Genomic DNA, 284,673 nt, shown 5'->3' with positions numbered 1-284,673 from the left:
AAGATTACTATTTTCTCTGCAGAAAGATATTTCATATTTAAAAAAAAACTCAGAAGTTTAACTTTTCAAATGTGGAACAATTCTTTGGTTGATTAAAAAAGAAGCCTGCTTTTTTCTAAGGCTATATGCCTTTCACACAATGCTTCTAACTTTTTCATATATTCTTAGGTGCGATATGGAAGAAGTAAAAGACGAAGAGGAGAGCACTATGAATGAGGGCGAGGCAGCAGTATCCATTGCTCATGCCAAGTTGCTTGTTGAGAGTGGTGTTCGTGCATCTGATGTTGGAATAATTACACCTTATGCTGCACAGGTTTTTGGTCCCTTACCCCCTTAGATACCCTATGAAAATAATGCTATACCAGTTTACCAGTCCTGCAATACCATCTTAATCTTCTGTTGAATCACTCTTCAATCTGATCCTCATGACATTTGCTGCTTTATTTTCATGTATTATGTATATGTATAATATAGGATGCCTGTCTACAGTATTTCTTTTGTTCTGCTTTACACCATCCTTGGTGGTTGGCAGACTACACATGGCCAATTGTAGTCCGTTTACGTTGTGAACATTGTTTCTTGCAACCTTCAGCTTGTAATTCATCTATATGATGATTTATGGTTGGCTTCTTGAGGACTTCACCTAGTTCTGAAGAACTGAATCATTGAATGTTTTAATATCATAGGTAACCTGCCTGAAGATGATGAGAAACAAAGATGCTAAACTGAAAGATTTAGAGATATCCACAGTTGATGGGTTCCAAGGCCGGGAGAAAGAAGCCATCATCATTTCAATGGTCCGGTCTAACTCAAAGAAAGAGGTAAAGCTCCCTTCCAAGATCCTGTGAGATGAAAGTGAAAGGTTTCCTATTTTCGCCTTCAGCTCTAATGCTGCTCTACATGTTATGTTACATTGTAAAATTCAGCATTGCAGATGCACCTGAATCTTTAAATTGCCAAATAAAATAAGTAAGCATCACTAGCATGATGTACAAATATTTTGTTCATGCGACTATAGTTTGCAGTTCTTGTCACAGCCGAAACAAGATGTTCCTACCTATTTTATATTATATATAAGGCGGGGATTCCTGTCGCCATCTGATCCAAACACAATACTTGTCTTTGGCACAGCTTTTCTACATCCACTGCTTAGTAAACCTTATGTCTTTGGTTCTTTCAGGTGGGGTTCTTGAGTGATCACAGACGGATGAATGTTGCGGTGACGCGAGCCAGGAGGCAGTGCTGCCTGGTGTGCGACGTGGAGACCGTGAGCAGTGACAAGTTCCTGAAACGTTTGGTTGAATACTTCGAGGAGAATGGGGAGTACTTGAGCGCTTCAGAATACCAGAGCAGCTGACTGGCATGACAAACGCGGTACTGCGCTTTTCCTGCGCAAATTCAAGCGGCTCCTCCAAACCGATGCTCCTACTCTATTTGTTCTTGCACAGGAAGCAGGGGTGATCCGTTTAGTGTAGGCGTGTAGCATTCCCCATATCCGTGTCCACGGAGCGAGTAGATGGGAGCTAGACGTGAAGTCCATTGTACTGCTACGACTCCTAACTATCCTTGCTTTTTTGTTAAGAATATATAATTACCTATAGTATATTCATATGTTGTTCGTTTTGCCATTGCTGGTGTCGCTGGACTGAACTGTTGGAAAGCAAGACACTCCGCTGTGTAGAATGTGCTGTGGAATTGTGCAGGTCTTTAGAAGGTGCTCTGCCTTTTTGCCGGACCTTTTGTCCCGGTGTCGCTATTCCTGCTCTGTGGTCTCTGCCTGGTTGCGGAGAAGATCCGCCAGAATATGCTGTTGCAAGGTGTTAAAAATAGTTTAAGGCGGTCCCCGCGGCAGGGGAAAAAAAATCGAGAAGACAGCATGTATGGTTCCTGTGTGTTTGGTTGGTGAGTTGGGACAAGACAACATGTATGGTTCTGATCCCACAGATAGCCCGTGCTTGATTTTGGAGTCACGTGATGATAGAATCTGATGTTAATGCTAGATGCATCATCCAAGATGAGAGTATAGGATCACAAGAGGTATTGGTAAGAGTTACATGAGGATGGAATCTGAAGCTAAGGGTTGTTTGGATCCAAATACTAATGTAAGTGTTAAATTTTAGCATTAGTCCACCAAACACAGAAGTGCTAATAGGATGGGCTAAATTTCAACAGAGATTTAAAATTTTAGCAAGAGTATAGGTGCTAAAATAGTAGAATTTAGCAATCAAATCTAACTTATCCAAGCAAATCCTAAGACGGTGGTCTAAAGTAAGAGAATAGAATAACCACACTCCAACCCCACGTATCATGTGGCGCGCGTGTGGCACTAATCACCGGCTCAGCTCAGTCTTTAAGATGTTCATGGGTAGAAATTGAGTATGTGCGTTCATAAAAATGAATATACATGCAATATGAGTATTTAAGTTGTACTGTGTAATTATTAAAATGAAAATCATCTTTTAATTCTCTGCTCCCTCGGCACAAGTGTCGGTGTCCTGACCCGGGGGCCCGGATACCAACTAGTAAATGCTGCGTGTTTCCTCGTCCCAAGTGTTGATGCAAGAGGCAACACAGTAACGCACGGGTTTATCCTGGTTCCGGCCACGTGGCCGTACGTTCAGCAAGAGGGTGTGCGAGGGCACTGTATTATCTTGCACCCAGAGTGCTTGTAGTAGGGGTACAAGCGAGGCGAGAGAGGGAGGGAGGCTCCCAAGTCTCTGCTAGAAGAGGAGTTGAGCGTGGAGAATAGCGGTGTTGGGGGTAGAAGTGAGTGTGTGCTCTGTGGGCGGTGTGATGCCTAGAGAGCCGACCGACCCCCTTAAGGGAAGCCCGCCTCCTCCTTTTATAGACGCAAGGAAGGACGGGTACATGTATAGGGGATCGCGGAAGTCGTCGTTTCTCCCCGAGCTGTGGGGATACAATAGTCGAGTACTGTGGGAAGTACACTGTGGGGTATGGCGTCGGGCGTGGTGGTCGTCCTGGGCATCGTCCTTCCTCGCGGAGATCGCGCCGGCGTCCTGCCAACCCCAGCAGGCGGCGTGGGCGTCGCTGTAGCGTGTACTGTCCTCCAGGTATGGCGTGATGGCGTTTCGTGGGCCCTGCAGGTCAGGGTCTTGTGTGTCTCGGTGGTGACAGGGCACGTGGCTATCCCGGACCCCATGGACAAAGTGCCGGCATGCGCACTAAGGTGGTCCGAGGGTCGCGTGGAGGTCCCGGACCCCTCGAGGGGGAGGTCCAGGCCTCCGGCTGCTAGTGCTGGGCGTTCCTCTCCGAGGGGCTCGTGGTGACACCGGACCCCTTCCCGAACAGGGGGTGGGTCCGGGGCCATACGTGTGACGAGGTGGAGTCAGGACGGCCAGAGTTGGCAGAATAGTAACGGAACTGTGCCGAGCGCGCTTCGTCCCGTGTCGCAAGTCCTACAGTATTGCCACAGCGTCCGGGATGGCGGAGCAGGGACCGGAGTTGGCGGATGGGACTCCGGTCACAGCCACTGTGGGGAATGGCGGCCTGACGCCGTCTGTCCTGGGCGCTATGTAGGAGTGGTTGGCACTTAATGCCTTCGTACGATGGGTGGGTGAGCGGCAAGGCCGTTTGTCCCTTATGCTGAGGGGTGGCCTCGAGCGAGGCGGAGATGAGGTGACTGCTCGAGGGTATGTCCGCTATCTTCGAGCGAGGCGGAGATGATTTGCCCGCTCGAGGGTAGATTCACTACCTTTGAGCGAGGCGGAGATGCGGGGCGTAGTCGAGGGTCTCGATGGGAGCCCTCGAGCGAGGCGGAGATCGCTCTGCGGGTTCGAGGGAGGATACAAGTGGGCCACATGCTGGGCTTCTTCGAGTCCTTTCCTTTCTTCCAAATTGGAAGGAGGCCGTGGGCCTTCGTGGGCCCAGTTGCCTAACGCGTGTTTGCATTTTTTTAGGGTGATCTTAGTACCCCGATTAGGGTGTCCCTAATCGTGGTACCCGACAGTAGCCCTCGAGGCTTTGGTCGAGTTAAGGGATTCGGCCAAAGGGTATTTCGGCGATTTTCCCCCTTGAAGTGACCGGTCGGTGCTGTACACCCGCCAGGCGCACCTGGGTGCCAGTCCAGCGGATGTGACGACTCGTCGGTCGGGGTAGTGCGCTTACGGGGAGAGTACTTTGAGGTGCGTGCCTTTTTTGGTTCGTTCCGGGGACGATACGCATTCGCGTGATGAGTGGGCCTGGGCAACGATGGCGTCTGTTGTTCAGCAGCTGGTGCTTTCGTCGCGCTGTCCCGCGCTCAGGGCCTCGGCCCTGTTTTCCCTGGTCGCCTTGCGACGCGCCGTTCGAGGGCAGTCAGCCTGGGCCGATGCTGTGCCGCGTAGCGTCCTGGGACTCGGCTTTATCTTGTTAGGTCGCATCTTGGCGCGATAACCGAGGGCATCTTTGGCTCGTGGAGTGCCGCGCCGTCACGGGCTGCCGAAACCTTCGCCCTTCGACAGGCTTGAAGCTTGGCGCCCGACACAGCTATAAATAGGGGTTGAGGGACTCTCTTTGCTCTCCAACTTCTCTGCTCTTACTTCCAGCATCGCCTAAGTCTCGTAATGTTTTCCCTTGCCTTTTGCGATCGGCCCCCAGATGGGGTGGCTTAGTGTTTTTAAGCTTTGATGCTAGAAGAATGCTTGCAAGCGGCGGGAGAAAGCCGGAGAGGGCGTGCGCACCATCCCTCAGCTTAAATGGGATCAGCAGAAGAGCATTGGGCCCGTGGGGTCCTGCTTCTGCGATGCCCCCTAGCCTGAAGGGGGATCGAGACGCCTGACCATGGCGTTAGTGTCAGGTTAGGCGGCCGCTCTTCGCATCGTCCTCCCCGGCAACAAGGTTGCTCTCGGGGAGACGGTGCAGAGGGTGCTGTCCGCCAGCTCGACCCCCCGCATGGTGTAAGGATCACCGGGGTGTCCGACCCTAGAGGGGGAGGGGGTGAATAGGGTCGCTAATCGCTTTTTAACCTAGAGCTCAAACTACTTGCATAAGATAAACCTAACACGTCATATACATGTTAGTTATGACTAAGGTTTATCTTTGCTATTCTCTACTTACCCCAAAATACTTGCAACCTATAACCAATCCTAATCAAACTAACTAGGAAAGTAGAGGCACGCAAGGTAGAGTAAATGCGGAAACATAATATGGTAAGTAAAGAGGTAAGTGCAAGAGGGATGCAAACTCCTAAGTAGACACGGTCATGTAACGTGGTTCGGCACAAACGCCTACGTCCACGGGACACCGAGGCTCTTCCGATCACCGTCTTGCACTACGCCACCAAGGCGATGCCGGCAAGCAGAGGCAAGTGCCCACAAGACACCGAGTCTCGTGCACCGCCACCGTCTCTCTCGGTCACCCAACCGAAATCCATTATGGAGCTTCTCCACCAAGGAGGGGGTCTCCTCTTCCCCCGCACAAAGTGTCGTTGCCACTCCACACCAAGTCGGAGGGTCACACGACGGATCACAAGGATTGTTTGCCGTAGCAAGACTTCTCTCAAGGGAGCTCTCGCAAGAACTAATCCCTATTACAAGCACTAAGCACTCTCACAAGTGTGCTTAAGCCTATATGATGTACAATGAAGCTCTATGGTGGTTGGAGACGATCTTTGGCTCTTATATACTTTCTTGGTCTCCAGCAACCTCAAATGAGCCATGGGGTGGCATATATATAGCCCAACCCTCCAAACTAGCGGAACCCCCGTAGGGGCGGCCCTTTCGGGCCTATCTACGCCTATCTTCTCTTTGTCATCACTTGAACCTAAAAGCCTGAGAATGGTCATCTTAACAATCATATTAGTCCAAGTGTTGTGTTGTCTATATCAATCACCAAAACATTATATTGAAATATGGTATGAGAGGCCATTTTCGCTACACATGGTCTTCGGTGGAGGAGATGCTAGAAGAAAGCCTGCGAGGAGTGCATCCCGCTGGACCCGTGCTCGGGGAGGTCCTGGTCGAAGCACTGTCCTTCGGGCTCGGGGTCGCGGAACTGGTCCTCGTTCACTGGCTCGCAGTACTGCTCGTCAACGGGTTCTCCTTCGTTCACACCGTGGTCTACGACGTATACAAACAAACAGACAATCAAGAAAAAGAAATAAAAGTTTTATCGTTGAGCTCGAATCGGAAATAATTAAGATATGGAGTTCGGAGTAACATTTTCAAGCGGTTTCCTAATGGTATGGACACAACTATGTCATGAGAGGCATGGTAAAGTTTTGGGTAGATCCGAGGTTGTTTGGCGCATGAAATGATGGGTTATATAGAGGTTTAGGGGTTAAATAAGGGTTCAGGGACTTGTTTGTAATTAACGAAAGGACTTGATTAGAATTTTCGGGAAATGTTCGAGCTATTCTAGAAAAAGTAGGGGTCTAATTAGAATTAATTCTATAAGGTTGGAGGGTTTATTTTGGAATAAGATAAAGGACAGGGATCCTTTTGAATAAAGGCAAAAGAGTGGAAGGCTCTTTATGGATTAGAGAAAAGTGGAGGGGGCTATTGGCAAAGCTGCCATCCTCTTCCTCCCTCCCCCCTTCCACGGGAAACAGAGGAAGGGAGGGGCGGGCGCCGGCGGTGCCCGGCCGTCGGCCCCGGGGCCGCGGTGGCGGATGGGAGGAGGGAAAAAGGGGCCGGGCGGCGCGGGAGATCGATCCCCCTCCCCAATTTCGGAGGAGGGGCCCCGCAGGGAGGGGTGCGGCGGCCATTGTAACGACCCGACCCGGGATAACGGCTAAGGTCTACTCTGCACGTTGAGTAAATCACACCTGCTAAATAACTCTCTTGCGCTTTCGTCCTCGCTTCGCGCAAAAGGTTGCAACCGGAGTTATTCAACTACCCTGGGCCTGGTATTTAAGCTGGTCTGGACTCAACTCCACTTCTAGTATGGGACTAAATTCGCGTTGCTACAGTACTGCTACAATACTCTCGAATTTGACCCGGCCCACTCTAGCCCGTGGGCTGTTACAGCCATGGCCGTGGCGAGCGGGCGGCGGCCGTGGGCGGCGTAGGCAGGGGTAGCTCAGGGTGCGTGGTTGTGGGGGAGGAGGGAGAGGGAGGGCTAGGGCACCTACCTCGGCCCTTGGCTCGAGCAGGAAGGCGGCGGGGCGGGCCGGTCGCGGGAGCAGGCGCGGTGGCGGAGCGGGTTCGCGGCGGCGGCGCTGCTGCGGCTCGGGAGAGGGCGTGCTACGGTGGAGGTGGTCGTGGAGCGAAGGAGCGGCGCTGGGGGCCCTTTTAAAGGCGAGCTAAGGCGGTGGAGCGGGCGGGGCGGGTTGGTGCCATCCGGCGAGCGGCGCGGCGATCCTTAATGGCGCTCGGCCGCGTTCGCGCGTCGGGGAGCGGTGGGCGCGTCGAGGGCGGCGTTGACGCGACGTTTCGGCAGCGGCACGGTGCCGGAGGGAGGCGAGCATGTGGAGGGCCCCAAGGGCGCTGTGTTTGTAGCTGGGCGGCGGCGCTGTGCGGCCGGCGGCGAGGGTGGGCGCTGTGCGCGGCCGCGTGCGCGCGAACGGCATGGGCGGAGCAGCGAACGCGTGTGTGCAGCAACGGCTTGTGCGGGCGCGCATGGAGTTGGCCGGCGTGGCAGGCGGCTGGGCGCGCCGAGCGCCTCGTGCGTGCGCGCGTGCGCGTGCTTACGGGCAGCCGGGTGGCGCGCGCGTACGGGGCAAGGAGCAGGGGCTCGGGCGCGCGCGGTAGGGTGGAGAGGCGCGCGCGGGACAGGCGGCTTGGCGTGGCCGGTGTGCGCCGCGGCGCGGGGAGCGCTTGCGTGCGCGCGTGCGTGCGCACGGGTGGGGGAGCAGGCGCGCGGGGGCGGGCGAGCAGGGTGGGTGTGCGCGACAGGGAAGGAGGGGCGGCACGCCGAGCGGGGGTGGCGGGGCGGCCACGTGCGGTAGGACGCGAGGGGCACGGGCAGGCGAGCGGGGGGCCGGGGCAGACTGGCCGAGCCGTGCTCGGGGAGGAGAGAGGGAAGAAAGGAAGGAAGGAGAGGGAGAGAAAAGAGAAAGAGAGAAAAGAGAAAAAAGAAAAGGGAGAAAATAAAAAGGAAAAAGGGAAAAAGAAATGGAGAAAAGATAAGAAAAAATGGGAAAAAGGAAAAGGGAAAGAAAAGGGGGGGGGGGGGGGGGCGAGTGCGCACCGGCGGCGATCGCGGCCCCGGTCGGCCTCGCTCGGTGTCGGGCATGCGTACGCGGGCAGACAGGGGAGGTGGGGCACGCGCGGCGCTTGCGGTCAAGCGGCACTCGGGTGCACGTGGCAAGGAGGAGAGGGAGGAAGGAGAGAGAGAGAAAAAGAGAAGGAGAGAGATTTGCGGCGACGATCACGACGGGCGGTCGCGCGTGGGCGACAAGCGGCCGCGTGACGCGGGATGGGACGGCGGTGGGGAAAAAAGAGAGGAGCACGGTCGGCGGAGAAAATGGATGGAACGACAAATGAAGTCGGGTGTCGGTACGGCGGAAACCTCTGGGGAAATTAGGGTTTAGAATTAATTGAGCTCAACGATGAAAAGAGTTTTGAAAAAATTTAGCGTGTGATTTATTTGGTGAATTTTTCGGGTCGTTACACCTCGGCATTCTCAGTGCTGGTACAGCGACCCGGCGTTCAGCTTAACCATCAGGCGGGCGCGCGTTGATAGTAGGGGATTTGGTTAGACACGCGAAGCTTCACGATCGACGGTCGTCGACTTATTCGAGGGTGCTGCCTGAGCCGCGATGTGCGAGGAGCCCTCCAGCCCAGGCCTGCGTGATGGCATTCAGGGGAACCCTCGACTTTGATTACGACCCTCGCCGCCCTTTTGTAGGGAGGAGGGGTGAAGCGCACCATGCTACCCATGCCCGGGCCGTGAGCTATGACTGCTTCTGTGAGCTATTAGCGGGTAGTTCAAGCGGACGTCCGTGCCCCGTTCGATAAGGGTCAGCTCGTGGTCCATGGACACGTCACATAAAGCGTTTGCGAAGGTTCGCTAGGCGGGGCTCGGACCCATTTGATAGGGTCTGAGGGCTCGATGCTCTCCCTCGATGGGATCCCCCTACTAGACACCCTCGACTAGCCTTGAACACTGCGTAGGATGTCTCGAACTCCGCGTTCGAGGGTAGCTTGTACGGCACATCCATGCAGTCCCTGACTCTGGCGATCTGGAGCGCCTGTCGAACACTCGACGGGCCAGGCTTCGAACCCCTGATCAGTAAGGCCTCGGAATAAGATTCCCTCGAGGGTAAGGTGCCCCTGAAAGGAATATTCCGTCATGGTTCGCAAGCGGTGCAGAGTCGCCGGTCGTGTGCGCGGGTCTTCCGCTGGTCGTGGGCGACGTGGCCCAATTCGTGCGGTGCGGTGCGGGCGCGCCTTTTCAGGCGGCTACCTCAAGTAAGTGAAGCGGCGTGGGCGGCGGCTGACGGATGGAACAGCGCAATAGTCGCACCGCGCCCGTCGGTTACCGCGCCGTAATTATTGCCGATTGCGCGCGTGGGAGACTCCGCGCTCGTGGGACCCAGCCGTCAGTGACAGCGAAATCTCCCGCATTCAATGCGGTAGATTTCGGCCGTGGCAGCGGATCCGTCCGTTGCGGTGAATAAAAGCGAGGAGAATGGGGTTGTTTTGGGCTCACCTGACCATTTGCCTTCGCCTCGCTTGCCCTCTTCGCCTCCCCTGCATTCTGAGCACGTAGCCGAGAGTAAGAGGAAGTAGAGGAAGGAAAGCGAGAGCGCACCTTAGCCACCGCAGAGCTTGCCTCCCCGCGTCCCCCCTTGGTCTGAAGCAATGGCGGACATCCAGGAGCCGTTGCCGTGGGGGAGATCCACCACCACCGAGGTGGTTTTGGAGCGGCTAGTCGAGGACAGGCTACTCCCACTGAACCCCGACTCAGGGGCGCCGGCGTGGATCTCCCCGCGGCCGGAGGAGACAGAGCCAAATCCCCCTGCGGGCTACGTCGTGAGCCTTGTGAGGCTCCACGAGCGGGGATTCGGGGTTCCCGTGGGGCGATTCATGCGGGCGTTGTGCGACCATTATGGAGTGGAGCTGCACAATTTCAGCCCCAACTCCATCTCGTAGGCGGCGGTCTTCGTCGCCATCTGCGAGGGATATTTAGGGATCGAGGCGCATTAGGATCTTTGGATCCACCTCTTCCGCGGCGAGCTCTTTGTCGAGCACGGGTGGAACCAAGCAAAGAGGTACGCGCGCGCAGAAGGCCTGACGCTCCACTTGCATCCCAGCCGGAAGAATTTGTACATCTCCAACAAGATGACAACAAACAAACGCCGGGTGGTCGCGAGGGTGGTTCTACCTGCGCAACTTCAGTGGTAAGCTCCTGGCGTTCACCAACAGGGTGCTCCGGGAGAGGCCCGAGAAGTGGGATTGGGGGGTATCGCCCCCAGCGCAGCAAGCCAAGCTCAAGGTCCTCACCGACGCGCTGGAGCCCCTGGATCGAAGAGGGTTGACGGCGGCTGCCGTCATCGCCAATTTCCACCGGCAGAGGGTGATCCCTCTTATGGAGAGGGTCCTGCCGATCTTCAAGCTCACCCCCGGGGCCCGGGCCTCTGGTTCGAGGACATCGATCGAGCTGCTCCCCCGGGACATCGCTGCCCGGAGGGCGAGGAGCACGGTAGAAGAGTTCCCCAATGATCCCGAGGATCTTTGGAGGATCAAGATGCGCCCCGAGCCGGGGTACATTTCTCTGGTGAGTCTCGATTCCGGATTCGTTGTTGTCTTGTGCTGTTCCTTTCCCCGCCTCCTGACTTCAACTTGGTTATGTTTGCAGGGGTTGAAGTGCCACCCCTCGAGGCCTCCGGTCTCGGAAGAACGCCAAATCAACCGCCTGCACGCAGAGGCGGAAAGACTCGGCGGAGGCGACGGCCGAGAGAAAGAGGAAGAGGAAGGAGAGGCACGACAAGGCATGCAAGATTGCATGCGCAGAGGGGAAACCGCGGCCCGCCACGCCTGAATCCACGGACGGCGAGGAGGGGGCCTCGGATGCCGAGGCTCACCCCTCGGGCGGCGATGGGTGGAGACGGCCTCGGATGCCGAGGCTCACCCCTCGGGCGGCGATGGGCGGAGACGGTGGCAGAGGCGGGCGCGAGTTCCCCGCCGGTCTATCTGGGGGATGGTGGCGAGGCGCCAGCGACGGCGGAGCGGAGATCGCCCACGCCGGGGGCGGGTCGAGGGTCACCCTCGCCGGCGGTGGGTGGAGAATCGTCTGCACCCACGACAGAGCGGAGGTCGCCCCGGCTAGCGACGGACGAGGGGGTCCCCACGCCCACGATGTCGACGGGCGGCGATGGGTCCGTGGCGGGCGCAGAGGCGTCCGCGCAGATGGCCTCGAGGCCTCTGCCTGTTCCGAGGGTGACACCCTCGGATCAGGCGTCGATGGGCGTCGATGTGCCGCGGGCCCGAAGGAGCAGCACGGGCAAGCGCAGCATGAGTGCCCGGTAAGTGTCTCTAATTTTATTTGTCGGGTTTATTTGATCGCTCCCCCAATCCTGCTAACCTCAACCTTCCTTCCTCGATTTCCAACTCTGGGGCCGCTGCCAAGGATGCAGCCCCGCTCGTGCCGGTCAAAGCCCTCAAGACCGGGGCACGCGCCACGCCGCACACAGTGCCGCAGCCTCTGCCCGTCGTAGATATCGTGGCGGAGGCCGCGAAGTTGCGGGCGGCGATGGCTCGAGGGACTCAAGTGGCGCAATAGGCTCTAGCACTGGGGTACGGGGGCGACGCTGGCCAGAGCGGAGACAAAGCAACCGCTCCGGTCGACGCCACAGAGGATGCCAGCCGGGGCGGCGCAGATGGCGCCACCCGGCCGGTCGTCGAGGAAGGATCTGGTTGGGGTGCGCAGGAGCACCCCGCTGGCCAGGCGGAGGTGGAGACCCTCGTCCCCGAGCCCCCGAGGGCTGGGGTCGAAGGAGTCGTAGAGGAGTCGACGCAGAGGGCGCCGATGTTGGGGGAAACCCGCGTCTTGGCGCCCGGAGGGGCCCAGGACGTGGGTGTTGTTGCGGTAATGGCGGCACCGACGGTGACGACGCAGGCGGCGACGGACATCGCGATCCCGGTGGTGCAGCTGCCGGACAACAGCGGGGAATATGGGGATTCGAGAGACATCGACCCCGCTACTGCGGCGAGCGCCACCGACAAGATCGCTGAGTTCACGCCTGCCTGCGCGGAGGCGCTCAACGAGGGGACATCCGGGGGGCCCCAGCATGGGGCAATCATCCGGTCCGTGGTCCCCCCGGAGTTTCTCCGCAACGAGCGAGAGGAGGAGGCCGTCTGGCAGGCGCAGTACGAGGCAGGTTCTCAGATTCAGAACTCCATCGAACGACGGATTACCAGATCAGCCAGGTAATTAGCTCCTCCCCGAGAATCGTTCATATTTTTGGCCATGATTTTGCTTGCTTTACCCACGCCTTTCCTTTCGCAACAGCTGAAGGATATCTCGCGCGGAAAGAGCGCTGAGATGACCCGGCTGCACTCCCAGCTAGGCTGGCTTGGGCAACACAACGCCGAGTTGGTGCTCAAGAACATCGAGGCCAACACTAGGATGACGGATCTGGGGGCACGTCAGCGGGCGCTGGAGGAGGAGTTAGCGCGGGTTACCGGCGAGCGTGACGTCCCGAGGGTCACAGCGGAGCAGAAGGCTCGGGAAGTCGAAGAGCAGACTGCCGAGCTGCAACGCCTTAGGATGACGCTTGAGCAAAAGGAGACCGAGCTTCTCCAGAAAGAGGTGATCGTCGTCACACTCTCCGGGACCCTCTTGGAAAAGGGCAAAGCCCTCGAGGAGAAGGGGGTGGCAATCCAGAACATGGGGGCCGCCCTCAAGGAGAAGGAGAACTCCTTGTCCTCACTCGAGGAGGCTGCCCTAGTCCAGAGGGAGGAGGCACAAAAGAGCATCGTGGATAAGTACTCGAATTTTTGCTGTAGTTGGGTTTTATTTTTTCGCAGCTGATCTTGATTCCTTTTATCAGAGCTGAGGCAGAGGGTGGCGGACGAGACCACGACGAAAGAGGCGGTAGGCACCGCGCTCATGGCGGCTCAAACGGAGTACGCTGACCTTGAGCGAACCGTCGTGAGCGTGTGCCAGGAGCTCGAGGGGGAGGGCGCTGTATCTGGTAGCTCGGTGATCAGCCGCCTGCGAGCGCTAGGTGGCCGGATCACTGAGCACGCCAAGAGCACCTTCCGCCTCGGTGTCCTTCGCGCCCTCGTCGTGGCCTCGACACACTACCTCATGGACCTGAAGAGAGTGTCGTCGGGGTACGTGGTTCCAGACGACGCCGACGCAGCCGCCGAGGAGTTCGCCGTGGTGCTCGCCGAGAAGCTCGAAGCTGACATCCCCCCGATAGCTGAATTCGACGCTGTCGCAGAGCCACAGAGCGGGGATGACAACCTGTAGATAGGCTGGGCCTCGAAGCCCATCTAATAGATTAGTGTTTATTGTAATCGCACTTTGTAATCTCGTCTATGAATATAGAAATTCGTTTTTCGTTAAATCGACTGTGTGGCCCATCGAGGCCTTGTGCGTTCGAGCCCGCATTTTCTTTTACTCTACTTCCGTGTTCTCGTACGCGACTTAGATAAACTTCTGCGAGGAATTTCGCGTTCATAAGCCACGTAGGCGTAGGGTGGTGAGGGGGGTGCCGTATCCCAGAGGCGTAGGCAGCCCCACGACTCGGCCGGCCCCGTACCTTAGTTGCTTACGCCCCGCGTCCGTTTTTTCCAAGTGTACGAGAAGCTTAGAGACGAGACGGAAGTTTTTCGAAAAAACGCTGGCGATTTTTGGGGACGTTCGGGGGTTCGCCCCGTAGTAGCCCCCGAGGGAGGCTTGGCTTTGCCGAGGGTAAAGCCAGGCATACCTCGGTGTTCGTGCGCATCCGAGCCTTCGAGGGTCCGGAAGGTTCCCAAAAATAAACAAGTAAAGTGTACTTCTTTATTATTTCGGGAAATCGAAAATGCGAGTACAAACGATGTACAAACAGCTCAGAATTCTAAGGATAGAAGCGACGTAGCTACTGTATATTCCAAGCGTTGGTGAGGACTTCGCCTTTGTCGTTCACCAGCTTGTACGTGCCGGGTTTAAGCACCTCGGCGATTACGTACGGGCCTTCCCATGGCGGTGGGAGCTTGTGGCGGCCCCTGTTGTCCTGTCGAAGCCTCAGCACCAAGTCCCCCTTGTTGAGGTCTCGGCGCCGGACTCTCTGCGCTTGATATGTTCGTAAAGACTACTGGTAGCGCGCAGAGTGTAGGAGTGCCACATCTCGAGCCTCGTCCACTTGATCCAGCGAGTCTTCGCGAGCTCATTGGTTCTGCTACTCTTGGTATGTCTTGAGCCTTGGCGATCCGTACTCTGGGTCCGTGGGGAGTATGGCTTCGGCGCCATAGACGAGGAAGAATAGGGTAAAGCCCGTGGCTCTGCTTGGGGTCGTCCTCAGGCTCCAAATGACCGAGGGTAGCTCCGTGAGCCACCTCCGGCCAAATCTGTTCGACTTGTTGAAGATTCTCGGCTTCAGTCCTTGGAGGATCATGCCATTAGCACGCTCCACTTGCCCGTTCGTCTGTGGGTGTGCCACAGTCGACCAGTCCACACGTATGTGGAAGCTGTCGCAGAACGCCAAGAACTTTTTGCCTGTGAACTGGGTGCCGCTATTGGTGATGATCGAATTCGGGACCCCGAACCTGAAGACGATGTCGGTGAAGAATAGAACCACTTGCTCGGATTTGATCTTGCCGATGGGTCGAGCCTCGATCCACTTGGAGAATTTGTCGACTGCCACCAGCAAGTGGGTGAAGCCACCGGGCACCTTCTGCAGCGGACCGACGAGGTCCAGTCCCCACACAGCGAAAGGCCATGTGATGGGGATTGTCTGCAGAACGTGCGCGGGGAGGTGCATTTTTCGAGCGTAAAATTGGCAACCCTCGCAGGTCCGCACGATGTCGGTGGCGTCGGCAACTGCGGTGGGCCAGTAAAAACCTTGCCGAAATGCGTTACCCACGAGGGTACGTGGTGTGGCATGGTGGCCGCAGACGCCAGCGTGGATGTCGCGGATCAGCTACTTGCCCTCGGGGATGGGGATGCATCGCTGCAGGACTCCCGAGGGCTACACTTGTATAGCTCGTTGTCGATTAGGACGAAACACTTGGCCCGCCTAGCGAGGCACCGCGCCTGAACGCGGTTCGAGGGTAGGACACCTCTAATCATCCAGTCAAAGTACTGGGTGCGCCAATCTTGCGAAGTGGGGGCCTCGTCGATCTGCATTGCTTCGGCCTCATCCATAGAGGAGGTCTCGAAGTCAATGTCCATGGGCTCGGCCTCGTCCGCCGGGGGGTTCCCGCCGGAGGGCCCGACGGTCGAGGGCCCTGGCTCCGTCGGATCCTTGAATTCAACGGAGGGCTTGGTGATGTCGCGAGCGAAGATTTTCGGGGGGACGGTGGTCCACCCTAACGCGATCTTGGCTAATTCGTCGGCGTCCTCGTTGTACTTGCGCGGGACGTGATTGAGTTCTAGGCCATCGAATTTGTCTTCGAGGCGGCGCACTGCTTTGCAGTATGCCTCCATCTTCGGGTCGTGGCAGCTAGACTCTTTCATCACTTGGTCGATGACAAGTTGAGACTCACCGCGCACGTCGAGGTGTTTGACGCCGAGCTCGATGGCAATGCGGAGGCCGCTGAGGAGGGCCTCGTGCTCTGCCAGATTATTAGAAGCAGGGAAGGGCAAGCGTATCACGTACCGCATGTGGTCTCCGAGGGGTGAGATGAAAAGGAGGCCGGCACCGGCACCGGTTTTCATCACCGACCCGTCGAAGAACATGGTCCAGCATTCGGCCTGGATTTGTGGTGGGGGTAGCTAAATGTCCGTCCATTCAGCCATGAAGTTGGCCAAGATTTGGGACTTGATCGCTTTGCGGGGGGCGTAGGTGAGAGTTTCTCCCATCAGCTCCACAGACCATTTGGCAATTCTACCCTCGGCTTCCCTGTTGCGGACTATCTCTCCCAAAGGGAAAGACGAGACCACGGTGACAGGATGGGCCTCGAAGTAGTGGCGTAGCTTGCGCCGAGCCAAAACCACTGCGTAGAGCAACTTTTGAATCTACGGGTAGCGTGTCTTAGTTTCAGACAACACCTCGCTGATGTAGTACACCGGCCGTTGGATAGGCAGAGCATGGCCCTCCTCTTGTCTTTCGACAACGATCTCCGCGCTGACCACTTGGGTCGTCGCAGCTACGTACAAATAGAGGGGCTCATCGTCCGTGGGTGGTGTGAGAATGAGGGCGTGAGCGAGCGATGCCTTCAGCCTGTCGAGGGCTTCCTGAGCCTCGGGGGTCCACGTGAAGCGCTCGGTTTTCCTCAGGAGTCGATACAGGGGTAAGCCTTTCTCGCCGAGGCGCGAGATGAACCGGCTGAGGGACGCTAGGCATCCCATGACCCTCTATACCCCTTTTAGGTCTCGGATCGGTCCCATCCGAGTGATGGCCGAGACTTTGTCAGGGTTGGGTTCGATGCCCCGCTGGGAGACAATGAAGCCCAAGAGCATGCCTCGAGGGACTCCGAACACGCACTTCTCGGGGTTGAGTTTTACCCCTTTGGCCCTCAGGCAATCGAATGCGATCTGGAGATCGGCAACCAGGTCGACCGCCTTCCTGAATTTTACAACGATATCGTCGACATATGCCTCTATGTTCCGCCCGAGATGGTCTCCGAAAACATGGATTTGGTGATAGCCGGAATAAGAATCAAGAAAGGATAAAAGTTCGCATCCTGTAGTTGAATCTACGATTTGATCAATACGTGGCAAAGGAAAGGGAACCTTCGGACATACTTTATTTAAGCTAGTGTAATCTACACACATCCTCTAGTTTCCATTCTTTTTCTTCACTAATATAGGATTAGCTAGCCACTCGGGATGGAATACCTCCTTGATGAACCCGGCCGCCAGAAGTTTCTGCAACTCCTTGCCGATCGCCCGGCGCTTGAGCTCGTCGAAGCGTCGCAGGCGCTGCTTCACCGGCTTGGAGTTAGGTCGGATATCAAGGGAGTGCTCGGCGACCTCCCTCGGTATGCCAGACATGTCCGAGGGGCTCCACGCGAAGATGTCTACGTTGGCGCGGAGAAAGTCGACGAGCACCACTTCCTATTTGCTGTCGACGGTGGCGCTGATCTGCAACGCCTTGTCGTCAGGGTGGCTCGGGTTGAGAGGCACCTTCTTGATACCCTCGGCGGGTTCGAAACTCCCTGCTTGTCGGTGCGTGGAGTCCAAGGCCTCGCTTGCCATTTTGTCGAGGGTGGCTGCGAGGGCCTCATCCTACGCTTGAGCCTCCGCGTGCTCAACGCACTCGACGTCGCACTCGTAGGCGTGCTCGAACGAAGAGCCGATGGTGATGACGCCCTTCGGACCCGGCATCTTCAGTTTGAGGTAGGTGTAGTTGGGGATGGCCATGAACTTGGCGTAGCAGGGATGATCAAGGATGGCATGATAGGATCCTCGAAACCCCACGACCTCAAAGGTGAGTACCTCCTTGCGGAAGTTGGCTGCCGTGTCGAAGCAGACAGGCAGATCGATCTGGCCGAGGGGTTGGACGCGCTTTCCCGGCGCAACGCCATGAAATGGAGACTTGCTGGGACGAAGCTTGTTCAGTCCAATCCCCATGAGCTCCAAGGTGTGGTCATACATGATGTTTAGGCTGCTGCCTCCGTCCATGAGCACCTTGGAGAAGCGGGTGTTGCCGATGATGGGGTCGACAACGAGCAGATACCGTCCCGGATGCGGGACGTAGTCGGGGTGGTCCTCGCGGCCAAAGGAAATGGTATCCTTCGACCAGTCGAGGTAGGATGGCATGGCCTTGGTGACGGAGAAGACTTCCCGGCGCTCACGCTTGCGCTGCCGAGAGGTCATGTTCGTCGTTGGTCCTCCAAAGATGAAGAAGGCGTTCTCCACCGGGGGGAACTCGTCATCTCCACCTTTGTCGCCAGCGTCCTTCTTCTTGTCCTCGTCACGATACGCGACGCGGTTGTAGTACTTCTTGAGCATCTCGCACTACTCGAGGGTATGATTGACCGAGCCCTTGTGGTAAGGACACGGCTTCTTAAGCATGTCGTCGAACAGGCCACCACCGCCTCGAGGGGGTCCTCGAGGTCCTTTGCGGTCTGGGGCGGCAGCGAAGGCCTCCTCGGAGTCCTCTGCCTGCCCCGATCTGTGCTGGTTCGGTGGGAGCGACTTCTTTCCCCTACTCCCCCGCCTTTGTTTCTTGTCGAGGGCATTGGGCTTGGCGTTGCTGCCCTCCGCGGTCGCATCTTCCTTGCGCTTGTTCGGCTTATCGTCGAAAATGGCACCAATAGCCTCCTCGCCGGCGGCGTAGTTGGTGGCAGCGTCGAACAGCTCGTTGGTGTTGGTGGGTCGGCTTCTCGCAAGCTCGTGCACCAGGTTCCTGCACGTCGTACCCTCGAGGAAAGCGTTGATGACCTCGACATGGGTGACGCTGGGGAGCTCGGTGCATTGCTTGGAGAAGCGCCGCATGTAATTGCGCAGGGACTCGTGGGGCTTCTGGCGACACCCTTTGAGGTCCCAGGAGTTGCCAGGGCGCACGTATGTGCCCTGGAAGTTGCCCACGAAGATCTTGACTAAGTCGACCCAGTTGTGGATCTGATTCGCGGACAAGTGCTCGAGCCACGTTCGTGTGGCGTCGGCAAGGTGAAGAGGAAGGTTGCGGATGATGACCGCGTTGTCTGTCGTACCGCCCAGCTGGCATGCTAGGCGATAGTCATTGAGCCAGATTGCAGGATCTGTCTCGCCCGATACTTGACGAGGGTGGTGGGCTGTCGAAAGCTCGGGGGAAAAGAAGCGGTACGAATCTCCCGGCTGAACACCCGGGTGCCCGGAGGCTCCGGTGACTCGCCCCTGTCATGCTCGGGGTCGAAACATCCACCCCGTCGAGGGGTGTATTTCATGCCGCTGATGATGTAGCGGGCGTCACCGTCATCGGCGTGCCCGCGCGTGTCGTGGAGTCGATCCTTTACGGGGGTTTTTTCGATGCGGTCGTGCACCTAGGGTGCCTTCGCACCGGGCGCTACGGCTGCCTTGCCCTGCCTTGCTGGAGGAGTGTGCGTAGAATCCTCATGTTCCTGGTGCGCAATCCCACCAGAAGGCTTCGGTACGATCGAGCGTATGCGAGATGCAGAGCTCTCGGCCTGCTGCACAGCGGCTTGCTCGATGAGCACCTGTGCCTCGCGGCGCAGGTTTCGGCCCGAAGGCGTCGATGGCTCGGGCATGGCTTGGAGTAGGTAGGCCGCAGCGACGAGTTTTTCGCCGGCCGTCTTTAGTTCCAGAGGTTTATCAACATTGTCGTCGGCCAGGATGCGTTCCCGGGAAATGCGCGCCGCCGCCTGGGCATGTGCACCACGCGCGGTGCGTTGCTGCTCGAGTGTGGTGTGCAGCTCCTGTGTCTGCCGGCGTTGCTCGTCGAGCTTGGCTTGAAGCTCTTTGAGCTGTGCCAGCTGAGCTTGCCGCGCCGCCAAGCTTGACAAAGAAGAAGGGGCCGCAGGTGGCATCACCGGTTGGTTCGCCTGTGCGTCCGCCCCGCCGTCCCCGTCGTCGCCCAGGGCGTTGTCGTTTTGCTCGTCCGCAAGATCGGCCATGAAGCACTCTCGAGTGGGATTGTACTCCCCCTCACTGGAGTCCTCAGAGCAGGTGAGGCAATAGGCCGTCGCGAGCTGGAACGAGAGGAATGCATCGGGGTCGCGGACCCCGGAGTAGTCCTCGGTCTCCTTGGCCGTGAAATTGTTCATGAAGAAGTTGATGTCGTCGGCGATCGAACTCGCCGTTTCGGGGAAGGATTCGTCGGGAGACGACGCGATGAGGTTGTGGATCGACAGAAGGTGATGACCCGGCAGATCCTCATACTCGGTGAAGTTAGTGCTGATTGAAGAGGCGTAGGTGGCAGCGTTGCGCATCCCGAAGGGAAAGGGCGACGGCGAGGTCGAGCCCCCCTCCCCCCTCGAGATGCATTGGTGCTGCAGCAGATGATGATGCCGGCGCAGACGACGCCGATGCACGTGATGACGAAGCGGTGGCCCCGTTGGCCGCGATGCTGAGTTGCGACATGCCAGCCTCAACCCACGTGGGGGAGCTGTGGCGTGCCGCACGGCGCCGCTCCGCGCGTGCTTGTCGCCAATGCTGGCCCGAGCGCCTGTTGCGCCGGGCTGGTGAAGTCGAAGTGACGGGGTTGCGTCTGGGCGAGAGAAGCTCCATGAGGTAACCGTTGCCGGTTGCTCTGAACTCGAGACTCCCGAACCAGATCACGTATCCTGCTGGGAGCGGATCCGAGACACCCATAGGAAAAGGGTTTGGTCTACCCGCCATCCCTAGGGATCAAATGGGAACAAGAGAGAAAATGTCACGCAGCGCTCCCCTTCCTGGCGCGCCAACTGTCGGTGTCCTAACCCGGGGGCCCGGATCCCAACTAGTAATTGCTGCGTGTTTCCTCGTCCCAAGTGTTGAGCGTGACGAATAGCAGTGTTGGTGCTAGAAGCGAGTGTGTGCTCTGTGGGCGGTGTGATGCCTAGAGAGCCGACCGACCCCCTTAAGGGAAGTCCGCCTCCTCCTTTTATAGACGCAAGGAGGGACGGGTACATGTATAGGGGATTGCGGAAAGTCGTCATTTCTCCCCGAGCTGTGGGGATACAATAGTCGAGTACTGTGGGAAGTACACTGTGGGGGTATGGCGTCGGGCGTGGTGGTCGTCCTGGGCATCGTCCTTCCTCGCAGAGATCGCGCCGGCGTCCTGCCAACCCCAGCAGGCGGCGTGGGTGTCGCTGTAGGGTGTACTGTCCTCCAGGCGTGGCGTGATGGCGTTTCGTGGGCCCTGTAGGTCAGGGTTTTGCGTGTCTCGGCGGTGACAGGGCACGTGGCGATCCCGGACCCCCTGGACAAAGTGCCGGCATGCGCACTAAGGTGGTCCGAGGGTCGCGTGGAGGTCCTGGACCCCTCGAGGGGGGAGGTCCGGGCCTCCGGCTGCTAGCGCTGGGCATCCCTCTCCGAGGGGCTCGTGGTGACACCGGACCCCTTCCCGAACAGGGGGTGAGTCCGGGGCCATACGTGTGACGAGGTGGAGTCAGGACGGCCACAGTTGGCAGAATAGTAACGGAACTGTGCCGAGCGCGCTTCGTCCCGTGTCGCAAGTCCTACAGTGTTGCCACAGCGTCCGGGATGGCGGAGCAGGGACCGGAGTTGGCGGATGGGACTCCGATCACAGCCACTGTGGGGGATGGCGGCCTGACGCCGTCTGTCCTGGGCGCTGTGTAGGAGTGGTTGGCACTTAATGTCTTCGTACGACGGGTGGGTGAGCGGCAGGGCCGTTTGTCCCTTATGCCGAGGGGTGGCCTCGAGCGAGGCGGAGATGAGGTGCCTGCTCGAGGGTAGGTCCGCTACCTTCGAGCGAAACAGAGATGATTTGCGCGCTCGAGGGTAGATTCGTTACCTTCGAGCGAGGCGGAGATGCGGGGCGTAGTCGAGGGTCTCGATGGGAGCCCTCGAGCGAGGCGGAGATCGCTCCGCGGGTTCGAGGGAGGATACAAGTGGGCCACATGCTGGACTTATTTGAGTCCTTTCCTTTCTTCCCGATTGGAAGGAGGCCGTGAGCCTTCGTGGGCCCAGTTGCCTAACGCGTGTTTGCGGTTTTTTATGGTGATCTTAGTACCCCGATTAGGGTGTCCCTAATCATGGTACCCGACACAAGCGAGCTATGGATTGAGTGAGGAGTGGATATAAATACAAGGCTCTTAATCATCCATTCATGCTGACATGGACCTTAACTGCAAAACCATTGTTAATTCGATCCAAAAGAGGAAGAAAAAAAATCGTGAGGAGTGAAATTAAAATAACGAGATAGCTTCACCTGCGAGTAACATGACAAGTGGAATGAGAAGTACCAAAGTAAAATGAAACTAAAATTGATATGTTTTCTTGTCTTTGTTTTTGGTTGCATGCACGATATCAATTTGACACGGGGTGCCGACTCTAGGAATTTTCTGTTAGAATGATGTGCCGTCCCATTTAACAAAATTAACCGAACTAAACATCTTCTATCAGATTCGGTAATTGCATGTGGTTAGTGTTGATAAGTGACTATTAGTGGTTTCAGTTAAGGATAGCTTTGTGTGGGATTTTATATCTAGTAAAGTATATGGATTCTTCTCTCCTGTTTTTTTTAAGTTTTTATATTTTCCAGTAAATTTAAATTTTTATATATAGGAAAATAGTGGAGTCTGGCTGGGACTTATGGTACAGGCTCCGTCCGGCCCAACCATAGCCTCGTATCCGTTCCGTTTTCTTAGGGTATCTCCAACCGTTCCCCCCATCCAACTCCCCCCAAACATACTATTTACTATATTTTAATACCTCCCTCTAAAAGATTTCTCCCTCTATAACTCCTTCTCTCCAACCATTCCCCCATTTCTATTCCCTCTATATACTATCACTCATTAACTAACTATTTATTTATCATTTTTGAATTTTAAAAAAATCATACAGTATTTGTACTGTCATAATACACATTATCATCATGTTACGGGACTCAAACGAGATTAATATCATGAAGAAACGATGTGATTAGAGATATAGGGGGAGTTGAAACTCACTCTATATATAGAGTGAGTTTCAACTCCCCCGTATACAGGGGGAGCTTGGGGGAAACCGTTGGATCGAATTTCCGCCAAAGCTCCCCCTACGTGGCGTGGGGGGCCCTATAGAGGGCACCGTTGGAGCAAGCCTTACGCCTGTTTGCCTGTATATTATAGCCAAGCAGGCTGAAGCGAGCGGCCACAATTTGCTGCTGGCCGTAGGGGTCGAAACAAAATCGGCGGGGGCGAGAGATCGGAGGACAGCATGTCGGAGGAGCAGTTCCTCGACGTGGCGGTGGAAGCCGCCAAGAACGCCGGCGAGGTTCCCCTCCTCACCGCCGTGGATTATTTGCTCTGCGTTTCCTTGTCCTTGGGCCATCTCTTCACCGGTTCTTGATTTCCTGAGCAGATCATCCGCAAGGGATTTTACCAGACCAAGAATGTGGAGCACAAGGGCCAGGTATCATAAACTCCTGTTCCTCCCCTTGCCTTCCCCTCATACTTCTTATGATTTGTTTAGTTCCCCATGTCGTCGATGTCGATGTTGATGCGCCGATTGGATTGGGATTTGGACTCACGGTGCTGCGCATTGCTCGCCGATGCAGGTGGATTTGGTGACGGAGACGGACAAGGCCTGCGAGGACCTCATCTTCAACCACCTCCGGAAGCACTTCCCGGACCACAAGTTCATCGGGGAGGAGACGTCCGCGGCGCTCGGCGCCACCGCCGACCTCACAGACGAACCTACCTGGATCGTCGATCCCCTCGATGGCACCACCAATTTCGTCCATGGGTAAAGTTGCTATACTTTATTTTTGTGTGGTAGGGTTCTTCACTGCACATTCTTTTTCCTCTTCTCATATCAAGTTTGTCTGCATTTTCTGAACTTGCAGTTTCCCCTTTGTGTGCGTCTCGATTGGCCTCACCATTGGGAAAATTCCCACCGTTGGAGTCGTTTATAACCCAATCATGAATGAGGTATCGCATGATTTGACACAATGTTCATATCTGTAGTGTTGCATTGAGTGGAATCCGTCCCTTTATAGAACGTAGTCTTGTAGACTAAAAGTAAAGGGAGGTTGTTTTCTTGTAGTATCAGATTTATATCGTGTAAACCCCTTACATTAACAGTCTGTTATAGGCTTTGTTTAGTTCTTTTGGTCAAAATTTTTTAACTGGAATCTTACTATTTTCGGAGTACTAAATAAAGTCTATTCACAAAACTTTTTGCAGGGATGGATTGTAAATCACGAGACGAATCTAATGAGGCTAATTAATCCATGTTTAGTGGATGGTTACTGTAGCATCACTGTTGCAAATCATGGATTAAGTAGGCTCATTAGATTCGTCTCGCGATTTACAGCCCATCCGTATAAAAAATTTTGCAAATAGACTTTATTTAGTACTCTATGCATGTGTCCAAATATTCGATGTGATGTTTTTGGTGTAAAAACTTGGATCTAAACAGGGCCATATTTTGCCACTGCATTTTGAAAAGAATCTTAGGCCGTGTTTAATTCCCCAAAATCCCCAAAAATTTTTGCATTGAAGACCATGCCCCCTCTCACGGAGCACGCTTCCCAATACAAAAATTTTCACCTTTCCCCCCAACAAAGTCTAAACTCATGCTGCTTGTTCCATTTAGCTTTTCACTGCAATTCGTGGAAAAGGTGCTTTTCTGAATGGCTCTCCAATCAAAGGTACACCCAGATTTGGTTTCAATCAATGGAAGCAACATCTTGGCCCTTGCAGTGCTTGCACACTGTTTTCCTCCAACTGATGACTATTCTTATTTGAATATGTTCATTCCATATGCAGCATCATCTCAAGATGAGTTAGTGAAGGCTCTTCTGGTAACAGAGGTAGGCAACTTATACCATGCAGTTTACACACTCTTCAAGTTTGTTTATATTGCTGCTTGTCCTCTTTAAGTTTTCATGATTTATCAGAACAACGTAATTTGAAAAGAAAAGTTACTTCTACAAAATGAATAGAAACTACCATCTAAAACTCTAATAACTGAACAAATGACCTGCATTCGTTTCCTGAATTTGTTCTGGTCGAGCATCCTTCCATAAAGTTACTTTGTAAGGCCAACTGTCCAAGTTCAAACATGGATAGAGCATGACATCATTGAAGAAAGTTAATTGTTGTATGGTCCTTTTATTCGTCACCTGGCATTCTTGATGCTTTGATAGCTGTAGCATTGATTTTTGTTTAAATTTCAAATGCTCCCATGTAAGTTAACTAATGCATCTTCTGAACTCTGGATGGCAATTTACATCCTAGAGCCTCTTACTCAGAAGAATCTACTGAAAATATTGAACTGATAATATACTGATTGATCAGGCTGGAACCAAAAGAGACAAGAACACTCTGGATGATACAACCAATAGAATCAACAAGCTACTATACAAGGTAAACACTGTAAAGTAGCATCAGGTGCATTGAATACAGCATGCCAACATTCTTAACTGTTTTTTTTTTCTGCTTTTCAGATTCGATCCATACGGATGTGTGGCTCCTTGGCGTTAAACATGTGCGGGGTTGCCTGTGGTAGGCTTGATTTGTGTTACGAGATGGGATTTGGTGGCCCCTGGTATGGTTGTCCAAATTAATAACAGCAGCTTATATCATCTTCCTGTGCATCTCAAATTGCCAATTTTCCTGTAGGGATGTTGCTGCTGGAGCTGTGATCCTTCAGGAAGCTGGGGGCCATGTTTTTGATCCGTAAGTCAGCAAGTCTGGTCAAACAGCTCTTGTGACCGTAATTCAGTGATCGTCTCTTGACTGATTGTGCCTTTCTTTCTTCTGATTTGCAGAAGTGGAGGGGAATTTGACCTGATGTCGCGAAGAATGGCAGGATCTAATGGCTTGCTGAAGGATAAGTTCGTCAAGGAATTGGGGGATACCAATTGAAACAACTGCTACCATTATTCATGAAGTAGAATAAGTACAATAAGATTGGTTGCCGTAACAATAATACCGTATCATTTCGGCAATTTTTTCCATGTAATTCTACACTGGGAGCAGTGGCTTGCACAACTATCTTGGATTCAGTAACATTTTGCTTTTTAAGTGTGGTTACATGGGAATGAGTAGGTTGATGCAATGGTGCCAGTTTCATGACTATATCATATTCTTGAATGGAAGGGTAGCCCAATTTTTTCTATAATCTGTAAACAGAAGCATCATGCTTTTATAGGAAGCAAGAAGGTTTGTTACAAGGTGCGCTGGGAATTTCTTGACAAAATGCAGCAGATGCTCTGCTTTTTCATTAAAGGAGAAGGAGATAGTGCGCTTGGAATTTCAGCTGTAGTTGAAAAAAAAAAGATTGCTTAAGGCGCGGCCTCGCAAAGAATGAAAGAACAGAAAGCAGTGGCAGCTAACAGAAAATTAAGGCATTCCCTCCGTTCCAAATTATAAGTCATTCTAAAAATTTTGGAGAGTCAAACCATCTCAAAGTTTAACCAAAATTATAAAGAGAAACACAAAGATTTATGACATCAAATATGTATACTATGAAAATATAGCTAACAAAGAATCTAATGGTACTTAATTGGTATCATAAACATTATTATTTTATTATATAAATTTGGTCAAATTTGAAAATTTTTTACTTTCAAAGATTATTGAAATGATTTATAATTTGGAACGGATGGAGTACACGGTACAGAAAACCACAGACAACATGGGCCTTGTTTGCTTTCAAAGCGCTAGCTAGCGCTACAAAATAATCTCGCATGCATGGTGTGCTAAATGAAGTTTATTTGCAAAACCTTTTCAGAGATGGGTGTAACTTTTCGCGACGAATCTAATGATGATAATTAATTGATGATTTGCTACAGTAATACTACAATAACCATCCTCTAATCGCGCGGTCAAAGGCCTTATTAGATTTTTCAGGGTCACTAGCGCGGGGTTCTGGAGTTGGTTTTGTAAACTGGCTTTATTTGATACCGTAATTAATGGTCAAAGTGTCACTATTCACTAGCGCGCTACAAAACCAAACGGGGCAATGGTAGCCCAGTTTCCATTTCTCCTATCCTTCTGCATTTTTTTCTAACGGGGACGTCGCAAATTCTGAAGGGAATATGTGTGCCAGTTTTGCTGCTATTGATATCGTTTTGAAGTATAAATTTTTTACGATGCTCTGGTATTGTTTGGGATGATGCTAAGCCGGTGGGGTCAGCGAAGCAAATCTTGTCGGCTGTCGCTGCCTGCTCTCTCCCTTGAGGCGTTCAAGCACTGCGGAGTGACCAAGGGCGCTCAGCCGCTCGCCATCCATGGAAGCGGCGGCGGCAAGCTCGGTTGGGGCCGGAGTCGGACCCCAGCCGCGTCCTCCCCTGGGATTCGGGCACAGCCAGCTCCGGTCCCCAATCTGTTCGTGCCTGCGCACGCCCTGGCCGGCCTCGCGCCTCCTCTGCGGCGGCGAAGGAGGAGCCCGTCCGCGCGGCGCCATCGCCGCCGCGTCTGGCGACCAGCGGCGGCAGCAGCAGCTGGGGGAGCTCGAGGCGGAGGCGGAGGCCGGCTCTGTGTTGGGTCCTTCGAGGAGCAGCCCCCGCGAGGTCACCACTCACCACCTGCCATCCGCGTGCCTCGCTCGCCCGCTCGCTCGTGGTCCGTGGACTGACTGGTGAGCTGCCGGCTGCCCGTGCAGGTGAGGGAGGAGATGGCGCGGTGCTTCGACCTCGTCCGCCGCCTCGGCCGGGGCGCCGTCTACCTCGGCTCCTCCAGGGTCCCGCCCACGCACCCGCACTTCCTCCAGACCACCGAGCTCGCAAGAGAGGCAAGCTTACTACTAGATGCCACTTCCTATAGCTGTTTCTTTACTAGTTACTGAAAACATGTTGCTAGCTTCAGCAGTCAATCAGTAGTTCAGCAATCAGCACTCTATTCATGACCTCACATAATTCACAAAAAAACTTCACTTTCAATGTGAGAGAATGATGCCATAATATCGAATCCGACTGGAAGTAGCTGTGGAAATGCACAATTGGTATTGTACACAGTATGGCTTGGTGCGTTTACTCCAAAATCTGCGGAAACACCGGGTGCTGAGGCTGAGCTGCCTGTCTTAACATCAAAACAGATTGCTCGGCTGCTTGACTGCACCACATGGACCGGAGCCGGACCTGGCCTCATGGACGCCGCCATCCAAGGCGCCCTTGAGGCGGACAAGCCGATCGGCGGCCTCAAGATCGCCAAGGAGGCTGGTGAATGGACAAGCTCAGGCTTCCATCCTTACCTGCCTTCAGAGACCTACCTCACCTGCAGGTACCTACATGCTGACAACGCAACAACAAGATTCTACTGGAGGATTGCCAGATTGATGGAATTTTACTCTGTGCTAACTGCTAAGTTGAATTTCAGGTTCTTCTCGGCGAGGAAGCACGGGCTGGTGGATGCTGCTGTGCGGAGCAGCACTGCTGACAGAACTGCTGTGATTGCGTTACCAGGCGGGATTGGGACACTGGACGAGCTGTTTGAGATCATGGCGCTGGTCCAACTGGAGAGGATTGGGTCGACACTCCCGGTCCCATTCTTGCTCCTCAACTATGATTCTTATTACTCCAAGCTGCTGGACTTCCTGAATGACTGCCAGGACTGGGGCACGGTGGCTCCAGGGGAAGTGGCGGCACTTTGGAAGGTTTGTGATGGGAATTATGAAGCCCTGGAGTACCTGGCAGAGTTCTACGATGTTCCTGCTGCCAAGAGAAATTACCAAATATCACCACCGCTGAAGCAGCACAGAACTTCATACGCCACGAGTTGATGTTGGAAGCATTTCACTATATTTATCTTTTTTTTTTCTTTGCCTCCCTTTTGATCCTCTTCTGCACAGACCAGATCATCTTTGCTTCAGTTTTTACAAGTTCTTTGAGTGGATCATATCAAGCCCTTCGAAGCAACATTTCAAAATAAATGGTGGTGATGAATGCAATCAAAGTTTGCATGAGATTATTGTCTTTGTCTGAGCAGAAAGCATCTAACTATGCTCAGCCATTCTCTTCAGATTCAATTCCTGCTTGCTGTAGCTCAATTGCAGATAAACTACTGTGTCAGATACTACTATATTTTGTACAGTCAAAAAGTACAAATATTTGCAATAAAAGTAATTATATTATAATCACAGCTTCAAACTCAAACAATACAATTCGAATACAATCCTCTTACTACAGTATAAATGGAAATTTTGCCCTTTCAGAGGGCATATGAATCAGCCACATACTCGTGTCCATGTAATTAAGGGCATACATGTAAGAAAAGAAGAAGAAATGACCCTTTCCCAATTGTCAACTAGGCTCAGTTGACGAGTCTCAACTCCCAAGCAATCAATCAGACAAACTTCATTCACTCGTACGCAGATGCGAAGGCAGAACGCCAGGACTGGTCATCATCTTGCGTCGTGGATGGAGCATCGCACGAGTACTCTGGCGTCTCGTTCTCATGGTGGTAGAAGCCGCCCAGCGCAGACTCCGGCAGCCGGCTCTCCGCAAGGTGCACCTTCATCGTCTCCAGCTCCATCTCGTGCTTCTTCCTCAGCTTCTCCAGCTGCTTCTTGAGCTTCTCGTTCTCCTGGAGCAAAGTGGCACTCCTCTCCTGCACAAGCAAAATAGCCAAATTGCATTGGGTTGCTGTTCACACGTAAACAGTTGTACTACAGAACATTATGATTGTGTTGAAGTTCGGACTGACCTTTTCTTGTGTCGATGCTTCCTCTGCTTCTCTCAATCTGACGAGCAGTTCGCCAGCAGCATGAACAGCTTCAGCAGTATCACGGAGCTGAATGCGGAGCCTTCTGTTCTGTTCTTTCAGCTGCGCCCTCTCCTTCTCTCGGTCAATCCTCACGGTGGAAAGCTCCGCGGCAAGGGCAGCAGCAAAGGCCGTCCCACAGCCCTTCCTGCCTGCTTTGGCAGCAGCTCTCTTCACCTCAGAGATTGCCTCCATCACTCGGCGATGCTTCTCAAGAAGATCATTGTACAGCTCCTGGAGCTCAACATAATGTTCAACCATCCTGGCATGGCCATACATCGCTCGTTGGAGAGCATCATCCAGCTCAGCTGTGCACTTCTTCTCATTGCAGAGATCCATCTCGGTCTTCTCTGCATGCATCCGGTTCGACTCTAGATCAACCCTCAGCTCTTCAGTGAGGGAGATCCATTTGCTCTCAGACTCCATCCATTTCTGTCTTTCTTTCTCCAGTTCATACTCCTGGTCTATGCTGCCATTCCTTATCTGATCCAGAAGGCTACCATTTGTTGACATATTAGTCTGGTGTTTTAGTTGCTCCTTCAGACTCTCAATTTCAGTAAGAAGTGCCTCCCTCTCATTCGGATTGAGTGATGACACCTTACCATCACCGCACTGTTCATCAATCTTGCTAGTTAGTTCTTCTGTAGGTGTCACACCTTTTGTTTCTGGACCATCTATTGACGCATTCCTATATTGATCAATCTGCAAGAAAACAAAGGAAACGTCAAGTAAGGTAAATCACGGTCTGAAACATAATTGATTCATCACAGTACATACCAAAATGCTCAGCTCCTTGATCTTTGCTGCCTGCTCTTCACATAAAGCTTCAAGCTCGGTCTCTCTCTTTGAAGCAATTGCTGCTTTAGTGTTGTCGTCCTGACCAAGTTAAATGTTTAAATAGATGATACGATTTGAATGCAATATACAAGTCAAAACAACTTTGCATACCTTAACTGAAGCAATAGCTGATTCATTGGATGTAGCACCCAAGGCCAGGACAATCTGCTTGGCTGAGTTTATGTCTTCTGTTTGGTTCTCATTTGCATTCACTGGTTTCTTGCAGGATGAACAAAGGATGGTTCCTCGGCCCTCAGGAAGCGCCTGAACAGCTGAACTGACATTTGCTATTGACTGACGTGGATTCACTGCGAAATGATCCAATGAAAGGCCAACAAATGATCTTCGTGGGGCTGGATTCTGTTGATGGTACTCTATAATGTGCAAGCCTCGTTGGAGACTTGCAACCAGTGAGTCAGTGGGGCTAAGCTTGCTTGACTGTAGAGAGGAACGAACTGTACTGTTTTTGCATGCTTCAACAGTTCTATCACCTAGGCTCTCGGAAACCCTAAGCTTGCTTGGCGATAGCCCTGGTGAAGTGATGCTCTTTCTTGCTTTGTTCTGGATCTTCGGAGAAGAGCACAATGTAGGATCTTGTATCGGTGACAGACTTGGGGAGGCACTAACTGATAGACTAGATTTCCTATCAGAAATAAGCTCGTCATCAGCATTTGTAGTATCAGCCACTTCTTTGTGCTCTTGCTGTAGTGGACTTCCAAAATCATCTGTTATAGGCTGATCATCTTCTTCACTTGTTTCCAGATTCCCCTTGGCATAAGGAGTGTTGTCATCCCCACTCTCTGCATCCATGAAGTCATCAAAAGTTTCAGATGAAGAGTGAAGCTTGCTAATTTGATCACGCAGTTCTTGCACATCTTCTTCGTTCACATCCACTTCTTCCTCTGAATCAATTTCAATGTGAGGCAAGATTAGAGAGCGATTAAGGCTCATTCGCAAATTATGCAAGCTTTCACGGGCATTTTGTGCACTGGAGTATCCAGCCTTGCAAGTTGCGGTGTCTCCAGACTTTGTTCTTATGAGTTCATCCTGCAAGAAATTAAATTATTAGCAAGAGTTCGTAAAGCCGTAAAAAATTTCTACTTCTATGTGCCTCTGAAGTAATACCTTCAACTGACGAATCTGATCACTCAAGCCATTTACATCATCTTCCGATATCTCATTAATCACAGCTTTGTTTGGCAAAAGCTTTGCTCGTTCACCAAATCTTAGTGTACTTAATGTTCCAGATCTGCACCTGCATTTCCCAAGCACCAGTCAGCACACAACAGAATCTTGAAGGCGTAAAAAGAAATGCAAGAACAGAAAGTACCTGTGCTCTGAAGAAATTGAACACAAAAATGTAACCCTCGAGTTGCCACCTAGTGTATCCTTCAGCACATGTGTCAAACGGGATTGCTCATAGGGCAAATCTTCCTTTTGGGATTCTGGTGTTTCTGAAAGAACGTTGACTAGTTTCCTGAAATGAAACCATGCAATTGTGAGGTTTTGGCATTTCTTAATATATTTCATATCTCGGAGTATTTCAACCATACAATGTTAGTATTTGGAACAAAACAAGATGATTCGGCATATTGCATTCAGAGGCCCCTACGACATATCAAGACAGAGAAACTAAAGTGAAACAAGTAAGTTGTTGGCTAATGAGAAAAGATTATCACAGAATTTCGACTGAACACAGGCCATTATAAATTTACATACCCAAGCCTTGAGAGAGACTTCTTCAGATGCCTTTCCTCCTTTGTACTATTCTTTGCTGCACCTTCAAGGTCATCATTTTCAGGGCCAGCAAGGTCAACAAAAGTAATTCTGCTAGTTCTTGAACTACTAAATCCATTCGATGAACCCTGTAATGTTAATTGAACAAGGTAAATACAAAATATAATCGGCACATGTCTATCTGGTAAATATGTGACATAGTTATTACAAAAGGGTCGAATAAGAAGGCTCCACACTGACATAAAATAATCAACTAAGGATCTAGAAAGAAAAATTAACATCATAACATATGATGATGCTAAGAAGGTGTTTACCTTGCTCCATGCTTCAATAACGCAGGTGAATATCACATGAGAACGTGAACTTTTCAAGTTCATACTGGTGGTGCCAACTTTCCTATTTGAAAGTCCCTGTAAAGAAAATAAACTTAGTTATCACGAGAAGTATGACTGGAAAAAAGACTAACCAAGAGAAGCATCCTTACAAAACAGAACCTCACATTATATGATGTAATCAAAAAAATCTTTTATATTCTAAATGATGTTGCATGTGGGTTCAAGCGTGATGTCTTTGGTTTCAATCAGTGTTCAACAAGGCGGCATTCCGCGCCCGCCTAGGCGCGCATAGTCGCTGGGCGGAGGGGTTCCGCCTTGCCTAGGGGGTAGGCGGTACCCTAGGCGGAACCCCCACGTCGACAGCAAAGGGCGGGCGGGCTGGGGCGTCGGGCAACGGCGGCGGAGGCTCGCACGTCGGCTGCCGCGGCGGCGTGGACGTCGGCCCGTGGCGACGGCAAAGGAGGAGGCAGGGATGGCCGCGGGAGAGAGGTAGGAGGACGGGTGGCGGCGGAGGAGGAGGAGGCTGGGGCATCGGCCCACGCCGGCGAGAGCAAGAGCGAGGGCGACGGCATGGAGGCAGCGAAGGAGGCGGGGGGCGAGCGGGCGGCGGCGGCCTGGGAAGCAGAGGAGGCGCGGGTGGGCGGGCGGGCGGCGGCGATCTGGGCAGAGGAAGCGTCGGGTTGGAGGAGGAAGAGGTGGGGAGTCGAATGGATAAGGTGTAGCGAGGTGGGTGGGAGTTAAGACCTGGGCTGGGCTGGTTTGGTGGGCTTTCCATCCAGCTTTAGGCCCACTGGTCTCCAGCTTTTCTTCTTTTTATTATGATATAATTATGCAACATATGCTACCACCTAGCAACGCCTAGGCTCGCCTAAGCTCTAGGCGATGGGTCACCGCCTAGAAACCGCCTAGCGCCTTGCCGAACATTGGTTTCAATCCACAGCAATACAGAGATAAAAGATCCCAGTTTTAAAAGGAAGAGAAGAGAAACTAAAAGGCAACTTGTTTGTGAATTGAGATGCTCTTGTTTCTCAAATTTGTTCTTAGAGAAACATAATAATAACTTGAAACAGTACTGTTTACAAGAGCACAAAAACTATATTTAGAACACATGATGGGTGCTATAATGTCTGGTCTAGATGAATTTATATCTTAAGATAATTGAACCAACCATTTTAATAACATAGAAAATGTCAAATGTTTTGCATATTCCAGTCCACTATCCAGAACCAGAGAACAACATAAATTGGAAGTTGTTGTGCATATACCTTCATCAAAATCTGATTGATATCCTCTACCGTTGACACATACTCATCGGTCAAGTTTTCGACATGGATACCATTGCCAGCATTCTCTCTTATCTAAAGGAATACAAGTTGGATAAGATACCTTTACATATACCAATAGCAATTGCAAATGCAGAATAATTTCCTTGTCAAAAAAGATACCTGCAGGTCACGCTGAGATGGTTCCAACAGATCATTGATCTGCTCGTTATGTACCTGCAGCAAAGTTGGGAAAGCAAAGCATGTGTTTCGTTTCTGATTCAGTTCCAGAAACCATTCCAAGACATGGTTCAGTTGAAAACAAACGTATTACTACGCACCTCAAGGAACGAGCACCGGCATTGGTAGCTGGTCTGCTTCTCAGGAGAGCTCTCTTGCGCCTGCACCGAGATAGGCAATATCAGTCAACATGATCACAGCGATTTACAAAAAGTAATGAACATGTGAAGAATTTCCTTACTCTTTGGATTCGAGAGAAGAGGTTCTGGAAAACCCGAGGCACGACACCACGGTCAGTGTGGTCAGAGCCGCTGTCCACCATGGCGCCGAGAGGGCCCCACATGGTGTATGTCTTACCAGTGCCGCTCTAGAAGCATTCAGCAACACATAAACGAGCATCAGAAAACAGGAACAGAGAAGCAGAGAACAGGAAACCGACTCCTTAGATTAGCAGTACCTGGCCGTAGCAGACGAGGGATGTGTTGAATCCGGCCAGGGCGTTCTCGATCAAGGGCAACCCAACCAGATCGAACGCATCGGCCTGCAAACAACCACCAATTCACAGAGTTCGTTCAGGATCGCGCACAGTTCGGCCAAGCTCCGCTGTGTAATAGGATCAGGCTGCCTGTATACCTGCGTGGCCCTGTCGTCGAGGACGCCATCAACCGCGAAGGACCGGTCGCCGACAGCGACGGCGTCCGGAGCGGTCTTGCGGACAAACCACAGATCCTTGCCGTCCACCGGCCGGCTCACCGTCGGCCGCACCCTCACCACCACCTGCGCGCACACCCGCACACATCACGAACAAGTAACAAGGCTCGCTCCCAAATTACCCTCGCAGGAAGCGGAATCAGGTGAGGTGGGCGCACGCTAAGGTACCTTGACGGAGGGCTCGTTGTCGGCTGGTGCGGCGCCCGCGGCGCGATCCTCCTCGGCGGTGGCCGTCGGCGGGGGAGCGGCAGCCGCGTGCGCTGGGTGCTTGGGGCGCGGCGAGGCGGCGCCCTTGGCGGCGGGCGACGCCGGCGGCGAGGAGGCGAGGTTGGGGTGGAGGTTCTCCTGGTCCGCGGCGCGCGGGGAGGTGGCCCCGCCGGCGAATGCGGAGAGCGAGCGCGACGCCTGCCGCTTCAGGTTCCGCCGCAGCATCTCCATGGCCTCCTACTTCTGCTTCTGCGTGCTACGGCGAGACGCCGATCCGCTCGCGGAATCCTACGGAATCGAGTGGGGAAGAGGGGAGGGGAGGGGAGGGGACGAGAAGGGAGGGGCGCTTGCTTTGCTTGGGTAAAGATGCGGGTGGGGTGGATGCGCGAGACTGTCCGTTGGAATTAATTCGAAAACTTTTGAAACGGGGGAGGCGGCGGGGATGCGGTGCGCCGCTGGCGCGGGGGGAGCGGGCCGGTGGGGGACGGGGTCAGCTCGATCGGACGGGCTGATCGGCGATGGACGGGCCACGTGGTGCGGTGGGCGGTAGCGTGCGCTGGCCGGCGGTCACGGGACCGCACAACTAGCCGTTGCGGGTAGTGGCGTGGCCCGCGCCCGTGCGGAAGGCGAAACGGAGAAAACGCCGGGCCGGCGTCGTCGGATGCGTCGTGGAAAGCTGGTTGGCGCGCTTTTTTCTTTTTTATATTTAAAAAAAAATCAAAATTTCAAAAATATATGTCTATTTTGAAATATTTCAAAACTACCCGGTCGTCCCCATAGGGCAACAGGCTCTAAGTGTAATTTTTTTTCTTCAAATTTGCAACGAGGTCCCTGGCAAAAAAAATTCAAGGGGGCCTGTCGCCCTCCTCAGGGGCGACATGGGCCTGTCATTTGAGCCTAAAAATTCAGAAAAAAAAGAGAAGGGTGAGGAGAAGAAAAGCGGCGAAGCTCTGCCGAATTCCGCACTTGTGATCTACCGGTAACTTCCGTATGAATCCATTGATATTGTATAACAATTTAATTTAATTAGCGGATTAGCTGAATTAAATTTGATGTTTTTGAACACTCGTTTAGTATTACAATTTGAGTACTATTACAAACTTGTTTTTAAATTAACTATGTATCAGAATAGAATTATGACAGTACTTTATTGATATTGTAGCATAAGACAATAGAATTATGACAGTACCTATATTTTTACACATCGATTTGGTATACGATATGTGCATTATTTAAATCATTGTTCGTTATTTGGCGCACCACACTATAGCGCCAATGTCTTCGTCAGGATCAACCCACATTCCGTGGAGCAAGTGTGAAACCACCGTACCTGAAGAAATTGATGTGACAATGTGCTTCTGCGGTTCGTTATATAAGTTCATGCAATCTGAGGTTTTAGGAGATGACTACGGCATGAGATTCTTTATGTATGAGAACTACGAATATGATCCACCTAAGCGATACGGCAAAGACCGGGCCAAGGTAGTAGGACAACATACGCTATTTTTCTTTGTGACCTAACATTGAGTTATGATTTTAACTTTTGTTGGACAAAGTCTTCTCCGCCTCTTTGTGATTTTATGCAGTGGTTCGACACCGTGCAGTCGCAGCAGGCAAATGACTTTGTGGAACAACAAGCAAGGTGGGCTGCAGAATGTTGGCGCTGAATGAAGCACGAGGAACAGCAAGAGGAGAAGCGCAAAAAAGAGCAAGAAGAGATCCGCAAGAGGATGGAGGAGGTAGATCGTAAGGCGGCGGCCGAACGTGAAGCTGACAGGGAGAGAAAGCGAGAGAGGGCACGCCGTGAGAAGGAAGCCGGCCCCGAAGCAATTAGGAAGGGCAAATATTCTCGGTGCACTCAGTAGAGTAGCACTATGTAATCCCGGCATTTTACATTCCATAAGGCATGGTAGGTTTAGATGCAACAAGAAATTACCTTGTCGCGTGCACATGCCACTGCAATTAGTTGTTTATGTTTTCAGTTGAGAGCTTGACTCTGTGTGCTGTAACTTTTACCATTAATTTGCAGTTATAGCCGGGAATTTATGAAATCTTTGAACTTGTCCTTAATATCTTCGAAGCTTTTCATGTCACTAGAATACTAAAAATCACACATTTAATTAATATAACGATAAGAAATAAGAAATAAGAAATGCATTACATAATGTGAACCATCAAGTTTACATCATAATACAACGATAATGGAACACACATCACACATGCAGTGGCATGGCAGAACCCGTTGCAAACTACGGTAAACAGATTCTGGACTAACCTAACATGCCTTAGGTAATTTAAAAAAAACACAACAAACACAACGATGCAGCATGTCACTAACACTAGGGTAGTCCTAGTAGCCGTACCCCCACGTAGCAAACTGCGTTGAGCCTTCTCCGCAGTATCCACCCATTGCAGGTGGTGCAGGCGGTGGTGCCGGAGGCGCAGGGCCCTTCTTCTTGTGACAAGGGCAGTTGCAGTAAGGAATAGTGCATGGTTCATCCTGTGAACCGGCAGCATTGCTGGTATCATCATCTTCGTCGTCTTTGTTTCCCTCGCTCCCTTCCTCATAATGGTTCACTTTGCATTCTAGATCAAAGATCTTTATCTGGAGGTACTCGATGAACTCCTGAACAGAATCAATTAGTGCAGTATCGACCCACCTAGTAAAACCACAATTTTCTGGAGCATCGGAAGACTACAAAACAAATTTCATATAATGTGTCTCATTGAAGATAAAGAAATGAAACAACCGAGTATTACCCATGCGTGTGGACATTTAAAGAAACGCCGACCGCCATCAATCCCGTCGGTGCACATCTGCACTAAGCAGTCCTCACCATGTCTGCATTTTGGCCATTGTTCTCTACGGTTATCGTATTGTCGAAGATGATTTTCATTGGTAAATTCACTCTTGTGCTGTGGCGTAAACTCAAACACTGGTTTCGGAAAGGAATCAGGTCCAAGAGGCCCCTCCCATATTATGGGGTCTCCCTTTGGCCCATACAAAACATTGTAGTCGCCATAAAATACTTGAAACTGCATCTTGCTCGACATATCTGTATATCACAGAATACTTATCGAGTTATACTCTTTACTTCACTATCTTATTCAACAATCCGTAAAAACTAAGTATGGAATTCAACTACAATGTATAAGTATTCATAACTACGTGATGACATTCAAATTCTATACTGTATATGCCAAATTCTATTCTAAATCGTAATTAATTTATAAACACGTCTCTAATAGTACTGCAATTGTAATAATAAATGTGTAGTACTAATTTTCTAAACTAATTTACTACTACGTAACTAAAAACTAAAGTATCATTAAACACCTACCTAAATGGTTCTACTATAGCACTAATTAAATTAAATTACTCTATAATACCAATGGAAAAATACATAAATTAAATTTACTAACCTACAGATCACAAGTGCGGAATCCGGCAGGTCTTCGCCGCTTCCCTTCTCCTCAACCCTCTCTTTTTTTTCTGGATTTTTGGTGGAATTTTTGGGCTCAAATGAGGAGGGAATGGGGGTAGAAGGCTTATATAGGGGAGCAAGCCCCGGTCGCCCCCGGGGGGGTGGGGGGGGCGACAGGCCCCCTGTCGCGCCTGTGGGCGGGGCCCATCGGTCGCCCGAGGGGAGGGCGACCGGCCCCCTTGAATTTTTTTGCTAGGGACCTCGTTGCAAATTTGAAGAAAAAAAAATACATTTAGGGCCTGTTGCCCTATGGGGGGCGACCGGGAGTAGTTTTGAAATATTTCAAAACGGACATATATTTTTGAAATTTTAATTTTTTTAAATATAAAAAAGAAAAAAGGGCCTGACTTTTGTCTGGCGGCCCAGCCCCAGATCGCTTGTTTTTTCTTTTTTTTTTCTCTTGCGATTTTTGTTTCAAGATATTCTAGTATCCTAATTTTGCCGGTCGTCCTAGAATCATGACTCAAATTTGCTTGGATCTTCCGAGCAATTCTTGAAGAGGCTCGAGTAAGCTATATGGGGGGAAAACTGAATATGTAACTTGGGCATTCAAAAGGATTTGCAAACCTCATGGAAAAAAAACTCAATGCAACAGTTTTGAAAGAAAGCTTTGCTCTAAAATGTGAGAGAATCATGTAGGGGGAATTTGGCTAGTTACGCAAAGCCATGACTTCAAGCTCTTTTGTCTTCCCTTTCCAGGCTCCTTTGGTCATATCACTCACTGCGGTTGGAGCAGATCATCCACAAGCTCTACTACTCGTTCTAGCTAGTTCTACATTTCTAGCACAGTTCACTTTTTCCTTCATCTCCAAGGGGATTGGAACTATACCGAGGCCCCGTTTAGTTCGCAAAAAGTAGGCGAAAAGTTACGGTAGCACGTTTCGTTGTTATTTGACAAATAATGTCTAATTATGGACTAATTAGACTTAAAAGATTTATCTCGTGCTAATCAGTTAGACTGTGTAATTAGTAATTTTTTTCAACTTCATTTAATACTTCATGCATGTGTACAAAAATTCGATGTGACGGGTACCGTAGGAAATTTTTTGAGAAGTGAACGGGGCCTGAAGCAGTGAAGGCAAAAGGCATGACAATGAGTTATTTTGCATCCTGATACCTACCATTCCAATCTCATCTTTATGGTCATGCATACCTATTTTTGGCTGTGTTTAGTTGTGAAAAGGATGCGAAAAGTGTTTGTGAAAAGTACTGTAAAACTTTTCGTTTGTATGTGGTAAATATTGCCCTACCATAGACTAACTAGGCTCAAAAGATTCGTCTCGCAACGTATATCAAAACTATGCAATTAGTTTTTTTATTTACCTATATTTAGTACTTCATACATGGGTCATTTGTTATATTTAATGTTTCAATATGATTTCGATGTGATGGAAAGTTTGGAGGAGTTGGAGGGAACTAAACACACCCTTTATATGTAAGCGGTTTCTTTGTATGCTACAGCTGATGCTACTAGCTGAGAGTACATGCATAGGGCGGGGGTATCATCAAGCAGCAGAAGCAGACAAGCAACGCATACAAATTAGTTGATATATAAATACTTGTCTGCTTCCTGATCATTTGAGAGGGGCCATGTGTGCTACCAACCTCCGCTTTTATTTACTTGACAATTTTGACCACAGCACAAATCACTAGACAGTCCTATTTTACACATGTAGTGGCGAAAATACCCCTAATTAAAAAATTTGGGACACGTTCACATCATGGTGAAAATTCTGGAAGCAAAAAGAATCTGCCTATCCATCCGCCTGGTACGCGAGTCCATATCTTAAGGGCAAAGTTGGAAATAACTTTTTGGAAACAATATATTGCCAAGTATTTGTAAAAATATAAAGTGGTCAAAGTTCCCAAGTATTTGCAAACGGAGGTTCGTATTACTAAATGTAGGTCCTAATAAAGGAAAACGGCTAGATCAACAATGTATGGGCATATTATTTGGGAAATGTTGCATTGCAAAACTTATCCATGCTGAGAAAGTTCTCCCCTTTCGCTACAGTAGCCACAGGGAGATTCGGAGGGCGATCTCCTTTTCCTCCGTCGATCCACCGGCCCTCGGGGCGTCGGACCGGCGAGGGGAGCCCGGCTCCTTGGCGGGAGGACCTTGTATAGCTGTAGTCCTAGGGCTTAGTGCTAGCATTTCCCGGCGTCGGCTTCATGGTCGGCGTCTAGGGTTTGGGTTCCGGCTGCGCATCTTCGGCGGCGGCGGCGTGGCCGGCGCTCCTTCCGACGACGGGCACTGGGCTTTCGTTCCCCTTGCCGTCGATGATGCTCCAGGCGTCGTCGATGGGGAGGGGATTTTGCTCCCCTGATGCGGCTCCGGAGACGTCCTCTCTGGGCACCTTGTGAGGGTTTCGGTACCCCTCACCTTCTCCAGCGCAGGTGGCGGCGGCGGCGGCGTCGGCTCTGGTGGAGGTCGATGGAGGTGGTTAGGGGTTCCCGCCGACGATTCGTTGGGGGAGACGACATTGGCTTTGTGGAATAAGGTACTCCATATCTCTCTCTCCTTCGTCGGCGTGTACTCCGGTGCCGGCGTCAGATCTGTGAGTTGTACATGAGTCTGGTTCTTCTTCCTTGGCGTTGCTGCTGGTGTTCTGTTCGCTGGCTTTGGGGTGGCGGCCTGGTGCTCTGGGATGGTGGAAGCAGGCGGAAGAGGGGCGGAATCTGGGGAGTCGACGACTGCTGTTCGTTCATCGAGAATCTCCTGCAGTTTTCCAATGTTTGGAGTTCACTCACTGATTTCGACTGGTGAAGTTGGTTGGTTGAGGATCAGGCGCGTTGCTCGTGTCCGGATGAGGCATCGGCGGCTGGCTCTGCTGAGGAAGACGATGAACAGCGGCGGGGAGGACTTTGTTGTAATTCTTATGTTACTCAGGGGCCTTTCTGCAAGAAGGGAATGTACTGTGATATCTTTCTTAATATAAGTCACGTTCCTTTTCTCGCAAAAAAAAACTTATCCATGCTAACACACATTGTAATTGACTCATATATACATTGTAAGTGCTGTTTGTTAGCTAGATGGATCGTAGGAATTTCTCTCTCCTAAAGTAAAATCTGAAGTATCTTTGTTGTCTCGCTATGCACTCGGTTTCTCTGTATAGTGTATATATAAGGGCATGTACAATGGTTAGACGGCTGCCATCTGCATGTGTCTAGAATAGCGCACGCAGACGACAGAACAAACAACCTATACAATGGTGTGTCAGTGTGGCTGTCTCTAGACTATTTAATACATTTCTAGGCACATGAAACATGATGATCAAACATGTGTATGGATCTTTGTGTATTGGTTTGTGACATGAAAGAATCATTTGTGAATGCAAATAAATCAAAGCTTGTTGCATCGGCCACCCATGCCTTGTATATATGTCTGAAACTCAAAGCTCAGACAGACAGGCAACAACCAAATGTTTGCATTCAGCTGGACAGGTGCTAAATTCAGCTTTGAACTATCTCAAGGAAATATGCATACCACCAGTTGGATCAAGCTCAGCACACGAAAGCACAGTAGTGCATCTCATTCAATCCGCTGTCCAAGCACGAGCGCAGGCTAGGAGAGAAGGTGACCGGCAACTCGGGCAGGCTAGGAGAGAAGGGTGACCGGCAACTCGGGCAGGATGCAGACAGCAAAAGTGAAGGCCAAGCACTGGGCACCAGGAGAAAGCCAGGTGCACCGCGCGCCGACAAGCACCAGGAGAAGGCCGAGCACCGCGCGGACGCCGCCGCCGGACGCCACGGCACGGGCGTGCCGCGTTCCCCTCACCAGGACGCACGGCCACCACGGCGCGGCCGTCGACCCCGCCTGCCCGTCCGCCGGCACCACGTACCCGGCGTCGGCGCCGGCCAGTACTTACAATGTAGGTACTAACAAAGGAAAGTGCTAGATCAACAATGTAATTGACTCATATATACATTGCAAAGCTTGTCCATGCTAACACACATTGTAATTGACTCATATATACATTGTAAGTGCTGTTTGTTAGCTAGATGGATCGTAGGAATTTCTCTCTCCTAAAGTAAAAATCTGAAGTATCTTTGTTGTCTCGCTATGCACTCTGTTTCTCTGTATAGTGTATATATAACACTTTTCTCCATAGTACTGGTAGCCGGCACACTAACAGGACGCAGAATTAAGGGCCCTGTTAGCCATGGGTCCTTGTCATCTTCTTCACTGTTGTTTATACACCTTTACGCTTGCTTTGCTCATGCCATTTTATAGATGCCGCATGATGTTAACACAATTGATTTGCTCATTAAACTTAACTTGAACTGGTTTCTTATTTGAACTAACATATGCAACTTTCTCTCAAAAGAATTATATGACAATGTTATATATATATATAGTTACCATAGATTGTACAAAAAGAATTTGCGGGTATTGTACAAATTTAATGAACAAAAAATCATTTGATCAAATTGCTTTTTTGAGGTTCTGGTGCCAACGTTGGGAAGAACAATTTTTGGGACACATATATACGTTATGCTAGCCATTCTGTCCAAATAATCATTTTTTAATTTCATAAAGTCAGCCATCATGTAGAACAAAATTCTCTATGTAAAATATTGCTTTCTGTAATTGCCATTATGTCAAATATACCAACTGTGGTCATGCTATCTCTTTTTCTTTGATGGAAGTGGTCCACATGTCATCTGCGCAAAGAAGATTTGTGTGTTACTCATCTGAACAGACTTAAAAAGCAGTAATGCATTAGTCCAGATCCAACAGTTTACGATCTACACTAATTCACTAAAAGACATTGAATTGGGATTTTTCATGCGCTCCGAATCGCATCTTACTCGACACTTCAGGAAAAAAAAACATCTTAGGTTTTGCATCTGTTGCCTGCTACTACATCAATAGACAATGCTGCTAGGTTGATTTCACTTGGGGATCGGATCTCATGGTCATGGGGTTGAAATGGTGAGGGCAACAGGCAACAGAACAAATCTGGTATGCAAATTAAAGCTGCAACGTCGGGAGACTGAACGTCTCCACCCTACCCCTGCAGCTAGAGGCATTTGAGCATGCCAATCTCCACATCTCGCGGTGGTCACATAGTCTAGCACATACCTCACATCTTTATGGATACATGGATTGTACATATAATTTTTTTAGATAATGGAATTTTCCCGCCTCTACGGTTTAACGTACACAGCCTTTAATTATTATATTTTTCCAGCTTCAATAGCTGTAATAGCAGGAAAGCCAAAAAACAAAATTAAGCCTGACAAAGTCTATTATTATGCTTCCATCCATGACTCGCAAACATTTCTAAGGCTATTATCTCCAAAGAAGTGCTGATCTTCATGAACAAATCCTTTGTCATCTCCTTATGCTGTAACATTGACCAAAATCGCAGCCAGTAGGTCCCCCCTGAAAATAACCTGCATAAAGAATGAATGTTTAACGTTATAAAAGATAATATCATTTCGACAACGCCATATTGCCCAACACGGAGCCGTTGTCCCTGTTAGAATAGTAAAGGCCTCTTTTGCATTAAAATTTTGAAGCCAATTCCCAAACATGTGGGTTACCGATCTAGGTGGGGTTAAACCAGTAGCAACTTGGACAGTCCTCTAGATTACCTTTGCATGTTGGTAATCGAAAAAGAGGTGTTTGATTGTTTCATTACAATTGCAATAGCTACATTTTTTACTGCCCTTCCAGTTTTTCCTTCAAAGATTATCCTTGGTTAAAAGAACCCCCTTTTTGCAGATACCAAAGAAAGATCTTAATTTTTAATGGAACTTTAAGTTTTCAAATAAATTTATGTTGGAAAGGAAAGTTATGGTTAGCTAGATGAAGGTACATCGAGCGAACAATAAATTGTCCGCTCTTGGTTAAGTGCCAGCTAAAATACCCCTTCCTTGAGTCAAATTAAAGTTGGAGACTTGTGCTACTAGTCTTAGCCATTCATCCAATTTTTCATCTACCAACGCTCTTCTAAAAGAGATGTTCAACGATGTTGAATTCATGACTTTTGCCACTGTATCATGTGGATGGTGAGCGATGTTGTATATAGTGGGGTAGATATCTTTGAATGGCCGGTTTGGATGGTACATATAAATAGTTGGCATTGCATTGCCACCTTATCGTGAGTTGCTGGAGTTATGTAGCCACCTTGGTTGCTTCATAAATTCAAAATGTACCGGTAAAGGGGAAGAATTAATTATAGAGATACTGGTACTTTACCAATTCAAACGACAACTAGGCTTGCTTTGTTGTTGGTCACTGAATCACTAATGTTGATTGATTCAGCTTGTCGGTGAAGGTCATGCGAGATTAGAGATAGCATGCAGAGCCGATTTTTTAACCTGCCCATTCTGAAGCCTCCAATTGAGCAGAAAAGTTTCCACGTCAGAGACATTGAGTTTACTGCAGAACTTACATCATATTCAGGGGCGGATTTACAGGGGGGGCTAGGGGGATTAAGCCCCCCTACCTCCCTAAGACCCATGGATACCCCCCTAATCCCTCCCTTAATTTTTGAGATGAAACAATGAAGAAGAAGAGAGGAGGAAGAAGAAGAGAAGGGGAGAAAGAAGAAGAAGAAGAAGAAGAAGAAGATGGATATGAGCCCCCTCTACATTTTTGAGCTAGATTCGCCACTGATCATATTTCATCGTATGTACGTTGCTATGGACTCATGAAGGATGCAGATAGATAACTAAGCTGTTCACATGTTCATATAATCCAACAGTTTCCGCCTCAGTCAAATTTGCGTTCCTCATTCCTCACATGCCCAAAGAAAAGAATAGGGGAATATATATTTATCATAAATAGTTGCAATAGATTTTATTTTGCACCACACCTCCATGTGTATTTGATATATATATTAAATTAAACTATTTATTTATGAATTAGTGTTTTTATCTCTTCGTCGTATATGAATACACAGTGACACTTATCATGGTAGTATTTTTATATACATGATAATATAATAATGATTGAAATAATAATTTAGAATTTTATATTGATATACTTTAATATTTTATTATAATTATATAGTTTAGATTCAAATTTAGGGGTTACTTTAACTTTTAATAATGACATAATTGGATACTTTATATGCAAATTTAGAGGCTATTTTGTATTATTGTTTAATAGCATATGTGGGTAATTTACACAAAGATTAGGGGGTTACTTTGGGTTTTTTTATAATGGCAGATGTGGGTAATTTAGATGCATGTTTAGGGGGTTATTTTAGTCTATTTTTATAATGGCATAGGTGGATAATTTATTAGAAAAATAACAGATTCAATGACTATTATGATTAGAGTAGTCAGATGTATGGCCAAATATTTCTGATTTTTGTGAGAATTTCTAGAACTTCTCTATTTTTTAGAATGTCCACCTAGGATGTACCAGCCTTGGTTTGCATTGGCTGACTTGGGACCTAAATTTATCTTGATGGATCGAAGGTGTAGAGGTCATTTTATAGGCACCACGTACAACGCATCGATCTAACAAACATTTACAGACCTACACCTACTGTGTGCCTTCTTCCATTATTATTAGATTATATTTCACCAGCCCATCAGCCGAGACATTATTGTCCAGCAAAAATAAATAAATAAAGTACGTCTGCTCGAACCCCCACCTTTTTTCCTTTAACTCAGTGTCCGTTTGGTTTTCTTTTGCTGTCAAAAAAAGTCGAACACCAACCAAACAAGTAGCAAGTCGTACCTACTTTCACGTAGGTACAGTCCATTCAGCGTTTAAGTGGGCATAAGCTGTTTTCCTAAGCTAGTTCATTACTAAATTGGGCTGTTTTTCACTGCAGGCTGATTACGCTTTCATCCCCACTTCGCGTAAAAGAGTTAACCCAAGATTGCAATACTTTCTAGAGTTAGCTATTTAAGTTAGTTCATCCCACTCTCAACCTTCTATTCGATACTATTCTTGAGCTATAATACCTTATGCATGATACTCTAATTGAGGACCAACCGGCTCATGAGTTGGATGTTACAATCAGTCGTTATCTCGACATATTTAACCCAAAATTCCACATCAAATGGTTGCGCCATACCCTGGGGATTCGATTCCCCCACTTACAATGCACTATCTCTCCCTCCGTTGTACCGATTTGAGGTCCCAAAAGTAGTTAACGGTGCCGGGAAGGGAGGGCTCACAAAATTTTTAATTAATCATAGTATTTTTTTGTCTTAATATTTTTACAAGAGCCCCCAAAACTTAAGAGAATTTTAACTACTTCACACCCACAGCAGCTTTGTCAACCAAATTAAACGGCTTTCAGTTTTCTCACAGCAGATAATTTACTATAGCTTTTTTCAACTCACAGCCCACAATAGCTTTTTTTCTTCTTCCAAAACCACGGCCCAATTAAACACACCCCAATCCTTTAAGAAAATACTCAACTCACAGTGCCAATATCATTTCCGTGGAATAAATGTCTCGACTTAGAGAGTCTTCAAGAACCTAGTCAAATCTCACTCTCCAAAATCTCATTTAGTTATCTATTTAACTAAGATTTTTTCTCCATATTTCGTAAACTCCAACCGACTAGCCAAAGCACTCTTCCTGTTCATCCTAACCCACTCGTCGTCATCCTCGAGTTTGTCGGGCCGGCGGGGAGGCACGACGCCGCCGTCCTCGAGCAGAACCGCGCCGGTAGGGAGGAGCGGCGAGGGCGAGCCGCGCCGGCAGGGGAGGAGCAGCGGAGCCACGCGAGGCAGGGAAGAGTGTCAGGGGCGAGCCACGCGTGCAGGGAGTAGTGGCGGGGGCAGGCTGCGCCAGCAGGGGAGGAGCGGGCGGGATGGGGGCAAGCCACGCGGGCAGGAAGTGAGCACGGGGATGGAGGCATGGAACAGAGGGGCCAGTGTTTTTCCATTTTTACATATCCGAATGAATCTAGGCTCTGTTGCTCTATAACTTCCTGTTATACATCTTCAAAAACAACTGCTGCCAAGTACTTACCAATTCGCAAGTTACAACTGCCAAATACTTCCCATTAAAAGCATCACCACTTAGCTTCCAAATCGCATGTTACATCTCCACTCAAAGAACAGATTTGAGCTACCTAGTCATGTTACATCTTAGCGTTGATTCGAATCTGATTGTGCAAGTGCAAGGATTCAATTCATTTATTTAGTGCAACATCAAAGCTCTTCCCATCCAACACATTGACCTCTGCAGCAAAGCAAGCAAAAAAAGTTAGTGTAATTTACACAATGATTTTCTAGGATAATTTGAAATATTTTGTTCTATGAATCTTGCAGGAATGCCACCCTGCAGAAATGGCTGCAAGCCAAGTTTGTTTTAGCGAATCACTTCAATGGACATCAAGAAAACCCGGGGAGGATTTGCTAATGGTTTCATGAATTTTCTGACTCATGCGAGCCCAAACATCTTCTAGTTTTGTAATTGATGCAACACTGAATGTTTTGATGAAGCAGAATTGACATGTCTTGTATCTACAAATATAGAGTCTTGGGATACACCTAGATAATTGGCCAGGATAAATTATTCTGACAAGCATTTTTTAAGTTAATTGTTCTGACAAGTTGGCAACTAACAAAATTACAAAACATCAAGAAAACCGTGGCAATAGGGGTATGTAAGGTTTGCAAAAGCTAATACAGATTAGGAGTTCTTCACTCAAAACTGTGGCTCACGAATTTTTCTAGTGGAAAATAAAGTCTTCTTAATCTCTAAGGTTATGATATACTACTTAATAATTCATCCATCTTTCTAGGTCTAGTGCACAAAAAGCTCCTTAGATATCTGGCCACAATGAGATGACAATGAGTCCATAAATTAATATCCATAAGTGTTCAACTGAAACTTTCTCCATCAGATCCAAATGAGATTACAACTGTTTCATCTGCAATCAAGATTGATCCCCGGTGAAGTGAGGCAGTGGTGCTCCAACTTTGTCAAGTGTCACACCCTAAAATTTTTAAATTTCAGGATGTGATTAAAAGTAAAAATAAAACAATAATTTTATCATAATTTTAAAATTTTCCCAACATTTATTCTCTTTACTGGAAATTTAGTATAAAAAAATAATAATTGGTTGTTTTTCTAAAACTAAATGAGGTTGTTTTGTTGCATTCATCTGATTGCATCGTTTTATTTGTTGGAGTTTTCAGTTTGAATTTAAATAAATTTGAATTAAATTGCTTGTTGCTAAATTAGAAAGTTTTTCCCTTTCTCTTCCCTCCTCTTTCAGCCCAAACCGGCCCAACATCCTTTCTTTTGGCCCAACCCGGCGCCTCTCCCTCTCTCCCTTCCTTTCTCTCCTTCTCCCCCACACAGCCCACTTCTGCCGGCCTAGTTCCCGGCCTAAACCGCCACCCCCTCTTCTCTCCCTCTCTCTTCTCTCTCTGCCGTGTGGATCCCGCACGTTGGACTCATCTTCCTTCTCGTGCTCGACCGGGACTCCCCCGAGTCCGATTGCGCCACGCGCCGCCGCGGCCTTCCTTGGCCCGCACGTCGAGGCCCAGTCTCTGCCCTATAAATAGCGCCGCGCGGCCCCCTTGGACCCCCTCCCCCTCTAACCCGCGCCGCCATTGCCCTCGCGAAACCCTAGCTCCACCACCGCCATTAGAGATTTGGAGCTCGGTGCCGCCGCGAACCACCGCTCCTCCGCCCCCTTCGACGCCCGAGCGTCCCTGAAGTTCCTCCGCAGTGGTGAGAAACCTCTCCGACCTATTTTCCCCATCCCTCACGGCTTCTCGCGGTGGTAATCGCTCGCCGTTGCCGCTGTTCCGCCTCTCGCCGTCGCAAGCCCCATCCCGGTCTCCCACTCGTCTTCCTGAGCCCGTAGATGAGTTCCCCGTCATGCGTTCTCTCTCCCAGTCCAAACCCAAGCCCAATCCGTGCCCGGACAGCCATTTCCGGCCAAGTCCGACGAGCTCGCCGCTGCGCAGAGCCGCCGGCGGCGACTGCGCCGCCGCCCGTCGCCCCCCTTCGCCCTGAGCCGTCCGATCGATATCCTAGGGACCAGATTAGATCTAACGGGAGTCAACCGAACTGATACTGGTCAACCCTAGTCCATTTTGCAAAAGAGCCCTTCCATTTTGCCAAAATCAACCCGCGACCCACACATGTTCAGAAGTATTTGCATGGTAGCCCTTTATTTTCTGATTTAGCCCTTGCCTTTTTCTAAAATCTATTCCGCCGTCCAGGATCCCTGTTTTTGCAAGCCAACCCCTATAGTTTAGGTTTAATCTCATTTTAGTCCCTGTTTTCTTTAGAGCTAGCCCCTGGAAGTTTAAATCTATCGCAAACAAGTCCTTGGAACCTTGTTTTAGCCATAAGTTTATCGTTTTAGCTCCGTTTAAACCCGTTTTTGTTGCGTTAGTCTTCTAATAGACTAAGCTATCATTTAGTAGCATAGTTTTACCGTAGTTTTCTATTTCAAAATAAATGTATAATAAATTTGATTAATAATATTGTCATTGGCTTTTCTAATTTAAAACAAATTAGAGTTCTACTCTAGTCTTTCATAATTAATATTAATTTGATTAATACCAACTTAAATATGTTTTTAATTATAATTTGTTAGTTCAACATAAATCTTAAAAATATATATGTTTAGATGCTCTCACATATCTGTTCCCTAATTAATTGTTTAATTAGTGTAATTTCTACATAGACAATTATATATAAAATTTGACTAAGTTCTACTTCGGTTTTATAATTGCAATTATAAAGTGAGTTATTTATGATCAATCATATTTCTTTTAAATGTTCTTTACATGTAGTTTCTAATTAAAATGAATAAAGCTTTTCCTTGCTAACACAAAACTTTCGATAGTTGTTTCTTTTCAACCGTAGCTCCGTTTTCTGTGTTTCTTGCGCTAGCGTAACCGTAGCAACGAGCCCTATCCTTTAGTGCGTTCTTTCAAAGCCTTTCTTTTGTTTTGATGTATTATTCTTAGTTGTACTTGTTGTTTGCTTTGTATGTTTGCTCGATGATTGCTTCGAGTAGAAGGATCGTTGTTTGAAGCTTAGAAGGATTAAGAATTCCAAGTGAGCAAGAGCTGAAGAGCAGTGAGAGTAGCTTATCATTGGAAAAAGTCAAGTGACCCTAACCATACTTCTATCTATGCTTTATTTACAAGATTATATGATTTAATTGGAACATGGAGAACCACCCAGGAAAACAGTACAACCACAATACTATATAGCTCTGATCTTGGCTGATTAATTAGATGAACTATATGTGGTGTTGAGGTGGCTCATTTGGTGGTGTTTGGGCTTGTGTGTCGGAGCAGGTGAAGGAAACTATGTTTTCTGAGGGACTGCAAATGAAGGGACCAACACTTACATATAGGAATTCTTTGTAAAGGCCTCATAGCGTCCCTATGCAATCACACCTCGGAAGTGTGGTATTGTCTCTAGCTAGCACATGCGTGGTTGGGTTCAAAGTTCTTCGGAACTTTTACGCGAATTGTGGTGAAAGTGTACAACCTCTGCAGAGTTAAAACTAACCGGTTAGCCGTGCTCACGGTCAAGAGCGGCTTGGATCCTCACATGATTAATAAACTTGAAGATGGATATAAATCACATTCTGGTTATTTCTTGTGGCCTTACTGAGTACCAACCATAAGTGTACTTACCCTTACTTACTGCTTGCTCAGAAGAGAAAGTTGATATGAAGTCTTTCGAAGATGATGATGAGATCTAGGCGTACGCAACCCTCAGTCGATTGCCTGTGAAGTTTGAAGGCTTCGTTTCCAGGATAAGCTGTATAACTCTGATAGTCTTTTAATCATTGTATTTCTCTTTTACGTGATAATGTTACTGATTATTCACTTATAATGTCTCTATATGTATGAAATTTGATTCTGGCATGCATATAGAGATGCATTCGGTTTTGTTCTTAAAATCGGGTGTGACATCAAGGTGCACGAAATAGCTGAAGAAATCCTGCATAAATAAGTAGTATAAGGAATGTTCGGATCCTAATAAGAAGCAACAAGCAATATATACATATGTTTCTTCCACTTACCCGCATGCATGCCACCTGGTGATCAATGGTACCCTGAACTCTGAGTCTGGTGCGTGAACGAAGATCCGCTGAAGCTTGATCAGGAGGTAGGAAACAGCTCAAGAACCTCTAGAATAACATGTAGGAGTACTTAGTTAGAAATAATCACAGATCTGATGCAATCTAATGGAAGAAATATATGCATACACATTTACCCGTGCACCGCTTATCTTCATCTTTGTTGCGAGCACTACTACAAAAATAATTTGTAGCAACACTTTAATTTTTTTAAGGAGCGGACCAAAATCACACCCATCCCTACAAATGACGCGCGGTTACTTTAGCAATAGGTCCGCCCCTACAAATATATTTTTAGGGACAGATAAAGCCATCACCCATTCATATGAATAAGTACATTTTAAAAGCGAATTATGACATCACTACACCTAAAATTATTATTTTTAGGAGCGGGTGATGCCATCTTCCGCCCTAAAAATAAATGCCTATTTTCAAAGACGGGTGATAAAACTCACCCACCCCTGCAAAAATTGAAAACGGGTGGCGCTAAAGTGGTCTCTCTCTCTCTCCTTATCTGCACCAGCAGTCCACCCAACAGACCCCTCCGCACGCACAAGACCCAAGGTCTTATCGTCTCCACCGGCAGTGAGGCCATGGAGGAGCTTCGCGGGGGCGCTCGCAGCGGCTATGGAAGAGCTCGCGCGGCAGCCAAGGAGGAGCCCGGCGCGGCAGCCAAGGAGGAGCCCAGGAGCGGCGCGCAGATCTGGTGGCGCGACACCGACGGCCAGGAGCGGCGCGCGGCGTGCGGCGCGCGCATGGACGCGGCGGACGTCCTGGCAACGGCCCGGCGCGGCGGACGCGGAGCCCTGACCTCGGCCCGGAGACCTGGCGACGGCCTGGCGCGGCGCGCGCGGCGGACGCGGCGCGGGCGGCCTAGAGCGGCGACGGGCGGCCTGGAGCGGCGACGGGTGGCGGACGCGGCGCGGGCGGCCTGGAGCGGCGACGGGCGGCAGCAGCGGTGGCCAGCGGCGTACGCGGCCCGCGCGGGCGGCGGGCGGCGGGCGGCGGGCGGCGGACGCGGCGACGCGGCGCGGGCGGCCTGGAGCGGCGACGGGCGGCGGCGGCGGCGGCGCCAGCGGCGCGCGCGGCCTGGAGCGGCGAGCTGCGGCGGCGGCGGCCAACGAGCGGGCGGCGCAGCTTTTTTTTTTTTTAATTTTTTATTCGATTTGCAGGGGCGGTTAGTCCCTTGGTCCGCCCTGAAGATACATCTTTAGCTACGGGTGGTCTCATGGTCCGCCCCTGCAGATCCGTTTTCAGGCACGGGTGAGGGGACGATCCGTTCTTGGAAATGCATTTACAGCCTCTAAAAAGACGATTTGTAGCTGCAGAAGACGGGCGAGTATTGCGCCCGTCCCTATAAATACTGTTGTACCCGTCCCTAAAAATAATTTTTGTAGTAGTGAAGCCATGCAGCATTACTTTCTCTTATCTCTTGTATCATGCGCACAATTTCCAGATGTAGTCTTTGATTCTCCATCAGAAGTTCTTGGACGCTCCCATCATTCTCAGACAGTGTATAGCAACCGCATATATCAGGGGACCTTGCGTTGCTGAACAATGAGAGACCATCTTCACTCTATACGTAAGAAAAATGAATTCAGGCGTTCAGTCATTTGCATAAACAAATTGTGCTGCGAGGGAGAAGAGGATCCATCACATTCCTTACCTGGGCCATCCAACTGTCACAGTCTGTAATCCACGTCCCAAAGCCTATCTCTGAAGTCCGCATAAATGGCAATGCTGCTGTACCTGTGGAAACGCTCGTGGTCTTCCCCATTGCCTTCAACATCCCCAAACGACTGGCAGAAATCAAACAAGTAAAAGTTGTGTTTTCAGTTTTCACAGACAGTTGCCACATTTTCACATTGCATTGTCTCTATGGCTCCTATGTCCTAAAAGAGACTAAATGACCGGTATAAAGATGAACGACCAGCCACCCAAAACATGTAGAAATTCAAGAACGCTGCTACATACCTCGGCAGCTTGTTCAGCGCTGGTTGCCCAAGACGGGCAAACAGGGATCGAAGGAAGTGGAAGCAAGCCACGGCCATGGCTACCATTCTCCCAGGCAGCACCATCTGGTGCGGAGAAATTGGGAAGGGCAGAGGATGAGAGCCGCTGGGGCAGCGAGAGCGAAATGGACCCCGCGGCCCCCCGCCGCTGGGCGCTGGCCTCCACATCTAAAATCGGCGGCGTAGAAGATGGTCTGAGGACGATTGTGGCGAAGAACGGAGCCCTCCCCTACGGTGGCGACTGTGAGGTAGTGTCAAGGGACATGGGTGGCCTGGAAGGCTGGAACTGGAAGCGAGGAAATTTTGTCTGCTCGGATGGCTTGCAGAGGAAGCCTCCGGATCGGCCAGCTTCTAGCGCACGGTTCAGAACTTCAGGGCGTGTTTGATTTCATTTGCCCTGTCCGAGCCTTGGCTGAGCCCGCACCGTGCAGGTCACCGTGTTTGATTTCATTTGCCCTGTTCCCCGGCCTGGTTCGCAGATGCAAAACACACTCTCTCTTGGCTCTGGCCGCACGCTCGAGGGTTTCATTCCTCCTCAACCTGGCTCTGGCCGCGCGCGCTCGGGCGAATCTCGGGCGTCGGCGGGAGCTCGGGCGGGCTCGCACTGGAAGAGGGAAACTTCCGCGCGCTTTTTGCCCACCATGGCCTTCTTAACCCCCCTCCTCCCTCTCAGTTCTTCTCCTCCCCTCCACACTCCACTCCCGTAGAGGTGCCGTCGACGAGGTAAGCTTTGCTGCCGGCGTGTTGTTGGTGTTCCCCAGGCTTCCTCTCCGTCCCCCCATGTGGATCTGCGTCCCGGCGGTGCGGCTATCTCGCGGGCTCCGGCTAGGCAGTCTTCTTCCTCCTCTTCTTCTCCGGCGAGGCCGTGTTGCTGTTCGTGGATCTGCCGGCTCTTGTGCTTCCCCATCTAGATCTGCTACCTCCTCCCCACCTCCATCCGATTTCAGCAGCATCTGCACCCCCCTCCGGCTCACCCGAGGTGAAATCCATATTTTTCCCCATTTCTTCTGTTCGCAGTTCACTGTTGGCTCAGATCTATGAGTTGTTTGATGCTGTTTCATTTTGTGATGATAAATTCTGGCTGTATTAATTCATGCTTGGTTGTTCTTGTACATGGTACCATGTTGATTTGTTTCATCTTGTTACTGTTGTTGCCTGTGATCATATTTTGTTCGGTTTGTGAGATGAATAGTAGATGATGACTAGCTTATGTGCACTGGGAGACATTTTTAGTAATGCAGCCGTGCCTTTACTCATTTGTTAATGCTTACACTTTACATTCAGAGGCCAGCCAGAGTCTACTTTGATTGCTTATACATCTGTGAATGCATGTAGATGGATGCAAATGCACAACATGCGGTGATGGCTAGGCAGGCAGCTGGGATGGTTGCTGTGATGGTTTGCTTTGTGGTCAATAGGCTTAGAAGGATTAGAGGAGAAGAGACAATTCCTTATGGCCCTAGGACTCATGCTGAGAGGCATCGACAGAGCACACTCCAGATGATGTACAATTACAATGATCTTGAATGCATTGCCATGTTGCGCATGAAAAGGGTCCTCTTTTTTTCTTTGTGTAACCTGCTTAGGAGTAGAGGGCTTGTTCCTGAGACTGTTGGTTGTCCTGTTGAGGAGCAGGTGGCAATGTTTATTCATGTGGTTGGACACAACCAGAGATTTAGGGTAGTCCACCAATCCTTTAAGAGGTCCATTGAGACTGTGAGCAGAATTTTCCACCAAGTGTTGTATGCCATTGGTGAGCTAAGGAATGACCTGATGAAGCCTCCTTCCACTGTCACCCACCCTAAGATTATGGGCAGCCACAGATGGTTCCCTTTTCTGAAGGTACTTTCATATCTATGTGTTTCCCACACATGTTCATCTGTATGTGTTGCTCACATATGTTAACCTTTTGACTTATGGACTGTAGAATTGCATTGGTTCCATTGATGGCACACATGTGTTGGCAAGGGTGCCTAGACACATGCAGCAAGCTTTCAGGGGTAGGAAATCAAGCCCAACACAGAATGTCATGGCTGCTGTGAGCTTTGATCTAAAGTTCACATTTGTTCTAGCTGGCTGGGAGGGGTCGGCCCATGATGCACTAATTTTGTCTGATGCCATTGAAAGGAATGGGTTCACAGTCCCAGCAGGTAATTGCATTAGCTAGTCAATGCACTTATGTCCACTGTGACCAAGTACACACTTTAACACTACTTCTCCACCAATTGTAGGTCATTTCTACCTGGTAGATGCTGGATATGCATGCAGACTTGGCTTTTTGCCTCCATATAGGGGTGTCAGGTATCACTTGAGTGAGTTCTCCAGCACAAACCATCCCACCAATGCAAGGGAGCTATTCAACCTTAGGCACTCTTCACTTAGGGTCACAGTGGTGAGGGCCTTTGGTGCACTTAAGGGCAGCTTCAGAATTATAGACAACAAATCTTTCCACAAATACAAGACCCAAGTCAAACTTGTCCTTGCCTGCTGCTTACTGCACAACTGGATCATTGGTTTTGGCTTAGATAACATTGTGCCAGCTGAGGAAGGATTTGTGGGTGCTTTGCCTGAAGATGATGAGGATGTGCCCCTAGAGGAACCTGTAATGGTTAATGTGAGGGATCAGATTTGCAATGCTATGTGGGCTTCTAGGGGGTCATCTACGACTTGATTTGTTTTGCATTTCATGGATGTGTACAATAATTTGGTAGACCCTGGATATGGAACTAATGTAGTGTAATGCTTGTGTACTGTTTCATGCCATGTCTGAGACCAGATATTTGCATTGGTTATTGATTCTTGTGGTTCACTGGTTATTTATTCTTGTGGTTCACTGGTTCTTTACCTTGATAATGATAGGATGGCTGCTAGTAACATTGATGCTCAAGGTGGGTTTGTGTTTGCTGCAAACATGGTGCAAGGTGCAGCTGCAGTTGCTCAGGCTGCTGTAGGTGCACCAGATGTTGTTGACCTGGTGGATGGTGAGGCTGCTCCTGCTGGAGCACAGCAAGGCCCTATGAGGTGGACTAGCAACATGTCTGGGTTTGTCCTAAGGAGGATGGCCCACATTATGACTGAGGGTGGTAGGACTGACAAGACCTACAAGGATAAGGATGTCAATGCAGTAGCTAAGGCTCAAAAGGAGTACAGTGGGTTGCCTGTTAGTCCAACTCAAGTGTACAATCACTTGAGGAAGTGGAAACAGAAATGGTCTAAGGTTGCTAAGCTCAAGGACCTTAGTGGGGCAACATTTGATGATGATGTGCATGCCATAATGCTAGAACAGGACCAGTATCTTGGTCATTGCAAGGTATCTCATTCAAGAAAACATTGTCTGAAGCATTCTCTTCTTAATTGTGCCCTCTCTTCTTAATTGTGTGCACTCACTACAGGACCACCCTAAGGATGCTGAGTACTTGAATACTCCAATCAGGTTCTACACTGAGATGGAGACTCTGTTTGCTAGCACCTTGGCTACTAGTAGGTTTGCCTTAGGATCCAATGAACCTTTGGGGGTGAACAATGCTGATAGTGTGGCTGCTAAGCTGGAGGGTCAAGACTTCTCTTGTCCTACCTATGAAGGCAAGGCCACAACAAATACCTTTGACTTTGCTGAGGGCAGCAAGGCCACAACACCTTTGTCACAGAGTGTTGGTGGTGAGAGGAAGAGGGGCAATTTTAGTGAGGAAGAGATGCTAATGATGACCAACATGACTGATGCTGTCAACAATGTTGCCAATGCTATGCTGAAAACAGGTGCTGCACATGTTGACCCAGACCTTTACCTTGCTGTCATGGAGACACCTGATTTCTCCACTGAGGCCTTGATTGTTGCCTACACTCACCTCCTTGAGAACAAAGCAGTGGCAACTGGTTTTGTGAACATGACAACCCACCACAGGGCCATATGGCTTCAGACCTACCTCGCCAAGAACTACTACATGTAGTTCTGTCCTTGTTTGGCAAACTGGCATGGAGAGGGTTGATTGTTGAGAAGTTATAGTTTCTCCACTTTCCTCTCCAACTTCTGTCCTCTCTTTTGGGTTCCACTTTGGCTAGATGATGTGCATGGTAGATGGCTAACCAGCACCTTTTGGGTTTAGTTAGTGGGAAGGTGGCTAACTAAAGCAAGTCTATTTTGACTCACTGAATGTGGGCTGAACTCTATTTATCCTACCTTAGTCTTTGATTTAGTTAACAAAAGCAAGTCTATTTTGCTAACAAAAGCAAGTCTGTTCAACAGTCAAAGAACAAATGTTGTATTTCATTCTCAAGACAGAAACAACACTGTTGATTTCCATTCCAGTTTCGTTTGGCTAAGTTATCTTTTGTTAAAACAACTCTACGCCTAAGGTACCGGAGAAAGATTTTTATCTTGAGAGGTATTTTCATTTTCCACAGATCTTTATTTAAGTTGGGAGTATTCTGGTTAATTAGACTTAGGTAATGTGATTTTACAGAAAAAACACTTGACCGGTCTAACTTCCATTAGATGATCGGAACCCATCCTCCTCCTCTTGACTTAGTTCAACATTTGCAAGACGTGAAATAAGGTTATTCCACATCACAAGTTTGTTACCAATTAAGTCTCTACACCAAAATATATTGGGTATAGGTGTGTTGAGTACGTTAGCAGCCGTATCTTGTTTTTTCTGAGCGATATTATAGAGCTGAGGATATTATTCACGTAGGGATATGTTTCCTAGCCATACGTCTTCCTAGAATCTTATTTGAGACCCATCTTTGATGATGAAAGAACCAAACTTGAGGAAGTCATTTTTAACTTTCATCAGGCTAGCCCAGAAATGAGAATCACCACTCTTCCATCGGGCTTGGACAATGGGTTTACTCCCTAAATACTTATTTTTAATGATCTGTTGCCAAGTACCTTCTATCGTCAACAATCATACAGCTATTTGCTTAACAGCGCTATATTCTTTAATTCAAGATTATGTATCCCTAGTCCTCTTCATCCTTTTGATTGACACAAGATATCCCACTTTGCTAAGCGATATTTTCTCTTGTGCTCATCGCTCTGCCAAAAGAATCTAGAACAGAAATAGTCAAACTTTTTACGAACACCCTTTAGCATCTCAAACAAAGACATCATGTACATGAGTAGGCTACTAAGGACCGAATTGATTAATGTTAATGGCCTCCAGTTGAAAGGTTTTTCCCTTTCCAACTACTGAGACATTTAATAACAGTACCAAATTTAGAACCAAGGTGATGTGTGCCCTCGGATCGTTGGGATGCCCACGCGCGGCATGCTCGACACGGAGGGTGCGACGCGTGCTCGGGCAGCCAGAACATGCTCGCCACTGGCTTCAATGGCGCCCTCCGGTCGCTGCTCGCCGGCATCGCCCTAAGGCGACCGGGCTTCGCGTACGCCCTCGCCGACTCCTACAACGTCATAGCATTTTTTTATTTTAATCCTTTTTAATCTAATATCTTAATAATAATTTGTGCTGATCTAAATTTTTAAGAAGTAGCCCTTTTGGTCACGTCAAATCTCGTGGCGCGACTCCCTGAAGGGTCACATCATATGCTTTGGTGTAACCAATTTGTCATGCTGGCCGCTTTGCTGACATGGCAAGGCTGAGTCGCGCCACATGCTTTGGCGTGACTCTTCAGCGAGTCGTGTTGTGCGGCGTGGCGTGACTCTTAAGCAAGTCGTGTCGTGTGGCGTGGCGCGACTGAACTTAATAAACCACCGCCCTCTTCTTCGTCGTCCTCCTCCCTTTCTTTTTTTCCTCTCATCCCCACCCAACCCGATTTTCATGGCGCCCCTCCCCCTCTCCCCCTCTCTAAATCCACTCTATCCTCCACCCGATTCGAAAGGGAAACGAAGGGAAATTAATCCTTGTAGGTAACTCCTCCATTCTAACTGATTGGTACATCTTGAAGCGGTACCATGGAGGTCAGGTCGGGTTGGAGGGGCGGGGGGGGGGGGGGGGGAAGGGAGGAGGAAGAAGAGGCTGGTTGTTTATTAAGTTGAGTCGTGCCACGCCGCACGGCACGACTCCCTGAAGGGTCGCGCCATGCCGAACGACACGACTCCTTTAAGAGTCGCGTCATGCCGCACGGTATGACTTGCTGAAGAATCACGCCAAGCATGTGGCGCGACCCTTCAGGGAGTCGCGCCACGAGTTTTGGCATGACCAAAAGAGCTACTTTTTAAAAATTTAGATCCACAGAAGGTACTATTAAAATATTAAATTAAAAAAATTAAAATTTCAAAAAATTCCGTCATAGCGGCCATTGTCGCCGACCCAGGGGCGTAGGGGTTCGCAGACGTCGCCAGTGCGTGCCTGTATGACTTGATTAACACAAATTCCTGTGCGAGTGAAAAAGATACTACTACATGATAACACACAGCCATGATGGGCTGGTGAGAAGTCAACACACAGCTAAACATGATGCTAGTTGTTTACTTGAGATTTTTTTCAGGTTTTATCCATGTTCATATTTGAGGATGAAAGTGTGTGCAAGGCGGCTGCTGCTGCTGCCAGCATCCCAATGCTGAATCCCCAGGTAGGTAATCATAAGTTACAAAACTTATGGTCGACACCCACCCTCTTTGGGTCCCGCAGCCCCCACGCCTCTTTTCTCTTACCTTTACCTTTCTTCTTCTGCCGTCCCGCTCAGATCCAGTCTCAGCTCCTTTCCCCTCCTCTTTTTCCTCTTGCACCCTCTGATCCATTCCCGGTGGCAGCGTCAGCGCGGAGCTCCGCTCGCAGCGCGGCGGCGGCGGGGGAGCTCCACACACAGTGCGGTGTGGCGGCGGCGGGGATCTCCATGCGCGGAGGCGGGGGAGCTCTCGCAGCGCAGCATGGTGGAGGCGGGGGACCTCCGCTCGCGGTGGCGGCGGATCCGCTCGCGGCGCGGCGGGGGGGGGGGGGGGGGCTCCGCTCGCGGCGCGGCTGCGGGGTGCTCCGCTCGCAATGGGCCGCGCGCTCCCTGGCGACGGGGGAGCTTCGCTCTCGGCGGCGGCGGCGGATCCCCGCGCGCCGGGGCGGCGACAGCGGTGGCGGGGAGGAGGCGCTGCCGCCGCCGGGTGTTTTTTTTTCTTTTTTTAATAATCTGAATAAAAAATTTTCTATCTCAATTTTTTTGATGTAATTTTTTTCAATTGATTTTTGCACAATTGTTTCTTGTTAATTTTTTTCTATCTCTTCAAAAGTTTCTTGAATTTTTTTCCATCTCTCTCAATTTTTTTCTTGAAAATCTATCATCTGTCTATTTTTTTAAATTCTTTTTATCTCTCTAAAATTTCTCTTTGAAAATTTTTCTTTCTCTCGATTTTTTTAATTTTTTTATCACAAAACGACAAAAACTTACTAAAAAAAGAAAAAAATTTCAAGGAATCGACCATAAGAAGACGGAGTTCTTACAGTCGACCATAAACTAGGCAGACCCTGCCAGCATTCATCCTTCCAAGGCTGTGTTTAGTTCCAAAAAACTCCCCCCCAAACTCCAAACTTTCCATCACATCTCCATCACATCAAAACATTAAATATAGCAAATGACTCATGCATGGAGTACTAAATGTAGTTAAATAAAAAAACTAATTACATAGTTTTGATGTAGGTTGCGAGACGAATCTTTTGAGCCTAGTTAGGTCATGATAGGACAATATTTGCCACAAACAAACGAAACGTGCTACAGTGCGCTACAGTGACTGATGTGACTTTTCGCATCCACCTTTTACACTCTTTTTACACATCTAAACACACCCCAAATTGAAACTGGCCACAGAGGCAGGTGCTTCAATTATTGAAAGACTGGTGCTGCTGCTACCTGCTTGCTCTATCAAAGCCTTTACCTGGCAAATGTTCTTCAGCGCTGAACCTGGCGCAGAACAGTGAGCAGATAAAGCAACTAGCGTGGGTACTGTATAAGCCCTCGAGGAGAAAATTGGAAGATGAAATGGTATCCTCTGGCCCTGTTTAGTTCCTACCCCATAAATCCCGTAAACGCAAAAAACCGTCACATCAAATGTTTCGACACATGCATGAAGTAGTATATGAAGTCTGTTTACAAAACTTTTTACATAGATGGGCTATAAATCGCGAGACGAATCTAATGAGCCTACTTAATCTATGATTTGCAACAGCGATGCTACAGTAACCATCCGCTAATTATTGATTAATCATGGATTAATTAGCATCATTAGATTCGTCTCGCGATTTACAACCCATCTATGCAAAAAGTTTTATAAATAGACTTCATTTAATGCTTCAAATTAGTAAGATTCCAACGATTTTTTTTTTGCGCTGGAACCAAACAGGCCTCTGTGTCAATTATACTCACTGGCGCCAGGAGCAGAGTTCGAGCCCTGGACAGTCCGTCCCGCATTCTACTAGGGGCGAGACCAACTCCCAGTTCTCCAAAGTACCTTGATATAACTAAAAAAAAAGTACCTTGATATTGCTCCATTGTAACATTCTTCAAACAGTTTTTTTTTTTATCAGACTCGATTCCTCAATCTGAAATCAGATTGCTATCAGCAGCAGCAGTCTGGATTAAGGCACATTGAACTGACAACAGTGGTGCCACAAGTTGGTATTGGCATGCCCTGGTAGGAGATATAACGTGGCGTGCGGACGGGAAGGAAGCAGATTACCATCAAGTCACTGGGCTTCTCCTGATTAACTACCTAAAGAAATAATATTATGGGACTTGTGGCTAGCTCTTTTCTGTATAAATTCTAGATTGCTACCTAATGAAATATTAAGCACTGTCTTTCTCAGGTATAGTTTTCCAAAACTGTGGACACTCACTACTGGAAATTGAAATTTCCCTGAGTGTACCAAATTTCCCTGAGAGTTTTTCTAGAAACCCACAAGAAAATTTATATTTTCTTGTCGATTACGGAAACACTCACAGGGAAATAGCTGAACACACAGAGAAATTCACTTTCTTTGTCGGTTTTGTGACAACTCACAGGAAAATTGAGAAGCACACAGGGAAACAATGACTCAATGAGTTCCTTTGTCGGTTTCGTGAAAACTCACAGGCCCCGTTTTGATGTATGCATTGAAGCCTGGAATTCGGAATTGGCATTGGATACACTCAATGCCAGCTGTTTGGATGATTTCGGAATTGGAATTGGAAACTGAACCCAATGCCAAGCGGTATTCTGGGTACCGCTCCACCACCTCCCATAATTCGGACCTCTTGGCCTCCGTATTGCACTGCATTGAGCGACCCGGCCTCCTTGCTCCCTCCGCTGAGCTCCTGTGCCAGGCCGCCGGCGCCCTCCCCGGCAGGCCGCCGGCGCCACCCCCGCAACACAGCCGCCTCCTACTCCGGCATCCCAGGTCTGCACCGCCCCTCCCCTGCCTCCCTCCATCGTCGAGCCGCGCGGCTCCTCCATCTTCCTCCCCGGCGGCTCTCCGACACGCCGGTGCGGGAGGAGATGAAGGCTGCAGGGCGAACGAGGAGCCGCGCCGCGCCGCCCCTCCCCTACCTCCCTTCGCGGCAAGCCTCGCGCCATCCGCCGGCGAGCCGCGGCGCCCCTCCCCTGCATCCATCCTCTCCTTCCCCGCGGTCGCAACCTCCTCCACTTCCTCGCCGATGCGGCCTCCTCCTCGGCTCCTCCACTTCCTCACCGCCGCAAACTCTTCTTCCTCGTGGCCGGCGGATCTCCTCCTCTTCCTCGTGGCCGGCGGCCCTCCCTTCCTCACGGTCGGCGTCCCCTCCTCTTCTTCCTCGCGGCCGGAGGCCCTCCCCTTCCTCGCGGCCGGCGGGCCTCCTCCTCTTCCTCATCCGCTTCGCCTCTCTGTCCTCCCCTACGCCCCTGCGCTCCTCCGCCGCGAGCTCCGACACCCCTCCGCCCCCGTTCCTTCTCCGCATGAGAAGGGAGAGGCACGGACTAGCGCGACGATGGCGGCAGCCTGGAGGCCCGGACTAGCGGGGCCTGCTCCGGCGAGGCGACGGCGAGGCGAGGGCAACGGGGTGAGCTCCTCCCAATTTCTTGATATGCTCATCCAAACATGAATTGTCATTTGCCACTTAATTGGATTCCATCCGCCAATTCCATCTACATCCAAACAGCAGATTTGATATCATAACTCATTTCCAATACTACTCTGTTTTGGTATTGGTACCCAATTCAATTCCAGCTGCTCAATATCTACATCCAAACAGAGCTACAGGGAAATCGATGAGCACACAGGGAAATAAAGAATTACTTTGTCGGTTTTGTGGAAACTCACATGGAAATTTGTGAACGCACAGGGAAATTGGTCCAATTTTTTTAGGCCAACGGACGGCAATCATAAATCCTCAATTTGCGCACTCAATTTTTTTCCATTTGGCGCCGCTCAGTCACGTTGGCGCGCTTGTTTGCCGGCCAAAAAAAAAGAAGCGGGAGATGAAAGAACGCAACACATGAAAATGAATAAAAAAATGAAGGGGGTACTAAACTCTAGAAGAATCCAGTCCCGACTGCAACCAGCACCCCCCCTCTCCCAATGCCCCCAACCAGCGCCGCCACTGAGGGGCATCGCGAATCACGCGAGTCGGGACCAGGGTTTCAAATCTCGGCCGGGAACCGCCGGTTTCCGGGTTTTTTTCCCGTTCCCGGTCCGGTCCGGGACGGTAAACCGGGTCCGGTTTTTTATATTTTATGTTTCTAAATCCAAAAATACAAAAGTAATTTTTTTGTGCTACTGTTCCGGTTTTGAACAGTGTCACCGGTTTTTGAAACCCTGGTCGGGACCCCCTTGCCCCCCAACGCCGGCCTCCTCCCAGCGCCTCCACCACCTGCGTCCTCCACCAGCGCGCCACCGCCGGGCTTGGCGACACCGGCCTCCTCCCCAGCGCCTCCACCACCGGCGTCCTCCACCAGCGCGCCATCTCCGGGCTTGGTGACGCCGGCCTCCTCCCCAGCTCCTCCACCAGCGCTGCCTATTGGGGATTGGGCCTTCGGAAAAGCTCCCGAAGGTTAATCCCGGCCTCCAAAACATCTCCTAACCTGTCTGCAGGGCCCCGATGGCTGGGTGACAATTGCGCTCGAAGGATGATTGGCACCTTCCAGAAACCTGCGAAGCGTCGAGGTACTCACCTTCGGGAGACCGAAGGTGACAGTTGGTCACTCAGAAGCACAGGCTTGGAGATCAGGACCTTCGGGAAAAAGGGGATCGCCTTCGGGAACGAAGGTGATGGCTGATCGCTCGAAGACGGAACCTTCTGGACTATGACCTCCGAAGGACCCCGAAGGACATGAAGACCTTCGTCGAGAGTAGGCGTGCGTGTAAAACGTGAATACCGTCTGTAAGTGAGCTATAAATGAATTGGAAGGGGGCAATTTAGGAAACCCTGGCTGAGGGCTAGGGGTATAAATAACCCCCTCTCTCCACAGTGTAAAGGGTTGAATTTTCTGGTTATTACTGGAGAATTGAGTGCCTACTTTCATTGCCATTTTCATACTGTTCATGCTCCCTGTTTGGGCATCTAAGAAGCTAAGATCCCAACAGCGACGCCCACCGTTCCAGCTCGAAAAACAACCTTCGATGGCCCCAGCGAAGAGGAAAGCCCCCACCGGCACCACAAGCAACTCCACTGAGCCCGGCCATGTCCTCGACGGCTCTCCACCGCAGCACGAAGCTGCCAACCCACGAATTGAAGACATCACCAACGAAGCTGTTCTTCATGGAGATCCTGTTGAAAACAAAAAAAACACCGAAGCTCATCAAACCCAATCCGCGGAGCTCACAGAAGCAGCACTCAAGCTCAAGGCCCTCAAAATGAAGAAAAGAAACATCAAAGCTCAGCTCGCCACCAAAAAGAGGGCACTGGACCAGGCAAACAAGCTAGCCGAGGCCAGGCGCAAACTAGCAGAAATGGAGGCAGAAGTTGAGAATTTGCAGAGGGCATACCAAGAAATGGCCGAAGGTTCTGCCCAACAAGAAAACCGCGTCATCCACCAGACAACCTTCGCTCACAATGAAGACCGAAGGCCACCACCGGTCAACCTCCCATTTGACCCAACCTCGCCACTTTCAGTCGCTCTGCAACGAACTTCATGGCCGCTCGGCTATAAGCCCACGCAGCTCCCCAAGTACAATGCTACAACTGATCCAACCCAGTTCCTCATGGCATACGAAGCAACCATTGTTTCGGCCGGAGGTGACGACTCAACCATGGCCAAGTCCTTCGTCATGGCTTGTGAAGGTTCTGTGGCCAAGTGGTACTCATACCTTCCCCAACAATCAATCAATAACTGGTACCAGCTGAAAAGAAGGCTCCTTCAGGACTTCCAGGGATTCAGAAGGCTAAATACCAATACTGTGAAAGACTTCAAGTGCCCACAGCACGATCGCGAGTCTCTCTATGACTATTTCCGAAGGTTCGTTCAGAAGAAGTCTCAAATCCCAAACTTCCCAGAGAAAGATGCGATCAAGAAATGCATCGAAGGTCTCCTGCCTGGCCAGCTTGCTTCTCATCTCACAAGAGAGCCCCCGAGGACCCTGGAGGAGCTCTATACAGAAGCAGAGAAGTACGCGAAGTCAGATGCCGACCATCGCAGAAGGGTAGAGCAAAGAAGAATCATGCGTCAGGCAAAAAAATACAATCAGCAAACATGGCAGCAAGAGAAGCAGCCAGCTCAGCAACTCATTCTACCTGTGGAACCCTCACAAGATGATGAGGAACAATTAACCTTTGATCCCTTCATGATACCACCAGAGTCGGAACCGCAACACACAAATGACAAGCAACCTTCATCCGGAGCACGGGGCAGAGGTCGCGGCAGAGGAAGACGCCGAGGTCGCAGACCTTCGCGTGAACCCAAAAAATTCTTCTGTCACTTCCACGGGTCTGACTCTGATCATAGAACAAACCAGTGCCCGGAGAAGAAGAAGACCCTTGAGAGAATGGAGTCCGAGAAAAAAGCCAAGCTAGTTGGGCATACTACATGGCCTCAGACTTCACAAACTCAACCTCAACAAATACAGTACACACAACCTTCGTTCGTTCCACCCCCCCATTTACCCAAGCATACCGCCCACCCATGTTCAACTACAACTACAACCATAGCTGGCAGTCGCAGCCAAACCCCCAAACACAACCCAGTCAACCCGCCACCCAAGCTCAGCCAACACAAGAGCAGCTACCACCACCCCCAATCCACCCACCAAAACAAGAAAACCAAACCACAAATATCCAACCCGCGGCACTACCAACCTTCGGGATGATCGTGCCAATCTCCGGAGGTTCCACCCTGGACTTTGAAAACAAGAGACAGCGCAGAGACTACTTCAGGCAAGTCCATTGTATCATCTCCGTAGGTCCAACCAAGAGAACCCAGTGGTCACACTCTCCGATCACCTTCTCCGAAGAAGATGTCAATCTGATCAGCTACCCACACACAAATGCTCTTGTCATCGAGGCAAACATTTAGGGCTGGAGGATTGGCAAGATACTAGTTGACACTGGCAGTTCTGCTGACATCATCTTTTCTGACACCTTCGACAGGATGGGCATCGACCGAAGCCTGCTTCAGCCTTCGGATACCCCTTTAATGGGATTCGGAGGAAAGAGAGTGAACGCAATCGGCAAACTGTCACTCCCTGTGTCCTTCGGAGACACAGTCAACGCAAGAACAGAGCACATCACCTTCGATGTGGTAGAGATGCCCTACCCATACTGCGCAATCCTAGGAAGGGGGACAATCAACAAGTTCGAAGCTATCGTTCATCAACTATACTTGTGCATGAAAATTCCAGCTTCCGCAGGGGTCATCACCGTCTGCGGGGACCAGCAGCTTGCGCTAGACATAGAGCGGGGATACACCCCAGGCCAGAAAAATGTCCACAACCTTCGGACTGAATCCAAGTCCGTTACCTTCAAAGAGCAGCAAAGAGATAGCGGCAAACCAACCTTCGAGGAAGACTGCGAAGTCAAAAAGGTCCCCCTTGATGTGCATCTACCCGACAAAATAGTGACTATGAATGCAACCCTCGAGCCCGAGGAAGAAAAAGAGCTTCTCGAGTTCCTCCGCAAGAATCAAGATGTTTTTGCATGGTCCTCCAGCGACCTACGGGGTGTCAGCAGAGATATCATTGAGCATCGCTTGGATATCAACCCAAACATCAAGCTGAAGAAGCAGAAGCTTCACAAAATGGCAGATGAAAAAGTCGCAGCAGTCATGGCCGAAGTCCAGAGACTGCTAGATGCAAATGTTATTCGAGAAGTTAAGTACCCAACATGGATGGCAAACACCATGCCGGTCAAAAAGAAGAATGGCAAATTGCGCATGTGTATCGATTTCACTGACCTCAATAAAGCCTGCCCGAAGGATGACTTCCCACTGCCAAGAATCGACAGAGTCATTGATGATGCAACAAACAGTCAACTGATGTCTCTGCTGGATTCATTCTCCGGATACCATCAGATATGGATGAGAAATGAAGATGAAGAGAAAACAAGCTTCATAACACCCTTCGGCACCTACTGCTTCGTAAGGATGCCCGAAGGATTAAAGAATGCAGGACAGTCTTTTTCAAGAATGTCTTCTGTGGTCTTAGAGCACCAACTCAGAAGAAATGTCCTGGCTTATGTTGATGATATTGTAGTAACCAGTTCAATAAGAGGTAACCATGTGGCAGACCTGGCCGAAACCTTCACAAGCCTAAGAAAAGCAGGGCTGTCCTTGAACCCCAACAAACGCATCTTCGGAGTTCACAAAGAAAAGGTGCTAGGATGCCTCGTGTCCACCAAAGGCATCGAAACAAATCCTAACAAAGTAAAATCTCTCTGGAACATGGAGGAGCCTAAGTCCATCAGGGACATACAGAAACTCACAGGGCGGATAGCAGCCCTAAACAGATTTATCCCTCGCTCTGCTGACCGAAGCCTGCCATTCTTCAAGGTCCTTCGCAACGCAAACAAATTCGAGTGGGGCCTCGAGTAAAGCGAAGCCCTTTAGGAACTCAAAAATCATCTCCAGAACATGGTCAAAATGACCTCACCTGACCCGAAGGACGTGTTGCTCCTGTACATCACAGCATCCTACTCTGTTGTTAGTGTAGCACTCGTGCTCGAGAAAGAAATTGAGGGAAAGAAGAAGCAGCTACCTGTCTACTTCGTATCCGAAGCTCTTCCAGGCTCGAAGCTCTTGTACTCAGAGATAGAGAAAATTACATATGTAGTAGTCATGTCTGCTCGGAAGCTTCGACACTATTTCGAAGCTCACAAGGTAATCGTAGTCACAGATCAACCTCTGCATGACTTGTTCAGTAACAGAGATGCCTCAGTCAGAATTGCCAAATGGGCTTCGGAACTCTTTGAGTTCTACATAGACTTCTAGAGAAGAACAACCATCAAGTCACAAGTATTGGCAGATTTCATTGCCGATTGGACATCCCCATCCTTCAAGGAGGAACCTTTGACTGAAACCTAGATCGTGCACTGCGACGGAGCCTGGTGCAATGATGGAGCAGACGTCGCTGCAACCATAGAATCTCCCTCAGGAGCAAAAAGAAGATACGCGACGCGCCTAAGCTTCGGTAACCTCGAATCATCAACCAACAACACCACTGAGTATGAAGCTTTGCTCCTGGGCCTTCGCAAAATGAAAGCCCTCGGCCACCAAAACTTCATAGTCAGAACAGATTCGAAGGTTGTCAGAGACCACATTGAAAAAGACTCAGAGACAAGAAAACCAGAACTCATCGAGTACCTCGATGCCGTCAGAGCCATGGAGAAGCATTTCAAGGGCTTCGACATCGTTCATATCCCGAGGCATATGAACGACGAAGCTGACAAGCTGGCAAAAGCAGCATCCAGAAAAGAACAATTACCCTTGGATGTATTTTTCGAAGAAATCACAGAACCTTTGGTCAAGCCGAAAAAAGAGAAACAAGTTTCAGTCATCTCAGCCGAAGATTGGAGAACACCTATAATGGAGTACCTTCGGGGAAACATCGAGCTGCCAAATGAGAAAGAGGAGAAGAAAATGTTCCAGAGAGCGAGGGGCTATGTCATCTCTGAGGGAGAGTTGTTCAAGTCAGGCGTAACCAGACCATGGTTAAAGTGCATCTCGACAACCGAAGGAATTGAGCTCCTCAAGGAAATTCACTCCGGGTTTTGTGGATCCCAAATTGGCTTCAGACAACTTGTCTCCAAAGCCTTCAGGCAAGGATTTTTCTAGCCAACGGCGCTGAAGGACGCTCAGCACATAGTGAAAACATGCCAAGCATGCCAAATGATGGGCCCGAAGTCCTCTAAACCTTCGGAGTCAACTCAGCTGATACCTCCGACCTGGCCTCTTCAATGATGGGGAATTGACCTAGTGGGATCTCTACCCACAGCTCAGGGCAATTACAAGTACGCAACAGTTGCTGTTGAGTACTTCACAAAGTGGATCGAAGCCAAGCCACTCATCAACATCACATCAGAAACAATCAGAAAATTCTTCTGGTAGAACATCATCTGCAGGTTCGGGGTCCCAAGGGAGATCACTGTCGATAATGGCAAATAGTTTGATTCATAGCTCTTCATAGAATTCTGTTACAGTGTGGGCACGAAGGTAATCATTGCCTCGGTATACCACCCGCAATCCAATGGGGCCATCGAAAGAGCCAACAGCATCATCTTCGGCAGCATCAAAAAGTGCATGTTTGATTAGAAAAAGGGCAAATGGGCCGATGAACTCCCGAAGGTCATCTGGTCCCACAACACCTTAGAATCAAGAACAACCAAGTTCACCCCATTCAGGCTACTCTACGGTGCCGAAGCAATGACACTGGAGGAGCTTAAAAACCGAAGCCTAAGGGTGACCCACCAAGTTGAAGCCATCCCCTCGGATGACAAAGACCTCATGGAACTAGACATCCTACAAGCTTCGGAAAACCTAGAAAAGTATCAACAGGAAACCACGAAGCAGAGGGACAAGAAGGTCATGAAAAAGAGCATCACAGTCGGAGACTAATTCCTAAAAAAAAAAAGCCAAACACCGAAACCTCCGGCAAACTTCAATCCAAGTGGGAAGGGCAATTCCTAGTAATCAAGAGCAACAGGCCAGGGTCATATCACATGTCCGACGCCGAAGGCAATGAGCTGCAGCATCCTTGGAATGCGGGCAGCCTTAAAAAGTACTACATATAAGCATGTAAAAAGGCCGCATCGTGAAACTATAAGCGATTGCGGACCTTCGCATATATTTTCAGTTCTTTTTACATTGTAAAAGGGTCGTACTCTTTTCTTCACAGGGGAAACTCCGCACCGCAGGTGAGGTTTTTGACGAGGCAGACCCATTGTAAACTATTTCAAAGCAATGAATTCCCCCCAAACAAAGTGTCACCTTCGCCTAAGCAGCCCAAATGGCAAGCTTCGGCCAGCATCTACATGCTACATAAAAGAGCAAGTTAGCAAAGTATGCAGAATCTGCAAACTTTGCATACTTATCAAAACGAACGCCAAGGGGCTTGGACCTTTCAAAAAGGTCTGAACAAAAAACCTTCGGCACCAAAGGCACAATAAGTACAAAACGATCGCCAAGGGGCTTCGACCTTTCAAAAGGCCCGAACAAAAAAAAACCTTCGGCACAAAAGGCACAAAAAGTGCAAAACGAACGCCAAGGGGCTTAGACCTTTCAAAAAGTCAGAACCAAAAAACCTTCGGCACAAAAGACACAATAAGTGCAAAACGATCGCCAAGGGGCATCGACCTTTCAAAAGGACCGAACCAAAAAACCTTCGGTACAAAAGGCACAAAAAGTGCAAAACGATCGCCAAGGGGCTTCGACCTTTCAAAAGGCCCGAACCAAAAAACCTTCGGCACAAAAGGTACAATAAGTGCAAAACGAACGCCAAGGGGCTTCGACCTTTCAAAAAGGTCTGAACAAAAAACCTTCGGCACCAAAGGCACAATAAGTGCAAAACGATCGTCAAGGGACTTCGACCTTTCAAAATGCCCGAACAAAAAAAAACCTTCGGCACAAAAGGCACAAAAAGTGCAAAACGAACGCCAAGGGGCTTCGACCATTCAAAAGGTCCGAACCCAAAAAACTTCGGCACAAAGGGCACAATAAGTGCAAAACGAACGCTAAGGGGCTTAAACCTTTCAAAAGGTCCGAACCAAAAATACCATCGGAAGAACCAAAAGATGGATGCCAGAAAGGGGGGAGATGTTTTTCCATCTGAACCCTCGGCACCCATCATTCGATCTACCCGAAACAAATACAAGAAAGAACAAAACCCCACGAGATTATGTAATCTACTATGAACATGAGAAGGAGCGACGGCCTTTTGCACGTGCTCACCTAGGGCTCGACGGCGGTCGAGGCGGTTGGCCGTGAAGTAGTGGACGTCGGCGGCGATGGAGCAACACTCCGGCGATGGAGCACTACTCCCGGGGCCACTTCAGCCGGCGGCCATGGCAGGGGCCGGGCCGAGCACGGCGGTGGCGGGGATGTGCGGCGGGCCCTGTGCTGCGACGAGCTTAGCGGGCATGCCCGAGCGCAGGCGGCTGTGGGCGAACGTGGCCGCGGAGCACGGCGAGCATGGGATCGGAGCGCGGTGAGCGTGGGCACGGGGGCCGGCCGGCGTGGGCTCGGCAAGCATGGGCGGCGACCCGCTTAGCCGGCGGCCATGGCGACGTGCAGGGTGACGGAGGTGGCGTCGCAACCCCGCCCGTGCGCCGGCGAGCTCGGGGTGGCGTGGCCCTCGGCACGGCGAGCGGTGGCGAGGGAGGCCCTCGGCGTGGCGAGCGCGGGCGACGGCGTGTTGAGCGCAGGCGCGGGCGTCGGCAACGGCGTGTCGAGCGTGGGCTTGGGCGTTGGCGTCGGTGTCGGCGGGCGAGGCCGTTTGTGCACGGGCCGAGCGCGGGATGTGGGGTGGTGAGCCCGCGGGCGTGTGGGCGCGGCGAGCGTGGCGTCGGGGAGCGAGCGTGGGCACGGGGGAGCGCAGGCGCGAGCTTGGCCGGCGGCGTTGGCGTGGGAGCGAGCGGGGGTGACAGGGTGGCGTGGGCGCGAGCAGGTGGTAGGTGACGGGGTGCGTGTGTGTCTGAGTGTGTATGGCATGTGTGAGGCTCAAAGGGGATAAGGGGCGGGCGCTTTGCCGTGTGCCCCGATCTGGCCCACGGCAAAGCTGCCCCCTTTGCCGTGTGCCCCGCGATTCGGCACACGGCAAAGAAGTGGGCGCGGGGCAGCGGTGGGACCGGCGAGCGCGGGCGGCGCACGTGGCCAGCGGTTTGGTGAGGCGTGGACGCGGCGACCTGGGAGCGAGGCGTGGATGCGACGGCCTGGCGGCGAGCGTCGCCGGCGGCGGCATCAGCCAGCTTTGCCGTGTGCCCCGCGCTATGGCACACGTCAAAGTCCTTTGCTGTGTGCCTGATCATGTGCCACACGGCAAAGACGTTTTCTGTTTTATAATTATATGGAACTGAACCATATCTTATCAAAATAAAATTAAATGAAAACACTTTAGATATCTTGCACATTTGAATCAGCATTTTTTGTTTGATTATTATATTGAAAAAAATCATTATTTTATGCACCTATAGCTAAAGTTCAATGTATATCACATGATATTGTTTAATTGCAAAAAAAATTTAAAATTATCAAACAAAACTGAAAAATAGCCAAACTTTGGCATGAAAGATCCTAAGATATTTATTGCATGTACAAAAAGTTTTGAAGTCAACATCCAATTTGATCAACACTTTGACTTCCAATCTCAACGGCTTCTTCTCAACTCTATAGATCTTTTCTGGATGTACTTCGATTTATAAGGAGTACAGGTGAAAACTTGTACGAAACCTTTTCAAATTTTTACCATAGCATTCAAGTATGAAATCATAATATCATGACAAATCTTATATTTTTTAGACTACGTTTGTTTTTTATAGAATTTTAAAACTATTGGGCCACATGTACCAGGGCATGTTTCATGAGCAAGAATTTCGAATTTTCCATCCCTTTTTTGGATATGGTCTCACATGGGATCTCAGGATGTTAATATAATTTTTTTTCTTCATTATTTTTCTATGTAAAAGTATTGCAATTCAAACTTCACTTATTCTATGAAATTCATTTCATTGAAATAAAAAAGTTAAATATAGCAAAAGGATCGAGAAAAATACCAAAATCTAATTTAAAGTGACACAATAACAAGTTACCCATAAAAGTTGCAATGGCAGAATCAAGTTTTTTTAACAAAAACTTTCCGTGTGCCTCATGTTTGATGTGTGTTACAACTGTGGCACACGGCAAACTTTGAATTTTGCCGTGTGTTTTTATTTTTGCCGTGTGTTCATCTTGCGCACGCACGGCATACAGGCACGTTTGCCGTGTGTGTCTCCTTTGCCGTGTGTCAGGAAGCCAGGCACACTGTAAACATGGGCTTTGCCATGTGTTGGGTCCTTTGCCGTGTGTTGCCTTTTCGGCACACGGCAAAGGCTATGTTTGCCGTGTGCCCGATATGTGGCACACGGCAAAGCTTTCGGTACCCGGCAACCAGCGGGTTTCCGGTAGTGCATCCTCCATTGCAAAAGTTACGCATTATTGTGGTGAAAAACATGACATTGGGATGGATCCCTTGATTCAGCATTTCAGAAAATAATTCCTCGGCCTTCTCCCATTTTTGTCAACAGTGCACAGTCCATAAACTAGTGAGCCATAAACAACAATATCTGGAGTCACCCCTTCATGGATCATCTGATTGAATTTAAGCATAGCCTCATCCACTCTTCCCAACTTGCAAAGTGCATCTATTAATGTCCCATAGTTGACCGCATCAGGACTCGACCCTTGCTTCCTCATTTGGTCAAATATATGCATTGCCTCATCTATCATCACTACCGGATTTCGATACTTCGCCGTGTGCCCCAGGCACACGGCGAAGCCCCCCAGGCACACGGTGAAGATTTCGCCGAGGGTCGCGCACGGCGAAGCGCTGACGGCAACTATAGGCACGGCAAAGGCCAAGTTTGCCGTGTGCCAAATTTCGGGCACACGGAAAAAAACTTTGCCGTGTGTTTGTCGAGGTACACGGCGCAAAAAAGCAAGAAGACGGCGGGACCGGAACCTGACGGCGTCAGGATGAATTCGACGTGCGCTACGATTTCAGGCACACGGCAAAGATAATTAGTTCGCCGTGTGCCAGGGCCCTCGGCACACGGCAAAGGATGGTCAGTTCGCCGTGTGCCGCCTCCTGGCACACGGCGAATTGTGCACACTTTACCGTGTGCCAAGTCCATGGCACACGACAAAGTAACCAGAAACAACCTGTTTTTTTTCGCGTTTAAAGTACCCACTCAAACCATATATCATAGATCATATATCATAACAAGCACATGCAATATATATATATATATATATATATATATATATATATATATATATATATATATATATCATGACAAACCACAAATTCACAAGTCAATGCATAAATTAAGTTCACAAGTTTACAAATCCACAAATCCTTATTGAAAATCCTCCTAGCATCATCAAGTTTACATCCATAGAGGCACAAATTAACAAGTTCATGGCTGAGGTGGGTCGTCGAACGGCGGTGGGGCGTTGAGCTGAGGTGGCAACATGTTTTGTACGCCCGGCGACAATTCTGGCGTATTCGATGCCGCCGATAGATTCTACAAAAAATGTAAGACAATAAATTGTAGGTGAGACAAAAACCAAGTTCTTAAGTTATAATTCATGAAATGAGTTTAAAGATCCAACCGCTGTAGAGAGGTCGAAGCAGGTAAAGGATCAGATGTAAAAAGAGCAACTCAATCTTGCAAGGAAAAACTTTATCCAAGAATATAACTTTAGCCTAGCTTCTTTTAGCTTGGTGTCAAGATAATGCATGAAACCATGAAACCATATCTCCGGACTTTAACTTACCAATATAAACATTTTCATCTACACATGTCAAAAATGTTGAAATTTGTACTACAATATATTATTAACATTGAATTTGGATTTCAGGTAGCATAAACCATTTTAATCCGAGGACACTTTCAGCTGTGGATTTTGTAGCTCCTATATTGGGTGCTCCAAATAAACAATACTCCCTCTGTTGAAAATACAATTTGCTTTAGAACATTCCTATATATACCATAGGGCTGCCCTCTACCCTCATATGACGCACTAGCAAATCTGTGCAGACCGCTTTTAGTCTAATGCTCAACAAAAGTTCAAACTTTCATTGAAATACCTGATTTCGAATTCCTATGATAATGCATCTTGTAATTCGAAACTTCAGTTTTGAATTTGATTTGCAAAACTAGATCGACCAAATTACTGCAAATGAAAATCAAGATACTCACCAGAGGAGTAGTAGAAGCAGGAGCCACAGGGAATTGCATGGCTGGGATGGGATTACCCATTTGGACAGAAAGACTTCGAATGTAGTTGTACATCTGGGCCATCTCGGCCGCCTACTTCTGCTCGTTCTCTTGTCGTAATCTCCTCTCTTCTGCCAACGCCGCCTCGTATGCCGCCTTTTGCGCTAGCATTTGGTTCTACAATATTTCATGACAATGTTACAATGCAAATCAAATATATGTACAAAACGAACGAACTATGAATAAATAAGAAAAAAACTTGAATTTCCTGCACTTGGAGCTGCGACGCGGACAGCCGTGGGCGTATGGCCGGGCTATTGGTCGTGCTCCTCGCTCGAATCTGAGAGAGGGTGGGAGTGCTGGCCGTGTCTACAAGGCCGTCGCCAACATAGTAGCGCCCATGTTTCTTGCCTCCTCCCGCCCTCATAATCACTTCTCCATCAAGGGGCTGGGTCCTCGGATCCTAGTCTGGCCCATAGACCTGTCTTCCCATCTCTGTGTACGCCTGGATACGACTGTGGACGGACAGGTTGCTGTACGCCGAGGGCGGGTCGTCAGGGTTGTAGGTGACGTTGGATGTCGCCTTGCCCTTGCTGGCCAGAGCCCATCCCATGAATGGGGGGCACTCCTGTCCTTCATGTGAGGACGACTGCGAAAAAGGAAAAAGATGATTACCAATTATGCTGAATTGAACGTTAGATTAGAGAAATCAGTCTGTGTAGTGTGTACCCATTTAGCCCTGTACTCGTCGTTGTTGAGGCTGCCTTGGTGGTGCACTGGACCTGGCATCAGCAATCGCCGCTGACGGCCAGCATCGTGCTTCTCCTGCCACTCCGGGTCGAACCACTTGTCCACTATGCGCTCCCAGCACACGGTATCATTACGACACCACCACGCATGAACCTACACGTGATCAAATGCATGACAAGTAAGAAGAGAAACATTTAACGATGTTTTTAATCTCAAAATAAACTTAAACTTACCTGTAAATATTGCTCTCGGGTCAGCTTCAACTCTCTCGCCTCGGGCTTCCCGATCTTCTGCTTTAGGAAAAGTGCACAAAAGTTGATGACGCACTGGACTTGCGCCTCATAATGCATGTCCATGACGAGTTTAATGCATCGATTGTCAGCCATAATCGCCGCCCGCTCCTCGTATCTCTCATCACACCTGTAAAAATCCTGCATATAAAGACAATGGATCATGTTATCATTGAAAAAATATTGAATGAATGTGATGTATTCACCATTTTTTGACGGAAAAAACTTACCCAAAGCTCGCCCTTTACCCGCTCCGCCTTGTTCTCAAAGGCTCTGCCGCTCCGATCCAACTGATCGTTGTTGGCGGCGATGTAGTGGTCCCACGTCCAGGCCGGCTCGTATCGTCCTTGATAGTGGACCAGGCCTGGGAAGTGCTCCCTGCACAAAAGACCCAGGATGCCGTTGACCTTGCGTTTGTGAGCACCACCACTGAGGACAGTCCAACTCCTGCAACCATTGATTAAGAGAAAATATTAGTTTGTAATGTAATTTTCGAGTTAGGAAATGAAAAAGGTAGTAATAAAATGTCAAATTACTTACATATCCCCGGACGGTCGAATCAGCGGGCGCAAGGCAACATGTATCGGCCTATCTGGGAGTCGCGAGAGACCTCGCAACCAGACAGCCGGCGTAGAGGTATCCTCGGCCGTGTCCTCCTCAGCACTAGATGACTCCCCTCCTCCTCCTGTGCGTCCGCCTGCCACTCCTCCTCCCGCTCCTGCTCCTGGTCCTGGGCAGGCTCCACCACCACCACCTCCTCCTCCTCCTCCTCCTCAGACGGCGGTACAGGCGAAGGCTCCCGACGCCTCCTGCCTCCACCCTTCCCTCGACCCCTCTTGGGTCCACCCTTCCCTCGACCCTTGCCTCGCCCCAACCCGGAACTCCTATCGGAGCCCTCACCAGCATCCGAGTGTGGCATCATTCTTCTGTACAGTGAGGCGGCCGATCGTTGAAGTCCGCCACCCGGCATCTTTCTTCAATCAGCTGCAATTAAAAATAGTAAACCAATCAGCACATATATACAAAACGATCTTATAAAGAGAAAGAAAAAAAATACGACATAATTAAAAAGTAACATTAATAAATCAAATAGTATGGATCATACATGTATTAGAAATAATCATCTTCATCGGGATTAGCTGGATCATATGTCTCATCATCACTATCACGCAAGTCGAGAAGTCCAAGCCCGTGCTCTAAAGGTGGAATTTCATGCTCATTGTCATCGCCTAATTGTAATCGCTCAAGTAATTCTAGGTCCTTCGCATTAAGAACCTCCTCATCAATGTCGTCCTCGTCATCAACCATTTCATCATCGTGTACTTCCATTTCGATCACTCCGGTTAATTCTATCTCAAAATGCCCTTCAAGCCCATCTTCTTGAAAGAACTCCCCGTCATATGTGTTTGGGTCTATGTTGTAATCCTCATTATTTGGAATAGTTACTTTACCGTGTGGTGATACCTTGTACACCACGTCCCATCCCGTAAGGTGATCGTCGGTTTTGCACGGATATGAAAGATAATAAACTTGCGTGGCTTGTTGAGCCACAATATAGACATCATCTCCTGGATACACTGATGACTGGCGAATTTTGACTAGGCCGAGATGAGGAGTCCGTCGCACTTCGTTAGGATCAAACCAATGGCATTTGAATATGACAGGCTTAAGAGGTTTGCAACCATGAAATGTGAGTTCATAGATTTCCTCAATTATGCCATAATACTCGACCCCATCAAGGGTTGTCGTACAAATGCTGGAATTTGTGGTTCTTCGATTGGGCCGACTCTGCTCGTGGATTTTTGTGTGAAAGCGATATCCATTGACATCATAACCGGAGTATGACAAGACCCTATAGGCACAACCATTGGCAACTTGTCTCAACTCGGGACACATAGATGCATCATTTTGGGCTTGCAGGTAGAAGTATGATGGTTTGTTATACTATTCGCACGGACAAGAAACTTCAAATGTCTAACAAGTATGAGGATTTGTTATACCTTGTGCTTGAACCAAGAAATGAAATCGGGGGCTCTTTGTCCCGCACCGGACTTAAGAAGGGTGTCAACTTCATGCGGGGTTGGAACTCTTCGGCGACGCCAGAATTGTTGAGTAAATTCCCTATATAAACGAGAGGTAAAGGGGGTTGGATGCAGAATAGTTAATAGTCGAGCAAATAGTTTGTTGAGAACTTACTGTATGTACGGCTCGACTTCCACTAGGTTGGTCAACACATACATCATGATAGTGCGCAACTCTTCATTGAGTAAGGTCTTAGGAGTCGCACCACTTGCACTTCCAAGTTGCCCTTTGAATAGGCTGAGGTTCGTTTCATTTTCAACTGCATTGTAATGAGTGGATGGATTGTGCACGCTTGGAAGGGTTTCACCATAGTATTTTGTTATGTAGTTGGAGACTTCATCCAGAATGTATGCTTCTGCAATGGAAGCTTCTATTTTGCATTTATTTTTGCATTTGGTTCGAAGGATCTTTTTTTGTCTCTCAATCGAGTAGCACCAACGTCCCTGAATAGGCCCCCCCATCCATGCCTCATACGGGAGGTGCAAAATCATATGCTGCATCAGATTGAAGAAGCCGGGTGGAAAGATTTTCTCCAACTTACAAAGCAACACAGGAGCCAATTTTTCTATTTGTTCAACCACAGCCCGAGACAACTCCTTAGCACATAGCTGGCGGAAGAAATTGCTTAACTCTGCCAGCACTTGCCAGACATGGTCAGCGAGATAGCCTCGAACCATCACCGGAAGGAGCCGCTCAATCCATATGTGGTAGTCATGACTCTTCAGCCCATTGATTCGCATAGTAGATAAGTTGACCCCTCTCCTTAGATTTGCTGCATACCCATCGGGGAACATTAAAGTCTGGAACCATTCTAGTACTTCTTTCCTTTGGTGCTTCTTCAGGACGAATTCAGCTGCAGGCTTTTTTCATTTCTTACCATCTTTGGGTGGCGGAATATTCAATTTTGGTCTATCGCATAAAGTAGCTTGATCCACTCGGGCCTTAACATTGTCCTTTGTTTTATCAAGAATGTCCATGGTTGTACCCCGGAGTGCCTCAGCAATATTTTTTTTCCGAGTGCATCATATCAATGTTATGAGGAAGAAGAAGATCATCCATGTAGGGAAGCCTCCACAGGCCCGACTTCTGAGTCCAGGCATGTTCTTCGCCATAACCCACAAAACCTCCACCTTCTTTAACTATCAGCGACTGTAACCACTCATGGACCGCGACACCTGACATCATCTGCGGTGGAGGTTCATCAACCGCGACACCTTTCGTAAAGTTCTTGATGTCACGTCGGAATGGATGGTCAATAGGGAGGAATTGTCGGTGCTTGTCGAACGAAGAATACTTGCCACCCTTCGCCAACCAGATGAACCTCATAGTTGCCTTGCATACTGGGCAAGGGAACTTCCCGTGCACACACCATCCGCAGAATATTGCATACGCTGGCAAGTCATGCAGGGAGTACATGTACCACACTCGTATTTTGAAGTTTGTCTTTGTAGCTCGGTCATATGTCCATACACCTTCCTCCCAAGCATGGAGCAAATCATCAATAAGAGGCTCCATATACACACTCATATTATCCCCCGGATATCCAGGAATTATCAACGACAAGAATATGTTCTGCCGTTGAAAGATAACTCCAGGGGGGAGGTTGAGAGGGATAACAAACACGGGCCAACAACTGTACGGGGCAGCCGTCATTCCATAAGGATTGAATCCATCTGTTGCCAACGCAACACGTACCTTTCGAGCCTCTAGAGCTTTCATTATGTGACGCCTGTCAAAATGTTTCCATGCTTCACCATCGGATGGATGTATCATCTTCTCAGGTCGGTAGCGTTTGCCGTTTTTGTGCCATCTCATCTGTTGTGCTGAATCCTCGGTCATGAACATACGTTGGATTCTCGGTATGAATGGAAGGTACCGTATGATTTTCACGAGGATTTTGAGCTGTTTCTTTTGACCATCACCAGAATCTACCTCCAGCCACCGAGATGATTTACATTTTGTACAGTAATTTGTGTCTGCATGTTCTTTCCTAAACAACATGCAGCCATTCGGACAAGCATGTATCTTCTCATATGGCATCTTAAGACTACGAAGAAGTTTTTGTGCCTCGTACATGCTCTTTGGAAGAATGTGTCCTTCCGGAAGCAGACTACCAAAAACCGTCAACATTTTGTCGAAGCCATCTCGACTAATGCCACACTCAGACTTTAGGGCCAATACGCGTGCAATAGCATCGAACTGAGAAACATTGGTATGCTGGTGAAGTGGTTTCTGTGCCGCAGACAACATGTCGTAATACTGCTTTGCCGTAGGCTCTGGCGGTTCCTCTCTAGGTCCTTCTTCGAAGTGTGCTTCATGAAAGTCAGCTAACATGTCTGCACAACCGGCATCAGCATCATTATCATCGATGTGTTGTTTGACTACCTCTTCTCTCGCACGATGGGCTTCACCATGGCAGATCCACTGGGTATAGTTTTCCACAAACCCATTTGTGATAATATGTTTACCCATAGTGAGTTGTGATTGATGTATCCTATTTTGACACTTGGTGCATGGACACGGCATTCTACTATGTCCTCTATCAAATGCCTTTTCCAAAAAGTCATTGACCTTTAGAGCAAACTCAATATACTCTTGTTCGCTCTGCCAGCCCTTGTACATCCACTCACGGTCATCCATCCTTTAACATACGAGCGAGAAATTTAAAAATCGATTTCATATACACGATATCTAACAAACTCTAATAGGTGAAGATAGGTCCTAATCCCACCCGAGGATGCGTAGATATGGTTGGTTTGCATGATCCACTCCTAGCCGAGACAAAATTTCGGCAGCACCTCCCCACTGCTCTCCAAATACACGTCCTGTCAAGGAGATTGTGTATCCGGAGAACAACACGGAGGTGATGCCGAAACTCTGGCACGGATCGGAGTTGACCATGAAAACTAACCATATCTACGCACCCTTGGGTTGTCCAAATGACGTGGACAATTCAAAACACATACGGTTCCATATATGCAAAGAGTTGCATATTTCGAACCGTATCTCTTTCGAACGGGAGACGACTAAGTTACGTGATCTATGGGCTTATGCCGCTCACCTATATATGGGCTTATGCATAACACGGAAAGAGAGGTTGCTTATGCCGCTCACCTATGGGCTTGACGACGTGCGCGGCGTGGCCTCCTTTTTCTTGTCCTCCTCTCTCCTCCTCGTTCCAATCTAATTCCATCAATTACAACATAAGTATAGGTCAAATTTTCAATGTCATGATTCAAAAAAATCTGCTTATTGTGTTTGCATGCCTGCCCCCTACTGGATTCACAAACAGTTGGATGTCTAGGTAAATTAATATTTTCAAGTTTTTTTATTACTTTGTTCTAATGCGCCCATTTTCTTTTCATGGCATGCTATGCTCTGAAATTAAGCATAATTAAGCATCAAAATCATAACATTTATCATGGCATAACTTGAAATTTTTTGATATGAAGATAATAGATATACTAAATGATCAACATATCCAAATTGCAACATGTCAAATATATAAAGGATAAAATAACAAAATGATAAGAAAGCTTACAAATTTCAGCATACAGTTTAACTTTTCGATTCTTAATGGTTTGAAAATAAGAGATGATGTCCTGATCCTTAGCTTGCAAGAAGAATTCCCTTTCAATGAATGTGACCAAGCAACTATTCAAAAATTTCTACCCCTGGATGCTTCTTAGCTTCTTGTTGACGAAGGTGTCCTACTCGAACTCCAGTGCTCTGCGCCTCTGCCTTGTCTCTGCCTCTGGATCCAATCATCCCCGGTGACAAAATCATTAGCTTTCGAAAGATCGGATCAGGCAACTCAAGAACAAACAAAACAAACAAAGCCGCCGGGAGGATAGCACTCTCACATGTTCCTGTGCAACAAAGGCTAGCTCCTGTTTCGCATAGCAAGGGGATGGCGAGGAGAAAAGCGCCGCACAGCCAGGCCGCCGCCGACGCCGCGCTGGCCCCTGCGTGCCGGCCTGCCCGGCCGCGGGGGTCCGCCGCTTGCCCCTGCCCTGGCCCCCTACCAGGCAGCCAGTGGCGAAGCCAGCTCAGAAAAGGACCTAGGGCGGAGCTCTATGATAAAATTTTGGCTAACAACTACATCATGCAGGTTTTGAGCAAAACTTGTAAACCAACCAAGATGCAAGATATTACCTTTTAGAGGTTTTCTGATTTTAATTAAGCAGGAAATTAAGTTAAACCTAGAGCAAGAAATTAAATCTACCATAAAAATTAACAGGCTACCGCTAGAACAAACTACGGGAACGCGATTAGGAGCAAGATTAAAGCCTAGAACAATTCTAGTAAAAGTAACGGAAAAAGAAAAATTTAATGAAACAATTCATCGAACATCTTACAGGCGGAGGGCGATTGTTGAGGAATAAACTCGATTCATGCCAGAATTTTTCTCGTACTCACTCGATCCGTTTCCTTGCACAAGAAGAAGGAATCAAGAAGTTCAATTGCTCACCTTGCGCCGCCCTCACCTAAACTGCACACGCGCGGTGGCCGTCGCCCTGCACCGCTCAGCCGCTGCGTAGCTGCTGGGCAAACCGCTGCAGCATGGGGGTCGGGGCCTCGGGGGCGAGGAGGCCTGCAGCCTGCAGGTGCTTGGACGCCTGGGCTGAGGGGAGGTGGGAGTCGGAGTGGGGGAGGAGTTAGGCGGGGCGTCCGGCGTGGCGGTGAGCGAGCTAGAGAGTGGGAGAGACCAGACAGAGAGAGAGAGAGCGTGTGAGCCAGAGAGTTGTTAAGTGGGCGGGAGTTCGCCGTGTCTCCGATCTAGGACACACGACAAATATTTTTTCCTTTTTTTGTTTTCACATTCATATTTGCCGTGTGCCACAGTTCTTGGCACACGGCAAACATGTAAATTTCGTCGTGTGCCCGAACCTGGCCACACGGCAAAGACTCCACCCAGATGCATGCTTTGGCGTGACCAAGCTGCCACGCTGGCTCACGCGCGTTGCGGCGGATGATGTGGCAAGGCAGAGTCGCGCCACATTCTTTGGCACGACTTAGTCGCGCCATGCTCCGTGGCGCGACTCAGCCGATTTTGACTCGGCCCACCGACAAAACCCCAGTCCAATTCCTCAGTTCCCTATCTTCTATCTTGTGTCCAGGAGGCGGAGCCACCACTAGGGCGAGCTAGGGCCCAACATCGAGCCGCCGCGTTCGCTCAGCGCCTGAGCCCGCGCCCCCCGCCCCCATCCACCGCTCGCACCCCCGGCAGTCGGCCGCGCCGGCCGCTGGCGGATCCCGCGCGCTCGGCTCGGGTCGCCCGCTGCCACGGGGATCTGCCTGCAAAGCAGCAGGGCGGCCGCCCGCCTCCGGCCTCCACCGCGTGTCCGCCTCGGCCCTCGCCCCCGGCCGCCGGCGTTTCCCGCGCGGCGCGCGCTGCCCCCGTCGGCCGCCACCGCAGGCACCTGCAGGCTGCATGCCTCCTCGCCCCCGAGGCCCCGACCCCTGTGCTGCAGCGGTTTGCCCAGCAGCTGCGCAGCGGCTGAGCGGTGCAGGGCGACGGCCACCGCGCGTGTGCAGTTATGTGAGGGCGGCGCAAGGTGAGCAATTGAACTTCTTGATTCCTTGTTCTTGTGCAAGGAAACAGATCGAGTGAGTACGAGAAAAATTCTGGCATGAATCGAGTTTATTCCTCAACAATCACCCTCCGCCTGTAAGATGTTCGATGAATTGTTTCATTAAATTTTTCTTTTTCCGTTACTTTTACCAGAATTGTTCTAGGCTTTAATCTTGCTCCTAATCACGTTCCCGTAGTTTGTTCTAGCGGTAGCCTATTAATTTTTACGGTAGATTTAATTTCTTGCTCTAGGTTTAACTTAATTTCCTGCTTAATTAAAATCAGAAAACCTCTAAAAGGTAATATCTTGCATCTTGGTTGGTTTACAAGTTTTGCTCAAAACATGCATGATGTAGTTGTTAGCCAAAATTTTATCATAGAGCTCCGCCCTAGGTCTTTTTCTGAGCTGGCTTCGCCACTGGTCCAGTAGACCCGGCCGCCCGCCGCCCGCGACCCACCCAGCCGCTCGCCACCTGCGGCCGCCGGAGCACTGCAGCAAGCTCCCTGGTTCCCTCGATTACAGAGGTGAGTCTAGCCTACTATGCCTGGGAACTTGAGGAAGTTTTCAGAATCTTCTTTCCATCCTGGGAACTCAAAATTAGAATATCCTGCTAGCTCATCCGGATCCCTTTGAAACATTCATGAACCATGACCACCAATATGCAGCTACATTCATGAACCAATGTTCATAGTACAAGTCTGACGAAACAAAGGGATTGCTTATTATATATTACTTTTTGTATGTAGATGGCACACCACCCGCGCTACCCTCTCCTGGAGATGCATTACGATGAGCGACACCGTGGCAAGATACAAGAAGAGCGTACGCAGGTGAATTTGTGTTCATTTTTATTTTTGTGAAGTCATTAATTTGATTTTAGAAGGGCGGGCCTGGTGCAGCGGTAGAGCCTACCGTCTGTAACCGGAAGGTCCCGGGTTCGAGCCCCAGCCTCTGCACATTTGTGTGGATAAGGTTTGGGGCTTAAAGACAACCCTTCCCCAGACCCCGCACAGTGCGGGAAGCCTACAGCACTGGGTACGCCCTTTCCATTAATTTGATTTTAGTTGATTATAAAGTTTATTGATATTTTTGTAGGTTTTGAAGCCTCTACGCCCCCGCCTTCACAAGCCTCTGCGGTGGGATGATAGGTACGCACCATACCTAAAACGGGCTGGATTCCTCCCGTTGGCGTGGCTAGTCAAGGAGGGCCTCCCCGGTATGGACAATGCAGCTTTAACAGCTCTGGTGGACCGGTGGAGGCCTGAGACACACACATTCCACCTTCCCAGCGGTGAGATGTCAATTACACTCCAAGATGTGGCAATGCTATTTGGGCTTCGTATAGATGGTAGAGCCGTAACTGGTAGCATCTGTCCAAATGGATGGAGAGAAAGAGTGGAGCTGTTGTTTGGAGTGCACCCACCCGAACCACCGGAAGACACGAAGGATAAGAGGCCTACGGGAGTGACCTCAGCTTGGTTGACGCAACATTTTGGTACACTACCTGGAGCAGATGCTAATGGCGGGACGGTTGCTAAGTTCGCTCGGGCATGGCTATGGCATTTGATCGCCGGGTTTCTATTTCCTGATTCGAGCGGGAACACAATCTCATGGATGTGGCTAGAACTAATTGGTCAAGACTGGGATAATATTGCCACTTTCAGCTGGGGGAACGCAACACTTGGGTGGTTGTACCGTCAGCTGTGTGATGCTTGTAGGCGGAGCAAAGATAGTGCAAATCTTGGTGGTTGTGCTTACCTATTGCAACTGTGGATGTGGGAGCGCCTTCCTGTTGGCCGGCCGGAGCGTTATGCTCATGGAGTAAGTATTTTATTTGTTCATTACTTTTGCATTGTTGTTGTTAGGTATGGGTAATCTTCAAAATTCGCTAATGTCATTATTTATTGTTATATCTATGGTTACGCCATTATACGAGGGAGAGGCTGTGGCTACAGTGGGTTGGTTATGGAACAATATTGGTACCGTGCAGGGTAATCCAGGAAGGTGGTACATAGACTACAGCAATGCCCTTGATTGCCTAAATGCTGCTCACGTAAGTCTATAACCACCTCGTCTGCCGCAATTCGTGTAATATATCGTCCTCAATTTGTTGTAATCATATTGAACATGTCGTATTAGGTTGAATGGCAACCATACAATCGCATGGAGGTGCAAAACATGAATCTTAGTCCGCAATGCATGAGGGATAATGAATACTGGTGCTCAATTTGCCCTCTTATTTGCTATTACATTGTTGAGTACCACCTTCCAAATCGGGTGATGCGCCAATTTGGAATACTTCAGTCTTGTCCGCCTGAGTATATTAATACTAGCCATGAGTTGCACGGGTATGGTTATTTGTTTTCTGCAATCTCATTCTATGGAAAATATTTGCATGTTTTGCAATTACATTAATTCTTGCATACATTATATGTAGAACTGATCGACGGAAGCAGCGGGGTGCCAAAAACTGGGAGGAGAAGCACCTTGCATATGTGAATGCTTGGAATGGTCGAGGCAACAACATAGTTTAAGGTGGCCCTGTTCACCGTGAGGCCCAGTTCAATATATATTTGGACTGGTTGAAGCAAAACACACGGCTAAAGCTCAAGGCTGCATTGGACGATACCCACATCGAGGAACTACCTTCGGACCCTGAAGATGTCTTTGCCGAATATGATGCTCACACGAGAATGGGTACGCAGCCCGAGCGAGGACCCTTTGAAGACTACATTGTAAGTTGTAGTGCACCACACCTGAAAATATTGCAATGTCCTACATCTTTATGACCTAACTTGTTAAGTAGTTTGTAGAATTTTTATGGCATAATAACTTGTGCGACCTATGCATTTGCAGGGGCAGCAACTTAGTCGTTTTGATAACGAGGCGGGACAAGCGTAGAGGGTGCCAATAGGATCTCCGGATGAGGCCACCGTGCTGAGGGGATTCTTACCGGTAGAATATGTACAATTCCCTCTAATATGTCTAATGAATTTAGTTTTCAGTTCTCAATCATTAGTGTCTTTCGAATTCTGTGCTGAAATGCAATGTAGAGGTTTAGACGGGGTTGCCGAAAAATGGCATTCAAACTGAACTGCAAAGCGGGACAAGGACAACCAGTGGCCGATGATGGTGAACCTTCCGGGTCACGCCATCGCGGTACAAGAAGCACGAGTACTTCATTGGGCACCTCATCTACAGGTGGGACATTAGCAATGTTATTTCCATTTCTACTACTTTATGCTTGTTTTTACTTACATATATGTTAAACAATTCTCTCTAATAGGAGGACGTCGTAGCCGATCCGGTGCTCTCAGTATTGGAACCCCTTGATGAGGACATGACCAATACGCATATGACCAAGGCCCAAGCGAAGATAGAGTTCAAAGCCCAATCCACATTGAAGTCCGATTTATTCGCGAGTCCGGTTCGGACTGCAGGAGCAGGCCTCACGAAAACGAACGCCCAGGCCACATACGGGCTCCGTTTTGGGCGTTCTATATATCGTTGGAAAGCTAAGGAGATAAGCTTTCCAACCCAACTGATCCCATATCAAAATATGCTCGGAGTCGACGGGAATCATCGAAATAACATGACGACCAGAATCTGCCTGGATGCAACGATGCCAGTTTTTGGGCCCGAAGGCCTTGTACTCCCTAGGGTTGCCCGGCCACCCCCTTGGCCGCCCCCTAGCCTCTCTCTTATATATACACAGCAGCCGCCATTAGGGTACTTGGGTTTTGCTTAGATTCATTCTGTCAAGAACAGTTGTCGCCGTTCATCGGTTTGTGAAACCCCAACTCGTGAGATTAATCTTTGATCTGCAGAGTCACTTCATTTGAGCTGCGTTTCTTTCGAGTTCTTGCTTGTGTTCTTCGTTGCGCTTGCAGGGATTAGCCTTCTTGGTGAGGTCAACCGGGTTGTGACACGGTTGATAACCAGAGGAGTTGTGGTGCTAAGATTGCTGGATTCAGGTCTTAGGATCTGAAGCCGGATCGGTGTGTCTCGCTCCGCCTACAACGAGAGTTATCCAGAACCTGACGGAAGATCGGGAACCCACATCCCCATTATTTGGTAATCAGAGACTCAGGTTTACTGTCAGGTTTCACATATATCTTTAGTTTCATCAATTTCGCCATTGTCCCACAGTCCACCAAAAAGCCCTAGAAAATTTTGTGTTCGTGCTGTTTTTCCATCCCATTAGCCTTTTTAAGCCATTGCATATTTTGATATCGAAGTCCGCATCATTGAATTTTTGTCCATAGTTGTGGTCTTGTTGCTGGTTTAGATCGAGTTCTTAGATTGGTTTGAGTTTTGCATCGTGTCACCGTATCATTTTCCATCCCGTCATCACGTCCGGTTCGGACTTGTCTCTGTCCAGTTCGGTATTTTGTTGATATCTCTCGCATACGAACTCGGATTTTTGTGTTCTAGTACTTTCTGGAAAGCTTGTGAAATTATCTACAACTTTATCAGTTGTGAGAATTCCAGAAAACGTAGTTATCTGCGCCTAATCTGTATTGGAAGTCAATCTATTGGTGACCCAGAAATTTCTGAGTAGTCTGTATTTCGGGGTCAATATCTTCTACTTCCTTTATCCAAAAGAGACTTTCCATATATTGAAAAGAAAGAGAAAAGGAGGATCTACAACTTTCGTGTTGTTTTCGTGTTTGAAGTCTCTAAATTTGTCAAACAGCCTGTATAAGTTTGTGTAGCAAAACAGTAATCTACAGACAACAATTTTGTGATAGTGTGGAGTTGTCTCTTGCTCTTGTGGCACTTTTGAATAGAAAAAGAAAGAAAGAAAAAGGCAAGTGCATAAAAAAGAGCCGCACAAAAATAAAAAATAAAAAAAATCAGAAGTTCTTGCATCCTTTTGTGTCCTTTGTGCTTGGTATATGTCGCTTGCTTGCTTGAACTAGTTCTAGGAACACGTTTAGGCCAGCAACATTGATAAGTACTTTGGATGTTTATTCAATTTTTGCTATCTGATTTTCAATTGTGCTAATCCTTTCTACTAAATAAAGCCCCCCGAAGCTCCACATATTACTTCAGATCAGTACACCCAGAGGATCTTGCAATCTTGGTACCACTTCCTCACAGGTATCACGAACCAGCCACCGGTTGTACCATCATCTGCTTTGCATTGGTAAGAACACTTGTAAGAGCTTGGTAAGACGTGCGAGATTGTGTTTCCACCATCCACATCCACATATAGTAGTTGATAGGGATAACCTTTTGTGTTTTCTCTTGTCTACTTACAAACAATGTCAGGAAACACTGAGATTGCTCAACGAGTGTTGAGTTCTCAAATGGAGAAAGTGGAGCAAAATCAATTCAACAATTTGTTCCAGACTTTCTTTGCCGTGATGGAACGACGTTGCCGAGTCATCATTGATGGTGAGACTTGCAACAACCTTGCAAGTTTAGAGCTGGTCGAGAAGCTTGGTCTGACCACAAAGCCACATCCACATCCATACTACATGCAATGGTTAAATTCTTACGATAAGATTAAGGTAACTGAATTTGCACATATTGAATTTGGCATTGGTTTTTATAAGAGTAGTGCTGATTTTGATATAGTACCCATGCAAGCATGTCATTTATTGCTAGGAACGCCATGGATTAATATAAATGATGTGGTACATAAAAAAGTTGCAAATAGATATTCTTTCAACTACAATGGAAGAAAAATTACACTTAAATCTATGACCGCAACTGAAATTTTAGAAGCCGATCTTGAAAGAGCAGAGAGAAGAAAGAATGAGCCTTTTAGAAAAGAATGGATTATTTCAGATGTTACAGTGTCTTCCTCTAAATCTGATTTTGTACAAATTAAAGATATCGCTTTGTCTTCTGTTGGACCTAATATTTTGCAGCATGTATCTAAAACAGAAGACAAGGTGATAGAGAATGAACAGGTAATTGTCTCAGATAAGAGCTCTCTTGATGTGCTGAAATTGTCCACCACTCATGCTATAATAGAGCAACATTTAGTGGACACCAAATGTGAATTGACTTTGTCACATGATAAATATTCTACTGATTTTTGTGATAAATAAGAGTTGTGTGATAGTTCTATGTTTATCCTTGTGCCAGAACTTGTGAAGGAAACTGATCCTTTTGTTTTGGAACAAAGACTTATGCTAAAAATAAACATTTGATTCCAATTGCTACAGAAAAGGATGAAAGGAAATTGTTGTCTTCTTTAAATACTTTGGGTTATATAGAGTTTGATACTTTGTGTGCACTTAGTAGTTTGGAGGAGAAATTTAAATGTGTTGGATTGCCATGGTTATCTCGATGTACATAGCACTTTATTGGCAATTATAATTGTAAAGGAGAGTACATGGTGCATCGTGTTTATATGTGTTCAAATCTGAAATCTCCTTTTGCTGTGCATCAATTTGATGAAAAAGAGGGCTATTTTAAGACTAATCCTATCACGCAGAGTTCCTCTTATTCTTCCTTGTTTGTTTTGTCACAACAGGTTCAATTTCAAGAAGGGGAGCAACGCAGGATCATGTCAAGAATGGGAACAACTATTTCCGCAAGCATCAGCGACTTTGAGTCGAGGACGACTCAAAACCAAGAAGGTGAGCATGATGAGGACATGACCAATACGCATATGACCAAGGCCCAAGCGAAGATAGAGTTCAAAGCCCAATCCACATTGAAGTCCGATTTATTCGCGAGTCTGGTTCGGACTGCAGGAGCAGGCCTCACGAAAACGGACGCCCAGGCCACATACGGGCTCCGTTTTGGGCGTTCTATATATCGTTGGAAAGCTAAGGAGATAAGATTTCCAACCCAACTGATCCCATATCAAAATATGCTCGAAGTCGATGGGAATCATCGAAACAACATGACGACCAGAATCTGCCTGGATGCAGCGACGCCAGTTTTTGGGCCCGAAGGCCTTGTACTCCCTAGGGTTGCCCGGCCACCCCCTTGGCTGCCCCCCTAGCCTCTCTCTTATATATACACAGCAGCCGCCATTAGGGTACTTGGGTTTTGCTTAGATTCATTCTGTCAAGAACAGTTGTCGCCGTTCATCGGTTTGTGAAACCCCAACTCGTGAGATTAATCTTTGATCTGCAGAGTCACTTCATTTGAGCTGCGTTTCTTTCGAGTTCTTGCTTGTGTTCTTCGTTGCGCTTGCAGGGATTAGCCTTCTTGGCGAGGTCAACCGGGTTGTGACACGGTTGATAACCAGAGGAGTTGTGGTGCTAAGATTGCTGGATTCGGGTCTTAGGATCTGAAACCGGATCGGTGTGTCTCGCTCCGCCTACAACGAGAGTTATCCAGAACCTGACGGAAGATCGGGAACCCACGTCCCCATTACCCCTCGTAGGAGGGGCAAGGAGAGACCCCCTCAAGACATCGTCAGTGAGGAGTCTGAGGAGACATCAAGCTCAGATGGTGAAGATCCTGACTACGGCCACGATGAGATTGGCTTCTCACAGATTCCGAACGCTCCAAAGCCCACGCAAGATACTCCACGACCAAAGAGGCGGACAAGGGCACGAGCACAGGATCACACTAATGTCGGGAGCGCTAACGTCCTAGCAACTAAGCCGGGCCGCCCTCGTCGTCCCAAGAAACCTTTCACCCCACATGCGTCCCATGACTAGCATGGTACTAGGTATGTTTGAACAAGGCTTGGTAGCCTCCACAACCTTGTTGGGTACGAGTGAAGTATGAGTAGATGTAGATGGAACTATGTAACTTAGATGGAAACATGTTGGCTAACATCGATGTACAGTTGAATCAAATGTTGCCTAAATTTAGTTTGTCACTGGACCTCTTGTATTAGTGTGGTTGATATCTTTTGCTTGTGACCTCTGATATGAACAACTTTGGTGAGGAAGCTTCTATTTTGCTATTGCGGCTGGATGCTTGGGTCATCGAGGAGTCACGCCATTTTAGTTGCAACTTCTATTGTGGAATGTTGTAAGATTATCAGCAGATTTTATTCTGGATATGTTCAGCCATTTGGTTGCGTGGCTGTTTATTCTGGATAGTCACTTTGGTGGTTTATTTTGAAAAAAAGTGACAATGAATTGGAGTATGTGTTTATGTTATTTCTGTGTTAATGAATGTGAAATATTTCACTAAATGTTTGTTCATCGAGGAGTCGCGCCATTTTACTTGGCATGACAAGTTGGCACAAAATATGCCCACAACAGATCTGGTCAGTGGTTGCGTGTGGCGTGACTCTTCACTGAGTCGCGCCGAGTAGCGTGGCGGGACTCAGGAACGAGTCGCGCCACGCACAGCCATCGACCAGTTTTTCCTTAGGCCAAAATGGCACCAACTAGTCACGCCAAGTTCCACGGCGTGACTGCGTTAATAGTCGCGCCACGTGGGGTGGCGTGACTCAGTAAAGAGTTGCACCACGCACACCCATCGACCAGTTTTGCCGTGGGCCAAAATGGCACCAACTAGTCACGCCAAATTACACGACGTGACTGCGTTAAGAGTCGCGCCACGTGGTGTGGCGTGACTCGTTAAAGAGTCGCGCCACGCACAGACATCGACCAGTTTTCCTGTGGGCCAAAATGGCACCAACTAGTCACGCCAAATTACATGGCGGGACTGCGTTGAGTCGCGTCACGTGGTGTGGCGTGACTCATTAAAGAGTTGCAGACATCGACCAGTTTTGTTGTGGGCCAAAATGGCACCAACTAGTCACGCCAAATTCTACGGGCCAAGAAACTTGCGGGACCAGCTGAATGGTCGCGCCACGAGGCTTGACGGGACTCAGCAAAGAGTCGCACCGCACACACCCATCGACCAAAAGGGTTAGTTTTCACAAATTTAGATCAGTACGAGTTATTTATAAAATATTAGATTAAAAAGGATTAAAATAAAAAAATTCAAAGTGATGGCACACGGCACCCAGATTTGCCGAGTGTTTTGGCCAAAACACTCGGCAAAGCTGTCTAAAATTCAATTTTATTTTTGTTTTTAGTTTCAGTTCCTGCAAATCAAAAACCTCACATATCACACATATCGCTCAAATATCACATATATCACACAAATGTCTCAAATATCACATATATCACCAAACAAGTCCACATATCACACATATAGTACACAAATATCATCACAAGTCCATAAATCAAACCAAGTCCACCACCAAGCTCACAAGTATCACCAAACAAGTCCATAACAAATCACATACTCTGTAGTATGCAAACTGGTACTCTAGATGTACATGCATACAGATCAGCCAACACAAATCCATCTCACAAGACCTTTCCAGCAATTACATGATATAAGATCCGGCAAAGCATCTTGCTGGCTACCGCGACCTTGGCTTCCTCCTTCCAGCTGGCTACCGTGACCACTACTTCCTCCTTCCCTTGGAGTATTGCCATAGTAGTAGATGGTGACGACGGGGTTGTCGTGGTTGGTGCTGGAGAAACAGCTGACATGGGTCGCACAGTTGCTACAGGGCAGACACCCACCTAACCAGCTAATCATCTTGGAGAACTTCTTCCGTAATGTCATAGGATTTGGTGAGAACTTTGATATTTGAATGGCTCCACCAAAGCAAACACAGACAAATTTCACCTGTGGATCTGGGTTTGCTGATGTTGTTGTAGGTAGAATGCGATGATTAGAAATGCATGTACAGATCTGGGGTACAGGATTCGCCCGATGTGGAGGAGGTGGTGTAGGTGGCCTCCCCGCGGTCTTGGATTTGGAGGTGCCTAGGAGGGGGGATAGCTGAGGCCGCATACCAGAATAACTGAGTGGTCAGACAAGGATAACTGAGTCCCAAGAACAAAATAACTGAGTTGGGAGAATAACTGGCACAAATTAATTATTGGAGTTGTGTATAATCGAACTGCATGACAGTTTTAAATAAATGGAACTGCATGACAGTTTTCAAAAAAAATGGAACTGCATGTAGAAGCCGAATTTCTAAGCAATCATATTAGGTAAAGCACATGTACACTTGAAAAATATGAAATTAAATACTAAAGCCTGCTGTTGTATTCCACTAGTTTGTTTCACCCCCTTTCTTCTGAATCAGTGTGCTATGAAGTCTAAATATGTGGTTTTGTTTATGGAAGCAAGTTCAGTGATTCAGTATCACCTTGCTTACTGCTTGTGGGACTATATAGTCATTTCTATCTTCTTAATTTGTTGCCGTATTTTATCCTCCTCGTATCTGTAAGGACAATTTCTAATATATCTTGATTCAGAGATTAGTCATTTTATTTGTTTTGCATTTACCCTCTAAATCTTCCATCTTGGATCTGGACTTTTGTTTGCCTAGCTGTGCTGGATGGCATAGGAATGCTTAAATATACGACTTTACAGCTATATTGTGTCATGGGCTTCCTACGGTGCTTGAATGTGTCTTTGTGGCGCTTTGCCTTTGTCCTTGTTATGCAATTATTCAGTAATTGAAATCATAAAACAAATTTAGTTCAGAAAACAATGGGGAGAGAGATTGATGTGTACCGCGGATGGTGACGCGGTAGTACGAGAGCCTGGGCCTGGCGGCACTGGACCTCCTCGCGGGATGGCGTTGCAGGAGGGGCTGCGGATGGCGCCGGAGGTCAGGCGTAGGAGACGGCGGCGGGCGGCTCTCCAGCAGGCCAGGACGGGCGACGCAGGACCTCCTCGTGCGGGCTCCAGCAGCGACGGCGGGAGGCGCAGGACCTCCAGCAGGGGCGGCTCCTGCAGGTCGACGGCGCTGCGCGCCACGCAGTAGCAACGGGGCAGGGCCGGGCCGATGCGCAAGGGCGGCGGCAGTACTGAATATTTTTGACACCTCAAATCACAAACAAGTAGCACATAATCGAGTACCGATAACACAAATTGTTCATAATCTGAAATGGTTTGACATATATATAATAGTGTACTAAATGATCAATATATCAAAGTAGGAATGCATGAAATAAATAGAGGATAAAATTGTAAAACAACTAATAGCATTGATAAGGATGCTTACAAATTATAAGATTATTACAATACAAGCAATCAAATTTCATAAATTGATACGCAGCATTGCAACAACCTTTTCTACAACTAGAACCATCACCTACATACCTAGCAATTCTGCAATCGACACGCAGCGCCGCTCCCTGGTCGCCGGACCTGGACGCCTGCTGCCCCGCTGGCCGCCCGCCTACCTGCGCTGCTACGGAGCTGCGCTGTGCCTAGCCGGGCGCCGCTCGCCGAGCAGGGCAGAAGGGAGGCAGGGAGCAGGCGTTCGCTCTCGCTCCTTGCGCGCCCTGCCTGCGCGGTTGCGCCACTCGGCTCCTGCGCGCCCTGCACCCCTGTCCTTGCCTCTGCCGGTGTGTGCAGGTGTGCGGTGTGCTGCGCCGCCGCCACTCAGCCGCTCAACGGCCTGCCGCCATTAGGGTTGGGATGGGAGCGGCGTGCGAGCGACACTCACAAATTGGGGGGAGAGATCGATAGGAGGGTGAGCGAGTGAGTGAGAGAGTGAGGCAGAGGGGTAATAAGTGCGCGGGAGTTCGCCGTGTGTCCGATCTAGGACACACGGCAAAGATTCTTTGCCGTGTGCCACAGATCTTGGCACACGACAAACATATCAATTTCGCCGTGTGCCAAAACCTAGCCACACGGCAAAACATGACGACGCGACCGGCCGGGCCACGTGGCGCTATGTTTGCCGTGTGCCTCCATGTGGCACACGGTATAGATGTAAATTCACCGTGTGCCTAACGGAGGCACACGGCAAAATTTGACGGCGTTGCCCGACTATGATGCTCTGGCCACGTGGACCTATCTTTGCCGTGTGCCGACCTGAGGCACACGGCAAAGATTAATTTTGCCGTGTGCCGAGGTTAGGGCACACGGCGAAGCCTCCTTCCGCCGTGGGCTTCAATTTGGCCGTGTGTTCTGTATTTGGCCCACGACAAAGGCTCTCTTCGCCGTGTGCCCGATGGTTTGCGCACGGCGAACTCTTAGGCACACGGCGAATTACCGGTTTCCGGTAGTGCATACCACCTTTAGTATACGCCCAGAGAACTATGTTAAAGGTATAATGGTTATGTGAAATATCATTTCCTGCCATCATATCCAAGAGACCATGCATATCAGAAAGAGCTCCTTTGGTAGCATACCCATTAAGCAGAGTGCTATATGTAGTTACATCCGGTTTTATGCCCTTTTCAATCATAGAATCAAACATCATTCTACCTTCTGTGCATCTTCCATTCTTGCAATGATAGTCCAGCAGCAAATTACAAGTGACAACATCTGGTTTATGACCATGTGCGGGCATTTCTTTGAGCATTCGAACCACCTCTTCTCCCTGTCCGGAAGAGCAATATCCATGGATCAGACAATTATATGTTCGATTGTCTGGCTTGACACCTTTATGAATCATCTGCTGAAGGACGCCCTCTGCCTTGTCAACTGCTTGAGCTTTGCACAGGCCATCAATGACTGTGTTGTAGGGTACAACAGTCGGAAAAATCCCCCGGTTATCCATTTCACGAAATAGGTTGTAAGCTTTGTCCACCTGGCCGTCTCTAAACAAGCCATTGATGACGGTGGTGTACGACACATCATTTGGTGGGCAGCTACCACCTCCATCATCAGCCATCATGTGGAGCAGCTCAAGTGCCTCCGCAGCTCTCTTTTCGTCGCATAAACCCTTTAGAACTGTGCTGTATGCAAATATATCTGGCGTGCAGCCAAACTCAGGCATTCGTCGGCTCAATATCTCCATGGCCTCATCCACCCTCTTTGCGTCACAGAGACCTTTGAGAAGCAGATTGATGACTATGCCCACCCTCCAGCCCGCCTTGAGGACAAGGCCAAAGGAGGCGAGACCAAGCTCTAGGCGTCCCATGCGGCAGAAGCAACAGATGAGGATGCTGTAGGTGAACCCATCGGGAGCCACCTTGTTCGGGGAGGCACGGGCCATCCGGTTGAAGAGGGAGACGACGAGTGCGGAGGTCGAGGAGCCCCTTCCCTGGGAGCGAGAGACGGTGGTGAGGAGCTGGTTGAAGGCGCGAACCGAGGTGGGCCTGGCGACAAGGAGCAATTCGTCGAACATCTTATTCTTGACGGCGTCATCGAGGCCGAGGCTTCCCGAGCGGACGCGGCTGGCGATGGCGCGCTCCAGCTCCAAGCATCGGGGCCCTTGATAATAAGCGGGATATACTTTCCCTTTTATGTATAATCACCCATTCCCTTTCCGGCAACTTCCCATTTGCAGCAATCCCGCCGCCGCCATATGCTGACTGAAGGCATGCGCTCCCGCCCAGCGAGTGTCCGCATGCGCTCAGCTGTTGGTCCCCGCCTCCCTATTCTCTTTCATCTTTTTCCTCAATCTCACTGGCATATGTAATGTATATACATAAATTATATACATAAAATAATATAAAACAAGAAGAATTATATATGAAAAATTAAAACAGATTTATATTACAAAGAAGCAAGATATTTATACAACAAACTTATATAGCTAAAAATATGAAAATCATGTTTATATGCTAAATTTCTACATATAACTTTTATGGGAAAAATTATATAATCAATATTTCCAGCAAAACTTTGTCACAAACCAATCTGAACGAAAAAAGTTATGCAAAATAATATTTTTCTAAAAGAAGTAATATTGATATAACTTATGCAAAAGAAGCAAAAAAAAGGTTATATAAAACTAATGTATATAACTTGTGCAAAGAAAAACAAGACAAAACTTATATATAAAAGAAAAGTTATATACATAACTTCTTCAATACAAAGAAGTAATATTGATATAACTTATGCAAAAGAAGCAAAAAAAAGTTATATAAAACTAATGTATATAACTTGTGCAAAGAAAAACAAGACAAAACTTATATATAAAAGAAAAGTTATATACATAACTTCTCCAATACAAAGTTATGTGTCTGTTGCATTAACTTTATGGAAAAAAGAAAAGGAAAGAAAACAAAAGGCACTCCCACCTCCACAAGCTTGCCAGGCTCCTGCCTTTTCACCTGGTTCACCACTCTGCCGAGATAGTGCGCGCGAAGCTCCGGGCCACACTGCACCGACCACCGTGGGCAGCGTGCAGGGCGGCAGGCCTCTGTACCCCCGCTATGGCATTGTGAAGGATAATGATGAAAAAAAATGTGAGAAAGATATAAGACACATCTAGCAGAGAAGGGGAAAACATAAATGCAAGGTGGTACTTGGTAGGGTCCACGCACGTGGAGGCTGGTCGGGAAATCGCGCGCTGGAACGCTCGCTAGCGCTCGCTTGTAAAATTAGATTTGCGGCCGCCTGGCGGGGGGCCGCCTGACGCGACGCGATGAACAGAGGCGACGGCAAGAAAGAGATGGGAGTCCGAGAGTTTGAGAGACACGAACTGATTCAGGACACAGCAACTGGTTTTGCTGTTGCTTGTTTGCTTTTTTAGTTGGATCCAGACCAAAATAAAACAGGCAAGAAATATGTACTCAATAAACAATACGACTGTGAATTAAGCTACTAATACACAACAATTTTTCAGGTCTGCCTGTACTAGTTGTTTTGTTCTTTATACAGGACAAAATGAAATGGTGCAAAGACTACAATGGAGGTTGTAACTTCTTCCTACTTGTGCTCTGAATATCTTTGGTGTTCTATTTTCATTTTTTTTTGTCTACCTGTGTTATTTCAATTACTTGAAGTTCAGTAGCAAACAATTTATGGTACAGATTTCTGAGTAATCCTATTTACTGAAAACTCTGAATATCGCAATGTTTGAACCAGCATCTTAGACTAATTCATGTCTCCTGAACCTAGAGTAAAAACAACAAACAAGTAACTGCAAGTCACTTGCACTATATTCTCTCCCTACGTGTGTTACCTCGAGCCATTGCAAAACTGAAATACAAGAACGCTGAAAGCAAAAATAAAAACTGATCAAAATTTGGGTCGCCATCCCATTCTCTTCAGAATTCCACCAAGAACGTAGTCTCTCTTTCCTTTGTGTTTTCGTTTTTTGCGTAAATCATGGTTCTTGGCAACCGGGTCCTTGTGTTTGTTCAAGAAAGACTTGTCAATTTCTTTAAGCTGAATGGCTGAGTGTAACATTTGTCAATAAAAAATATAAAAAGTAGTCCTTTTGACGGGCACGCAGCAGAACAAACCTGTAAAAGATACATCCGCATCGAAGAAGAGGATGATGGCTGACTGAATTCTTCAGGGATATTCAGACCTGGTTCCTATCTCTGACAGAGCAAGTCAATTCCGATCGCAAAGGATACCATTCCCTAACAATCCAAGCAGTCTGAATTGTTTGGCGTGAAAAAAAAATAACAGAGTCTTCAGGGATCAGTGGGAGCTGGCCCAACGGCTCATGGACGAACTACACGACGAAGCTGTGCTATGGAGGACTGGCAGTCAGATATCAATGGGCGCCGGCAATGATCCGGTTTTTCACTTTTCAGATTTACTTTTCAGACAAATAAACTGCATCACTGCACCCATCTTCACCATACATTCGCGACGGAGTTGGAGCAACGCCTTGTATCTACTCCCTCAGTTCCAAACTAATCTCCTAAACATGTATCTAAATTATCCATTTCTGCTATTATAAAAATTCTAAAATAACTCCCTAATCTTTGTGTAAATTACCCATCTATGTTATTATAAAAATAATACAAATACCTCCCTAAATTTGCATATAAATTATCCAACTATATCATTATTATTACAAGTTAAATTACTCATAAATCTGAATCTAAATTATATAATTATAATAATATATTAAAGTGCACCAATATAAAATTCTAAAATTAGTATTTCTATCATTATTAATATATTATTAATATTATTATTTATATAAAAATACTATCCATGATATATGTCACCATATATTCATATATGATGGAAGAGATAAGAATATCAATTCACAAACAAATACTTCAACTAAACATATATTGAATATATATAGAGGTGCACAAAATAAAATCTATTGTAACTAAATAATGATAAATATATATTTTAGAGTATATGTTAGAATATTTAATAGATGAAAGGGGTGTGAGATAGATTTATTTTTATATTAATTTATTTTAATTAGCTCGTGCGGAAGCAAGGGTTGATAGACTAGTGTGTCTAATCAAGCTTTTCAGTCATCCAGGTATCTGCCACGGCCAGGCTTCTTCAGAGATGCTGACGCAGGGTGTCACGCACGTCTTCTCTCTAACCTTCGCATCCGCCGCGACGCCGCCGACCTCACCGGCATCTACATGGGCCACGAGAGAGGCACACCGCCACGTTCGTGGCCGCACTCGAGAAGGTGGTCGCGTCATCGCCAAGCCACCGACTTCGCCATGAGCCTCTGTCTACGGTGCCTTTTCAGGAAGCAGGTCCAGATCGACGTACTACGTGCGTCCGTGCTAAGGTCTAGTTTGATTTTTTTTCAATTTTAAGTCATAAATTTTGTCACATCGCATGTTTAAACACTAAGGCTCTGTTTAGTTCCCACCCCATAAACCCCGCAAACACAAAAAAACCGTCACATCGAATGTTTCGACACATACATGGAGTATTAAATGAAGTCTATTTATAAAATTTTTTGCATAGATGGGCTGTAAATCGCGAGACGAATCTAATGAGCCTACTTAATCCATGATTTGCAACAGTGATGCTACATTAATCATCCGCTAATTATTGATTAATCATGGATTAATTAGCATTATTAGATTCGTCTCGCGATTTACAACCCATCTGTACAAAAAAATTTGTAAATAGACTTCATTTAGTACTTCAAATTAGTAAGATTCCAAGAAATCCAGTACACCAATTACTACGTGCGTCCGTGCTAAGACTCCTTATATTACTGCTTGTTCTGCTATATATCGTCCCTCCCTCCCGGCTAGTGCATCATCTAGTGTAGCTGTACTGTGCAGCTCTCTTTTCGAGTCCCTGCTGTTTGGTTATCTTTGGAATAAATTTTGGTGATCTTTCCCGTAGCAGCTGCTTGTACACTCACATATGTAGTTTCTCTGCCTCTTTTCGGCGTTTATGATGAATTGATGGATCCCTAATCGGAGCTTTCTGGCTACTGCTTAAACATTGACAAAAGCAGGTGTGGCCGCCCTTTGTTGGGTAGCACAGTGGTTACTCCTACATTACTTATTTGTAAACAATAACAAGTCAATGCATGCACTACCTGAAACTCGTAGTTTCCCATGTGCCAGAATCTTTGCCGTGTGCACTATCTCGGGCACACGGCAAATAGCATATTTGCCGTGTGCCACGAAAGGGACACACGGCAAACTTAACGGCACACGGCAAAGGTCTTGTTTGCCGTGTGCCACAAAGAAGACACACGGCAAAGCAGTGGACACACGGCAGTGCATGATGTTTACCGTGTGCCATGATTTACAACACACGGCAAAAAAAACACACAGCAAAATACCTTCTTTACCGTGTGCTACGAAGGACACACGGCAAAATGTGGTCTTTGCCGTGTGTTTATTTCTGGCACATGGCAAATTTGTTTTAAAAAAATCATTCTCCCTTTGAAACTTTTTTGCTTATCTTTATATTGTATGTGGGACTCTATAATAGGTTTTGGTATTTTTCTCGGTCATTTTGCTATATTTAACATTGTTATTTGATGTAAAGGAATATTAGAGAATAAGTAAATTTTGAATAATTCTAAATAAAGTAATAATGAAGCAAAAAAATGATGTTAACATCATGAAGTCCCATGTGAGCCCTATCTAAAAAATTGATGCAAAATTTGAAAAATTTGCTCATGAGCCATCCCATGAACCATGTGGCCCAACCGTTTTAAAATTCTATAAAAGGCAAACTTACTCTGAAAAATATAAGATTTGTTATGGTATCATGATTTTATAAGTGGAGGCTATGGAAAAAATTTGAAAATATTTAGCACAAGTTATCACTTGTACTCCTTATAAACCGAAATATCTTCAAAGAAGATCTATAGAGTTGAGAATGAGATGTTGATATTTGAAGTGAAAGTGATAGTCGAATTGGGTGTTGACTTCAAAAATTTTTGTACATGCAATACACAATCTTAGAATCTTTGTACATGCCAAAATTTCATTATTTTTCAGATTCATTTGCTATTTTTTATATTTTTCCCCATTAAATAATAACATGTGATATACATTGCAATGGAGGTGTAACTGCATGAAATAATGATTTTTTCATTGCAATCATAGAACAGAAAAGGTTGAGTGATTTTTTTTTGTGATATTTATAGTGTTGTGAACAAATTTTAGTTAAACACGTAATGGTGATTCAGTTGATACATATAGGATTCAAATAGCATGAAATAGTACATTCAATCCGCATGTGATAATGAAACGAGAAATATTTATTCTTGCACGAAATGAATGATATATTTTTTTAATTAATACTTATTGACTACACCAGTTGAAACACTAATTAAACAATATTTGAAACACTAATTAAACAAAAATTTCGAAGAAAAAAATAAATAGCTACAGATGCCTTTGCCGTGTACCAGATCGGGGTGGCACACGGCAAAGCTGACGTCTTTGCCGTGGGCCAGATCAGCGCCCACGGCAAAGACCCGCCCCTTATCCCCTTTGAACGGCCGGCGGCAGCTCATCACTCTCACGCTAACACTCCACACACACACACACACACTCACGCTCCACCCCCGCACGACGCCGCCGCCACGCCACCCCCGCACGCCGCCGCCGCCACGCTCGCGCCCGCGCTCGGCCTCGCCTTTGCTCGCCACCCCGACGCCGACGCCTTCTCTGCCGGCCCGCGCGCGCCGCCGCCGCCACGCGAGCCCGGACGCCACCGTCGCCAGGCTCGCGCCCGCACTCGGCCTGCCACGCTCGCGCCCGCGCTCGGCCTCGCCGGTGCTCGCCACCCTGACGCCGACGCCTTCGCCGCCGCCACGCACGCGCCGAAGCCGCCGCCGCCGCCGCCGCCACGGTCGCCCCGAGTTGGGCCTCACCTTTGCTCGCCACCCCGACGCCGACGCCCTCGCCGCCAGTCGCCGCTCGCCGGGCCCTGGCTCGGCGGTTGCCGCGGCCACGCTCAGCGCGGCCACGCACGTCGCGCGCCCCCGGTCGCCGCTCGGTGTGTCCACGATCACCACTCGCCAAGCTCCCCGGCGCCGGTGCCAGCCATGCCGCCTCCTGCTTTCGTGCCTACGCCCTAAGCTCGCGAGGCCGCTACGCTCGCCCCGGCGCCGGTGCCGGCCGTGCTCGCCACGCCGCCGCCAGCCCTAGGTGAGGACATGCACAAGGGACCTCGTGGTTCATTTTCTTGATGTTGTGTGCTATAGAATAGGAGTTCTCATGTGCTAGATACGCACTTGTAGTGAATTTTGGATAGTGGAATTGAAGTCAGGACTTTAGCTCTCATGTGCTAGGTGCTCTAGAATAAATGTTCATTTACTTATTGTTTTAGTGGAAATTACACAATTAATATTTGACATGATTAAATGCGTGAAATCAAGAAAATTGACACAATGTTGTTGCTTTTATCAGGAGAGGGCATTGCACCATTCTCGACCCGTTCATTAAGCCGCACGATGTCGTCGACCTGTGTCACGATCGTTCTGCACCGACACCCGCATCACCGCTTAGACCGCCGTCGAACCCTAGGTGAGGACATTGACAAGGGCCCTTGCGCCGTCTCATGTTCGTAGTAGATTACATAAGCTCATTGCCCGTGATGATATAAATTGTTACCTAGATTTGGATTGGGTAACATATGATGATCTTGAGCTTGTGGTTATATTTCTAATGATTGTCATCAAACCATGTGACTCAGATTGAGGCTGTCAAGGTTATTTCTGTTTCATCCGTCGTTCCTCCATTTTTACATATGTTCGCTTTGAATTCTAACCCTAGGATCAAATCCTTTATGCCCAGATGGAAGCAGCCTTCCAAGCACGGCAGGAGGCGGCAGAGGAGAGGTGGAGGGCCGAGCGGGATGACATCCAGCAAAAATTGGATCAAACTCTAACATTTATGCAAAGCCTGGGCGAGGCGATGGGTGTTTTGCCACCACAATTCCCTCCGGCCCCCACTTGTTCGTCGTGCAGAATCTCCTCCTACCGTAAGTGGTTTTGACTTCTATCGAGTTTCGGAATGTCTTAGTGACTTAGCATTAACCTAGATTTACTTAAAAATAATATCTTATGATACATCTACAATGACTTAGAACTTAGGCTAATGTTTGTAGTTTCATTCTTATGTAACTCAATATATATTCGCTTATGTGCAGAATCAGTCGGCGGCATCCAATGATGGGCCAGTGAATCCTGACTTCTCGCCTCCGGTGTAGCAGACTCAGCAGCCTCAGCTGTTTGTGTGGCCACCGCCTCAATGGGTGGCTTGGATTCAGCAGCAGCAGCAGCAGCCAGGTTGGTCGCAGACGCCTACATGGCCGCCCCCGCAGATGTGGCCGCAGCACCCGCCACCGCCGCCACCACCGTCGGCCCCGTGAGTTATGTTATATGGACTTGCTTTGTACCACTTTTATGGATTTGTTTGAACTTGATTTGTATGAACTTGTATGAACTCGACCAGTACTTGTGGTTGTCGATGAACGAAACAAGACTTTATTTGTATGTGTGTATCAAATGACTGTGATGTTTATTCGGATACATGGAATAATCATTATGATATATATGATTTTCTGGGGTACCATATACGTAATAATCGAACAAAAAAAATTGGTTCAGGCACCTTTGCCGTGTGCAAAAACCATGGCACACGGTAAAGGTGCCAATCTTTGCCGTGTGCAAAAACAATGGCACACGGCAAAGATTTGAACTTTGCCGTGTGCCACGTCTGCAGGGCACACGGCAAATATTTGGCCACGTCACTCAACCTGGCTGGCTACTTTATTTTGCCGTGGGTCGAGAGTGGCACACGGAAAACCCTTTGCCGTGTGCCCGATATATAGCACACGGCAAAGGCCGGCTTTGCCGATGTCTGGTTGCCGTGTGTGCTTTGCCGTGTGCGGCACAAGGCAAATGGTTTGCCGTGGGCTTTTGGGGCTTTACCGTGTGCCCCCTGGCACACGGCAAAGGGGGGTCTCCCGTAGTGATGCATTCCTAGTTTCCTACGAAGGCATTCATCCTGTCATTTAAACTCCATCTTTTTTTTTTGAGGAAAATTTAAAGTCCATCTGAAGAACTGAAGAGGAGCTGCGTTTATCTTTGGCGTCCTGACGTCCTCTCTTAATTTCCTGGCCTTTTGGGCATGATGGGCTGGACATCTTGATGTTTACTTTCGCATTGTACTTTCTTTTTGCTGCGCTATGATAATCCTGATCTTCCTAATTACATAACCTGCGAGGTATACTTTCACAATCGTCAAGGCGACAGCAGGGCACGATGTCGGTTTGAATTTTGAATCCCGGCTTTCCCGGTCTGGCGATCCCGAGCGGGCGGCTCTCCGGCCGGCATTGGCTACCTGGTCCAGGCGTGTCCTCTCACCCCACCGACGGCAGCGCCCTTCTCGCAGCCGTGGCCGCAGCCCTCATCGACGGAGGTTTCTTCGCCGAAAAGGTTGCAGCACCGTCCAGTGGGCCTTCGCCGCCGGCGCCTCACACTAGCACCCGTCTCCAGCGAGGTCTGCTCTCCTTCTCCCCCCTCCCCTACTCACCCCTTGCTTCAGGATCCGATCCTAAGTCTGAATCAGGGCACGTACAACGCCCAGACGACTCCGTCGTTTTGCGTCGATCGCTGCAAAATACGTCTTCGCAGAGGGCATTGAACACGGAGAGAGAGGAGTGTCGCGTCGTTCGTCTACGGCATATGCCCGCTCTACAGGCGAGTCGATGCCTCCGCACGCCGTTGTATGATCTGGCTCCCGCTCAGCGCCGGCGGCGGGGATCCGATGCGCTCCTCCTACCCATCGTCCCATTTTGGCCCTCATCTCTCTTGCTCACTCGTTGTGCAAGTCACCGACGGCAAGTTTCCTTTGCCATCTCTGTTGTGCTCGTCGTGCGGCTGCTGCTCCGGTCCTTCCTGCTGAGGGTGAGATGACTTGGCATGGATGCTCTACTATTCTTCCTTGCGCGTGTTCTAGTGCTCCTTCTCTCCATGTTTTGCAGCACTACATGCTTGCGGCCTGCAGATCTGCCCCTCTCTCCCTCCGCTTTGTGTTTTACGGATGGAGGAAGATGAACAGTAGAAGCTAGCAATGGATGATGCTTAGTAATACTAACTAGTGTGTTCATGATTTTCTGAACATCATAGTAAAATAAATATACGTTCAAATGAGCTCAAACTTGTTTTGTTGGATCTGTCTTGTGATGCTTTACATTTAAAAAATATGATGCTCATGCTACTTTCTTGTGTTTTTATCTGTATGTTTAATTTTTTGAGCATGGTATGCCCGTCTGTCATGGTACAAATTGTTTTATGGTTTTATGCCACTTTTTAGATTTAATCTTCGTTTTTGTGCTTGCTAGTTGCTATTAAATAAGATAATCCTTCTAATTGTTTGCTATTCAATTATATACATGCTTATGTTTAAGAGTCATATGTATTATCTGAATATATTATGCACACCCTTATGCATGCAACAAAATGACTATAAATGTCAAATTATGCACTAGATCACCGTGGTATATGTGCCAAAGAATAAATTAACTATCTCGTAGACAGCTAAACAGACAATCCATTATACAAGTTGTTTGTTTAGCTGTCTGTGTGTGATAAACGGATAACAGCTGTCTAAACTATTGTACATGCTCCCAAGGGCTTTCATCGTCAGTTCATTGCGCTCCTAGAGATGCTTCCTACCATGAATGTCTCATGGCTGGATACACTTAAGAGGAAGCACGCATTCTCATCAACAATTTAGACCAACTCATTGAGGATTCCACAGACCAATCGCATATGGTCGAGAATTTCTGAATTGAAGTTGGTTTTCCCAAAGGTATGAGATGGTGGAAACTGAAAAAGAATCAGAAGGAAGTATGCCGGATCACTGTCAATGCATCCCCTCGACTTCCTCTTCATCTGACAAGTTAGTGAAGCAATCGATAAAAGCCGAGCACATTCGTTCAGCTAACAAACCACTCTCGAAAAAAGGATTTGTTGTCCGACCGTGGAGAGATCCGCTACCTAAAAGGCGGCCATCGGAGATCACCTTGGGAGGCCGCGAATGTTCTCGTGTCCACCGCATTGGATATCCCCCTATAAGGCGTCCACAATGATTAGCTATTTGGCTAGTTAGATCTAAAGTGGCAACCAAAAAATAGAAGAGAGTAGTCACTAGTGACGAGTAAATAGCTGGTCTATTTCACATAGCCCAAGAATATGTGAGAGGAGCGTGTGGATCCAATAATATAAAATAGTCTTTTCTTTTTTCTTCCATCTCCACATCAGTTGACTACATAGCTAGTACTAGCTATTACCATTGTGGACGCCCTAATATGCCGTCCAATGCTTCCTCAAGATTCGCGCTCCACTCCTACGTGGCACGTGGCAATGCACTAAACATGCTGACATCGGATTGGCTACTAGCTTAACCTCTCGTGGTCAACGAAGGCTAAAAGATCCTATCAATACTGTAACAGAGTTTGCTGGATAGAACTCTTCTCCCTCCTCTCGCCAGCCTCCAGAGCGCCGCCAGGCACGAGCCGGCCACGGAGCGGAGCAGGCCAGCGGCCTCCTCCTCCCGGAAGCGGCGGAAGGACTGGACGCAGCGCGGGGAGAGGAGCTCGAGCACGCAGATCCGCCGGAGCTGGCGCCACAGGTCGCCGTAGGGGGAGAAGAGGATGTCGCGGCCGGCCCCTTCCCTCTCTACCTCCGGCGACCTCATCAACGATGAGAGGGAGCGGGGCCCAACCTATCTCACTGTTATCGCCATTGCCGTTGTCCATATTTGTGACCTTGCCCGGCGGTCTTGTTGGCCACAGTGAGGGAAGTGACACCCTCGTCGGCATCGAACTTCAGGAGACATCATCAACAACAACAACAACATAGCATTTTTTCCCAAATAAGTTGGGGTAGGCTAGAGATGAAACCCGAAAGAAATAAGTTCAAGGTTCAGGCACATTAATAGCTAGTCTCCAAGCGCTCCTATCCAAAGCTATCTCTTTAGAAATATTCCAATTCTTAAGGTCTCTCTTAACCGACTCATCCCACGTCAGTTTAGGTCTACCTCTACCCCTCTTTACATTATCGACCCGCTCAAGAACCTCATTACGCACCGGCGCCTCAGGAGGCCTTCGTTGGACATGTCCAAACCATCTCAGCCGATGCTGGGTAAGTTTATCCTCAATTGGTGCCACCCCGACCCTATCTCGAATAACTTCGTTCCGGACTCTATCCCTCCTTGTGTGCCCGTAAAACCACCGCAACATCCGCATCTCTGCTACACTCAGTTGCTGGACATGTCATCTTTTTGTAGGCCAACATTCAACACCGTATAACATCGCCGGACGAATTGTTGTCCTATAGAATTTGCCTTTTAGCTTTTGTGGCACCCTCTTGTCACAAAGGATGCTAGAATCTTGCCGCCATTTCAACCAGCCAGTTGAAATTCTATGCCTAACATCTTCATCAATGTCGCCATCCTTTTGTAACACCGATCCTAAATACCGAAAAGTATCCTTTTGGACCACCACTTGTCCATCTAGACTAACGTCTCCCCCCTCATGCCTAGTCGCGCTGAAATCGCACATCATGTACTCGGTCTTGGTCCTACTAAGTCTGAACCCTTTCGACTCTAACGTGCGTCTCCACAGCTCTAACTTCCTATTAACCCCTGCCATACTCTCGTCAACTAGCACCACATCATCAGCAAAGAGCATACACCAAGGGATCTCACCTTGTATATCCCTTGTGATCTCATCCATCACTAAAGCAAATAAATAAAGGCTCAATGCTGACCCCTGGTGTAGGCCTATGTTAATAGGAAAGTCAGTGGTGTTGTCATCACATGTCCGGACAAACGTCGCCGCATCCTTATACATATCCTTAATGAGGGTAATGTACTTAGTTGGGACTTTGTGCTTCTCCAAGGCCCACCACATGACATTTCTCGGTACTTTGTCATATGCCTTCTCAAGGTCAATGAAGACCATGTGCAAATCCTTCTTTTGCTCTCTATATCTCTCCATCAATTGTCGTATTAGTAAAATTGCCTCCATGGTTGACCTTCCAGGCATGAACCCAAATTGGTTTTGGGTCACACTTGTCACTCAGGCGATGCTCGACAACCCTCTCCCAAAGATTCATCGTATGACTCATCAGCTTAATCCCACGGAAGTTAGTATAACTTTGAACATCGCCCTTGTTTTTGAAGATACGTACTAATATACTTCTCCTCCATTCTTTCGGCATCTTGTTTGACCGAAAAATGAGATTAAAAAGCTTAGTTAACTATACTATTGCTCTATCTCCTAGGCATCTCCACACCTCAATGGGGATACCATCAGGGCCCATCGCTTTACCTCCCTTCATCCTCTTCAAAGCCTCCCCGATCTCTACCTCCTGAATTCTCCTCACAAAACGTCTGTTGGTGTCGTCAAAAGAGTCATCTAACTCAAGGGTAGGGCCCTCACTCTCCCCATTAAACAACTTGTCGAAGTACTCTCTCCATCTATCCATGATCTCCTCATCCTTCACTAACAGTCGATCTGTCCCATCCTTAATGCATTTGATTTGGTTGATGTCCCTTGTCTTCCGCTCGCGGATCCTAGCCATCCTATAAATGTCATTCTCCCCTTCTTTCATGCCTAGCCGCTCATACAGGTCATCATACGCCTTACCCTTTGCTACACTCAGCTCGCTTTGCAACCCTCTTCGCTAATTTATAGCCCTCGATGTTGGCTGCACTCTTGTCAAGGTGGAGGCGCTTGAAACACTACTTCTTCTCCTTAATAGCCCTTTGCACCTTGTCGTTCCACCACCAGGTGTCTTTCCCCTCCTGTTTGCCTCCCCTACTCACGCCAAACACCTCTGACGCCATCTTCCGAACACATATTGTCATCTTTAGCCACATGTCATCTGCGTCTTCTCCTTCTTCCCAAGGCCCCTCACCTAGCATCCTTTCCTTAAACACTTGTGCCGCTTCCCCTCTAAGCTTCCACCACTTTGTTCTCGCAATCTTGGCACGTTTGTCCCGGTGAACACGTACCCGAAGACGAAAGTCCGCCACCACAAGCTTGTGTTGAGGGACAACACACTCCCCAGGTATCACCTTACAATCTAAGCAATCACGTCTATCCTCCCTCCTAGCAAGGATAAAGTCGATCTGACTCGAGTGTTGTCCACTACGAAACGTCACAAGATGGGATTCCCTCTTCTTAAACACGGTATTCGCTATCAACAAGTCGTAGGCTAACGCGAAGGTCAACACATCCTCCTCCTCTTGACTCCTGCTACCATACCCAAAACCCCCGTGCACTCGCTCGAACCCTACATTAGTCGCACCCACATGGCCATTGAGATCTCCTCCTATGAAGAGTTTCTCGCTGGTAGGCACGGTACTAACCATGCTATCTAGATCTTCCCAGAACTGCATCTTGGTGCTCTCACTAAGGCCTACCTGAGGGGCATAGGCACTGATCACATCCAAAACCGAATCTCCAACTACCAACCGGATTAGGATAATCTGGTCGCCTTGCCTTCTAATCTCTACGACTCCATCCTTAAGGCTCCTATCAATCAAGATGCCTACACCATTCCTACCCGGAGTTGCTCCCGTGTACCAAAGCTTGAAGCCAGTATCCTCAACCTCCTTCGCCTTCTGGCCCTTCCATTTAGTCTCCTGAACGCATAGAATATTTACACGCCTCCTAATTGCTGCATCAACTAGCTCTCACAACTTACCCGTAGGGACCCTACGTTCCAGCTACCTATACGAATCCTAGTTGGCTCGGCTAGCTTCCTTACCCTTCGCACCCGTCGAGGGAAGTGCGAGGACCCTTGCTCATTTTTCACTACACCCGGGCGTAGATGTAGCGCGCCATTCAGGTGACGACCCGACCCTTGCTCACTTATCATCGTACCCAGGTCACGATACGATGCGCCCGTGGGGGGATGGCGACCCGGCCCTTGCCCATTTATCACCACACCCGGGTTCCGATGTAGCGTTTCGCTAAGAGGGTTACACCCCCAACGAGTTTCTTGTGGGTTTCAAATCCATTAGAGTGGCTATTTTTTATGCTGATTTGCCAAAACCTAACGCAACCCTCCTCCTTTACCCGGGCTTGGGACGGGCTATGCTGAGACGACTCAGGAGAGAGAGAGTCTTCCAGTCAGCATATGCGGAGTTGAACTTCAGGAGACATTGGTGAGCCAAAATAATCTTTTCCCCTTTCTAGAACTGGGGTGTTTTGTTCTTAGAGTCTTTGACATGTATGTCATTAAGAAAGTTTGTCGCGCCGTGTATGCCACTGAATAGTTGAGTGGATCATCTGTGCCATCGCACGAACTTCTTTTTACATATGTGCCATTTCATCCATATTCTGTTAGAACTTAACAGAGTTGGAGCCCTTCCAGTTTGGACCCATCAATGCAAATGACCCTTATGCCCCTGGGTGTATAGCAAAAGTAAACGTAACCCAATCAGGTTGCTCCCTGTCCGCCCCCCCAGCCCTCCCACCGAGCCCCCCTGCAGGGTGCCGCCACCGCCGGGCTCCTCCGGATCTGCCGCCGCTGCCGCGAGGGCGGCCCGCCGGCGACACAAGGGCGCGCGGCCGCCGCCAGGGTGCCCAGCCGCCACCGCGAGGGCGCGCCACCGTGCGTCACCACCTCCCGGCCCCCTCTCGATCTGCTGCCGCCGCCGTTTGTCAGGTCGCGTGGAGGCCACAGCAGCAGAACAACAGGTAGCTAAGCCTTCCCTCTCCATAACTCACTGTTTTTGCTTGCATAAATGTGATGAATGTATATGTGATGAGCATGCGCTATTGTTCATCTGTAGGATGGACTCGGACACTTGTTTCAATCTAGAATTTCATATTATTGCGTCAAATGTTGATTACTTGGCTAACCCAAGTGAAAATACAGCACATCCTCCCAATTCTAGTGAATCAAATGTTGATTACTTGGCTAACCCAAACCCATCCTTTGAGCATGTGAGCATTGATGATGAATGCTTGTATATTGACATTGGTCCCCAAAATCCAATACCTGCTCCTCAAAGTCCAGTTGGCACTACTCATAGAGATGAATGAGGCCATGAATCTGGTAGCGATGATGAATCTGGTAGTGATGACACATTCAAAGCTGCATATGAAGGTCGAGTGCCTTGTATTCCTGACAAGTCTATGTGGCCCAAAGCCACACATGCCTTCTTCATGCATCCGCCATTGCTTAAGTTAACTGCAGGAGGAAGGAGGAAGAACAAGATGAAATCTGCTTTGGAGGGAGGTACCAGGACAAAAGGAAGAGGCAAGCAACATGAGTGCCCAATATGCCATCATTTAGGGCACCACTAGTACAAGTGTAAGAACAGGGATCCAAATGGCATAGCTGCAATGGAGCTGAGAGGTAAACTTTCTAGACATAGTTTCAATCATAGACAATCTACTTGTAATCCTAGACATAACTTAGACAACCATTAATTTTATTTCAGGGGTCCACCAAAGAAGAGGTTGAAGAGGATGGTATTCCCACACAATGAGGCGGTGGCCAGCGCTACACACAAGACAAGGAAGAAAGAAACTTGTGCTTGGATAAAGAAACTCTAGCTTGAATAATTTGTGGTTCATGTTTTATGTGATGAAGGAACTACTTCTTTTGTTGTTATGTTTTATGCAATGGACATGTAATAATTAAGACACTTGTGCTTGGATAGCCCATGCTTATGTGATGAACTTAGTTGCTTAAATATTGGTATGAACTTATGTGATGAACTCAATGGTCTACAATGGTCATGCCAATTTTTTAATGGTCTGCAATGGTCATGCCAAATTTTCTGCACATTTTAATTATATTTAAATAATATTTTGCATTATTTATTACTTATTGCCTTTTTCCTAATTTATTTCTTATTTCCCCTTATTTTTCTAATTTATTTCCGATTTTTTTAATTTATTTCCATTTTTTACTTTTAAAAAAATATTTTCACTTTTTTCTAATTTCATTTCTCTTATCTCCTCACGCACGGTCCTAACAGCGAACGCACGGTCCTGACAGCGAAACCAAGGGCAAAATAGTTTTTATTTTCCATTTCTATTAGTGTCCGTTGCCTCTCTTTTCGTCTAAAATGGCACGAGTGTCGCAAAAAATTTGAGCGATAGCATAGATGACCCACCCAAATTTTTAGTGGCATGTATGACATGTATGTCAAAAACCCTTGTTCTGATATGCACAAATCGATCCACAACCACGCGTCTCTGGCAATCTATCCATCCTCACATGTCACATTCACATCATCATACCGTCCGTACTCAGGCCATCTCCAGCCACCATCCACTTCAGTACCACGTATCCTTCCTGTGAACAAATGAACAAATCCCTGCTGCTACCTTCTTTTCAATCTAATATTCAGTATGCATTTATGCTTGTTGCTTTTTTTTATCCCGAGCAGAGTCCTGGTTGCTTTTGTCGGTACTACTACTCTCATCTTCCTGTCCTACCCTCCATATTTATTGTTCTAGAGTTCTTGCGGGTGATCTCGAGTTACGAGTTTTGTCTCTGATCGGCTGTGCATTCTTGTTGATATAGAGTTTCAGGTTTTGATTTCTCGCGCATACATCACTTTGAAATCCAGATGGACCGCCGTTATTCACTTAACTGCAGATCTGGTTTTGCTTTGTTGATTATCGGCTCTCCAGTAAGGATAATAACCCGGAGGTCAGATGGCATTATTTTGTTTATTCGTCTCAATTGGAGGTCGTTGAAGTTTATATAACAGTGTCATTAAAAATTCAGTCTGACTAATCAACTGGATATCATTTGGTTTTATAATTTAATTTTTTTTGTATACTAACTTGTTTAGCATGTGTATATATATTTATAAGAATATTTTTTATATTATAGTTGCATTTATTCTTCATGTAAAACTTTTTGTCCGCGTGTTCAAAATGCGATTAAATTGTTTCGTGACGTTGTCAAATTTATTAGCAATATTTATTTTTTATTACCTATCCTATACAATTAAATGTTTGTGATGTGTAATATTTTGTTCGTTGTACATTACTATTTGTCCGTTATATATATTTTGTTTGCAGAAAATACTAATGTGTTCATGCTCTTAAAATATTTATTCTCAGTTTCTGAAATTAAGCACTTAGTATTATAAAATACATTTTGAAAAATGTCGTCCAAACATAGACAAGTATGGTCTTGTTTTGAAACTTTTGTTATAAAAGAACGGTGAAATCTAAATTTAATCTAGATACTCGGTTTAACAGTTATAACTTTTTTAGTTTCGAATTCGCATGTACGTGGATGACATCATCATCTTTGTGTCTTTTTGCATGCACAGAATCTTTTCTCATTTCTCAGTGTACCACGTACAATCAATTTTAATGGGCTTAATTGCAGCTTAAATAATATCCGTAGGTGTCATTCCAATCTCTTTTCCAACTGGTTAATTCTAACTTCTGATCCCTTACCAATTAGGCAATTCTCTATTCGGGTCTGTCTTAAAGTTTTCATTAAAAAGTATTTCCTCTAAACTGGGGTAAATAAGGGAAATGAACAGTTTCATTCCTCACTGCTTCGCGTCCTTGCTATTCTTATGTCTATCCTCTCCTGTTCTAACTAGCCTGGCTTACTTTCTAGCCTGTAAAATCTATAATTTATCAACAAATTACAATACAACTATTGAAACAAATATCTTTCTCTGGTTCGACTATTATTTCTAGGTGCGTTCTTCCATAACCTCAAGCGATATTTAATCGCACCTCAAAGGAGGGTGATATTTGATTTTTTATACTAAAAAAAGGACGTGTCTTACATGTGTGCATATCTGCAGAATTAACTTTCAGATCCCATATACTATTCCTGTTGATTCCATGTGCAGCACGCGTTTAGTATGTAAGATGTGAGCCGGTTGGCTTCTGGTTGCATAGACATACAACAAACAAATCTCATCCGTGGCAGCTGGATGAGGATCCAGCAGGCACTCTTCTATTTTCTTCAAACCTACACTTCCAGCCTCATTCAGTTTTTTTACTTTTTCTAGGAGTTTGTTGTTTATTATTGTAATTTACAAATTAACTTTACCAAATATCATTCTTCCCCGTGGCAGTCGACATGTCCGTTAGCAGCGAGATGTTTGTAATAATTTTATCAATTTCGAGGATCTACCTGTGTTCATAAGTGTGGGGTACGTGCGTTTGTGTGATCGTATCTATTGCTGTCTCACCGCCGCGCGCTATTTAATCACCAGAGTCCTGACAACGAAGCCCAAATAAAGGCCTTATTAAGGCCTGCTCTGCTCCGGCTCGGCTCGTCCTCGGCTATAAAATCACAGGCGCGCATCCGTCTCGTCCGCCGCTCCCCCCGTATCGAAACGGCAACCGCGAATAATGGACTCGCGTAACGGCAACGCCGCGGCGGCGGCTCCGCTGCCCCAGTACCCGCACCCCCTCCTGGCGCTCCCCGACCTCGACCGCCCGCCGGCGGTCCTGGAGATGTGGGAGCTGGAGGCGGTCGCTGCCGCGCTCCCGGCCAAGAAGCGCCGCCTCCGGGAGACCTTCGACCGCCTCGCGGCCTGCGCCCCCGCGCCGCTCCCCTTCCGCTGGGAGGACCTCGACTCGTACATCTCATCGCTCCAGTACCCCGTGACACTCCGACGCCGCCAGCTCCGGGAACTCGACGAGTCCCGGCCCGCCCCGGCCCTTGCGCCTGCTCCGGCCGCAGTGCCCGCCGCGCCGTCCGCCACCGGCGATGGCGTCCGCCAGGTGGCACAGCCCGTCCATGCCCCTGTCCCGATCCCACCCGCCGTCTCCGAGCCGGCCGCTACCGGCGGCGCCGCCCGCAAGCTTCGGGCCCTCGACGAGCCCGAACCCGCCAATGGCGCCCCTGACCCGGCTCCCGCTCAGCCCGCCGTCCCCGCGCCGGCCGCTACCGCCCTGGACGCCGAAAAGGGCAAGAAGCGGAAGACGTCCAGCCACGAGGCGGACGCGACTCACGCGGAGATCCGTGTGCAGGAGGACGCAGCGGCGGCGTCTCCGCTGGAAGAGATGAATTGCAACGGCAAGAAGTCAAGGCCGGTTCCTCCAGACCCTGACGACAGCATTGGCCTCGCGGTGGAGCCGAACGCGACAGCGCAGGTGGATCCCGTCAGTAAGATCGCCGTCGTTTCGCAGGAGCTCCCTGGACCTGCCGCGGCGCGCCATGCCTCGAACGCCGCGAACAGGGCTGGGCGGCTCCCGCTGCAACGAATGAGTCGTCGGCCCCGCCCCATCCCAGCCTCCGCCGCAGCGTCCGCAGCGCCCGTCACCGGCAGCCAGGAGGTGGAGGCAGCCAACCAGAAGAAGGACGACTTGGTGGTCGTCGAGAACGCCTCGCACGATGGCGGCGAGGCCAACGCGAGCCCGTGCCGTCCTGGCGGCGATGGCTTCCCAATCACTGCCATCAAAGCGCAGGTGGGTGCGGATCCCATCAGCCAGATCACCGGCGTTCGACACGAGCCCCCCGTCTTGGACGCGGCTAGCCCTCCGATGGTTGTCGCTAGCTTTCCGCTGGCCAAGGTGCCGAAGCAGGAGCAGCAGGCCGTCGAGGAGGAGGTGGCCGACTTGGAGATGGAGACAGTGGAACCCGAGGAGATGCAGGCGCTCAACGACGACGCGCCAGTGGCAGACGAGAAGGCGTCTCCGTTGCAGGTCGTCAAGCCTCAGGAAGCCGACGAGGTGAGTCCGCGTCCTCTAGCCGCCTGTAGCGATCTATGATACGCGGATACTTCGCAAAACTCATGTACCGGTATCGAATATCGTATCGGATACCCGTACTCCACGGATACTCCCGGATACGTATTCCGTAAGTATCAGACTATTTAGGTATTTTCAAATAATAAAAATAAATCAGATACTCGTGGGATACCTGTGGATACTTGTCCGATACCTTCAAACCCTAACAACACCACTCAATCGCTTCGTATAAAGATCCTCCGTTCAACTGTGCCACCCTCTCATCCCCACTCGCGCAGCCACAGGCCCGCAGCAGCCTCGCACGGCTCCCTTGCTGTCACCGCCGCTCGGCCACCCGCCCACGCCTCCTCCTGCTCCTTCCCCGCTGCTCATCGCTCCCTTGCCGTCACCGCCGCCCGGCCACCCGCCCGTGCCTCCTCCTGCTCCTTCCCCATCGCTTGTCGCTCCTTTGCCGTCACCTCCGCCCGCCCACCCGTCCGTGCTACGCTGCTGGAGCTCGCCGTTGGCGGGTTGCCACGGCCGCCGGAGCGCTCCTCTGGCCCGCGCGGCCGCTTGAGAGGGAGAGGATGAGCCGCGGCCTCTGGAGAGGGAGAGGAGGAGCCGCGGCAGCCGGAGTTGGCCGCTACACAGAGAAAGAGAGAGAGTGTGCCGGAGGTTGGGGAAGAAGACGACCGACATCCATTCGTGGAACAGACGAACATGTAAGATAAGGTTGGTTCTTTTTTCCTTTGCCCCTTCCCTTTTCTAATAATTATAGAACATATGAATATATGAGTTTATGATGCATTATAGTCCCTGGAACTTCTATTTTCTCACATTCTAGTTCCTGAAACTTTTATTTGTTTTTATTTTTTATATATATTGGCGTATCCCCGTATCCTTGTTTTTGGAAAAATGACGTATCGGAGTATCCCCGTATCGCGTACCGGTATCCGTATCCGCGTATCCGGGCAACATAGGTAGCGATGGCCTTGCACAGGCCGGTGCTCGCGCGGCCACCGCGATGCAGGCGGACGCCGCGGGCGCCACCGTGCGCAAAAGCTCACCCGCCGCGACGCGCGAGAGCGACGCCCCGAACCTCGTCCAGGCCGGCGCCCCGAAGAGCGCCGGCGGGAGCGCCGCCACGCGCGACGCCGCGCGGCTTGCACCGGCCGGCTCCGGGGACGACGCCAGTAAGGTGAGCCCGGTTCCTCCACGTAGAGGCAGCGGCCTTGCTCCGTCCGGCTCCGGCGTGAGCGCAGACGACACAATGCAGACGGTCGCCGCGTGCGAGAGCGCCGCCGCCGTCGCATGGCGAGATTCCCAGGCCGCGACGCGCCGTGGCGTGGACGCCATTGACCTCGGCCCGGCTACGGGACGGGAAGCCGCTTGCCCTCCGAAGGCCAGGGCTCCCCCGAAAGCCAGTAATGAGCATGTGCTCCAGAAGCAGCACATGTCCAAGCACATCCCGAGGAATCATGGCGGCCGCCCGGCTGGTTTCTGGCCTGTGCCTGAAGCACAGGCCGCGGCTGCTCAGTGGAGAGGCGGTCGAGGGTCAGCTGCCGAAGGTCTGCGGGGAGACGGCAGCAGGAGCAAGGGCAACGCCAAGGGGAAACCGCCCAAGTTCAAGTTCTGCAACATGTGCGGATGCAGGGGCCATTTGGCCGAAAATTGCCGCACGGCGAAGCACCGGGTCGCCCTGTACCAGAGGGCCGAGGAGGAGGAGAAGAACCAGATCTGCTACAGGTGTGGATGCACAGGCCACTGGTCTCGCAAGTGCCGCACGCCCAAGCACCTCGTCGACCTCTATCAAAAGGATCGAGCGGCCAAACGTGCGGCGGCACGGGGCGCCGCTTCGTCTTAATGGAGTAACATCAGATGGAGATGGCAATTATGGTTAGACCAGTCTCAATGGAAGTGTTATAGTAGTGTTATGGGCATTAAATTTGGTAACAAACTTTTTATGAAGAGAGAGGATGAAAAGTGTCATGAAATATGAGATAAGTGTCATCACCATGACACTCCTCCGGCTCGATTAACTAATTTATGGTCTTGCTAACTATGTCGATGATACTCCCACTGAGACGTTATTTGTTTGGGTTCTGATTGGGATTTCGATTAATTTGTCTAGGTTTCAATTATGATTCCAATTAATTATTCGAGTTTCTATTAGAATTATGATTAGCGGACCAACGAATCATTGTTTGCTTTAGAAATATCCTAACAGAGAAGAGATAGAGATTAGTACCATGGGAGAAAGAAATATGTACAATTGTATAGGGTTGAAAACAGACGGGATCGGTCGGGATAAGCTCATTACCATTTTCACTTTTACATTTAATTACAAAAAAATATTGAAAACAAACAAGTCGAACACGAATATGAATACAGACTCACGGTATATCGAAAACGAACCAATTCGAACGGAAATGTGTCGAAAACAAACGGTCTACGGAAGGCAAAACAGAAACACCAACTCTGTACGATCATACCCAATCATCCGACAAAGTTGACATGTGTACATGAAAATACATAGACAAATAATAATAGCACAAGTATTTGTAAACATGATAATAATTAACAACCTCACAAGTTCACTGCCATACAGTAATATACGGTAATATACGGTAGTTACAAGTCACAACCACAACAAAGTTAGAACATTGAACAAAGTCACAGCCACAACTCAAATAAAACAAATATCTCAACCGAACACAAACAACTTAATTAAAAGAGACAAATTGTTGCAGGTGAGGCCTCGCCGGCCGTCCGGGGGAGGACCGGAGGAGGGACTGGTGGCGAGGACCACGAAGGGGCTGGGGGGAGGACTGGAGTTGAGGGCTCAAGGGAGAGAGCTACAAAGAGGCTGGCGATGGCGAGTGCAGTGCAGGGAGAATCGGAGGACGGAGACATGCGGCGGGCGAGGGCTGCAGACTGCAAAGACTTGGGGTGAGCCGACGGTGAGGCCTCGCCAGCCGGCTCAGGGAGGATTGGAGGAGGGCTGGGCGCCTGACGCCTGGCAGGCGAGACAGGAGAGAAGCGGCGGCTGGAACGGACGGGAGGGAGCCAGGGACACGAAGGCTGGCGTGTGGTAGGCTGGTAGCTGGAGTGGTGGATAGGGTTTTTTTTAATTTGGGCTGGGCCTTCAAGATTCGGCCTAATATCTGCTTTGGTTTGTGGGCTGCAAAATTTGGTATATTTCGAATTTATGAAAATGGGATATCCTGATCAAATACGGGAAATACGGAAACGATCGGGATAGAAGCCAAACCGTTTTCGACCCGTTTTCGAATTTCACATCCCGTATTTCGTATTGGTTCTGAATTTGTCCGAAAATACAAAAATAAGGCGGTAAAATGTAGAAACCGGAGCGGAACGGAACGGGATTTATCCCGACCGTTTTCAACCCTACATATGTATATGTACTAGCATATAGTGCTCGTGCGTTGTTATGGGTAATATGGTAAATTTACATAATATCATCAACTTTGTGTTTGTTCTCCGTGTACATATCATGTTATGATCATGCTGAGACATTAATTGTCCGAAATCCGATTGGGATTTCCATTAATTTATCAAGGGTTCGATTATGATTCTGATTGATTTGTCTAGGTTCCAATTAGGATTTCAATTGACGAAAGCTAGTCCGACTCGCATATGGGATAGATTAAGATCAACATGTCAAGGACACAGTATGGATCAAACTAAAAATTTAAGTGGAAACTTTATTCGCTTTAGTGTGTGTGTGTATATATATATATATATATATATATATATATATATATATATATATATATATATATATATATATATATATATATATATATATATATATAGTGCACGTGCGTTGCTACGGGTAATATAATCTACATTACTTTGTGCTTGCTCACCGTGTACAGACCATGTTGTGATCATGCGAGATATTGATTGTCCGATTGATTTATTCAGAGTCCAATTATGACTCTAATTGATTTGTCCAGGTTCCAATTAGGATTCCGATTAACGAAAGGCTAGTCCTACTTGCATATGAGGTGGACTAAGGCCCACATGTCAAAGACACAAGACGGACCAAACAAAAAATTTAGGAGGAAACCTTACTCGCTTTAGTAAAAGGTATAGATATGTATAGCTATATGTCAGGTTTGGTCGCCATTTTTGTGTATACGTGGGAGTAACATGCCTTATAAGCTAGGAAATCATGTTCGAAAATGATTATTTTGGGGTGATTAAATACTAAAAAACATAAAATACATAACATCGTTTTGTATACCCATGAACGGTTAGTTTTATATGGAAATTTGTATGGAGAGAAAATTAAAGCAAAGAGCGAGGGTGTACGTGTAACCTTTGTCGTAAGCTTGTATTTTAAATGATGAGGCTGCCCCAACTGAGGTTGCACTGCAAGAGTTTGTTGACATGTTCAATGGGCCTGCTAGCAGATGTGGATGCAGCTTTAAATGAGATTTACAACCTCAACGATAACAAGGTCGAGGCGATGGACAATTCTCTAGTTGGTATCGTTGGGGAAGGTGTCGATGACCTACAAGATGCGATAGTAGTATAGTACCTGAATCTGGTTGAGGAGGTTCATATTTGGAGTGTGCTTGAATGATATGATATGTTTGTTGAGCGACTTGGTATTCGGTTGTTGTATTTTTTTATTGCTCAATTGAATTTTTATATTCTTCTTTAATATAACTAGTGGAGATGCACGTGTCACATACACGTATTTAAAAAAATTATTTCATCAATACTATTAAAAATTTAATTTATTTATTAGTATATCACACTGACCCAATGTAATCTAAAATAGTCTAATCGAAGGACTCGTACGAGGTTGTAGATGATATTTCGGGAAGGTTCGAGCCACCTCTCTGATATTGATCAGTACTTCACTGTAGACTTGCCCTCCTTTATAATCCAAGCGTGGTACATCGAGAAACTTCTGATCTCAAGTGGCAACCACAAATTTGATTCCATCACGTAACACAGGAAATGTATACAATTCTAAATATTTGCAACATACACACACACACACACACACTTTATAAATGAACAACAACAATAAAGTAATTAAGGCATTATTAAAATCACCTTTTAGTGCCGATGATTCTCACAGGTCTCTGCAGCATTGGTTCGCAGGATGAAGCTATGGTCAGATGCCGCCAAACATCCTATATATGTATATGGGTTAAAAAATAAATATTACATATATATATTGTATAAATAAAATAATAGATATCTAAATAATTAATATTTATAAATAAAATAATTATGCACATATTATATGAGCTTCTCCCCGGGGCCCTTCTCCATTTCGCGGCGTGGCAGTATTCCCATCGACGACACATTGAGTCATCTCTTCATCCCCTTGTACTCTCAGATTGTGCACCAACCACCCTGCAGAAAACAAAACGAATACAGGCATCCCCTCAGCCCTGCTGGATCAGGATTGCGGCCACCGGAGCACACGATATGAAGAAGATAGAGAAATAAAGCTGCTCACTCACTCACCCAGCTAGACATCGAGGTTGGAGTTGGAGCAATGAGTCCACCGATGATGGAGAGGAGTAGGAGCAATGAGTCCACCGGTGATGGAGAGGAGTAGGCATCGATCTGGATTGCTTGATGTAGGCGTGCGAGACGATCAATAAAAAGGGAAGGTGGACAATCAATGGACGAGGAGGGACACAGATTTAAGTCGGGAACGTTGGGCGAGTATCGCATCAAGCGATTGGAAAGTAATCGGTGCATGAATAGAAAGTTAACCAGTGCACAAAAGGAAGGTAATAACCACACAATATAATGCTAATCAGCTAAAAATAAAAAGAAAAGATTTGAGGATGCCTTACCAAAAATTATGATCACCTGACATCTATATAATGGAAAGTAATAAGTGGGTATAAGGGTGGGTAGACAAAAGTGCTAGGTGTAAAAAGTATTAAGATTTTGGTGGAAATATTTTCCTTCTATCAAAAAATGGGACTCCACCCCCTTTCGTCAAACCTTCCGGGCTGGCGAGTGGGACCTCTGTGAGAGGTACGGTGGGCCTAATTTTAGTGAGAATTGTTTTCAATTGTTTCAACTTTTATATAGTATAGATAGATCGGTAGCTCTCCGATCCAATTCCTTAAAAAAAGGTGTTTCTTAACGTGCTACCTCATGACAAAGTCAGTTTGTTGGGCAATGAACGTAGAGCTAGAACTAGCGCTCCTCGCCGGTACTCAGCATGGCTCATCTCTTCAATCCAAGTTGCATGCCGGCGACGACTGTCAGCCTATAACTGCTTGACGAGACGACCGAAAAGAAGCTCCGCGTAGCTAACGACGAGGCTCGCCAGCGAGCGCGGGGAGGATGGTTCGGAAGACGCGGCCGCCGTCGGTGAGCGCGCGCCACCACGTACCCACCGCAGACCCAGCGGCATGCGCCGGAGGACGTCGGCCGTTGGCCGTCGGCGAGCAGACCCGCAAGTCCTGCTGTTCCATCTTCATGGCACGGCCGGCGATCTCTAAAGTCTGATGACCGGGCAGCAGCCACCCAATCCGAGTTCTTTTAATACACAAGAATCCGAGTTTGGTGCGAAATCCGGTACCCGCCACCGAACTGACGGTCATGTACAATGGTATAGACAGCTGCCATCTACAAATACATTGTGCAGTGCATATAAATAGTAAATGAACAATTTGTACAATGAATTGTCTATTTAGCTGTCTATAAACTATTTAATGAATATATGTATCCATAATTTACACTAAATAAGATTTTTGTATGCAATTTTGTTGTTTCTTTGAAACAATTGAGATCAATCAAAACAAGATAACCATGAAAAGAAAAAACTACAGAAAACAAAAAAATGAAGGATTTGCCAAATTTTGCACTGCATCCACGAGACCAATCACATGGCATTTTGCAAAATTTAATCCTGTTCACGTGACACTGCGGCCCTTTCACGACATCCTTGGCCCACCTCTCAGTCTTCCCCGTCCCAATCCAATCCCTAATCCCCCCCCCCCCCCCCGCACCGCACCCAAGCAACGAGATGGCGCCGCCCCGTACCGCCCGCCGGCACCCCCACTAGCAGCCGAGCTGGTGGAGGAGATCCTCGTCATCTTCCTGCTTGGCGACCCCGCGAGCTTCCTCCGCACCGCGCTCGTCTGCTGCTGGTTCCGCATCATCTCCGGCGAGGCCAGCACCTGTGCCTGGTCCAGCTCCCCGGCAAGACATGGCGGGCTCGTGCGAAGGTACGTACCTCAAGAACTCGCAGGGTATCCGTCGATGTCGTCGTCTTCTCGCAACTGCTGCTACAGTGGGCGCGTCGATTTCATCGGGCAATGGGCCGAGGCCGTCGCCTCGTGAGAGGATGGCACGGGCGTCGCTTGCCGGTTTATCCTCGAAAATCAGAATTAACCGACGGCATAATAATTGCCGTTGTACATGCGGCATGACCGCCATGCTAATAGATAGGGATGGAAACAGTAAGTAAATAGAAAAATAGATATCCAAATCCGTTTTCAGCCTTTAAACTGGAAGTAAACTTGAAAAGGGAGATCCGAACCTGAATATGTTTCTATACATATCCGATCTGTTTCCATCTACATAATATAATTTACAAATAGACCATCACCAAATTCAACTATATTTGAAAGTGAAATTAGTATCGGCTTCTCCCTTTTATCCCGGCCCGGCCCGGCCCGGCCCAGCCGCACCGCCGCCCGCAAAACCACTTTGGGGCTTCGGGCAAGCGAGGGAAGGAAACGCTTCCTCGGTGCGCCACCGCTCCTCGCCGTCGCGAGCCGCGACGGGCGCCGCCGCGAGCCGCGACGGGCGCCGCCGCCGCCGCTCCAAAAATCCCAATACCCTCCCTACCGCCGATGCCGCGGCCCGGCCCTGAGCACCCACCGCCGGCCGGGGAGATGACGGTGGCGGAGCTGGATTCCGCCGTCGCCGCGCTCCCCGGCAAGAGGGACGCCCTGCGGGAGGCGTTCGACCACCTAGCGGCCTGCTCCCCCTTGCCGCTCCCCTTCGCCTGGGAGGACCTCGACGCCCACCTCTCCTCGCTCCAGTCGTCAATCTCGCTGCGGTTTCGCCAGGTGCGGGCGCTCGAGGCCGCTCGCCCTGCACCCGCTGCTGCCGCGCCGGGGGGAACTCGCGGCGACGAGACGGGAGAAAACCTGGAGGAGGAAGGGGTGGTGGAAGTGGAGGAGGAGGTCGTGCAAGTAGAGGAAGAGGTGGTGGAAGTGTTGGAGGAGGTCGAGGAAGAAGAGAAGGACAAGGACGATGAAGAGATGAAGGAAGGCAGTGAGGACGAGGCAGACGATAAAATTGGTAAGGATGGGAAGGACGAGGAGGCAAGCGATGAGGTGCTGCAGGAAGAAGAAGTTGAGGTAGCAGACGGTGGGATTGGCAATGATATAAAGGATGACAACGAGATAATGTGGGAGGAGCAGGATGCTGGCAATGAGATGCAGGTGGTCACTGAGGAGGTGCAGAGTTCCGACGATGCCGAGAAGGCCTCTCAGGAAAAGGAGAATGATGCCAACATGGAGGTGGAGCAGAGTATCGAAGATGTGGAGGCTTCTCAGGACAAGGAGGAGGATGTGGAGGATGAGCAGGATACTGGCATGGAGGAGGCAGTGACCAAGAAGGCACCCGCAATGCAGGGCAAGGTGGAAGAGGCTTGTGGCGTGAAGCAGGAGAAACAAGAAGAGCAGAAGGCTCGTGAGGAGGAGGAAGGTTCCAAAAATGTTACGACAGAGGAGGCAACAGTGGTCAAGGAGGTTTCTCAGGACCAGGGTAATGGAGGTCTTCCAGGTGGATTCAGTGATCCCACTGCAGCATGTGCAAACATGGATGCACAAAGGATTGTCAAACTCTTATTCACCAAAATCGGGCTCAATTTACAGTTCCACGCTGCACTGCACCGCTCCCCAGATGCTGCAGCACTGGCTCTCCATGTAGTTGAGTTATTCCTACATGACAAGATGCTTAAGACCAACAAGGCCTGGGTGAACTGCGTGGGGCTAATTCGTATGGTACCCGTAGTTGTTACTGAGCTTTCTGCAGACACGATTGAGCAGGCCAAGCCAGTGGCTAAGGATTGGAAGGAGATGATAGACAATTCAGAGTGTTGCACAATCCTTGGTAGCCTGGCCTCGTGGGGTTTCCTCTACTTCCTTATCTCCTGTAACATTGTATCTGAGTTTGAGACAAAGGAGATCTTCCATCTCTTTGCAACCATGCCGCGCAAACAGCAGAAAATGAACTATGCCATGCTCTTTAAGGATCTTCGGCTCACCGATAAAATCCCAGGTAAGGTTGCATCTTTCGCCATTATTATTATTATATGTTCTGCACTTCTGCTCAAATCTGCTCTCGTTTTTTAATGGACCTGGTCAAACTATGCTGGAAAAACATGATATATTTTTCTTGTTTCCACTACCGAACAGTGTAAATGTGACGTGTACATTATTCCTTTGACCTTAATAACAGAATCGGTATTTTAGGAGTTAATCCTTCCATGTACGATGCATAGGTTGTGCCCCTCGTTCTGGTACAGTTGAACAAACATACATAAAAATAAATGACACATTTGTTTTGATTCCAATGCACTCACCAACAGTTGTTTGGTATATTAGGTGGGAGAAAGTATGGCAACAGTTTGCTTATGTCACATTACAACACCATAGCTTCTTAACTACATAAATATTGCACTCCTTGTGCATGTAAGTTGTTAATCATAATAAATTGAGATGTGAGCAAAATCTTATGGAAACTTCACATTTTTTGAATGACTTGAGTGACAACACCAGAGGCTTAAATAACTGCTCATAATTTAACTCAGAGTTATGGTTGAAGCATGTTAGTCTCTTAGTTTCTGTGCTACCAGCCTAGTATTATGCAGCTCATAGATGGATGTGGCAAAAGTACATCTAAAAATCGAAGCTGAAACACAAACAGTATCTCATTAAGGAAAAACGGGTCTATTCTGAATTTCTGATCCATATTTTGATTTGGTACTTATCCCATGATATGTGAAAATTTGAACACCTGAGACTTATATTCAAGTGAGCAGTAGCAATCAATGCAAGTTGGTAGCTTAAGATGCATACAGAGGGAAAGTTGATGCAATCCTAGTTTTATTGATGAAATTGTTGCTAATCTGGGGTATGCATTAAATCACTTGCCCAGTTCGTGCACTCTTCCTATATGAACCTATTCTTTGATGCCTAGATTCTGCCTTTATGAATCAATTTCTTAATGGCTTGTTGCTATGAATTGTGCCACCTCTTATCAAAACCATGAGAAAGAAAGTTTCTGAATTCTGGGGCCAAAATCAATTTTTGTTCATTTCATTGACTGAACCTCGCTAGACCAGTTTGTCTGACCGTGCGCTAGGCACCCTGCTGGCCAGAGTTCAACTCCCATTGGGAGCGGATTTCTTGGCCGGAGGTGACACCGTTTATCTGCGCGTTGCAAAAAAAATCCCCTCGCCTGTCCCATGTCCAAAGCATAGTTGGGGCCCGGCCTTTCTCACAGATTACGAGCCACTATGTACGGCTGTACGGGTGGGGCAGGGTTCGGGGATTTTCTAGATTTGTGTGAGAAGGTCTCCTTCTTAGTGTAATGCCGTGGGGGCGGTCTCCCCCCACAGGTCTAGTTTTTTCATTGACTGAACCTCGCATGATATAAATACAAGGATATATCGATTGATTTGGTATAAACTATAGCCTCCGTAGAAAGTATATCACTACGCACTTCATCAGTTGATGTTTTGGTTCATTGCTGCTGTGCATATTTGCATGCTGAGTCATCAGAATGCATATGTTCAGCGCCATCATTTGAACTCTATGACACTACCTCATCTGCAGACTGCAGTGCAAGGTCTGCTTGTTAATGTTTTTCCTGCCTTCATCTTTTCTGCAGAGTTAATGGACTATCTGATCGAAAATGGGCAGCAAGTGGATGTTTTATATTGGGCATGTGTTTTTAATTTGGTGGACAAATATCCTCCAGTTTCTCTTCTGAAGGGATATGTTGAAAAGGCGAAACAGACTGCTATTGAAATATTTCAAAAGAAAATGACACACGAGTCCCTGGTATGTGCTAAAAATAGACGTAGTGGCAGAATATTGTTCTAATTTACATCGCTGAGTGGCTGAACCACCCAACTGCATAAGAAACATAATGGAGATTTAATGTCTTGTTATGCTTGAGCATAGGAGTGGCCCATGATCTTACAAAATTCGAGAATTGTGAAACATATTATATCCATACGGAGAGACTTCAATCTGCTTTGGTTCGCAATATGATTAGTTTAATGCTTTTGCATCTACCTGTGTGCAGAGTGTGGTAGTAAAGGAGCTTGATAATCTAAGAAGGGCACAAGAACTAGCTGAGCAGCAAATCACTGATTCCAACATAAGCACCAGTATTAGGGAAGAAATCAACGGTTTGTTACGGAAGTTCGAAAAAGGGAAGCGGAGTTTAGCAAAATCCTATACTGCCTCAACTTCAAATTCACAGCAGCAGCATACGGAGTGCAACAAGAAGCACAAGAAGGAGCAAGAGCATCATGAGGGACAAGAAAGCCAGCAGCAAGGGCAACAGAGTAAGCTGGGAGAGAAGCTGGAGAAGAAACTACACAAGCCGCAACAGAAGCAGCAGCAGAAACAAGAAGATAAGCTGCAAGAGAAGCAACAACAGAGTAAGCAGCAACATGCGAAACGGCTGAGGCAACATACTCTCAAGCTACCAGCACGGGTTTCTTCGATGGCACAGAACGTGCCACTGAGAGGCCACTCTGGGCATCCACCAAACGCCGCAATTCATGGAGTCTATCACGGTTACTCTGTCCAGCCAGGCTGGCTTGGAGTTCATTTTGTACCGCCATTCACACCACAACTTGGAACACCTGAGTACATAATACCCTTTAATCCCCTCTACCCTCATCCAGAGTTTAATCCCTGGTAGCTGCAGCTGCTGCACTGGTTCCTCAGCTGCTTAGTGAAACACAGATTAGGCGTAGGAGTTCAGTTAAGGGAAATAGCTTGGTAGGAGTTGTGTTTATTCCAGCAGCTTTTGGCAACATGTATATATGATGTGGGTCGCAGTCTTGTTGGTGATCTTCAATATTCTTCTGAGATAGCACAATTCTTGTTATAGTGTTCCAACCGATTCCTCTGATCCAGATCATCAGCCGTCGATCCGAACACGACGCAATATAGGTGATTTATTCGACTTCATTCTCAGGTCCCTGCCGAGGAAGATCGCCTGCTGCATTCTGCTGGAACAATCAATTGCCCAGGTAACCTTATAACTCCCCTGCTTGATTTATTTGCAAACAAAACAGATGAATTATGTCAATACAATTTATGAAAACTTGAATAATTTTTTGTTTCAGTTTGAATACTTGAAGGAACTTCTGTTTACACGGTAACCATGTACGTTTCTGCAAGAATTGTAACAAATGTGATGTGATTTTCCTAGCTGTTTTGCAGTTTCTCCAGTGAAACTAACTGGGCCAAAATAACCGGAGACAATTCTCGATAGTTTACTTAACTCCGAACTGCTTAGCTAAAGGAATGCTTGAGTCTAAATTAATTCATTGTTCAGTTTGTAGCATCCCTTATTCTTGGAAAGTTAATGTAACGAGAGGTCACTTCCGATCGCCTAAAGATACAATTCTGCAATTTCTAATTAATTAACAATGAATTTACATACTGCATTTTCCACAACAGAATCTAATAGAAAAAAGAGAAGTTCTTATATTACACTGCTTGTTTATGTCTTTGTATTGTATACTGGGCTAAGATCCCTGCTTCTTCCTTTTGTGGACTAGCAGATGTGACATCTAATGCTTCAATAAACTCTTGGCATAACACCTTTATAGAACCACTTATCTGCAAAGTGAATAAGTGATACATGACATGCATCTCTTTACTGTTAAAGCACATAGCACAAAAAACAGCTTCAGGCGATAATCATTCTGACACTAAAGTTTATGAGAATCATGGTCCTTGTCACTAAACTGGCAATCATGCTTTTACATGAGCTTATGGAGAGGTATTCAGTATTCTGTTGATTCTGTCTAGTGGATAATAATTATTCATTACACTTACTAGTAATCTAGAAAGAACAAGTTTACTAGAGCACCTGCAATAGTTCAAATGCTCTAGCTTAGTCTTGCATTTACTTATTTATGAAAAATAATTTGGATGTACACCTGTTTTCTCAGGCTGACCATTCTTGCCCAGTTTCGTTCAAGCAGAAGCAGCAACAGCACAAGGCCACAAGCTGGTGTATCAGTTGTACAAATATTTGTGGGGCGGTTGCTGGTAAACTTATTAAACCAAAAACAACAAACTACCCAGTGGGCAAGGTCTCAAGGAAATATTCCAGTGACCTAGAGATAGATGAAGCTTTGAAGATGGGAGAAGATGCTGGCCTTGCTTTGGTTAGCTTCAGTTCTTTTTTCATTTTTTTTGTCAGTAATGTCTGCATAATTATATTTTTTTTACGGGAACTACGGCGAGCTTGGAAGCTAGCTTGAACTTCATTGAAATGGGGGGAAACGTACAAGAGCAGTGCAAACAACAGTTACAGAGTACAAGCAAGGGAGAAAGCATATGCCCACTTAGCAGGAAGAGAACAGCCCAAAGGCAAGGCAAAACAGGGGAGTGATCAAAGTAAGGTTACATAGAAAAGCAGACCAGTCGTCAATCCAGAGGCGAGCAGAAGCAGTATTAGCTCGATGGGACCACAACTCCAAATCATGCGTGCAGTGGCAAAACACCAAGCTTAGTTGTTCCATTTCATTCTGGAAGACCCGTGCGATCCTTCGCTTCCAAATGTTCTAGAGGATAGCTGTAAGCACTGTTGAGCGATATCTGTGGCATAGGAGCGGGGGGTCCCGGCAGCTCAAGTTCCCAGAGCAGCTCAACACGATCCACCGAGTTGGACAACAAGCCAACAACTACCCAAAAAGTCTGAACAATCGGGCAATGCAGGAAGAGGTGGGGCACGTCCTCCTCTGTGCCATAGAAGAGGCATAATCCATCATTGATGCCTCCATGCCAATGGAGGAGGCTATTAGTGTTGAGCTTGTGATGGTGAACTTCCCAAAGGAACAACACTTGGGGAGGGCGCCATTGCGCCTGATGCATGGGGCAAAAAGGCCGTTGGGTAAGTATCGGAGCACAAAGGAGTAACTGCTACTCACAGAGGGTGTAGCATTCGGAGGATCTCGGAGTCGGAGAGTTCGTTGATCAGGCCGAGCGGAGTCAAGAGTCATGTCGGCAAGCTGGCTCTGGAGAACCAGAAGCTCTGATTCAGTGGCGGTGGTGAGTCTAGGCTGAAGGAGGGGGCGCAGGTTGGGGAGGGAGAGAGCATGAGCAACAGAGATATTAGAGCGAAGATAGTGAGAGAAGAGAGTCGGGAAGGAGAGGGCGAGTGGTTGGTTGCTAATCCAAGAATCATGCCAAAAGTCGTGAACTCGCCGTTGCGAAGTTCGACATAGGAGGAGTGGCGGAAATCCTGCAAACCTTCCTGAATGCCCTCCACACTGCAGTGTTCAAGCGGCGGAGGTCACCAAAATCAGAGTTTGCATTCCATCCATATTTGGAAGCAAACCAGCGTTGCCAAGGAAGGGAGGGAGGTTCATGGAGCTTGTAAAGGAATTTCTGAAGAAGGCATTGGTTTAGGCGGAGAAGATCTTTGAGGCCCAGGCCGCACTTGGATTTAGGGAGGCAAACGAGCTCCCAAAGCGCCTTGCAATCCGCGCCAGAACAAGTGGTTTCCCCCATCCAGAGGAAGGAGCGGCGCTTGCTGTCAAGATAGTCAATGATGCCCTTTGGGAGGAGGATGGAGCACATGGCATAAATTGGGAAGCTCGAGAGAACTGCTTGCACAAGGACGGCGCGAGGTCTGAGAATCTTATTTTTGTGGGAGTGAGTGGTAGACCAAGGTAAGGCTTGGGAAAGGAGGAGACCTGGCACCCTAGCAAAGCCGCCATTTGGTTTGCAAGAACCTCAGAGAGGTTTATAGGGACAAAGGTACTTTTGTCAAAGTTTATTTGAAGGCCAGAGAAGGAGGAGAATGTGTCAAGAATTGCCTTAAGGTAAGTTAATTGTCCGAGGTCCCCTTGGAGGATGATTAGAGTATCATCAACGTATTATAGGACTAGGCAGGGAAGTGAGGGATCAAGGGGGTGACAGATATCGCCATGCTGGGAGATGCGAAGGATTAAGCGCTGCAAGGTGTCCGCGAGAAGGATAAAAAGGTAATGGGAGATTGTGTCACCTTGGTGTAGCCCTCTGCGGCACTAAATCCAACGTCCGGGTTTCCCATTCGGGAGAACGACAGACTGACTTGAGGTGGAGAGCTCCCTGATCCGCTCTTGCCAAAGAAAAGGGAAACCTTTCGCCTCAAGGATAAGATCAAGGGCCCGCCAGTTGACAGAATCAAAGGCTTTGCGGAAGTCTAACTTGAGGATGATGGCCAGAGCTTTCCTTTTATGGCACGTTTGGATAATGTTAGCAGCATAGACAAAGTTCTCAGAAATGTCGCGCCCTTTCTTCATGAGTAAGGTGGGGGATGAAGGGCTTGACCCTAGGGGTAAGAATCTTGGAAGAGATTTTAATGGAGGTATTCTGCAGGGAGATAGGATGGTAGTCGTTTGCATGGCTGGCCCAGATTTTTTTGGGGATAAGGACTATGTAGGACATGTTCAGGCACCTAAGATCCGCACGCCTGCCATGGAAGTCATTTAGGAAGTCAGAGATGTTGAAGGCAACTAGGCTCTAGAACTTCCTAAAGAAAAGAGGTCCAAACCCGTTGGGCCCAGGACTAGCATTCGAGTTCATCACGTGGAGAGCAAGACGGGCTTCCGAGCAGTCAAAGGGAAGGATGTGCGAGTTGGCTTGATGGGAGTCCAAGGTGCTCGAGGTGAAAAGACCAGTCAGATCTAAGGGGGTTGGTTTGGTGGACTGAGGGCGGCTAAGCAGGTCAGAGAAGAAGTTAAAGAGGATGAGCTCCTTCCCGGAGTGGCTGAAAACTTGAACATTCTCATGGTGGATGGACCTGATTTTATTCCGCTGGAGTCAGATGGTGGCACACTGGTGGTGATAGGAGGTATTCTCATCACCGAGGAGGCAGTGGCGGAATTTACCTCGTTGCCTCCAGTAGGAGGCACGGTGGGAGGTGTGGAGGGCCAGGGAGCTTTTAACAAGCGATCGAAGGGCGAACTCAGGCAGGCTTAGCGGCCGGCACTCCTCCAGGAGGTCCAAGACCGAAATCACCAATTCGCAGTTAGCAATAGTGACATCCAGAGGGCGTTGACGCTTAGCCCAAGAGCGAGCAGCAGAGCGGATACGTTTTAGGCGAAGGCAGAGGAGGCCCGAGCTAGAGGAGCGTTGCGAGGAAACACTATTCCAGTTTGAGCAGACTAGGGAGGGGAAGGAAGGCGCAGAGAGCCAGAGATTGATCGAGCCAGAAAACAGTAGAGCGAGGAATAGTGAGGGAGGCCGACAGGAGAAGAGGAGTGTGGTCAGAAGTTGTTCGGGTGATGGAAGAGAGTGACGAGTCGGAGAAGCAGACATTCCAGGCAGTGTTCACCAGAGCTTGGTCGAGCCTAACCAGGATGTGGTTTTGCTGGTTGTTGGTCCAAGTGAACAGGCGGTCGAGGAGGGGAATTTCAAGAAGGCAGGGGTTGTCGATGGTGGAATTGAACAAGTCGGCTTCCCGATGGTCAAAACCATCTTTAGAGCGGTCTGACGGAAAAAGAGTTAGGTTGAAGTCACCCAAAATGGACCAGGGGCCATCAATCATGGGGGCAAGGTCCAATAGCTCGCTGAGGAAAGCGGCCTTAAGCGGGCTGTCGCAGGGGCCGTACACGTTCGTAACGGTGAAGGAGAGGCCGGAGGCCGTTGCGCGAACATCCTCCACACATCCGTGAGCTCGGAAGAGTTTGACAAGATAGAGGATGCTCTAACCGCCAAAGATGCTTGGGACACTCTCCAAGTCAACCATCAAGGTTCAAGGAAAGTTCGTGAGTCAAGAATCAAGACATTAGAAGATGAACTAAGCCTTTTCTCTATGAGAAAGGATGAGAGTGTCAAGGAAATGTATAATAGGATGAAGAAGATCACCAATCAAATCAAGTCACTTGGTGGTGACAAATGGGATGATCGTGAGATTGTGGACAAGCTCTTGACCGTGTATATGGCTAGGGATGTTACTCTACCTAGCTTGATAAGAGCCGAACGTGGATTCAAACACTTCATCGCCGAAAATGTTCTTGGAAGAATTGAAGCTCATCATGATCAACTTAGGAGAGTCAAGATAAATCAAGATTTGGCCGAGCTTCAAGAGCAAGCGGCAAATAACAATGGCATAGCACTACAAGCAAGCTCCAAGGGGAAAGAGAAAGCAAATCAATCATACAAGAATGAAGAATCTTGCCATGAAGAGGATGATGAGCTTGATGATGAGCAAATGACATTGTTTATCAAGAACTTTAGAAGAGTCTTTAGAAAGGGCAACTTCCGCAACTATGGCAAGAACAAGGGCAATTATGAACCAAGAAGAAGATCCAACAAGCCTTGTTTTGGGTGCAAGAAACTTGGACATTTCATTGCGGATTGTCCGGAAGAGAAGAAAAGGAACAAAGATGACAAAGAAGGTTCTTCCAAGAGAGAAAGATCAAGATACAAGAAACAAGCCGGTGAAGCACACCTTGGTCAAGAATGAGATTCTTAAGAAGAAAGTGAATCCGAGAATGAAGAAGTTGCTACCATGGCATTCAAGGCCTCTCCTCATCGAAAGTGAATCCGAGAATGAAGAAGTTGCTACCATGGCATTCAAGGCCTCTCCTCATCGTTCCATTACACTATTTGAAGATCTCACCGATGATGAGGATGAAGATCAAGTCATATGTCTTATGGCCAAGAATGTGAAGGTAAACACTCCAAACTCATCGGATGATGAACTAGATGAGGAAGATGAAGTTACTAGTTTAATTAATTAATATGGTAAAAAGGGTGCAACTAAAATAATGAAACTAATGATGAAAGTGGATGAGTTAGAAGAAACTCTTGAATCTCAAGAAGAATTGCTTAGGCTAGAAAGAGAAACCTCTAAGACTCTTGATAAGGACCTTGCCATTGAAAGGAAGGAAAACAAGAGGATTAAGGAATCTCTCAAAACCAATGATAATATTCTTCTTGAGGTAAGAGAGTTGCTCACTAGTGAAAAAGAAAAAGTGAATGACTTAACCAAGAAATACTCCTTGGTAGAGGACACCAATGCTAACTTGAGAAGTGAAAATGTAAAACTTCAAGAAAGCTTTACAAGCTTACAAGCCATTCACAAGGCACTTGAGGTTGAGCACGACACTACTCTTGAGAGCTACTCAAAAGCTAGTGAGAAATCTAGTTCATCCACTCCATCAACAAGCAATGGTTGTGCACGTTGTTATAATGTTGATATTCAAACTTGTGCTACTAACCATGTTGAGATGAATGCCATGAGGAAGGAAATTAGTAGGCTCACCCAATTGTTACAAGATCCAAGTGAGCAATCATCCAAAGCAAATCCCGACTCAAGAGTAGGTGAGTTTGAGAAGCACACCAATGGATTTGGCTCAAGGTACATGAGCAAGTTTGGATTTGAGAAAGGCAAGGGCCTTGGGAAAAATGAGCAAGACATTCCACAATCCATTCCATATGTCAAGAACAACAAGACCGCCGCATTGGGGGCCAATGGAGGTCTTGTGAACATGACTACTCCCATTCGCAAAGGAGAATAGAAGAATCAATCATCAAGTCATGTCAAGTTCATCAAGAGAGGAACTACATGTGATGAAGGTGCCAAGATTGTTGCATCCTCATCAAGGCAAGACAAGTTCAAGAATTCAAGTAAGTCACAAACACAAGAACCGGCGTCATATATATCCTTTTATGCGGATTTTGTGTTGACTAGAAACCACCGTGGTAAAGTGGTTGCTAAGTTTGTTGGTCACCGCACTTTTAACACTAAAGTAAAGAGTTGTGTGTGGTGCCCAAGGTGCTTGTGACTAACGTTCAAGGACCAAAGTATTGTTGGGTACCTAAAAGAAAAGAGTAACTTTGTTTTGTAGGGATACTCCTCCGGTGGATCAACTTGGGTGATCGATAGTGGATGTACAAATCATATAACCGGAGAAAGGAGTATGTTTGAATCTTTGACAAAGTCAAATGGTGATCCCTACATCACGTTTGCCGGTAATGAAAGAGGAAAAGTTCTTGGAACTGGTAACTTTACTTTAAACTCACAATTTAGTCTCTCAAAGGTTCTGTTGGTTGATACACTTGGGTACAATTTGTTGTCCATTTCACAACTTTGTGACTCGGGCTTCAATTGTCTTTTCACTAATGAGGGTGTGTCCGTCATTAGAAGAAGCGATGACTCCGTTGCTTTCAAGGGTGTGCTCAAGGGAAAGCTATATCTTGTGGACTTTTCATAAGAGAAAGCCCAACTTGACACATGTTTGGTGGTAAAGTCTAGCTTGGGTTGGTTATGGCATCGCCGACTAGCTCACGTTGGGATGAGAAATCTCAACAAGCTTCTAAAGGGGGATCACATCCCAGAACTAACAAATGTCTCCTTTGAGAAAGATCGTGTGTGTAGTGTATATCAAGCGGGAAAACAAGTTGGTGTTCCCCATCCATCAAAGAGCATTGTCGCCACCCTCAAGCCATTTGAACTTCTCCACATGGACTTCTTCGGGCCGGTGGCTTATATAAGCATTGGTGGTATCAAATATGGTTTTGTCATTGTTGATGATTATTCCCGTTTCACTTGGGTATTCTTTTTGCATGACAAAAGTGTAGTATAAGAGACCTTCAAGAAATTTGCAAAAGAGCCCAAAATGAGTTTGAAACCAAGATCAAGAGAGCAAGAAGCGACAATGGCACCGAGTTTAAGAACATCAACATAGAAGAATATCTTGATGAAGAGGGAATTGGCCATGAGTTCTCGGTTCCATATACACCTCAACAAAATAGAATTGTTGAGAGGAAGAATAGGACCCTCATAGAAGCCGCAAGAACTATGCTTGATGAATACAAGATCTCGGATTAATTTTGGACGGAGGCAATCAATACGGCATGTCATGCAATCAATCGCCTCTACCTTCACAAGATCTTGAACAAGACGGCGTATGAACTTCTCCTTGGTAAAAAGCCCAATGTATCATACTTTAGGGTCTTCGGGAGTAAGTGTTTCATTCTAAACAAGAAAAACAAAAGTTCTAAGTTTGCTCCTAAAGTAGACGAAGGTTTTCTTCTTGGTTATGGCTCAAATGCTCACGGCTATCGCGTCTTTAACAAAACCTCCGGTTGCGTTGAGATTGCGTGTGATGTGACATTTGATGAATCTAATGGCTCTCAAGGAGAGCAAGTTGATGATGTTGTAGGATTGGAGGAATCATCAAGCAAGGCAATCAAGAAGCTAGCTATTAGAGAGATAAAGCCTCAAGAACAAGAAGATCAAGATGAGGATGAGATGGTGATTCCAAGTGCATCAAGAACACATTCCGCCGCGCATTCCGGGAACTCCGGAAATCAAGCCGGAGACTCCGGGTCTCAAATCCGGTCCAACCGGAAAGAGGACCGGAGTATCCGGGATATGGATCAAGAATCACCATTCGATCATCAAGATCAACCTCAAGTTGAAGAAGAGGCTCAACAAGTTCAACAACAGACGCAAGTCCCTCATCCAAGAGTACATTATAGTATCCAAAAGGATCTTCCGGTGGACAACATCCTTGGAAGCATAACTAAAGGGGTAACCACTCGTTCTCGTTTGGCTACCTTTTGTGAACATTACTCGTTTGTTTCTTCCTTGGAACCACTAAAGGTAGATGAAGCCTTGGATGATCCGGATTGGGTGATGGCCATGCAAGAGGAGTTGAACAACTTCACTCGGAATGAAGTCTGGTCCTTAGTAGAAAGACCCAAGCAAAATGTCATATGAATCAAGTGGGTTTGTCGAAACAAGCAAGATGAAAATGGCGTGGTAACAAGAAACAAGACTTGGTTGGTTGCTCAAGGATTCACACAAATTAAAATTTTGGATTTCGGTGAAACTTATGCTCCCGTAGCTAGGCTTGAGTCAATTCGTATATTACTTGCCTATGCTACTTACCATGATTTCAAGCTATATCAAATGGATGTGAAAAGCGCGTTTCTCAATGGACCAATATCCGAATTGGTATATGTTGAGCAACCACCGGACTTTGAGGACCCCAAGTTTCCAAACCATGTCTACAAGCTCCATAATGCGCTCTATGAGCTAAAGCAAGCTCCTAGAGCATGGTATGAATGCCTTAAGGATTTTCTCCTAAGGAAAGGCTTTGAGATAGGCAAAGCCGACCCTACTCTTTTCACTCGCAAAGTCGATAAAGATATCTTTGTGTGCCAAATATATGTCGATGACATTATATTTGGCTCTACTAATCAAACTTGGTGCGAGGATTTTAGTAGGATTATGACAAAGAGATTCGAGATGTCTATGATGGGCGAGTTGACCTTTTTTCCTTGGATTTCAAATCAAGCAACTCAAGGATGGCACTTTCATTAGTCAAACAAAGTACACTAAAGATATGCTAAAGAAGTTTAACATGGAAGATGCCAAGCCCATCAAAACTCCAATGTCTACATAAGGGCATCTCGATCTCAATGAAGAAGGGAAGGCCGTGGATCAAAAGGTATATCGCTCCATGATTGGACCTCTTCTTTACCTTTGTGCATCTAGGCCCGATATTATGCTTAGTGTGTGCATGTGTGCAAGGTTTCAAGCTAATCCGAAAGAATGTCATTTGATGGCGGTTAAAAGAATCTTGAGATATTTAGTTTTCACTCCTAACCTTGACTTGTGGTATCCTAAAGGCTCATCTTTCGACCTACTTGGCTATTCCGATTCCGATTATGCCGGTTGCAAAGTAGATCGAAAGAGTACTATGGAGACTTGTCAATTTCTTGGCCGGTCCTTGGTAGCATGGAGGTCAAAGAAACAAAATTCGGTTGCTTTGTCCATGGCGGAGGCCGAATATGTCGCCGCCGGTGCTTGTTGTGCACAACTCTTGTGGATGAAGCAAACATTGAGTGACTTTGGTTGTCACTTTAGTGCGATTCCTCTCTTGTGTGACAACGAGAGCGCAATCAAACTAGCTAACAACCCGGTGCAACACTCTTGAACAAAGCACATAGATATAAGACATCATTTCTTACGGGATCATGAGGCTAAAGGAGATATTGCTTTACGACATGTAAGCACCGACGGGCAACTTGCCGATATCTTTACTAAGCCTCTAGATGAGCAAATGTTTTGTGCTTTGAGGAGTGAACTAAATATTTTGGATTCTCGTAACCTAGCTTGAAGTCTTGTGCACACTTGGGTGAAACTAGTGTAGGATCTTTTGAAAAGAAACTTCATTTCAAAACAAATCTTTTAAGTGTGGTTTTTGAAAAAGTTTGGATTTTTCTCCATTGCTTACTTGAGGTCATTGTTCATCTTGATTGATTGTTGGCTGATCTCAAGTAAGTAATGTTTCTCAAGCCACTAGATCTTCAATCTATATCAATCAAAATTTTATCTTTGCACTAGCACATCTGCACATCTTCAGGGGGAGCCGGATTGTCCGGACTCCATGTCCGGATAGTCCGGGCTACCCGAACAGTCCGGACCTAGTGTCCGGATAGTCCGGACCAACTTAGCCCTAGGTATAAATTCCGTGGGGGGGGGCGGGTTTTAATCGTTATCCAGTTTCTTTTTCCCCTCACACCGCCTCCTTCAACCCAGATCCGCCCTAGGGGCGATTTCATCCTTCCCACCATCAAATTTTCATCAAATCTTGAAGGAAGGATCCTCTCCACTCCGGAAACTCCGGAGAATTGTTGGATTTGAAGTTCCCGAGCGTTCTTGATAGTTTCAAGGTATTTTGAACTTCAAACTCAAAATGTAGAAGGATCCTTAGGGTTTCCTCTAGGGCATTCTCCTCTAGGATCTAATAGAAACCTGTAGATTCAATTCCTTTCAAATTCTTTGGAGAAATCTCAGTTTTTGGCCGAGATTGGGTTTCGGGCGCCTGGCCCGGTTAGTCCGGGTTTGGATCCCGGATACTCCGGACCCCGGAGTATCCGGGCCTGAACCCCGGACTGTCCGGACCCGGCTATTTTCGAAGCCTCAACTCTCAATTCCAACTAGTCTTAAGCTTCAATTTCTATCCATTCTTTTGTCCAGGCAATGGGTAGAGAGCGCAGAGTGAAGCAGCGCCATGATCCAAGCACTCAAAGTCAAGATGATGAGTCACCTCCTAGCCCTCCTCGGCGTAAGCTTCGTCCTTGCCGTCGCCCTGGCAAGGAGCCAGAGGGCAGCAGCAGTTAGGCTCCTCCAGCTCGTGAGCCTCGCCGTGCTCCCTACATCTTGCAGAGCGGGCCAAATCCTCCTCCAGCCAGGGCCAACCCTCAGAGGCGAGGTATTGCTCATGACATATGCCCACAGACTCCTCCTCGCCTACAAGTTGAGTTTGCTCCAGATCAGAGGAGGTATGAGAGATATCCCAGACTTGCTCGCCCACAGATTGAAGGGGGTTTTGCCGTTGATTTACCTAGAAACTATAGCGGGCAAGAAGTGGCACTAAGGAATGCTAGACAAGAAGATGTTTATAGACTTGAGAAGAATGAGGGCCTTGAGAGGCGTTTCTGGTGTCAGCTTCACCATGATTTCTATTTGACTGTTGTGCTCAAGGGGTCAGAGGCTCCCATAGTCTCGTGCAAGTATGTGGATTGGCCCTACTTTGAGAAGCTCAATGATCCACACTACAATGCCGCCATGGAGATATGCAAGGAGTTTGGGCTCTATGACATCATGGGTTTCAGGTACAATTGGAACACCGAGATCCTTGCACAGTTTCACTCCTCTTTGTACTATGATGAACATCGGCTCACTTTCTATTGGACCACTGAGGGAGAGAAGTATGGCATTGATTACATGACCTTCTCGAAGCTTCTTGGACTTGGTTCCAAAGATGAGAAGCGTGATCCAATTCATGTTGAGGAAGTAATTAGGAGTCATCAAGTGCCAGAGCTGTTCTTCAACCCCATGTTAGCAAATGAAGGCAATGCAAGTACTCTTCTGCCATGTTACTATGGGTTGAATCGGTTTTTCAGAAACACTATTGATGCCAAGAAAGGAGATGGCACAGCTCTTTGTCACTATGCAGTGAATCTCCTAGCAAGAACTTTACCGGGTGGCCGCCCCTTCTGCATCATGGATTACATGTGGAATGAGCTTAGGAGGGTGATGATCGATCCAGACAAGCATCTCCCATATGCACCATATATCATGTATATGATTTAGAAGGTGACCAATATCTCTTTCCCAAAGGATCACAAGCATGAGGCTCTTCACCTTCATCCTCGCTCGGGTGATGCACCACCTCCGCCTCCTAGGCATGCTGGAGCCACCAGGGTCTCCAGGCCAGACGCTGGAGCATCTTCTTCTGCTGCACCTAGCTACTCGGGTGTATCTCGTCGTGACCGAAATGACTCATTCATGAAGAGGGCCCTTCGTAGCATCTTCTGCCTGTGCAAGACCATAGCTTCTGAGGTGAATGAGAACCGTTGGGACATTCAGGCCATCAAGGCTCATATGGGTCTTCCTCTGGACGCTCATGATGAGCTTCCGGCGTTCGACGACCCTTTCGCCGAGTGGGATGCCGCCGATGCCGCTCCCGAGCCAGCCTATGTCCCTCTTCCTCGCCAGCGTCGCCGCCAGGTCAACCGCACCGTTCACGCTCCTCGTCGTCCTCCTGCCGGTCAAGAGATATTTGATGAGGACGAGGAGACCGAAGAAGAAGAGCCACAGGGCTACCAGGAGCACCGCGACTCCGACGACTCCGACGACACCTCCGATGACGTTCCCGACGCCGATGAGTGATGCTTCACGTGTTTTTCATTCCCTTTTTGGCGCTTGTTGACAAAGGGGCAGTGAAAAGATCATGTATCCATTTATCGCGTATCCATTTAGCGCTTCGCGCTTGTATCGGATTGTAAGACTTTATCTATCGTGTGTGTGGCACTTGGTACTCAAATTGGTTGGTTTAAGAACTTTGAGAACTTTGAGATCGATCTTTATCTATCTATCATGTAAGGACTTTGTGGCTTGAAAATCTTATGCAATGTGTGCTATTCTGTGGATTAGATTGTCTATCTATTATGTTTTAAGGCAAATATGTGATAGTGTGATTCATAGAATTTGAAATGATGAAATATTGCTTGTGTTTGCACTGTCTGGTCCGGATAGTCCGGACTTCATGTCCGGATAGTCCGGGCCTCAGGGTGCAAACACACCTTTTTGTGTGCATGACTTGTCATATGCATTCACGGTCGATTCTTTAGTGCACACACACTCACCCCACTGAAATTTTATATAAAGAGCGACTTGTGTTGTATCTTTTTGCCATTATTTGACGCTTGTGAAGTCAATTTTGAAATTCAAATTCAATGGCATACTTCTAGGGGTGCTCTTTACATAATTGAGTTATATTTGTTTTGATTATCAAATGGAATACATGGTGTTGTCATCAATCACCAAAAAGGAGGAGATTGAAAGGAATCTAGGCCCCTAAGTGGGTTTTGGTGTTTGACGACAAAACCGTGTACGCTTAATGTGTTGATTGAGCATGTGTGCAAGACCTAAGTTTGGATAAACACTTGAGAATGATGAAGTACGCCCCTCAAAAAGGAAATGAAAAGGCGGTGTTGAATATAAACTCTAGAATTAGATTTTTGTTTTATGAATTCAGTTTAGGAACGCCGTACTATCAAGGGGGACATCGATTCAAAGGTTGTGACCAAGTTCTAGTGCTCAAGGAATCTAAACAAGCCTACGAGAGATCTTTTTCACACAAAAATCAAGAGAGAAGCAGCCTTGAGTGAGACACCGTGCTGGGTCCGGATTGTCCGGACTATAGCCCGGATAGTCCGGGTGTCCGGAGTATCCGGACACTTTACCCGGAGTATCTGGGTACCTTTTAGCCAACGGCTAGTTTCCTGAGTGTGAGGTATAAATACCTCTCTTACCCCCTCACTCACTCTCTCTCTCTCTCTTGCTCATTTCGAACCAGAACTGCTCCTAACCCTAGAACAAGTCCTCTCACTCCCTCCCTTTGGTTCTTGAGAGATTTCTTGAGGGATTCAAGTGAGAGACTTGCAAGAGAAGAGATTCGAGCTAGTGAGCATCCATTCCAACCCTTGAGGACTAGTTCTTCGTCGAGCCCGCGGATTGAAGTCTATTACTCTTGGAGCTTTGGGCTCCTAGACGGCTAGGCGTGCTCGTGAGTGCTCAAGCTGCATTGTGAGCTCCACGGGAAGTTTGTAAGCTTCATTCCTCTCCGAGGAACCCATAGTAAGTGACCTCGGGCTTGAGCGTCGGTCTCGCCCTTGGGTGAGGAGCATAGGGGTTCTTGAGCACCGTCTCTTGAACTCTTCCTCAACGGAGATGTAGCACCTTTGGGTGTGAACTCCGGGAAACAAATCTTGTGTCATTTGTTATCTCTTTACTTGTTTACTTGATATTTGCTTGCAAGTCAACTTTGTTAGGATTTGAGGTCGATCTACTCGATTACAAGGTTCTTGTCTAGCTCATCTGGTAGAACTATCTTAGAAGCACCTCCTGGTAATCTCTATTTCGTTTGATTCAAGTTACACACTTCATTCAGTTATTTTTGTGCACGTTGCACTGTGACCCGGATAGTCCGGACTGTCCGGAGTATCCGGACCCCAGTCCCGGACAATCCGGGTCACCTGTTTCTGATCAGATTTTAAGTGTTTAAATTTCAGATTTAGCCTATTCACCCCCACTCTAGGCATCTTCAGATCCTCTCAACGCCATCATGCTGCAGGTCAGAGAGGGAGATGATGAAGTTGGCGACAGACAGGTAGGAAACCGTGGTGCGAAATAGGCAGAGATGAGAAGGTGCGAGGCGGAGGTGATCCTCACCGGACCCCATCCAGAAGCGCAGCGCATCAAGATCAGAAACGAGATGTGGGGGGGGGGGCAGAGGCAGCAATTACCGTAATCTAGAGCGAGTGGAGCGCAAGGTCGGGGGGCGGCGCCAGAATAAGGTCAGGGATGATGCAGGAACAAGGTCGGCGGAGATCGGGGCGTAGAAGTGTCGGAGGACTTCCTCGACGAAGATCGGTTTGGGGTGAGTGCCGTTCAACTACGCTTGCCAAAGGAAAGTCCGCACCAGTGGAAGGGGCCGCAGGACAGGAAACCAGGCTCCAGAGGTCGAGCGGGGGCCGGGGAAGGCAGAGGAGAGGCACCAGGGTCGGCCAGAGGCTGGGGAGGAGAGGAAACGAACGGAAGGGTGGGAAGGTCATCGCCGACGGCGACGGCCCCAGCGGGGGTGGTAGGCTCAGAGCTCTGCATCTTCAGAGTCAGAATCCATTGGTTGCCCAGAATCATTGGAATGCCATTCAATTTTGCATGTATTCTGCATAATTATATCAATATATAAACCAATATCTGGAGACATGATTTGCATATTTACTGTTCTTGCAGGAAAGTTTTGGTACCTATTATGGGCATGGCCTTTCAGTTTTTACTGTTCTCTGTTTTCTGCCTGACTATTAAGCTGAAAAACAAAGAAATAAGAATTGAAGTTCATGTACACAGTACACAACTGTCAGAGAGTAAATTTTGAGTTATCTTTTAATGATTCTAGCAGTTTTTATTTTTTTTATCATTCCATCATTTGATTCTTAACCAGCAGATAATGTGGTGGTTTTTTAGTTAACTTTCATTTTTTTTCGAGCAACTTGGGGGGGGGGGGGGGGGGGGGGGGGGTCATTTTTCTGCGGGTCACCTACATTTGATTGATCGACAGTGCAAAGGCAAAGCCCAAGTTACAGAGTAATTCCGGCATACCGGAAAGAGATTACATGAGCCACACATGGCAAGTGTGGGTGAGAGAAAGAAAGAGGAGCAAAGAGGAAGAAAGTCAGACTTGTAGTTCCTGTAACGGCAGGTCCACATTTCCATATCTTTGATCACCCGGCGGAGGACGTCAGTAGGAGAGGAGTCTTTGTGGTCGAAGATCTTGGCGTTCCTTGCTTTCCAAATTTGCCAAATCACAAGGAACATCACATCAACACGTACACAATCAGGGAGGTTAGTTCCAAGGCCAAACAGCCAGGGTTGACGGAGATCTCAGTTAGTTCGCTTTCAGTAATGCAGTGTAAATTTGTAACTAACATGATTAATATAAGCACATACTAACCCTAGTAGTCATCTCTAACCGGTTAGTGCTCATTAACGAGCAATAGTACATTTGAGAACTCATGGTGGCCCTTTAGATGTCAGCTTGCTCTCTCCATTTTGTTCATGGCTTACATTTTCTGTTACTGAACTAAAGTTTATGACTCCATATATTTGTTGGTTGTAATGCAGGATTGCAGGCGAAGAAAATCTATATTGTATATTCACAGAAATGGGTACAAAACAAAGTTGGAAATTTTTTATTTGAAACCTATTTTTAAATTTTATTTTAAAAGTAACCTACTGAACAAATATTTGCATATCTAACCCTTTTGGTCGTGCCAGTGAGCGTGGTGTGATAAAAACATATTGTCGCGCCACATGCATTTGGGTGACAAAGTGTGACACGTTGGAGCGCACGGGAGGGGTCTACCAGCACATATTTCACGTGTCAACCTTGTCATGCTACTCAATAGTATTATGCCACTCTCACGTGGTGTGACAAGATCTGATCTTAGATAAATCATATCTTTTTTCATATGAACTCGGATGAAGATGAATTTTATATAAAATTTGTAGCTCTCAATGAGATCTGCAACTTTGTAGTTTTAAGTTTTTTTCATTTAAAGTCACTAAATTATTTATTTAAATAATCGATTTAAGATTTAGACTGCATATTAAGCAGTTGTGCGTCTATGGGATGTCTCCAACTTGACATATTCATTATGGTTCCACCAATAAATTTCTATATAACATTTGATATATGAAATAGCGTAGAATAATAATAATTTAATAAGAAATACAATATATTATGTCATACTAATTTTGTCATATTACGTGTTGTATTAGTTTTGTCATAATATTTATAATATTAAATTTTTTATCGAATCTATCATCATATATTTTTGATGATAATACATATATATGATAGTATAGACGTTATATTTTTCAATAAATTTGACCGAAGTTGAACAAATCTGATTTAAAATAAACCTAATGTATATATTAAGTATACGACTTTTTTCTGAAACTATCCTAAGTTTACGACTCAAAGTTTGGATTTTGAAACCTCACACGATAACTAAAGTGTAAAACTACTTCTATGAAAGAAAGTATAAAGGGAACATATCCGATGGAAACTATAATTTCGTGAAAATCCGTGTAAATCACGGCAAAAGAGTCGTCTAAATTCACTAAAAATCATACATGTAGATGATATGATGATACACAACCTTGTCAAATATCTTGTCCAAACTCGACTTTTTTGTGAGATATAAAAATAACAACTTTCAAGCCACAAAGCTGTCCACATGATTTGTTAGAAATTTGTTATTTTCATATCTCACAAAACAAGTCGAGTTTGGACAAGATATTTTATAAAATTGTGTATCATCATATTATTTATATGTGTGATTTTTTTGGTGAATTTAGATGACTTTTTTGCTATAATTTATATGAGTTTTCATGAAGTTTGCGGTTTGCACCAGATATATTTCAAGTATAAAACAAACACGGGCACGAACACCGCAGGCCGAGGACACCAGAGTTGCCCACGTAGCTAGCACAAGAACACATGAAGGGCGAGCCCACCACGCGAAGATCAGTAGCCCAGTAGTAGGCCCCGCTTGGGATTTTACCCTTTATCCCAGCCTGACCCTGTTGTGCCGCCGTTCGCAACGCGCTTTTTTCAATTTTATATTAAAAAAAAATAAAATTTCAAAAATATATGTTGAATAGTGAAATTTTCAAAAATGAGTACCAGGGGCGCCCTGGGCAACATGGCCGACAGGCACCCTATCGCCCATCCAGTTGGCGACAGGACCTAAATGTAAAAAAAATTACAATTAGGTCCTAGCACCTAGGGCGCATTAAACAATGTACTTGTAAAATCGATATAAAATCGTAGAAAAATCAGAAAAATACAAATTCAACTGTTCTGGATTCTATGAAACAAGATCTACAACTTTTGTTACATAAAGTTTTTCATTTGATCAATTACTTTATAGAATAAGTTGTAAATCTTATTTCATAGAATCCAGAACAGTTGAGTTTATATTTTTCTATGATTTTATATCGATTTTACAAGTTCACTGTTTAATGCGCCCTGAGCGCCAGGACCTAAATGTAAATTTTTTTTACATTTAGGTCCTATCGCCAATTAGATAGGCGACATGCACCTATTTTTGAAAATTTCCCTATTCGATATATATTTTTGAAATTTTATTTTTTTTAAATATAAAAATGAAAAAAATGCGTTCGCAACGACCTACCTTGAAAAGACCAGTCGGTCGGTTCCACTCCTTGTCGCCACCGAGAAAATTGGAGATTTGCCCTCTTCAGGACTGGACTTCGCCTATTTACCCTTATATATAAGTGCTTCGCTCATTTGTTCTTCTCAACTATGGTGGCTTCGCCCATTTGCCCTTTGAAGGATTTGGACCAAAATTCAACCAGATTTTGAACTGCACATATGTGGACTTCCCATTTTACCCCTGCCCCTCAAACCTTATCCCTTCCTCCCTCCATCTCTTGGTCTCTCTCTCTCACGCTCCTGCCCCACGAGAGCTCGCTCGCGGCGGCGGCCGCCGGCCCCCCAGCGCCGCCCCCAAGCCGCGCCCTGCACGCCGACGACGCGCCGCACTCCCCCGACGCGCCGCACGCCCCGGCTCCCGGTCGGCGCAGGACGACCCCGACGCGCCGCCCCCCTGCTCCCGGCCGGCCGGCGCGGCGCACGCCCCTGCCACCGGCCCCCAGCGCGCCATGCTCGAGATGTCGAGCTGCTCCAGGTCTGCTACACATAACTCATATTTCCATTTTTTTTGCAGGCAACTACAAACTTTGTTAGCTCAAGGTTCCATCATTGGTGGCTCAACAGAGAAGAGGAGCCCCACAAAGAAGTTGAAGCCAAGGAGAATGAAACTCACATGATTACACTGAGAACTATGTCCAAGTGCTATTGTTTAGACCTATGTATTGTGATTGTATGGACCTATGTACTTTGAATCTATCTGCATGTGATCTGCTATTTGAATCTATGTATGTACCTATGTACTTTGAATCTATTTAAATGTAATCTGCTATTTGAACTAGATGTGATCTGCTATTTGAATCTATGTATGGACCTATGTACTTTGAATCTATTTAAATGTAATATGCTTGCTTTATGTCCAGCGGCTCTGTGATGTGCGGCTGCTGATATGGAAGCACCTTTTCAATTAGAGAAATTCATTTTGTAAATAAATTGCAAACAGTGTCATATCCATTTGAATTGCAAGCACTACAGCTGCCATACATAGATACATATATTCACTCTGGTAGGAAATGCATACAAATTTTCTCCAAATATTCAGTGAGCAATGCCACAACAAGGGAGTTTCAACATTGACTAAACCATACATAAATTCAGCTTGCCTTCAATATAGCATACAGTGGTACAACTTGCACAAATCACTTGCTAATAAGCACTACTACACCTAAAAAGAACTATGACAGTCTGATGGAAATAATTTTTTCATCTCCATTGTTCTTTACAGGCATTCCAGAGAGATTCCCCCCTTGCTGCAGACTTATCAACAGCCATCCTTCAGCTTTCAGAGACTGGGCAGCTTCAGAGAATTCACGACGAGTGGTTGACGCGGTCTAGTTGCTCCTCTGATGAGTGATGACAGTGAAGTGGGGGCGACCAGGCTTGGCCTCGGAAGCTTTTGGGGGCTTTTCCTCGTGTGTTGCCCTGTTGTGTGCCGCGCGTCCGCCGGCCGGGAGCAGGAGGGCGGCGCGTCGGGGGCGAGCTGGGCCGGCCGGGAGCAGCGGCGTGCGGCGCGTCGGCGAACTGCGGCGCGTCGTGGCCCTGCTGCGCCGGGAGCAAGGGGCGGCGCGTCGGGGTCATCCTGCGCCGACCGGGAGCCGGGGAGTGCGGCGCGTCGTCGGCGTGCAGCTCCGGCGGGCAGGGCGCGGCTTGGGGGCGGCGCTGGGGGGCCGGCGGCCGCCGCCGCGAGCGAGCTCTCGGGGGGCAGGAGCGTGAGAGAGAGAGACCAACGAGAGAGATGGAGGGAGGAAGGGATAAGGTTTGAGGGGCAGGGGTAAAATGGGAAGTCCACATATGTGCAGTTCAAAATCTGGTTGAATTTGGGTCCAAATCCTTCAAAGGGCAAATGTGCGAAGCCACCACAGTTGAGGAGGGCAAATGGGCGAAGCACTTTTATATAAGAGCAAATGGGCAAAGCTCACTCCTGAAGAGGGCAAATCTCCAATTTTCTCGTCGCCACCGTGCAATGTCTCGGCGCCCCAAAACCCCAATACTCTCCTCCACCGATGCCGCGGCCCGGCCCTGGCTATCCGTCGCCGGCGATGATGATGGTGGCGGAGCTGGAGGCCGCCGTCGCCGCGCTCCTCGGCAAGAGGGACGCCCTGCGGGAGGCCTTTGACCGCCTCGCGGCCTACTCCCCTTCGCCGCTCCCCTTCGCCTGGGAGGACCTCGACGCCCACCTCTCCTCCCTCCATTGGTCAATCTCGTTGTGGTTCCGCCAGGTGCGGGCGCTCGAGGCCGCCCGCCCTACACCCGCTGCTGCCGCGCCTGGGGGAACTAACGGCGACGGGACGGGAGAAAGCCCGGAGGGGGAGGTGGTGGTGGAAATGGAGGAGGAGGTTGTGGAAGAGGAGGAAGAGGTGCTGGAAGCGGAGGAGGAGGTTGTGGAAGAAGATGAAGAGGTGGTGGAAGAGGATGAAGAGGTGCTGGAAGGGGAGGAGAGGGTGGTGGAACAAGAGGAGGAGGAGATGGCCAATGAAGAGATGCAGGAAGGCGCCAGCAGCGAGGCAGACGATACGATTGGCAAGGATGGGAAGGACGAGAAAGAGGGCAGAGATGAGGTGATGGAGGAAGAGGAAGTTGTAGAGGCGGCCGATGACAAGATTGGCAATGAGATAAAGGATGACAAGGATGCAAGGGAGGAGATGCAGGTGGCCAATGAGGAGGGGCAGAGTACCGAAGATGGCAAGAAGGCCTCTTGGGACGGGGAGGATGCCAACATGAAGGAGGAGCAGAGTACCAAAAACGCCAAGAAAGCCTCTCAGGACGAGGGGGAGGAGGAGCAGAGTGTGGAAGATGCTAAGAAAGCCTCTCTGGACAAGGAGGAGGAGGAGCAAAGTAAGGAAGATGCTAAGAAAGCCCCTCTGGACAAGGAGGAGGATGGTGACATGGATGAGGCAGCAACCAACAAGGCATCTGCAGTGCAGGGCAAGGAGCAAGAGGCTTGCAATGAGAAGGAAGTGGAAGAAGATGAGCAGGAGGCTCACAAGGAGGAGCAAGATGCCAAAAATACTGCAAGGGAGGAGAAGGCCAAGAATGTGTCTCAGGACCAGGGTAGTGGAGCTCCTCCAGGTCCAATTGAATTTGATTATCTTTCTGCAGCAGTCATAAGCAATGGATGCACCGAGGTTGGTCATGCTCATATATACCAATGTCGGGCTTAGCTCAAAGTTCCATGCTGCAATGAGTCGTGCCCCGGATGGTGCAGCACTGTCTCTCCGCATAGTTGAGTTATTCCTACATGACAAGACGTTTAAGACCAACAAGATCTGGAACAACTGTGTTGGGCTGATTCAAACAGTACCTGAAGTTGTTACCAAGCTTTCTACAGAATCCATTGAGCACGCGAAGCAGCTGGCTAAGGATTGGAAGGAGATGATTGACAATCCAAGGAGTTGGATGACCCTGGGCAGCCTGTCCTCATGGGTCCTCCTCAACTTCCTCATCTCATATAACATTGTATCAGAGTTTGACACAAAGGAGATCTTCCGAATCTTTGGTACCATCCCACGCAAACAGAAGACGAAGAACCATTCCGTGCTTCTTAAGGGTCTTGGACTCGCCGATAGGATCCCAGGTTCGGTTGCATATTTCGTCATTATTACTGATAATATGTTATGCACTTCTGCTCAAACGTGATATCATGATGTTATCATTCTCATCAGAGAACATGTGTTGTTCATATTATTTCTTTGGCCTTTAATAAGAGAATCAGTACTTTAGGAGTGAGTCCTTCCATGTAAGATGCATTTGCCGTGCCCCCTCATTCTGGTATCGTCAAACTTATACATGATTTTGATTCCAATGCAGAACACACTCACCAACAGTTGTTATTATATTAGCTGGGGAGACAGTGCTGCTACAGCTTGCTTAAGTCACATTACAGCACTGTATCTTCCTTACTACATAAAGATTGCACACCTGCAAAGGCTTAAGAAATACTCTGTGCAAGAAAGTTGATCTTCATAATAAGTTAGTTGAAATATTAAGCAAACTTTACACTTCCAAATAACTTGAGTTAACATCAGTTGAAGAGGCTTTAATATCTGCCCATTTTTAATTTTCAAAGATGTTTTATTGTTTGATCATCTTAGCTTTTGAACTTCCAGCCTTGTATGATGCAGCTCATAGATGAATGTGGCAAAACTACATCAAAATTCAAAAGTATAAAGAAAATAAACCTGAAACACAGGCAAAGTATTATATTTATAAGAAACGTGGAGCTATTACCCTTCTTTTGGTTTGGTACTTACCACATGATTTGTGAAAATAAGTAAACCTGTAACTTCCTTCAAGTGCTCTGTAGCAACAAATGCAAATCGGTAGCTTAAGATGCACTAAGAAGACCATTTGGTGCAACACCTTGTTTCATTACATAATGAAGTCACTAATCTTTGGCATGAAAGTCAATAATCAAATCTCTAGACCATTTTCGTACACGATATGGTTCTTCAGTTGTGTGCCTATTCCTTGCTGCCTAACTACCAGTCAATTGTGTTAGCCTGCCACAGTGCAGCCTCTTGATCAAAACTAGGCGGAAAAATGTTTCCAAGTTTTGGGACCAAAATGACATTGACTAAACATCACATTATATAAATGCAGCGGCAAAGCCATGTTGAGCCAAGTTTGTGCACTGGCAACATGCTAAAAAAAGTATTAGTCGTAAGTACATTATTTTGACTATCTAAAAGGCTAGAACAACTATAATTGGTACTGTTGCTTCAGGATTATAAATGAGTGCATAACCATCAATTTCCTTTTAGCTTTGCCCCGAGTCCAAATATGATATTGATGGATGTGTTTGATTTATTTTGCGTGCAAACTATAGCCTCCTTAGTAACTATATCATTATGCACTTTTTTAATTGATAAATTGGCTCACTGCCAATGTGCATATTTACTTGCTGAATCATCAGAATGCATGTTCTTTACCATCATTTGAACTTGTGTTGCTGTTTCACGGTGCTGCTAGACTACGTTAAATTAGCTGCCTTTGTCTTTTGGACATTTTCCTTATTACTTTGACATAATTGATGACATTTGTTTGACTAACTCATCTGCGGCACAGGGTCTGGTTGTTAATGTTTTTCTGCGTTCATATTTTCTGCAGAGTTAATGGACTATTTGATTGGAAATGGGCAACAGATGAATGCTTTATATTTGGCACTTTTTTTAATTTGGTGGACAAATATCCTCCACTTTGTCTTCTGAAGGGATATGTTGAAAAGGCGAAACGGACTGTTATGGAAATATCTCAAAAGAGTATGACACGCCAATCCCTGGTATATGCTGCTACTTAGAAAGTGACTTTAGTGGCAGAATGTTTTCTAATTACGTGGTAGAGTGGTTGAACCACACAATTGCATAAGAGAAATCAAGGAAATTTGGTGTGTTATTATCATTGAGCTACTGGAGCACCATTGAAATTTGAAAATTCTGAAACATATTATATTCTTCTAAGACAAATATGTATTCATCTCAATCTGCTTTGTGTCCGCTATATTATTAGTTTAATGGTTTTGCATCTACCTCTATGCAGAGAGAGGTTATAATAAAGGAGATTGATAACCTAAGAATGGCGCAAGATCTAGCTAAGCAATGTATCACTGATTCTGGCCTACGCACCGGTATCATGGCAGAAATCCACGTTTTGCTACGTAAATTTGGAAAAAAGAAGCGGAGTTTAGCAGATGCCTCTACTGCATTAACTTCAAATCCACAGCAGCAGAAAACGGAGAGCAGCAAGAAGCGCAAGAAAGAGCAGGCGCAGGATCATCACATGGGACAAGAAAATCAGCAGGAAAGGCAACAGAGTAAGCCAGAAGAGTTAACTTCAAATCCACAGCAACAGAAAACGGAGAGCAGCAAGAAGCGCAAGAAAGAGCAGGAGCAGGATCATCACATGGGACAAGAAAACCAGCAGGAAAGGCAACAAAGCAAGCCAGGAGAGAAGCTGGAGGAGAAACAAAAGAAGCCGCAACAGGAGCAGCAGCAGAAGAACCAAAACAAGCCACAAAAGGAGCAGCAGCAGAAACAAGAAGATAAGTTGCAGGGGCAACAGAAATGGCCGAGGCGACGTACTGCCAAGTTACCAGCACTGACTTCTCCCGCGGCGTGGACCGTGCTGCTGAGAGGCAACTCTGGGCATCCACCCTGTGCCGCAATGCAGGGAGTTCATCACGCTTACCCTGCCCAACCAGGCTGGCCTGGGGTTCAGGGAGTCCATCACGCTTACCCTGCCCAACCAGGCTGGCCTGGGGTTCATTGCGCACCGCCTTTCACGCCACAGCTTGGAGCACCTGAGTACATAGGACCTTTTGATCCCTTCTACCATCGTCCACAGTTCTATCCCTGGTAGCTGCAGCTGCTGCATTTGGGTGGTTGCTCGCACGCCGAGTGCAACACAGGTTAGGTAACAGTAGGAGTTCAGTTCAGAGAAGTAGCCTGGCATTTTGGTTGGTTTCTTCGACACTGGAGTTGTGTTTCTTCTAACCTCCATGTACTGTACAGTCTGTACTGTACCGCAGCGGCCTTGGGTGACATGTATATATTCGTCTGTTGGTCACTCACTGTCTTGATGGGTCACTCCAAAACTCTTGTAATTCTAAGTGCACCTGGGGAAGAAAGAAAGGACTCATGTTATGCTAAGCTCTAAGCAGCGATTGCTGGAGGCCTAATTGGGGTCGCAGGCCCGTGAGCGGCTGTAGTGCTGGCTGCGGAGGCCGATTGGGATCAGCCTCTGCACATGTCTCTGTTGAAATCGCGGTGAGGAGCTGTGGCCTCAGCCTTGACGTTTTTGTGCTGATGGATTTCGGGAGCAAAGTACCCCTAGGGCCGGCCGTAACTGAAATTAAATGGAAAAAACTATGATTGTGTTTTGCTAGCATTGCCACGTAATTGTTATTTTTCACTTAATGATCTAAATATATAGAGTATCACTTTATGATCGAAAAACAAGAAATAAATATACAGCTACAAAATTTTAAAAATGAAGGAAAAAAGATAGGGCAAACGGTGGGCTAGGCAACCAAAGCAGCGGAGGGATCCAACTCCAACTCCCGTGGCGGAGGGCCCAAGCGCTGGCGTGCGGAGCATCCACATCGCTGCTGTGCTAGCGAGAGTGGAGAGGCGAGGCGACGCGAGCGGCGATTCCTTGAAGGAAGCTGTAGATTTCGCCCCCCCCCCCCCCCCCCCCCCCCCCCGACTCAGCCCTGGGGATTGCGGCGCCGGCGGGCATGCCGACGGAGGGCCTGGAGGCGGCCATCGCCGAGCTCCCCGCGAAGAAGGAAGCCCTGCGCGAGGCCTTCGACCGCCTCGCCGCCTGCTCGCCCTACCCGCTCCCCTTCACATGGGAGGAACTCGACGCCCACGTCTCCTCCATCCACTCCTCCATCTCGCGCCGGTTCCGACAGCTGCGGGTCCTCGAGGCCGCCCGCCCTGCCCACACTGGTAAGAACCAGGAAGGGGCTGAAGAGGAGGAGGAGGAAGAAGAGGAAGAAGAAGTGGAGGAGGAGGTGGAGGAAGAAGTGGAGGAGGAGGTGGAAGAAGAAGAAGAAGAAGAGGGGGAGGAGGAAGTAGAAGAGGAGGACGTGGGGGAAGGGGAAGAGGAAGAGTTAGAGGAAGAAGAGGAGGAGGTGGAGGAAGAGGAAGAAGAAGAGGAAGAGGAGGAGGTGGATGAGGTGGAGGAAGAGGGGGAGGAGGCCGACAAGGAAGTGAAGGATGCCAACATCGGCATCCAGACCAAGGATGACAACGAAGGCGGCGTGGGTGAAGAGCAGGATGCCAATGAGGAGGCAGTGGCTATTCAGGTATCTGCAGGGCCGGACAGTGAGGCTGAAGAGGAGATGCAGGAGGTCGACGAGGATGCGCAGGAGGACAAAAAAGAGGAGCAGGATACTGAAGAGGAGATGATTGTAAAGATGACTAAGAAACAGCTTGGACGGCTTCCTCCATGTGGGAGGAAGGATCTTATAGTGGCATGTAAGAGAATGGATGCAGGGATGCTGGCTGATTTCGTGATACGTGTCAGTGGTATCCTCAAGAAAAAGTTTCTGAACGCAATGTTCCATGCCCCAGATCCAGCGGCACTTGTTCTCCAAGTGGTCAAGCTATTCCTATCCAGCAAGAAGTTCGAGTGTGCCAAGGTCGGGTTGAAATGTGTCAGGCTGATTATTTGGTTGTCTATGGCATCTGTCAAACCTTCTGCAGACACAACAGAGGAGGCCAAGTTGGTGGCAAAGGATTGGAAGGAAATGATCGACGGGAAGGGTTCTTGTGGGGAACTTGACTTGCTGGCTGCTTGGGGCTTTCTCCATTTCCTCATATCTTATAATATTGTATCTGAATTCAATATTCATGAGATCATCCGTATCTTTGCTATGGTCCATCATAAAAATATTAAGAAAAACACTGTGAACTTTTGCAAGGATCTTGGGCTCACAGATAGGATCACAGGTATGGATGTATCCTTTCACCATTCTTAGTTATAGTACGTTTAGTGTTTTGTCTTTCTGCAATTCTGCCCATAAAGGGTTATTCCACCACATATTCACATTATATTGACTTATGATATTATCAATTCTCATCTCCACTGCTTGATGGTGAACAGGTACCATTTATATGGTGCCTTCTATGTTTGATATATCTGCATAAGTTTTAACCCCTCTTTTCTGGCTATCATTGAACAGCCGAAAATACATGGAAGTGAATAATGCATTCCTTTTCCATGTTTGATGCGCTACATTTTATAGTTTACAGAATTGTTACTTTTATGGATTTTCAATAATGTTTGGCAAGCTTAGGTTGAGTGAAAGTGCTGCTACAATTTTTTGCCTTGTGGTCATATTACAGCACCTTAGCAGCTTGACTATTAATGACCACATTCCTGCAAAAGCATGGAAATACTTCTTGCAAGCAGGTTGTTCATTCATAATAGATATATGAAATGTTGTGTGATAAAAACCAATTGGAAAGGCTGCAAAAACCAAATTTTGGTTTCTACTTTCTAGACACAGCACCTTTATTTCACCATTGATAGCAGCATCTCAGACATCACCAGGTGGTAGGTGTCAACCATTCTGATGCTTCTGCCCTGAATTTCACATTAAACACCGAAGAAAGTTACCTATCTTCTTTTGAATTCTTAAATTCTAATTGAGACTCATTGTGCTTCTTGTTGACATATATGAAGATGTGCCTGGCTCCTAAGGGGTATTTCGATGATTCCCAATGGATTCACCATGTTTAGTAGTCAATATAAGTATCAAAGATCAGTCCAGTATATGTACAATATACATCCAATTATTATTTTAATGATATATGAAAATATAGTTGTCACTGATCTGGGATTCTGGGGGCATGCTAGACTTGTGAACAAAGAGTGATTCATGAAAGCATTTGCCCCAACTATGTTCACCTTGTGGTTCTTTGGTGTTGTGCCTTAATGAGGCTGTTCCCTGGAGTGCTGACATGCTTCCCTTTGCTGCCAGCTTGTCATTTGTAAATACATTGCATGAAAAAGCCTGAATTCTGTGAACAAAAACTATTTCATTAATCGATTGAATCTCACATGATATCTGCCCAAGTGGTATAACTTATATGGGTATGCTTGGTGAATTTTTGGTTCAAACTATATCTTGCTCAGGAACAATATCAGTATGGACAATCAGTTGATAGTCTGTCTCTGCTAATGCATGTTTGTATGCTTAGTGCTGAGCCATCATTTGGACTTTCGCTACTGTTTTTATGTGCTGCTAGACAATATTAAATGTACTAGCCTCTATCTTGTATGCATTTCCTTTTTATGTTAACCGGGCTGTAGACATTTATCTCCATGTCTTTCCCTCATTTGCAGTGCAAGGGTTGGCCTGCTTATTAATATTTTCTTCCTGCCTTCATCTTTTCTGCAGATTTAATTGACTATCTGATTGGAAATGAGCAGCATATCGAAGCTTTTCATATTGTACAAGCTTTTAATTTGGAAGACACGTATCCTCTATTTTCTCTTCTGAAGGGATTACTTGAAAAGGTCAAGCATACTTCTTTGGTATGCACTACCCCTTATACGACTCTAAAAACAAAAGTATTTCAGTGATCACCATAGTCAGGGGTAGTAATTTTCTAATTTTTACATAGCACTACAGAATTTTGGACAAGTTCTGTTGTAGATAACTAAATATAAATGTGTATTTATCCAACAAATCTGTTTTTTGTCACCTATATTACTTTCTTTTCTTTTTTTGCCTCCCTTTATTTACATTTACAGGTAAGTAGGAAGACTTATGCATGTACACATACTGCACTTGCATCACACACGCATATCACGCCCCTATGAGGTCATGTCTGACCGCTGTTTTTATTAGGGAGTTATTCATGCTTGTGTATAGATGTGGCATCTGGATTTGAATTGCTGTGGGTGGACTCGTACTCTCAAAAATCCCCCACCCCATCCAAGAGGTGGGTCTTGTACATTGTTGTATGTTAGTTTGATGGTTTTGCATCTACCTATGTCTATGCGCAGGACTTGGCTACACCGAAGGAAGTTAAAAACAATCTGTGGATTGCACGTCATCTAGCTGAGAAGGAACTCACTGATTCTAGCCAACGCCGTGCTATCATGGCAGAAAGTGGATATCTGCTAGGTAAATACGCAAAGGAGCATAGGCAGATCAACAAGAAGCGCAAGAAAGAGGAGCAGGAGCGCCATGAGGGACAACACAGCGAGCAGCTGCAGAAACTGAATCAAAACAAGTTAATTCAAGGGGAGCAGCATCCACTGCTTCAACAAGAAAATATAGTGCCAGTGACACAGCAGCAACAGGATGCCAAACGACCAAGGGAGGCTACTCTTAATCTACCAGCAACCACCGTTCCTCTGGTTCCAAATGTAGCCCAGATCCAAAACTTTGGTTGTCCACCGTATGCCGCAATGCCTGGAATTGACAGTTACCCTGCCCAGCCAGGTTGGCCTGGAGCTCAAGGAAGGCCACTCGCAACGCAACCGCAACCACCTCAGTATATGGTTCCGCCATTTTGTCCTTTCCCCCCTCACCCTTTCTTTTTGAACGCTCGCCCTCACCCTCCGTTCTGTCCCAGATAGCATAGAAGTTCTGCACTGGATTGCTTAGTAACTTCGCCCTGCAGAGTTGAGCCCTGTGCAGGGGAGGGGGAGTCCTTTCGAGTTTCGTTGGCCATGTATAGAGGTTTCAGTTGTTGGTTTAACCTCTTCTTGGTGGAAACTGTGTCGAACTTTGTAATTTCGTTACCCAAAAGCAATGAAATTCGGGCAAGGCCCTTCCCTGAAAAAAAAAGAAACAAAATAAAACAGCATGGTAGCGTTTTGTTCTGTCATCAGTGGTTTTTTTGTTCCTTTGCTGTAGTGAACGAACCCCATGTTAGCTAGCAATTCTGTTCGTAACATTTGCATACAAATTTGGAGCGGTTGCCAATCGCTAACGTTGGCCTTGTTGATGAACTTCGTAGACTGGGTGGGGTATGCAATGCATGCACTGTCAAGCATAGAAGTGGCATCGTTTTTCCTTTTCCATTTAGAGGAGAATGGTTTGGCACGTACGTTATTGTAAAGAAAAAATCACTCACGGAGTGAAGAGCTCATGATCCAGACGGTGCTTGTATTTGGTTCGGCGTGGCCATTCTAGATTTCTAGCGCGCACGTTTTCTGAAAAAAAAAATCTCGTATGCATGGAGTATTAAATGAAATCTATTTGCAAAAATTTTTTAGGGATGAGTGTAACTATTCACGACGAATCTAATGATGGTAATTAATCGATGATTAGCTATAATGATGTTACAGTAACTATCATCAAATCACGCGGTCAAAGGCCTCATTAGAATTTTCAGGATTCCTAGCACGGGGGTTCTGAAGTTGGTTTTGTAAACTGACTTTATTTAACATCATAATTAGTAGTTTTAACTGTGTTCTAGCCCATTCTAAAAAAAACCAAACAGCGCCTTTGGTAGTAGCACTGCCGAAATCAAAACCGAAAGGGAAGCCAAGTGGAGGTTTGTGTGGCGGTCACGCGAAGCGAAATGGAGTTCCAACCAACGCCCACGTCGCTGCCGCCGGTTCGCGCTCCCGCCCGGCCCGCGGCGGCGATGGCGACGCAGGCGGCGGAGCTCGAGGCGGCCGTCGCCGCGCTCCGGGGCAAGAGGCGGCACCTCCGGGAGGCCTTCGACCGCCTCGCCGCCTGCTCCCCGGTCCCCGTCCCCTTCCGCTGGGAGGACCTCGACGCGCACCTCGCGTCCGTGGCCGCCCACTTCGGCCATTTCGAGCTCGGCTCCCCACACGCCGCCGACGCCGCAGCCGTATCCGCAGACGGCGCGGGCCCGGCCACTACTGGTAACCTTGTCGAGTACCTGGAGCAGGAGGAGCAGCGGGAGCAGGACTTGGAACGCCGCGGTGAGCGCGGCGCGTGGGAGGAGGGGCAAGGTAGCAATGCCGAGGAAGGGGAGGAGGGCGAGAGCGCGCCCTTGGACCAGGAACGCGTGGAGGAGGAGGAGGGGGAGGTCCGGGAGGCATCCATTGCGCTTCCCGGCCGAGAAGGTGACGAGGCGGCGAGCGAGCGGGTGGAGGCGGTGGCAATCGTGCCGTCTCGAGAGCAAGACGACGGCGAGGAGGATTCCACGGGGGCGACCGGGGGGTCTCCCCTGCTAGGCGACGACGATACCGAGATGATGGAGGAAGGGGACGCAGAGAACGCGAGCGCAGACCGAGACGGCGGAGAGGACGACGAGCCGGAGGATGGGGAGTTGCCGCGTCCGCGCGCCACAGCCGTCGGCGGCGAAGAGACGGCTCTGGCGAGAGCCATCGCGGCGGACCCCTCCACGCTGGTGGGCCTGCTGTGCCTCAGCGGCAGGAGCTCCCTCCGCGCGCGGCGCGAGTTCCTCCCGGCGCTGCTCGGCGCCGCGGACCCGCACGCCACCCTCGTCCGCGCCGTCGGGGGATTCCTGGCCTCGGCGGTGCGCAAGACGAACCGGTTCTGGGGAAACTGCGTCGCGCTGATCGAATGCGTGCCCCGCCTCGCCGCGCCGTCGGCGGACGAGCTGGAGCAGGCCGAGCGGGTGGCGAGGGGCTGGAAGGAGATGGTGGTCGGGAAGCCTTGGAGTGGCTGGGACATGAGCCGGATGGCCGGATGGGGTCTTCTCTCCTTCCTTGCTTCTTACAACATTGTCCTGGAGTTCGATGTTGATGAGATCACACGTCTCTTTGGCAATCTCGCGCCCCAGATGAAGGACGACTGCGTCGAGCTCTGCAAGCGCCTTGGCCTGATCAAAAAGATGACCGGTATGGTTCCACGAATCTCACTGCTGAATTTGACTACCTCAAATGCTGTAGTTAACGTATGCTACGACGCAAATGCGTGCAGGTGAACGTTCACCTGCATGTTGTAGTTAACTTGTGAACTGTGATTCATAAATCACACTGCTCAGAATTGCATAAGCTTGCTGCTCTTCAGGGAGATGCCAATTGCCAACCAAGTAACCAACCAATGCTCTCCGTAATTGTCTCCCAGCTAACCACATTTTAACCGCTTAAGAGTTCAAGCATGAACCGTAGCATCCATCCTTTTCTGCCCTCTACGATACCCATGAAGATAGGAGACTATGACCATCTGTAGGTATCATCCCCCCTATATGCATTTCCTAAATTAAGCAGGAAACTGTGGGAACTATAAACAAGCCAGGACACAGAGAGAAGTCAAACAGAGTAATTTCTAGGATGATAAACTGGATATATGATAGCTTAAGTGCTAATGTGGTGCCAATCTTAGTTGCTCGAAGTTATAACTGGATTGCAATGGCATTGAGAAACAAACCGCGGAGTATTTCAATTCATTCCCTTCCATTGTAGTGATATGTACTTTCTTTCTTTTTCAGTAAGAAATTCACATTTATGGATGCTGTTGTCAAATTGACATTTCTGTCACTCAAGTATTTGTGCTTGTTTAGTACTGATAATGGCATATTTCAGACACAGACACCTGGATGATATATGATTTATGTCAAGCTACATTATGCTCTGTTGCTGCCTTTTCTTCCAGTGTCGTATTTGCAGTTATTTCTTGTTGTAGAGCCTCTTTTGAACTTTTTGTACTTTTACAGACTTCAATATTAAATTTTCTAATTACAAAGCTTGTGGAACTTGAAGGATACCACTCTCCTGTTGGTTTACCAAGTTTTGTTGCTAATGTTTAATTCATCCTTCTGCAGATTCAATCAATCATTTCATCGAAAATGGGCAGCCACTTGATGCTATCAAATTGGCACGTACATTCAATTTGACACACAAATATCCTCCACTTACCATCATGAGTGATTATGTTGAGAATGCCAAGAAGATTGCTGAAGACATACTAAGCAAAGAAAGCTATACACTGGAGTCTCTGGTTAGTTCTATTTCTTGGAAAGGATGTCTAGTTATGCTAATCAGACATATGAAATTGAACATTTATATATTTTAGCATTTGAACTAGTGTAGTAGTTTTTTCCTTTTTTACTTTAAGAATTTTTGGATTTTTGTTTTTAAAAAGACAGCACAATTTCATGCTTTTCAGAAGCTAAATTTTGACAAATCTTGAAGCGGTGCATTTGAGGTATTAAACTAGGTTTGGTGTGCACTTCCACCAGATAGGTTTGGGTCCCGATTGTGTCAAATATTGGATGTCATCCTTCTTAACGAAAGGATAGGTTGTTCCTCACATATTCTGTATTTTTGTTTTCTTTCTACAAGCTGTGTTGCTCACTTTACGAGAAAAATAACTACAGAACCTCTTCCTTTCTCGGGAAAAAAAAAGAAACTCTTCCTGGATAAATTGCCGCTTCCACATACTGATATATACATGTAATACTTTTAACTGTTTTAACGCTGTTGCAACATCCTTCGGCAGAATCAAGTGATGGCAAAAAAGGTCAATGCTCTAATATTTTCTTGGAGTGCAATTGATGGCTGCAATATCGATCCTGCCCATTGTAACAGCATCAAGGCAGAAATTACCCACTTGTTACACAAGTATGCAGACAAGCAGCAAAGTCTAACAGGTGTTTCAGCCTTAATTTCAAGTACACATCAGGAGCACAATTTTAAAGAGCAGTATCACGAGCTACTACAAATGCCACTGGAGGAGGAGCAGCAGCAGCAAACGCTACAAGAGCTGCAGCAAATGCCAGAAGAGGAGCAACAGCACCTTCAAAATCAACAAGAACAGGGGTGGGTGTGTCGAAATCGAAAAGGGAGAAAGCAAGGTAGTAAGAATCGCAAGAGAAAGCAACGCAGGCAGAAACAGAAGGAACTGAATAAATGCCTGAGGCTATCTTCATATGTCAGGCCAGGAATTCACAATCAGTGCGGCCAACCATTTTCAGGAATTCGAAAATATGATCGTTTTCCATCTCAACGTACAGAGTAGTAGTTGGCAAAGTGATTCCCCATAAACCTGGGAAAGCCAGCTTTGCCGAGTGACATGATAAATGCACTCGCAAAGTGACTTGTTTTTCTTTTTTTTTGTTGTTTTCTCGTGTTTATGAGCCCCACTCATTCAAACATCAAACATAGAACAATATATACATCAGACAGTTATTATATCATATATATGGCACATCCATCACAAACATCGCACGTATAGTATACATATCACATAATGTTCAACTTTAGTCCACAAATGCAAGTTGAACATCCACAAGCACAAGTCTAACATCCAGAAGGCCAACATCGAACCACAGGTCCAACATCCACAAGTCCAACATATAGTCCAGAGGCCAACAAGCACAAGTACAGAGCTGAACAATACCTATCACCTGTCAGATCCCCAAGCTGGCCACTGCGTCGACGACGAGTGTTCGTCCGGAGGCTCATTCGGTGCCGCCCCCGATTGATTCTGCAAAAAGGAGAATAAACAAGATTACATTTTCGAGTCAATATTTATCGTATGCACATGCAAGCAAATACATTCATACTCACAGGAGTGACTGCAGCGCCAGGTGGAGGCCATGGCACCATCGGCGGCGGTTGATAGTTTACAGCCGCGCTAAGACCTTGCATGTAGGCGAACATCCTCTCCCACTCCTGGTGCCACCTCAGCTCCTGCTCCTCCCTCAACTTCCGCTCCTGCTCCAACCTCGCCTCGATCTCCTCCCGCTTCCTCCTCACTTCCTCAATTTGGGCCTACAAGATTTCACCCCAATGTTACAATGCGAAGCAAAGGTGCGTAAAAAGCAAAGACCGATGAATGAAACGGAACTAACCTGGATTGTGCACACGCTGGCCACTGAAGTATCAGGCCGTGAGCGTATAGGCGGGGTCGAGTTGGTGGTCCTTGTCCGAAGCTGCGAGAGAGTGAGCGTACTGGCAATCCCACCATCTGCATCACAATCATCGATGCGTTGCCTCACGACCTCATCCCTCATACGATGGGCTTCACCATGAAAGGTCCACCAAGTATAGTCTGGCGTAAATCCATACTTGCAAAGATGTTGGCCCATGACTTTCTTTGTCTTTCGTTTCTTGTTTGCACAACTGCTGCAGGGACACCACATGACACTCGCTCCTTCAGCATGCGCCCATGCCCCTTCCAAGAAATCGTTGGTCTTGTAAATCCATTCATGGGTCATGCTAGCCTGACTTGGCCGCCCCGTGTACATCCACTCACGGCCATTCATCCTCCAAGATAGCAGTGAGTACTATCAAAATCAAATGCATGTAGATGGTGTCCCTACAATCTAATAGGTGAAGATAGGTCATAATCCCACCCAAGGATGCGTAGATGCAGTCAGTTTCCATGATCCACTCCTATCCGAGACAAAATTTCGACAACACCTCCCCGCTGTTCTCTAGATACACGTCCTGGAAGGGAGACTGGTATCCGGAGAACAACAGGGAGATGGTGCCGAAACTCTACCTCGGATCGGAGCAAACCATAGAAACTGACCCATCTATGCATCCTCGGGCTGTCCAAAGAACGTGGACAATTCGAAACAGATACAGCCACAAATATACAAAGATCTGCATATTTCCAACCGTACCTCTTTCGAACGGGAGACGTCTAACCGGGTTACGTGAACTACGAACATCAAAAGGAAGAAAGAAATCTACGTATGTCTCACCTTGCTGTCCTGCAAAGTGGCGGCTCGAGGTCAGTTCGACACCTAGCCCCTAGCTCCTGCAAAATGACCAACACAACGGTCAGCTCAAAATTTTGGCAGCACCTCCCCTGCACGGGGAGGTTTCCAAAACCCGCAACAAAACAACGGCGCGATGGCCAGCAACCATATTCACGGCACGATGGCTGGCAACCATATTCACTATGCCGTGTGCCTCTACTTTGCCAAGTGCTGGCACTAGGTAAAACGGTGATATGTCGTGTGCCCTGGTTTTGCCGAGTGCTTTGGATCTGGCACTCGGCAAATGTCCTCTTTGCAGAGTGCCCGACATCTGGCACTCGACGAAGCCGTAGGCACTAGGCACACGGCGTACGTCTGATTTACGATAGTGCGCCGATGATTAAAAATTTTGTGGATCAAACAGAATTGCCGAAATCTCCTACCTGAGTATATAGAGCTGAGACCACACCAGGAACCACACAGACATGAACTCAAACAAAAAATGGCTTCAAATTTACAAGGAATTAATAATCACAAGGAACAAAACTGCCTATCAAATATACTTAATATCATAGTAAATAATCAGCTGAATTTAGGGAAAACCACTACGGTAAAACATATTACCTCCAGCATCTCTTCCTCGATCCCCGGTGGAGCATTCAGTGGAATCTCTATATGATGGAAATCCTCGATAGATTTTAGACCACCAATATAAGAAGACTCGGCTTTGTAAATTTCATCAATATTAAATTATTTCCCAACTTCTGAAATAATCACTGCATCTGAGTCCTTCCCAACATTCCTTTTATGTGGCAGCGTATAATATGGTATTTTACCTAAAAACAAGAGTCAAGAGGGTCAGGTCACTAAAGACATAAATAATTAAGAAAAGTTAATTAAAGAATATCAAACATACACCCACACCTTCATTCCAGTCATGAAGCACAATTCTTGCAGCAGCTTCAACATCCACTACACCACCTTTTTTCAATTTCCCCCGGAGTGTTGCTATTTTCTGAAGGAAATCATCAACTGAACTAAAGCTTGGCACCTTGTACAGAGACAGCAGCTTCTCATGTGGGCAAAGACTTAGGATCTCCTTAACTAGAAGCATTAAAAATAGATAGAGAACAAAAGAAAATGAAACGTGTCAAGTATTGCACTTTTAGTCATATTGTGTACAATCTAATTATCAACAAAATAAAGCTATAACTAGAAACAATGAAAAACTTTAGCAAATCTAACAGAAATGACAGAGAAACATGAAAAATAGCCTTACCAGGACTGACTGGATCTTCCATTTTCTCAACTCTTTTGCAGTTGCGAAGGGCTACGGACACACCATTGTTAAAAGATTTAAGCATAACAACACCAGGACAATCCAACAACTTCACCTTCTTGTCTAATTAAACTTCTTGCATTGATCTAGTTACCCCTGGAGTGGAACCAACATTAACCACTCTGGACCTCTTCAAGCTGTTGATCAGACTGCTCTTGCCAACATTAGGAAGCCCAACAATACCCACTGTAATTGCCAGTTTGAGCTGCAAGCACACCAATAACAAAACTTAACTAAAAGGCAAAAAAATAGAACACTATATGCACATTTAAATGGCTACAGGAGCAACAAAAGTTTGGATTATTGAATCCCAACAAGCTAGAAACTGAAGCAGGGAAACACAACTAATCAAACGGTCATGATAAGATACTGCATATAAAACTAAAACGACACACATTAAGTCACTAGACCCAGATACAAAATTAGGAAGCTTTCCCTTGAAAATCAAAATGATTATGTTAATTTTTTCCACATGGTAGTATGGTTCACACAAAGTAGGGCACATAAGAAAGAAAGAGGAAGCGATGGTCCAAATTATAATGAAGTCAAGTGGTGAAGCACACAGGATGCTGCAGAATAAGAATTAACAATTAAGTCTCAACAATAATCAACTTGTCAACCAGATGAGAGATGAGCGAAGCTAGATATGCATAAACATTATCTGAGAACAGTATGATCATTTACCTCATGGCTTCTGGAATAATTCTTGAGTAATCGGATTAGATTCTCAGCACCAAGACAATCACTGCTTTGTGGGATGTTGCTTGTTTTATCAAGTTTCGAAGATTTCCATCCCAGCTTGGTCCTCTGCTCTTGGGTATTGCACTTAAATGCAACAGTTGGCATTTCTTCTCTTAGATACGTAAGCCATTTCTCTACCGCCTCCTTGGGAACAAGATCTAGAATTCAAGAATCAGAAATTGGGATGTAGGAAGATATAGATCACTATAAGAGTAAAATCTAAACTTAATAAAGTGCTCCATAATACATATCTTGTTCAGAAGTAGCACAATCCGTTTGCTTGGGTCAGCCTTCCTAACCATATTTTCCATGTCAATGCAACGGGTTCCTAATGGGTCCCTTGCATCAAGAACCTCGAGAACCACATCAGAAGCTTCAATTACTTTAACAAGTTCCTTGTAGAAAGACCTCTCTGAATGATCTGGGGGCACATCTTTAGTCAATGTAACTGCATCAAGTGGGCCAATTAAATCACCAGTGAGTGACAAATTTTTACCATGGTTCTTTGCCACTGCTAAAGGAGCATTCTCTTTTTCTGCATCTTTTTGTGCAAACTCACTGCCCTGCGCAGAAGCTGCAGAGGCCAAATTAGCAATGTCCTCATCCTCAAGCAACCCGAGCTTCCTCTTCCGAGCCTAAGAAGGGGGCCATAAAATGTACCATTGTTCAACCACCACAAGGGGAAATAAAATGTACCATTGTTCAACCACCACAAGGAAAGTTCATGATTGTAACAGAGCGAATGCAAAAGTTTTATAGAAAATATATTTAGTGCCATCCTATGATACTACCACTCAGACCCAACCATTAAAATAATGGTCGAAATTTTCACAAACGAAAATATAGAATACAGAGAGCAAGATGTTTTTTAAATTCTTTTGCTTTTTGTAATAGGCAACAAGAATTAGAGCCAAAAGTCTGAAGGCAGACACCAATGACAGCAGGTCATCTACCGAATGATACATTATCTAAATTAGCGCCTTGTGTCCACACGACAGCACCTGAGTTGTTGCTATCCAGAAATGCACGGCAATGAATCTGATGACATGGTTGAATCGAAACTGAAGATAGATATTCACATTGCACACTGATTAGCAAAGCATCTAAGCAAGAGATATTTGCAGGATGAAATTAAGCCAACAGGAGGGTGGAATCGGCTGTAAGACTGAATATATAGTATTGGCTCCTGACACAAACTAACAGTCCAACAGCATGCATATCGCCAATGGTAACAACAGATGGACTGTGAAGGGCAGGTATGGCGAGGCCGGTGCCATACCCTCTCCTTGCGCGCCTCCTTCTTGAGCTCAAGCTCCTGCAGCGCCTGCGCGCGGCGCGCCTCGAGCTCCTGCTCCTTGAAGGGGGGCCACTCGTTGGGGATCCCAGGGTCCTTCTCGACATTCTTCCGCTGGCCCGCCTTGCCCTCCTTCTTGGCCTCCTTCTTGCTTTTCTTCACCATCTTGCCGCCGCCGCCGGCCGCCGCTGCTTCGTGAGGGGGAGGAAGGGCAGGGACTAGCCCGACCCCGACCTGGGCAGTCGGGAGCGGAGGCGAGGCGACGGGCGTGTGGGGACTGGGATCTCACTATAGCGACCGCAACTTTAGCAGTCGCTCGATCCTGAACGTCGCGAATGAATCGAAGGGCCACAGCAGCTAGGGCCTTTGCGCTCATTGGAGGGAAAAAGGTGCCGGCTGGAGGGAAAACGCTAGCACTTGGCGCCATTTTCTTCTTTGCCGCGGGTGAAGGGCGGCGACCGTGCGAGCGGCCGGCGCGTGGATCCGTCGCCTCCATCTAGACACGTCGACGCTCGACGGACCCATCCTGCATGCTCCTTCATCTGCTGCCGGAGTTTCGCAGCCACCCCGTGCCCGTGTGCAATCTCTTGCAGCCCCAAACGATGCTGGAGCAGCTGAGGCTGATAGATGGCTCCATTGATGACGGCCAGCAGCTGCTCGAGAAATTGCAGACATGGTTTGTGCTCTAGATTAATTTTTGTGTAACTGAAGTACTACCGTAAATCAACAAAATGGTTGACTGTATTACCCACGATGGACTCGAGATGCAAGATCAGGGATTATCCAAGATAAGCATGGGAGGGATATAGTGGAAAATCCTAGCTTAGATGCTGCAATACGGTATAAAAATCTTTGCAAAATGTTCATTTCATTGGCTTCAAAAGCTGCTGATTTTGAGGACAGCTACTTGCTTGTGGAAGAGGCACTTCATAATGTGAGTAAGCAGGAGGAATAAAAAATTAAAGGAACTCCTAACATTGATGCAGAAAAGTCTAGTGTTGAACAAACATTCAGCTTGCCTGAACAATATGCTCATGTCGTTGGTCTAAAAGAAGAAAGAAAAGCAAAATAGTGGATCAAAACGAAAGAAGACTTGGATTGACAAACTTACTAAGAAAAAGAAGAAAAAATCAAACAAGAAGGAAAAGAGCAAGCAAGTGCAACATGAAGAATGTGGAAGTCCTATACCTCAATCGCAAGCATATGAATCAATTCATAGTTTTAATGAAGTTTTAACGGCATGCTGGCAGCCTGTGTAAACTTCTCTATTTATATAAAAATAGCATTCCAATATTTGATTTGACAATGCTATTTTCTTCTTTATGTTCCTATCTCTCTGCATCCCTCTCTTTTCAGAGTTCAAATGTTGTTCAAGATGTTAGCAAATAGCAATCCTCACTTCTTGGAAGAGATAGATGGATGGCAGTGTTAGAAAACCTTTAGTGTAAGTATGGGTCAATTATGTAGGTCAAATTGTCTTGAAAACCATCATCTCTAATTGCTTGTTTTTGCAGGCCGTGTACTTGAACCTAGGCTGCTATGGTTGATGCTAGTTTTTTGTATATGAATTAGGCAAAGTGAACCTTATTATATTCCTAGACTACCATATGTATCTGTTCCTTGCTGTTTTTTTTTCTGAGTACTGGTGGCTAACAGTACAAGTTGGGGATGAAAGCTGGTAGAAAAGAATAGGTCTAATCTTAACCATTGTTGGCCTCTTCAATGGTTGAGATGGAGGGACTACATATCTTACAGTACCAGTACTAACTGCACTGGTGAATGGCGCGGCCCACTGACCTTCCAAACAGGCCCGAATATTTTGGTCCATGTGGAGACCCAGCCCAGATCCCAAAACGTAATATTTAGCATTTTTTTTCTTTCTTAATGCACCATTAAATTAAATAGATTTCACATTTTTACCAGTAGAATACGAAAGACATTAAAACTACCATATCTAAATTTTATGACAAGATAATTAATTTATTTTAAAACTAATTAGCTTGTCTAGAAGTTATATATGTACAAGTAGTGTGTACTGGAATCGGATGATTGACATTTGAACAAGGAGGGTAACAATGCTACTTTGAGGTATAGAGGACCGGTCATTTTCTCACGTACAATTGGCAGGGGAAGGGTGTGTGAGGTATGTTGTTTGAGTTTGAAAATTTTAAATGCATTTTTCCTGTCAAAACCGTTCATTCATTCTTAAACCTAATATGAAGACAAAGATAACACCTAACATGAATTTACTATGAAATCTTGGTCATGTTTTGCAAATTTTCATCCTTTGGCTTACAAAGTCCCCTAGAGATAATTATCTGAACCGAAAAGATAGGGACAGCTTACAAATACAAATACAAAACATAACTGTCTGAGCCAAAAGGATCACGATATTTTCGAAACTTCAACCTCACAACATTTTCACAAGAAGCGGCGAGTAGGGCTGTAGGAGTAACAAAATACAACGGCTAGTACGCAAACGACCGTGATGCCTGAGCTGCTTGTTTGGTCCAGATAGCCTTGGATTTGGGCGAGGCGATCTTTGCCTCCACCTGGCAGCCGGCCATTGGGCGCCCAGGCCGCGCGATATCCAGGGCGCGCGGCGGCGGCCAATGGGCTCGCCGCGGACGTGGCGCGCCGCGCGTCCACCAGTCCCGCCGCGCGTCCACCGGTCGGCGGCCGTATAAAGATCTCCTCCGGCGCCGGCCATTCCCATCCACCACCACCCAGCCGAACAATCTCAGCTCGCCGGACACGCAGAATTGATTGAAGATGGCCGCGTCGGCGCTGCACCAGACCAACAGCTTCCTCGGGCAGGCCCTGGTCTCCCGCCCCGCCGGCGGCGCCGACGCCGGCGGGCGCATCACCATGCGCCGCACCGTGAAGAGCGCGCCCCAGAGCATCTGGTACGGCCCCGACCGCCCCAAGTACCTCGGCCCGTTCTCCGAGCAGACGCCGTCGTACCTGACCGGCGAGTTCCCCGGCGACTACGGGTGGGACACGGCGGGGCTGTCCGCCGACCCGGAGACGTTCGCGCGCAACCGCGAGCTGGAGGTGATCCACTCGCGGTGGGCGATGCTGGGCGCGCTGGGGTGCGTGTTCCCGGAGATCCTGGCCAAGAACGGCGTCAAGTTCGGCGAGGCCGTGTGGTTCAAGGCCGGCGCGCAGATCTTCTCCGAGGGCGGGCTGGACTACCTGGGGAACCCGAACCTGGTGCACGCGCAGAGCATCCTGGCCATCTGGGCGTGCCAGGTGGTGCTCATGGGCTTCGTCGAGGGCTACCGCGTCGGCGGCGGGCCGCTCGGCGAGGGGCTCGACAAGGTGTACCCCGGCGGCGCCTTCGACCCGCTGGGCCTCGCCGACGACCCGGACACCGCCGCGGAGCTCAAGGTCAAGGAGCTCAAGAACGGCCGCCTCGCCATGTTCTCCATGTTCGGCTTCTTCGTGCAGGCCATCGTCACCGGCAAGGGCCCCATCGAGAACCTCTTCGACCACGTCGCCGACCCCGTCGCCAACAACGCCTGGGCCTACGCCACCAACTTCGTCCCCGGCAAATGAATGCTGCTCTGCTCTGCTTGTCCAAGAATGCAGTAGGCGTGTAGAGTTGCACGCGCCGGCGTATGCTTCGTAAGCTCGTCAGATTCAGATCAGATCAGCGGCTGCGTCTGCCTGCACGTGATGTAAACTTGTAAACTACGCACAGAGATGCATGTGTAAGATCAATGGTGTACCGTACCATTCATGAGTGGATCTTGTTGTCACTTGTCCATCGATGCTCTGATTCTTTCTCAAGTAGGCTGAGGAGGAGCAGAGAAGCTGTCCGTTCCCCTCCCAACGAACGATGCCATCGTGCAATTTCAGATCATTGACTCCTCAACCTTCACAATTTCAGACGCTGTAGTAGGTAGGGTCTGTGAGCTTGTCTTAAAAACAAAAAGGTAACGCGCAACCTGCATGCTTGGGTCTAACTCATTAACGGAACTAAGGTCTTGTTTAGCCATTAAAAATTTTTGAAAGGGAATTTTTTCAATTTGAAGTATTAAATATAGACTAATCAAAAAACTAATTATAGAACTAATCTATAAACTACGAGATGAATTTATTAAGACTAATTAATCCATCATTAGCATATGTTTACTGTACCAATTTAGTGTCTAATTATGGTCTAATTAGGTTCATTAGATTCGTCTCGTAATGTACAAGCAGTCTATGCAATTAGTTTTTTATTTTGTCTACATTTAATACTCCATGTATGTGCCGCACATATTCGATGTGATAATTTTGGAATTTTAAATTTTGCATCTAAATCTGGCCTAAGAGAGCAAGAACCTTCAGGTAGTTACTTCATTGAGCACTGCTGCACGCAGCTATCAGTAACTGAGCAAAGGAACTTCAAGTATCAGCTACAGCTACAGCACATTTTAGGAGTCCTGATCTCTCGTCCAGGGTTGGATTATGAAGATTGAAGAGTGATCGATCCATGGGTTCAACCAGTCTCGAAAACATAGAACCGTTTTGTTTGCTATGGCTTCGCTTCACCCAGATCCAACATATACATCACTGTGAGCAGGGGGGAGCTAGGTAGACTCCGGGGGGTGCCTGGGCACCCACGTCGAAACGAAAACTCAATACTAATCATCAAATTTCCACCTTATAAATTAGAGAGCTAACAGCAAAACCATAGATAGAGCACCCCCTCGATTCAGTTCTAGCTTCGCCCCTGACTGTGAGCGAGCCGCGTAAAGACGATGACGCAGTAGACTGTTGGCACTGAAGATGCAGCGATCTTAACTAGATAGAGACCCTGCGCTGCGAGCGACGGAAAAGAATGATCGGCTCAACAGCCTTGAATCGGCAGAAACCAAGTCATTCTGCCTATGATTTACTCTGCTTTACCTGGCTGTTTGTATCATACTGTACGAGGAGCTCTGTTTTGACAGCTAGGCTAGTTGCCTGACTGAGGTTTACTCCTATTTGGTGTAATATTCATATGCTTTCTGTTGGAATATAGGTGAATTGCCTACCTCTCCCTATCAGCATAAGTTTTTGGGTTAAACTGGTCGGTGCATGCAACTCAATATGGTATCAAAGCTAAATGTCTCGAGTTCGAATCCTGGTTAGCGCAATTAAATAAAATAATTGATGCTCGCTCCTATTCCACGTCTGAGGCTTGAGGGAGCCTCCACGTGAGGGAGGCTGTTGGAATATAGGTGAATTGCCCACCTCTCCCTATCAGCTTAAGCTTTTGGGTTGAACTGGTCTGTGCATGCAACTCAATACTTTCGAACCTAATCTCTCTTATCTTTTACCTCTTCTCTGTAAATGTTTAAGAATGGATGTTTCCATTTGCGAAATGGGAATTTCTGTAAGCCCAGTTTGGAAAAAAAAATAGAGTGAGATTAAGAGTAAAATGCATGAATAGCCATTATACTTGTTAGTGTGTTTCGGTTTGTCCATCGTATTTAAAAAAATACAAATCGTGGGCACTAAATTCAAAATTCATTTGACAATATCAATACGGTCATTCCGTCTGTAGCATACGCCATGTGGAGTTTTTTTTTGAGAAAAGTCAAATTTTCACTCTCGAATCATCGCAAAAGTCTGATTTTCAACCTTCAACTACAAAACCGAACAACATAGGTCATCCAACTGTCAAAACCGGGCAAATTTGGCCCTTGGGGTGGTTTTGAAGGTGGTTTTGCATTTTCTAAAAAATTAAATAAATCTAATTAGATTTAAAAAAATCAAAACTAATTCACTTTAAATCAGAAAAATATAAAACTAGTACCAAAATTTTTCTAAAAATGTAACCTATCTATTATTGCTCCATTTGAATCTTAGTTATTAAAAATATTAGACATAATTGCAAGTAGCCAAATATTATGAACATAAAAAAATTAGATCTGAATAGCTCACAAGTCATGTGACAATAGATCGGTTATATTTTTAGAAAACTTTTGATACCCATTTCATAATTTTTTGACTTAAAATGAATTACTTATAAATTTTTTAGTGTAAAATTAAATATTTTTTATTCTCACAAAATGGAAAACCATCTTCAAACCCACCCCAGGGGCCAAATTTGTCCGGTTTTGACAGTTGGATGGCCTATGTTGTCCGATTTCGTAGTTGAAGGTTGAAAATCGAACCTTTGCGATAGTTGGAGGGTGTAAACCGAACTTTTCCTTTTCTTTTTTGCAAATTGCTCCCTCTCATTTGAATTACTAGTCTATCAACCCGAGCTCCCGCACGGGCTAATTAGAATTAATATAAGAATAAGATCAATAATTATAATTATCTATCTCACGCCCCTTTTCATCTATTAAATATTCCAACACATACTCTAAAATATATATTTCCATTATTTAGTTACAATAGATTTCAACCTCCATTTGTATTCAATATATGTTTAGTTGAACTATTTGTTTGTGAACTGGTATTCTTATCTCTTCCATCATACATGAGTACATGACATATAGTGACATATATCGTGGGTAGTATTTTTATATAAATAATAATATAAATAATATATTAATAATGATAGAAATATTAATTTTAGAATTTTATATTGGTGCACTTTAATGTATTATTATAATTATATAGTTTAGATTCAGATTTATGAGTAATCTAACTTGTAATAATAATGACATAATTGGATAATTTATATGCAAATTTAGGGGGGTATTTGTATTATTTTTATAATGGCATAGGTGGGTAATTTACACAAAGATTAGGGGGTTATTTTAGATTTTTTATAATGGCAGAGGTGGGTAATTTATATACATGTTTAGGGGGTTACTTTAGTCTATTTTCATAATGGCAGAGGTGGGTAATTTATTAGGAAAGATAACAGATCCGATGGTTGTTATAATTAGACTTGTTGGATTGATGGCCGGATGTTTCTAATTTTTGTGAGAATTTATAGGATTTCTCTATTTTATCAGAGTGTCTACCTAGGATTCTAGGTGGCTTCACGTGAAGACTCCAAAAGAGCCTCCAATTAGTAATAGTAAGATTTGATAATCTTACTATCTAAATCAAGTACTAGTTGTGACATGCACCGCCGCTGCCGCCACCACCACAATGCTCCAATTCCACGGGGTGCTGAGCTCGATCCAAGAGCACTTCAACAATTTGTGCATACACATTACACAAGCTTGAACTGCGCAGCTACGACCTTACTATTTCTTAAAGCTCGGAAGCTTATTGCTTCCAGAATTTTGGTTCGAACTGTAGCACGAAGATGAATCGCTTCACTCTGCATTCCTTGGCGGTCAAAATTAAACAGGTTTAACCTCTACTTTTTACTGGTTTAACTCAAATAAGAGGGAGTAATTTGCAAAAAAGAACTTCACGTTGAATGCCACGTCATCCAAATACGTGTGGCTATAGAGGTAATGGCTGATAGAGTCAAACGACTTTAGTGGCAATTTACACTTTTCAAAATACAATGGCCAAATTGAAACACGCTAATAAGTATAATGGCTATTCAAACATTTTATACATTTTACTCTGAGATTAATTTAGACAGATAAAATTACCACAACACTAATCTATTCCCTCTGTTCTGAAATGTAAGAGATTCCGCTTTGACCTAAGTCAAAGTAGTCTAAGCCTGACCAAATTTATAGAAAAAGAATATTAACATCTAACACACCAAATAAGTAAAATTTGAAAATATATTTCAAAATGGATCTAATTATTTTCATTTGACATTCAAAATATTATTATTATTATTGTTTATAAATTTAGTCAAACTTAATAGTTTGATTTAGGACAAATTAAAATGGCTTACATTTCATAATGTAGGAAGTAACTCTTAAATAAGCATATTTTGGTAACAACTCCTCGTCCACAGACTAGAAGGTCCTCGCATGGTTTGGTCTAAGGAATAAAACTTTTTAAATATAACAAGTAGCTAGCTAGTTAGCAATTGGTGGTCCATGCATGATACGCATGAATAGTGTGTGTACACGCACTCCATTTCGTGCATGTGTTTCCTTGTCCTTAGCACTTGCAAGTTCACACCATGCAAGAGTAGTAGTACGTAGTTCATCAGGACAAGCGAGTAGACGTTCCCTGCATGCGTGGTCAAAGGAAGAGCCCAGGCACCTGTCAACACGAAGCGCGTGTACGGATGCCGGACGACACATCGTAGGAACAAGAACAAACCCCCCCCTCTGAATCTCTCTCTTCCAAACCTAATGCGCCATCAGCTACAGGTCGAAATGTGATATCCTCTCTGCTAATGCGTCATGAGGTAGAGCCGTAGAGCTAGGGTTCAGATAGTGAGAGAGTTGATGGGCAGGTTGCGGAGTGTCCTTACCGAGAGCTAGCTGCATGAATACCTCGGGCACGGTGCCACACGCAGGCAGAAGCATCCCCATGGAGGTACGCAACAATCTTTTATCGGATGCAAATTTTCCTAGGCACTCCCCCACCAGCTAGGGCCATGTTTGGTTAAAGTCTAATCACAATTTCACAAAAAGACGAATGTTCGCATGGAGTACTAAATGAAGTCTATTTGCAAAACCTTTTCAGAGATAAGTGTAACTTTTCGAGACGAATCTAATGACTCAAGTTTCATCATGATTGGCTACAGTGATGCTACAGTGACCACGCTCAATTATTCACTAATCATACAGTCAAAGGCCTCATTAGTTAGAGCAACTGCTACAGTACCATAGTTGTGGAGTTAATTTTGTAATTAGACTTTATTTAATACCCTTAATTGATGGTCAAAGTACCAAAAAATTATCCTCAAAATGTTTTCATCCCTCATCCAAACATGGCCTAGGGCACATCCTCCTCGAGCCACGAACAAAACTATCCATCCGTCCGTCCGTCACCTTTGGCTTTCACTTTTTTGTAAAGCAACGGGCTTTTAGCTAGGTTCACACTTTACTATATGCGTGTCATTTCCTTGTGTACGATCGACATTTTTGCATGCAACGCCGCAAGATGTGCGCTCGCATGCATCACGGCTTTTGCCACTGATGATCAAGACCAGACAGATTGAGGCATCAAGATCATCCGTCCCGTCCCCTGCTAGTAGTAGCTTGGTCATCTTTGGAACTGAACACGGTAGTAATAACAAGTTTCACGTTCCTGCAGAGATCCATGAATGAATGAACTACTCCACCGAGCAACTCTGATGGAGTGATGGCGTGAAGAAACTCGATGCAGGATCCCATAATAAGAATCATTAATAACTCAGCAGGTTATGATGATCTCTGCTGCAAATTCGCAGCCTCTGTACATGATGCAAAATCCAGCAGTAGCAGTGCGCGCGCACCAGCAGCGCGTACCAAAGCATAGCAGTCAAAAATGACAGGCAGACAGACAGACGGAAAGAAATAAAGATGCATGTCGATGATGGAGCGAGCGAGCGAGCCATGCATCTGCATCTGCATCTGCATCAGCTCTTTCTCTTTCGGCTTCTCGTCCTCTAGCGGGCGTTGCCTTGCGCCGGCGCCGGCGACCGTGCCGGCCCGGCCGCGAAAGCGAGTCGAAAAAGATTGGGAAAAAAGGCCATGAGAGAGGAAACTAGTAGGAGAGGGCGGCCGAGTCGCTACTCGCTAGGCAAGGCATGCACGAGAAGGGCGGCGCTTTATTAGGGGGCCACCGAGAACCCCGACCCATGGCCATGGACGATGGGGGACATGAGGGCTGCGATCGCAACGCGAGCGCTCTGCAGGCAGGTGCACGCATGCCGCTCGCGACCACCGGCGCCGCGACAAGGGATATGGAGCCGTCCTTAAACTAGCTAGCGCCTTCTGCCCTATCGATTGCCACCCTTCTTCTTCCTCGAGCTCTCTCTCTCGCCTTTACAAAATTAGTAGATATATTTTCCTCGCTCGATCGCTCCCATCAATCTGCCTTAAAAAATTACTCGCTCCCATCAATCTATCTGCCCTTAAAAAAATTGATTACCCCAACACAACCTCTCTCTCTCGCTCTCTCTCTCTCTCTCTCTAGAATGTTAAGGTGAGAGTATGCTTAAATTATTACTGAACTAGCTTAGTATGGGTGAAGCCAGGAATAGAAGCGGCAGCCGCAGTAGTAGTATAGTAGATTAAAATAGTGGAGCATGCATGGAAAGGGCGGGTACGTACGGTCAGGATCGTAGCAGGGAATTAGCAGGGCATGTTTGGATATTGCGGGCTGCCATTGGCTAACCAGGATAAAGAAGTTCATTGTATATGCCGGCATCTCAGTTCAACCACAAACGAGGAGATGGACACAAGACTCTTGGATGATAGGTTAGTTTAGAGCGAGATAAGGCTCACTTACCGAGCTTCTGTAGGTTAACTACGCCTAGTACGAAACTCAACTTACCTCCATACGTATGGGACAACCATTTTTTTTATCAGAAAAGGAAAATAACAATTGAATTAGTTGCACGAAACACAATGTTTAATTTGAAGGCCAGCAAGCATATTGTCACATTAACTCACCAGTTTAAAGCAGTAGTTGCGCCTTAGGCTAGTTTCAATAGGAGTTTCATAAAGATTTTCATGCATTAAATTCTATACGCCACATCAACATTTTTGATGACTTGGCATGATCATTACGAGGTGAGAGGAGAGAGTTTCACGAGATGAGAGGAGAGTTTCATCCCCATAAAACCCACATGGCACAATTACCTAGTTCTATGTTTTTTAAAACTGTGCAATGAAACTTGCACTGAGATTGGCCTTATATCAAGCTTTAGTCTAAGAGTATATCTCATTTTTTTAAAGATTACATATTACAACTTAAACACTCACAGAACTTTCTTTACCATTGAAAGTACAATGCCGATAAATTTAGAATATTCACTCACATGGGGAGTCGAATCCAGAACCTGAGGTGCTACCGAGACTCTTGTAACCAATAGCTACAAACCCTTTCACAAGACTGTCTCATTTCACATTCACATGCTTTCATCAAGTACTTCAATTGATATGTTATGGGTTCTCAACTTAAAGAAGAGGCCAGGTTAGTTTGGGAATCAGAAAACAAAACACAGTAAAAATGATCTCTCTCTCCCCCCCTCTCTCTCTCCTCTTCTTTGCGTGTTTGGTAAAACTTTACACAAAAAGACGAATGCACGCACGAAGTACTAAACGAAATTTATTTGCGAAATATTTTCATGGATGGGTGTAACTTTTCGAGACGAATCTAATGGGCCAAGTTCCATCATGATTGGCTACAGTGATGCTTTAGTAACCACCATCAAATCATTCTCTAATCATGCGATCAAAGACCTTATTAGCTACAGCATATACTACAGTACCATAGTTGTGAAGATTGTTTCATAATTAGACTTCGCCTAATACCTCTAATTAGTGGTCAAAGAGACGAAAAGTTTTCATGGAAATTTTTACATCCCTAACCAAACACGGCCATTGCTTCCGATATGATTACGCAACGAGAGTGGCGGCGGTGGCAGTAGTAGAGTAGCGCGACATGTGCAGTAGCTTCTTTGTACAATGCTGAGTTGCTGCCGTTTGGGCGGAGGCAGCCAGCAGTCTGCCGGATACCGGCAGCGTTGAGAAGGTATGGAGGTCATCGTTTAGGCTGGCAACGACGGACGGCGGCGGAGCAGCGGATAGCCTGGGGGCGGGGCTAGGAGGGTTTGTATGTCAAGGCTGACGTGCATGGTGCAGCTGGCATGGTTAATGCTTGCAACAATGCAGCAGCCAGCGTGGTGGCAGACTGGGGCCTGTTTTGTTTCTCTATCACAACTATCACACACAATTCTCGAGAAAAGAATCTCACATGCATGAAGTACTAAATGAAATTTATTTGCAAAACCTTTTCACGACGAATCTAATGACAGTAATTAATCGATGATTGACTACAGTGATGCTACAGTACCATCCTCCAGACGCGCGGTCAAAGGCCTCATTAGGTTCGTCTCGCGAAGTAGCGCAGGATTGTTGAGTTAATTTTGTAAATTGACTTTATTTAGTACCCCTAATTATTGATCAAAATTTTTGTGCGACTTGTGCTACTTCAAACCAAACAGGGCCCGGAGGCAGCCGGGGCCTCGGGGTTGGTGCTAGCAGGCAAATGTTAGCAAGGTTAAACAATCGGGCAGCCACCATGTTGCAAATAGTCAGAATATATAACCGTTTAAATAGCCTTATAAACAGTCAAAACGATTTTATACAACTAATCGATCAACACAGTTATCCATCGAGCACCATTTACACGCCGTATAAACAATGTAAACGGCCATGTAGTGAACAGAGCAGGTCTTGTGGGGCGTGTGGTAGCGTGGGTAACCGGCCGCAGTAGATAGTTTTGTTGTCATTGTGATACCAAAAAGTAGCGAGTGTGGTTGCTGTCATTGCTTTGTTGGCTTGTTGCCTGACCCCTCTCCGGCCATTTCACTACTATCTTTTTTCTTTATTTAACAGCAATTATTTGTAGCAATCTCTTTTTTCTAAGGATATTTGTAATGTAATATCTCAGTAACTGTTGAAGCATCCCGTGAAAGAGCCGTTACCGGCCCATTGGCTATTTACGTGCACCGATCAATCAACTTTTTGTGAACGCTTAAAGCAGCACGCAACTTCAATATGTCACTCCTTTTTTTCTCCCATAGATGCTGCTCAAATTTACACCACGTGCGAGCAGCACTGCACTCGCAGCCGGATCGCTCGACGCTGCGGTCAAGACCCAAAGAAGCAAAGTCTAACGCGGACTTTCTGCTCCCAGACACCCAAGCTGCCAAACACGTTCACACAGCCAAACGAAGACACGGGCTCATGGAGGCGCACAGTGCCGCACCTGAAAGTGCCGCTAGATTTCTTTCTTTCTAGCAAACACCTCTGTGCGTGGCAGGTACGCCACAGCTGCTAACCCTACAACACACCACACTGCCACAGCGCTAGTGCTATGCCTAACACATACAGGTCCCAGTCCCAGCGACGCAATTATAGAAAAGCACGCAGCGTCCATCCGCCCACGTTACTCCGAGCAGCAGCGGCGTTCGGTCACAGAGAGGGGAGAGGAACAGCGTCGAGCGGCAGGCAGCAGGGCATGGCATGCAGCCGTCTCCGATGCCCTGCCCTTGGCTGCCGCGGGCTAGACTCTGCACTGCAACAGCGCACAAGGGAGGAGAGGGGCGCAGGAAGAAAAGGTGACAGACAAACAGGGGCGCAATCATGGCCACCACCCACACAGGGCGATTCCCACCCGCGGGAACGCAACAAGCGCAAGCGTCCGCGGCCCCATTTCCTTCTCCTCTCTCTCACCTGCACGCCTCCCGCTTCCTTTCTCGGGCGACGTGACATTCCCCTTCCCCTCTCAGATTCTCTCTCATACATAGCGGTGGCGTTTTTTCAATCAGCCCAATAACATAGTAGTAGCAGATAGCACCACGGCATCACATAATGGAAGAAAGAAGAATTAGCCCAGCTTGCAAGACGACCACAAGGCGACGACCGGCGCCGTGACAAAGCTTTGCGGCTTATAAAAACGCACATGCCCAAGACCACCCCCATCAAACAACAAACCCCACACGCACCCGGCGAAGTAGACAGACACACACAGATACACAAACGGAAACTCAGAGGAGCTGCTGCTGTTCCTGAGCTGCTCGGCTCGTCTCAGCCATCATGGGGGTGCAGAGCAGCGACGGCCAGGTGATGTTCTCCTCCATCGCGCTGCTGCAGCAGCGGTTCAGGAAGCTGGAGAGGATCAGGGAGAAGCGGGAGGAGAGGCTCCTCCACGTGCTCGCTCCCCGCCCCGCCGCTGCCCCGAGGGAGACGCCGGTCAAGTGGTTCTTCCACCCGGAGCTGCTCTACCCGTGCAGGCCGCTGCGCGACACCGCTGCCGTCACCTTATTCCCAGCCGTGCCGACCACTGCCAGTGAATGCAAAACCTTCCAGCTCCGCGGCGACCCCATCGCGGTGGAGCTGTGGCCTAGTAAGATCTACAACTACAAGCATGTCTCTGGCGAAGTCGACGTCGACACCTCACTGCACCTCTAGACTGCTGTGCTGCTACTGCTACTGGAAAAATGTTGCAATGCCCTAAGCTGATGTTAACCTTGCCAGTCTCATCGCTCGTAGGAGTTGCTCTCGCTGTTTTTGTGCTAGCCTACTACTATGTTTTTCTCTTCTGTTGTAACAAGGGGTATTAGGAGGGGTGATGGGGAGCTGTAATTATTACCCGTAGTACCGATGGTCTTGGAGTTGTTTTCTTGTCACCTTCGCGCACTAGAACTGCTTGCATCTTCCAATTCGGCACTGTTGTCATCCGAGCATGAGAGTATTTCTGCAGGGCAGCCATTCTCTGTAATGTCTGGACACTCGTCATCATCGCTGTTGGACGAATCGCCACAGTCTTTCTTCTTCCGTTTGATGATCTTCTTGGAAATCAGACGGTTCACTCCCTTGTCGTCAACATCTACACATTCACTGCTTATTGGCTTGAACAGGACCTTACCCACCTTCCTTGCATTACCTTCCAGTATCTGCAAGAGAGGCCAGGTAAGTTAGAAAGGCTGTAAACATGGCTACAGAAATGAAAATAATTGATCTATCACTCTACAATAATGATAGAAAAGACAATGGTCCAATGCTATGGGTTCCTAGAACTGCAATATTTCATGTACAATGCAACAGTCTTTTGGAAATGGGAATTGCATCGACTAATTAAAGTATTGTGCAAGGCCAAATTTACTTTTTGTGCTTCAATCTAGCAGTATTTTTTTCATCAGTTAGTTTTTGTGCTTCAATTTTTTCCTCTAGTTTCAAATAAGAACAAGCCAGTACAAATAGCAAAGATACAAGAGCAGTAGTACATCATCTAAGTGGAGAGTGCACGTGTCTCAGTAACCTTCTGAATATTTTGTAATTTAATATGCACAATCAAGGTAGGTTCTTACTTCTCGGTATGATAAAAATCCTAAATGAATGTGTCCAATCAAGCTCCTTCTGAAAATTTATTAGAGACAAAAAACTCCTAGGAAACACTTCCTTAACTACATGGGAAAATGCTTCTAGTGAGAGTTCTTTTAACTTCTAACAAACATGTTTAGGGCACTGCATTTAACAAAGACCAAGTGCAGCTTTAAGTAGAACCTTTCATAGTTATGATCTCCAAATATCAGCTACAGTAGCAAGTTTCTAGTGGCACAATTCTAGTGGTAACAAGATAATCTCATAATACTAGCTAAACTGCAGTACTCAAAGGCCTGGTGCCAGAACTCTGAGCAAACAGAGTACTGGATTGTGACAATTACCTCAAGTTCATAAGCTTGAGTTTTTTCTCTATCATCTTGGCGATCAGAACCTTCCTCCTGATATTCACCATTTTCTTCTCTATAATCCTTTTCAAGAATCACAAGCATTTTTGCACCCTCTTCTGGAATATAGCCAAAAGATTCACAGACAAAACCAGATACCGTTTCATACTGATGGCCCTGCATTCCAAGTGTCTCAGGATATCAATCAATCTAAAAGAAAGAGACATGGGAAAACCAGGTAGCCACCATATGATGACTGCCAAGGGCATATTTTACTAAATAAGAACATTTGAGAATATCTATATTGACCTAAATATGATGTCTACATTATCATCGAAAAATACATCCATAATGCTATATCTGTATTACATTCTATGAATACAATCTATTCGAACATGAAGGTTGCATACCAATGACCAATTGACCTCCCATGTCCAGCATCCAAAATAAACATTTTTATGACGAAGGGCAAACATAGCAACTGTAGATAAACCAAGGCACGCATAGTAACTGTAGAGTAACAATACCTCTGGTATTTTAATACCAAGTTCTTCAGATAGTTGATCTATTGATGTATTTGCATCAACATGAAATGTTCCATCTTCCTGCCTTACTATGTAACCTGTTTTCTTCTGGATTTCCTCCTGAAAGGGCAAAAGATAGCATAGCAGAAGGAATTGAGAGACTGCCAAAGCAACTAGAAAACCAGTTTGTTACATGGACAAATCCATTGTTCTGAGTTCTGACTTTTGTGTTTTGATTATGATGCAGAAAACAGGTGGGAAGCAGCTGCTTCCAGATTAAACTTGGAGTTACAACATTAAATCTGTGACAGTTTCAATATCAAACTAATGCTTGTTAGAGTATATTTGGTAGTTTAGATATTGTATCCGGACTGCCATACATATCCGGTGGGGTTGTCTTGCACCCCAAGTCTTGTACTCTTATATATACCAGTCGAGGACTCAAGCTAATACAATCATCCATTACACCAATTCCATCTCTCTACAATGCTAATTAGCCAGGTTATGGCCAACTCAGTGTGAATCTTCAAAAGTACAATTAATTTCCAGCATACCATATCTCTCAATATAGATTCAGGATACTGGATAATTCCCAGTTGATTTCCTACAAACCAGCGCTGGCCAGTAACCAAACCAGTTCTGGCTTATGAAACAACGACTCAAACTTCCAAGAAAATTCAAGGATATGGATACCAAGAGAACAAAAGTTAGCAACAGTCCTGTTTGGAAGCTGACAATACAACAGTCCTCACTGCATGTCTCTTTTCAGGTTTTGTTCTCATTTGAGACATCTTGAGACTGAAAGAATTAAGTCCTGATGGTAAATTAGAATAATCAGTTAGTAGTGCCTGTGTGCACTTTGTCCTTGGGTGGTTCGTGCCTACATGCACCTTATCACCAATTATGCTTTTAGTTATTTTCTATTTTAGTTATTTTGCTTAGCCACCAAGCTACCTCTTGGTTGTCTGCCTATATATGTACCCAAACTGCCTTTGTGGCATGGTTGAGAAATGGAAAACTTGTCATTTGGGCCAACAAGGTTATCAGCATTGATATTTGTTACAAAACTACCAATATAATTTGAGAACACATCCCTAGAAGGATTCATACTCTACTTGTGCCTTTTCAACCACACATCCCTAGGAGGGTTGCAACAGGCTTGGCAAGCTAACATGAAAACCCAACCACTCATATGAACCAAGAGAAAACCGCTGGGGCATAAAAGAAAATGGTGTGGTCTTTGCCATAGTACACTGGAATTCTAGAAGTTTTTCCCTTCATGGTAGCTCATGTTGTGTTATGTCTCTAGCTACCCCACCTCAACGGGAGTTGGGACTTGCTTCTGGAAAATTTGAAAAATGGTAAGACCACACCTAAGAGATCCAGCAGCAAAATTTGACCCATGTGATTTGCCTTAGTTTTTTTGTTTGGCATGGCTCAAGTGTATTTCGTCTGCTCAATTTCCTAAGTTATTATGAGAGACGTTTCTTGATAAGAACATTAGTTGCAAAGAGTAAAGGGATAAGTGAAAAAGAAATGGATATCCTTATAAAAGTATATATAAATGCCAAAAAAAGCATGTAGATGAATGGCACCGAACATCTGCTTGCAAAATTTGAGCAGAAACATTCCTGAAATAATCACCTTTGAATCATTCTCGTCAAAGATTTCACCAACTATTTCTTCCACCACATCTTCCAGTGTTACAATCTGCATATTTTTTTTTACCAAAGGTCAGAAAGCAGTTCCAATGTAATGGGAAACATATGAAATTTACAAGCTATTCTTGATCAACATTTTCAGAGCACAATAGGACTTAATTGCTGCAAGTGGTTGCATAGATATCCCTGCATGAAAGGGTAATTGCTCCAAGATTGTATCTAACAGACGGCACATGTAAGACAAAGGAACTTCATGAGTAGTAGCTGAAATATGGGATTGTTCTTTAATTTCCAATCCTTTACTACTGAGCATGAGTCGTGTGAGAAAAGTAGCTTAAAGAATTATCTTTACAGTTGCAAATGCAATAAAAATATGATCATTACCAATCAACTACTGCCAAAAAATATAACTTGTCGAACAAATCATGAGACCCTATGAATGTTCTGTAACTGTGGAGCACATAATACAAACAGAAAGAAAACATTAATTATTCAGTTTTTACAATTTTCTAGTGGAGCATATTGGAGCACACCAAGGAAACTAGTTAGGATATATGTTATTATAACATATGTTATAGATGTTAGTACACATAACTACTGCAGAGGAAGGGCAGAACAATGACTTAAAAGTCTCAGGATACTTGAAGTGGGAAGAAGACTACAGAATGGCATAAGAGAGCTCAGGACTATCAGGCTAGTTCTGTTATGGGTGGCCGGAGGACAGCCCATCTATCCTTCATAAAGAGAGATAAGTTCAGGAGAGAGAGATTAGATTAGTTAATTGGTTTGTTAGGATAATTATCAAGTTGTTAGGAGCCAGCTCTATATATACAGAGGTATGGCAGTCATTTGGGAGGAAGCAATCAATGAAGAACTATCAAGCCAACTCCATCCGGCTATCTTCCTGGCAGTGTTTACCCTAATGAACTATGGTTCCTATCAAGTCCCTTCTTGAGAGCAATTGAGATTGCGTGGAATAATAGACAAATTAGGGTATACAATACATGTACATGTATATAGGCAGCCCTGGGAGATGTTTATAGAATCACAAGCAATCAAGGAATAACCTGCCTATCCTAACCAACAAGGCACGACAGGGTGCAGGCCCACCACGCACACATCACAATATGTCTAACACTTCTTAGTTCTTTAAAGAAGAAGGTATGCTATCCCTTTTCAAGGGGTTGGCTTGACTCCTACAGTACACAGCAAGATCACCCTAAGCATCAGATCACATGCTTGCTTTACACAAATGGCTATTTTTGGAATCAAAATATCAACTACTGAATAGCATCCAGTAATGATTAGCCAGACTATCAAATGACAAAGCTACAATTTAAAACTACCACCAAAACTGATTTGATTTAACAGTGTTGAACCTCACTGTATGTCATCAGTGCAAACGATTAATTTAAAGTCTCATCGAGCAACTAGCCATGTTAGACGAAATTGGTAAGTAGAATATCAACAACTACTGACTTTTGTTCATTTTGTAAAAAGCATAAAGTATAAACGATGGGTTTCATAGGGACATACACCAATAGTTCCACCATATTCATTGAGGACGACAGCCATATGAACCTGCCTGATCCGGAATTCTCTTAATAGGTTCCAAACCGACATTGAATCTGCCAAATGAAACAAGTTATATTTTACAATTATGACATGTGTAGATGGGAGAAAATATAAGGAAGCATGAGCAATTAAATTGATTGTTGAGATAGCTATAAATTCATTGGAAAACATTAGATTCTGTAAAATGCCAACAGATGCCCTGTTTTGAGTTTATCATGAGACCTGCTTTCAAAAACATTGTTAATAATTACCTGGAACAAAGTATGTAGGCATATGTGCGATTTCCTTAACAGTGATTTCCTTCAACTTTTCAACCTTCAATAGCAAAATGCATCTTTAATTTTATTTTTCTTTAGAAAATACATCATCAAAGCAAATAAGAGTCACTGTGATTAAGTTTCTACGTGAAATGGAAAACAGGAGGCAGACCTCTTCAACGTATTCAAGCATGTCCATTGCATATGCGATTCCAACGATATTATCTATGCGCTCCTCAAAAACAGGTACTCTGGAAATAATAAATAGCAGATGTCAATCACAAGACTTGAAAATACATGTGTCAAGTCATAGCTGGCAATACCTAGAGTACTGATGAGTTTCCCACAGATTTTTGAAATCAATAAGTGTTGCGATAGCATCAATTGCAACTACATCCACCAAAGGAGTCATTACTTCCCTCACATGAGTATCTTTAATTTCCAGGACATTCTCGATCATATCCTGTTAAAAGACTCAGGTGTTGATTTTTAGCTGATCAAGAATAGCTAGAAAAGCATCCTGCACAAGCAGGTATTAATCAGGAATTCATAATAGTGTAACACAGTAATAGGTTCTAGGCACATAAATAATGTATATCATGCCTTTCTTTTTTTTGTGTGTGTATTTGCGCTGGGGTGGATAATAGATACTAGACTAAATCACATAAAACTATATATAGATTGGCAAAACTATCACAAAATAGTATCTGTTTTATCTTCGTTTCATTTTCATTATAAACCTTGGCACTATTGCTCTTTGTACAGTTTTACCCTGTTTTTCTTTCCATCTTCATATTAATATATATACCACAGTAAGCACTACCCTAGCTGTTCTCGCTAAAAAACTATCATAAAACTTCCTTTTTTTTCAGAATGTATCACAGAACTACAGATGTAGTGAGCATTTCTTCACGAAACTTTAACAATTTGTATCACAAAAGTACAAATTTAGTATATTTATGTATCCCAATACTACAGATTTTTTCATCAGCTAAAATTTTAGATAGTGATAAGTTGATCTTAAAGAGTCGCCTAGGCAACAAGGTGTAACTAGGCACTTGTGGCAACCTAGATATGCCTTGTCACCTAGCACCCCCCCCCCCCCCCTAGGTGATATGGCATACCAAAATCTTTACAGGATCCTTTACTCCCTTAGGAACCTTGAAGTTGGCGCACAAACTGCAGCTCTACATTGCAATTTCTCAATTCTCGTTTTGTGATACTCACATAAAACTATACTGTTACAATCACAGTTGTCCCTAGGAATGATTAAGATGGAAAGTTATGCAGAATGGCTGTCTCTAATTGAAGTACAAATTAACTAGAATGTTGCCTGCAGGGGCTTCAACAAGTGGCATCGCCACTGAAAGGTTCTCCAGGACTCAAAAATATCTGTCCTAAATAACAGTCGCTAAAGTGTGGGAACAAATATCAAGATGCAAAGTCCGAGTGTGCAACAGTATGATCTAAAAGTTCATAAAAGTGGAGTGGAATTCACTTTCAAATTTATGGATTAATGTGACCACATGGTGCACAGACATTAATGTGACCACATGGGCACATGGTGTACAGGCATTAATCTAGACCTCACTCTATTTAAGGAGGTATTCAGGTCTGAAAAGAATGACAAAAAAACGTACGTGAAAGGTTCTGTAGAATGTACAGGACAACAAAGTATTGCAGTGACATACACACTAAGGGGCCGTTTAGTTCCCAAAATGAAAATTTTTAGATGTCAAATCAACTGTTTGACCAGATGCCGGGAGGGCTTTTCGGACACTAATTAAAAAACTAATTTCAGAACTCACTTGGAAACCGCGAGACTAACTTTTTGAGGCCTTTGACCGCATCATTAGCACATGTGGGTTACTGTAGCACTTATGGCTAATCATGCACTAATTAGGTTGAAAAGATTCGTCTCGCCGTGTACATCCAAACTGTGCAATTAGTTTTGTTGTTTACCATCATTTAATGCTCCATGCATGTGTCCAAAGGGGGAGGTAAAAAATTTTGGCTCAAATATTTTGGGAACTAAACGGCCCCTAATACATAAAGGATAAAATAGAAAACATGCAACACGATATATGAGCAGCTTTACATAGTATATTATAATCCAACCTGTTCATCTTCTGCAATTGCACCACTCAACTCCGCTCCTCGTAACATCAATTTCAGTTCATCTTCAGTAACATATGGTTCACTGAGGAAATAATTGTATATGATGGACAAGATTCAGAACTGGTTTTTGAGAAGCATATGTCCACCACAGTAACAGCTTGAAATTTCGTCAAGAATTTAAATATGAAAAAAATACATCCTTATCTATAAAGAGAAATATGTTTTAATTGACAAGCTGATCAACAAAGAGATAAATATGTGTACCTTCTCCCTTTCAGGCCTAGAATCTTAAGCATTCCCATGGACAGAAAAGTAACAATCCGCCCAACTGGATACAGGATCAGCGAAAGCCATGCAACTGGTCTGGCATATCCCAACAAATACACAATATTCAATACACTGTTAATAAAAAAACGTTGGAAACTAAGTTATACTTGATTTCTCTCACCTTACCACAAACCTAGCAACCTCTGTGGCATTATGGACTGCAACACTTTTGGGGGTAATTTCTGTAAGAAGTAAAATGGCAACCTGAAAGGGGGATCCATAGTTAGATAGATTATTACAGAATACTTTATACAAGAGTAGAACTATAGAAGACTGGCATGAGACAAAGGACATACAGTCATGACGCCTGTTGCTGCACTAACACCTGCTTCACCAAACATTGCTGTTGCTGCATCAGTAACAATTGCAGTTGCGCCAATGTTGACCACACTATCTAATACAAAATATGCCAGATCAGAATAAAAAATACAAATTAAGGTTAGTAAAATAAAACTAAAATTAGTGATGCAGAACTTAGGAATGCAAGGATTACGTTGTGCCAATGAGAATGGTTGTCAGGAAGCGAGTAACATCACTTCGGAGCATTTTGAAAACACCATTCTCAGGTTCCTTTTCAGCTAGTTCACGAACCTGATGGAAGAAAAAGCCAGCATACAATCACTTAGTTTATGAAAAGTGTACCCATCAGCAAGAAAGAAAGGTTTGAGAACAGTGTTCTAAAAATTCCCCCATGCGAGTATCAGCCTAGCAGGGTGGCGCCTTATTGCCTTAATTCCTGAATTGAGAATAACTTGCAATTTGGTGCAAGGCAGGATGGTAATCATGTACAAGCCATACAAATGCCATCAGCTATCATTGTACCACCTCCAATCCACTGCCTGCCGCCTGGTCATGTAAGTTGATTGCATAATCATCCAGGTGTAATGAGCATAATAGCTCATACAAGGTGCTGGTGAGACACTACCCTAGACGATCACCTATCTGGAACTCCATCACTACTGTCCATCCCTCCCTCTCTGCACCACACTGGCACCAAACAGCCCACCTAAGTCTTCAAAATCTGTCACTACCCTACCTCTGTACCTAGGAAACTAAACTAATTGCAAAACGAGCAGAATAAAACTATGAACCATTTCGAGTCGGCACGCTAATTGCTATGCTAATAACAGAATGTCAGAAAATGGGTCTCGGCAGACTTGTTGCATTTACTTTCCAAGGCCATAGCGTCGTGATAGAGGTCTCCGCCATGGAGAAGAAGGCAGAGAGGCCGAGCAGCGCGGCCAGGACCAGGCCCTGCTCCCTGATCAGCTGCAGAACCTGCAGCACCCTGGGCCACCCCCCGTGCAGCGCCAACCCTCCGAACCCTGCGGCCGCCTCCGCCGCCCCCGGCGCCGCGGCCCCCGCTCCCGCCGCGGCCCCCACGGCCATTGCCCGGCGGCACCAAGCCGCCGCGAGCGCCCCGCACGCCACCGCCACCGCTACCCTCCTCACGGCCGCAGCCACCGCCCTGACCCAGCCATCCTCCTCCACCCCCGGTGGGGAAGCAGCGGCCGTCACCGGCACGGGCAGCGCGGAGACGGGGGCCAGAGGGCGGGGGCCCACGCGGGCGCAGTATCGGCGGAGCGGGACGTGCGGGGAGGAGGCGGTGTCGCGGAAGGGCGGCTTGGTGGGCGCGCGGAGGGACTGGAATTGGAACCGCGGGAGCCTGCCGCCGCCCAGCAGCAGCGAGGTCGCGGCGGGCATGGCGCTCCCCGACGGCGGCTGTGGCGGCGCGGGAGCGGGGGGAACTGGGACTATCCGACTAGGCGACGGGAGGGGCGGTGGGTGGTGGGTGCGTTAGAGGGGAGGAGAAGGGGGGAAGATACCCCACCGGAGAGGGAGGTCGGGGCGTGGCCGCGTGGGGCGGCCGGTGCGTGCACGAGCAGAAGAGTCAAGCCAACGGCCCGGGTGGGCCCCACCAGCTGCCATCAACAACGCGCCTTCTCTGTCCATTACGAAAGAAACAATGAGTGAAAAGTATTTTGGGCCGGCCAAAACTAGAGAGGATTCACTATTTGACATCATTAATTTTCAAAAGAAAAATTATTTGACATCACCAAATAATTTTGGTCCTTTCTTATTCTCTACAGTTTCGTTCCTTGTCTGGCCACGATTTTATCTTTCATTCTCAAGTTGACACTGTGTTCATTTTTCCATCCATCCACCGATAAATGGTATGTGAAAAAACTATTTTACCCATTTGAAGGATGTGGGTCCCACCGCAGCTATCTTTTCACATACCACTTAAATTTAATAATGTATGGAAAAATAGATGGAGTGTCAAATTAGGGGGTGAAAGTTGAAATCGTGGTCGCGGGACGAAATTTTTTTGAGGACTAAGAAAGGATCCAGTGACTTTAGTGGCGTCTAATAAGGAATTCTCTTGCAAAACTAAGAGAGTGTTTGGATCCAGAGATTAATTTTAGGTCGGGTCACATCTGATGTTTGATGCTAATTAGAAGACTAAGCATAAATTAATTATAAAATAAATTGCATAAACCAGAGCAAATTCACAAGATGAATCTATTAAGGACAGTTCATTTCCCTCTAAGAGCTAATAAGAATAATAGTCACTTTATTTTCTTCCTGCATATGCCTCCTCATCCATACGAAAACGGCCCTTGTCAACGCCACGGGAACGGGATCCCCTGGACTTGAATAAATTAAGGCTAAATGGGCTAAAATGTCCTCCCAACCCATCATCAACAATGGGCTGAACTAGGGCACCAACACGAGGTCTCTCCCAAAGATGTCGAGACTAGGGGAGGCTGCGCATCTCCCAGAGCCGGAGTGATTCCTTCATCGAGAAGGATTCGCCTGATGGTGCATTTAATGCATCCATTTTGCTGTTGCCAGGTCGGGCCCAAGGACGACGTGCCTTCCTTGTAAAACAACGTGATTGCAGGGGAGGTGTGCCTATAGACGGCGTTGTGATCGGGTAAGGGAGAGCCCCCCTGCCCCGCCCATGTCACATTGTATAATTAGGCGATGGATGGTGGGGTGGCCCCGCTAATGCCACCTCCCATCGCCTCAAGCAGGCGTGGAAAGGAGCAGCCACCACCTCGGGCCAACGCACAAGAAAAGGTCCCGGGATGATGTAAGAACCCTAGGAAGATCCTAGAGCATTCCGGAGTCCCTCGAGGAACGACCCTGGGCTACGGCGGTCCTAGCCCATAGACTAGGGCCCTGTCCAGTGGGCAGGCGCCACTTGCAGGCCGACACCCCCCATAAGGTGCTCGCGTTCACACCTAAGATGGTAAGCCCCGTAGCCCTATTACAGAACAAGTCTTTGTTCCTACACATTTGTCCCCGTTACAATTAGACCTGGGACCAATAAAGTCTTTTGTCCCGGGTGTAAAATCTAGAACCGGCAGGAGGCAAAAAAAATCTTTTATCCCGGATAGTCATTTCAACTGGGACTAAATAGCCCCCTTTAGTCCCGGGTGGGGTTACCAGCCGGGACTAAAATAGTCCCGGCTGGTAACCCCACCCGGGACTAAAGGGGGCTATTTAGTCCCGAGTCCAGCATCCAACCGGGACAAAATATGGCGACGCCGACTCGGGTGGATTTATTTATCTCGAGCTCCCTCTCTCTCTTCCTCTCACCCTTATCTCTTTCTCTCAGACTCCGACATCTCTCACCATTAGCTTCTTCCCTCCCTCCTGTCCCTCCATGGCCGGCGAGGCCTAGCGCGCGGGGCCGGCGAGCCACTGCCGCCAGCGGGGCTGGAGAGCCGCAGCACGGGCATGGGCCGCAGCCAGCGGGGCCGGCGAGCCGCCGCGCGGGCCCAGGCCGCCGCCAGCGGGTGGCCGGCGAGGCCTAGCGCGCGGGGCCGGCGAGCCCCCGCCGCCAGGTACCGGCAGGTACGCTGGTGGGCTCGTGGGCGGCTGGCGAGCCTCTGCCGCCGCGGGAGGCCAGGTCGCCGACGGGGAAGGATGCAGGCCGCCGAGCGCCGCGCGCGGCCATGGGCCGGCCAGTTGCCACCGCCGCGCAAGGAGACCGGCGGGAGGACGCCTGGGGAGCCGCCACCGCAGCGCCTGGCGAGAGCAAGATTGGCGATGAGCTTTGTTGGTGAATTTTTTTTTGTTTGTGAATCTTTGTGTATGTGAATAAATCAATTTTAGATCTGTGAGATAACATGTGCTTTGTTGTGATGGTCATGTGAGTTAAGCGTATTGCTTGTGAGATAACATGTGCTCTGTTAGATCTTTGTGTATGTGATGGTTAATTTTAGATCTTGATTTTGAGATTGCAATTTTGGATGATTTTTTTAGATTTGGAGAACTAGCTCCCGAGTGCAAATGCGGGAGCTAGCGATCTGATTTTTTTGTTTGTTTGTGAAAAATAGCTTTTATCCCGGTTCAATAGTCATTGGGAAAAAAGATTCTTGCAGTTGTCCCGGCTGGACTGTCCCGGTTGAAAAACCAGGATAAAAGGCAGTTGGGAACCGGTACTAAATAGCTGTTCTGTAGTAGTGTAGGGCCCACGGGGAAGGCAATAAATAGAATAGATGAGCAATATGTAAAGGGGTCGGCTCCCACTCGACTGATGAATGCAACTACCAACACCACGAAAGACGTAGGGTGTTACGTTCACAGCAACCTGAATCTATCTAAACCACCTTGTCTCCCAACCGTCACTCGGACAGAATCCTATTGCATGTTACACCTTTGGCCAAATCTCTAAACCGAGTTTCCATGAATCCTTACTTGCGATACTTACCCACCGTCAGCCACTTAATCTACTTCTGAAGGACAGTCTATAGGGGTGTCAAGCAAACTACTTCTATGGTAGAGTTGGTAAGAGGTGACTAGCTGCATGATTCTTGCACTTCCTTGATGTTTTTTATGGTCAACGGAGGGGAGAGAATCCCCCACTTGCTTCATTTATTCATGGCCCAACACGGCCTTTAAGATGATAAGACATGTTTGCATTACATAGTTCGAGCATGTTCATGAGTTTTTCTAAAATCTACTCTCTAAATTATCATTTGGAGAGTCATTTGAGTAAAAAATATTTTTCATATCTTTGTATTTTCCAACAGCTTTTTTATATCTTATGTGTAATTTAAAGATCCATCCTTGCTCTCCATCTTTGGTTAGCATGAAATCCGGAATGAAGGGTATCTATATTTGGATATTTAAGTGAAGAGGTTGTTAGAGGGTAATTTTTTATCAAAATCTCTATTTCTATAAATTAGAGAAGATATAAAGAGTCGCTTGAAGATGTTAGGATAGAACACCAAGAGTCGCTTAGCCCTCTTTCTTTGCTTGGCAATCGTCCAGCCCATAGTCTGGCTTCGCTCTTGCACCCTTGACGGAAGACGACGCCGTTCTTTGTTTCCAGAGGTGCCAGCAGCAGAGTACAACGAACGTACCGAAGTGAGCAGCTGGGATATGTGAAGGCCGCGGCAGGGTGTGCACGTCACGAACACCAAAAGTACTCTGTCGTTGAATCCCGATTAACGCCCAGAAGCTGGAGGCCACTGGCCAGTCAAAGATGAGATGAGTAGCTGTTTCGGTGTCGCAGCTAGGGGTGGTAAAGGGCCCAACATTTTGAACTAGGAAATCTAAGGATCGGGCTTTAAAAGGACCGTGCTCTAAATATATGTATTTTTGAACTAAAAATTTTAAGGGCCTTATTGGGCTGTGAAGAGGCCACTAGGGCCATGGCCCATTACCACTCCTAGTCGCAGCCACAAAGGTCACATGAGGCTTCATCTAGAACATGTCGCCTGTGGAGGTTAGCCTTGCTCTGGATACGGTCGTTCACCAGCAACCACGCACTCGTGGAGCGTGGTGCTAGACCAGATGAATTTCGCTGTAGCATAAGGTGAACCACTGGATGATTTCAGCAACCTGTACAAAACCCAGTCATCAGCTTGCCATCTGAGCTTATAAATGGGGGGAGTGTCTCTTGTCGGCCCTGTAGCCGAGCGGGAGGTTGTGCGCAATTTCCATCACCACAGCCAGTTCAGTCTTGGCGGCTGGACTCAGGCGCGGCTGGACTTCATGACCGCTCGCACCGTCTGTGAGGTGCGCTTGCAGTGACTCAGAAGCGACGGAAACCGCTCCGCCAAGCTCGATCTCATCCCCATCACTTCGTTGATGTATAGCATTGTAAATAAAGAAGGGAGTTTAAACTCGGGAAGGAAAGGAATCCAGACCAAACACACACAAATAATTCTAAAGTTGAAATCCAAAGCTTGAAATGTAGACCGGAACGAAGCAGCTGCAGCTACCAACGATATAAATGAACCAGAAAGCAAATCGATAGAGTCTGCAACAGTACGCAGACAGTGAGCTAACAGTAAAAAAGAATAAAACAAGAAAGCATGGAGCTCTGTTTGTGAAGGAAATAGAAAAAAGGATTGGAAGCAACAGCATGAAACAAGAAGTACCTTTCGCAGGACCACAAGCGGATAGCAAGCGCAGCAGCAGCCAAACCACGAAACAGAAGCAGGGGGAAATGGCAGAACTGATGAAGAACCCACGAATGTTACACAAGGCGGCCCAACAAGACCTTCAGGGGCCAAAGCAAGCTGGACGAGGAGGACATGGGCTTCAACATAGCAAAGAGGACGGGGGTGCTCGTGAACGTTTGGGCGATCAGAAGGGATGGCAGGGACTGGGAAGGATCCCCATGCGTTCCAGCCGGAGAGGTTCGTCGAGAGCAGCGGTGTGGATTTCAAAGGCGCTAACTTTGAGTACACTAGAACATTAGGCGCATGATGCCCGCCCTACCATTTATACCAACAAATATAAATAAATTAAAGATAATAAATGTGAAATCAAACATAAGTAAATGGAAGGCAATGAAATATGATAAATGGCATACATGGTATAGGATAAATCCAACACGATCACACCATATGGTGATAGATACATCATTAATATGCTAACATTGAGCAATGTGGGATTGTGGGTACACTATCCATCATAGGTGTCTCATATCCGCCTTGCTGGCCTACGCTCGTCGCTGTGCTTGAGATCGAGGTCGTGCTGGAGCTTGAGCTCGACCAGGAGCATGTTGCGTATAAGCTTAAAGCGGTTCATGACTCTGCTTGTACCTGATAACCTGAGAACCTCAAATATGTAATCAGCAACATTTTCATCGATCAGAATTTGAAGTGAGTGCTAAATTTAATATAATAATACATACATGAAATTAGCAGTAATAAACAGTATGATATCAAAAGTAATATCACCCAAACAAAAAGGTTTTATTCTTACCTGGTCCTGACTAGAGATGGCAACGGTACATACCCGTCGGGTATTGGCCACCCATACCCGTACCCGCTAGAACTAAGTTTTACCCGTCGGGTTACCCGTACCCGTACACGGGTAGGAAAATGCTTCCATACCCGTACCCGGCGGGTAATTTATACCCGACGGGTAACCCGTACCCGAAAAGCATACCCGAGAATTACATATAAATATCACATATTCATATGAAAAATAATTCATTTCAAACTAAAATTGGAGTGAGTGTGGAGTAGAATTTGAAGGAGAGTTCAACAATATATATACTAGGAGGGATTAATTGGATTTGGGCCAAATTTATGGGCCATATGGGCTAAAATGAGTTAGACACTTAAGATGGCTTATTTTTTTGTGCGGGTATTTCTTACCCGCGGGTAGGCGGGTATGGGTAGTATACATCCGCACCCGTACCCGCCATACCCGACGGGTACAAGATTTTGCCCAATAATATACCCACAGGTAGAAAACACATTCCATACCCGTCTTCTTATCGGGTAAAACCCGTCGGGTACTCGGGTTTCGGGTACCCATTGCCATCTTGAGTCCTGACCACTCACATCCGAGACACTGAAGCTAATGTTCTTAACCTTAGGAGGTGCTTGAGGATCTGCCCGTGAAGTTTCCCAGTCACCAGGTCAGATTCTTTAACACTCAAACTTAGGATCACAAACTCATCATTATCTGTGACATGTAATAGAATATGAGGATGCATTTTCTAGTAAAAAACTATCATTCAGTCTAAAACAGCAGAGTAAGGCACAAACATACACTACCAAGAAAAATAATCACTCATATTTTGATGGGGACCTGATGTTGACAAAATATTTTGCAACGATCAGAACTCAGAAGCAACTCTAGAGCACCTGTGACACATGTACTCACAATTTGGATGAGGCATAACATTCAGCTTTGGAGTAAGCCCCTTGTCTAGGTAGCCAACTACTATATAAACAGCAGGACATGTACAGAGGCCAGGAGCACCCAAAATCAGAAACATTTTTGCAAGGCTAACTTAACTAATGCACATGCAGAACAAATACATGAGACTCAATCATTCAAGAGTTAGTGAAAAGGCAATTAGAAGCGTCCGCCACAAACAGTCAAACACCACCCAATCCGAACTTGCACCTTCAGAGCACAAGGAAGAAATAGACATACATCAGTTAACATTATTACCTCTATAGTATGCAGATCAACACGACAGCCTCCATGATAAGTGTTTTATTCAATCTGCAAAGCACAGGAACCTTAATTTAGCTCATGAAGATATGGGATCATTTTTAGAGTTTTAGGAGATGACACACCACGGCTTACTGCAAAACAAAAGACTGTCATCATTTACAGCATATGAATGGACCAGCCATTCTACAGCTTGTAGCATATGACACCGCTCTCCTCAATAACTCAGATAGGGCCAAACAGAACAAGAAAGCTCTACTCAAACAGAATGACACCCTCAAGACAAGATCAATTTCTCCTTTATTACTGATTCTTTAAAAAAATTCTTTCCCATATGTTCCTTCTATTTTATAAACAAAGCACCATCAGCGGTCAAGAACATAATTCAGGTTTAGATCGAAGAGCCCTGCTTGCTAGTATGGTTTTAAGCCTACTAAAATAGCAATTCTATTTTTCTTTTACAATGGTGTATAAGCCATCATCAAGAGAATCCTTTGTGGAAGTTACACTTGCAGGTGAAAGTGGTTGGAGTATTTAGCAACTCACAACAGTAGGGCCTCATAATACTTGTATCACACATTTGCTTCAAATTCATCAAATCAAAACAAAATTAAAAAATGATATGTTTGATGACCAGGCATCCTTATCCATACAATGCTAAGTTGCTGATCATGCCAAAAAAACGATGATGGATCAATGTAAGATGATTATCAAGTAGTCAAGACAAATCTCATTTGGTCTTCATAATGTTCAGTGAATCATGACCTGTATAATTAGAACATGCACCCTGCTAATAATACACCGTGACCCCAAACCAGATGTTTCTGAATATAATGGCTATGCTTCCCCGATGAAAGGTATCTAACCCTTATTCCCTCGCAAAATGCTCTGCTGCACTATCCACGATTGTTTTTTTTGTTTAGAATGCATTAGCCATTATATGGATCAAATTATGTTATGTCAGATAAGACTATATGGGTCATGTTAAGGTCTTGTCAGCGGCTAAAATTCCAACTTGCACGACGGAGGACCCTGGCCGATGATGCTTCAAAGAAAATCACAAAGTTCATATTCCTAATGTAAAGGTCCACACAAGGAAAATAATCATCTAGAATTATCTTGTTCTGTTTCATATATTTTGTCAGCCTCTATATGTTGATAGAAGAACCAAAAAGAAAGACTCTGATCCTTGGAATCCATGGTGTTGGGGTTTTGCCCCCGAACAGACAAGAGATGAGATAGAGTGAGGAGAGAGCAAGCCAAGTGAGCAAATAAGTAAGAGGCCAAAAGTCCCCCAACTCCTCCCCATGGGGGCTATTTATAGGGTGGAGGTGGTGGTTGTTTATACTTATTACCTTGTTGGGGTCGCATATTACAAGAAAGTCCTTGATATTTACAAGCAAGTCCCTAGAAGCTGCAAATAAGTCCCTAGAACTCATAAACTAGCCCTTAGACCCTCTAATTTAGACTCTTTTGCACAAAGGGGGTCCCTAGCCTTACGTGGCAGTCTAGGCGCACCCCCAACAGTAGCCCCTCAGCTATTCGGTCTTGGCCGGCACAACGAGACCGAGTAGCTGACAATGTCAAAAGAGGCATATTTGCAGGCCGGACTCGGGTTGCAAGGAAAGTCCTTTACAACCCACACATGTGCGCCTCACCAAAAACTCCATCCCAAAAACCCAGTGGGAAAAAGGGCATGGAGAAAAGAGCACGCACATGCTTAGATTTACACAAGTGCCAGCCTTAGATCTTTAGGGATTTGATTTCGCAAGTAGCTTCGCTTTTGAGCTTCAACTGGCGAGTGGCTTCTTCTTTGAGCTTCGGGCAAAGCTCCATCTTCTAAGGTGAACTGGTCCTGCAGTACTCCCCCGTGATAGCCTCGGCTCCGAGAGCCGATGCAGTCAGCGTTGCCGTGGCCGAAGGGTGCCGCAACATCTTCAAGTCTTCTCACACGAGAGCCGGACAAGACCTCATCATCTAGGATGAACGGGTCCTCCAGTACACCCGCAGCCCCTCTTGGCTGGTGCTCGTGAGATAAGCTTCACATGTAGTGAAAGTAGTCGATGTAGATGACGTAGAGGTTGAAGTAGCAGACGAAGGTGGCGGTGAGTCCCTCAACCCAAAGTAGTGGCGATGCCGAAGTTGTCGGCGAGCCCTTCAAGCCAAATTCGGAGGCGTTGCCTGAAGCGTCCCCTCATAAGAGAAGACTTAAATGTGAAACAAAACATCAGTCCCAGGAGGCTGATGCAACATTTATTACATCAGATGGTTCAAAACCGTACAAACCTTGGAGGACACTCGATACAGATGATGATAATAACCAACCAAGCTACGACATAACACCAGACCGCAAACCACATAGGGTCTACCACGGGCTCAGAGTACTGCGACAGCGGAGGCATCTCGACAGGGCCGGTTCCACAGGCAAGGTTGGGTGTAGAACGATAACCCTACACGGCGTCGTCTGGAACGAAGTCTGGATCCTCTTCTGTAAAAAGTAAGAATGGGGTGAGTACAAACGTACTCAGCAAGTCCAACCACACCCACGGAGGGGTTAAATCAGAATAATATGCATAGGTAAATCAAGGATAAGGTTACGGTTTAATTTGCAGAAAAACGATATTTTATGCAGGGGTTTATTTTAAGGAAAGCCTTTTTGAAAATCAGTTTCTGGAGTAACACGGAGTTTCAAATTTTAAACTGCTACCGGACTCCCCGTCCGTCGTAGCACACGGCACAACTGCCGGACACAATTCCAAAGCAACTCACACCAGCCCATTCCAAAGAAACACTAGTTATGTGACCACACCATAACTCGCCCAATACCGTGGGCACGGCTATTCGAATAGATTCTTAACTCTGCAGAGGTGTGCAACTTTACCCACAAGTAGGATACCACAACTCGAACACCGTCGTGTCGGTGTAGATCCCAACATAGCCATTACCCACCATAGCTAAGCCTGATTAGCCATCACGGGTTGCACCAAGGGGTCATCGACCGTTCACTTAGGTATAACCGGGCATAAGTCACTCGGGCTTATCCCTTCTCCTTAGTCACCCGTTGCTCTCAGCTCTCCTGATGGCTATCACACCAACTAGTGGGATTTATGCTACGCCGTTGCCCATTCAACGGTCGAGTGGTTTGCACGTTAGTGGAGTTAGGTGAGATGACACACCAACTCGGTCCTTAGCCACGACAAGATGGAAATCTCCCTTCTTTGCCCTGCCACACAGGCATAAGCACACCAATCGGCAATTCACACAGAAATGCCGTCCATCCCGTCCATACTCATCTTTCGAAAATCCACGTTTTATCCCGTCCCACACACACACATTTTCTTTATCAAATAAATCATATTATGAGTAAAGTCCTAAGCGTTCTAGTGTCGATTAACGTCCAAGCAAAAGCAGACATTAATCTAGGTGGTCAAGGAATGGTTATCACAAATCAAGGGGTGGCTATCCAACCGTGTTTTCATGCAAGCAAAACATATGCAATTTTATAAAACAGGACATTGGGTTGTGTTTATAAAAACTAGGACAGAAACATGCATCAAAGGATGGGATTGAACTTGCCGTCTTCAAAGCCTTCTGGGATGTCCTGTCCTTCGGGCTCGGGGTCGTGGAACGGGTCCTCGTTCACCTGCTCACAGTACTGCTCGCTGACGGGCTCTCCTTCGTTCACTCCGTGGTCTACAGCGTACACAAACAAGCACACAATCAAGACACAGAAAATAAAGATCTATCGTTGAGCTCGAATCGGGAACACATAAGATATGGAGTACAGAGTAATATTTTTGGGTGGATTCTTAATGGCATGACCACAACTAGGTTAAGAAAGGTGTGGTAGAGTTTCGGGTTGATCAGAGTTTGTTTGGTGCATGAAATGATAAGTCAAAAAGGTGTTTAAGGGTTAAACCGGGGTTCAAGGGGAGGTGAAGATAGGATGAATGGATAGTATATAATTTTAGAAGAATTTAGGAAAAAGAATTAATGAAATCGGAATTTGGATGGGTGAGATATTGTAGTTGAAATATTGGATGTTTAATTAATCCTGAAAATGACTTAACATAAATAGAAGGAGCTTCACGTGATTGGCTGAGGTGTTTTGGTGCTCTGCGTGTGCTATTGGGCTGCGGTCAACAATTTTGAGGCCCACAGACCCACTAGCAATTAACAGAGAGAAGGGAATAATGAACTGGTAACGCACGGGACAGACGACGACGAGTCGTCCGCGGCGGCGCCGCCGTAGGCAACCGCCGGAGCTCTGCCGGAATGGCGCTCTCGGCCTTTGTTCGAGAATCTGAGGGCACGGGGAGTGAGAGGGGGATGAGGGGGTTCAGTTTTGGGGGCTCCGAGCATGAGAAACGAAGGGGAAAGGGGTCCGCCCCGAGCAGCCACGGCTATGGCTCCGGGAGCTCGTGGGGAGCTCTGCTCCGGCAGGGAAGAAGAAGGTCGTGGCTTGGGGAGGGTCGAGGAGGGTACGGGGGTGCTCACCGTCGAAGCAATCGAGCTGTGATGGCCTCGCGGAGGAGATCGACGATGGTGTTGGTAGCTCTGTTCGTGGAGCAGAGGGAGAAATTGGGAGAGACTGAGAGCTGGTGGAGCGGCGCGGCTTGGCGAGCTTGGTGGTGGCGTGGACAGCAGCTTGGGGTGCCTTTTATAGGCAAGGAGGGGCGGTGGAGGTGGGGGCAAGGCGGCGGCGACGTCAACAGCGGCGCTGTGCTAGGGTCGCCGGCGTCGGCGCGCGCGGTGAGGCGAGATGTGACGCGTCGAGGAGGCGGCGTCCGGCGCAGGCGGCGCTGTTCGGGCGTCAACGGCGGGCAGCAGCGGCGTGGGGCACGGGGGGGGGGGGCAGGGCGTGGCGTGTGCGGGCGCGTTGGTCGCGGCGCGGCCGCGTGCGCGTGGTGTGGGCGCGCGCACGGGCTGAGCAGGCGGGCGCACGGCCGAGCGGAGCAGAGGGGTGCTCAGGCGACGGCGTGGTACGGCCGCGCGGCTGGCGTCGCGGCGTGCTTGGCTCAGCGCGCCGTGGCGTGGCTAGCGTGCGCACGCACGCGTGCGTGCGGTGCGTGCACACGGCGGCGGCGAGCTGCTGTTTTTGCTGCGCGGGTGGGCGAGGGGAAACGTGGGGCGCTTGGTGCAGGGGCCCGGGGCGCGCGCGTGCGGATGGGAGGGAGGACCGAGCGGCCCGGCGCTCGGGAGCGGGCGGAGCAGAGAGGGAGGAGGGGAGAGAAAAAGGGAAAAAGGAGAGAGGGAGAGATTTGCGGTGATCCCGCCGGTGGCGACAGCGACGCCGGTCGGGCACGCGCGGCTGTCGCGGCCGCGGGCCGCTGCCAGGCGTGATGCACGGGTTGAGGGGAAAACAGGGTTCTGGATACAGGTGTCGGGTCCTTGGGGAAATCGGAAGATCTGGTGGAAAAAGGGAAGTTCCCGAAAGGCTGGAGTTAGGGTTTTAAGGAGAGATCGAGCTCAACGACGAGAAACAAATTTAGCGCACGATTTAATTTGATGAGTTTTCGGGGCGTTACATTGCCGAAGTCGGAGATGATGTCGAAGATGTCGGCGAGCCCCTCGAGCCGAAGGTCTCGGCGGAGACATTACCAAGTTGGAGGCGATGCCGAAGGTTCGGGCGAGCCCCTCGAGCCGTCGTAGCGGCGGAGGCGAAGCCGGAGGTCACGTGGTGATGACATCGATACATGCGATCTTGCCTGGTACCTTCGGTTCATGATGATTTTTTTTTTGAATCCCGATCGAATCCACACCTTAGGTGGATGAGATAGACCTGCATGTAACCTTCGATCGACGTTAGCAGAAAAAGCTAGTCGCTGAATTCATGAGAACAGAAGCTTAGTCAATCAGATTGCAGCCACTTTATATTTCTGGTTCGAAGGTCATGGGCGATTGTGCCTGCTGGATGGACGATCGAAGGTTAGGTGCGTGCCCATGCGGAGGTGCAGAAGTGCAGCTGCAGCTTCGCGCCTTATCTCAGGTACCAGCTTCGATACATGCCGTCGGCTTCGATCCACTCGGCGTGCGGAGATATCGAAGGTGATGAGGCGCCTGGCAGCTTCGATCGAGATTTGCAGAGTGGCTTGCTCACAAAAGTGTACAGTTAGTGCACTATATGGATCGAAGTTTTGTGAGACACATTAGAAAGCAATATCATTACTCATTAGGAAAAGGTATTTTCTATTCTTGCGAAGGCAACCGAAGGTGGCATCACTATTAAGTTAATATAACTGGAGAGGTGAGACATGACCTTCGACCTTAGATTTGTATCTTCCTTTGCACGGAGTTCAGCGCGAGCCACGAAGGTTCTGCTTGCCGCGGGAGTCGCCGAGGGTTGCGAGGGTTCAGCTCGCTGCGAAGGTTGCGGACGGCCGCAAGGGTTCAGCCCGCCGCTGATGACAGCGAAGCTTCAGCTCGCCGTGGAGGTTCCGAGCTTGCCGGGGATGTGCTCTACGCGGAGCTTCATGAGCTCGCCACGGGGGTTTATCGCGAAGCTTCAGTGCTTGCCACCAAGCTTGCTGCGCAGGTTCAATACGAAGCTTCCGAGCTTGCTGCGAAGGTTCGCCGCAAAGCTTCATAGCTTGCTCCGGAGGTTCATCACGAAGCTTCAGAGCTTGCCACCGAGCTTGCTGCGGAGGTTAACCGCGAAGCTTCAGAGCTTGCCGCGGGGATTATGGATGCAAGTTAGCTAAGTAGCTAGCCTACAATAGCAATCATGACTCTTCCTGCCCAATTCGCATGGTGAGGTCTGCAATCCCTGTAAAAGGTGATGTATTCGCAACGAGTATAGAGTGGTGCGATGACCATTTCTCAAAATTGTCAATGAACATAAGTTGCATAATTGATATTTTTTAAAAAAAATGTCCTTGGACACGAGCTGCAAAAGTTACAGAAAAGTAAGTTTGCGGGTCGTCACCCGACTTTTTTTTGGCCGAAGGTGTTTTTGCTTCATATCTCTTAGGATAGATAGCCCATTGGCTTTCTTTTGCGAGGTATTCGTCCTTACGTGCAGGAAGCGATACTCGACTTCATTATTGAGGTCATAAACCTCTTAGCTCCTCCGAGCTTCTTCTTCTTCTTTTTCTTTTTACCATGCATGATTATGCATTCATGCAATGAGATGATTTGATGTGTGTTTTTGTATGTGAATGAATGCATATAAATATAGCCGAAGGTTTTTTGGCCTCTCGTTACTTTCAAACCATGAGAACCCCTTGGCCGAAACACACTTTTTGCATTTTGGATAGCCAACCGAAGATTTTCTGGTCTTTGGCTTTCTGTGAATCAAGAGAGCCCCTAGGGTGAAAACCACTTGTTGATGAAGGCCATTATAGTGAAGGGCCAATGGTTGATGAATGCCAAATTATCAATAGAGCTGAATCCCACAGATGGTGAAAACTCAAGGTCAGCAATAAATATTATCCAATGAATGCCACTCGATCTGTATTGTATAGATTCTTTGGCTTGGTTAAGGAGTGAAAACCAATAAACATGCGCTTCAAGAACAAAGGTCTAGTATACAAAGGTTAGCTCAAGTAGCAGAAGTACTCACATTTATGATAACCTGCATGTTAGAGAAAACTTTTGATATTCAAGATGCAACTTCTCATAAATAGTCCCTTGGGACCAAGTGTGCTGATCGAGTGAAGCCCAAATTGGAGATCATAAGATATTTTAATTTCGAAACCCTTAGGTCCGGAAGCCCTTTGGCATTAGATTGCTTATTGCAATTTTAGATAAGTATGCAAAGTTCGCGAAGAATGTGAGCTTTGCTGACTTACATAATTTGAGCATGCAAGATGCGATGGTCGATGTTTGCAACTCTTTGTTGCTTCGACCCATGACAAGATTGAGAATAACCTTCTCTAAGGTCAATAAGAGTGATAACTTTATCTGAGGTCAATGAAACTAGAAAAACCAATAAGATCATAATCTTCGTTATTGGCCAAGTATGATAACTCTGCTGGTTTTGGTTGTGGGCCAGATATTTGCTAGGGCCGAAGGTTGATGGACCCTTGGTTATTGGCCTTCCGAAAGTGCTTGCCCATCTTCGATCGGCATGCGGACAGCTGAGCGAAGGTGACTTGTAGATGATCTTGATTCCTGGAGTCTTGCCTGGCACCTTCGACTCATGATTTTTTTAATTTTGAATCCACTTTTGACGTGGCTGCATGAAGATCGAAGGTAGCAGGGAATCCAATGGCTTGCATCCTTGTCTGGAACCTTCGCCTGAGAAACTAGGTAGCTAATAGAAGTTAATCAAAATATGTAGCTAATCATATGCGGAGGTGGCGAGCGCGCAGTGCGCAACTGGACGACGGGCAGCCGACCAACCTCATGCGGATGTGACGCATGCAAACAACACAAGGAGATGCGTATGGGTAGCACATGCAAGTACAAAAGAGATGAAGACATGCAAACAAGCTAAAAACGTGCAATTATTAAAAAAAACTTTATTAAAGGATACATCCTGCAACACAAGGGGGTTAGTGATAGAACTTTAATATTTGAGAGATGGGGAGCTTTCCATCTATTATTTGCTCATTAGTCTATAACCGGGCATCACCTAAGGTTGTAGGCCGGTTAAAAAGTATTGTTCTAAAAGGACTATGACCTTCGTATAGTGAGATGCTTGAGAATATTGATTCAATTGATTAAACAAAAGTCGTGATTACTTATTTGGTTCACCGAAGGTCTGGTAACTTCGCAATTTCTTGAACTCTGAACCTCTCTTTGTCGTTGCTTTCGAAAGCACATGGAGGTGACGAACGCAACCTGGCGCAAAGGTTCCGACCGCAGCTTGGCTGGTGCGGCCGTATCCGAGCGAAGGTTTGCAGCTTGAGTGCTTGGCGAAGGTTGAAAACTCGTCTTGGCGCGGAGGTTCCGAGCGAGGGTTCCGCAGCTTGGCACGCAGAGATGACGAGCACAATTTTGCGCGCGGAGGTTCCGCAGCTTGGTGTGCGAAGGTGGCGAGCAGTGAAATCAACTGAGGTGCCTGCATTATTACCAAGCAGCTTCGTTTCCGAGGCATGAACAATCGAAGGTAACGACTGGAAACCAAAAAAGAGATGCATGCATAGGTAATGCATGCATGCACATGCACATACATAGCACATGAATAGAAAATATCCCGAACATGCAATTTTATCTCTTGTTAATAGATATCATAGAAAATGCTAATTCTTGTCACAAAATCGAAGTTGTTGGACAGGTAGAGTAACTTTTTCTTTTAACTTTACGGCCTGGTGCTAAGTTCGGAACCCTTAGCAACATGACTTTTGCAAAGTTTGGTGGAAGAATAAGTTCCTTATCTGATCGGAGGTCCTTTGGTATGAGTATTGGACTTTTATAATTGATTAATAACCTTCGCTTGCTTGTTGATGGTAGAGGTCACCTGGGCTTGCATAATGCACGTCGAGCTCATGCATGTGGAGGTTGGCGTTTGCCATGAGCTTGTTGGCTCATTGCTTGCCATTGTTGTTATGCTAGCGAAGGTTGCTGCTTGCCGAGATAGTTCGTGTTCGCCGCGGGGGTTCGCCGGCAGCCGCGAAGGTCCAGCTCGCCGCGGAGCTTCAGCTTGCTGAGGAGGTTCATGTTCGCCGTGGAGGTCCACGAAGCTTCGGCTCGCCGGGGAGGTTCCGGGCTTGCCGCGGATAGTTGCGGACGGCCGCGAAGCTTCAGCTCGCCGCCGACGATCACGAAGCTTCGGCTCGCCGAGGAGGTTCCGGGCTTGCCGCAGAGGTCGTCGAGGTTGCCGGCTGCTTGCCTTAAATAATTTTGGCCTTCGCAGGTAGGAAGCTTCGCCATGGAGCTTCGAGTGGTTCACCGCTTTCGGCTTCTAGTTGAGCGATTGCATGGCCCATGCAAGAACCATCGAAGGTTCCCGGGTCCTTGCCTTTCATCTTGTGGATGATCGAAGGTGCATGACCTGCACAGGACCATTTCTCCGGAATCTTTGGGTTAGCAAATAATAGCTTAATCGAAATAGCTAATCAAGGTGGGTGGACGTGTGTCCTGCTGGCGGCAAAACTTGAGTGACGCAAGTGCAGTTGAGAGGCCCGAAGCTCCACCACTCATGAGTCATGATCATTGCTCAGTTTACAAAAGCTTCGTGTGGTGAACCACCACCGCTTGGTTGTCAGCTGGAACTTTGCTTGTTCCACACGTGCCAATGCGCAAGCATGGCACAACCGCAAGAAGGTTCTTGACTGCTAGCTTAGGGACCAGATTCGGAGGTTCGAAGGTTGACCTCAAGCGCATTAAGCTTCGCTCCACCTCAATATCATCATCTCTCTAAAAAAAAAATAAGACGTGTCGAGGGTTCGATCCCCACGGTGGGCGCCAGCTGTTGGGGTTTTGCCCCCGAACAGACAAGAGATGAGATAGAGTGAGGAGAGAGCAAGCCAAGTGAACAAATAAGTAAGAGGCCAAAAGTCCCCCAACTCCTCCCCATGGGGGCTATTTATAGGGTGGAGGTGGTGGTTGTTTATACTTATTACCTTGGTGGGGTCGCATATTACAAGAAAGTCCTTGATATTTACAAGCAAGTCCGTAGAAGCTGCAAATAAGTCCATAGAACTCATAAACTAGCCCTTAGACCCTCTAATTTAGACTCTTTTGCACAAAGGGGGTCCCTAGCCTTACGTGGCAGTCTAGGCGCACCCCCAACACATGGGTCTGTAGCACATCAGTTGATTGATGAACTATTTCAACCAAATTTAGCGAGCAAACAGATAATATGTTATAAGCAAGCTCTCACCTCTTCTGGCATGAGTGGACACAAACCAGTCATCTTCCTGGACACTAAATCAACTGTTAGCTGTTCCTTTACCGTTCCTCATTTGACCATCTGATTCCTTCTAGACTGAATAAGCTCCGTATGAATATCCTAGAAACAATCAAAATTAACAACCAGTCAAAGGGAAGTCCAACATATAGATACTAAAAGCAAGGTTATCCAGATTCTATACTGGAACACAACAATTCTAAGCAATAGCCTCCAAAAGGTTGCAGTGTATTACTTCAAAAGAAAAGGTTGCAGTATGATAGGAAATCGAATATTTTTTATCTATATCATGTAGTGGCAGCTACTGCCAGCCCAATATAGGCAAAACACTGCATCTAGATGTTTAGTCATTCCCACCTAGTTTTGCTGCAAAACTTATGCGCATGTTACAGACAAGATCTGGTTGATCACTATCTTGCAAAAAAAAAAAGGTTGTGTAAGATGCAGCACAGAAAGTGAAATTTCAAGAATGGGTCTTTTAATATAGCGATATCCTATATCCACATGACCACATCACTTTGTATATCTCACATGGATATGAATATTTTGTAGCGGATAGTTTGCCTCTATTGCATTCAGTTTGCATTCAGGGAAAAAGGATAATAGGAAATGTGATAACTCCTTTCATGCTTGAAACTTGAAAGAGTGAAAGAACTAACTGGATAATCTTCCTTGGAAGCCAGTATTCTATAATTTTAGTTGCATAATCCATGGTATATTTTCTAGGATGATTACGTAGCATAATCCATCTGCAATGTATTGAGTTGAGTTTTAGGGTAGCGCCTGTATTCCACAGATTTTGCAAAACATTTTGTTAAGAAATTCTCCTTAGTGGTCCTCAGATATTGCACTTGTTAAGAACAATGCTCGGGCGATAAGGATGCAGGGCGCTACCTCGCACAGATGCTCGTCGCTGAACGCGTTCACAAAGGTGGCCTCCTCCTACTCCTCTTCCACCGTCTGCTCCTCGGGCGCCACGGGAGACGAGGGGCGGACCGCCTCCCGCTACTCCGCTACCTCCGCCCGCCGTGACGCCGTCATGACTGCTCGCACGCCGGCAGCCCCGCGGCCACGCTTGCTCGTGCGCCACCCGGCCATGCACCTGGCATCGGCAGCGCGACGGAGGAGGGGATGCCGAGCGCGCGGTGGAGGAAGGGGTGCCAAGCGCGCGGGCCCGAGGCTCGGGGTCCAGCTGCGTGGCGGAGGAGGCCCTGTGCCGCGGCGGAGGAGGGGTTCCGAGCGCGGCGGGGGAGGGGGGGGGCGCAGCTCGCGGCGGCGTGGAGCTGGTGAGGAGAGGAAGGGAGGCGGCGGCGTGCAGGAGCGGGGAGTCGGGAGGAGGATGGGGTTAGGGTTCGGGGGTGCGGGAGGGGCTAAATGAAAAATGGCTCGCAGGGGTTTTTTTTGTAAAGATAGCAGGACTATCGATTTTTCTCTTCTTTGCATTGAAATAAACATTTATTTGGGGGTCTATATGGAAAATAAAAGAACCTGAGTACTGTACCATCAGAACGAGCTGGGTTTTGTTGTTATTTTGATAAAATTTGAGGGTTTTTTTTGCAAAAGCACCGACGCTCGCGGAGAGCAACACGCGTCACGTTTTTGTCGTGGAGTGTGGGGAGGAGCAGAGAAGGCAGTAGATTTTAATCACTGCGATTTGCATCGAAATAAACATTTATTTGGGGGGTCTATATGGAAAATAAAAGAACCTGAGCACTGTACCATCAAAACGAGCTGGGTTTTGTTGTTATTTTGATAAAATTTGAGAGTTTTTTTTGCAAAAGCACCGACGCTCGCGGAGAGCAACACGCGTCACCTTTTTGCCGTGGAGTGCGGGGAGGAGCGGAGAAGGCAGTAGATTTTAATCACTGCGATTCTGTTTGGGGCTGGCCGGAGTAGCTCTGGTACCATGCTTGGCCTAGCCAACATAGATCTCGCGCTCTCTAGCTTTCTGTTCCATCATAACAGAGACTGTCTGTATGGTACTATGGTATATTGGTATATTATCACCATAAGAAAACCCAAAGCTCTGACTACTAGTTACTAAGCTTTAATCCAACTCCCCCCTTCCAAAAAAAGTCACTTTAGAAATTTTAGAACAGATTAAGAAAGTGGTAAAATAACTTTACTTATCTATATTTATTAGTCATATTTGGTACTAATTGATGGTTACATGCGCATGCATAGACTAAATAGGGTAAGATACATGTTTTAGGGATAAAATTTGAATCCTAGAATGACTTGCTTTTTTGGGACGGAGTAGAATGAATTAAATATTTAATGTCTTTACTGTAACTAACTGCTATAATGTTTTACTGGATCCACATTAGAACACAAGAAACTATTTATAGCCTTTGCAATGCGATGAGAAAAAAGTTTGCTCATACGTCACTTTGGTTCACAGCATATATAATTTACCATAGTCAAATATCATTTCTTCGATGTCTACTGCCTTCATGTTTCGTACTGAGTTGGCCATAAGGCACGAGACCTGTGCGGTACTGCGGTGTGATGTTGCGCCCTCCTCCCCTCCAGCCTCCCTAGGTTGTGGCCGGCTCCTCCCCGCGTCGTAGCGCGGCAGACGGTGATGCATCTTCCCTTCCCGTGCTATAGCTGGCGCTGTCCCCTCCTCTCCCCACACAAAGATCGGCGCGACCCCCTCGTCCCCTCCTCCATTCCCACGCCACGACTAGTGTTGCGCCACGCCTCCCATCCCCCTCGCCAAGGCGGGCGCCGTCCTCTCATCCTCTCCCCGCGATGGTCAGAGCGGTGCAACCCCTCCCTCTTCCCCACGCCGTAGCCAGTGCCGCACCGTGCCTCCCCTCCCTGCACCACGTCTGGTGCCTCCTCGTCCTCCTCCTAGCATCACAGCTGACACTTCCTTAGCCGCGCCGATGCTAGGCGACACAGTTGCTCCTCTCCTATGGGTATAACGGGCCGGTGATGATTTAATTGGCCAATCAAGCCGACAGGCCGGCTGAGCAGCGCCGACGGCGAGCAGCTAGCGTACGGTCCCAAACCCAGACATGTGAGTCTAATCCCCATTTGGCCTTGCCCATCGCTGTCTTCTTATCAACTTATACAAACAAAAGCAGAAATGATTTCTTAAATGCACGCCAGGCACGCACAAATTAAACTTCTCCCCTCCGCATTGTTTTCATGTACGGCCGGAAATAATAAAGGTATCTGTTGATACTATCCAAGATACACGCTAACACACCAGTTTCACGTAGAAACGTTACAAGCTAACACACTAGTTTCAAAAGAAACACCCTAGTTGCCACAGCACAACCTACTTGAAACTGATCCACTTGATCAGCTCCTCCCTAAGTACCTACAGTTGCCTCCGGTTAGCCTATAAGCATCTGGCTGTGGCAACTACTCTACCAGTAGCCACACACAACCAGACCACTTGAGCCGATGGGAAATATTTAGAAAGGCTTATAGCTCATTCGGCCAAGGAGTAAAGAGATGGGCTGGTCAAAACTGATGCCGGTGCGGTCAAGAAGACTCTAAGGATTGGTTAAAGGTGGTTCAGTGACAGATTCCAAGTCGGACGACAGGACGACACCATCATGAGATTTACGAGTCCGGTTCTTTTATGATATCTTGTAAATAATATAGTAGATTAAGATTTTTTCCATTTACTAAAGTCGTGTTAAGTTAGGTGAGCCTAGGCTCAAGTTATAAATAGCAGATCTTAGGGTTTGTAAAAAAATAATCACATATCAATACAATTTCTTTTCGGCATCACGCCAAACCCTAGAAGTAGGAGTAGATTTCGCGTATTCTTCGGGGGAGCGGTTGCATCGGTTAGGTCCGACCTCCGGTTTGCTCGTAACTATCGTCTTTACCGGATCAAAGTTTCTAAATAGCTAGGTATAGCTGCTAGGAAGGGCAGCCGCTATGACATTTAGCCCGCTAAATATTGGCTATAGCCTGCTAAACACCGTAACGGCAGCCTAGCCGCTAAACTCTTTAGCTGGCGATTTAAAATCATGGATCAAACTAAACTTTAATAATGGACATATCACTGTGATTTCATTTAGGTTATCCATCAGTTATCGAATTCTTATTATTGCTTATAGGACTGTCCCGGTTAGATTTCACAAGTTATCCAAGGTCGAACAGATGTTTATTGGCTGCTTCCAACCCCTTCTCCTGTAGATCCATAATAACCAATAGATTTCTGCGATCTTCATTTTATATCCAATGATCAGATCCTGCACCTGGTTGTAGCAGATCTTATCAGCCGGTTCGTGTATATGGAAGATTTTTTCTCAGCTCAGCGTGATACACGCCCCAAAGAGCAGCAATACTTTAACATCTCGTGGTGCGCAAGATTCGACCTACCGAATTTCACCCCAACAACTCTATATATTGGCTTCTCGAGACTCCCCAACAAATGCTGCCAGCAGCAAATTACTTTTCCCTTCCCTGGCGAAATGGACATCAGGATCCCTTTTCTTGCCTTCTTCTTCCTCGCCCTCCTCAAGCTCATCAGGAGCTACGTCACGCCCTCACGCGCAAAGCCATCGTCGGCGCTTCGCCAACCGCCGGGGCCATGGCAGCTGCCGCTCGTCGGCAGCCTGCACCACCTCCTCCTGTCGCGCTTCCGCGACCTGCCCCACCGGGCGCTGCTCGAGATGTCCGGAACCTACGGGCCGGTCATGCTGCTCCGCCTGGGCTCGGTTCCCACGCTGGTGGTCTCCTCCGCCGAGGCCGCCAGGGAGGTGATGAAGACCCACGACCTCACCTTCTGCAACCGCCACGTGAGCGCCACCATCGACATCATCAGTTGCGGCGGCAAGGACATCGTCTTCTCCGCGTACAACCAGCACTGGCGCGAGCTCCGCAAGCTGTGCATGCTCGAGCTCTTCAACCAGCGGCGCGTGCTCTCATTCCGGCCCATCCGGGAGGAAGAGGTGGCGAACCTCCTCCACTCCATCTCCGGCGAGTGCGGTGGCGGGCGGCCCTTCAACGTCAGCGATGGGATCTGCCACACGATAAACGACATCGCCGTGCGCACGGTCATCGGCGACCGGTGCAGGTACCAGGACGAGTACCTGCGCGATCTCGACGAAGTCTTGCGGCTCATCGCCGGGTTCAACCTGGCCGACCTGTACCCGTCCTCGCCGCTGGTGCGCCGGTTCAGCGCCGCCGTGAGGGACATAGCAAGGTGCCAGAAGAACTTGTACCGGATCATCGAGAGCATCATCCAGGAGCGCGCAGTCATGCCGACGCCAGAGCGAGACGAGGACCTCCTCGATGTCCTCCTCAGGCTGCAGCGGGAAGGTGGCCTGCAGTTTGCGGTCACCAACGAGCTAGTCAGCACCGTCATTTTCGTAAGATCAGCTTACCAACACCACTTTCCTCCAAAGCACACGATACTTTCCTATGCACAGGTTTATTTTAATTCATTGAAACAATTGAAACTCTTTCTCAACATGATTAGCCGTACCTTTTACCCCTCACGGAGGTCGTACTTGTCAGATCTAGAGGTTTGACAGAGGGTCGTACTTGTAAGATCTAGATGTTTGATGAAAGGGATGGTAACCATTTTTTGATAGAAGGAAAATATTTTCACCGATATGCTAATATTTTTTACACCAGCAATTTCCTATACATATATCTACCTTTTAATTTGTACCCACATATTACTTTACTTTGCACATGTATTTACGCATAATTCACGTCATTATTTGTTTTAGAAGGATAATAATTAATATCATTATTTTATAGAAAGAAAAGAAAAACTTGTATTAGTTTTGAAAGGAAAATATTTGCTTGATGGAAGAAAAAGTAAATATGTGCCATAAGCACGTACATCTCCACTAGTGTGAAGCAACAAACGAATATTTTTCAAAACTAAACAATGCATTGTTGCATGCAGGATATATTTGCTGCCGGGAGTGAGACCTCATCAACCGTGCTGGTGTGGGCGATGTCTGAGCTTGTTAAGAACCCACGAGTCATGCGCAAGGCCCAGGCAGAGGTGAGGGAGACCTTCAAGGGGCAAGACAAGCTAACTGAAGGTGACATGGTCAAGCTAAGGTATCTGCATCTGGTGATCAAGGAGGCCTTGAGGCTTCACGCGCCGGTGCCACTCCTGGTCCCCCGAGAGTGCCGCGAGGCATGTCAGGTCATGGGCTACGACGTGCCAAGAGGAACCAAGGTGATTGTGAACGTCTGGGCTATCGCAAGGGACAACGAGTTCTGGCACGACGGCGAGGAGTTTAGGCCGGAACGGTTTGACGGTAGCAGCATTGATTTCAGGGGCAATGACTTCCAGTTCACACCGTTCGGGGCAGGCAGGAGGATCTGCCCCGGCATCACGCTCGGGCTGGCCAACGCGGAGCTCTTGCTTGCTAGCCTTCTCTACCATTTCGATTGGGAGCTGCCGGACGGTGCCAACTCGGAAGAACTTGACATGGCAGAGGCCTCTGGTATGACATTGAGAAGGAAGTCCACGCTCTGGCTGAAGGCTAAGCCACACATTAATGTGTTATAGGCGTATCAAACTAATAACCGGTTGATCTCTGCTGTGAACTATGTTTTCAGATTGAGTCTGTAATCGATGAATCATTGCTACTTACGTAATTTGTTGCGACAGAGTGCAGTGTAACATTATATCAATAAATGAATGAATAGTTTGGTCGTGTGCTTATGTTATATTATTGAGATAAATTCAAGTTATCTTTTCTTCTTGGTGATGACACTAGAATGAATAAGACATCAAGAGAACATCAAGTACATCAATAGCTAATGCTTGCTATCCTGCAACTCTACCACTTTTTCCATTGGAAGTGCCCTCTAGCCCTATGTGGCGTAAATCAATCTCTGAAGCAATTCCAGCAGACTCTCTATTAAACCTGCTACCCTAACATTGGGAGCTGCGGGACGATGTCAAGTCGGGAGAACTTGACATGGTCTTTGGTATAACGTTGAGATGGAAGTCGAGGCTCTGGCTCAAGGCTAAGCCACACATTAATGCGTTATAGGCGTATCAAACTAACCGGTTGATCTCTGCTGTGAACTATATTCTCAGATTGTGTCTGTAGTTGATGAATCATTACTACTTCGGTAATTTGTTGGGACAAAGGAGTGCAGTAGTATAATATTATATCAGTATATATGTGCCATAAGACAGTAAATGAATGCATAGTTCGGTCGTGTGCTTATGTTATATATTGATTGATAATTCAAATATCTTTTCTTCTATAGTTGATGACACTAGAATGAATAACAAGACATCAAGAGCACACCAAGTACATCAATAGCTAATGCTTGGTAGCCTGAAACTTTACCCATTCTTCCATTGGAAGTGCCCTCTGGCCTCTGTGGCGTCAATCAATCTCTGAAGAGTCTGAACAGCCAACTCCAAGCTCCTGTCAGACTCCAATCTTCCTCTACTGTATATCTGCTTTTTTAGATGATATACCATTTTTAGATGATATACGTGCTGCACATTAGTTGAAATCCAATTTATTAGTTGAAGTGAAACTGTACTGTCAGTTGGCACCTCCCCAAGAAAATTGCTAGCCCTAGTGCTCCTACAACTTCGGTTTATGGGGTCGTAGCGTGTGACCGGTTAGTATCCACCAAGGTCTCGTCCATGGCTGTTCTCCCGAACCCCCAATAATTGGAAAGGGCAGTTATTCATCTATTGTCAATCATAAACAGAAGTATTTTATGGATGATTGGGATTGCAATAATCCTGAACAAGACGAATGAAGTTTTTTTTCGTGAGGAAAGGACGGAAGGAAGTTGATCACGCCAAACTACCCAATCTTTTTTGTGCTTATGTAATGTGACAGAGTATAAGAAAGTCACTGAAACTATCGCTCTATTTTCAACAGCGAGAAGGGGGCTAGGCTTACAACAACTGTTACTAGTTTTGGTTTTAAAATTAAATGTATGTAGTAATTAAACACTAGCCTATCAAACCCTTGTAACTGCACGGGTTAGTATTTATAGTTATGTGTCCCTAGTTAACACTTCCACTGTTTTAAAAATTCATCTAGTTTTGACGAAGTTTATGAAAGTATAGATTGAGGCCCATTTTGATCTATCCAGTGAACTTACTTTAATAGTGTGGATATTTATGAATCGATCTTTTTTTATAAACTTGATAAAACCTAGAGAAGTTTAACTTAGAACAATACTAAGTTGACTTGTAGTTTGCAATGAAAGGATTAGACAAATAGAGTTTTTATTTATATATTATAATACATATAGTTTGAATATATTTCAACTTTTTTGCGAGTAAATATACTTTAACTTGTGTATACATAACGATTATGACTAATGCGCTGGTAAGCCCAGCTCTATCATAGTGCCAGGCATCTAGATCAACACCACCGCATGCTTCTCATCACAAACTCATTGAATTTTATTTTTTTAAAAAATAAAGTCATCAGTTCTCTTTATATATACACGTATATCTCATTAGCCCTTTGGGACATACGTGTAACGAACATGGCCCTATTTAGGCCATTTCGAGTGATTTTGGTGATTGATTGACAACATGATCATGGGACTAACAAGTTTTTCAAGTGAATCATATTAGATCCCAAGGATGAATACAAAGCCCTAGCAAAACAAGGATCAAAGAAAGAACTCAAAAGAATGTTGAATTGGTTGAGGTTCACATGAAATAGTAGCATCGGTTAAACTAATGTATTAAACCAGTGCCCAAATCTTGATTCAATGATATGGAATTCTAGATATTCTCGTATAGAATTTCATAATCTTTCCATAGAGTCCAAGATCATCAAAATTGGAGTTCGGAGCAAAAAGTTATGATCAAAACATGAAGAAGCTGATTTCAGTGAGGCACCAGAACTTTCGATGACCTAGCACCGGACCTTCCGATGGTCACCGGATCTTCCGATACTCAAAACTTGATCTAATGAGATGGACTCCTGGATCATCAAAATCGGAGTTCGGAGTTGAGAGTTATGATCAAAATACGAAGGACCATGAAGTTAATTTCTGTGAGTGACTGGAAGTTCCGATGCCTATAGAAAAAGCGTCGGACAAATTCACCGGAGTATTGTCCAGAGATCATATTTTTAGCTCCAGAAAGGTTTTTTAGCATCAAAAAGTCCGATGCTACCACCAAAACTTCTGATGGTACCATAGTTTAGCTGCAGAATCAGAAATGATCAACGGCTAGTTCAAGCGATTAGTGACCGGAAGTTCCGATGACCCCCCCCCCACCACCACCGAAACATCTGATGGCTACGCTGAAAAAGGGATAAAGGCTACAAACGGCTAGTTCGACTTGGTCGGCTATTTAAGCGCCTCACCCCGGCCATTTTGGAGTTGTTGGAGTTCAGAGAAGTCCCAGACACATCCAAAAACACCTCCAAGCCAACCCAAGTGCTTAGTGATCAAATTCTTAGGTTTAGCACAAGCTTTGTAAGTGTTAGTGATAAATTAGCTCTTGAGGGAGTGAGTGAGTAAGGTGTTGTGTCTTGTGCTATAGTTCTAGAGTGATGTAACTTTTAATGAGAACCATGAGGGCACAAAGGATGTGGCAGACGAAAAATATCATGTTCTAATTGATGGCCTAAATAGCTTCAAGCAACTTGATCATGAAAATACCGAAACTATATACTCACGATTGAATGTTCTTGTGAATGAGATTAATTCCCTAGGTGTCAAGAAAATTGAAGAAACGGAACACATTCGCAAGATGCTCCACTTTCTCCGAAGGCCGGACTATGATTTGGTGACAACCATTCTCTATGAGAAAGAGCTCTCAATAATGATACCAAATCAAGTCCCCAACAAGGTGACCGCCCATGAGCTTCGAAAGGACATCAAGTCAAGAGCTCCACCTTCTTCATCAACACATAGTGCTCTTACAAGCAAACAAGAAAGAATGTTGAAGAAATGGCAATCAAAAGAAGCTCAAGTGAAGAGGAAGAGGATAATGAAAGCCAATGCTCCTCAAGTGATGAAAAAGGAGTCATGCCCCCCCCCAAACTTTACGAGCAAGTGAAAATCAAGAACAAAAGCTTGAAGAAGATCAACTGAGGCGTCCCCTCATAAGAGAAGACTTAAATGTGATACAAACATCAGTCCCAGGAGGCTGATACATTTATTACATCAGATGGTTCATCACCGTACAACTATACGCGGTAATGGGCAGTGAAGCGCCACTATCACAAGGATTACAACCAAAACCCACACAACTACATTAACTACGAAGAGGGGGTCATCAGAGTCTTGCGCCATGCGGAACCTCCTGCGGGTGACCCTATCCACAGGCAAGGCTGGGTGCAGGACGGTACCATACTCAACGTCGTCAAGAATGAAGTCTGGATCTTCCTCTGTAAAAATTAAGAATGGGGTGAGTACAAACATACTCAGCAAGTCCAACCACACCCACGGAGGGGGTATAAACAAAATATAATTCAAGGATAAGGTCAAGGTTTACTTTGCGGAAAGCTAGATTTTATGCAGGGGTTCATTTGAAAGAAAGTATTTCCAAAACCAGTTTTTGAGTAACACATGGTGTTGATCCACACAGGATCCAGGTTTTAAACTGCTACCGGACTCCTCATTCGCCGTAGCACACGGCACAACTGCCGGACACGTTCCAAAAACAACTCACGCCAACCCATCCCACAATAAAAACTAGTTATGTGACCACACCGTAACTCGCCCAGTACCCTGGGCACGACTATTCGAATAGGTTTTAACTCTGCAGAGGTGTGCAACTTTACCCACAAGCGGGGTACCGCAACTCGATCACCTTAGTGTCGGTGCAGATCCCAACAAAGCCATTACCCACCTTAGCTAGACCTGACTAACCATCACGGGATCCACCATGGGGTCATTGACCTATCACAGAGGTTGTAACCGGGGCATAAGTCACACAGAGCTAATCCCTTTTACTTGATCACCCGTTGCTCTCAGCTCTCCTAATGGCTATCAGACTAACTAGTGGGGTTTATGCTAAGCCGTTGCCCATTCAACGGTCGAGTGGTTTGCACGATAGTGGAGTTAGGTGAGATGACACACCAACTCGGTCCTTAATTGTGACAAGATGGATATCTCCCTTCCTTGCTCTGCCACACAGGCACAAGCACACCAATCGGCAAATCACACAGAAATGCCATCCATCCCGTCTAAACTTATCTTTCGAAAATCCACCTTTCTCCCTTCTCACACACGCACACATTTTCTTTATAAAACAAATTGTATTGTGTATAAGGTCCTAAGCGTTATAGCAGTGATTAACGTCCAAACAAGACACATTTAGATATTAATCTAGGTGGTCAAGGAATGGTTATAACAAATCAAGGGGTGGCTATCCAACTGTGTTTTCTGCAGGCAAAACATATGCAATTTTGTAAAACAGGCCAATAGGTTGTGTTTATAAAAATTGGGACAAAGGGCGGGATTGAACTTGCCGTCTTCAAAGCCTTTCGGGAGGTCCTGGTCGAAGTACTGTCCTTCGGGCTCGGGGTCGTGGAACTGGTCCTCATTCGCTTGCTCGCAGTACTGCTCGTCGACGGGCTCTCCTTCATTCATACCGTGATCTACGACGTTTTCAAACAAACACACAATTAAGAAAAAGAAATAAAGGTTTTATCGTTGAGCTCGAATCGGAAACAATTAAGATATGGAGATAGGAGTAATATTTTAAGGCGGTTTCCTAATGGCATGGCCAAAACTATGTTAGGAATGACATGGTAATGTTTCAGGTCGATCGGGAGTTGTTTGGCGTATGAAATGATAGGTTACAGGGAGGTTTAGGGGTTAAACCGGGACTCAAGGGCCTATTTGTAAATATTTCCGAGAGTGGAAGGGCTTGATCATAATTTTTGAAAATATCTGGGGCATACTAAAAAGGTGTAGAGGTTTATTTAAAAAATATGTTTATATGGGAAAGGATTTATTTTTGATTATAACACAAGGAAAAGGGACCAGGCGGCGCTAGGAGTCGATCCCCCTCCCCAATTTCAGAGGTGGGGCCCCGTAGGGAGGGGTGTGGCGGCCGTGGCTGTGGCGGGCGTGCAGCGGCCGCGGGCAGTGCCGGTGGGGGTAGCTCGGAGCGGCCGCTTGTGGGGGAAAGGGAGAGGAGGAGGAGGAGATCTCGGTGCGCCCCCTATCTTAGGCCGGGGTGGAGTGTGGAGGCGGCGCGACTGCAGCGGGCGGCGAGCGGCTCTGGCACCCGCGGCGGCGGCGTTGGGGAGCAGGGAGGGGCGCTGGTGGTGGCGGAGGTAGCTGTGGGGTAGAGGAGTGGCACGGGGTGTCTCTTTATAGGGCGAATGAGGCGGTGGAGCGGTGCGGGGCAGGTGGCCGGCTAGCGAGCATCGCGGGGCGCCATTAATGGCGCTCCGGCCGCTTGCGGCCGTCGTGGAGCGGTGTACGCACTGAGGGCGGCGTTCCGGGGCAGAGCGTGCACGTCGTCCATCGCTGTGGCCGACGTCGAGCTTGGCTCACTCACTTGTGTTGAGGCGGCACAGGGCAGGCGGCGCTGTTCGGAAGGACGGGCGGTGCGGCGTCGGCCGGGGACACGCACAGGGCCGTGCGTGCGGTGCGCGGGCATGGTCACAGGCGGGAGCAGGGCACTCGTGCGTGGGTTGGGGCGCAGCGTGGCCCAGACAAGTGCGCGTGGGCGGCGCTGAGGCAGGTGCGCGTGCAGGCGTGGCCGGGGCGGCGCGGCGAGCGGGCTGCCCTGCAGCGCACGGGGGAGGAGAGAGAGAAGGAAGGGAGGAGGAGAAAAGAAAAGAAGGAAAATGGAAAAAGAAAAGGAAAAAAAAAGAGAAGGAGAGAGAGAGAAAGAGAGAAAGGGAGAGAGAGCGAGCGCACGCCGGCGGGATTCGCGGTCGGTTACAGCGGCCCGGTCGGCCACGCGTGCCGCGACGTCCGGTCGGACGACGCACGCGGAGCGAAGAGAAAAAGGAAGACGGGACTGCGGTCGGATTCGGGTGTCGGGTCAGGAAAGAGTTCCGGGGAATTAGGGGCTTGGATAGGAAGGATCGAACTCAACGACGAAAAGAATTTTGAAAATTATTTTTAGCGTGCGATTTATTTGGTAAATTTTTTGGGATGTCACATCAACGTGATAGGGTACATGTTCTTCCTCAAACATGGTCCTCACCGTCAACACATGAAGGTTGAGAAGATCAAGTACAAGAGGAAGAAGAAGGACAAGAAGCCCAAGGAAGAAGCCCTCGTCATTCTTGGCGAATGGACAAGCGGTGGTGAAGAATCAAGCTCGAGCGACGAGTCAACCAAAAAATTCACCACCCACATTAACACGAGTGCGGCTTCATCATCCAACATATGCCTTATGGCTCAAGTTATGGAAAACGATGTAAGTGATGATGATTCTGACTCTCCTTCATATGATGAGCTTCTTGACTTGGTACATGAGCACCAAAGAGCAATTAAAAGACAATCTAAAAAATGTGATACTCTAAATGATCTTAATGCTATCCTTACTACTAATTATGATAATTTGTTATACAAATTCCAATTGTTTGGCAAGAAGCATGAAGAGCTCAAATTAAAAATTGAGAGCAAAAAAAAATAAAACTAATGACTCTTTGGAAACAGAGCAATCTATCCCTTGTGCAATCCCAATATATAAGGTAGATGCTTCAACTTCTTGCATTGATTTAATTGATGAATCGTGCTCTAACCCTTGCAATGAGAAAAGCTATGAGAATGTTCTTGTAGAATCATGTGATGATCTCATTGCTAAGGAAAATGATGAGCTAAAGCAAGAAGTGGAAAGGCTCATGAAGGACTTGGCAAGATTGAAGGGCAAGAGTATTGTCCAACCTTCTCAAGATAACCGTGAAGATATGGTGAAGAAACTTGAGAAAGGGTCCACCGTGACATACTTCAAATGCCATCTAGAAGGCCATAAGTCCAACAAGTGCCCTCAACCAAAGAACAAGCTTCCGGATGAGAAGAACAAGAAGAAGCTAACAATCAAGGGTTCTCTCATCTACACCAAGCCCAACTGGAGGAACAAAAGCAATAGCACCTCTTATGTGATCAAGAAGAAAAGCAATGGCAAAGTGGTTGCTCACAAGGTTGGGAAGAAGGAAAGAAGTTGGAACCGCTCTATTTGGGTGCCCAAGAAAGGCATCACCAACATGAAGGGGCCTCAAATGGTGTGGATTCCAAAAGATTCTTAAAGCCCAAGGATCGGCTTCGGGGGATTTGGAGGCTTTACTTACAAGATGATGAGAAGATTCAAACCAAAGAAGCTACGCTCACAACTTGGACATTTGGTGCCTAAGTCTCCTATGAGGTAATGGTAGTTAGATTTCAATTCAAGCATCATGTAGCTCCGTTGCTTTTGCTAGGATGTTTGCATGCATTGCTTTTCCTTGTGCTATATATAGTGGGTTGCTTATGTCTTGCTCTAACCCATGAGCAACCTACATGATTTGTTAATTGTCTAGAAAGCTACACATGGTTACCCCTTCATGGTACATAGATTTCATGAGGTATGTATTTCATTTTTGTACCATGAATACAAGCTATAGGGTAAACTTTCCATTGTTGTCATAAACAATGTGCATACATTTAATTGGTGATTCAAACATAAATGTACACATTTAGGGGAGTTCACCCTATAGTTTGTGATTTTGGAGACTAACATGTTTGTAAGATTATCTTTTGTAGTCTCTCGATAGAGTAAACACTCTAAGAGAATGTTATTCACTCTCAATGTGAATAAATAACTTTATAAGAGTGATTAAATAAATTTTGTGCTTTCATGCATGTTGAGTCATGCTCTATTGAACTTAAATTTCCATATCTAAGTTCATAGGCTATGTACTCATACATTTGCTCACCTTGATGTACCAAGTGTTCTTCATGCAAGATCTTTCTTTTGGCTTTACACAAGTAACTTTCAATTGGTACAATCAAAGTAACTAAACATCCCCCGGAGGTATGCAAGGTTCTAACTCTTTCAATTGGAATCATTGTCAAATCTTTGTTGTTTTAGAGCTACCTCCGTGCATGATATGATCTAAGCTTTCTTGGTCTAAATACTTAGTTGTGCACTTGATTTTTACATTATCATTTTGTGCACAAACTTGTGGAAAGCTTAGCTCATATCATGCAAGTTTCATAATTTTGTGATCCACCTTAGTGATTTTTTCAATTGATATCTTCATTGATATCATACAATTGAATCATGACTCATGGAACTAACTCCATAGGCTACTAACATTTTTCCCTTTGAGCTATATTATTTTGTAAGGGTGATTTGATTTCAAAAAAAAAGGAGAAATGTGGATCAAAGCAATTGTCTTCCAAAGGGGGAGGAATGTCTTCTTCCAAAGGGGGAGAAGTGCCAAGAGAATCAAGTCAACAATTGAGAGAGAAGTAGCAAATATGGGGAGAAGCAAAGGGAGGATCATGGATTTAGGGGGAAGCCAAACCAACATTGGATGGTGTCGGTGTCCCGATCCGGGGGTCCGGATCCCAACTAGTAAATGCTGCGTGTTTCCTCGTCCCAGATGATGATGCAAGAGGCAACACAGTAACGCACGGTTTATCCTGGTTCCGGCCGCAGGGCCGTACGTCCAGCAAAGGGGGTGTGCGAGGGCACTGTATTATCTTGCACCCGGAGTGCTTGTAGTAGGGGGTTACAAGCGAGGTGAGAGAGGGAGGAAGGCTCCCAAGTCTCTGCTAGAGGTGGAGTCGGTTGAGATGAGTCCTTAGTAGTCCCTGAACGCTCTCTTGGAAAAGAGAAACCAGAGAGAGAGAGAGACCAGCCAAAACCAGCGAGAGCAGCCAGCCCCCGCTAAAGGAAGCCCACCTTCTCCTTTTATAGTTGTAAGGAGGGACGGTGTACATGAGTGGGAGCATGAAAGTCGTCATTTTCCCCTAAATTGCGGGGGTACAGTGGTCGGACACTGTAGGAAGTGTACTGTGGGAAGGCGGCGCGTGTCGCTGTTGTCCTGGATTTCGTCCTTGGTCCCGCGGAGATGGCGCCGGTCGTCCTGCAGTGTTCCGGCGGTAGTAATGGCGCGGGTCGGCCCCGGACCCCCTGGTCGGAGTGCGGGCGTGCACACTAGAAGGTCCGGGGGATACGCGGAGGACCCGGGCTCCTAAGGGGGATGTCCGGGACTTCGTCCGTGTGAGCTGAGCGCCCCTCTCGGTCGGACACGTGTTGTCGCCGGACCCTCTGCCCAGTGGGAGGCGGGTCCGGATGGTCGGCGGGAGCAGTACCGAGCCTGCTTTGTCCCGCGTCGCAGGTCCCAAGGCGCTGCTACAGCGTCCGGGATGGCAGAGTGGTGACCAGAGTCAGCGGATGGGACCCCGGTCACATCTACTATGGGAGTGGTGGCCTGACACCGCCCGTCCTCTGAGCCGTGGTGGAGTGGCCGGCTTTTAATGCCTTCGTACGGCGAGTGGTTGGGCGGCGGGGCTGTTTGTCCCTTGCGCCGAGGGGTGGCCTCGAGCGAGGCGGAGATGAGTCACCTGCTTGAGGGTAGATCCGCTACCCTCAAGCGAGGCAGAGATCGGTCACCTGCTCGAGGGTAGATCCGCTACCCTCGAGCGAGGCGGAGATCGGACACCTGCTCGAGGGTAGATCCGCTACCCTCGAGCGAGGCGGAGATTGCCCAACGGGCCTGAGAGGGACCCTCGAGCGAGGCGGAGATCGTTCCGTGGGTTTGAGGGGGACGTGAATGGGCCGCACGCTGGGCTTCTTCGAGTCCTTTCCTTTCCTCTGAATGAGAAACAGGCCGTGGGCCTTCGTGGGCTTAGCCGTCTTATCAGGTGTTTGTGTTTTTAAAAGCGGTCTTAGTACCACAATTAGGGTGTCCCTAATTGTGGTACCCGACAGATGGTGGTAAGCATCCAAACAAGTGTAACTGTTTCAATTTGTCACTTTTTACAAATTTATGCTTGCTTCGATTGTGTTGTCATCAATTACCAAAATGGGGGAGATTGTAACGAACATGGCCTCATTTAGGCCATTTTGAGTGATTTTGGTGATCGATTGACAATATGATCATGGGACTAACAAGTTTGTCAAATGAATCACATTAGGTCCCAAGCATGAATACAAAGTCCTAGCAAAACAAGGATCCAAGAAAGAAAGGATCAAAAAAAGAACTCAAAAGAATATTGAATTGGTTGAGTTTCACATGAAATAGTAGTATTGGTTAAACTAATGTATTAAACCAGTGCCCAAATCTTGATCCAATGATATGGAATTCTATATATTCTTGTAGAAAATTTTATAAGCTTTCCATAGAGTCCAAGATCATCAAAATCGGAATTCGGAGCAAAAAATTATGTTCAAAACATGAAGAAGTTGATTTCTATGAGGCATCGAAACTTCCGATGACCTAGCACCGGACCTTCCTTTGGTCACCAGATCTTCCTATGCTCAAAACTTGATCTAATGAGATGGACTCCTGGATATTCTTGTAGAGAATTTCATAAGCTTTCCATAGAGTACAAGATCATCAAAATTGGAGTTCGGAGTCGAGAGTTATGATCCAAATACAAAGCACCATGAAGTTGATTTCTGTGAGTGACCGGAAGTTCCGATGCCTATAGAAAAAGCGTCGGACTAATGCACTGGAGTATTGTCCAGAGAGCATGTTTTTAGCTCTAGAAATGTTCTTTAGCACCGGAATGTCCGATGCTACAACTGGAACTTCCGATGGTACCATAATTTAGCTGCAAAATTTGTCAAAAAGGACCAACGGCTAGTTCAAGCTATTAGGGACCGGAAGATCTGATGACGCCCCCACCAGAACATCCGTTGACTATGCAAAAAAAGGGATAACGACTACAAATGGCTAGTTCGACTTGGTGGGCTATTTAAGCGCCTCATCCCGACCATTTTGGAGTTGCTGGAGTTCAGAGAAGTCCCACACACATCCAAGAACACCTCCAAGCCAACCCAAGTGCTTACTGATCAAATTCTTAGGTTTAGCACAAACTTTGTAAGTGTTAGTGCTAGATTAGCTCTTGAGTGAGTGAGTGAGCAAGGTGTTGTGCCTTGTGCTATGGTTCTAGAGTGAACCAACACTTGTACTCGGTGCGGCGGCCCCTTGGAGTCTTGGTGACTCGCCGGCAACGTCAACGACCCTCCAGCTTGGTGTGGAGCGGCGTCGACATCCTTGTGCGGGGACGTGAAGACCCCCATCCTTCGTGGAGAAGCTGCTTAGTGGAACCCGGGGCCAAGGTGACCGTGGTGACTTGCAAACCTTGGTGGCGACGCAAGCAGAGTCTTGGGAGAGACTTGGTCGCCGAGAAGTGATACTCTTCGTGAGTGCTTCAACAACGTGGAGTAGGAGCGGCTCAGTGCCTTATCGAACCATGGGATAAATCTCGCGTCAAGAGTTTGCTTTATCTCATCCCTATTTAAGCTTCCGTATTTCATTCTTGCAACTTGTTTGCCTTACCTTCTTAGAGTAGTATCTTGATAAGATTGGCTATAAGTTGTATAACTCTTTTGGGATGAGGGTTTTCACACTAGAAAAACACTTGCACATCTAGATGGTATGTCTTAGTTTAAGAAGTGTTGGCCTACTTCTACACCCGATATATCATATAACCCCTTGAGTGTCTTGGTGGAGTTATGTGCAAATTAATTAGAGGTTGAGGTTAAGGTTTTTAGTTTACCTAATTCAACCCCTCTCTTAGGCTACAAGCACTCGATTCCTTTCAATACTCCCTCCATGCTAGGAAACAAAGTTATTTTGGATAGCAACACAGTCCGCAAGCTTAAGTTTGACTTCTTATTTTTATAAAAATATATATCGCAAAGTGATATATTTATAACTTTATGAAAATATTTGTAAGACAAATATATTCATACGGTGTTTGTATTTTGAAACTCAACAATACAAAAATTATTTATAAATTTTATTTATAATGTTTAATCTAAATCTTGTCCAAAATGACTTTCTTTTTTAGTATGGAGTGTACTCTCTGATTTAAATAAGGAGAAAAGATTACGAAGGATATCTTGTGGATGTAACCGGTACAATCTTATAGATTTAAATTTTCGAAAGATCTAAATTGGCCCCTACGTAATTTTTTCTGTAATTGCATATGTTGGTAACTAAGATATAGATATATGGGGTTCTTTTAGTCTAATTCATATAATGGTAAAGGTATAGGTGAGTAATATTTTAGAAATAAAATAAATTCAACTGCTATTTCTCTCTTTTTGTAGGACGTCCACTTCATATGGAGGTCTCAAATAAAAGAAGACTACAATTAGTAATTAGTTATAGTAAAATATTACGATCGTAGAGACAAGGGCTCAGGCCATCCGCACTGGGTGCGCTAAACTCATCCTGCAGTACGCCTTTGGCGTAAAAAGGCCTGAAGCGGGGCATGGGTCTTGTTTGGCTGTGCTAGAATTCTAGCACGCACGCATCCCAAAAAAAAATCTCACATGCATTAAGTATTAAATGAAGTCTATTTGCAAAATCTTTTTAGAAATGAGTGTAACTTTTCGCGACGAATCTAATGATGGTAATTAATCGATGATTTGCTACAGTGATGCTACAGTACCATCCTCTAATCGCGCGTCAAAGGCCTCGTTAGATTCTTTAGGATCACTAGCACGGGGGTTCTGAAGTTGATTTTGTAAACTGACTTTGTTTGGCACCGTATTTAGTGGTCAAAGTTGTTACTATTCACTAGCGCTACACAACCAAACAAGGCCATGGTATAGCCCCCGCTAAAATTGCGGACTCCCGCGTTCACGCCAAATCCAGCGAAGATGCAGGCCGTCCGCAATGCCCCAAGCCAGCCCCACCTTCGCCTCCGTTCGGTGTCCCGCGCCATTCGCAACTGCTTCGAGTCCTTGCCGCCGCAGCTCCACCACGCCGTAGCCGCTGCTTCGCCCCACCGCGCCGCCGCCGCTGCCGCCGCTCGCGTTCCCCGCTGCGCACAAGGACGTCGACGCTCCGACGCAACAGCCCGCCGCCGCACTCCGAGCCCGATTCCGCATCCTCCTCGCCGCCCCGCTGCACCGCCGCCCACGACCACCACCCGCACCTGTACGCACTCCCGTACCCGCGCGGAGCCGCCCGCTCCCGGCCTCCGTCGCAGTCAAGTAGCGGGCACGCGGAGGGAGCGCCGAGCGCGGAGGCCGCAAGGAGGTGCCGCGCTGCCCGACCCCACGCCCGCTCGGCTGGCCGCGCCCCCGCCCGCGCGGCATGGCGGCGAGCGCGGTGGCCGCGAGCGCCCCCGTGCGAGGAGGCATGGGGGCGGCAAAGGGAGCACGGGAGGGATGAACGCCGACCGCCATGGCGTCGCGACGGAGCTCAGGTGGGTGGACGGTGCTCTGGCGGCCGGAGCTCGGGCGCCGAGTGTCGCAGGCTCCGCCATGGCCACCGGCGAGCGCGAAGAGTGGAGGAGGAGGCACGCCGCCGGGGGCAGGGCCCGGATCCACCACGCCGCACGCGGGCAGCCCCGTCGCCTGCCATGCTCCGCCGCATCACGCGCAGTCGCAGAGCGAGCCGCACGGAGGAGGAAGGAGGGGCGCCGGCCGCTGGAGCCTCGCCGAGCCATGCCGCCGGCGCGGTGGAGGTAGGCGGGGCGCCGGCGAGAGAGGAACAGAGAGGGGAGAGAATGGGAAGGTGGGAGCAAGGATTACATTATCGGCAATACATCATTTATCAGTGAGCTCCGGTAACGATAATCGGTTAAAAATCGGTGAAAAATCGCCAAAACCGATCGGTAAAGGGACTCAAATTCAAAAAAACAAAAATCGACAATTTATCGTCGATAATCGATGCAAACCGAATGATTTATCGCTTCGCCTACTGAAAATATGTTTTGGCAGTGGAAAAAATATAAAGGTTTGATAGCATTTAATTTTTTAGGTTATGTATTATATTATATTAGATAAATTACACATATATACACAATTTTGCACTTGAAGCCAATGCCAATCTTCTCTCCATGTTACCAAACTAAGTCCTGATTATCAGACATTCACATGCAAGAGGGAAATCGAACCATGTCTGTGTCAAAATTATGCTACGAATAAATGATACTCACTCTTAATTTGTACCATTTAAGCATACAATATAAAGTAAAGGCATGCACTTTGTTTTCCTATTTAACATAGCATATTGTAGAATAATAAACTTTTCTCCGGAACTAATATCCAAAACTGTAGCCTAGATTTTAGATCTGTGATACAACCAACCATCTAAGGAATATTATATACCAATGTAGTATATTTGGCCAAATCGGTGAGTAGAAATACAAAAGAAGCTGACATGAACTGAAAATCATCCGATACAAATCGATAATCAACGATTTACCTCGATTATCGACGCCACGATCACAGCTCCCTAGCTCCCAGCTGCACCATCATCGATAATCGCCGCATATATATCGATTATCGGCCTTAATCGCACGAAAAATATTTTTTCCCTAAGCAAACAATTGTTGCTTTCAACATGTGGCAACACTATGGAATCAAGAGAAGGTCTAGTTTTTTATAAAAATAAGTTCTCTACCTTTTATGAATTTTTTTAAATTTTTTAATTTTCCATTGAAATCCACCGAAATTTCAGTCGGTTTATGTTTTCAGCTAGCATCGGTAACGATAAATTTCACCGATAATCGCGATTATCGAGCGGTTTTGTATTCCATGGGTGGGAGGGAGGGCACCGAGGGAGGTAGGAGAGAGAGAACGGGGAGGGAGAGAGAGGTCGGCGAGGGGGTTAAAAAAACTGATAGATGGGTCTCACCTCGTGCTACTTGATATAAATAAGATATAGAGGATGAATAGTTGTAGAAAAATTGAAAATAGAAGATAGGATCTTGATGATTATGATAAAATATTTTTTAGAGAATAAATTTAGAGTATGATAAGCGAAGTAGCCTCGGTGAAGTACACACTATGGTGATGCGACATGTACGGAAGCGTGTATTTTTATTGTACCATTATTGTCAGCCCTAGTGATAGATGGTAATTATTGCTATCGTCAAACATTTAACGTATGGTGGGCATGCTTGCGTTCGTTTTTTCCAGATAGATCCAACAGAAAATACAAGATATATTTTATTGCACAATTGTATACATATTCTTGGTTCTAACTTCAACCGTTTGCCTGTTCAGATGTCAATGTCCTACGGATATTGATGAATCTGATAATATTTTCTTGAAAGAGTCCAATTTTATCTATGTTATTACTGGATTGAGACATATTTGGGTTCCTGCACACATGCGCAGGATATCAATGCTCTACTGTACTGTGCACCCAGGTCAGAGCGCGTTCTAAAGACAATCTTAGTGGAAGTGTCATCGACACAGTTATCAAGACCATAAACTAGATAAGTGAGATGGAGGAGTGTTATGGTGATGACACTCTCCATCCTCTCTTTTCATAAAAAATATGTCACGTCAGTAAATTTAATGCTCATGACGCTACTATGATACTCCCATTGAGAATGACCTAATTTTTCGATTTAAAACTGAATTTTATGAGATAACTAGCATATCAATCCATGCTCCTGCACGGACTAATTAGAATTATTTTAAAAATAAATCATACAACTAATAACTTTAATTATCTATCTCACGCACTTCCATCTATTAAATATTCTAACATATGCTATAAAATATATATTTGTCAAAATATAGTTGCAATAAACTTCATTTCGCACCACACCTACATATGTGTTTGATATATATATATATATATATATATATATATATATATATATATATATATATATATATATATATATATATATATATATATATATATATATATATATATATATATATATATACATACACGACAGCGCTATTCTACACCCTATGTGTAGAATGGGATTCTACACCCAACGACCCAATACACTACCATCTGTTCCGGCCCGACCCACCCGTCAACCCAATTAGACCTCGCGAGCGCGAGCTGCGAGACGCGCGGAGCGCGGCGAGCGGCGAGCGCGAGTCGCGGCCTCATGGCGCGTTAGCTTCTACGGCGGAGCGAGCGCGAGCCGCGAGACGCGCGGAGCGCGGCGAGCGGCGAGCGCGAGAAGTGCCGAGGCGAGCGGCGAGGTGGGAGCAGCAAGCAGCGCGGCGAGCGGGGGGATCGTGAGGGGTACCCGTGTAGCTTCTGTGCGCGGAGCGAGCGGCGGCGGCCCGGTGGTCCAGAGAGTAGGCGCGGTGCCTGCCGCGCGGAAAGCACAGGCGGCGGCGGCGGCGCGGCGAGCAGCAGGCGGCGCGGGGGAGGCTAGGTCTGCTGGGATTGGTGGAGTGAGATCGGTAATTGAGCTCTCTTATCAACCATAATCTCTCTGCGCTAGTAATTTGTTGACATTTTGGTCGATTCGTGGAGGATTTTTGGTGGATTGCAAGTTTCTGAAAACCTTACGTTGAGATCTGGAAAATTACTGAAGACCGTGAAATCTTCTATTTGTGCCTTGCACATTGTTCAGTATTTGGCCTATTACTGAATTTATTTAGTGTACTCAGTATTTGATCCGCCTAATATTTTTATCCATTGGGTAGCATTTCGGGATTCAGTGATTTTGGTCTATTTTACACATTATTCACTGCTCAGCACTACGCATGTTCAGTATTCAGTGCCTAGTATTACATCCTTGTGTTTTCAGTATTCAGTGCCTAGTATTTGAAAAACCAGATGTTCAGTATTTCAAATTTGTAGGATGTTCAGTATTCAGTGCCTAATATTACATCCTTGTGTTTTGCATTTGTAGGATGTTCCGAAGTAGTATTGTGTTCAGTAGTAATGTAGTGATGAAATGTAGTGATGTGTCATTGTTTTTTCTTTTACTTTGTAGCAGTGTTACGGATATGGAGGGTGATGATATTTCAATGAATCGCTCGAGCCCAGCAATCAGCCTTGCTAGTAGGCGTGTGATGGCATCTCAAGTATCTGTGCCTCCATCGGGGACAGCTCCGCATCCTTCCCCGGATTCAGTCCCTGAGGGGGGTGCTGCAAATGGCAATTTGTTGAGGACACCATTGGTGATGAATGCCCAACCATTGAGATGTAGCCCTCCCTGGCTAAGACATGATATGAGGTATCCAGCTGTTATGACGCCACCGCCGTGTGCTGCGCCTTCAGAGATGATTACACCTGACGTCAACCAAACTTACACACATGTGAGTGTTTTGTAAAAAAAGAAGTGTAAATTCCCTGCTGCATTTATTTGGTGTCTTTGAAAAAGAATGCTCATATTACTGAATTACTGGACGTGTTTCTGTTGGTAATTTGTTGACATATTCTCATGGCAGGGCGAGGATTTGGATCCTGAAGTTGTTCCAAATTTTGAGATGAGCTTTGAGTCTTTTGAAGATGCATTTTTGTTCTACAAAAAGTATGCTGGGCGTGTTGGCTTTCCAATAAAGAAGAACAGGAAAAGGGGGACAACTGGAAAGGATTTCTGTTGCTCGTTGGAAGGGAAGCATAACACAAAGGTTCAGGATGGCGACCGTAAGACGTCAAAGACTTCAAAACGTGATGGCTGCAAGGCAATGGTGTGCGCAAGAGAGGCGCGAGGTGGAGGGCGTGTCTTTTTTACACGCATTGTTTTCGAACATAACCACAAGCTGAATCCAACACCAAGCATGACGAAGCGTATGAGGGCGCACAAGGTTGAAGATCTGTCTGTCATGAACCTGGTTGACACAATGCATGCTAGTCAAGTCCCTTACCCCAACGTTATGCGTGTCCTACGTAGTGTTGCGGGTGGGGTTGAGAATCTACATTTGACTGAGAGAGACATTCAGAATAGGTGACTTTCCTGTGGCTATCCTTTTCTTTGGCATGTTACATACTGTAGAAAAATATTTTGACACTAAATAAATGATGATGTTGTACACAACCCAATCTTCGTAGGAGAGCTGCGCATGTTCGGGAAGAACGGATGGATGATATACCGAAGCTCCTGGCCTTCTTTAGAGAGTGCAAAGCAAATAATCCACAATTCTTTTATGAGTTCCAACTTGATGATAAGAACGTCGTCAAGAATGTCTTTTGGAGCCACGCCAGTCAACAGGGTGACTATGCAGGTACTGAAATTACTGATCAAGTTTTACTGGGATACTCAGTTTGGGGGCTGGGCAAAAAAAAAAAACTACACACGTACTGGATTACTGACTTTGGGGGATTTTTTTGCCGTGTGTATGCAGACTACTCTAGCGTGGTGACATTTGACACGACGTACCGCACCAATCAATATAGCGTGCCTTTAGCAATGTTTGTTGGATTCAACAACAAGTTGCAAAATGTTGTTTTTGGTCAGGCATTGTTGAGGGACGAAAGAGCAGATACCTTTGAGTGGTTGTTCAAGCAATTTAGAGCTTGTATGGGGGGCAAGGATCCTATTGTTATCTTCACAGGTATGTATGCTATGACTTGTGCCTCGTAAGTAATCATTACTGAATTTAACATGATTGTTGGCTTATTGCTTGCTTGAGTTTTGCTCAGATTACTAAAAAAATAAATAAGGATTACTGAATGGATTATTGCTTTATTTTGAAATCCACCAATATTGCGTAAATGGATTTGCTTTGATTACTTCAGAGGATAAAAAAAAGATTACTGGGATACTCGAAAAAATATTACTGAAGTGTAACATTTACTGAATTTGTTTGTAGAATGACTGCTATGAAATTTAAATTACCGAATTACTGTAGTGTATCGTTTACTGAATTTGTTCGTAGAATTACTGCTATGAAATTTGAATTACCGAATTACTGATACAAATGCTAATGTTGATTGTTTGACGCAGATCAAGATTCTTCAATTGAGAAGGCAATAAATTTGGTATTTGAAAAGACGTACCACAGATATTGCCGCTGGCATGTCACGAACAAGTTTCGGAATGAGCTGAATCAGCTTAATACCCAACATCCCGGACTGTCTGAAACCTTAACTTCTGTTATCAATCATCCACTCAGACCGATTGAATTTGAGCAAGCCTGGGCTGCAATGCTTGACAAATATGAAGTTCATGAGTCCAAAGTGCTGATGAAGTTGTACGACGAAAGGAACATGTGGGTGGGTGCTTATTTCAAAGAGATATTCTGCGGGACGATGACTTCGACACAAAGAAGTGAGAGTGTCAATTCTACCGTCAAGCATGGTTATTGTGACAATTCAACGGCAATACATGAGTTTGCGAAGTCATTCTTGGAACTTTTGGCGCATAATAAGGAGAAAGAGGCAGAAGAGGAGTTCAATTCGCAGGTGAAAACCTAAGTCCAAAGAAATTTAGAAAAAAAAGGGATAGAAAAAAAATGTGAACTTCCAGTAATTTGTGCGTTAACAAAATGATTTTTGCTGTTGCAGGCCCCGGTTATTGCCTCGACATTTTATGGCTACGACAATCAGCTTAGCAGAGTGTACACCAGAGCTGTGTACAAGGTGTTCGTGAGTAGACTCAAATCAAGCACTGCTTTCCGTGTGCGTCCAGACCCGGACAAGGCTGGTTACTACCTGGTGAAGCACACAAGGCCCCCAACTGATTTCCCTTGGTTATGTCATGAATTTTGGGTGAAAGCTGTAGTGAATGAGGAAATTCCTGAGGAATCAGAATTTAATTGCGAGTGCATGAGAATTGAGCACACGGGTATGTTCATTGCAGAAAAATGTTCCTTCTGTTTTCTGGTTCGTTGCAGAAAAATGTTTATCCGCTTTACTGAATTACTGAAGTTGAAGGTATGTTTTGCCCGCATCTTTTGTGTGTGCTTACAAACCTGCAAGTGGCACATATCCCATCCCGGTATATCCCCAAAAGATATACAAGGAATGCCAGGGAAGCTACCCCCTTTGATAGACACGATAAAGTATATGTTGGACCGAGTGGAGACACTAAAGCAAGCCGCATGCTGGAGCTATTACCTGATTGGTGTGCACTGCAACAGAAGTCTGTCATGTCCAGTGAGGTTAGAATTTTTTTTTGATGTTTGGTGCTGTATTACTGAATTACTAAGTATGCTGTTGACACTCTCTTATATTAATGGGCTGATGATCTCATATATATATTACTGGATTACTGGCAGGGGGTAGCCAAGTGCAAAGAATTGCTTCGCCAGGCACTTCAAGTTGTTGACCAGATACCTCATGATTTGGGTCCACCAAATGCTGCATTAGGGGTGGCACATGATTTGGATCCACCAGCTGCTGCATCAGGGGTGCCGGTTGGGCAGAATCATGTTGTATCAGCATCGGCCCCCCCAATCTCTAGCACAAAAGGGAGCCGTACAAAGGGGGTGGAGGGTGTTGATCTCCCGGCCCCACACTTCAAAAGACCGCAAGGAAAAAACCGTAAGCGTTGCTGTAAGAGATGCAATAAGAGCGGACACAATATTACTACATGTGGGAGAGAAGCCCCACCTCCCAAAAGGCCTAGGGGCAGGCCCGTGGGGAGTGGAACAAGAAAGAGGAAGGGTAGCTATGAGAGCGATGACACACAAGATGACCTTGCTTCTGAAATGGAAGATGACGAGAACAAGTAGATTTTTTGAAATGAAACAAATGTATTACTAGATTGCTAAAAGTATTTATTACTGCTTCTTCGAATTACTGAATCCAATACATGTAGTTAGTGGTGACCTATTTTTGGATATAGCACAATAGAAGATGGTAAAGATGATTAGAGCAAAAGTAGATATCTTTGTTTTTAGATGTCAAAAGCCTATTGTACTGGATTGCGTGAATGTTTATAACTGGATTTCTGAATTGTGTTTTGAAATTTCGGATCTCCTTAATGCAGACATGTAAGCAAAAAAAAAGAAAAAAATACTGAATCTTCTGATTACTGAATCCAGATATGTACGCGAAAAAAAACTATGCATTTGCTCCGCATTACAACTTAAAACTACTGATTACTGAATCCTGCCACGTCTAAAAAGAAAAAAAATACTGAACTGAACATCCGCATGTACAAAAATGCACGGTACTGGAAAAATAACTGGTTACTGAATCTCCTGATTCCTGAATCCATATATGTACACGAAAAAAAAGTTGAATCTTGTGGTTAATGAAAACATGAGATTACTAGAGTACTGATTACTGAATGCAGACTTCAGTAAAAAAAAGGAAAAACATGCTGAAACTACTGATTACTGAACCTCCGCATGTACAAGGTGGACAGTTCTGAAAATTACTGGTTATCTGTGGGGGAGCATATACACATAGTTAGTCTGGTTATCTCATGCAAACTCTAAAAAAATGAAAAAAGTCTACAGAAAACTCAAAGCATCCATTCTCTTCACTTGGAACTGTCTCCCTTGTGAACTTGGGTGTTATGTGAATGAGGCAACAAGTCCTACTGTGGCTTCTCAATATGATGCGAATGCCATGGCACTAGTTCTTCAATCACATCAGGTAGAGGGGTTATGTCGTTGCACTTGTGGAACACAATATAGTAGAGGAGTTGGGCCCTGTATTGTGCTCCAAGTAGCTGCATTTCAACAACGCGTATAAAATCAGTTGAGCGAAAACAGCCAAAAAAAAGGGGGGATGGCATGGAGAGAAAAACTGTGTGAAAGAACGACTATCTCACCGGATCTATGTTGATATTCAACTTCCGATTCTCACCATCATAATGTTCTAGGAAAAGCATGGTAAAGAATCCACAATCATTGCTAACCACAACCTTCGGGACCGGAACGTATGGCAAACCCCAATGGCTGAAATCTATGAACCTGCCACCGGTAAAGCTCTGAAAAATATCATTAAGCCTCTTGCGTATCCGATGAGCTATGCCTCCATGGATCTACTTTTGTTGTTGGTCAGTCCACGGGGATGGGTCCAGAATATCAATTTGTCCATGTACCAAGTTCACACAGTATATCGACCAGTGCATTTTCTGTAGAACAGGTAGGAAAACCTGGGGGGGGGATAGTAGAAAAAAGAGTCAAAAATGAATTGTTAAAAAATGAAAACAAATGTATCGGTTACTGAATTACTGAAAACAAACGTAACTGAAAAAATGCATTGCTTACAAGTTTAGCATGCAGTATTTCTTCCGGGTCGAAAAAACCCTCCAAATATGAAAGTGCGACTTCAGGTGAGTACGGGGACCCTGTGCAATACTGTTCATACAGTACCATATCCAGTTTTTTTTTGTTTAGTCAGTAAAAGTTGTTAAAAAAATGATATAACAGCATGTTGCTGAATTACTAAAAATGGCATGTTGCTGAATTACTGAAATGAGCATGATAGTATAAGGAGCCAGGCAAGATACTGAATTACTGGGTTACTGAATTATCAAGTATACTTGATAACAGAATTACTGGGTTACTAAAAAAATACATGTGCATTACAGGTTGCTGGGATAAATTACAAATTGCTAGGGGGATGGGGCTTTGCTGAAATTTGAGACTAGTACTTTATTACTGCAGACATACCGTAAGTGAGGGTGGTAGGATGATCCTATATCCAGCAGAATTGGGGTTTAGTTCTTTCTCGTCTAGCATCAAGCACATCCCGAAGAACTGGATGAATGAGTATTTACATGGCATATTGTCCGCGAAAGAATCGCAAACGTTTGATCTATCCTCGAGATAGGTATCAATTATGTGGACGTGGTACTCTTCTTTTGCTTTCAGAAACCTGCGCCTGCATCATATACAAAACAATAAAAAAATGTCAAAAAAGAAAAAGGGCAAGAAAAAAAGGAAATATCCCAGGATTATTAGTGGAGAGTCTTACGTGCGCAACTCTTTGCTCGGAGGTGATGCCAAGATTATGTCCCGAAGTTTCATTGCTTTTTCGACATTAGGTGGCTGGCGATATAAAATTGGTGCTTTGAAAGGGGACACGAACTTGCTGCTTCTAGTTGTAACCTTGTTAGTCAGTTGGAATGTGACCAATTCACATCCTAACTCGGCAGGGGGCCGATACTCCTCTGGTATGTCCATCTTTTTTTTCGGATACCGCCTCTTATAGGTGTGCACTGGGGTTGAATCATAGATTGTTTCTTTTGACATGTCACCCTACAAAAAAAAGAAATGAAAAAAAAGACCTCATCAAAGCACTCTCCTATGTGTGAAAAAAAAATAAAGGTGGGTGGGGGGGAGAGGGGGGGTGTCAGAAAATGACCTCGGTTATCTTATGTCGTGGCCTTGTCAATGATTCACAAATTCCACTTTGATCATTTGTTGATCTCTGAGTTTCATTGATTTCGCGGAGGATACTTGACATATCATTCCAAGACTCCCGATCAAACAAATGCTCACCGACGCCACAAGAACCATTTGTGGATTTAGTATTTCGATGGTCAAATGAGGGCGTTGCATCAAAGGCCGGATATGATTTATCGAGCGAATGTGGCGACTTGTCAAACATCGGTGGGTGAGGTGAAGGTGCTGTCAGACTGGGTGCATCACGTTCCTCATGGACCGGCTCACCAATCTGGAAACAAAAAATTTCATGGAAAAAAAGGAAAAATAAAAAAGTAATAAATGGTGGTTTGAAAAATGAAAACAATATAAATGCACTAGTATAAAAACAGTGATAAAAAAATACTGCATTACTGGATAAAATAAAAAACTAGATCACATATAAAGCAAAAAAAAATGACAAATGCAAAAAAAGGGATACTGAAGTACTGGGTTACTAGATCAAATAAAATACTGGATCACATATAAAGCAAAAAAAAAGATAAAAATGCAAAAAAAGGGATACTGAAGTACTGGATTACTGAATTACTGGATAAAATAATGAACATAATTTACTAAAATACTGGACATAACTTGCAAAGAATCAAGAATAGAAATACTGGACACGGTATGAATTTAAAAAAACTGCTGAACATCAGTGTTCTAAAAAAACATTTTTAAACGTCGTTTAATCTTGATTAAACGCTGAATGGTGGCCAAGCGTTGCATTTAATCACAGTGTCATTTAATCACAACACACGTTTAATCATGATCAATCTACGTTTAATCACAAAAAACTCTAAAACCATAGGCAAGCATTCACCTAGCGTCTAGCGTTTTTTAGAACATTGCTAACATGGAGTGAAAAAAGTCCATACAGCAGGGTGTGGTGGTGGTGGTGGTGGAGGAACTGATGTCCTAGAGCTGGATCCATGTCCCTTGCACGCACCAAGTTTCATCGTTCTGCCTTCATCATTTGTTGGAAGCGGGGTTTCACTGATTTCATGGAGCAAACTTGCCTTGTCATTCCATGTCTCCCGATCAAACAAGTGCTCAACTACACCAGCAGAACCATGTGTGGATTGAGTGTTTTGCTGCTTAAATGAGGGCGTTGCATCAAAGGCAAGTTTCATCGTTCTGCCTTCATCATTTGGTGGAAGCGGGGTTTCGCTGATTTCATGGAGCAAACTTGCCTTGTCATTCCATGTCTCCCGATCAAACAAGTGCTCAACTACACCAGCAGAACCATATGTGGATTGAGTGTTTTGCTGCTCAAATGAGGGCATTGCATCAAAGGCCGGCACCAATTTATCAATCTGATAAAAAATTATTAGATGGGAGGAATCATAAAACAATAATAATTGGCTGGATTACTGGATCGGTCAAAACAGTTAAAAAATGCTGAATGCTTGGGGTATTATAATTTACTAAAATACTGGAGATGTCTTGGAAATATAAAAAAAATACTTAACATTTTTGAAAGGTAAGTAATGCTAATCCGGAACCGACTGAATTACAAAGGTCCTAAACATCAAATTGAAGTCCCTACAGTAGGCAGCGGTGGTGACGGTGTCCCAGAGCTTGATCCATGTTCCTTTTCCACGTCAACCTGACCACTTCCGCTATCATCCACGGGCATCCTCATGTCCCCCTACCCCCCACCCATGCAGAAAGAAAAAAAGTTAAAAAATGTAGCATGAAAAAAATATACAATTATTGAACTGTCTCAAAATTACTGACGAATCAGACCACTCAGAAAAAAATAATTAAAAAGAAAAGCTTGTGTGTGAGTGCACACCGGAGGTGGGGGTGGTGGTGGTGGTGGTGCAGCTGGTTGCGCCATAGAACTAGGCACAGCACCCTTTTGCATTACATCAGCTTCATGACCAAACATTCCCTAATCATATGGAAAAAATGTAAGCCTATAGTTACTAGAAACAACTTTCATAAAAAATTCTGAACAAAAAAGGGGGGCTGCTGAAAAAAAGTCAACAATCAAATTACTACTGAAAAGATTGGAATTACTAAAAAAGAATAATTACTGAAGAGATAGACTTACTGAAAGAATTACAGTTACTGAACTGTCTCAAATTACTAACGAATCAGACCACTCAAAAAAATACTAAAAAAGAGAAAAACTTATGTGTGAGTGCACACCTGAGGGGGAGGGGGTGGTGGTGCTGCTGCTGCTGCTGGTTGTGCCATAGAACTAGACGCAGCACCCTTTTGCATTACATCAGCGCCACGACCAAACATTCCCTAATAATAAGAAAAAAAGGTAACCCTATAGTTACTAGAAACAACTTTCAGAAAAAATTCTGAACAAAAAAGGGCAGGGGGGACTGCTGACAAAAAGTTAAATAGTTAGGAAACTGACCGCTCCAACGCCTCCAAAGATCCTCTTGATTTCATCAACAGCATGCTTGTGTGCTTCGTTGATTTCAAGTTTCCCTTCGGCTACAAGTCTGCTGCCCAGCTCAAATTTCTCCATCCCCGCATAAATTCTTCTATCACAATCGTGCAGAGCTTTCAAGGCTTCATTTTGCTGCTTGACATTGCCAATCTGAGAGATGAAGTCAGCTAAATGGGGCAAGAGACGCATCGAGGTAGCTGTGACATCACACGTGCCCACAGGCGCGTTTCCAGTTGGGTGCGCATTGCGCATGGATGGCGCAACTAATCGTATGCGCTTGCTTACTCTAGGGGCGCTGGGTGCGATGGGGACAGCAGCTTCCTTTGTCTTTGCACGACTGCGCTTTGGTGGAGGGGCCACAACCTCCTCGGGACTGGGAGCATCATCGCCACGCACATCTTCATAGCACGTTCCTACTTTGCTGCGAAACTAAAAAAAAGTAGTGAAAGTAGAAAAACTGATTAGAAAAAAGGTTAAAGAATAAAGACATTCAGGTGGAGAAAAAAAAGATTATCGCTTACTGGGAGATTGCCATATGTGACGGTCCCGTCATCCTGGGATTGTTTCCTGTCAGCCTTTGCAAGCTTGTCGACAATTGTCTTGTTGAACAATACAGCACGTGGAGTTTCTTTTGCATCTATGAGCATGTGCGAAGGACAAAAAAGGTTGTCCAAGTAATATATCTAATAAAAGAAAAAGCAACATGTGAAAGAAAAAAAAGGGAAAAATGCTGCATTTCATATTACTGAAAAACTTCAATGAGTACTGAAAATTACTGCTGAAAACTGGTGAAAATGCTGGAAATTACTGCTGAAAAATGCTGAACGACTTGCTTAAAAAAATTTACTGAAACTGCTGAAAAAATGCTAAAACTACTGTAACTACTAAACTACGGACTACCAAACCCAAAATTGCATGCTTAAGGAGTTACTGGACAAAAAGAGGACTACTTAATTTCTTTTGTGAACATGCTTAGCTATGTATCAAATCCAAAAATAACTGAAACAAAGTTACTGAAACTTTACAAGCTTACTACTGAACACTACAAGAGGGGTGGTACTGCTATAGCTCAAACTACTAAAGTATAATATTTACTCTTGCTTGGAACAACTAAATTGTATTGGTTCAGAAATTATTTTAGAATTATATAACATGGATTACTAAATAAAGATTAATTACAGAAGACATTGGATCGACTACTGAGAATCTGCTGGATTACTAAACATAATTACTGAGAAAGACATTGTACTAAATGTGCAAATATCAGTAGTTAAAAGAGCTGAACCCCCAGATTGAATACTTTGGAGGTATTGAAAAATGAGGATTACTGAACTATAGTCAATTTCAGAAAGATAGAAGATGGGCTGTTGAAGTATGATAAAGAATTACTGAACTACTGAAGACATTTGTGTGCTAATGTGCACAAGAATTCTGCAAAGAACAAATTGATTTCACATGCATGTTCATATGAACTGGATGCACTTCAAGACATTGGATGGTGCATATGAATTCTAAAAATAGCACATGCAGGAGTTGTCAATGTCTCCAATAAGATTAATAGGAAAAGGAACAAATGGCAGGGATATTGTTGCTTGTTCAAAGAAAATGCATAAGCTAAAAAAATATACTACTGAAATCACAGAAGTGTCGTCCAAAAAAAATACTAATGAACATTTAAAATTACTGAGATTCATGTGGATTACATGATTACCGGATCAATGAATTATTTTGATACAGGATTACTGAAATACTGAAATTCGGTAGAATTACTGAACTACTTAAACAGAAAAAATAATACTAAAAGGGTAAGAAAATGAGCGGTCATACCAATAAAAGTGCGACACAGCCCTGAACTGAAGGTGAATTGGATGATGACGATTTCTTCCATTTGGGTACCTTGTTTGCCAGATCATCGACAACAGCCGAGCAAAGATCAAACTTGCAAACATCATTTATATTCTTGCAGTAAATATAGGTGTCACCAGTTATCGACAAGCTAGTTGTCGGGAACAACAATCCATCAAACAATGCCATGAAGAAGCAGGTGATGCTCCAATCGTCACCATCTCCATGTTTTGCAAAATATTCTATAACCCACCTAGGGACCTCGTTTGGCTTCAGATCACTGTAACCCCTGGTGTTAGGTTTCTGTAATTGCCTATCATCGTGCAATTCCTCCATTACTTTTTCATCGCATATACGCCTAAGCTCAATCTGGTGATTCTTCCTTTCTATGCCATATAGAACCGGGAGAGTGTTGGGGCCATTTGGAATGCCAAGCATGGATTTCACCACGTGCGGGGTGATTGGCAACTCCCTCCCTTCAACAGTAATACGAAGAGGGTCAACCTTGAGGTGGTCCATGATGAATATGACCAACGACCTGTCTTCGATTGCATTTAATGAGAACCCAAGAAAATCCTCAAAACCCAAATCCTTCAACTTATCCTTCGTAGCATTGTCCATGCCATTCAATATATCAAAAATGGAACCGGGAGCACAACGTATGGTGGCATAGTTTCCCTTCTGTTCATGTCATTACAAAAAAAAGGGAACCAATGAAAAAAATACTGGAAAATACATGTGCTGCTAGCTAAAAAAATACTGGAATTAATGGGATTACTGGAGTACACGAACAAAAAATACATGTGATGCTAGCTAAAAAAATACTGGAAAATGCACGTAACCAAATGGTAGTACTGAATTTAATTTATGACAGATTCCGGATAACAAAAAAACTGAATAGTTTTTGCCTAGACAATGAACTAAATACATGAAATTAAGTAACTGAAAGGGCACACAAAAAAAACTAAAAAACAAAATGCTGAGACAAAAATCAATATCATGAGAAGAAAATGTGGGGGAGAGGGGGGCGAACCTCGGCAGCAACAGTGGGTACAGGCTTGGTAGCGGTCCTAGCAACAGGCTTGGTAGCAGCCCTAGCAACAGGCTTGGTACTTTTTATAGCAGCTGCCTTTCGAGTCTTTGAACGAGCATCAACAAAATCAGAATCAGTGCTTCTATTTGTTTCTTGGGAGGCATTCCTCGAAGGGGCCTTCCGCAGAGTGCACCTACGTCTTTTGGACGATTGTGCACCCTCCGCATCTTCCAGTGGGTCATCCATTAATACACCTGGTCAAAAAAATGAGTTCAAGATATTTGTGTGATCACTAATGTGGTTACTAAAATTGGTAAAAAAAAATACTAGTCTATTTATACAAACCTAAAAGTTACCGAAATCAAGATATACATAGGTAATGAATATCAGATCTCCAGAATACTGAATTCAAAGACGTACATAGAAAATTGCTGGATGTACTACTGAATTACTGGGTTACTGCTTTACTGAATTACTCAGTTCAGATTATCAAAGCTTGGTAATAAGAAAAAATGTGAAAATCAACTAGATGCATGCAAAAAAATATTGAAATACCAGATCTCTGTATTGCTGAATCCAAAATATACATATGTATACATAGGTACTACTTGGTGTATTACTAAATCTACAAATGCATAGGTATTACTAGATAACTGAAAACTCTGAATTACTAAATCAAGCATCAAATATTTAGTAATGATTCAAAAATTATACTACTGCTGACATTGATTAACATAGTGTTGAACCTAAACTAATAAAAAACAAAAAAGAATAATTGTGCTGGAAATATCAAATTACCGAACTACTAGACTAACTACTTGATTTAGATTATCAATGTTCAGTAAATGAAAAAAATACTAAAAGCCAACAAACTACATATGTATCATAAAAAAATGAAAAATACTGAATGCATGTGCTGCTAGCTACTACTGGACTAATGACCTAGTCTAAGTAAGAAAAATCTTTATGCAGGAACTAACAAAATTACTGAGACTTAAAACATAGCAAGTGGACTAACTACTACTCAGTTCATGATCCGTAATGACCAAAATAAAAAAAGTGATGCTGGCAATATTACTGACCCTAAGAAAAATAAGAGATACTGAACTACTGACCTAACAAAAATAATAGACTAGGTCATAAATTTAGAGTGAACAACGTTCGGTAAAAATTACCAAGACTTAAATGCTAGTCTACTAGACTAACCACTCGGTTTAAATCATCATCACTCATTAATCTCGAAAAAAAAATACTAAAATCTAGTAAAGTCTAACAAATTACTTATTGGTGCTAAAAATCCTAACAAAAACATTCAGTAAAGTCTAACTACTGATTACTACTGGAATGCTTGTTCAAACACTAGCAAGACAATGCACGATATGCGCCAAAAAAAAAATCGAATTAGAATAAAAAAATTGCATGGAAAATTCCGGAATCGGGGGATTGCATAGCAGAAAAACGCACGCTCATCGTGGAAAGTGCAGAAAATGGGGGCTAGGCGCATTGGGCGAGTGGCGCTCACACCAAGCCGTGCTCCCCCACCCCCTAGCATGGGCGACTCCTCTCACACCTCCGGGGGCGCACTAGGCCGCGAGGGTCCAGGCCGGCCGAGCTTCGGCTCGCTGTGAGGTCGAGGGCGCTAGGGGGGATGCCTCGGTTCCGGACGCCGCCGTTCGAGGGCGCGGGAGTGGATCCCGACGCCGGGCTGCGGCCGTGCCGCCGCCGCACGCCTGGGATCCCGTCACCGGGCTGCGGCCGCGCCTCCGCCGCCGTCCCCCGCCCGCTTGGGATGCGGCGCGGTTCCGTCGCCGAGACGCAATTGGATTAGGTTTTGCGTGGGGTGGGTGGGGGTCGGGCCTTCGGGGTGCTTCAGGAGGGGCAGCCAGGCCCGCCGGGGGGGGGGGGGGGGGGTGAGCGCGAATGGGGGTGGCGTGGGCCTGCGGGGTGGGAGCTGGTGGGTCGGGCCGGAGGTGGTGGGCTGGTTCGATTCGGTTGTGGCTGAGTGGGCTGATTTGATGTGGTTGGGTGTAGAATGCTATTCTACACCTAGGGTGTAGATTAGCGCACACACACACACACACACACACATATATATATATATATATATATATATATATATATATATATATATATATATATATATATATATATATATATATATATTGATGTTTCCGGGTCCAATTCTTCTAACCAAACCTTTTTTTAAGCGCATCCCTGCCGAACAGGATATAGCTCGCCAAGATTCTGAGCTTCTCTTTTTCCTGTTCGCACTCAGGAAATCACCATTTGGATAGTACTTCTCCTTCAAAACTCTCGCACAAAGCGACTCCGGCCTCATTAATTAAGAGTCGCCAACCTTACTTGCCCAGCATTGCCTGATTGAAAAGCGGCAGTTCTCTAAAACCCATACCTCCAGCTCCTTTAGATTATGTCAACATTGACCACCGCTACCAATGAATCTTATGGTTGTCAATGGAGGCTCCACCAAAAATTTGAGATGCAAGTTTTTGCAAATATTTGCTGGGAGCTTGAAACAGCTCACTAGGTACGTTGCAGATATTCGTGGATGGGCACCACGAGGCGCGGTGGCGGTGGCGGGATCCGGCACCGGCGGCGTGCGAGCGGCAAGACGATGGGCTCGGTGGGTGGCTTTATGATGGGCTCGGCGGGCTCCTCTTTTTTAAATTTTTTATTTGATTAATTGAGGCGTACCACAACTGCATTGAAAAATAGGTAATTTACTGTGATATTTGTTCCGAAGTATTTGGGGTTGACCGCCTCGCGATTAATGTTTATTGTAGTAGTGTCCCTCCCTAGGTAACTCAGGAGATTTTCCTTGTACAAACCTTCTGATCTTGTTCGGTACATAATTAAAAGCACCATCGGCCACTTTCCCCACAGCCGTTGGCAGGCCAAGGTACTTGCATTACTAAAAAACGTTGATTTGTCCTGGTTGGGAAACCCCGGTTGTCCCAGTTTCCCAACCGGGAACGCCAGTCCGGGACAAAAGGGGTGCCCTTTTGTCCCGGTTGGTAACACAAACCGGGACAAAAGGTGCTGCCAGCGCCCACGTGGCTGGCGCACCCTTTTGTCCCGGTTGGTGTTACCAACTGGGACAAAAGGTCTCTTTTTTTCATGTTTTGCTTTTCTCAATTTTTTTTCTATTTCAATTATACTTTTGCATTTCAATTAAACTTATGTATTGAAATTCAGTGTGTATGATCTCCACTAATATATACACACATATATATATATATATATAGTTACTTATATATATTTGTCCTAGATAGTTTTCATATATAAATTAATTCACTTATATATATACATGTGAATTCCTTTACATATGAAAATGTCTAGGACCAATATTATATAAATATATATATACACATATATATTATTGGAGTGCTTATATATATAATACATACATACTCCATCATATTTGCATAGGTATATTCGTTCTTAATTACATAGGTATATTCGTTCTTAATTACATAGTAGAATTCGACTTTTGGAAATTTAATACATACATACTCATAAATAGAAATTTAATACATAGACACACATATATATTTACATAGGTATATTCGTTCTTAATTACATATATACGCGTATATTGTCATATTTGCTGTGATTGTCAATATTAGATATTCCATCATAGTAGAATTCGCCTTTTGGATCGAGAACTTGCTCAACAATAAATCCGGAGAATTGTTCTTGAATCACCATAATCTTTTCCTCCGGTATGAGTTTATCGCGCATCTCCTCGACCTATGGAAAAAGGGGATAATTAATTTCGACTAATTAAAATACGAGTTCAAATATTAACAAGTTTTTTACTTACTTCCTCCTCCCAATCTGTCCAGCCCTTTGGAGGACCTACCAGACCATGGATGTTCTCGCATACATAGTATGCGCATAATACAGTGCCTTGTTTCTGCCTCATACACTTTAAGAGAGAAGAAATTATCAGGTATTTACATGAATATATAATAAAACTAATGAATCGTGCAACGAATCATCCAAGTGCGTACCGGAAAATCTGTCTTGATCTTCAATTATTTGTCAAATTTGCCTGGATGATTTTTAGCGAATTCTTTCCAAATCCTGTGCATGATTAGAACAATTATAGTCAAGTAACAAAGTGATTCAAATTATCGGTCATCGACGGAGTAGTGGTAGAATTACTTTTTCATCATGTTAAGAAGATTTTCGTATTATTCTGGAGGTCTCCTCAATGAGTCCATAACCACGAGTAGGCTCTTCTCGGGAATTATGACAATTAGGACCCAGTGTTCACTGCAAGATTATACGGAGACAGTTCTTGGTAGTTAAGGTTTAAACAATTCGATTACAGAATAGAAAGAGTTAGACGGAAGGAATCACTCACGCAAAGTTATAAGGAAACAATATCATTTGTTTGTTGTGATGAACGCTCATGTACTTGAACAAGTTTTGGAGTATCTCATCGGAATTGTCACGTAGAAGCCTCCAATTACAAGTAATTGGGTCGATGAAGCCGAGGTGAGAGTATCCCTTTCTTCTACAAGTATGTATCTCCATTCTACATGATACCGAATAAATCAAGAGATCAGTATGTTGAGATCATGGAAAACAATACGTAAGGAGAGTAAAATACTTACAGAACCCACAAGCCGACCATAGAGATGTCGAGGGCCTCCTGATGGATTAGTTGGTAAATTTCTTCCCAGTTTATCCATATAATGGCCCCCCCATAAGAAATCATCATCTTTAATCTTTGCGCCCTGCATGAAGATGCAATCGGCCATTGCACGCATGTAGTGGTGGTGCAGCTTATACATTTGCGTTGGAAGCACATACACTACTTCGGGGGGTACAAGAGTTTTGCCGATCTCAAACGTCCATTTGACGACCACATCGGCCTTTGGAATATCTTCTCCCCCTGCAATCTGTCGTCAGGTTTGTTTCTTTCAAAAATGTAACAAAGTCTTGTTCTTGCGTCGTCTGTCCCACTACGAGAGGCTCTATTGATTGTTTCTTTTGGCCTCCGAGCTGTGGAACGTCGGACGACGACGACTTTGATTGTCTCTTCTTTTTCTCAGTAGTTTTGATAATTGTGCGTTCATAGTCTGAAGGGGGGTCTCTCGGAATGAATTTTCTCTTATTTGCTTCGCACATTCCCTTAAAAAATTTCAAATCTATCGGATTTATCACTTTCTCGGGCTCCGGCTTTGGCTTCGGCTTGAAGTGCTCTTTAACTCTTTCTTGAGTTATCCGATCGCATTCTTCAAGGCTCATGTCCCAGGGTTTAATAGGAGCCTCCTTGGGTTTCTTCTCCTTTTCCTTCTTCTTTGGAGGCTCCTTAGCCGGTGCAGCTACCTTCTTTGCCGGCGGCCGTTTCTGCTTCTTTGCCAGCGGCGGAGGGGTGACCATGGAGGCGACAGTGACGCTTGAGTGTTCATCGGCGCATGAGATGATGGTGATGGAGAATGTGCCGGTGAACCTTGCCGAGACAGTGCTGCCCTTGGGGAGTTTTGCGGAGATGCCAGTCTTGGAGAGGTATTCTGAGATGCCGGTCTTGGTGTTTGATCATCCGACTTTAGGATAATGTAGCGCTTATCCCAAAGGATGTGGCCATGAATGGCTTCTGCTAGTGTCCTCTCCCCATCGCCTCCAGGAATATCAAGCTCGAGCATCTCCCAACCCTGGCACACCTGCTCCACGCCAACTCTTGTGTATCTAGGCGGAATTTGCTGCCCGTGGTACACGTCGCCTGGTTGGGTTGGCATGGCGGTACCGTATGCAACAGTGAACATTAAGTTCTTAACGGCAGTCTGCAGGTCACAAGGTGTCCGCTGGGTGATCTCATCCACTGGAAATCGCTGCGAGGCCGACACTTCAACTGCGGCCTGGATCCCCGTTGGCTCGGCGACGGCGATGTCTGTGGAAGCGCAGCTGCTTTTCCGCTGAGTCAGGTGATCGGCTGTGACATTAGGCTCTGGAGGCACCGTTTGCGCTTGCTGTTGCTGGCTCATTGCTATGGCCACTTGGCGTTGAACCTCTTCCTCCAGTCTTTGATCGTGTGACATGAGCCGTTCCTCTAGCCTTTTTAAGTGCTCCCGCTCATCATTCTTTCTTCTTTGCCGGCTTCTATATGATTCAATGTAATCCCTGAACCCATACTTCCACGGAACCACGCCTTTGCCTCTTGTGCGGCCCGGATGCTCTGGATTCCCAAGGGCGTAAGTCAGCTCTTCCCTCTCTCTATCCGGCTGGAATGTTCCCTCGGCCGCTGCTTGTATGGCCTCCTGTAGTCTCTGGGCTGCTCGCTGGATGTTTGGCCCATAGATGCGGTCACCAGTCAATGAGTCCAAGCTTCCCCCGTGACCATAAAACTAGGTCCTTGACCTTTCAGGCCAGTTCATGGTCGCAGGTTGGATGCCTCTGTCAAGCAGATCTTGCTCCATCTTCTGCCATTTGGGTATTGCAAGCTTGTAGCCTCCTTGGCCTAGAGTGTGATGGTACACTTTCTTCGAGGTGTTGTCTTTGGCCTTCTGCACCTTCTGAAGCCCAAGCTCTAAAGACTTGTATTCCACAAATGCATCCCAGTGACCCCTGAGCTTTTCGAGCTCGCCGGTAAATACGGGTGTGGTCCCGGTCTTGATATATTTCTTCGTCAAAATTTTTTTGAATGATTGCAGCTGTTCGGCCATCTTACTCAGGGTCCAGCGCTTGCATATCTCTTCGGATTCAGCTGGAACCGTGAAGTTTTTCTTAAGCTCCCGCCAGCACCATTCTTTTTCTCTTTCGGGTACCGCATCCGGTTCCTCGCTTGGATTGGAAGCTTTCCAGAGCCTGAAGCTGATCGGGATGTGGTCCCTGACAATACATCCGGATTGTCTTATGATTTTTTTGGCGGCAGCTTCTGTAGCGATCGGTTCGCCATCTGGACCAACTTCCGTTATAATGAACCACCCTTCCAGTTTTTTTGTTGGGCCTCGCTTCGTCTTTTTCTGCTGCGACGATGATCCAGATGGCTATAAAAAAACATTCATAGTATTCATATAGATTCAGATGAAAATATGATTGTCACTACTGTTGGCGCTCCTTAAGTACCCACTTTATCCCTTGTTTATCCTTGATAATGGCATGAATTTAATATCAAAATCACTAACCGTCCTAACCCCGGCCTAATTATTGGTCATTTTCACACTTGCACATATATTTTGGAGGAACTTCGTTTTTGCAGGTTTTTTGTCTATTTTGGAGCATGAAATGACGAGGCCTGTGATCGAGCGCTGACACGGGGAAAGACGAAGGCCAAAGCCCAAAGGGAGTACCAAAGCCCATGTTGATTTGAAGCCCATTCACGCACGTCCATCCTCTAAGAGAGCCCAAGGGACCGAGCCCACGAAGATGAGATCAAGATACTTCGGGATTAAGCAAAGCAAATGAAGATTTAAGGAAGGATTCCGTATCCTATCCTTTCCTCGAAGATATCTCCAAGATAACGACGTCAAAAGGGGTGCAATCGTGAAGGACATAAACTCTAGAAGATGCGAGGAGTCTGCACACGAAAGGAGGACACGAGACGGCGAAGGAATGAGCCAGGCCGGCCGGCCTAGGCCCATTGGACCGGCCGGCCCAGCCCTTTTTTAGGTCGGTTCGACCTCCCCTTCGACCGGTGGCTTCCTCGGCTTATAAATAGCTCGCACCTTAGTCAACTCGAAGCATCCATCCACCCAGAACTCGACGAAAACCTAGGGTCAAGACCGGAGGGAGACGATGGCCGCCGCAAGTCTTCGAAGTTGTCTAGGAGATGGCTTAGGCCGACCCTAGCCGCCGTGGCCTCCCTGCGTGGTTGTGCCATGGCGGAGTTCAAGAGCTAGTTGGATTCATCGATGGTGTGCACATGGCGGTGATGATCCAAACGAATCTATTATGTGAGTAATGATAATCATGTCTTCCGAATCTATTAGCGATCATGTTCTCTCTTTCGATTTCGTTCTTCTCTTTGGGTTTGCTTCATCTTAGATCTATTATCGAGATGGATTGCTTAGCATGATCTTGTAGTCATGGTGGCTAGAGGTTCATGGCGGAACTACCAAAGGGGGTTCGACTTGCTTCAGGGTATCTTGTTGAAAGGGGTGGCGTCATGACAGGCCGTTGCCACTAAGTAGGTGGAGTATCGAGGGATCGGATTGGAGATTTTGAGTTTAAAGATGCTTTTGATTGAGATGCATGATTTATCCGCTCGTTAGCTTGAACTACAACTAGATGACGATATGCCTAGTCATATCTTTGGTTTTGCTATGATTAAGTCTATGTTCATGGATGAGATCAACCTCTACATATCACTCATATCTATTAAAGGTTTACCCTTTATATGCAATCAATGCTTCATGTTAGGATAGATCCATTAGATTAGATGGAAAACCTTAGGTAGTTCTTTGTCGATCCACGGATTGATAAACCTTGGGGGAATACTCTAAGGGAAAAGCTACACGAACCGTGCGCTTGCGGTATACAAATCGGGGCGCTAAGGAGCGTCAACAAGCTTTTCTGGCGCCGTTGCCGGGGATTGGCAACATGAACCCTAGGGCGATCTATCTAGTTTTTGGACTAACCCTAATTTTATTATTGCATATATCCTGTGTTTCTTGTTTGTGTCCATGAATGCAGGTAAAACCCTAGACACAAAGTGATTGAGAAGTTCTCAACGTCCGTACTTTGACAAGTCCAATCTCACTCAAGCAAGTTGATGGCTACGTGAAGACCCGCTCTTTAGTGGTAGGTGCTAACTTTTGTTAGTGGCCCAGCATCCGCTATCGAGTCCCCACTCCCCAAAGCAAAAGATGATAAATAAGGTACACTGCCGTGTCAATTGATTTTAAAGACTAATGTTTTTGGAAAAAAAATGTTTGTTCAAGCAATAGGTATGAAGCATGCCCGCGAAGAAAATCGTGCGATCGGATCATCATCATCTCCAAAGTGTTACTATTGTAATGAGTTTTTTGTCCAAAATCAGAGAAGTACCATGAGAAAATAATAGATTATTTTGAAGCTCCATCGAGTATACTTTCCAATGCTTCATGAATCATGAATTTTGGAGATCGGTGTGAAGAGTTATGGTAAAATCTTTCAACGCTGCGCGTTCTGAAATGTCTCTGGACAGAGCGTAGTGCCGGAGTAAAACAACCATAACTTCTTCATCCGGAGTCCGTTTGGGATCAATGACCACTCGTTGAAAAGGTAATTTCATAAGGCTTTCCATGGAGTAGAATTTTGGTACATGTTCTGTGCAGTATGATTAAGGAATTCAACGAAGAAGAGGCAGCAACAAACAATGGAGAAAGTGATGACGATGTCGCAAGATGTTTGGAGAACTTTGTGCACAGAAGTTGATGATTTGAAGTTGACCAACGCTAGAGGCAACAAGATTATAGGAACCATGATGCCACCCATCTTCTCCATGGGATGCTCAAGAAGCTTCTAGTCGAGTGCAACCAAAGAAAGAGACCGCTCTGATCATCGACACAAAGCATGGGAGCCTCCTTCGATCCCGACACCTTTGGCAAAGCAAGAACCATGGAGACAGACCATTGGAGCCATGCTACTCGCTGGTGAATCGGTGATGACCTTGAAACCAAGGATGCACAACAAGACGCTCCGAAGACCACAAGATCAAGATCATCGACATCTTCGGATCGATTCGTAAGAAGTCATTGTTATCATCAATATTATGCTTAACCTCAGAAGCAAATAGCAGCATATTTTTAGATATTCAAAATCTCCACGAAGTTCCCGTCCCAACGAATCAAGAACCAAGTCAATCGGAGATTCCTACAATCGGGTATGGCCAAAACATTGAAGGTTGTGCACTTTGGAAATTTCTGGACAGCACGCAGCGCCAAAAGTGAAACGGGCATAACTCCCTCGTTTGGACTCCGTTTAAAGCGAATGACCACTCGTTGGAAAGGTAATTTCTTAAACATTTCAATAGATCTATATTTTGGTATATGTTCTGTTGAGTATACAGGAGAGATTCCACGAAGAAGAGGCAGGAGCAACGTGATGAGAACAAGATAGAGAAGATGACGATGATAACAATGAAGGTGAGCTTGGGCGATGTTTTCATCAAGCGTACATGATAAAATTCAGAGGCTTGGAATAGAGGAAGAACCCCAATGACATTGGCAAATGAAGGCACAAGCGGTCGACCTTTGACAAACGAAGATGTTGCAAACAAACCACGACGGATTACAAGAGCGCAACATTCAACACATGGAGACGTGAGAAGCAAACCACGACAGATCACGAAGAGTGCATCAAGATAACATCTCGCACAAAGCACCACGACTCCAATGAGTATGAAAAAGCTCCGAGGCTAAGGTATACAGTGAATTCTCAAGCTTCTATTGGTTTTGTTGATAATCTTTAAAAATCTCATGCTTGAACCGATAGTTGGAATGAAAGTTTAAATTCTATGCCTTGTTCTTTTCATGATGATAGGCTAGAGTTTCTTGAGAAGGTTGATTTAAAGAACCTCTGACTAATAATGAGTTCCGCGATATGCAAGAAACACATGCTGCATTTAATTACACCATGTCTTGTTGATGAAATTTAATTGAGGATGTGATTATGTTGCATATGTTTACAAATAATTGCAAATCTTGATCTTGCTTTGCGCTTGGTGAAGCTCATGACCCTAAAAGAGCACATGTCGGGAGAAGTCCCGAATTTCACTAACCATGCAGGACATGAAACTCAAATGATGAGGAGGGAAACTGTGCCCAAAATTTTGAACACCATCATCAACATCTTCAAGTTTCAAGAACGGACGTCGCTAAGCCTCATCAATTTTGTGCGCAAGTCCAGAGATTTACAATGCAAGAAAGTTGAATATTCAGGATCTCCATCAAGTCCTCGGTTCAACGCATCCATGATCGATACAATTGAAGACCCACTGGAGGAGCTATGTCTCAAACATCGGAGATGCACGTGCTGAAATCAGCACGGGGCAGATTGCAGTGACGGGAAAAAGGGGCATAACTCTCTCAATTGGAATGCATTTTGGGCAAATGAAGACTTGTTGGAAAGAAGATTTCGTGCACCTTGCATTGGATCAGTTGTTTGGAGCAATTCCCTATCTGGACAGAGAGAAAAATCCGTGAAAAGAAAGGTAGCGACAAAGGACAACAAAGAAGGAGGTGACCATGATGTGAGAGACGATTGGGCAAGTTTTCCATTAAGCGTGATTGATCATGTCCAACATGGGAAGTGGAATAAGAGCTGCATGGAACACCTTCACCTCTTGCATGAAGGACCATGGCTTCGTATCAATGAGAAGGTATGTAAGAAAGTCGAGCTCTATGACTCTAAATGAAGCGCTTTGCGGGAGGCAACCCGATCTTTTATTTTATATATATTAATATGACCGTCTACATTGCACTCTTTAATCGGAATATCAAGTAATATTGTACCATTGCTCTAATAAAAACCACAACTTCATGTTGTTCATTCTAAATGTTATTGAGGGAGCACTTTGTTATTTGATCTTGGGAAACTTGTAGACCTTTTTGTGTGCATATTAGTGTTTAGAGTCTTTTTCTTTGTGTCCTTTTAGGGGGAAATATGAAGTGTTGCACCACCCTTTAATTCTAAACTTGTGGCTAGTTAACTTAGGCTAACTTTTTATTTTGTTTTAGACCATCTCATCATGTCATATCATTTTATTCACGCACCCCGTGTTGCATTGCATACCATGTTTTTCGTCTCACCCTTGCATTGCATTGCATGTTGCATTAAAAAAAACCTTTTCTAAAAACATTGACTAGCCTCGCTTTTGAGATCCTAAAACCCTTAGTAAAACTACTCAAAGAGCAATCCTAAAACCATAGGGTATGTTTTTTATTCAAAAATAAAAAATCTAACTTTTGTTTCTCTCTAGTTTTTTTGAAACCACCTTAGATAGAATTTCTATACCCAACACTCTCTCTTCAAAATTTTTGTTTTAAGACCAAAATATAGGAAACCCATAAACCTACTTCTAAAACATTGTTAGCTCGGTTGCTTGGTCCTTTTTCGATAAATAAGTCTTTTTGGCTATGGAGAAGTTCGGCAACCTAGATGTAAATATGGTGTTTAGAACTAGGTGTAAACATTGTCTTTGTTTATATACCTTCCTCTCATTTGCATTTACACTAGCACACACGTACACTCACTAGGTTTTTTTTTCCGCTAAGCTACCTATGCCACAATTTGAGATCTTAGAAATGGTAGGTTTGTTGGCAATTGTCTCTACTCCCGACTGTCACCTTGGGGGTAGATTGTGCACTTGAATTGTTTTGCACGCATGACAAAGCGTTCCCATGAATTCGTGATCAAAGAAGAAATCAAATTCGTCAACATCTCCAAAGTTTGAGAGCAAGCCCTGCTGTTTTCATCAAATTTTGCACATGGACAGAGATGTACAAGGCATTAAAAGTTGATATTCAGAAGCTCCATGAAATTCCCGTTCCAACGCATTCAAGATCAATGAATTTGAAGACCTGTACAAGGAGATATGGCAAAAAGTTTGGACGCTGCGCGTTCTGAAATTCGGAACAGATTGCAGCGCTGGGATAAAATGGACACAACTCTCTTGTTCGGAATCAATTTTGGGCAAATAAGGACTCGTTGGAAAGGAAAATTCATGCACTTCGCAATGGAGCAATGTTTCAGTACAGGTTCTGTTCTGGAAATGGAAAGAAAAAATTCGTGAAGATAAGGCAGCAATGGGACAACGAGGAATTGAAGGAGGCGACGACGACGTGAAGCAATGATTGGGACCATGACTTAGTTCAAGAAGAAGTTGAAGGAAAATTTAGGCAATAAAGATGAAGACACATTGAAAATGATATTCATACACATGAGGGAAGGACTTCAAGAATTGCAAGATGATCCATCTTCTCCTTCCATGCCTAGCATCATGCTAAGCATGGGGGAGGATTTCGTGGACAAGGAAGAAAGATCTCATGGAGTAAGACAATCACAATTGCCACAAGATGCTCATGATTCTTCTTCCATGCTTAGCTCAATGCTTAAGTATGGGGGAGGCCACGCTACACTTCATTACGAGCATCGAGAAGGACGGTAATTCTTCCTCAACTCTCTCTTTTTCTAAATGCTTGTACACATATGCCTTCAACCATAGATGCAACCTTTGTATTTATCTCTCAACCTATCACATGGCTTCTAGGAGGACAACCTAGTTTTATTTTTGTTTTCAATAAGTGTAGGATCACCATCACTTTGTGCTCACCACATTGATACATTTTGGCAATGCCTTATGCTTATGGAAAAATGATGGAAGTTGCCGCTTTGTTTTACCTACGCTATGTTGTATATGACTTGACTATTTTCTCTCAATTAAATGGAATTAAAATGATTAAATACCGGCTCTTTTATTTGTGGAGGTTAAATGACTAAATTCTAAACCCACATATTCTATGTTGCCCTTTGATTTAAGTCTACCGATGACCTTACACTTTGTGTTGTTTAATTTGAAAACTTAATTCCTATGCTATCTACATTTGTGAATCTCTTGCAAAGTTCTACCTACCAAAGCCTATAGAAATATATTCTTTCATGATGAAACCTTTAGATTGCAAAATTATATTTTGATGAGTTGGATTAAGATTGATTTCTTTGGTATGAGACTAAGAAGCTGGTCATTCCGTTTTTTTGTGTAACCTCCTTTTTGCTAGTCTATTTATCCTTGCATTGTGAGTTTCTACTTCGGGAATCTTACAAACCTCGCTGGATATCCACCCTAAACCAAAAATACCTTTTTGTGATTACCTCCTTAACCACAACCCAATTTGAGTATGGATTATCATTTCGACGGAATCAAAAGAATCAAGGGCACCATATAAAGAAAAGTTTTGGGAGACAAGGCTCCCCGAGATTCAAGTGGTTCTACGAAGAAGAAGGTGAATTTGAGATACTTACCCTAGCTAGTTGGTTCTCCCACTATTCATACTCGAGGACGAGCATTCGTTCAAGCATGGGGGGATGGCTGGGTAAGTATTCTATGTTATCAAAAGTTCTAAGGAGCAAAAAGAAAGAAAAAAAAGAGAAAGAAAGAGGAAAATAGAAAAATGATAGAAAAAGAAAAAAAAAGAGAAGAATAAAATGCTCCTTAGCTCTTTTTGTCTTCATTAATTTTCTAAGTTACTTTGAAGAACTATTCCATACTTAAATCTTCCAACCATGTGCAATCCGATAACGAGAACTTCATTTATGTCTCGGGATCATCCATTTGCCACTTGCACATGTCCACCTATCTAAATATGTGTGTTTCATCTTTCCCCCTCTCCAACATTATTTTCCAATGGCCTTTTTTACTAGTCCCGGTAATTCCATTAGATCTCTCTCTTAGTTTGATAATATTTCAAGTATAATGTTTTGCTAGGATTGTTTTTACCTACCAAACTCCACATAAGCCTTCCACTTTTATATATGAGTAGAATAGGTTGAAAACAATCTAATGTAGGCTTGAGCGACTTGATGAGATGAGTATTTCCATGATCTTTTGCAAGAGAACCTCACTTATGTTTGATATGAATTCTTTTGAAAACTCTTCACGATGAAACAAGGTAAAGGTTTGAAGTTCGCTTAAGTTTGAGAGCATTGCATTTATTTATTATTGTGGCTTGTTCTTTAATTGCTAGTCTATCTTCCATAATGAAAAAGTAGCCGGTCACAACATGAACTTAAATGCTAAATACTTGAGAGAGCAATATGTTTTGTTATGTATGACTAAGTGCTGAGAGGACATTGAGGGGCAACGCTGATTTCTTTATAAGCAAAGCTCCTGGACTTACTCGAGGACGAGCAAGGTTTAAGCATGGGAGAATGTTGGCGCTCCTTAAGTACCCACTTTATCCCTTGTTTATGCTTGATAATGGCATGAATTTAATATCAAAATCACTAACCATCCTAACACCGGCCTAATTATTGGTCATTTTCACACTTGCACATATATTTTGGAGGAACTTCATTTTTGCAGGTTTTTGGTCTATTTTGGAGCATGAAATGACGAGGCCCGTGATCGAGCGCTGACACGGGGAAAGACGAAGGCCAAAGCCCAAAGGGAGGACCAAAGCCCATGTTGATTCAAAGCCCATTCACGCACGTCCATCCTCCAAGAGAGCCCAAGGGACCGAGCCCACGAAGATGAGATCAAGATACATCGGGATTAAGCAAAGCAAATGAAGATTTAAGGAAGGATTCCCTATCATATCCTTTCCTCGAAGATATCTCCAAGATAACGACGTCAAAAGGGGTGCAATCGTGAAGGACATGAACTCTAGAAGATGCGAGGAGTCTGCACGCGAAAGGAGGACACGAGATGGCGAAGGAATGAGCCAGGCCGGCCGGCCTAGGCCCATTGGGCCGGCCGGCCCAGCCCTTTTTTAGGTCGGTTCGACCTCCCCTTCGACCGGTGGCTTCCTCGGCTTATAAATAGCTCGCACCTTATTCAACTCGAAGCATCCATCCTCTCAGAACTCGACGAAAACCTAGGGTCAAGACCGGAGGGAGACGACGGCCGCCGCAAGTCTTCGAAGTTGTCTAGGAGATGGCTTAGGCCAACCCTAGCCGCCGTGGCCTCCCTGCGTGGTTGTGCCATGGCGGAGTTCAAGAGCTAGTTGGATTCATCGATGGTGTGCACATGGCGGTGATGATCCAAACGAATCTATTATGTGAGTAATGATAATCATGTCTTCCGAATCTATTAGCGATCATGTTCTCTCTTTCGATTTCGTTCTTCTCTTTGGGTTTGCTTCATCTTAGATCTATTATCGAGATGGATTGCTTAGCATGATCTTGTAGTCATGGTGGCTAGAGGTTCATGGCGGAACTACCAAAGGGGGTTCGACTTGCTTCAGGGTATCTTGTTGAAAGGGGTGGCGTCATGACAGGCCGTTGCCACTAAGTAGGTGGAGTATCGAGGGATCGGATTGGAGATTTTGAGTTTAAAGATGCTTTTGATTGAGATGCATGATTTATCCGCTCGTTAGCTTGAACTACAACTAGATGACGATATGCCTAGTCATATCTTTGGTTTTGCTATGATTAAGTCTATGTTCATGGATGAGATCAACCTCTACATATCACTCATATCTATTAAAGGTTTACCCTTTATATGCAATCAATGCTTCATGTTAGGATAGATCCATTAGATTAGATGGAAAACCTTAGGTAGTTCTTTGTCGATCCACGGATTGATAAACCTTGGGGTAATACTCTAAGGGAAAAGCTACACGAACCGTGCGCTTGCGGTATACAAATCGGGGCGCTAAGGAGCGTCAACAAGCTTTTCTGGCGCCGTTGCCGGGGATCGGCAACATGAACCCTAGGGCGATCTATCTAGTTTTTGGACTAACCCTAATTTTATTATTGCATATATCCTGTTTTTCTTGTTTGTGTCCATGAATGCAGGTAAAACCCTAGACACAAAGTGATTGAGAAGTTCTCAACGTCCGTACTTTGACAAGTCCAATCTCACTCAAGCAAGTTGATGGCTACGTGAAGACCCGCTCTTTAGTGGTAGGTGCTAACTTTTGTTAGTGGCCCAGCATCCGCTATCGAGTCCTCACTCCCCAAAGCAAAAGATGATAAATAAGGTACGCCGCCGTGTCAATTGATTTTAAAGACTAATGTTTTTGGAAAAAAAATGTTTGTTCAAGCAATATGTATGAAGCATGCCCGCGAAGAAAATCGTGCGATCGGATCATCATCATCTCCAAAGTGTTACTATTGTAATGAGTTTTTTGTCCAAAATCAGAGAAGTACCATGAGTAAATAATAGATTATTTTGAAGCTCCATCTAGTCTACTTTCCAACGCTTCATGAATCATGAATTTTGGAGATCGGTGTGAAGAGTTATGGTAAAATCTTTCAACACTGCGCGTTCTGAAATGTCTTTGGACAGAGCGTAGTGCCGGAGTAAAACAACCATAACTTCTTCATCCGGAGTCCGTTTGGGATAAATGACCACTCGTTGAAAAGGTAATTTCATAAGGCTTTCCATGGATTAGAATTTTGGTACATGTTTTGTGCAGGATGATCAAGGAATTCAACGAAGAAGAGGCAGCAACAAACAATGGAGAAAGTGATGACGATGTCGCAAGGTATTTGGAGAACCTTGTGCACAAAAGTTGATGATTTGATGTTGACCAACGCTAGAGGAAACAAGATTATAGGAACCTTGATGTCACCCATCTTCTCCATGGGATGCTCAAGAAGCTTCTAGTCGAGTGCAATCAAAGAAAGAGACCGCTCTGATCATTGACACAAAGCATGGGAGACACCTTCGATCCCGACACCTTAGGCAAAGCAAGAACCATGGAGACAGACCATTGGAGCCATGCTACTCGCTGGTGAATCGGTGATGACCTTGAAACCAAGGATGCACAACAAGATGCTCCGAAGACCACAAGATCAAGATCATCGACATCTTCGGATCGATTCGTAAGAAGTCATTGTTATCAAGAAATATTCTCTAAGTAATTCAAAAAATATACATGAAATATTTAAAAGAAATTTAAACTCACTTTACACATACATACATACATACATTCATACATTTCGAGAATTTGTAAATATACCTTTATTTACACAACAAATTATGATTTCACTCTAAACAACAAATTATGATTTCACTCTAAATAACATGAACTCTAAATAATATAATTTCAAAAGTAATTAACACCCTATTTGTCATCAAAATTAAACAAATTAACAAATAATATATTTTACAACATAATTTCTAAACAAATAATCCATATTTTCAAATTTAAACAAATAATCCATATTTAAACTAATTTCTAAACAAATTTAAACAAATAATTGGGCTCGCACAGGCGACGGCGGAGCGAGCCGGAGGACACGGGGCTCTGGGCGGCTGCGTGAGGTCGACGGCGATCGAGGACGTTGGGCTCGCGCGACGGGGTCCGGGCAGGGATGGCGGACGTTAGGAGTTCTCTGCAAATTTTTCAGATTTAATGGATAACTTTACAGGGTATGAAAAATAACACAAGTTATTAAGGCATAAAGTATAACTGATTTTTAAAAACAGTTATATTGCACTTCAAGTGTTCACATTTTTCTAGCAATCATAACTAGTTGTTTATAGGCTCTGGTAAAAATAAGGAATTTTTCCTAGCACAGAAATTATTTTTCTTGATTTAGTTCAATTACTTAAACCATTAATTAGTTTAACTAGTTTGGGTCCACTAAAAATCATCAAACTTTTTGTATTTGCATTTTTCTTATTTTTCTACGAATTTCTATCTATTTTCAAAGTTCACTGGATTTAAAACAAAACTTAAAGGAAGTTTTATAAAAAAGCCCCTGGAATCTTGCCGGGACCCCCTGGAAAGATCTAAACCTATGCAATCGGGTCCCTTGCGTGGGGGAAGGTGTCGAGGGGACTCAGGAGATCGAGCTCTACCTTTGGGTAGTCGCGACGTGGGCTGGGATGGCCTGTAGCGGCGGGTCGACGGCGGGCAGGGGATGGAGGCGAGGGCATTACGGCGGCGGCGGTGTTCCGGCGGGTCTCTGGTGGGTTGGTCGGGGCTCTGGGCGGCGGCGTTCGGGGACGTTGGGCTCGCGCGGCGGGGCTCTGGGCGGCGACGTCGATGGCGGCGGTGGCGCGGTGCTCGGGGACGTCGATGGTGGCGGCACTAGGCGCAGATGAGAAACCAAGTGTTAGCGGGAAGGGCGAAGGAGGAAGGAAATATATGGGGGGGCCTTTTGTCCCGGGTGAATCCACCACCTGGGACAAAAGGCCCTTTTGTCCCGGGTCGTGGCTTCACCCGGGACAAAAGGTGTTTTTGGCTGGCCGGGAAAATTCCCAGCCCGCGGCCCACCTTTAGTCCCGGGTGGATCTACCACCCGGGACAAAAGGGGCCCGTTTTCCCTCGTTTCCCGCCTAATCTTATGTTTGTTTTTGTTTCTTTTTACTTCTCTTTTAAAATTGGCTTTCATTTGTTAATTCAGTTAATAAAATTATGATTCCAAAAATTATGGAACAAAATTTCTTATCTCTATATAAACTTGATACACGCAACAAAAATAATTAATTTTCATTCAAGTGATTGGGTCAATGAAATATCTAACTTTTTTGAAATCATATTTGTTATTTTGACCATGCAAAAAAATATTAGGTGAACAAATTTTTTCAAACTGTTGCTTTTCGACAGAAAGTGGATTCTATCACGATATTAACGTTTAAAAAGTGAATTTTAGATAAAATTAAGCAATTTCATGATATTAATGAGTAGTGTGTGAGTTTGAGAGATAGTTTGTGTTAGTGAGATTGTGTGTGTTAGTGAGAGAGTATAGTGTGTTAATGTGAATGTAATTTCATGAAATAAATAAAATTAGTTGAGTAATCCATTATTGAATGAAAATTATAATTGAGTCTGGTAATTAAGTGAAAAATATATAAAATAATATATATAACACATAAAGTATAATTGTATAGTACATATATAATAAAAGTATTCGAATTGCGATTATGTTTTTATACAATAATATAAAATGATTCAAGTACATGAAGGATTAGCGGTAACAGACTTTATTTTCACAAATGTCCCTTGATTATGATCACGGCGCAAGTATGGAGCATCATCATTGGCTACCAGGATGCATGTATCAGCATTTACTTCGAAAGGTGAAATGGCAACAAAATTATTATATTCTTCTGACAAGTCTGTCTTGTCCTCCACTCCAACGATGTTTCTCTTTCCTGATAGAACTATGTGTCGCTTAGGCTCATCCTTTTGCTTGTTTATCCCCTTCTTTGGCTTGCTGGACATGTCCTTAATGTAGAAAACCTGAGCGACATCCTAGGCTAGGACAAATGGCTCGTCTCTATACCCAAGATTGTTGAGATCAACTATTGTCATCCCATACTCATCTTTTGTTACCCCTCCTCCAGATAGCTTAACCCATTGGCAACGAAATAGAGGCACCTTGAAATTGGGATCGTAATCCAGCTTCCATATCTCTTCAATGTAGCCGTAATATGTGTCTTTTTTTCCATTATTGTTCGTGGCATCCATACGAACACCGCTGTTTTGGTTGGTACTCTTTTTATCTTGGGCTATCGTATAAAATGTGTTTCCATTTATCTCGTACCCTTGGTATGTTAAGATATTCCAAGATGGTCCCCTAGCCAATAAGAACAGTTGTTCACTTATATCCATGTTATGCATTAGATGCTTCCGCAACCAGCTGCAGAAAGTGTTCATGTGCTCACGTGTAATCCATGCCTCAGACTTTTCCGAGAAATTGGAGAGCAGAAATTTCTTGTGTTCCTCGATATATGGGTCAACCAAGGATGATTGTTGAAGAACTGTATAATGCGCTTTCTTAAATGAGAAATCATCTGTGCAGACATAAGATTTCTTTCCTAATGTACCCTTTCCAGTTAGTCTCCCCTCATATCGCGATTCAGGGACTCCAATCGGTTTAAGGTCATCAATAAAGTCAACACAAAAGTCAATGACCTCCTCAGTTCCGTAGGCACTGGCGATGCTTCCTTCTGGACGAGCTCTATTACGAACACATTTCTTGAGTACCCCCATGAACCTTTCGAATGGGAACATGTTGTGTAGAAATACTGGTCCGAGGATATCAATCTCTTTGACAAGGTGCACTAGAAGATGTGTCATGATGTTGATGAAAGATGGTGGAAATATCAGCTCAAAGCCAACAAGACATTGCACCACATCGTTTTGCAGCTTTATCAAATTCTCCGGCTCAATTATCTTCTAAGAAACTGCGTTGAGGAAGGCACATATCTTAACGATGGTTAACCGGACGTTATTAGGCAGAATCCCCCGCAGCACAACCGGAAGAAGTTCGGTCATAAACACATGGCAGTCATGTGACTTGAGATTTGTAAATTTCTTCTCTGCCAAATTTAAGATTCCTTTTATATTGGATGAGTATCCAGATGGAACCTTTATACTGCTCAAGCAGTCAAACATGGTTTCTTTCTCTTCCTTGCTAAGAGTATAGCTGGCAGGACTTAAGTATTGTCGTCCATTATCTCGCTGTTGTGGATGTAAGGTATCTCGTTCTTCCATACATTGCAATTCTTGACGTGCTTCTACTGTATCTTTTGTATTTCCGTACACTCCCAAGAATGCTATCAGGTTGATGCAAAAATTCTTCGTGAGGTGCATCACATCAATTGCATGACGAACATCTAAGACTTCCCAATATGGTAGCTCCCAAAATATAGATTTCTTCTTCCACATGGGCGCCATTCCGTTTTCATTCGGAACAGGTTGGCTACCAGATCCCTTTCCAAAAATAACTTCTAGATCTTTTACCATGTTGAAGAAGTCTTTACCACTACGGTGCATCGGTTTTGTTCGGTGGTCCGCTTGGCCTTTGAAATGCTTGCCCTTCTTTCATACCGCATGCCTGATGGGAAGAAACCGACGATGACCCATGTATACAACCTTCTTACAGTGAGTCAACCATATATTATCGGTATCATCTAAACAGTGTGTGCATGCTTTGTATCCCTTGTTCGAATGTCCTGACAAGTTACTAAGAGCAGGCCAGTCATTGATCGTTACGAACAGCAATGCTCGTAGGTTGAAGTTTTCCTGTTTGTATTCATCCCACATCCGTACACCTTCATTGCCCCAGAGCAATAAGAGTTCTTCGACTAATGGTCTTAGGTACACATCAATGTCATTTTCGGGCTGCTTTGGACCCGGGATAAGCACTGGCATCATGATGAACTTTCGTTTCATGCAGAGCCATGGTGGAAGATTGTACGGACAAAGAGTCACAGGCCAAGTGCTATGACCACTGCTCATCTCACCAAAAGGATTCATGCCATCCGTACTCAAACCGAACCTTATGTTTCTCGCATCCAAATCAAAGTCAGGGTACGTTCTATCTATTTTTCTCAACTGCAACCCATCAGCGGGGTGTCTCAACATTGAGTCTTTCTTGCGTTCCTCTTTGTGCCTTCGCATCAACTTAGCATTATCTTTATTTCTAAACAGACGCTTCAAACATGGTATTATAGGCGAATACCACATGACCTTCGCAGGAACTCTCTTCCGGGGAGGCTCCCCCTCGACATCTCCAGGATCATCTTTTCTAATCTTGTAACGCAATGCACTGCATACGGGACATGCATCCAAATTCTCGTACTCGCCTCGGTAGAGGATGCAGTCGTTGGGGCATGCATGTATCTTTTGCACTTCCAGTCCTAAAGGGCAAACAAGTTGTTTGGCTTCATATGTTGTGGCAGGCAATTCATTGTCCTTAGGAAGCATTTTTTTAATAAGTTTGAGTAATTCACCAAATCCCTTGTCGGATACACCATTTGTTGCCTTCCATTGCAGCAACTCCAAGGTGGTGCCAAGTTTCTTCAATCCATTTTGACAATCTGGGTACAACAACTTATGGTGGTCCTCTAACAACTTCTGGAACTTCAACCTCTCCGTTTCACTCTCACAGTCTGCCTGCACATTGTGCAATGCCTGCCCCAGATCGTCGCTGGGACCATTTTCTGCTACATCTACTTCGGGCTCTTCCATGGGAATATCGTCATCGAATGCACCGATTCCAGCATTCCCAAGAAAGTGGTCGTCAAAATCTTCTACTTCATTGTATTCCATGGTAACCCCCTGTTCTCCGTGCTTCGTCCAACAAACATACTTCTCCATGAAACCATTTGCGAAAATGTGGCTGTGTAGGATTCTTGAAGATGAGTAATCCTTGTTATTGTTGCAATGAACACACGGGCAGCACATAAAACCATTCTGCTTGTTTGCCTCAGCCACAGACAAAAAATAATGCAGGCCATCAATGAATTCTTTCTAACGTCGGTCAGCATTGTACATCCATTGCCGGTCCATCTGCATTTTAAATAAATCGATATGAATTCTTTACACGTATCGAATAAATAAAATATATCAAACCTAAATTAAACTAAATGTAACATAACATGAATAATTAAAAGATATGCAATATCCATCATACATCTTGATTAATTAAAAGGAGTACTTAATCCATTACAGAACTTAACAAAGGAGTACTATACATGAAACTTAAAAATTCGGTCAACAACACATAGGTTTTCAACCATCCATGCGTTGGAACGCAGAATGCTCTAACGGATTTCTTGCTGGCGCAGAAGAAGATGGCGGAGCTGAAACCTCCGAGTTTGGTGGTGTCGAACCGTAACGCCGCAATAAATCCTCAAGATCAAACGGAGGTTCCTTGCCCCTTGCCATGCATTCTCTATATTCTTTTTCCAAATAACGGAGCGCTGCCCTATGAAAAGCACTAGGTTTTTTGGACCGACGACCTACTCGAGTTGTGCCCTTCTCTCCAGAAGGACAACGATCACCCCCACCGGCGCCACTCTCTCCAGCTGCTGAAGCCATATTTTACTGAAAAATACCTTTATTTTCCACAAAATTATAAATTCTTACCATTACAATGCAAAAATTATTTACTATTACAATTACAATGATCAGATTAATAACTCTTGCAAATAACAATGAAATCATATAAAAAAGACGAAATGTATCATTAATCCTCAAGAAATCTCTAATTAATTGAAAGAATTCTCTATAACTTCTAATTACTTTGACACCCTTCAGTTACAGGAGTACACTCTTTTCAATATCCAGAAACCCTCTAGAAGAAAAATAAACCTTTATTTCTGAAAATATATATGTCAGTAATCTCAACCCTGCGGTGATGACACTGCCTTTCGGGGGGACACGGTGCGGTACAAGGATGTCACCAATCGGCCAGTCGCAGCACCAACATTTACGATTAATAGGCACAGCACTTGGCACAGGCAGCATGTTCGTTGATATGCTCTCAGTACAACAACGGCCATGCTGACTGCGTCAAATGCTGTCTTCTTATCAATCGGAAGTGCTGGTGATGCGACCAACCGATTCGCGACGTGCTTATAGCGCATCGTGTATTCCCGAAAGGTAGTGACATCACCGTTGGATGGAGATTAACGACGTATACTTGTTTCGAAATAAAGATTTTTTTAGCTTCTGGATGGTTTCAATGTGAGCATGAATAAATACATCACTAGAGTGTCAAAATAATCCATTCATAATACAAAAAATTCTAATATACTCATTTAATTAATTCATTCATGAATACAAAAATCAACTATCCACAATATGGTCATGTATACAAGTACATCACATGAAGTGTCTACACTCATTCTAAAAATTTCTACTATCCACATACTCATCTAATTAATCTAAAAGTAGCTAAATGTCCAAGAAATGAGCTAGCTACACATTTTCTCTATTTCTAAAGCATGAAATGAGCTATACAAGCCAAGGAAGAAGAGAAAAACAAGCCCCAAACCTTTAGCGCCGATGGATGGACGGGGAATCAAAGATCTTCACAAATGTGGTGAAGAAATGAGCAAGAACTCTTCTCTCCCGAGCCGAGAATAGCAAGAAACAAGTGAGCTAAATGGCTCGGGCGGGGGGAGAGGGAAGGGGATAAGGGGGCAAGGCCTTTTGTCCCTGTTGGTGGTTCCAACCGGGACAAAAGGGTACGCGGGCCTTTTGTCCCGGTTGGATCCACCAACCGGGACAAAATGCCCCCTTTTGTCCCGGTTGGTGTCTCCAACCGGGACAAAAGGGCCATGTCTCCCCCGCTGGCCCGGCTAGCCGTTGGACCTGGGACAAAAGTCACATATTGTCCCGGGCTCAAAGGCTGCCGGGACAAATGATCTAGAACAAAGGGCTATTTTGTAGTAGTGTTCTCTCCTAGTTGCTCGGTTGATATATCCAATTTCAAGTGTACCATATTATTTGTGTCTTGATCCTACCCTCTGCTTCGTCTTTTTAATAATGCACCAATAAGATAGGAGCAGTGTGCCCCTCCGCTTCGTCTTTTGTATTTGTCGTCATCACTGTCTTTTAGCAGCCTAGACAACCAACAAGATCAGCACATGATTTCTTGGAGGCACGGTCAGCTGAGCGTCGTCTCGTCTCGGGCACCATTTCGGATGGCCTACCTGTGGACTAGCAAACAAAACGACCTTAGATAATTTTTTCATGGAGAGATTCATTAAGGTTCTCGCTGCTAATACATCGGTCTTAAACTTTATTTTCTCCGATAATCCACTTACATGCGACAGTTCAAGGGTGTAAACACGACTTTTCTCTTTTTCGAACGGTTTCGGTAGTTGGAGGTGTAGGATATTCGGTTTCGTAGTTTAAGGAAACACACGCAAAGATAAAAAAACATCTCGAATGAACATCTTTACTATGCTGCATATATCTCAATTGTTTATACTAGTCTATCAACCCGTGCTCCCGCACGGGCTAATTAGAATTAATATAAGAATAAAGTCAATAATTATAATTGTCTACCTCACGCCTTTTTATCTATTAAATATTCTGTCACATACTCTCAAATATATATTTATCTTTATCTTATTACAATAGATTTCATTTTGCATCACGCCTCCATATGTATTCGATATATATTTTGTTGAACTATTTATTTGTGAATTGATATTCTTATCTCTTCCATCATACATGAATATATGGTGATATATATCGTGGATAATATATTTATATAAACAATGATATAAATAATATATTAATAATGATAGAAATAGTAATTTACAATTTTATATTGATGCACTTTAATAGTTATAATAATTATAAAATTTAGATTCAGATTTAGGAGTAAATTAACATGTAATAATAATGACATAATTGAATTATTTATATGCAAAATTAGGGGGTATTTGTATTATTTTTATAATGACATCGGTGGTTAATTTACATAAAGATTAGAGGGTTAATTTAGAATTTTAGAGGTGGATAATTTAGATATATGTTTAGGAGTTACTTTAGTCTATTTTCATAATGGCAGAGATGAGTAATTTATTTGGAAATATAATAAATCTGATAGTTATTATAATTAGAGTTGTTGGATTGACGGCGGTATGTTTCTGATTTTTGTGAGAATTTATAGAATTTTTTTATTTTTTTAGAGTGTCCACTTATGATCCTAGATGACTTCATGTGGAGACTCTAAAGGTGCCTTCAATTAGTAACAGTAAGATTATTAACATAATATATATAGGTGCACATGCTCACATACACACATGAATAATCACCCCTTTCTCAATGCACTCACGCACATCCTACCTCTAGCCCCTCAAATAACTAGGCCGGCGGCGGATATGGTGTTTGACGAAAATAAGTAACCGAAAGAATAATCAGGAAAATGATGCCAAAAACAAACTAATAAAAAAACGAGCACTTGCTCTGCGACCTCGTACTTTCCCATTGATTTATGTCTTCTGCCGACATTTGAGGAAGCTAAAATTACTTTAACAGCAACATCTAGTTACTCATAATAATAATTGAGGCATGCAGACAAGCAACTAAACGCCAACGTTTTGCTGTGCGAGCAGATCCAAGGGCAATAATGCACAATCGTACCTACATAGGACCACCACGCCAGCGTCCTCGCCACATGCAAGCAATCACACACACAGGGCCAGATCTATATATGCAGTTCCTCTCATGTCTCATCAACCGTACGCAGGCTCCAAGAACAAGGCCGTGTTTGGATGCAACCACGAAAACTTTTGCACTAAAAGACGAATGCCCGCATGCAGTACTAAATGAAGTCTATTTGTAAAACTTTTTTAGGAATGGGTATAAATTTTCGAGACGAATCTAATGAGCCAAGTTTCATCGTGATTGGCTACAGTGATGCTACAGTAACTGCGCTCAATTATCCTTTAATCGTGCGGTCAAAGGCATCATTAGATAGAGCAACTGCTACAGTACCATAGTTATGGAGGTAATTTTGTAATTAGACTTTATTTAATACCCCTAATTAGTGGTCAAAGCATCGTTTCTCTCTCATCAAAACATTTTCACATCTAAACCAAACATGGTGCAAGCCACTGATCTGTTTCCTGTTCGCATCACTGGGCTCACGACAGGGGCGGGCCCCATTGAATTCAATGGTATTCAGTTGAATACCCATTATTTTTGACAAAAAAAATTTATATATATATGATGTAAAAAATGAAAATACCACAACAGATCTGACTACTAGAGCCCCAAATTCCTCTTTTAACCTAAAACAACCTCAGCAGCCCAATTTCGCTACACCACCGCCGGCCCACGTACACCACACGGCCCAAAATTTATCATTCCCCAAGCCCAATCCCCCTCCCAGCCCCTCCCAGCCTCTCCCGACGCCCCCTCCCCACCAATTCCCTAACCAGCGTCGCTCCTTTCCCTACCTGCCCCACCGCCGCACGCCGGCCGCCACCCGTGCTCGTCGCCCCCGAGGCTCAGGCCCCACACGCACAGGCCGACACCGCGCTCGCGGCTGGCGCAGGCCGCAGGGCCGCGACCGCGGGCAAGGCGGCACAGCCAGGCAGGGCCGCATGGCGCACGCCCGCACAACCGCTGCGCCGTAGGGGCCGCCTACCGCGCGCGCGGCCGCAGGCCGGAGTGGCGCTACCGAGCTGCGCAGCGGTGCTAGGCCGCTCGGCGGCTCGGCGCACAGGCAGGCAGGGGCGCACGCGCACGATGCACTGCCGGCCTACCGCCACGCCTGACTTTACTGCTGATTAAGCAAAATTGCAACTTGCAAGCCAGTTTGTGATTGACCAAGGTGAGCAGGGGATTGCAACTTGTGATAACTTATGTTTGCGAAAAAAATTAGAGAAGTCTATTAGAGTTGTGTATGATGAGAACTTCAAAAATTTGATAAATCTATCAAAATTATCTATGATGGTTGTAAAGTTATCTTGTAATTTTAAGCATCCTTATCAATGCCATATGTTATTTTAGAATTTTATCCTCTACTTATTTTAGATATTCCTACTTTAATATGTTGATCATTTAGTGCATTTATTATCTATATGCTGAAAATTTCAAGTTATGAACAATTTATATTTTTGTACTCATTTATATGCTTCTAATATGTACTTTGGGTTGTCAAAAACTTTTTTTTACACCATTTGAAATTTCGAACACCCAACTTCCAAATCCTGGGCCCGCCCCTGCTCACCGAAGCCGTCTCCCCAGTGGTAAACGCACTGCGAGATGCGAGCAATGATTTAAATAGCCGGCTATAGCCTTCGCTATAGCCGGCTATAGCCTCTGGCGAAGAAGAAGGCTAAGAAATGGCCCTTTTAGCGCTAAACGAATTTAATCGCTATTAGCTGCTAATAGCCTGCTAAATCAGCTAAATGGGGCTTTGTTTAGCGCCTATAAACATGTTGGGCTGAAACCTGAAATGAACTGACCGTGAGCCCATGAAGCCGTTAGCCCATGACAACTCTCCCAGCATAAAAAGACCAAAACCCTAGTCTCTCGCCAGTCTCCTTGCAGCCGCCTCTTTCTCTCTGCCTCTCTCCAAAAAAACGGCGACGACTTGCGACGAGCAAGGGGGCGACCTATGACGAGCACGGTGCGGTGAGCAAGGGGACGGAGCCTGCGACGACGACCTGCCCGAGCCGCCGACTTAGCCTGCAACGATCTGCAAGATCCTCACTATGTCACAGCCAGAGCAACAAGCAGGCAAGTTACTCCATCTGTTCTCCTAAATTAGCTCATGTTTCATACTTCGAAACATTGTTTTTTTATTTAAGAACAACGTGCTTTGTCTTTGAGAACGAGAGATTGAGAATAGATTAGTAGAATAGTAGACTAGGAGAGTAGATTTGAGCCTGTTCGGTAGTCATTATTGTGGCTGTTCTGCACAGCCAGATCTTCTTCCTAGCTGCAAGTTACACCATGATTTCTTTCTTAGATGGCTGTATACAGCACGCATAGCCTAAACAATCAGAAATGATCAGTACCAGAGATACGGAATGAACTAGAGAAATAAGAACTGAAGATTCTATTTTTATTCCATATTTTTGTTACATAATAGACTGATAGCTTTTTTTTTGTTAACTGCATAGTTTTGTATCAAGAATGCTACATGTTGTCTGCTGATAGCTATGTTTTTTGTTAATTACATAGGCGGTGCATCAAGCATAGCATCTGCCTCAGTAACAGCAACACCAGTAGCTGAAACACAACCTGTTATCAACTCAGATGATCCTGCATGGGCTCATTGTTCTTGCCCAGACATCAAGAAGAAGCATTCACTTAAGTGCAATTATTGTGACAAGAAGATTAATGCTGGAATCACTAGAGTGAAGTACCATCTTGCTAAAATTTCTGGATTTAATGTTTCTGCGTGCAAGAAAGTTCCAACGCCTGTGCAAGAAGAAATGGCAGCATTAATTAATAAAAAGGATGGTGTGAAGGAACAGAAAAGGAAGAGCATGGAAAGGGACAGAGAAGGAATTGATATAGATAAATCAGATGGTGAAAGGAGTTCTGATGAAGACTGTGATACTGGAAATGAGGTGGTTCTTTTGAGACCAGCAAAGGGATCTGCTAGCTCTAGAGTTGTGGCAAGTGGTGGTACAATAGATAAGTTCTACAAACCTAGATCTGTAGAAGAGTCTGTGGAGAACCAAATAAAAGGTAACATCAGTGCAAAGGTCCAAGCAAAGTTGACAACACAGAAGAGAGAAGAGAGAAGGGACAGAGTATGTGAGTATATATGTCAGTTCTTCTATGAAGCTAGTATTCCACACAACACAGTAAAGGTCCAAGCATTGAAGATATAGGGGAAGAAAAGGTGATCCAAGTGGTCACAGACAATGCTAGTGTGAATGTAACAGCAGTAGGTTATTTGGCAGGTACGAGGAAAAAGGTATTTTGGAATGGATGTGCTGCACATTGTTTAGACCTCATGTTAGAGGATATTGGGAAGCTTGAACAGGTTGATAAAACAATTGCCGATGCAAGACTAGTGACCTCATTTCTGTATGCTCATACGAGGGTGCTGGATTTGATGAGGGAGATACTTGGGAGAGATTTGGTCCGGTCTGGGATTACTCGATTTGCCACAGCTTACTTGAATCTGAAAAGTTTGCAAGACAACAAAAAAGAGTTGGCACGACTCTTTAGAACAGATGAGTTGAATGACTGGGGCTACTTGAAGAAGGAAAAGGGAAAGAAAGCCATCAAGGTAGTTAGATCTGAAACCTTTTGGAAGACCATTGATAATGCAATAAATTTTTTTGAGCCATTGGCTAATGTGCTCAGGAGAATGGACAGTGATGTGCCATCAATGGGATTTTTCCATGGATCTATGCTTGAAGCAAAGAAAGAAATTTCTGTGAGGTTTGACAATGATGAGAGTAAGTTCAAAGTGGTTTGGGATATTATTGACAAGAGGTGGAATAACAAACTCAAGACTCCACTACACTTGGCTGGATATTATTTGAACCCCTATTATTATTACCCAAGAAAGGCAGAAATTGAGAAAGATGGATCTTTTAGAGCAGCTGTAATTGAATGCACCACAAGGCTATTTGATGATGAACAAATTCAAGATAGTATAACCGAGGAACTCAACATGTATCAAGCCCAGCAGCAATCATTTGGACATGATATTGCAATAAGGCAGAGGAAAAACAAGAACTTTAACCCAGGTGAATAAGTAAAAGAATGAGATTGATATATCTAACGTTTTCCACCTTTTGATGCTACCATTGTTTAACTCTAAGCTTGTTCATGCAGCTAAATGGTGGATGAATCATGGCACCTGCACACCAAATCTAAGGCTATTGGCAATGAAGATTTTAAATTTGACATGCAGCTCTTCAGCTTGCGAGAGGAATTGGTCAACATTTGAACAGGTCAGTAAATTGGTTCATTCTTTGCTTAGCAGCTCATTTATGTCAATTTGTTCAGTCATTCATTTTATGCACATCTACATCCTCACAGGTGCAGACAAAAAAACGTTGTAAACTACTGCATGATAGGATGAGGGATTTGGTGTTTGTCAAATTTAACTCTAAATTGAAACAAAAGAGAGAGAGCAAATGCAGAGATCCAATAGAGAAGGAAATAGATGATGTTCTTGCAGACGAAAACAATGAGTTCATCATCGGGGCTGTACCAAATGCAAATGCAGAAGAAGAACCAGAAGTTAATAGAACTGAACAAGTTGGAGCTAAAGCACAGCTACATGATGAATTCATACCACAGCCACCAGCTAAAAGAAAGAGACCCATGGGCCCCAAGAAGAAGAAGCTCAGGAGCATAAGGTCTCTGATGCGTGATGAGCAACCTGAAGCTTCTGCTTCATCTACCGAAGCAGAAGGTAATCAAGATGATGACGTTTCAATGCACTTTGGTGATTCTACTGATTCTGGAGATGACTAGATATTAGAAATGCATCATTGAGAAATGGAAATGCTCAAGTGCTTGTTATCATTTATGGACTTGTGGTTCGGTAATCTGTTTTATGTCTCTTGTTTGTCACTATGAGTGGTCATTGTGTATTGATCAGTGAACATTGAACTATGTTTAGCAATTTGTATTATTTACTGGACAAGGGTGTGTTTGAAACTTTGAACTTTGAACTTTGAAGATTCCATAATTTTCAGCTTAGATTGCTTATTTGAAGAAGAGACTTTTGTAAATCCGCTAAATGGTCTTAGCCTCCGCTATATCCCGCTATAGCCATTTTAGCCTTTGAAAGAGGTAGCCGCTAAGAGGAAAAATCCGCTATTTAAAACATTGGATGCGAGCCAAGTTCACGCAGGCTCCAGCGAAGGGCCTGGCGAACTTGCAGCTGCCGAATGCCTCCTGATTAAGTGCCTTCCATGCCTCCATGGTTAGGTCTTCCGTGGCCTTACGAGAATCCTGCTCAGCGGCACCGGTCTCTCGGACATGTGGATCGCTATGGATGACGGAGCATCTCCTCTCTGCAGCTCTGCCTGCTGTTTATTTCACACGCGGCGTGCGTGGGTGCGTGCGTGCGTGGACACAAATGATAAGAGCATATATGGTGTCATGGTAAATATATGTATATATGTGCAAGAAATTACTACTAGTAAAAGAGGATTACGACGACCTTATCATTACATACCGAGTGAGTGGCGGAGTCGTTGCAGAGACGCAGAACTAATGAAGCCGACTGCACTAATCTTGGGTAGCTCTGGATCAGAGAGAAGGTCCCTGCGTTGAGCTCTGAATGGAGCATAGGGAAAGCATGGAGCAACAGCAATGGTGCAGAGCACGACACCACCCCATTGTCCAGGTACTCTCGGAGGGTGGGTCTGTAGCTGCTTCCATGGTGCCATTTTGCCTCCACCAAGAACGATACAGAAATATCGTGCAACTGTTTCATCAAAAGCATGCATGCATATGGTTATTAATAACATAAATAATAGCACATACATTATTCGTTGTTTACTTGTACGACATGCATGCATGGTGATGTCATGCATGTTGATAACTAGCTACTTACCGCTTTCCCCATAACAGAATGCATGCTGCAACCGTGTACCTTCAAAATGTTGTCAGCAACTTCATTTGATGTACTGTATATAACAGAATAAAGTGCTTTCATGTATTCAGGAAGCCTTTCACATGGATTTTCTTCCCATTTGAAACATAAGTATATATGCGTGATTAAAGAGGAGAACGCCACTTTTTTACTACGACGTGATGGTTATTAAGAAGGAATTATTTAGCAAATACCTATATGGTTCGTTGCATGCATGATGTGGTCTTTATTTTTTTCAATGCATGCATGTATTCTTGATTATATATATATATATATATATATATATATATATATATATATATATATTATGTCATACATTTGCTCACCGTCCAATGGCATCAGTGAAAAGTATGAGTTCATCTAGACGTTCCATAGACATCGTAAACGTCGTCCAAGTGAATGATTATATTAGATTAGCAACTCTAGCAAGCATCTCACGGCATGCTCCATGTTTCGGTTCCCAAACAATCCCGTTTGCATAGTGGAAGCACTCCATCAAACGATCCCTTGAAAACCTCAACTTGTCACAAAGCCCAATGTCCCTCCACCACCTATATATGCAATTTTACAAGTATCATCAGCATCATCACCATGCATTTAGGGATAATCGAAACAATTTATTAAAACATTAAAGCATCATGTAAGTTTTTTTCGAAGCCAGCTTACTTTGTTAGTCTAGCAAGCTCTTCCTGATGCACACGTTGCACATTGTCGAAATCTACCTTTGCAAAGTGGAGAAGCAATGGGTGCAAGCCAATGTCTCCTGCACAGTGATCAATGAACCATCTTGTTTCTAGTCTTGGAGCCTGACCTCCAGTGCAATGGAAGGTCTAACGCATGGGCCACGCGTTTCCTTGTGTGGGGAGGCATGGATGGCATAAGATCCCTAAGAGCTTTAGTGGAAAATTTTCTTGCTAAATCTAGCATTTCTTCACCTCGGAAAGCAAGATATGAAGCTTCATGTAGCGACAGAAATCTATTGACATCGCTCTGCAGCGTCGCTTTGCTGCACTTCTTTGCATACATATCGTGCTTCAACAATAATCCTAGAATTAATGCCACAGGAGGAAGCATTACAGATTAGTTCCTTAATTAATTTCTTGGTCTGAAATTTGTAAGGACAAGTACATTGGTCTAATCTAATAGACGGTCTCATATTGCCGCATCATCTTGAGACCATCTTGAGATGAAGAAACAGACAATACATACAATGTGTTGTCTTATAAGCTGTCTCATAGTAAACACATAATTCCATAATTTGTGTATAGAAAAAAGAAATATTATGAGTTGCATAGCAACAACTCGTAGAATAGTGAGAAAGTGGTCTCGTAGTTCTAAATTTTAGCTTATGAGGCGGTTGTATGGCAAAACAACAATTTTGTTCTCTCTCCTCCCTCACTCTTCGCCACCTAATCAAAAATCCTACATGGACTTGCGTAGTTGCATCAGATGACCTATGAGACCGCTGACGTGTAGCAATATACTTGCCCTAAGACGCGGTTGACTACCATATGAAATGTACTCATTCTCATAATTTGGCGGCTCCATTATATGGAATATGCTTACACTTTTAACTCTAATAAAGCCTGTTTGTTTGTGGCACGCTCGGTGGAATATATATATGAAATAATATGCATTGCACTCTTAATCTATATACCTATTTATAAACCATGTAACGTTTTCACCTAAATTTTTTGTTTGGTCCACCTTTTGTCAATGACAGGTGGGGCTTAGTCCATTCCGTATGCGAGTCGGACCAGCCCCTCAGTCCACGACTCAATCATATATATGGTCCCTATAAATTAACACATATATGTTAACTATAAGTATTCATTTTTTATACTAACTTTGTGCGTAGCAATGTATGAGCATATATATTTGCCTAGTTGCACCCGTTCTTTGATGCAGTCAGGCTGATGTTCTTGTGCTATTGTGCCAGCTTCGCTAGTACTGTCTTCGTAGGGTGAAGGAGGAAGGAAATCATGGGAAAGATGAGAGCAAAACGGAGAGAGTAAGATGCATGGTGATAGGTCAACCAGTGTCACAAAGATACTCTCGAACCAGCTGACTCTATTCTCCGTTGGACTCCGTTAGTTTTCTTAGATGAATCTCCACCACTACTATTCCATCGAAGGCTAAGCACATGGGGTGGGCACCGGTCCATGTGCGTGCAGAATACACACTCATGTATTAGAAAAGAGCTCTTTTATAATAATTGTAAAGTACCAATAGGTACTTTTACCTTAAACTTTTTCCTACCCGTTGATCTATGAAAAATATTTATAAAAATTAAATTAAATTAATATTCGGTCTCACTTTTTGGTACTTGGTCCCACTTTTTAGAAGTATCAGGTACTTTATCCTAGGTACTTTCTACCTTCACCACCGTAGAATTTTATTAAATTGACGGCTCCTATTTTTTTCAACTATTATAAAATTTCTCATTAAAAATTGTGCTCAGTATCAATCTCGAATGCAACAAAGCAATATCAATATGCCATGCACGACACGTGTCCAATCATTTTGTCTGCATTCCAGTTTAGATTTTCTATATGAATTATTATTTATTCAAAGGAAAATACCTATGTAATTTCAAGTTTAATTCTGTATAAATGAACAAGACAATTGTGCAGTTTTCTAGCAGCGCAATGTAAACATACACCGGTATTGTGTCTTAAAACTTGTTCTAAAGTATAGTTGAAGAACACTGCTCTATTAGGTTCTCACAGGCTTTAACTTTCTTTTTGGTAGGCTTTAACTTTATTTAACTACCCTAAATAATACAATAATGATTTGCAGTACCTGGGTCAGCCAAAAATCCATACTCTAACCCCTATACACCATTGAGAGGGAGCTCCCTCAGCTCCTTTAGCCCGCGGGCGCCACATGGCACGAGTGGAGCATTCGCGCGACGCGGGCCGTGCTTTTCCTCGCACCGCCTGCCCCCGCGCCCGTGGCGCCCCCCGTGCTACACCGCATTTCGCTGCGCGTCGGGCCCGCCGTGCTCCACCGGCTCTCCCTCGTGGGGCTGCTGTTCAGGACCCGTGAACCGCCTCGACGAGACGACGCGGCTTCTTGTTCTCTCTGAGCAGCCTAAACTTTAAGGCCATAGATGCAACATCATCCACACGTCGATCATTGGCTGTCCCCATAGAGATGGAGCTGAGGATGCTACGGATCTCCTCCTCGAAGTGGTAGGAGATGCCTAGTCGCTGCATTGTACCAATGAGAATTACCTTACAAGATGATTCTTCTGATTCACCGAGTAACATATCCCTTACACTCCTCTTCAGTTGATTATGGCTGAATTGGCACACCTTTAGTTCACCATATGGAGTAGAAATTTAAAGTCTTATTAGAAGATTTAATTTTAAAAAATTGCAGATACTGAAGTACATACATGAGCTCACCTACCAGATCACGACTGCCGCCGCCGCCCTTGAGTGAGAGAAGGGCGTCGTAATCCCAGGAGCTAGGCCGGTAGTTCGCCGACCGGCGCCGCGGCTGCCCAGGATCCGGTGACTCTGCCGCCGACGACGAGCACCACAGCTTGTGGCGCCGTGACGACCGCCGCGTGGCTGCCGCTGCCGGCCGACCGGCAGTGGCTTTTTGTGACATCTCAGAGTCAGTGGACTAGGCACGCTTGAGACCTCCTACGCTTTTCTAAACTAGAAGTTAAAACAGTGCCTTTCCTTGCTAGATCAAAAAGGTGCGTCTAGCACTCTAGCTTGGTTCAATAACTGTAGGTGCTACTCCTATTTACAGACAAGAAAGCACGGTGATATTCCTCACTACCAGACCACAGAAATTTCGATGGGTGATGTCTAACTCTCACGAAAATCTCCTCACGAGTCGGAGTCGAGCATCATGAATACAATAATATTTTCGTGAGAGTGAACCGTCGGGATCTCTTTTCATGGCGACCTCCAAAAAACGATAATGCCATCAGGGCTCCATGATCGTTTCCATGAGAGCGAACTGTCACGAAAAATCAGCCACAAATATAGGCCTATAACCCTCATAAAAATTCATTTTCCTCTACGTGAAAACAAAATGAATGAATAATAAATTTGCACATATGGAACACATGCGCACATTTGCGAGAATATATATTTTATTAAATTCATCTTATACAAAATTTATGAATACGTGACTTGCGACAACTCGTATTCTTTTGTCTTCTATGTCGATGCTTTAGGAGAGGTCTAACTTGTATAGATTCATAGTTTGCTGATTCGCGGGGCCCATCAGGTGCGTTCGGTTAATTACATCTGTAGAACAAGTCTATGGAAAACCTCCGATTAAGCTGCACTTTTATGGTCATTGTCAAATCGTCTGCTTGTCGTCTATATACAATATATGGCTTGTGTGAAACCCGTGAAAGATACAAGAGGCTTTGTTTCACCGAAATCCGATCATGACACATTGGTGATAAATGGGAAACATTGATGAAAAGGTGACTTTCGTGCGGCGTCGATGGTGATGAGCTTGGACGAGAACCGAGTGGTGCCACGTGGTTTAGAGAAAAAAGTAATTAAATGGTGGGGTAAAGTAAATAATTCATTTGCACTTTAGTTAATGTTTCACTGGATTTTAGTGTGAAGCTTGCAGGCATGGTCCATCATTTTTTAGAGGCCAAGTGAAGTACTAAGTCAAGCTCAAGTGACCAGCAAATTCCCACCTGCCACCTCAGTTTTGCATTGGAAAACTAAAGTTACCTCGAGACCAACATCTTGTTATGCATAATTGACCCATGCACACAAGCAGCAAACCAAACGCCAAAAGCTGTGCGAGCAGCTCCTGCAGCAGCAACCAGCGGCATCCAAGGGCACAGCACAAATCGTACATACACTAGAACTCTGGGCGCGGCGTTGCCGCGCCGTTCTTAGTCTGGCCAGTGTTTTCTTCTTGTAAGCTAATTGTTTGGCCAGTGTTTTCGTGTAAGCTAATTATGTCACGAGTGCTTTGCAGTGTCGTCAGCATGTGGGAGCATCAAAATAGTAACATATGCGCGAATGATCCACATGAGATTTTCACATGCTTTATTTGTAATAGGACAAGAGATTTTGATTAGTGCCTTGGTGCTCCCAGTTTTGTTTCGCTTCTCCTCTGAGTAAATTAGCTTAGCCAAGACATAGTATGGATATGCATCCCCGTCGTGTACTACCTGTCTCTGCTGTTTTGACTACTGATCGAGATAGCTACGTCTACCTCAAAAACATGTTAACAGTATCCCAAAACTTTTGAAGGAAGAAACATTACTACAAAACCAGCATGCATATCAAATTTTGACTTTAGACAAGAGATATTACAATCTTCTAAAAGGGCACCAAATGCTAATGCAACATTTACATACGGAGCTGTCATAGGGATGAACCATCCACAAAATCATGGGTATTCCTATTTCTGTGAAAGTACTCCAATTCCCACTTTAGAATTTCAATCGAGAAACTTTGTTGCCGTTCAACCTCTATTTCCTATGTCAAAACCAAGACTTGAGAATGAATAGCCTGTACGTAGAAATACCAGATGCAAGTTGAGAAGGCTACTTGTAACTGAAAAGACTGACTTCTCAAGCTCAACTTTGGAAATGTCATATGAGAGCAAGAACAATACTGCCAACGAGGAGGCAAGAACTGAAGCTTGACCTTGGTGGGTTTGGCAATATTTGGCAGCTTGTAAATACTCAACATGTGCCAATCAAATCCCAAGAAAGCAGTGCGCTAATCAATTTGGCAATCTCTATTGTGTACAAATGTTTGATAAGAATCCTAATAATTCTGCATTGTAACAAGTGGTCTGATACTTGGATAGGGAATGTTACATTTGGAAATCAGGTGTTTAGTAGGAAGTAATAAGCAAGACCTTCGTTTCATTAGGTGATTGCTATTGTTGGGAGATTTCCTACATGAATAGTAGTATATAAGTACTGCCTAGAACTGGAGTAAAATGTTATGATGCCCCAATCAGCTTTAACTGAATATGTACATATTAAATGAAATTCACATTGTCAGTAGCTACCCAAGGGACCAAGGCAAAGCTGGCAGCTATGATGTTTATAAATTTCGAATTCATACCTATGAAAGTAAAGAGTGCAATTGGTAACTGAAGTATTGAACATAAGAACATACCTTTCATGGCGTAGGAATGTCTTGGATGTTGCAATCAGGCTATATCTGATCCCCGTTGATTTCTGTAACTTGTTGATGATTTAGCAGATAAAAAATGAATCTCATTCTCATAGCAATAATCAATGGCATTGTATATCCAAAATAATTTCATACCAGGTGGGCTTGCAAACAACTATATCTGGAGAAACTATGCACTGAAGCATTAGGACAACGAAAATTATATCTGTACTTTCACGAAGAAATGTTGTCGCAAAGGAAATCTTAATACTGTGAGAAAACTTGCATCATACTCTCTTGAATCAGAGTCACATTTCCATGTTTCATGCTAAATGGGCTCTGCAAGTTCTAGTCGTGAAAACACAAGCTACTTAATGAGCACTTACCTTGGAGGCATTTCCTCGAGCAGTTGCTGTGCATAGTGTGTGTCGATGCCCCCTATGGCCCTACATCTTTATGAGCTCTACCCGGCATGCTCTGGAGGTTCAGGAGGTTCCACGTGGGGTGCCGGGGAGCTGCATAGCACTGGTGCCACTTGCCTTCTTTGTCGCCGGATCTTGCACGGTGCCGGCGTAGACACCGCGGCTCGCAAGCTGTGTGAGGAGTGTGGACATCAAACAACAATCGCAGAAGAGGCTGACGGCGCTTGAGGATGGAGGCATAGCAAAGTTGATCGGTGACTGCTGGAGGGATGGAGGACGGGTGCGGAGGAGGGTTATCCAGTTTGGTGAAAGCAGTGCCACCACGAGCGACAAGGTGGGAAGCTCGATGGTGCTGGTTGAAGTGGATCGGGGAGAGCTTCCTCTTGCACCTCGACAGCCGCGGGAGGCGAGGGGAAGGCGGCTATGGTCGGAAGAAGGCGGCGGCGACGAGTCCAGTCCAACTCAGCAGCTCGGGATGAAGTATCTAGACACCCCGTTCAGCTGCCGTGCGGCTGCTGCTAGTGACGTGGACCGTTCGATCAAGATCCAATGGATGAGAATTGCTAGTGACGAGGTCGAATGAGAAGCCTGAGCGTATGGTGCAGATTTCGTTCGTTAGATGACGTGGTCGAATGAGAAGCCTGAGCGTATGGTGACGTGGTCGAATGAGAAGCCTGAGCGTATGGTGCAGATTTCGTTCGTTAGATGACGTGGTCGAATGAGAAGCCTGAGCGTATGGTGCAGATTTCGTTGGTTAGAGAAGAGATAGGACCACCACGCCAGCGTCCTCGCCACATGCGAGCAATCACAGGGCCAGATCTATGTCAGGAACTGGGCCGTAAGATGGGCTTCCAAGCTGGGGCATTGAATGGGCTTCCAAGCTACCTTGTCAAGGCAGCAGAGCTGAGGATAAATGGTCCAACCGGCATCTGGAAGGGCGCTTTTTTCTTTTTTATATTTTTTAAAAAATAAAAATTTCAAAAATATATGTCCGTTTTGAAATATTTCAAAAATACCCCCCGGTCGCCCCTCATATGGCGACAGGCCCTAAGTGTAATTTTTTTTCTTAAAATTTGCAACGAGGTCCCTGGAAAAAAAAGGCGGCCTGTCACCCTCCCCCTCGGGCGACCACTGGGCCCCGGCCACGGGCGCGGCAGGGGGACCTGTCCCCCCCCCCCCCCCCCCCCCCGCGGGCGACCGGGGTACCCCCCGTTATATAAGGAT

General features: G+C 46.1%; 17 protein-coding genes, 4 long non-coding RNA genes and 3 pseudogenes across 24 annotated transcripts in view; 16 read left to right on the top strand and 8 right to left on the bottom strand.

The window, feature by feature from the left end:
- The window catches only part of LOC120690277 (DNA-binding protein SMUBP-2-like), a 7,064-nt gene extending 5,436 nt beyond the window's left edge, over positions 1-1,628 (top strand). The window contains exons 13-16 of one of the 2 annotated variants that reach the window (XM_039972868.1): positions 169-313; positions 687-821; positions 1,181-1,374; positions 1,449-1,628. In XM_039972868.1, coding sequence (XP_039828802.1) covers positions 169-313; positions 687-821; positions 1,181-1,357 — 457 coding nt within the window. In that variant the 3' untranslated portion in view covers positions 1,358-1,374; positions 1,449-1,628. Of the gene's footprint in view, positions 1-168; positions 314-686; positions 822-1,180 lie in introns of both variants that reach the window. The other variant, XM_039972869.1, reaches the window with a different exon arrangement.
- A 21,102-nt stretch (positions 1,629-22,730) lies between these two features.
- LOC120691757 (inositol monophosphatase 3-like) lies at positions 22,731-25,726 on the top strand. Its single transcript, XM_039974944.1, has 10 exons — positions 22,731-22,896; positions 22,984-23,034; positions 23,180-23,367; positions 23,468-23,552; positions 24,220-24,274; positions 24,393-24,436; positions 24,924-24,992; positions 25,073-25,173; positions 25,248-25,304; positions 25,397-25,726. Exons 1-10 carry the CDS (start codon positions 22,840-22,842, stop codon positions 25,491-25,493), a joined length of 804 nt encoding a protein of 267 aa, XP_039830878.1. The 5' UTR covers positions 22,731-22,839; the 3' UTR covers positions 25,494-25,726.
- A 1,023-nt stretch (positions 25,727-26,749) lies between these two features.
- LOC120689749 (probable cytokinin riboside 5'-monophosphate phosphoribohydrolase LOGL10) lies at positions 26,750-28,543 on the top strand. The gene is made up of 4 exons (XM_039972146.1): positions 26,750-27,142; positions 27,235-27,363; positions 27,667-27,851; positions 27,948-28,543. The coding sequence occupies exons 1-4, from the start codon at positions 26,861-26,863 to the stop codon at positions 28,348-28,350; spliced, it is 999 nt and encodes a 332-aa protein (XP_039828080.1). The 5' UTR covers positions 26,750-26,860; the 3' UTR covers positions 28,351-28,543.
- Positions 28,544-28,684: 141 nt separating this feature from the next.
- Positions 28,685-35,065, bottom strand: LOC120689748 (kinesin-like protein KIN-12C). Its single transcript, XM_039972144.1, has 15 exons — positions 34,621-35,065; positions 34,375-34,518; positions 34,199-34,282; positions 33,983-34,108; positions 33,843-33,902; positions 33,685-33,738; positions 33,505-33,597; positions 32,219-32,314; positions 31,887-32,032; positions 31,498-31,644; positions 31,293-31,422; positions 30,279-31,214; positions 30,108-30,206; positions 29,274-30,032; positions 28,685-29,177 (listed from the first exon to the last, which is right to left on the bottom strand). The coding sequence occupies exons 1-15, from the start codon at positions 34,888-34,890 to the stop codon at positions 28,929-28,931; spliced, it is 3,393 nt and encodes a 1,130-aa protein (XP_039828078.1). The 5' UTR covers positions 34,891-35,065; the 3' UTR covers positions 28,685-28,928.
- Positions 35,066-71,794: 36,729 nt separating this feature from the next.
- On the bottom strand, positions 71,795-107,985 carry LOC120688805 (annotated as a pseudogene).
- LOC120693496 lies at positions 74,587-75,591 on the bottom strand. The gene is made up of 2 exons (XR_005682998.1): positions 75,487-75,591; positions 74,587-74,808 (listed from the first exon to the last, which is right to left on the bottom strand). It is a non-coding gene; the product is annotated as an uncharacterized LOC120693496 (long non-coding RNA).
- Positions 107,986-115,641: 7,656 nt separating the features above from the next.
- LOC120688804 (translation initiation factor IF-2-like) lies at positions 115,642-117,019 on the top strand. The gene has a single exon (XM_039971176.1). The coding sequence runs from the start codon at positions 115,655-115,657 to the stop codon at positions 117,017-117,019; it is 1,365 nt and encodes a 454-aa protein (XP_039827110.1). The 5' UTR covers positions 115,642-115,654.
- A 944-nt stretch (positions 117,020-117,963) lies between these two features.
- Positions 117,964-118,945, top strand: LOC120690545. The gene has a single exon (XM_039973229.1). It carries the CDS (start codon positions 118,002-118,004, stop codon positions 118,839-118,841), a length of 840 nt encoding a protein of 279 aa, XP_039829163.1. The 5' UTR covers positions 117,964-118,001; the 3' UTR covers positions 118,842-118,945.
- Positions 118,946-124,684: 5,739 nt separating this feature from the next.
- On the top strand, positions 124,685-130,532 carry LOC120690543. Of its 2 annotated transcripts, XM_039973227.1 has the most exons (5): positions 124,685-126,286; positions 127,901-128,073; positions 128,321-129,281; positions 129,378-129,417; positions 130,212-130,532. In XM_039973227.1, exons 1-3 carry the CDS (start codon positions 124,849-124,851, stop codon positions 128,945-128,947), a joined length of 2,238 nt encoding a protein of 745 aa, XP_039829161.1. In that variant the 5' UTR covers positions 124,685-124,848; the 3' UTR covers positions 128,948-129,281; positions 129,378-129,417; positions 130,212-130,532. The 2 variants fall into 2 exon arrangements, with proteins under 2 accessions (XP_039829161.1, XP_039829162.1); XM_039973228.1 differs by lacking the exon at positions 129,378-129,417.
- A 17,261-nt stretch (positions 130,533-147,793) lies between these two features.
- Positions 147,794-148,446, top strand: LOC120687851. Its single transcript, XR_005680886.1, has 2 exons — positions 147,794-148,062; positions 148,152-148,446. It is a non-coding gene; the product is annotated as an uncharacterized LOC120687851 (long non-coding RNA).
- Positions 148,447-149,299: 853 nt separating this feature from the next.
- Positions 149,300-154,228, top strand: LOC120687850 (cilia- and flagella-associated protein 251-like). Of its 2 annotated transcripts, none has more exons than XM_039969922.1 (3): positions 149,300-151,158; positions 152,691-152,842; positions 153,120-154,228. In XM_039969922.1, exon 1 carries the CDS (start codon positions 149,588-149,590, stop codon positions 150,743-150,745), a length of 1,158 nt encoding a protein of 385 aa, XP_039825856.1. In that variant the 5' UTR covers positions 149,300-149,587; the 3' UTR covers positions 150,746-151,158; positions 152,691-152,842; positions 153,120-154,228. The 2 variants fall into 2 exon arrangements, with proteins under 2 accessions (XP_039825856.1, XP_039825855.1); XM_039969921.1 differs by having other exon boundaries at positions 152,691-152,862.
- A 587-nt stretch (positions 154,229-154,815) lies between these two features.
- On the top strand, positions 154,816-158,903 carry LOC120688801. Its single transcript, XM_039971174.1, has 4 exons — positions 154,816-155,029; positions 155,135-156,034; positions 157,489-157,625; positions 158,100-158,903. The coding sequence occupies exons 1-4, from the start codon at positions 154,816-154,818 to the stop codon at positions 158,676-158,678; spliced, it is 1,830 nt and encodes a 609-aa protein (XP_039827108.1). The 3' UTR covers positions 158,679-158,903.
- A 720-nt stretch (positions 158,904-159,623) lies between these two features.
- Positions 159,624-163,183, top strand: LOC120690982. Its single transcript, XM_039973921.1, has 3 exons — positions 159,624-160,883; positions 161,810-161,985; positions 162,487-163,183. The coding sequence occupies exons 1-3, from the start codon at positions 159,629-159,631 to the stop codon at positions 163,003-163,005; spliced, it is 1,950 nt and encodes a 649-aa protein (XP_039829855.1). The 5' UTR covers positions 159,624-159,628; the 3' UTR covers positions 163,006-163,183.
- LOC120690983 lies at positions 163,166-168,399 on the bottom strand (annotated as a pseudogene).
- Positions 168,400-170,776: 2,377 nt separating this feature from the next.
- Positions 170,777-171,840, top strand: LOC120688239 (chlorophyll a-b binding protein 5, chloroplastic). Its single transcript, XM_039970469.1, has one exon. The coding sequence runs from the start codon at positions 170,842-170,844 to the stop codon at positions 171,625-171,627; it is 786 nt and encodes a 261-aa protein (XP_039826403.1). The 5' UTR covers positions 170,777-170,841; the 3' UTR covers positions 171,628-171,840.
- A 9,581-nt stretch (positions 171,841-181,421) lies between these two features.
- Positions 181,422-191,610, bottom strand: LOC120687840 (DUF21 domain-containing protein At1g55930, chloroplastic-like). The gene is made up of 14 exons (XM_039969912.1): positions 190,946-191,610; positions 190,269-190,366; positions 190,072-190,165; positions 189,897-189,979; positions 189,713-189,811; positions 189,449-189,530; positions 187,654-187,793; positions 187,503-187,581; positions 187,325-187,388; positions 187,035-187,126; positions 185,482-185,547; positions 183,841-183,957; positions 183,311-183,490; positions 181,422-182,539 (listed from the first exon to the last, which is right to left on the bottom strand). Exons 1-14 carry the CDS (start codon positions 191,477-191,479, stop codon positions 182,270-182,272), a joined length of 1,998 nt encoding a protein of 665 aa, XP_039825846.1. The 5' UTR covers positions 191,480-191,610; the 3' UTR covers positions 181,422-182,269.
- On the top strand, positions 181,493-182,454 carry LOC120687841. Its single transcript, XM_039969913.1, has one exon. The coding sequence runs from the start codon at positions 181,680-181,682 to the stop codon at positions 182,052-182,054; it is 375 nt and encodes a 124-aa protein (XP_039825847.1). The 5' UTR covers positions 181,493-181,679; the 3' UTR covers positions 182,055-182,454.
- A 5,970-nt stretch (positions 191,611-197,580) lies between the features above and the next one.
- On the bottom strand, positions 197,581-210,232 carry LOC120691643. Its single transcript, XR_005682337.1, has 4 exons — positions 209,907-210,232; positions 208,986-209,114; positions 198,215-198,268; positions 197,581-197,719 (listed from the first exon to the last, which is right to left on the bottom strand). It is a non-coding gene; the product is annotated as an uncharacterized LOC120691643 (long non-coding RNA).
- A 3,016-nt stretch (positions 210,233-213,248) lies between these two features.
- LOC120692445 (zealexin A1 synthase-like) lies at positions 213,249-215,668 on the top strand. Its single transcript, XM_039975746.1, has 2 exons — positions 213,249-214,354; positions 214,903-215,668. Exons 1-2 carry the CDS (start codon positions 213,275-213,277, stop codon positions 215,518-215,520), a joined length of 1,698 nt encoding a protein of 565 aa, XP_039831680.1. The 5' UTR covers positions 213,249-213,274; the 3' UTR covers positions 215,521-215,668.
- Positions 215,669-232,824: 17,156 nt separating this feature from the next.
- On the top strand, positions 232,825-233,772 carry LOC120688800. Its single transcript, XM_039971173.1, has 2 exons — positions 232,825-233,136; positions 233,269-233,772. Exons 1-2 carry the CDS (start codon positions 232,825-232,827, stop codon positions 233,770-233,772), a joined length of 816 nt encoding a protein of 271 aa, XP_039827107.1.
- A 103-nt stretch (positions 233,773-233,875) lies between these two features.
- Positions 233,876-236,477, top strand: LOC120691828 (protein FAR1-RELATED SEQUENCE 5-like). The gene is made up of 6 exons (XM_039975024.1): positions 233,876-234,045; positions 234,166-234,375; positions 234,768-235,225; positions 235,328-235,607; positions 235,698-235,923; positions 236,048-236,477. The coding sequence occupies exons 1-6, from the start codon at positions 233,901-233,903 to the stop codon at positions 236,088-236,090; spliced, it is 1,362 nt and encodes a 453-aa protein (XP_039830958.1). The 5' UTR covers positions 233,876-233,900; the 3' UTR covers positions 236,091-236,477.
- A 5,367-nt stretch (positions 236,478-241,844) lies between these two features.
- Positions 241,845-243,518, bottom strand: LOC120693279. The gene is made up of 3 exons (XR_005682951.1): positions 243,386-243,518; positions 242,080-242,241; positions 241,845-241,987 (listed from the first exon to the last, which is right to left on the bottom strand). It is a non-coding gene; the product is annotated as an uncharacterized LOC120693279 (long non-coding RNA).
- A 29,193-nt stretch (positions 243,519-272,711) lies between these two features.
- Positions 272,712-275,998, top strand: LOC120691910. The gene is made up of 4 exons (XM_039975114.1): positions 272,712-273,058; positions 273,506-275,034; positions 275,123-275,241; positions 275,330-275,998. The coding sequence occupies exons 2-4, from the start codon at positions 274,290-274,292 to the stop codon at positions 275,768-275,770; spliced, it is 1,305 nt and encodes a 434-aa protein (XP_039831048.1). The 5' UTR covers positions 272,712-273,058; positions 273,506-274,289; the 3' UTR covers positions 275,771-275,998.
- Positions 275,999-276,104: 106 nt separating this feature from the next.
- LOC120691911 lies at positions 276,105-280,613 on the bottom strand (annotated as a pseudogene).
- Between the last annotated feature and the right edge of the window lie 4,060 nt (positions 280,614-284,673).

This window comes from Panicum virgatum, chromosome 9N, assembly GCF_016808335.1.
Source record: "Panicum virgatum strain AP13 chromosome 9N, P.virgatum_v5, whole genome shotgun sequence".
In the NCBI taxonomy this organism is placed as follows: Eukaryota; Viridiplantae; Streptophyta; class Magnoliopsida; order Poales; family Poaceae; genus Panicum; species Panicum virgatum.
This window is presented reverse-complemented; position numbering and strand designations above follow the sequence as displayed.

What these genes read in the sequence shown, in the direction of transcription:
- LOC120691828 (XM_039975024.1), top strand. Translation starts at nt 233,901, where the DNA reads ATGGATGATATACCGAAGCTCCTGGCCTTCTTTAGAGAGTGCAAAGCA. An exon ending in AAGAGGAGTTCAATTCGCAG is followed by an intron (nt 235,226 to 235,327) that starts GTGAAAACCTAA and finishes TTGCTGTTGCAG; the next exon opens with GCCCCGGTTATTGCCTCGAC. An exon ending in AGTCTGTCATGTCCAGTGAG is followed by an intron (nt 235,924 to 236,047) that starts GTTAGAATTTTT and finishes GGCAGGGGGTAG; the next exon opens with CCAAGTGCAAAGAATTGCTT.
- LOC120691910 (XM_039975114.1), top strand. Translation starts at nt 274,290, where the DNA reads ATGTTAGAGGATATTGGGAAGCTTGAACAGGTTGATAAAACAATTGCC. An exon ending in AAACAAGAACTTTAACCCAG is followed by an intron (nt 275,035 to 275,122) that starts GTGAATAAGTAA and finishes TTGTTCATGCAG; the next exon opens with CTAAATGGTGGATGAATCAT. An exon ending in ATTGGTCAACATTTGAACAG is followed by an intron (nt 275,242 to 275,329) that starts GTCAGTAAATTG and finishes ACATCCTCACAG; the next exon opens with GTGCAGACAAAAAAACGTTG.
- LOC120690543 (XM_039973228.1), top strand. Translation starts at nt 124,849, where the DNA reads ATGCCGCGGCCCGGCCCTGAGCACCCACCGCCGGCCGGGGAGATGACG. An exon ending in GCTCACCGATAAAATCCCAG is followed by an intron (nt 126,287 to 127,900) that starts GTAAGGTTGCAT and finishes TCTTTTCTGCAG; the next exon opens with AGTTAATGGACTATCTGATC. An exon ending in AAATGACACACGAGTCCCTG is followed by an intron (nt 128,074 to 128,320) that starts GTATGTGCTAAA and finishes ACCTGTGTGCAG; the next exon opens with AGTGTGGTAGTAAAGGAGCT.
- LOC120692445 (XM_039975746.1), top strand. Translation starts at nt 213,275, where the DNA reads ATGGAAGATTTTTTCTCAGCTCAGCGTGATACACGCCCCAAAGAGCAG. An exon ending in TAGTCAGCACCGTCATTTTC is followed by an intron (nt 214,355 to 214,902) that starts GTAAGATCAGCT and finishes TGTTGCATGCAG; the next exon opens with GATATATTTGCTGCCGGGAG.
- LOC120687840 (XM_039969912.1), bottom strand. Translation starts at nt 191,479, where the DNA reads ATGCCCGCCGCGACCTCGCTGCTGCTGGGCGGCGGCAGGCTCCCGCGG. An exon ending in CAGCAACAGGCGTCATGACT is followed by an intron (nt 189,980 to 190,071) that starts GTATGTCCTTTG and finishes TCCCCCTTTCAG; the next exon opens with GTTGCCATTTTACTTCTTAC. An exon ending in TTGGTATTAAAATACCAGAG is followed by an intron (nt 183,491 to 183,840) that starts GTATTGTTACTC and finishes CTTGGAATGCAG; the next exon opens with GGCCATCAGTATGAAACGGT.
- LOC120687841 (XM_039969913.1), top strand. Translation starts at nt 181,680, where the DNA reads ATGGGGGTGCAGAGCAGCGACGGCCAGGTGATGTTCTCCTCCATCGCG.
- LOC120688800 (XM_039971173.1), top strand. Translation starts at nt 232,825, where the DNA reads ATGGAGGGTGATGATATTTCAATGAATCGCTCGAGCCCAGCAATCAGC. An exon ending in TCAACCAAACTTACACACAT is followed by an intron (nt 233,137 to 233,268) that starts GTGAGTGTTTTG and finishes TTCTCATGGCAG; the next exon opens with GGCGAGGATTTGGATCCTGA.
- LOC120688239 (XM_039970469.1), top strand. Translation starts at nt 170,842, where the DNA reads ATGGCCGCGTCGGCGCTGCACCAGACCAACAGCTTCCTCGGGCAGGCC.
- LOC120688801 (XM_039971174.1), top strand. Translation starts at nt 154,816, where the DNA reads ATGCCGACGGAGGGCCTGGAGGCGGCCATCGCCGAGCTCCCCGCGAAG. An exon ending in GCTCACAGATAGGATCACAG is followed by an intron (nt 156,035 to 157,488) that starts GTATGGATGTAT and finishes TCTTTTCTGCAG; the next exon opens with ATTTAATTGACTATCTGATT. An exon ending in AGGTCAAGCATACTTCTTTG is followed by an intron (nt 157,626 to 158,099) that starts GTATGCACTACC and finishes GTCTATGCGCAG; the next exon opens with GACTTGGCTACACCGAAGGA.
- LOC120690545 (XM_039973229.1), top strand. Translation starts at nt 118,002, where the DNA reads ATGCAGGCGGACGCCGCGGGCGCCACCGTGCGCAAAAGCTCACCCGCC.
- LOC120687850 (XM_039969922.1), top strand. Translation starts at nt 149,588, where the DNA reads ATGCCGCGGCCCGGCCCTGGCTATCCGTCGCCGGCGATGATGATGGTG.
- LOC120689749 (XM_039972146.1), top strand. Translation starts at nt 26,861, where the DNA reads ATGGAAGCGGCGGCGGCAAGCTCGGTTGGGGCCGGAGTCGGACCCCAG. An exon ending in CCACCGAGCTCGCAAGAGAG is followed by an intron (nt 27,364 to 27,666) that starts GCAAGCTTACTA and finishes ACATCAAAACAG; the next exon opens with ATTGCTCGGCTGCTTGACTG. An exon ending in GAGACCTACCTCACCTGCAG is followed by an intron (nt 27,852 to 27,947) that starts GTACCTACATGC and finishes GTTGAATTTCAG; the next exon opens with GTTCTTCTCGGCGAGGAAGC.
- LOC120691757 (XM_039974944.1), top strand. Translation starts at nt 22,840, where the DNA reads ATGTCGGAGGAGCAGTTCCTCGACGTGGCGGTGGAAGCCGCCAAGAAC. An exon ending in GAATGGCTCTCCAATCAAAG is followed by an intron (nt 24,275 to 24,392) that starts GTACACCCAGAT and finishes TTCCATATGCAG; the next exon opens with CATCATCTCAAGATGAGTTA. An exon ending in GGGGGCCATGTTTTTGATCC is followed by an intron (nt 25,305 to 25,396) that starts GTAAGTCAGCAA and finishes TCTGATTTGCAG; the next exon opens with AAGTGGAGGGGAATTTGACC.
- LOC120688804 (XM_039971176.1), top strand. Translation starts at nt 115,655, where the DNA reads ATGGACTCGCGTAACGGCAACGCCGCGGCGGCGGCTCCGCTGCCCCAG.
- LOC120689748 (XM_039972144.1), bottom strand. Translation starts at nt 34,890, where the DNA reads ATGGAGATGCTGCGGCGGAACCTGAAGCGGCAGGCGTCGCGCTCGCTC. An exon ending in TCGACGACAGGGCCACGCAG is followed by an intron (nt 34,283 to 34,374) that starts GTATACAGGCAG and finishes GGTTGTTTGCAG; the next exon opens with GCCGATGCGTTCGATCTGGT. An exon ending in CATCTCAGCGTGACCTGCAG is followed by an intron (nt 33,598 to 33,684) that starts GTATCTTTTTTG and finishes GTATTCCTTTAG; the next exon opens with ATAAGAGAGAATGCTGGCAA.
- LOC120690982 (XM_039973921.1), top strand. Translation starts at nt 159,629, where the DNA reads ATGGAGTTCCAACCAACGCCCACGTCGCTGCCGCCGGTTCGCGCTCCC. An exon ending in CCTGATCAAAAAGATGACCG is followed by an intron (nt 160,884 to 161,809) that starts GTATGGTTCCAC and finishes ATCCTTCTGCAG; the next exon opens with ATTCAATCAATCATTTCATC. An exon ending in GCTATACACTGGAGTCTCTG is followed by an intron (nt 161,986 to 162,486) that starts GTTAGTTCTATT and finishes ATCCTTCGGCAG; the next exon opens with AATCAAGTGATGGCAAAAAA.